The sequence below is a fragment of the Bufo gargarizans genome, chromosome 4, assembly GCF_014858855.1.
Source record: "Bufo gargarizans isolate SCDJY-AF-19 chromosome 4, ASM1485885v1, whole genome shotgun sequence".
Lineage (NCBI taxonomy): Eukaryota > Metazoa > Chordata > Amphibia > Anura > Bufonidae > Bufo > Bufo gargarizans.
This window is the reverse complement of record NC_058083.1, coordinates 365,392,524-365,657,024: the sequence shown is the minus strand read 5'-3', so window position 1 is coordinate 365,657,024 and position 264,501 is coordinate 365,392,524. Positions and strand designations below refer to the sequence as shown.

At 45.1% G+C, this 264,501-nt stretch overlaps 1 protein-coding gene across 3 annotated transcripts; it reads left to right on the top strand.

Annotated features, from left to right (window-relative positions):
• Positions 1-27,909: 27,909 nt before the first annotated feature.
• TMEM181 (transmembrane protein 181) lies at positions 27,910-197,631 on the top strand. 3 transcript variants are annotated; one of them, XM_044289655.1, is made up of 17 exons: positions 27,910-28,199; positions 160,487-160,590; positions 166,453-166,508; positions 168,887-168,977; positions 170,454-170,575; positions 175,548-175,667; positions 176,226-176,306; positions 182,277-182,376; positions 185,050-185,180; positions 185,482-185,573; positions 185,828-185,885; positions 186,264-186,366; positions 189,284-189,335; positions 193,068-193,150; positions 193,794-193,883; positions 194,523-194,589; positions 195,278-197,631. In XM_044289655.1, exons 1-17 carry the CDS (start codon positions 28,069-28,071, stop codon positions 195,360-195,362), a joined length of 1,566 nt encoding a protein of 521 aa, XP_044145590.1. In that variant the 5' UTR covers positions 27,910-28,068; the 3' UTR covers positions 195,363-197,631. The 3 variants fall into 3 exon arrangements, with proteins under 3 accessions (XP_044145590.1, XP_044145591.1, XP_044145592.1); XM_044289656.1 differs by lacking the exon at positions 27,910-28,199 and adding an exon at positions 109,263-109,381; XM_044289657.1 differs by lacking the exons at positions 27,910-28,199; positions 160,487-160,590 and adding an exon at positions 162,324-162,425.
• Positions 197,632-264,501: the final 66,870 nt, after the last annotated feature.

The following is a 264,501-nucleotide window of genomic DNA, read 5'->3' as shown; positions in this document are numbered from 1 at the left end:
CAACACCACGCCTCCAGCCAAACGCACGTTAAGTTCACTTGGCTGTGCCCATTAAAGGGTTTTTTACCGGACATGCTGCCTCCATTGCTTTTTTTCGGATTCATCATGAGGGAGCCCTGAAGAATCTTGGACTCCAGGTGGGCTGTTGCATTCCGGTTGACCGCAAGATCTGGTGAGTGCGATTCCAATACTTTATTTTTTACTACTATCTGGATTCGTGGAGTCAGCACCGGGGTTTGATCCTCCAACATGGAAGGCACCCCAGGATCTACCAAGGTCAGTGATACCGCCAATGTGAACTCGTGCTTATACACAGAGGAACAGATCCAGAGACTCATACATGGAGATAGCGGGGATGTGGCTTTTTTAAGCACCCCCTCTACGGATCTGCTCAAACGTAAATATGAGCAAGAGTCTAAAAGATTAGTCACATTGGACTTACACTTGAATACGCTGAGAGAATATTACCGCACACAGCGGATACCTCGGGGGTTGAGATCCCATCTCAGACCGACCCTACTCCCTAATAATGAGGAATTCTGCAAAAAATTTGAATTAATTAACAACAAACAGGCGTTTGAACTGATGCTGCTTAATATTGATTTTTTGGGCCAAGAAATCGAGGGGGTGAAAGTGTCCATGACAGCCTTGGAGTCACAGATTCACCACCTACTGACTAGTGACGAGGCCACTACGTTCTTTGATAAAATCAAGAACTACACACTTCGACATAAAATGGAAGTAGAGAAAATTAAAAGAGACAAGTGGTACCGGGATCTGGATGACTACCAGACGGGCCAGGTCTACAATTGGCAACAACAGACGCAGAATAAACCTCGCAGAAAGAAGGGGAGAAAGTTTGAGCAGAGTCGATTTGGCTTCACTACGGGCGAATCTGACTCCTCAGACGATATAGGCAAAGCCTCTTTTTTAGGCCCCCCGCCACACGGCCAAGACGCAGGTGCCGTAGGGGGGGAAGAAAATACCATAGACCCCAGAAAAACCTTACCGCCACCGTTCCAAAAACAAAAGAACACACGGGGACGGGCGACGAGACGCAACCAGATCTGACCCTGAACCTGGTTGTCAACATCTCTACTAGACAGCTTTCCACTGAACAACAACGTGTCCTGGGACGTGGATTATCTTTCTGTCCAGGTCATGATATGGACTGGTTCGATTTGGAACTTGACCTCCAGCGTTTTTACCGCACAATCAGATTGAAGGCCTTCTTCCTTGACAAGGAGGAAAGGACGACGGTGCCAGCATCGGATGGAGCGGCGAATGCTGACTTTGTCTTAAAGGCACTAGATTTGAGGAACAAAAGTGATTTTGCTCCACCACGTAGTAATCACGTTGTGGAAACATATATTGCCATTGTTTCTAAACAGATTGAGACCTTGAGGGAGCTGAAGGAGGGGAGGACTGCATCGAACCTGACAAGGGGGGAAAAAGAGGCACTTAAACAACTGACTGAGGATAAATCTTTAACGATTAAATCTGCTGATAAGGGAGGGGCGGTGGTGGTGATGGACACACCTAGCTATGAACGGGAAGTACATAGACAGCTGGGTGACCGGGAGGTATATGTTGAACTTCAGAATGATCCCAAGTGGGACATCAAACGTATTTTGGAAACAATTATCGGTGAAGCCCTGGTTGGGGGTATCATCGATATGGATGTTAGGGAGTTCCTTCTGATTAAACACCCGGTCACTCCCCTGTTCTATGTACTTCCCAAAATACATAAAAGCTTGGTTGACCCCCCAGGCCGGCCTATTGTGTCGGGCAGGGATTCAATCTTCAGCAACATAGCGATATTTCTCGATAGGGTATTGCGGGTTCATGCCACCAGCGCCCCTTCATACATCAGAGATACCAGCCATTTTTTGTTGAAGCTCAGAGAACTGAGCCTACCTATTGACCCCATCCTTGTCAGTTTCGATGTAGTCTCTCTTTACACCTCCATAGAACACACCTATGGATTGAATGTCGTCGATGTGGCCCTGGCCCGCACCGGGCTCTCCCTGGGCGGCCGTGGGTTTGTCCTCCATCTCTTGGAGGTGGTCCTGAGGCGAAACTATTTTCGCTTTGGGAACACCTATTATCAACAACTGCGTGGAGTGGCCATGGGTTCGAACGTGGCGCCCACGTATGCCAACATGTTCATGGCAGAGGTGGAGGACAGACTCATTTACCAGGCTGACTTGTTTAGGAGAGCCCGGTGCTGGTGGCGCTACATCGACGACATTTTCGTGGTGTGGGGGGGCTCCCAAGACGAATTACAACTGTTTTGTGAGTTTCTCAACAATATGGTGCCCGGGTTGGGGTTCACCATGACAATGTCGACAGTTTCCCTGCAATTCCTAGACGTGATGGTACACATTAAGGAGGGAGGTATCGAAACAGATATTTTCCATAAACCAACGGACAGGAACAATCTGTTAGACTTCAGGAGTAACCACCCCTGACGGATGGTAGAGTCGTTACCCTGGAGTCAGATGTTGAGGGTGAGACGGGTGGTATCTGGGGAGGAGCGTTTTGGGAGGAGGGTGGAGGAGATGGGGAAGAAATTCCTGGATAGGGGATACCCACGACGACTAGTGGATAAGATCTCACTGAAAGTGGGGGAGGTTGACCGAGAGTCCACGCTCCAAGGGAAGGTGAAGGAGAGGGATGCCAAACGGATCCCGTTTGTCTCCACATACGGATCTAAGAGTGGTGATATAGCGCGGATTATCCGTAAAGAGTGGCACATCCTGCAAAAAGGATTACCCAGGGTGGAGGAGTTTGTGGATTTCCCCATGATGGCATACAAGAGGGGGACCAACCTGCGTGACAAATTGGTGAGGACGGAAGTGAGTGAGCCACGTGGGGATGGGCAGAGGTATCTGGCACCAAGGAAGTTGGGGTGTTTTCCCTGCCTTGGGTGTTGCAATTGTGGTAACATGCTCAAGGGAGATACCTTTGCCCATCCCTACAGTGGCAAGCCGTACAAGATAAAAAACTTCTATACATGCAGGTCACGGGACGTGATTTATATGATCACGTGCCCGTGTGGCCTTATTTACATAGCGGAAACCACAATGGAAGCTAGGGAGCGCATCAACTCACATAAGAGCAATATCCGCAGGGCCCTGATAGATAAGCCGGTGGCAAAACACTTCGTGGAGCGTGGACACTCGGTCAACCAACTACGCTTCAGAATTATCGATTCTGTCGGCCCTCTGAGACGAGGGGGTGACAAGGATCGCATTTTGCGCAAGAAGGAACTTAAGTGGATCTTTGAAATGAAAGCCCTGCAACCGTTCGGAATGAACATAGAATTCTCAGTTACAAATGTGTAAAGTGACCATGGCAACTTGTTCTCTGTGTAGTGTCTATTTAATTGTATTCTGTATTATACACACATGTTTTCACTTATTCCCTGGTCCGCACGGAGCAGAGCACGGTATGATATGAGGGATCTATTCTTCATCCCTGACGTGCAGGCGGTCGTCCCGCGCCGCGCGTCACAGCAAGGGGCGGGTTCAGACCTCAGTTGTGTCTCTGACAGACCTGGGGGGGACGGGCATGGGGAGGGTGGAGCGACGTCACCAAGGCCGGGCGTTTGGCTGGAGGCGTGGTGTTGCCACCGGCCCATGTGCGGATGTCCCCCTTCGTGTGAGAGGGCGCAAGAGTTAGGGGAGTCACCTGATTTGCGCCACCTGTTCTGGGGTTTGGCTGCTGGTGCTGTGGACGTGATGCGGTGGAGCGATCGCTTGCAAGCGACGGGGAGGAGGTGACTCCTAGGCGTCCCTGGCAACGGCGCACATGCCGGGAGACTGGTGATGACGTGCGACGAAGGGGCGGAGCTTCCTGCGGTCAGCTGACTCGGAGTAAAGCGGCCAGTGACGTTGCTCCCTCTCTCCCGACATGCGCGCCAGAGGCCTGGGTACGCCGTGATACACGTGCGATGTGAAGGTATGTGGGATAGGGGACCTAACATATATGAATGAGACACTTTGTAGAAGCACCTGTGGGCGCACTTTGTATGACATCAGTATCTCTTGTCTCTGTCATTGGCCACCCCATTGATAGTGGGTGTGTTTTAGTATATTTAAGCAGGTACTTTTAAATTGCACAGTGTGTTTGATAAAGGCTGTGAAGCGGCCGAAACGTCACAACTTTTTTGCACGTTAAGTTCACTTGGCTGTGCCCATTAAAGGGTTTTTTACCGGACATGCTGCCTCCATTGCTTTTTTTCGGATTGATCATAGGTAGGGTAGTGGCATCTGCAGTTGTCCCTCATACCCCTTATATGTATTTTTGAAGAGACCCTGAGGCTCATGCAACAGGTAGCAACGAAAGAGGATGAATGAGAAACCGCTAATTAATCTTGCTGACCGCGCTGTAGCTGTTGGGGACCCACAATGAGAAACTCCCATTGGGGAAAACAAGGTGCTTGAGAAGGAGAAAGAGGAGTTGATGTGTGGACAGCACAAAAGACTTTGTAAACAAGGGGGCATACCCTATGAAAGATAGAAAATAGTGCAGAATATCAACAAAGACTATGGGCGTATTTCAGGCACAGATTGCGGTGCAACAGCTAGTTGCGTAGCAATCTGCGACATCTAATGCCTCATATGCAATAGAGCAAGACCGCAGTACAGTGCAGCTGATGCAGTGTGTCAGGATATATATATATATATATATTTGAGTTGTTCGTGACGCCAATTACAGCTTGCGCAGGTACTGTTGCAGGGCTCTTTAAGATGTTATAACTCACGTACCAGGGGAGGAATGCCAGAGGGGGATAATGTCTCTGTAGTGTCAACGGTGTCTCCTACCTTGGTACGGCTGGACTCCTGGCTCACTTGCAATAAAATGAGTGTTGTTAATAGGAGTAACTGAGGAACTTTGGTAGCAGTAAACGAGATCCAGACTGGAGATATAATCCAACTTGTCTTTACTGAATAGCAGCAGTAATCCATACAAGTTACATCAATAGTCTTAGGTCCCAGCATGTATGGGCAATGTATGGCAGGGATCAATATCTCTTCTGCAGCTATACTATGTGCCTGGAGAATCTGGCAGGTATCTATCTTCTGCTCTGTCTGTCTTCTGCTTGTAATGGGCCTGACTAGCTAAGGAGGTATTTGGCTTCTCCTGGACTCTGGATATGTGCTCACAGCTTGGCTCACAGGGAATGCTTCTTCCTGGAGGCTGGAGGTGCTGCTTGCTTGTCCACAGTCGAGGCTGAAGGTCTCAGACTGGGAAGGGTGATCTTTGGCATCAGCCGAGGCTTGATCCTGTCTTGGGATCCCTGTTTCTGGGAGCTCCTACTAACACAGCCTACCCCCAAGCGGGGGTAGCTGGTACACTAACTAGAACTTCCTTCTCCTCCCCATGAGACAGGACATGGGACCAGCCCACTTCTGCTCACAGAGGAGGGGGGCTAAAACTGGAATTAACTATTCCAGTCTAGCAATACTAAACTGACTATGGTCCTGCTGAACACATTGCTGCCACCTGCTGGTGCACATGGAAATTACAGTATAATATAAAACAGGCCTGGAAACACATAAAATGACAGTAATGACAAGATAATTACACAAGAAGACAATTTACATACACCTAACATGTTGTAGCGGGGATAAAGAGTTTGGTAACATACTTCGGGATGTTATACATGCTAGGTCTACAAAAGTGGGTGCGGCCTAGGCGTGGACAGACTAGTAGGCCTGTCTCATTTACCATTTTCTACACCTGTTTTAGGCATAGAAAAAGGTCTCAATGTAAGGCTACTTTCACACTAGCGTTTTTACTGCATCCTGCAGGGTTCAGCAAAAATGCTTCTGTTAGGCTACTTTCACACTTGCGGCAGAGTGATCCGGCAAGCAGTGCAGGATCCGGCATTTATTTTTTTCGGTCTGCGCATGCGCAGGCCAGAAGGACGGAACCGGAATTCCGGTAATTTGAACGTCGGATCTGGCACTAATACATTCCTATGGAAAAAAAATGCTGGATCCGGCATTCAGGCAAGTCTTAATTTTTTTTTGCCGGAGATAAAACCGTAGCATGCTGCTGTTTTCTCTTTTGCCTGATCAGTCAAAATGACTTAACTGAAGACATCCTTATGCATCCTGAACGGATTACTCCTTATTCAGAATGCATGGGGATATGCCTGATCAGTTGTTTTCCGGCATTGAGCCCTTTTGATGGAACTCAGTGCCGGAAAAGAAAAACGCTAGTGTGAAAGTACCCTTACTGATACTACAACCTTCTGCATCCGTTTTGAACGGATCCGGTTTTATTATCTTTAACATAGCCAAGACAGATCCATCATGAACTCCAGTGAAAGTCAATGGGGGACGGATCAGTTTTCTACTGTGGCACATCGCGTCAGAGAAAACGGATCCGTCCCCATTGACTTGCGTTGGGGGTCATGCCGGATCTGTCTTGCTCTGCATCCCAGGACAGAAAGCAAACCGTTGCATGCTCTCCGGTAAGAGAACGGAACGGAATGCAGTTTGGAACATTCCGTTCTGTTCAGTTACGTTTTGTCCCCATTGACATGAATGGGGACAAAACAAAAGCATTATTTTTTTTCCAGTATTGAGACCCTATGACGGATCTCAATACCGGAAATTATTAACACTAGTGTGAAAGTAGCCTAAGACAGCTAGGAAGGTGTCTTACATTTAGAACTGGAGCTGGATCCACCGCATCATGTCACAAAGGAATGGAAGAAAAATTACTTTTGCATCACTTGTGACCTTATATACCACCAGACCATATAACAGGCCTTTATCAGAGATTAGTTATATATTCACTGTATTACAAGAAATATTTACTTACAGTCACTGAGGGACATTTATCAAAACTGGCATACCCATACCACACATGCCTCTTGATAAATAAGGCGTATCTCTGCCCTGCTGTATGCCAGATAATGTAGTCTACGTTAGCTACAGGCTGACACCACTTTCTGGTAAAAGTTATAGTAAATCCGGTGGGTGGTGCAAAGCCCTGCTCCCCTTTCTTGGCACTTCGGAAAAGTGCAGACAACTTTAAAAAGTCACAAATTATGGTGCACATATGGTTTGCATCTTATTTTACATCACAATAGTTGCATAATGCCCTTAGTAAATGTCACTCATTGACTTTCTACTAAGATATAAAGTAATTATGTTTGATAACTTTTTTTTTGCTTGCAAATATAAGAATGCCCTATGAGATCTTGCTTCTCCCCCTCCTTACAAAGCTGGTGGGAGGAAAAGCATTGGTATGATCATTGCAGTCTGTATTCTAGGGCAATGTGCCTCCAGCTGTTGCAAAACTACAACTCCCAGCATGCCCGGACAGTCTTTGGTTGTGCGGGCACGCTGGGAGTTGTAGTTTTGAAACAGCTAGAGGCACACTGGTTGGGAAACACTGTTCTAGGGTACGGAAGCTATATTGATGATATGGGGAATGTCACCTGCCTGCTGTCGTCTGGTATATGAACTGCAATGACGATAACCTCAGAGTTACATTTTACAGTCATAACACCATTAATTATTTGTATATACAATAGGAAACCATAGAAATAGGTAGTGCCATCAACACTAATCTGTATGGAAAGCCATGCTACTTGACATGTCATTAAGAACGTTCCGGTAGGTGAATTTATCAGAGCACGGAGGTGGCTGTACTGTAGTGACCAGGAAACATATGTTCTGAAAATAAAAACAGAAGTGAAAAACATTTAATCAAAGTTAGGCTACTTCCACAATAGTGTTTTTTTGCGGATCCGTCATGGATCTGCAAAAACTCTTCCGTTACAATAATACAACCGCATGCATTCGTCATGAACGGATTTGGTTGCATTATGTCTTCTATAGCCATGACGGATCCATCTTGAACACCATTGAAAGTCAATGGGGGACGGATCAGTTTTCTATTGTGTCAGAGAAAACTGATCCGTCCTCATTGACTTACATGGTGTGCCAGGATGGATCCATCTTGCTCCGCATCACATCGCAAACAGAAAAATGCTGCAAGCAGCATTTTGGTGTCCGCCTCCACAGCAAAATGGTGACTGAACGGAGGCAACTGATGCACTCTGAGTGGATCCTTTTCCATTTAGAGTGCATTAGGACAAAAGTGATCAGTTTTGGACCGCTTGTGAGAGTCCTGAACGGATCTCACAAACTGAAAGCCAGAACAATATGAGAAAGTAGCCTAGTCAAAAAGCCATAATAAAAGGAGCAGAAGCATATCTAATTCCAATAATGAGACCTACAAGTAAACAAATTTCTGATTTTACTTTTGCACAAGTGGCGTTTCTCCACTGCCCATGCCACAAAGGGGGTGTGACATGGTGGTGAGGCCAGTGGCCCGGACATGTGCAGCTTCTTTTTCGCCATTTCTCTGGCATAAAAGAAGATAGTTTAGGTGCACGGACTGCCTGAGCTGCGCCTGGGGATATCATAGACCGGCGTAAAACTCTAATATTTGATTAAGGGACATTGACAGGCCCAATAAGCATATTTAGGTATATATATGACAGTACAGGTCTTCTAACGTGTATTAAAATCATCTAAGTATCCCCCTGTCCACCTTATAAATACAGTAAACTGAAGTTTTATAACCTGCTTGACTCATCTTCAATCTGCCCAAGGGGCGGCGTTTCATCTCCAATTACGGCCAGCCAGCCGCCCCCAACTGCCGTTTTGAAGCGCCGCCCAGCTCATCAATATTCACTTCGCTGGGCGGCTACTACTCTCCCCGACGCAAGATCCGGTGCATGCCCAATACGATCCTATGGGCATCGTCCTCCGTCTAATCTTCAGCGCATGCGCACCCTCACTAGCCGGGATCACATCGCGCCTGCGTACAGACAGTCTGCGTCTTAGACTTGGAGGTGATATAAAACGGCTAGGGCAGCGCTAAAGCCCACCCATGTACGAGTCCATGTTTGTTCTATGCATATACACATTTCTGTGCAGTGGCGTAGCTAAAACTGACTGGGCCCCACACCCAATGTAGACCTCACACACACAAAATACTCACCTCTCCTCCTCCTACGGAGGCTTCTGCTATTCGTGCAGCACTGCATCAAGGCACGCACTACACTGTGACCCGACATCGCACAGCATCAAGTCATAGTGTGCTCCTACACACACATCCCGTCCTGAAGCTGTGTGCTGCCAGGACTTAGTGCAGCGCAGGCGCCCAGAGAAGACGAAAAGGGAGCGGTGAGTAATACCATTGCTGGGACTTGGAGCATAATACTCACCAGCCCTGAAAATAAATCCTCGTGTCCTCCTTCTCACAGCAGGGCGGTAGCTACCATGGAAGCAGGAGATGGTTTGGGTGTATTTTTGTTGTCATTATAGGGTTCTATGAGATGAGCTTTGATTTGCTTGAACTACACAATCTGCGCCTCTATTATGGCAGTCAGAGCACAGTTTAACCCCTTAGCTACCAGCGCCGTATATGTACAGCACTGGAGCGTAGTGCAAACATGGCACCCGCTTGCACGTGCAGCAGAGACCCGCGGCTAATGACTGAGACCGTCAATAATGCCAATTGTGGGCATTTAAAGCTTGTGCTGCTGGGCTGCATACAGGCATCCTCTGCGGCCAATGAGGATGCCGGTAATTGAATTCAATGCGCTGGGTCCAGCTGAAGAGACCCAGGGTATTGAAGTTGAAATTCTTATTGTGGCCAACAGGTGGCAGGCCAACATAAGAAATAAGCAGTTCTGTACAAATAATGGACCTAAAAGACCCATGGTTGTTCAGAATAAAAAATAAATAAATAAAAAATATATATATATAATAATAATAATAATAATAATAATATATATTCAAATGCGTGATTCAAAATAAAAAAAAATATAAAAACTTCTAAAAACAAATTTCTAAAAAAATTTTTTTAACCCCTTTGAGCCTTATTTCACCTTAAGGACCAGGCCATTTTTTGCAAATCTGACCAGTGTCACTTTAATTGGCGATAACTTTAAAACGCTTTGACTTATCCAGGCCAATATGAGATTGTTTTTTCTTCACATATTGTACTTCATGACACTGGTAAAATGAAGTTAAAAAAAAATAATCTCTTTATAAAAAAAAAATACCAAATTTAGCAAAAAGTTTCAATTTCTCTACTTCTATAATACATAGTGTAAGGGATCGTCTCTTTTCAGGGGGTCACACTCACAGATATCTCACCAGTAGAGTTGAGCGAACACCTGGATGTTCGGGTTCGAGAAGTTCGGCCGAACATCCCGGAAATGTTCGGGTTCGGGATCCGAACCCGATCCGAACTTCGTCCCGAACCCGAACCCCATTGAAGTCAATGGGGACCCGAACTTTTCGGCACTAAAACGGCTGTAAAACAGCCCAGGAAAGGGCTAGAGGGCTGCAAAAGGCAGCAACATGTAGGTAAATCCCCTGCAAACAAATGTGGATAGGGAAATTAATTAAAATAAAAATTAAATAAATAAAAATTAACCAAAATCAATTGGAGAGAGGTTCCATAGCAGAGAATCTGGCTTCCCGTCACCCACCACTGGAACAGTCCATTCTCAGATATTTAGGCCCCGGCACCCAGGCAGAGGAGAGAGGTCCCGTAACAGAGAATCTGTCTTCATGTCAGCAGAGAATTAGTCTGCATGTCATAGCAGAGAATGAGGCTTCACGTCAGCCACCACTGCAACAGTCCATTGGCATATATTTAGGCCTAGCACACAGGCAGAGCAGAGAGGTCCCGTAACAGACGATCTGGCTTCATGTCAGCAGAGAATCAGTCTGCATGTCATAGCAGAGAATCAGGCTTCACGTCAGCCACCACTGCAACAGTCCATTGTCATAAATTTAGGCCCAGCACCCAGGCAGAGGAGAGAGGTCCCGTAACAGACAATCTGGCTTCATGTCAGCAGAGAATTAGTCTGCATGTCATAGCAGAGAATCAGGCTTCATGTCAGCCACCACTGCAACAGTCCATTGGCATATATTTAGGCCTAGCACACAGGCAGAGGAGAGGTTCATTCAACTTTGGGTAGCATCGCAATATAATGGTAAAATGAAAATAAAAATAGGATTGAATGAGGAAGTGCCCTGGAGTCCAATAATATATGGTTATGGGGAGGTAGTTAATGTCTAATCTGGACAAGGGACGGACAGGTCCTGTGGGATCCATGCCTGGTTCATTTTTATGAACGTCAGCTTGTCCACATTGGCTGTAGACAGGCGGCTGCGTTTGTCTGTAATGACGCCCCCTGCCGTGCTGAATACACGTTCAGACAAAACGCTGGCTGCCGGGCAGGCCAGCACCTCCAAGGCATAAAAGGCTAGCTCTGGCCACGTGGACAATTTAGAGACCCAGAAGTTGAATGGGGCCGAACCATCAGTCAGTACGTGGAGGGGTGTGCACACGTACTGTTCCACCATGTTAGTGAAATGTTGCCTCCTGCTAACACGTTGCGTATCAGGTGGTGGTGCAGTTAGCTGTGGCGTGTTGACAAAAGTTTTCCACATCTCTGCCATGCTAACCCTGCCCTCAGAGGAGCTGGCCGTGACACAGCTGCCTTGGCGACCTCTTGCTCCTCCTCTGCCTTGGCCTTGGGCTTCCACTTGTTCCCCTGTGACATTTGGGAATGCTCTCAGTAGCGCGTCTACCAACGTGCGCTTGTACTCGCGCATCTTCCTATCACGCTCCAGTGCAGGAAGTAAGGTGGGCACATTGTCTTTGTAGCGTGGATCCAGCAGGGTGGCAACCCAGTAGTCCGCACAGGTTAAAATGTGGGCAACTCTGCTGTCGTTGCGCAGGCACTGCAGCATGTAGTCGCTCATGTGTGCCAGGCTGCCCAGGGGTAAGGACAAGCTGTCCTCTGTGGGAGGCGTATCGTCATCGTCCTGCCTTTCCCCCCAGCCACGCACCAGTGATGGACCCGAGCTGCGTTGGGTGCCACCCCGCTGTGACCATGCTTCATCCTCATCCTCCTCCACCTCCTCCTCATCCTCGTCCTCCTCGTCCTCCAGTAGTGGGCCCTGGCTGGCCACATTTGTACCTGGCCTCTGCTGTTGCAAAAAACCTCCCTCTGAGTCACTTCGAAGAGACTGGCCTGAAAGTGCTAAAAATGACCCCTCTTCCTCATCCTCCTCCTCCTCCTCCTGGGCCACCTCCTGTTCCATCATCGCCCTAAGTGTTTTCTCAAGGAGACATAGAAGTGGTATTGTAACGCTGATAACGGTGTCATCGCCACTGGCCATGTTGGTGGAGTACTCGAAACAGCGCAACAGGGCACACAGGTCTCGCATGGAGGCCCAGTCATTGGTGGTGAAGTGGTGCTGTTCTGTAGTGCGACTGACCCGTGCGTGCTGCAGCTGAAACTCCACTATGGCCTGCTGCTGCTCGCACAGTCTGTCCAGCATGTGCAAGGTGGAGTTCCACCTGGTGGGCACGTCGCATATGAGGCGGTGAGCGGGAAGGCCGAAGTTACGCTGTAGCGCAGACAGGCGAGCAGCGGCAGGATGTGAACGCCGGAAGCGCGAACAGACGGCCCGCACTTTATGCAGCAGCTCTGACATGTCGGGGTAGTTGTGAATGAACTTCTGCACCACCAAATTCAGCACATGCGCCAAGCAAGGGATGTGCGTCAAATTGGCTAGTCCCAGAGCTGCAACGAGATTTCGCCCATTATCACACACCACCAGGCCGGGCTTGAGGCTCACCGGCAGCAACCACTCGTCGGTCTGTTGTTCAATACCCCGCCACAACTCCTGTGCGGTGTGGGGCCTGTCCCCCAAACATATGAGTTTCAGAATGGCCTGCTGACGTTTACCCCGGGCTGTGCTGAAGTTGGTGGTGAAGGTGTGTGGCTGACTGGATGAGCAGGTGGAAGAAGAGGAGGAGGAAGCCGAGAAGGAGGAGGTGGCAACAGGAGGCAAAGAATGTTGCCCTGCGATCCTTGGCGGCGGCAGGACGTGCGCCAAACAGCTCTCCGCCTGGGGCCCAGCTGCCACTACATTTACCCAGTGTGCAGTTAGGGAGATATAGCGTCCCTGGCCGTGCTTACTGGTCCACGTATCTGTGGTTAGGTGGACCTTGCTACAGATGGCGTTGCGCAGTGCACACTTGATTTTATCGGATACTTGGTTGTGCAGGGAAGGCACGGCTCTCTTGGAGAAGTAGTGCCGGCTGGGAACAACATACTGTGGGACAGCAAGCGACATGAGCTGTTTGAAGCTGTCTGTGTCCACCAGCCTAAATGACAGCATTTCATAGGCCAGTAGTTTAGAAATGCTGGCATTCAGGGCCAGGGATCGAGGGTGGCTAGGTGGGAATTTACGCTTTCTATCAAATGTTTGTGAGATGGAGAGCTGAACGCTGGCGTGTGACATGGTTGAGACGCTTGGTGACGGAGGTGGTGGTGGTGGTGTTGGTGGTACATCCCCTGTTTGCTGGGCGGCAGGTGCCAACGTTCCTCCAGAGGCGGAGGAAGAGGCCGAGGCGGCAGCAGCAGAATAGGCCGAGGCGGCAGCAGCAGAAGAGGTAGCAGGGGGAGCCTGAGTGACTTCCTTGGTTTTAAGGTGTTTACTCCACTGCAGTTCATGCTTTGCATGCAGGTGCCTGGTCATGCAGGTTGTGCTCAGGTTCAGAACGTTAATGCCTCGCTTCAGGCTCTGATGGCACAGCGTGCAAACCACTCGGGTCTTGTCGTCAGCACATTGTTTGAAGAAGTGCCATGCCAGGGAACTCCTTGAAGCTGCCTTTGGGGTGCTCGGTCCCAGATGGCGGCGGTCAGTAGCAGGCGGAGTCTCTTGGCGGCGGGTGTTCTGCTTTTGCCCACTGCTCCCTCTTTTGCTACGCTGTTGGCTCGGTCTCACCACTGCCTCTTCCTCCGAACTGTGAAAGTCAGTGGCACGACCTTCATTCCATGTGGGGTCTAGGACCTCATCGTCCCCTGCATCGTCTTCCACCCAGTCTTGATCCCTGACCTCCTGTTCAGTCTGCACACTGCAGAAAGACGCAGCAGTTGGCACCTGTGTTTCGTCATCATCAGAGACATGCTGAGGTGGTATTCCCATGTCCTCATCATCAGGAAACATAAGTGGTTGTGCGTCAGTGCATTCTATGTCTTTCACCGCTGGGGAAGGGCTAGGTGGATGCCCTTGGGAAACCCTGCCAGCGGAGTCTTCAAACAGCATAAGAGACTGCTGCATAACTTGAGGCTGAGACAGTTTCCCTGGTATGCATGGGGGTGATGTGACAGACTGATGGGGTTGGTTTTCAGGCGCCATCTGTGCGCTTTCTGCAGAAGACTGGGTGGGAGATAATGTGAACGTGCTGGATCCACTGTCGGCCACCCAATTGACTAATGCCTGTACCTGCTCAGGCCTTACCATCCTTAGAACGGCATTGGGCCCCACCATATATCGCTGTAAATTCTGGCGGCTACTGGGACCTGAGGTAGTTGGTACACTAGGACGTGTGGATGTGGCAGAACGGCCACGTCCTCTCCCAGCACCAGAGGGTCCACTAACACCACCACGACCATGTCCACGTCCGCGTCCCTTACTAGATGTTTTTCTCATTGTTATGGTTCACCACAACAACAAATATATTATTTGGCCCAATGTATTGTATTCAAATTCAGCGGGATATAAATTTGAGGCCTAGTATTTAGGCGCTGGGTGACCGGTATGGATTTAGTGACAGAATTAGACTTGGAAATGCACAGAAGCGTGTGTGTGAAGTTATTCTGAATGACCCTATGTGCACCTTCAATATTATATACCCTTTTAGGGATAGATTTCAAATAGCTCTGATATAGCAGGAACCACTAAATTATGAAATTGCTAAATTGGGAATTGTACTTCAACCCAGAACAAAAAATGTGCTTTGACGGACACTAAATATCTTGCCCAGCAACAACAGTACAGTGGTGGGTAACGAGAGATTTAGAGGGATTTAAATTTGAGGCCTAGTATTTAGGCGCTGGGTCACCGGTATGGATTTAGTGACAGAATTAGACTTGGAAATGCACAGAAGCGTGTGTGTGAAGTTATTCTGAATGACCCTATGTGCACCTTCAATATTATATACCCTTTTAGGGATAGATTTCAAATAGCTCTGATATAGCAGAAACCACTAAATTATGAAATTGCTAAATTGGGAATTGTACTTCAACCCAGAACAAAAAATGTGCTTTGACGGACACTAAATATCTTGCCCAGCAACAACAGTACAGCGGTGGGTAACGAGAGATTTAGAGGGATTTAAATTTGAGGCCTAGTATTTAGGCGCTGGGTCACCGGTATGGATTTAGTGACAGAATTAGACTTGGAAATGCACAGAAGCGTGTGTGTGAAGTTATTCTGAATGACCCTATGTGCACCTTCAATATTATATACCCTTTTAGGGATAGATTTCAAATAGCTCTGATATAGCAGAAACCACTAAATTATGAAATTGCTAAATTGGGAATTGTACTTCAACCCAGAACAAAAAATGTGCTTTGACGGACACTAAATATCTTGCCCAGCAACAACAGTACAGCGGTGGGTAACGAGAGATTTAGAGGGATTTAAATTTGAGGCCTAGTATTTAGGCGCTGGGTCACCGGTATGGATTTAGTGACAGAATTAGACTTGGAAATGCACAGAAGCGTGTGTGTGAAGTTATTCTGAATGACCCTATGTGCACCTTCAATATTATATACCCTTTTAGGGATAGATTTCAAATAGCTCTGATATAGCAGAAACCACTAAATTATGAAATTGCTAAATTGGGAATTGTACTTCAACCCAGAACAAAAAATGTGCTTTGACGGACACTAAATATCTTGCCCAGCAACAACAGTACAGCGGTGGGTAACGAGAGATTTAGAGGGATTTAAATTTGAGGCCTAGTATTTAGGCGCTGGGTGACAGGTATGGGTTTAGTGACAGAATTAGACTTGGAAATACACAGTAGCGGGTGTGTGTGAAGTTATTCTGAATGACCCAATGTGCACCTTCAATATTATATACCCTTTTTGGGATAGATTTCAAATAGCTGTGATATAGCAGGAACCACTAAATTATGAAATTGCTAAATTGGGAATTGTACTTCAACCCAGAACAAAAAATGTGCTTTGACGGACACTAAATATCTTGCCCAGCAACAACAGTACAGCGGTGGGTAACGAGAGATTTAGAGGGATTTAAATTTGAGGCCTAGTATTTAGGCGCTGGGTCACCGGTATGGATTTAGTGACAGAATTAGACTTGGAAATGCACAGAAGCGTGTGTGTGAAGTTATTCTGAATGACCCTATGTGCACCTTCAATATTATATACCCTTTTAGGGATAGATTTCAAATAGCTCTGATATAGCAGAAACCACTAAATTATGAAATTGCTAAATTGGGAATTGTACTTCAACCCAGAACAAAAAATGTGCTTTGACGGACACTAAATATCTTGCCCAGCAACAACAGTACAGCGGTGGGTAACGAGAGATTTAGAGGGATTTAAATTTGAGGCCTAGTATTTAGGCGCTGGGTGACAGGTATGGGTTTAGTGACAGAATTAGACTTGGAAATACACAGTAGCGGGTGTGTGTGAAGTTATTCTGAATGACCCAATGTGCACCTTCAATATTATATACCCTTTTTGGGATAGATTTCAAATAGCTCTGATATAGCAGGAACCACTAAATTATGAAATTGCTAAATTGGGAATTGTATTTCAACCCAGAACAAGAAATGTGCTTGAACGGACACTAAATAACTCGCCCAGCTACAGCACTAGGGACAGATTTAGCTGGATATAAATTTGAGGCCTAGTATTTAGGCGCTGGGTGACCGGTATGGATTTAGTGACAGAATTAGACTGGGATATGGCCAAAAAATGAACAGACTATTGCTGGTTAAATGCACTTGGTGTGACAGCTTCACCCTGATGTAGGCTTTAGCCAAAAAACAACCACACCATTGAGGGTTAAATGCACTTGGTGACAGGCGCAGCTTGCCCCTGATTTTGTATATGGCCAAAAAATGAACAGACTATTGCTGGTTAAATGCACTTGGTGTGACAGCTTCACCCTGATGTAGGCTTTAGCCAAAAAACAACCACACCATTGAGGGTTAAATGCACTTGGTGACAGGCGCAGCTTGCCCCTGATTTTGTATATGGCCAAAAAATGAACAGACTATTGCTGGTTAAATGCACTTGGTGTGACAGCTTCACCCTGATGTAGGCTTTAGCCAAAAAACAACCACACCATTGAGGGTTAAATGCACTTGGTGACAGGCGCAGCTTGCCCCTGATTTTGTATATGGCCAAAAAATGAACAGACTATTGCTGGTTAAATGCACTTGGTGTGACAGCTTCACCCTGATGTAGGCTTTAGCCAAAAAACAACCACACCATTGAGGGTTAAATGCACTTGGTCGCAGCTTGTGCTGGCGCACCACAAGACACAAAATGGCCGCCGATCACCCCAGAAAAATGAGACTGACAAACGGTCTGTGCAGCCTAAAAACAGTGAGCAATTGAGGATCAGCAGCTCAATGATCCACAGCTGCAGATCGATCAGTTAATCAAGTCCTTTGGAGGAGTTAATCTGCCTAATCTCGCCCTACTGTCGCAGCCGCAACCTCTCCCTACGCTAATCAGAGCAGAGTGACGGGCGGCGCTATGTGACTCCAGCTTAAATAGAGGCTGGGTCACATGGTGCTCTGGCCAATCACAGCCATGCCAATAGTAGGCATGGCTGTGATGGCCTCTTGGGGCAAGTAGTATGACGCTTGTTGATTGGCTGCTTTGCAGCCTTTCAAAAAGCGCCAAGAAAGCGTCACAAAAGCGCGAAGAAAGCGACGAACACCGAACCCGAACCCGGACTTTTACGAAAATGTCCGGGTTCGGGTCCGTGTCACGGACACCCCAAAATTCGGTACGAACCCGAACTATACAGTTCGAGTTCGCTCATCCCTACTCACCAGACAACGGATTTTCATGTCCAAACTGTGCATTTATTTTGACAGTCTTCTTATAAAGGATAGTCCAGTTATACATCACTGGGTGGGGTGAGGTTCCCGCACTGCCAACACTTAAGACACAAATAAACTCCTGCCCATCTAGGCGCTACCTAAACAAAATACGTCCCTATCTCACTCACAGAACTCAGTTCACACATGGACAACATATGCGGCTTTCCTCAGCCATCATCAATACTACAGCCTCCAGGCTGTGGCAACTACAGTACCTTTTGGGGGAGTGTGGCCCAGTAGTCCTCCAGACACTGGGCGTGCAACCCTCATTCTCTAGGTCCTCCAAACCTCAGGCTATTCAAAGCCTTGTGGCCCCTCAGTCCTCCTGACTAAGACCACACACAGAGCCTCTGCTTCACAAAACTGACCTACTCTGAGGCGCTTTATGCAAGCCTGATTACAGAAGGCCTCACCTGCGATAACCTCAGGTAGAAAGGAAAACCCATACTGGAAGGGTGTGGACTGGGAACTCCCTTTACCAAGCCTAGCCACCAGTCCAAGTAAAATCCAGCCCAGAAAATGTATATAAAAATGTCTCAGCAAACTATGCTTTGCTGAGACTACTGCCACTCTCTGGATTTTATCTGTCTCACATATTTGAGATACCTGAAGTGGGACAACAAACCTTCCAGCACTGTTCACATTACCACAATAGTAATACCTCCAAAAATAGTTATTACTTTACATTCCCCATATGTCTACTTCATGTTTGGATCATTTTGGGAATGATATTTTATTTTTTGGGGATGTTACAATGCTTAGAAGTTTAGAAGCAAATCTTGAAATTTTTCAGAAATTTTCAAAAACCCAATTGTTAGGGACCAGTTCAGGTCTGAAGTCACTTTGCGAGGCTTACATAATAGAAACCACCTGAAAATGACCCCATTCTAGAAACTACACCCCTCGAGGTATTCAAAACTGATTTTACAAACTTTGTGAACTCTTTAGGTGTTGCACAAGAGTTATTGGCAAATGGGGAAGAAATTTGAGAATTTAATTTTTTTGCAAAATTTTCAATTTTAACTCATTTTTTCCACTAACAAAGCAAGGGTTAACAGCCAAACAAGACTGTATCTTTATTGCCCTGGCTCTGCCGTTTACAGAAACACCCCATATGTGGTCGTACACTACTGTACGGCCAGGGCCGTCTTTAATATTGATTGGACCCTGGGCAAAAATTTACTTGGGCCCCCTGGATCCCGCCTTCCCACACCTTAGCAGGCAATGACGGCCTCCACCACAACACACACACAAAAAATCCACACATCTGGTAGAGTACAGTGATATAAATACTTCCAGTTCTCAAGACTCCAGCGGCTCAGGATCAGTGCTCTGGGCAGCTGGGCTCAGGCTGGAAGTGGGCACCGCTCTGCAGGAAGGAGACCAGGGCTCGGCTCACCCTAGTGTTACAGTGCACCCCAGCACCCCACAGTATGCAGTACAGCACCCTATAGTATACAGCACCACACAGTATTCAGTATAGCACTCCACGCTATACAGTACCCCACAGTATATAGTAGAGCAGTATAGCAGCCTACAGTATACAGCACCCCACAGTATACAACACCTCACAGTATACAGTAGAGCAGTATAGCACCTCACCGTATACAGCACCCCAAACTATACACGATATAGCACCCCACACTATACAGTACAGCAGTATAGCACTCCACACTATACAGCACCCACAGTATACAGCCCCCCACACTATACAGTAGAGCAGTATAGCACTCCAGCCCCCCCCCCCCCACAGTATACAGCCCCCCCCCCCAGTATGCAGGCCCCCCACAGTATACGGGCCCCCCACAGTATACGGGCACCCACACAGTATACGGGCACCCACACAGTATACGGGCGCCCCCACAGTATACAGGCGCCCCCACAGTATACAGGCCCCCCCACAGTATACAGGCCCCCCCACAGTATACAGGCCCACACATTATACAGGACCCCACTATATAGTAGTTTACAGTATATTAGCATTAGCATAACAGCCCCTGTCACCTTTTCCTGATGTAATCTTCACAAAAAAAAAGCTCCACAGTTAAGGCAAACTTCTCCTGCAACACTCCTGGTAGGACCTATGATGACCTCATAGCCATGTGACCAGTAATATTGCTAGGTTACTGGTCACATGGTGATGATGTCATTAAGGTCCTAGATCACAGCTCTCACAGACACAGTAAGCTGGCTGGAGTGCCGGCAGGCATGGCAGCACACCCTGTGTAGCTGACAGCCTGACACCCGGGGCAGTGGCTAGCAGGGCTCAAGAGGCAGCTGCCTTGGGCCCCCCAGGAGCAACTGGGCCCGGGGCAGCTGCCCCTTTTGCCCCTTGGTAAAGACGGCCCTGTGTACGGACACACGGCGGGGCGTAGAGGGAAAGGAGCGCCGTGTGGTTTTTGGAGGGCTGATTTTTATGGACCAGTTTATTTACACCGTGTCCTGTTTCAACCCCCCTGGAGTAGAAACTCCCTAAAATTGACCCCATTTTGGAAACTAAGGGATAAGGTGGTGATTTTGCTGGGACTATTTTTAGGGTACATATGATTTTGGTTGCTCTATATTACATTTTTGTGAGGCAAGGTTACCAAAAATTGAAATTCTGAAATTTCATCTCCATTTCCCATTAACTGTTAAGGAACACCTAAAGGATTAATAAAGTTTCTAAAATCAGTTTTGAGTTTTTACTCTAGGGGGGCATCAGGGGGGCTTCAAAAGGGACATGGTGTCAATAAAAAAGGCCATCAAAATCGGCCTTCCAGAAACCATGTCGGTCCTTTTCTTTTGCGCCATGCCTTTTACTGATACAGCAGTTTACGACCACAAATGTGGCGTTTCTGTAAACTGCATTTTTTTGTTAACCCTTGCTTTGTTACCGGTTTGAAATGGAAAAGTGCCAAAAATAGCTATTTTGGCACGTTTAAATTTTTTTTTTCTTTACCGTGTTGGGGGGTTAGGTCATGGGGTATTTTTATAGAGGAGATTCTTACGGACGCGGCGATACCTATTAAGTCTACTTTTTTGGGGTATCTCTTTAACCGCCTCCGGACCGCCTAACGCAGATGTGCGGTCCAGAGGCGGCATCGCTGCGCAGACTGACGCATATACGCGTCATCTCGTGAGACGCGAGATGACTCGCTTTGCCGGCCCGTGCATGCGCAGTTCGGGCCGGCATTTAGTCGAGGAGTAATTCGTCATCAGCTTGCCAGCCAATGATCGCGGCTGGCAAGCTGATGATTTTAAAAAAATCCAATCAGAGTGTCAGATAGCAGATCATATTAGTAAATATGATCTGTTATATGGCTGCCTGCTCCTCTGCTGGTTCTTTTCGTCGGTTGGATCCAGCAGAGGAGCAGGCTACACAGTGAGTACACCAACACTACACACTTAGCCCCAGATCACCCCCCTGAACCCCAATTAACCCTTTGATCACCCCTTTGATCGCCCCTGTCAATCACTAGTGAAAGGAAAATAGTGATCAGTGCAAACTGTCACTTTTTTTTTTCACTGGTATTGACCGTTAGGTTTTAGGTATAGTTTAGGCCCCTTGGTTAGGTTTTAGGGATCAGTTAGCGCCCAGCCCACCGCACCGTAGTCCGTTATTCGCTGATTAGTGTATTGCTAATCAGCATTTGTACTTTTATAGTATCTGGAAGTGATCAAAACTGATCACGGTCAGATCTATAATTGTATTAGTGTCACTTTAGTTCTCCCTCCACCCAAAACGCAGTGTTTGCCCGATCAGGCCTGATCGGTCGCCCACACGTGCGTTCGCCCACACCCGCCCCACCGCAGTGACAAAAAAAATTATTTTTTTTGATCGCTGCACATTCACTTTACACGCACTGCGGCGATAAAAAAAATCAGTTTTGATATTTTTTATCAACCGCAACGGCCTCCGGTACTTCGCTAGCCTCCCCTTTGTAAGACAGGCTTGCTTTTTTTTCTTGGGTAGTCTCAGGGAATACCCCTAAATTTAGTTGCCCACATGTCAAACAGGGGGTATTCTTCTGAAGAGGCCTACAGGCTTCTGACCCAGTCGGATAAGGAATGGGAACCCTCATCTGATGAATCTAGCGGGTCAGAATACGAACCTGTAGAAAGCAGTGGCTCTCTGACCCAAAGTTCGGACGAGGAGGCTGAGGTCCCTGATAGCACCAGGCGTACCCGGCCACGTGTCGCTAGACCGCAGGTTGCGCAGAATCCGCTTCAAGAGCAGCAGAGTGGGGCTGGTGCTGTCGGATTACGTGGTGAGGCATACACCAGCAGCGCAGCCCTCCCTGGACCTAGTACCAGCACTGCCGTACAACCTGGTGAAGTGGCGAGCACCAGAAGGGCAGTTGAAGCTGGTACGGTGGCATGAGCAGTAGTGACCCCGTCGCAGCCACCGCAAAGACGTGCCCGTAGAGCCCCTAGAATCCCTGAGGTGCTGGCAAACCCTGATTGGCAGTCCCCAACTTCAGCCGCACCTGTAGTTTTCCCTTTCACTGCTCAGTCTGGAGTTCGGGTTGAGACAGCTCAGATCGGTTCGGTTCTGGGATTTTTTGAGCTGTTCTTGACTGCGGAGCTCTTAGACATAGTTGTGGCCGAAACAAACAGGTATGCCACACAATTTATAACCGCCAACCCGGGAAGCTATTATGCCCAGCCTTTCCGGTGGAAACCAGTCCAAGTTTCCGAAATTAAAACTTTTCTGGGCCTCCTCCTCAACATGGGTCTAACTAAAAAGCATGAATTGCGGTCATATTGGTCCACGAACCCAATTCATCACATGCCCATGTTCTCTGCTGCTATGTCCAGGGCACGTTTTGAGGCCATCCTGCGTTTCCTGCACTTTAGCGACAACACCGCCTCCCGTCCCAGAGGCCACCCTGCTTTTGACCGGCTCCACAAAATTCGGCCCCTCATAGACCATTTCAACCTGAAATTTGCAGATTTGTATACCCCAGAGCAAAACATCTGCGTAGACGAGTCCCTGATACATTTTACCGGGCGCCTTGGCTTCAAACAATACATCCCAAGCAAGCGCGCCCGGTATGGGGTCAAATTGTATAAGCTCTGTGAAAGGGCCACAGGCTATACCCACAAATTTCGGATCTATGAGGAAAAAGATCAGACCCTGGAGCCGGTCGGTTGCCCTGACTACCTGGGGAGCAGTGGGAAGACAGCTTGGGACTTGGAGTCACCCTTATTCGGCAAGGGGTACCATCTTTATGTGGACAATTTTTACACAAGTGTGGCCCTCTTTAGGCATTTGTTTCTAGAACGGATTGGCGCCTGTGGTACCGCGCGAACTAGTCGCTCGGGCTTCCCCCAACGGCTCGTTAGCACCCGTCTTGCAAGGGGGCAGAGGGCCGCACTGTGTAACGAAGAACTGCTCGCGGTGAAATGGAGAGACAAGCGTGACGTTTACATGCTCTCCTCCATTCACGCAGACACGACAATCCAAATTGAGCGAGCAACCCGTGTCATTGAAAAGCCCCTCTCAGTCCACGACTATAACCTTCACATGGGAGGGGTGGACTTCAATGACCAGATGTTGTCTCCGTATTTAGTTTCCCGCAGAACCAGACGCTGGTATAAGAAGGTGTCTGTGTATTTAATTCAATTGGCTCTGTATAATAGTTTTGTTCTCTACAGTAAGGCTGGGAGAACTGGATCCTTCCTCAAATTTCAGGAAGAGATCATCGAGAACCTCCTGTACCCAGGAGGTTCCGTGGCCCCATCCACCAGTGTAGTTAGCCGTCTACACGAGTGACATTTCCCCACTGTCGTTACTGGTACCTCAACCCAACCGTCACCCCGAAAAAGATGTTGTGTCTGTAGCAGGAGTGGAATAAGGTGTGACACCCGCTATATCTGTCCTGACCACCCTGCCCTATGCTTTGGAGAGTGTTTCCGGAAGTACCACTCACAGGTACACTATTAGCATAGGGATCATCTCACCAGGACAGGCACACAGGGCTATTAGGGCCCATTCACTCACACAGCTGCTGCAAACCTCTCCTTTCGCCTGGGACAAAGTGCATAACGCACTTCGCCACATCTTTGGGCGATTTGCGCTTTGCACATTGACCCATGGGGAAGGAGAGGTTTGTTCTATAAAGGTTAAAAAAAAAAAAAAGCACCAGTAAGCAAAAAGATTAATGTTCAGTTTAAAAAGTTAAAGTTTATATATTCTGTTCCAAAGTTAATAAAATTATTGCGTTGCGGCCTGTTTTTCTTTTTTTTTTTTACCTTCCAGGTGGACCAACCGATCGACTAGCTGCAGCACTGATGTGCATTCTGACAGAAACATTGCGCTGCTGTCAGATTACAAGTCGGTGTATGCGGCGCTGCAAGACGAGATTTCTCCTCTGCAGTAACAGATACGTTTGCCGAGGCATACAAGCTGAGGAGGAGGCGGCGTTCCTATGCTTTGGCAAACACTTTGTTTTTTTTTTACATACAATCCCGGCAATGATTTATTCATCCACATCGATTGATGTGAATGGAGAAATCTGGTTTGCCAGGGCATACGAGCTAAGTGGGTATGGATGTTGGGCGGAGCTCCTATGTCCTGGCAGACGCTTTTCTCCTCCTTTTTTTTTTTTTTTGGCAGAGATTTTTTCATCCACATTGATCGATGCGAATGAAGAAATCTGTGCCGTTCATTTTTGCCGTTCTGTGCCGTTCATCTGGTATCGCCGTACTCAGGAGAAGTTGGGGAATGTGTTTTGGGGTGTCATTTTACATATACCCATGCTGGGTGAGAGAAATATCTCGGTCAAATGCCAACTTTGTATAAAAAAATTGGAAAAGTTGTCTTTTGCCAAGATATTTCTCTCACCCAGCATGGGTATATGTAAAATGACACCCCAAAACACATTCCCCAACTTCTCCTGAGTACGGCGATACCAGATGTGTGACACTTTTTTGCAGCCTAGGTGGGCAAAGGGGCACACATTCCAAAGTGCACCTTTCGGATTTCACCGGTCATTTTTTACAGATTTTGATTGCAAACTACTTCTCACACATATGGGCCCCTAAATTGCCAGGGCAGTATAACTACGCCACAAGTGACCCCATTTTGGAAAGAAGACACCCCAAGGTATTCCGTGAAGGGCATGGCGAGTTCCTAGAATTTTGTATTTTTTGTCGCAAGTCAGTGGAATATGAGACTTTGTAAGGAAAAAAGAGAAAAAAAAAATCATCATTTTCCGCTAACTTGTTACAAAAAAATAAAAAATTCTAGGAACTCAGGCATTTCCAGATGGCCTCAAACTGGGGGTGTGTCATGGCCATACTGTAAAGTGGGGTCTGGTAGAGGTCACTGAAAAAAATGACTAAAAAAAGTCATATTCAGTGAAGCCCACTGTGGAAATCTGGATTCCTGGTTGGCCTACAAAATCAGGAATCACAGGCTAAAATCGCTCTGGGCTACACCAGACAAGAGTCCCCGAGCTGCTCGTACTAGGGTGGGCCACAGGGTCCCTAACATGGCGGTCCCCTTGCTCCGCCTGGCGGCGTCTCCGCCACCTTGGGGACTCATCATCATTGCTAGATGATGAGGAGGACACGGATGACAACAGGAAAGTGGGGTCATCCTTGCCCTCACTGGGACTCTCGGAGTCGGAGGCAAGCTGGGCATATGCCTCCTCCGCCGAGAACGTCTGTCAGGCGATAGGGGAGTGTGTGTCTGCGTGTATGTGTATGTGCGTGCGCGTAAATCTTTATTTGGTGTTCGTGTGTGTGGGGCACGGGTGTTCACGTACTCACCCTAAGCCTAACGGACAAAAAAAATAAAATGACTAACTAAAAAAAGGGAAAAAAAAGGGAAAAAAAAAAATCTAAACTGCTGATCAACCGCCCGAAGTTGATCAGCGGTGGGGTGTGCGCTAACAGTGGCCGGAGCTGTGCTGTGGACCCCAGACACCCTACTTAGGGTGATAGGGTGATGCAAGAAAACTTTTTTTTACCACTAATTTTCCCTGCCTAGCCCAACCATACCTGCTAATAAAGATGGGGGGTGCTGGGGCACAGATCGGGTCCTGGGGCAAGGATGGGTGCTGGGGCACAGATGGGCTGATGCTCCACATGTGCAGGCAGCGCTGCTCTCTCCTCAGGCTCCGGACACAAAAGGAGGAGGAGAGGAGTGCTGCTATCGTTTGAATCTCCAGCCGGCCCGCCCTCCTACCAACCGGAGGCGATCCTGAGAGGTGATGTCACCATCACCACTCAGGATCGCAAGATGGTGGGCTAAAATCACACCACCGATCACTATCCTGTGTCTTCAGAGACCCGAATAACCTGGAAACGCAGAAAACCGTAGGTCTCAATTGACCTGCAGTTTTCTGCAATCGCCGATATGGCGCATCTAGCCAAGGTGCCTGCTCAATGATTTGAGCAGGCACTGGGTTCTGATCACCGCCTGCCGGTGGTGATCGGGACTATACATGACGTATCGGTACGTCATGTGTTCTTAAGTACCAGGACAACATGCCGTTCTAGTACTTCATGTGTCCTGAAGAGGTTAAATATAAAAGTTTAAATAACCCCCTTTTGGTAGAATAAAAAATAAATACACAAATAACAAAAAATATAAACCTCATGGGCATCTCTGATTCTGAAAATGCCTGTAGTAATAAAATAGAAATTTAAAATATTCCAATACGGCGAATGGCGTGATGGAAAAAAAGGGTCAAAATGGCCAATAAAAAAAAAGTTATGGCTCAAGGAAGATGGGGGAATAAAATAAAAACGAAAAAAACAAACTTCGTTATCCTAAAGCCTCATTCACACGTCAGTGTTTTGATCAGTGATTTCCATCAGTGATTGTGAGCCAAAACCAGTATTGGGGCCTCCACAGATATAAGGTATGACGCTGGGTTCATACCTGAGCATTCGCGATGGAGTGCTCTGTATGCGCTATTGTACCGGTGTTTAAAATCGCGCATACAGAGACAAGCGAACGCCCATTGTCGCGCGTTCCCGAAAGTCTATGTACGGGAACACGCGACAAGACGCCCCAAAGAAGCTCATGTACTTCTTGGGGCGTTTTACAGCGCGATCCTACGCGCTGTAAAACGCCTAGGTGAGAACCATGCCAATACGGAAGCATTGGTTTCCCCTTGTTGAGCGTTTAAGGCTAGGTCTACACGACGACATTTGTTGCGCGACATTTTGTTGCACTAATGTCGCGCGACAATTTTTATGGCAGTCTATGGTGTCGCACTGCAACATGCAACATGCTGCGACAGTCGCAGAAAATCCATTCGAGATGGATTTTTCTGCGACTGTCGCGTCAAAGTCGCATGTTGCAGTGCGACACCATAAACTGCCATTATAAAAATTGTTGCGCGACATTAGTACAACAAAATGTTGCGCGACTTTTTTTTGCGCAACAAATGTCATTGTGTAGACCTAGCCTTACAGGAACGCGCTGTAAAAAGCTCAGGTGTGAACCCAGCCTAAGGGATAGATCTGCACCTGTTCTGTGTTTAGAGATGCACCTGGTTTTGGCTCACAATCACTGATGTAAATCACTGACTGAACACTGACGTGTGAATGAGGCATAAGGGATAATGCTTCATCTTCATTGGTTTCTGTAAGCAAAAACATATTTCCTGCATACTGAATGTCATGGATATGGTTAAAATCCAGTAAACACCACATCCTCCCGCACAATCTACTGTAGATAAATAACATGTCCCAGTAATCATCAGAGCGAGGACCTGGTTTATATTATGGCATATAGCGCCGGTGGGTAAAGTACCAGCGATTACCGAAAGTCGGGTGCGCTGCTGCTAAATGCTGAGCGCGGTCCTCATGTATGTAATACCTATAGCTGGCACAAGGTGGCAGCACTGTCTCCGTGATAAAGCCTGTGGGTGGTCTCTGTGACATCCGCTCTACGGTCCCGGTGTACTCAGTTTAGAACGGGAGGCCGGGAATCACGGTCATGTAGGCAGGCTTTCGGAATAATACATATCATAGGCCGTGCCTGTCAGTTAGAAGCCCGAGCGGCGCTGCTTATCAGAGCCGCCCACTGCTGTGATAGATGGACAGCTGACAGCCGGGAGGATGGATCCAGACTATGCAGCATTTGAGAGCTCTCTGTACAGTGAATTCAAAGACTTCTACAAGAAAATCAGAGACGCTTACAAGGAGCTAAAGGAGGATCTTACTCCATACAGAGATGACCGCTTCTACAGGTAAGGAACATGGCCACCAGCATGTTTACTGACTCCTCACTGATGGCAGGGTATATGGCGCTTACTGACTCCTCACTGATGGCAGGGTATATGGCGCTTACTGACTCCTCACTGATGGCAGGGTATATGGCGCTTACTGACTCCTCACTGCTGGCAGGGTATATGGCGCTTACTGACTCCTCACTGATGGCAGGGTATATGGCGCTTACTGACTTCTCACTGATGGCAGGGTATATGGCCCTCCTGACTCCTCACTGATGGCAGGGTATATGGCGCTTACTGACTCCTCACTGATGGCAGGGTATATGGCCCTCCTGACTCCTCACTGATGGCAGGGTATATGGCGCTTACTGACTCCTCACTGATGGCAGGGTATATGGCGCTTACTGACTCCTCACTGCTGGCAGGGTATATGGCGCTTACTGACTCCTCACTGATGGCAGGGTATATGGCGCTTACTGACTTCTCACTGCTGGCAGGGTATATGGCGCTTACTGACTCCTCACTGATGGCAGGGTATATGGAGCTTACTGACTCCTCACTGATGGCAGGGTATATGGCGCTTACTGACTCCTCACTGCTGGCAGGGTATATGGCGCTTACTGACTCCTCACTGATGGCAGGGTATATGGCGCTTACTGACTCCTCACTGCTGGCAGGGTATATGGCGCTTACTGACTCCTCACTGATGGCAGGGTATATGGCGCTTACTGACTTCTCACTGATGGCAGGGTATATGGCCCTCCTGACTCCTCACTGATGGCAGGGTATATGGCGCTTACTGACTCCTCACTGATGGCAGGGTATATGGCCCTCCTGACTCCTCACTGATGGCAGGGTATATGGCGCTTACTGACTCCTCACTGATGGCAGGGTATATGGCGCTTACTGACTCCTCACTGCTGGCAGGGTATATGGCGCTTACTGACTCCTCACTGATGGCAGGGTATATGGCGCTTACTGACTTCTCACTGCTGGCAGGGTATATGGCGCTTACTGACTCCTCACTGATGGCAGGGTATATGGAGCTTACTGACTCCTCACTGATGGCAGGGTATATGGCGCTTACTGACTCCTCACTGCTGGCAGGGTATATGGCGCTTACTGACTCCTCACTGCTGGCAGGGTATATGGCGCTTACTGACTCCTCACTGATGGCAGGGTATATGGCGCTTACTGACTCCTCACTGCTGGCAGGGTATATGGCGCTTACTGACTCCTCACTGATGGCAGGGTATATGGCGCTTACTGACTCCTCACTGCTGGCAGGGTATATGGCGCTTACTGACTCTCACTAATGTCAGGGTATATGGCGCTTACTGACTCTCACTAATGGCAGGGTATATGGCGCTTACTGACTCCTCACTGATGTCAGGGTATATGGCACTTACTGACTCCTCACTGATGGCAGGGTATATGGCGCTTACTGACTCCTCACTGATGGCAGGGTATATGGCGCTTACTGACTCCTCACTGATGGCAGGGTTATATGGCGCTTACTGACTCCTCACTGATGGCAGGGTATATGGCGCTTACTGACTCCTCACTGATGGCAGGGTTATATGGCGCTTACTGACTCCTCACTGATGGCAGGGTATATGGCGCTTACTGACTCCTCACTGATGGCAGGGTTATATGGCGCTTACTGACTCCTCACTGATGGCAGGGTATATGGTGCTTACTAACTCCTCACTAATGCAGCACTGATGGCAGGGTACATGGCGCTTACTGACTCCTCACTGATGGCAGGATATATGTGCTTACTGACTCCTCACTGATGTCAGGGTATATGGCGCTTACTGACTCCTCACTGATGGCAGGGTATATGGCGCTTACTGACTTCTCACTGATGGCAGGGTATATGGCCCTCCTGACTCCTCACTGATGGCAGGGTATATGGCGCTTACTGACTCCTCACTGATGGCAGGGTATATGGCGCTTACTGACTCCTCACTGCTGGCAGGGTATATGGCGCTTACTGACTCCTCACTGATGGCAGGGTATATGGCGCTTACTGACTCCTCACTGCTGGCAGGGTATATGGCGCTTACTGACTCCTCACTGCTGGCAGGGTATATGGCGCTTACTGACTCTCACTAATGTCAGGGTATATGGCGCTTACTGACTCTCACTAATGTCAGGGTATATGGCGCTTACTGACTCTCACTAATGTCAGGGTATATGGCGCTTACTGACTCTCACTAATGTCAGGGTATATGGCGCTTACTGACTCCTCACTGATGTCAGGGTATATGGCGCTTACTGACTCCTCACTGATGTCAGGGTATATGGCGCTTACTGACTCCTCACTGATGGCAGGGTATATGGCGCTTACTGACTCCTCACTGATGGCAAGGTATATGGTGCTTACTAACGCCTCACTAATGCAGCACTGATGGCAGGGTACATGGCGCTTACTGACTCCTCACTGATGGCAGGGTATATGTGCTTACTGACTCCTCACTGATGGCAGGGTATATGGCGCTTACAGACTCCTCACTGATGGCAGGGTATATGGCGCTTACTGACTTCTCACTGATGGCAGGGTATATGGCCCTCCTGACTCCTCACTGATGGCAGGGTATATGGCGCTTACTGACTCCTCACTGATGGCAGGGTATATGGCGCTTACTGACTCCTCACTGCTGGCAGGGTATATGGCGCTTACTGACTCCTCACTGATGGCAGGGTATATGGCGCTTACTGACTCCTCACTGCTGGCAGGGTATATGGCGCTTACTGACTCCTCACTGCTGGCAGGGTATATGGCGCTTACTGACTCTCACTAATGTCAGGGTATATGGCGCTTACTGACTCTCACTAATGTCAGGGTATATGGCGCTTACTGACTCTCACTAATGTCAGGGTATATGGCGCTTACTGACTCTCACTAATGTCAGGGTATATGGCGCTTACTGACTCTCACTAATGTCAGGGTATATGGCGCTTACTGACTCCTCACTGATGTCAGGGTATATGGCGCTTACTGACTCCTCACTGATGTCAGGGTATATGGCGCTTACTGACTCCTCACTGATGTCAGGGTATATGGCGCTTACTGACTCCTCACTGATGGCAGGATATATGTGCTTACTGACTCCTCACTGATGTCAGGGTATATGGCGCTTACTGACTCCTCACTGATGGCAGGGTATATGGCGCTTACTGACTTCTCACTGATGGCAGGGTATATGGCCCTCCTGACTCCTCACTGATGGCAGGGTATATGGCGCTTACTGACTCCTCACTGATGGCAGGGTATATGGCGCTTACTGACTCCTCACTGCTGGCAGGGTATATGGCGCTTACTGACTCCTCACTGATGGCAGGGTATATGGCGCTTACTGACTCCTCACTGCTGGCAGGGTATATGGCGCTTACTGACTCCTCACTGCTGGCAGGGTATATGGCGCTTACTGACTCTCACTAATGTCAGGGTATATGGCGCTTACTGACTCTCACTAATGTCAGGGTATATGGCGCTTACTGACTCTCACTAATGTCAGGGTATATGGCGCTTACTGACTCTCACTAATGTCAGGGTATATGGCGCTTACTGACTCCTCACTGATGTCAGGGTATATGGCGCTTACTGACTCCTCACTGATGTCAGGGTATATGGCGCTTACTGACTCCTCACTGATGGCAGGGTATATGGCGCTTACTGACTCCTCACTGATGGCAAGGTATATGGTGCTTACTAACGCCTCACTAATGCAGCACTGATGGCAGGGTACATGGCGCTTACTGACTCCTCACTGATGGCAGGGTATATGTGCTTACTGACTCCTCACTGATGGCAGGGTATATGGCGCTTACAGACTCCTCACTGATGGCAGGGTATATGGCGCTTACTGACTTCTCACTGATGGCAGGGTATATGGCCCTCCTGACTCCTCACTGATGGCAGGGTATATGGCGCTTACTGACTCCTCACTGATGGCAGGGTATATGGCGCTTACTGACTCCTCACTGCTGGCAGGGTATATGGCGCTTACTGACTCCTCACTGATGGCAGGGTATATGGCGCTTACTGACTCCTCACTGCTGGCAGGGTATATGGCGCTTACTGACTCCTCACTGCTGGCAGGGTATATGGCGCTTACTGACTCTCACTAATGTCAGGGTATATGGCGCTTACTGACTCTCACTAATGTCAGGGTATATGGCGCTTACTGACTCTCACTAATGTCAGGGTATATGGCGCTTACTGACTCCTCACTGATGTCAGGGTATATGGCGCTTACTGACTCCTCACTGATGTCAGGGTATATGGCGCTTACTGACTCCTCACTGATGTCAGGGTATATGGCGCTTACTGACTCCTCACTGATGTCAGGGTATATGGCGCTTACTGACTCCTCACTGATGTCAGGGTATATGGCGCTTACTGACTCCTCACTGATGGCAAGGTATATGGTGCTTACTAACGCCTCACTAATGCAGCACTGATGGCAGGGTACATGGCGCTTACTGACTCCTCACTGATGGCAGGGTATATGTGCTTACTGACTCCTCACTGATGGCAGGGTATATGGCGCTTACAGACTCCTCACTGATGGCAGGGTTATATGGTGCTTACTGACTCCTCACTGATGGCAGGGTATATGGTGCTTACTAACTACTCACTAATGCAGCACTGATGGCAGGGTACATAGCGCTTACTGACTCCTCACTGATGGCAGGGTATATGGCGCTTACTGACTCCTCACTGATGGCAGGGTATATGGCGCTTACTTACTCCTCACTGATGGCAGGGTATATGGCGCTTACTGACTCCTCACTGATGGCAGGGTATATGGCGCTTACTGACTCCTCACTGATGGCAGGGTATATGGCGCTTACTGACTCCTCACTGATGGCAGGGTATATGGCGCTTACTGACTCCTCACTGATGGCAGGGTATATGGCGCTTACTGACTCCTCACTGATGGCAGGGTATATGGCGCTTACTGACTCTCACTAATGGCAGGGTATATGGCGCTTACTGACTCCTCACTGATGGCAGGGTATATGGCGCTTACTGACTCCTCACTGATGGCAGGGTATATGGTGCTTACTGACTCCTCACTGATGGCAGGATATATGGCGCTTACTGACTCCTCACTGATGGCAGGGTATATGGCGCTTACTGACTCCTCACTGATGGCAGGGTATATGGCGCTTACTGACTCCTCACTGATGGCAGGGTAAATGGCGCTTACTGACTCCTCACTGATGGCAGGGTATATGGCGCTTACTGACTCCTCACTGATGGCAGGGTATATGGCGCTTACTGACTCCTCACTGATGGGCAGGGTATATGGCGCTTACTGACTCCTCACTGATGGGCAGGGTATATGGCGCTTACTGACTCCTCACTGATGGGCAGGGTATATGGCGCTTACTGACTCCTCACTGATGGGCAGGGTATATGGCGCTTACTGACTCCTCACTGATGGGCAGGGTATATGGCGCTTACTGACTCCTCACTGATGGGCAGGGTATATGGCGCTTACTGACTCCTCACTGATGGGCAGGGTATATGGCGCTTACTGACTCCTCACTGATGGGCAGGGTATATGGCGCTTACTGACTCCTCACAGATGCAGCACTGATGGCAAGGTATATGGTGGTGGTGGGTCATTTATTGAAACGCCTTAAAGGGAACCTGTCACCGGGATGCGCGAGCTAGCGCATGCGTAGTTCGTTCCCTGTGCTGATGCCGACACTGCGCATGCGCTTGCTTGAGCATCGCGAGATTTCGGCGCTTCAGCTCTGTGACGTCAGCCAGCAAGGAGGAGATTCGGAGGACGCGGGGCGGTGCTGGGCTCCTTTTCTGCTTGACTCATCTCCGGATACAGGACTCATATCAGGTTATTTGCATATGGATCAAAACAGTTTTTTAACACAATAAAAGCGCAGAGAGCTCTGGGGACTGGGTATTGCAGATGTGCTAGCGGCCATCTAGCAGCCCATGTCCCCAGCTCTATGCGCAAAATCCTGGTGACAGGTTCCCTTTAATAACCCCTATAGCTGGTGGTGGATCCACTGGAGAAATGTAGAAGTGCCCGCCTCTACATAACTTCGGCGGATCCACCGCCGCTTCTAAATGTGGGGACACCTTCCTTGCTGTCTTACTTTTAGACCATTTTCTGCACCAGAAGTATGCCTTTATATAGGCGTATTTCTGGTTAGTAAATGACCCCCGTGTTGCTTGCTGACCCCTCAAAGATGCAGCACTGTATGAATTGTGGAGGGGTTGGATGATGCACACATGAACTGATGCCTGATGAAATACTCTTTCTTGAGTGACATCAGCTTCTTCCTATGGGGGCGGGTGCGGAGTTCCGGTGGAGGTACGACGAGAGGCTGCCGGAATAAAAACTATGACATGTCAGACATTTATTCCGGCAGCCTCTCGCTGTGCGCTGCCATGCCTCCACCGGAACTCAGCCCCCGCCCCCATTATAGTCAATGGGGACGGAGCGGCAGTCCGGAGGCACGCGGTCACTAGCTGCAGGACGGATCCGGCAGGCTGTTCACCGGATGGAACAGCCTGCCCGAGGTCCGTGCCGCTAGTGTGAAAGTAGCTTTACAATCAGCCAGTTTTCAGCTTAACCACTTCAGCCCCGCTAGGTGAAACCCCCTTCATGACCAGAGCACTTTTTACACTTCGGCACTACACTCCTTTCACCGTTTATCGCTCGGTCATGCAACTTACCACCCAAATAAATTTTACCTCCTTTTCTTCTCACTAATTGAGCTTTAATTTGGTGGTATTTTATTGCTGCTGACATTTTTACTTTTTTTGTTATTAATCAAAATGTAACTATTTTTTTGCAAAAAAATGACATTTTTCACTTTCAGCTGTAAAATTTTGCAAAAAAAACGACATCCATATATACATTTTTCACCAAATTTATTGTTCTACATGTCTTTGATAAAAAAAAAATGTTTGGGCAAAAAAAAAATGGTTTGGGTAAAAGTTATAGCATTTACAAACTATGGTACAAAAATGTGAATTTCCGCTTTTTGAAACAGCTCTGACTTTCTGAGCACCTGTCATGTTTCCTGAGGTTCTACAATGCCCAGGCAGTAGAAAAACCCCACAAATGACCCCATTTCGGAAAGTAGACACCCTAAGGTATTCGCTGATGGGCATAGTGAGTTCATAGAACTTTTTATTTTTTGTCACAAGTTAGCGGAAAATGATGATGATTTTATTTTTTATTTTTTTTCTTACAAAGTCTCATATTCCACTAACTTGCGACAAAAAATACAAAATTCTAGGAACTCGCCATGCCCCTCACGGACTACCTTGGGGTGTCTTCTTTCCAAAATGGGGTCACTTGTGGGGTAGTTATACTGCCCTGGCAATTTAGGGGCCCAAATGTGTGAGAAGAACCTTGCAATCAAAATGTGTAAAAAATGACCGGTGAAATCCAAAAGGTGCACTTTGGAATATGTGCCCCTTTGCCCACCTTGGCAGCAAAAAAGTGTCACACATCTGGTATCGCCGTACTCAGGAGAAGTTGGGGAATGTGTTTTGGGGTGTCATTTTACATATACCCATGCTGGGTGAGAAAAATATCTTGGTCAAATGCCAACTTTGTATAAAAAAATGGGAAAAGTTGTCTTTTGCCAAGATATTTCTCTCATCCAGCATTGGTATATGTAAAATGACACCCCAAAACACATTCCCCAACTTCTCCTGAGTACGGCGATACCAGATGTGTCACACTTTTTTGCTGCCAAGGTGGGCAAAGGGGCACATATTCCAAAGTGCACCTTTCAGATTTTGCAGGCCATTTTTTACACATTTTGATTACAAGGTACTTCTCACACATTTGGGCCCCTAAATTGCCAGGGCAGTATAACTACGCCACAAGTGACCCCATTTTGGAAAGAAGACACCCCAAGGTATTCCGTGAGGGGCATGGCGAGTTCCTAGAATTTTTTATTTTTTGTCACAAGTTAGCGGAAAATTATGATTTTTCTTTTTTTCTCTTTTTTCTTTACAAAGTCTCATATTCCACTAACTTGCGACAAAAAATAAAAAATTCTAGGAACTCGCCATGCCCCTCACGGAATACCTTGGGGTGTCTTCTTTCCAAAATGGGGTCACTTGTGGCGTAGTTATACTGCCCTGGCAATTTAGGGGCCCAAATGTGTGAGAAGTACTTTGCAATCAAAATCTGTAAAAAATGACCGGTGAAATCCGAAAGGTGCACTTTGGAATATGTGCCCCTTTGCCCACCTTGGCATCAAAAAGTGTCACACATCTGGTATCGCCGTACTCAGGAGAAGTTGGGGAATGTGTTTTGGGGTGTCATTTTACATATACCCATGCTGGGTGAGAGAAATATCTTGGCAAAAGACAACTATTCCCATTTTTTTTATACAAAGTTGGCATTTGACCAAGATATTTTTCTCACCCAGCATGGGTATATGTAAAATGACACCCCAAAACACATTGCCCAACTTCTCCTGAGTACGGCGATACCAGATGTGTCACACTTTTTTTCTGCCAAGGTGGGCAAAGGGGCACATATTCCAAAGTGCACCTTTCGGATTTTGCAGGGCATTTTTTACACATTTTGATTGCAAAGTTCTTCTCACACATTTGGGCCCCTAAATTGCCAGGGCAGTATAACTACCCCACAAGTGACCCCATTTTGGAAAGAAGACACCCCAAGGTATTCCGTGAGGGGCATGGCGAGTTCCTAGAATTTTTTATTTTTTGTCGCAAGTTAGTGGAATATGAGACTTTGTAAGGAAAAAAGAAAAAAAAAGAAAAATCATCATTTTCCACTAACTTGTGACAAAAAATAAAAAATTCTAGGAACTCGCCGTGCCCCTCACGGAATACCTTGGGGTGTCTTCTTTCCAAAATGGGGTCACTTGTGGCGTAGTTATACTGCCCTGGCAATTTAGGGGCCCAAATGTGTAAGAAGTACCTTGCAATCAAAATGTGTAAAAAATGGCCTGCGAAATCCGAAAGGTGCCCCTTTGCCCACCTTGGCTGCAAAAAAGTGTCACACATCTGGTATCACCGTACTCAGGAGAAGTTGGGCAATGTGTTTTGGGGGGTCATTTTACATATACCCATGCTGGGTGAGAGAAATATCTTGGCAAAAGACAACTTTTCCCATTTTTTTATACAAAGTTGGCATTTGACCAAGATATTTTTCTCACCCAGCATGGGTATATGTAAAATGACACCCCAAAACACATTGCCCAACTTCTCCTGAGTACGGCGATACCACATGTGTGACACTTTTTTGCAGCCTAGATGCGCAAAGGTGCCCAAATTCCTTTTAGGAGGGCATTTTTAGACATTTGGATCCCAGACTTCTTCTCACACTTTCGGGCCCCTAAAAAGCCAGGGCAGCATAAATACCCCACATGTGACCCCACTTTGGAAAGAAGACACCCCAAGGTATTCAATGAGGGGCATGGCGAGTTCCTAGAATTTTTTTTTTTTTTTGCATAAGTTAGCGGATATTGATTTTTTTTTTTGATTTTTTCTCACAAAGTCTCACTTTCCGCTAACTTAGGACAAAAATTTCAATCTTTCATGGACTCAATATGCCCCTCACGGAATACCTTGGGGTGTCTTCTTTCCGAAATGGGGTCACATGTGGGGTATTTATACTGCCCTGGCTTTTTAGGGGCCCTAAAGCGTGAGAAGAAGTCTGGAATATAAATGTCTAAAAATGTTTACGCATTTGGATTCCGTGAGGGGTATGGTGCGTCCATGTGAGATTTTATTTTTTGACACAAGTTAGTAGAATATGAAACTTAGTAAGAAAAAACAAAAACAAACAAAAAAATTTCCGCTAACTTGTGCCAAAAAAAATGTCTAAATGGAGCCTTACCAGGGGGGGGGGTGATCAATGACAGGGGGGTGATCAATGACAGGGGGTGATCATGACGGGGGTGATCAATGACAGGGGGGTGATCACCCATATAGACTCCCTGATCACCCCCCTGTCATTGATCACCCCCCTGTAAGGCTCCATTCAGACATCCGCATGATTTTTTACGGATACATGGATCGGATCCACAGAACGCATGCGGACGTCTGAATGGAGCCTTACAGGGGGGTTATCAATGACAGGGGGTGATCAGGGTAATCAGGGTGATCACCCCCCTGTCACTGATCACCCCCCCTGTAAGGCTCCATTCAGACATCCGCATGATTTTTTACGGATCCATGGATACATGGATCGGATCCACAAAACGCATGCGGACGTCTGAATGGAGCCTTACAGGGGGGTTATCAATGACAGGGGGTGATCAGGGTGATCACCCCCCTGTCACTGATCACCCCCCCTGTAAGGCTCCATTCAGACATCCGCATGATTTTTTACGGATCCATGGATACATGGATCGGATCCACAGAACGCATGCGGACGTCTGAATGGAGCCTTACAGGGGGGTTATCAATGACAGGGGGTGATCAGGGTAATCAGGGTAATCACCCCTCTGTCACTGATCACCCCCCCTGTAAGGCTCCATTCAGACATCCGCATGATTTTTTACGGATCCATGGATACATGGATCGGATCCACAAAACGCATGCGGACGTCTGAATGGAGCCTTACAGGGGGGTTATCAATGACAGGGGGGTGATCAGGGAGTGTATATGGGTGATCACCCGCCTGTCATTGATCACCCCCTGTAAGGCTCCATTCAGACATCCGCATGTGTTTTGCGGATCCGATCCATGTATCCATGGATCCGTAAAAATCATGCGGACGTCTGAATGGAGCCTTACAGGGGAGTGATCAATGACAGGGGGTGATCAGGGAGTGTATATGGGTGATCACCCGCCTGTCATTGATCACCCCCCTGTAAGGCTCCATTCAGACGTCCGTATGCTTTTTGCGGATCCGATCCATGTATCCGTGGATCCGTAAAAATCATACGGACGTCTGAACGGAGCCTGACAGGGGGGTGATCAATGACAGGGCGGTGATCAATGACAGGGGGGTGATCAGGGAGTTTATATGGGGTGATCATGGGTGATCAGGGGTTTATAAGGGGTTAATAAGTGACGGGGGGGGGGGGTGTAGTGTAGTGTGGTGTTTGGTGCTACTTTACTTACCTACCTGAGTCCTCTGGTGGTCGATCCTAACAAAAGGGACCACCAGAGGACCAGGTAGGAGGTATATTAGACGCTGTTATGAAAACAGCGTCTAATATACCTGTTAGGGGTTAAAAAATTCGGATCTCCAGCCTGCCAGCGAGCGATCGCCGCTGGCATGCTGGAGATCCACTCGCTTACCTTCCGTTCCTGTGAAATCTCGGAGATCCACTCACAGGAAATCTCGGCTCTCGCGGGAGGACGCGTATATGCGTCCACCCAGAAGAGCAGGACCGCCGGCAGGACGCAATCCTGCGTACGGCGGTCCTGAGGAGGTTAAAGAGAATTTTTCACCAGAGACCTCCCTATCAAATTAAAACTTTTTCTTTTGTTGATCTAAGGCTCTGTTCCCAAATTATGATACTTTTTCTTAATATGCAAATTAGATATTTGGTGCAATGAGGGTGTGACCCTGTTGTTGGACCCAATCTCCACTCCATTTCTGTGGCTAGTCCCTTTCTGGCTGCTTTGATTGACAGGACCAGGTAGTGGTATAGCAGCACCCCAAAGGTGACAACATTTTTTAAACTAAATCCCTCAAGGAATTTGTTTGTGGGGTGTATTGAGTGCTTTGACCCAACAAGTGTTTCATACAATTTAGAGACACTTGTCTGTGAAAAGAAGAACATGTTATTTATTCCAGTAAAATGTTGTTTTAGTCCCAAATTTTTCATTTTTTACAAGGAATACCCCTAACAAGGCACCCCACAATTTGTTACCTATTTTCTCCTGAGTAAGGTAACACCCCATAAGTTGTCATAAACTGTTGTGTGGGCACACTGCAGTGTAGAGAAGAGAAAGAGCACCATGTGCATCTGAGGCCTAGTTTGGTAATTTATATAGCACTGGCTGACAACTGCAGAGGCTTGGATGTGAATTAAAAAAAGAAACTTGCTTGAAGTGACCCCATATTGGAAAACACACTCCTCGCCGAATTTACCAAGGGGTGTAGTAAAAATTGCAGTTTTTACACAGATTTTCTGTCTCAGAGGCAAATATATTGTGCCCAGCATTTGCCAGTGTGAAGAGTAAGCCCTCTTCTTGGCTTTGGAAATACCTGACACATGGCCCTAATCGTTTGCTTGAACGTATGAGTGGGCTTAGGACCATGCATGTGCATTTGAATGTGGTAATTTACACATCTTGTGTTAAGAACTGTAGAGGCTCTGGGGTGAAATAATAAATGGAACCCCGAACAAATGACCCCATAATGGAAACTTGACCTCTCATGGTAGTAAGGGGTGGAGTGAGCATTTTTCGAGCAATTAATGCGCAGTGGACCGTGCAAAATGAAATTGGCAGTTTATCCACAGATACAGCATTTCAGTGCCAATATGCTGTGCCCAGCTCATGCTGAGACGAACACAGCACTACATGAATTCATAGGTGGGTTCTGCTGGGTATATAAATGTCATAAATGTAAGCTGCTGTATTAGCACATAGTAGGACTCCAAAGGGAAGGAGCTCCATTTGGCTTTTGGAGTGTGGATTTTGCTGGAATGGTTTTCAGGTGCTACATAAGGCTACTTTCACACTGCCGTTTAAGGCTAGGTCTACACGATGACATTTGTCGCGCAACAAAAAGTTGCGCGACAGGGCGCAACAGTTGTCGCGCGACATTTTGTTGCACTAATGTCGCGCAACAATTTTTATAATGGCAGTCTATGGTGTCGCACTGCAACATGCGACATGTTGCGACTGCGACGCAACAGTCGCAGAAAAATCCATCTTGAATGGATTTTCTGCGACTGTTGCGTCGCAGTCGCAGCATGTCGCATGTTGCAGTGCGACACCATAGACTGCCATTATAAAAATTGTCGCGCGACATTGGTGCAACAAAATGTTGCGCGACAAATGTCGTCGTGTAGACCTAGCCTAGACCACCTGTGAGATCCATTTCAAGGCTCTCACAAGCAGCCCCAAACGGATCAGTTTAGCCCCAATGCATTCTGAATGGATAAGGATCCGTTCAGAATGCATCAGTTTGGCTCTGTTCCGCCTCCATTCCGCTCTGGAGGCGGACACCAAAATGCAGCTTGCAGCGTTTTGGTGTCCGCCTGGCGGTGTGGAGCCAAACGGATCCGTCCTGACTTACAATGTAAGTCAATGGGGACGGATCTGTTTACATTGACACAATATTGGTGCAATTGTAAACGGATCCGTCCCACATTGACTTTTAATGTAAAGTCAGGACGGATCCGTTTGACTTACACTTAGACTTTTTTTTGACTAAGGGCTGTTTCACACGAGCGGATGGCTGTCATTCACACAGCGGATGTCACGCACGGCATCCGCTCGTGTGAAACAGTCCTAAGTGTATGCAGACGGATCCGTACTGAACGGATACCATCATTTGCATTTATAGGTGCGGATCCGTCTGTGCAGATACCAGACGGATCTGCACCTAACGCAGGTGTGAAAGTAGCCTTACATTGACATAGCCTCTGAGGTACCAGTACAGTAGAAACCCCCTTTAAGTGACCTCTTTTTAGAAATAATGGGGATCATTTATTTATTTAAGAATATCGTTTTACACCGTTGCACTGCAATCTGCACCTGAAATCCGCCTAGTATAGGCGTATTTCAGGTTAATAAATGACCCCCTATGCCTCTCAAGTTATTTATGAAGGAGTGCAGTGATCATTTTGAAACCACAGAAGTTTTGCATAAAAAAATGAGCAGGGAACTTCGCGAAAATTGCAAGTGTTCCACAGATAAGACATTTCAGTGCCCATTAGGCTGTGCCCAGCTTGTGCCATCTGAGCGACATCATGCCATTAAAATTAGGTTAGGCAGGCTCTACTGGGTGTGGAAATGCCATAAATGTGGACTTAAGACTCATGCACACGACCATATGCATTTTGTGGTCTGCAAAAAATACGGATTACATTGTGTGCATTCTGTATTTTGCAGAAGGAAACAGCTGACCCCTAATAGAACATTCGTAATGCGGACAATAATAGGACATATTCTATTTTTTGGCGGAACGGAAATACAGAAACACAGGGCCAGTCCTAGGTGAAATGGGGCACTGGGGCGAAAAACAATAAGGGCCCCCCCATGACACTTGCGGACTTTAACGTCCTGTATTGACTCTGGAGATTTAATTTGTGGACGATCATACAGAAACTGTATATTGTGTGGCACAGTGCATGCTATATGTGTATAACAAACATATTTCACATGAAAACTTACAATTACTTGGCTCGGACACCACTTGAACACTTGGCTGGGGGGCTCGGTGGAGCTGATGTTGTATTTTATCCTAATGAGAAAGATTTCATAATAAGGATTTGGAGAAGGAGCAGAGGGATAGCAGAGCAGGGAGAGGCGGGTGCAGCTACTATGGGATCATACCATGGGGGAGTAATAAAGCCCACCATAATGCCCCCCCCAGTAGAAATAATTCTCCTTATATAAAATACCCCCTTGTAATGCCCACAGTTGAGCTAATGTTCCAAATAGTGCCCCATAATGTGGCAGTATAAAATACCCCTATATAGTGCCCCCAGTAAATGCCCCCATAGTTATCCTCTCCCCCTCCTTCCTAGTGCCCCCATAATGTACCAGTATAAAATGCCCCATATATAGTGCCCCAGTAGATGCCCTCAGTGTCCCCCATAATTTGTAAGTATAAAATACCCCTTCTTGGTGCCCCCGTAGATGACCCCATAGTACTCCTCTCCCCCCTTCCCCATAGTACCCACCATAATGTGTCCCAGTATAAAATGCCCCTATACAGAGCCCCCATATAAAATACCCGTTCTTTGTGGCCTCATTAGATGCCCCTATAGTGCCCACCAATAATGTGCCAGTAAGAAGTGCCCCCATAGTGCCACCCAATAATGTTCCAGTAATAAGTGCCCCATAGATGTTCCCCCAATAATGTGCCAGTAAAATGTGCCCCCATAGATGCCCCCCAATCATGTGCCAGTAATAAGAGACCCCCATATCATATGCCAGTATCCAGAGGCCCCCCATCATGTGCCAGTAGCCAGGGCCCCCCCATATCATGTGCAAGTAGCCAGAGCCCCATGTACCAGTAGCCAGAGGCCGCCCTATCATGTGCCAGTAGCCAGAGCCCCCCCATATCATGTGCCAGTAGCCAGAGCCCCCCCATATCATGTGCCAGTAGCCAGAGCCCCCCCATATCATGTGCCAGTAGCCAGAGCCCCCCCATATCATGTGCCAGTAGCCAGAGCCCCCCCATATCATGTGCCAGTAGCCAGAGCCCCCCCATATCATATGCCAGTATCCAGAGGCCCCCCCATCATGTGCCAGTATCCAGAGGCCCCCCCATCATGTGCCAGTATCCAGAGGCCCCCCCATCATGTGCCAGTATCCAGAGGCCCCCCCATCATGTGCCAGTATCCAGAGGCCCCCCCATCATGTGCCAGTATCCAGAGGCCCCCCATCATGTGCCAGTATCCAGAGGCCCCCCCATCATGTGCCAGTATCCAGAGGCCCCCCCATCATGTGCCAGTATCCAGAGGCCCCCCCATCATGTGCCAGTATCCAGAGGCCCCCCCATCATGTGCCAGTATCCAGAGGCCCCCCCATCATGTGCCAGTATCCAGAGGCCCCCCCATCATGTGCCAGTATCCAGAGGCCCCCCCCATCATGTGCCAGTATCCAGAGGCCCCCCCCATCATGTGCCAGTATCCAGAGGCCCCCCCCCATCATGTGCCAGTATCCAGAGGCCCCCCCCATCATGTGCCAGTATCCAGAGGCCCCCCCATCATGTGCCAGTATCCAGAGGCCCCCCCATCATGTGCCAGTATCCAGAGGCCCCCCCATCATGTGCCAGTATCCAGAGGCCCCCCCATCATGTGCCAGTATCCAGAGGCCCCCCCATCATGTGCCAGTAGCCAGAGGCCCCCATCATGTGCCAATAGCCAGAGGCCCCGTCATCATGTGCCAGTAGCCAGAGCCCCATGTGCCAGTAGCCAGAGGTACCCCCCATATCATGTGCCAGTAGCCAGAGTCCCCCCAGTAGATGCCCCTATAGTGCCCACCAATAATGTGCCAGTAAGAAGTGCCCCCATAGTGCCACCCAATAATGTTCCAGTAATAAGTGCCCCATAGATGTCCCCCAATAATGTGCCAGTAAAATGTGCCCCCATAGATGCCCCCCCAATCATGTGCCAGTAATAAGAGCCCCCCATATCATGTGCCAGTAGCCAGGGCCCCCCCATATCATGTGCCAGTAGCCAGAGCCCCATGTACCAGTAGCCAGAGGCCCCCTATCATTTGCCAGTAGCCAGAGCCCCCCCATATCATGTGCCAGTAGCCAGAGCCCCCCATATCATGTGCCAGTAGCCAGAGCCCCCCATATCATGTGCCAGTAGCCAGAGCCCCCCCATATCATGTGCCAGTAGCCAGAGCCCCCCCATATCATGTGCCAGTAGCCAGAGCCCCCCCATATCATGTGCCAGTAGCCAGAGCCCCCCCATATCATGTGCCAGTAGCCAGAGCCCCCCCATATCATGTGCCAGTAGCCAGAGCCCCCCCATATCATGTGCCAGTAGCCAGAGCCCCCCCATATCATGTGCCAGTAGCCAGAGGCCCCCCATCATGTGCCAGTAGCCAGAGCCCCCCATCATGTGCCAGTAGCCAGAGCCCCCCATCATGTGCCAGTAGCCAGAGCCCCCCATCATGTGCCAGTAGCCAGAGGCCCCCCATCATGTGCCAGTAGCCAGAGCCCCCCCCCATATCATGTGCCAGTAGCCAGAGGTACCCCCCATATCATGTGCCAGTAGCCAGAGCCCCCCATATCATGTGCCAGTAGCCAGAGACCCCCATATCATGTGCCAGTAGCCAGAGACCCCCCATATCATGTGCCAGTAGCCAGAGACCCCCCATATCATGTGCCAGTAGCCAGAGACCCCCCATATCATGTGCCAGTAGCCAGAGACCCCCCATATCATGTGCCAGTAGCCAGAGACCCCCCATATCATGTGCCAGTAGCCAGAGACCCCCCATATCATGTGCCAGTAGCCAGAGACCCCCCATATCATGTGCCAGTAGCCAGAGACCCCCCATATCATGTGCCAGTAGCCAGAGACCCCCCATATCATGTGCCAGTAGCCAGAGACCCCCCATATCATGTGCCAGTAGCCAGAGACCCCCCATATCATGTGCCAGTAGCCAGAGACCCCCCATATCATGTGCCAGTAGCCAGAACCCACCATATCATGTGCCAGTAGCCAGAGCCCCCCCCCCCATATCATGTACCAGTAGCCAGAGGCCACCACATCATGTGTTAGTAGCCAGATACCCCCTCATATCATGTGCCAGTAGCCAGGGCCCCATGTGCCAGTAGCCAGAGGCCCCCCCATCATGTGACAGTAGCCAGAGGCCCCCCATCATGTGACAGTAGCCAGAGGCCCCCCATCATGTGACAGTAGCCAGAGGCCCCCATCATGTGCCAATAGCCAGAGGCCCCGCCATCATGTGCCAGTAGCCAGAGCCCCATGTGCCAGTAGCCAGAGGTACCCCCCATATCATGTGCCAGTAGCCAGAGTCCCCCCAGTAGATGCCCCCATAGTGCCACCCAATAATGTTCCAGTAATAAGTGCCCCATAGATGTCCCCCAATAATGTGCCAGTAAAATGTGCCCCCATAGATGCCCCCCAATCATGTGCCAGTAATAAGAGCCCCCCATATCATGTGCCAGTAGCCAGAGTCCCCCCCCCCATCATGTGCCAGTAGCCAGGGCCCCCCCATATCATGTGCCAGTAGCCAGAGCCCCATGTACCAGTAGCCAGAGGCCCCCTATCATGTGCCAGTAGCCAGAGCCCCCCCATATCATGTGCCAGTAGCCAGAGCCCCCCATATCATGTGCCAGTAGCCAGAGCCCCCCCATATCATGTGCCAGTAGCCAGAGCCCCCCCATATCGTGCCAGTAGCCAGAGCCCCCCCATATCATGTGCCAGTAGCCAGAGCCCCACATATCATGTGCCAGTAGCCAGAGCCCCACATATCATGTGCCAGTAGCCAGAGCCCCCCATATCATGTGCCAGTAGCCAGAGGCCCCCCATCATGTGCCAGTAGCCAGAGGCCCCCCATCATGTGCCAGTAGCCAGAGGCCCCCATCATGTGCCAGTGGCCAGAGGCCCCCATCATGTGCCAGTGGCCAGAGGCCCCCCATATCATGTGCTAGTAGCCAGAGCCCCCCCCCCATATCATGTGCCAGTAGCCAGAGGTACCCCCCATATCATGTGCCAGTAGCCAGAGCCCCCCATATCATGTGCCAGTAGCCAGAGACCCCCCATATCATGTGCCAGTAGCCAGAGACCCCCCATATCATGTGCCAGTAGCCAGAGACCCCCCATATCATGTGCCAGTAGCCAGAGACCCCCCATATCATGTGCCAGTAGCCAGAACCCACCATATCATGTGCCAGTAGCCAGAGCCCCCCCCCCCCCATATCATGTACCAGTAGCCAGAGGCCACCACATCATGTGTTAGTAGCCAGATACCCCCTCATATCATGTGCCAGTAGCCAGGGCCCCATGTGCCAGTAGCCAGAGGCCCCCCATCATATGCCAGTAGCCAGAGCCCTTCCCCCCCATCATGTGCCAGTAGCCGCCAGTATTGTACACATATAAAAATTTTTATAATATTTATACTTACTTCCCTCACACAGCAATGCGATGCAGGCCTCTTCCGGCCTGTGTCCCGCGCTGTACGGCTCAGGCGGCGAAGGGACACACTTCTCCCTCCCCTGCCCCACAGCACAGCCATCTGTATTGCTGTCCTGAGGACGGCGATACAGATGACTATGGAGATGAGCGATTCCACAATGGAAGCGCTCATCTCCCTGTGTGACCGTCCTGCCGCCGCTGCCCCCACTTGCCGCCACGGGGCCCTCGAAAATATAGTTTGTTGTGGGCCGGTGGGGGCCCCTAAGGACTTGGGGGCCTGGGGGTAATTGCCCCCTTGCCTATATGGAAGCACCGGCCCTGCGGATACGGAATGCACATGGAGTAAATTCATATTTTTATTTTTTTTTGCAGCCCCATTGAAATGAATGGTTCCGTATACGGTCCGCAAAAAAAAACCTGGAATGGACACGGAAAGAAAATACGTTTGGGTGCATCAGCCCTGCATTACAGACAAGGATAGCACTATTAGGGGCCCGCTGTTCCGCTCCGCAAAATGCGGAATGCAAACGGCCGTCATCTGTATTTTTTGCAGACCGCAAAATACATATAGTCGTGTACATGAGGCCTTTAGACTGCTGTTTGGATATCGAGTATCACAAAAAAGTATTGCGATACTCGATACCACGCGGAAAAAAAAACGCAATTAGACTTACCGGTAATTCCGTTTCCTTGAATCCACCATGACGGCACACATTGAGATTGACCATTGACCTCTGTAGGGGCAGGAACACATAGAGAGTTTAAGAACCCCCCACCCCTCCACCTCCTCAGTGCTTTACAATTACCCGAAAAGGTGGAACACAAGTAAAAGGATATTAATTCATACCCTTAAACTCCTATTTATCCTAAAGTACGTATATATGAAAAATATATTTGTAAGTATATATCCCTTTTTTTTTATTTTTTTTATACATTTTTTTATTTTATTTTTTGGGAAGGGTAATAGTATGGGCCGTCATGGTGGATTCAAGGAAACGGAATTACCGGTAAGTCTAATTGCGGTTTTTCCATTTCATCCACCATGACGGCCCACATTGAGATATAACAGATAACTAAGAGGGTGGGGATAACGCCTGTAAAACCTTCCGGCCGAAAAGAGCTTCGTTCGAATCCGGATGATTAAGACGGTAATGTTTTACAAAGGTATTAGCGCTTGACCAGGTTGCAGCTTTGCAAATCTGGTCCAGCGAGACTCCTCCTTTCTCAGCCCAAGAGGAGGCAGTGGCCCTAGTAGAGTGGGCCTTAACATTATCAGGACTGGGTTTATTTTGGATCCTGTAACAACATTCAATGGTGGATCTGATCCATCACACCGCCAGCAGTGATCAGGAACCAACGGGAACATCTGGTGCAGAATAGTAGGGCAGTAGTACCACCTAGAGACAATTTTAAAATTCTTTTCTTTAATTTGAGATGCCATGGACATCCCATGGGAGAGTGTACAAATCTTTTCCACCTCAACCGCCGAAAAGGTGACTTGCAGGTCCCTTTCCCATTTCGCGAAGCAAGGAGCTCTGTCACCATTCTGGGAGTGTAACAGAACCTGATACATGGATGATATTGTACCGCGACCGTCAATAGAGGCCAAGTAGAGTTTGTCAAAGTCTGTCAACTGACCTACCACTCCACCAGGGAACGTCTGACCCATAAAAGACCTGACCTGAGCATACCCCAACCATGAAACTTGTGCAAAAGCCGCATTTTGTCTGAGGCTTTCAATGGAGGATAAGAGCCCCGAGGTGACTAAGTCCTTAACCCTCAAGATCCCATCCCCTACGGTTTTGATGAGAAAAGCAGATGGTCGAAGGCCCGGTAAAAATGCAGGATTGCCATGCAATGGGGTCATGGGGCCTGGTCTAGCCGACACCTGTGCCAAGGAGATCCACTTATCCCAAATTGATAAAGCATGTCTTACCAAGTATGGCCATTCTTCAGGAGCCGGCCGTTTCTCCAATTCAAGCCAAGGCAACGCTTGAAAAGGAAGGGGAGACAGAGACTGCTCCAATCCTATCCACAACTTCTGAGCATCCTTATGAAGCCAGTCCCTGACTCTGGTTAGCACAGAGGCGCTATGATAGATTAGCATGTCCGGGAGGCCAAACCCACCCAAGGATTTCTGTTTGGTCAGGACTTGCCTTCCTAACCTAGGCTTGCTAGCTTGCCATATGAATTTATTCAGGCCTTTCTGCAGCTCCTGGAAGTACGACCGTGGTACATGTATCGGAACGGTCTGAAAGAGGTAAAGAAACCTCGGTAGGATGTCCATCTTGAAGGCGGACATGCGACCGAACCAAGACAACTTTTTAAGGGAATATTTCTGCATGTCCTCCAGCGTTCTCCTCTGCAGTGGCAAGTAGTTGAGTGAAAAAAGCATATGTAGCTGCGTCGGGATCTGAACACCCAGATACACCAAACTCTGCTCTTTCCATTTAAAAGAAAAGTTAGCTCTAAGGGAGGTTACATCCGCGTCAGACAGAGAAATGTTGAGTAGCTCCGTCTTAGAGAGATTTACTTTAAAATTGCTCAAATGGCCAAATCTGTCAAACTCTCGGAGTAGAGATGGAATGGAGATATGTGGGGATGACACGTATAGGAGCAAATCGTCAGCGTACAACGCCAGTTTCTGCTGTCTATTCCTGACGGAAACACCCGGGATGTCGGGATTGAGGCGGATAGCCTGAGCAAGATGTTCCATTTGTAGTACATATAGGAGAGGGGACAGTGGGCAGCCCTGACGGGTTCCATTATGGATCTCAAAAGGTGGTGCTAGAATCCCATTCACCCTAACTCTAGCGGTAGGATTAGTATATAAGGCTGACACATATTCTATGAACCTGTGTCCCAATCCAAGATGTTGCAAGGAAGCCAACATAAATCGCCAGTCAGTGGACCCTGTCAAATGCCTTTTCGGCATCTACAGACATCAGGCCAACAGGGATCTGACTTTCCTGCACATGGTGAATCAATGTAATAGTGCGTATGGTATTGTCTCTGGCTTCTCTGCCAGGGACAAAACCAACTTGATCTAGGCTAATACATTGCGGTAGAATCAGTCGCAACCTATTTGCCAGGATCTTGGAATAGATCTTAATGTCACAATTTATTAAAGATATCGGCCTATAATTACCACAAACCGTGCTATCCTTATTGGGCTTGGGAATGACAACGACATGAGCCTCTAGGGCTTGTTTGGGGAAGGGACAAGCAGGAGAGACACAATTGAACGCTTTTGTCATTACAGGACTGAGGAGATCAAGGAATCTCTTGTAAAAAGCACCAGTAAATCCATCCGGCCCCGGACTCTTGTGGCCTTTAAGAGATTTAATCACCACTTTTACCTCAGTCTCAGAGAGGGGTAACTCTAGGTCAGCTCGTTGATCAGGCGTGATCGCAGGCAGGGCCGTCTCAGCTAGATAGGAAGATATACGACCATCCAGGTCAGAGGACCGCATGTCCGCGAACTGGCCTTTGATATTATACAAGGAGGCATAATACTCTCTGAAGGCTTCAGCAATGTGGAGAGGATGATGCAAAGTCTTACCTTGCGAATCTTTGATCTCAGGGATGTAGGATTGCAACGATTTAGGATGGAGCAATTTGGCAAGGGCCGATCCGCATTTATTGGCGTTCTCAAACAAAAAGCCCTGAAACCTTTCTCTAGCGTGTGCATGTCTCCTGCTGATCTCTTCCCTCAATTTATCTCTCACTGAGGACAATTCTGACAACAGATCTGGGGTACGAGATCCCTTGTGAAGGGATTCAAGGCGAAGTAACTCATCCGATAAGCTCCTAATGCGTGCCTCCCTTTCTTTCTTCAATCTCGAGCCGTGCTGAATAAAGACCCCCCTCAAAACACATTTCAGTGCTTCCCACTGCAGAGGAGGAGCTGTGGAGTCATTGGCGTGAGTGACCATGAAATCTGAGATGGATTTCTCTATGGCTTGTCTGCAGACCATGTCTTTCAATAAATGTGCATTAAGCCGCCACGTCCACTCCTTAGCAACTAACTCAGGTAGGGCCAGGGTAAGAAAAACTGGGGCATGATCGGACCACAATATCGATCCGACATCCACCTTAGGCTGGTAAGATAAAGCATGATGGGAGATAGCGAACAAGTCAATCCTACTGTAGGAGTCATGAGCTGGGGAGTAGTATGTGTAATCACGGCTCGTCGGGTTTAACACCCTCCAGACATCCACCAACCTATTGGATCGCAAAACAGAGCGGACCCTAGTAAGGGTCGAATGAGGGACTAGTGATCTACCAAGGGAGGTGTCCAGCGACGGGTCAAGCGGTAAGTTAAAGTCCCCACCTAGCAGTACAATACCATCCAAGAAAGATTCCATTTTTGACATAATAGCAGCAAATGCCTTACCTTGACCCGAGTTCGGGAGATATATATTACCTACTGTGTACACTCTCCCATGTATGGCCAGCTTGACAAAGACGTACCGCCCAGTACTGCAAGATCTAGAATCCAAAACAGAGCAAGGTAAATTTTTGTTCAAAGCTATCGAGACACCTCTCGCTTTAGCATCTGGATTAGTACTATGGAACCAAGTGGTGTACGTTCTGGATCTGAAATTTGGTACATGGTGCGTCCTAAAATGTGTTTCCTGGAGAAGTAGGATCTGAGCTTTTTCTTTTTGCAAACCAGCTAGGATCATCGCCCGTTTGTCCGGGATATTAAAGCCCCTGACATTAAGGGAGACCAATTTGATGTCAACCCTCTGGGTGGTCGGAGGCGCCATGACCAAATTACAGGGGAGCCCTAACAGGATAGGTGACAGGAACGGGGGAGGGAAAAACACACGACGGTAAAACACACAGCAGAGAAACACACAAGGACACGACGATTCACAAAATAATGGGAGAGGAAATGTGATCAGACAAGACAAGGCCACAAGAAGAAAAAGGGGAAAAGACGATAGACACAATCCCAGACAGGGGAGACACCCTAAGGTATAAAAAAAAAAAACCCTCGGAAGTGAGGTAAGTAACGAATGAACGCTAAACAGGGAACAGTCTTCCAACAGCAGGTGTAGAGTCCTGCCTGAGAGTATGTATGACCAGCTCTGTACTCCTGCACGCCTCAGATAAATGGCGGGTAGAGAAAGGGGGGAACCGCTCTGTAAAAATGCACCCACTCTCAACGAACAAACAGGAAACCCGGTAGCTATAGATCAAGCTGTGGGGAAGGGATGCCTAATGAGATGGGTGACTTCAACCCGGTAAAAGAGGACCCCGACCTTATGGCATATAGAAAAATCGGGCACTTGGGAGCTGGGCATAAACCATAAGAGGCCCCATGGTAAAGGGGCACATTCTATCCTTCAAAACATATCTAAGAGACACAATCAGAGAGGCTGTCTCCTGTCATCCATCCCTCTGTTCCGTCCTGGAGAGGCGGCCTTCCAAACCGAGAATCTCGACGGGATCGGGGGGGTAATGGACCAGTCAGGAAGATCAATATCAGGGAGACCCAGCGCTGCCAGGAAGTCAGCTGACTCAGACGGATCGCGCAGTTCATAGCGCTTGCCCCCTCTTCTGACCACCAGCTGGAACGGATAGCCCCACATATAGGGGATGTCTCTTTCACGGAGGCATTCCAGTAAGGGACGAAGTGCTCTCCTTTGTTGCAATGTGGAACGAGCCAAGTCCTGCAAAAGAGAGATATGAGCTCCCCTGAACTCGATCGTGGCGGTGTTGCGCGCCTTACGCATGATCTCTTCTTTGATGGAGTAATAATGTAGGCGACAAATCACATCTCTAGGTCTAGCAGGATCCGGGTTTGGGGGGCCGAGTGTCCTGTGCGCACTGTCAATTTCCAGGTCATCCGAAACTGGTCTGTTCAGGACCTTCTTGAATAATTATTGTACAGTGTGGATAAGATCAGCAGAAGGGATAGCTTCAGGGAGGCCCCGCAGCCTGATATTGTTGCGCCTGCTACTATTCTCCACATCCTCATGTAGGCGATAAAGCTGGCTGATATGTTGATCTCGCTGCACCCCTTTATCTTCCAGCACGTCTAGTCGGGATGAGATTTCAGCCTGATGGGAGGATATATCATCCACCCTCTCCTCCACCATTTGTATATTGGTGGACAGGGTATGAAGTTCCTGCTTATAGGAGGTTTCAAGGCGTGCAATAAACTGTTCCATCTCTTGCCTGGTCGGCAGTTGTCTGACATGGGCTCTCGAGTCCCAGGGTGGCTCCTCTGAGTCCACCGGAGGGGTAGCCTGGGACAAGGTCATTTTCTGTGGAGTCTGTGCTGCCTGAACCGGCGACTCGGAATCTCGTGGGGCCTGGCAAGATGGCGCCGACCCGCCGTCTCCACCAGACACAGCGCGGGCCGGAGGAGGCGAGTCCTTCTTCTGATGTACAGCGGGTGAGTGGGGCTGGTTCATGTCGTGGTGAGTTACCCCAGACTTTCCCGCTTGTCTCATAGCCTGTAGGGGCTTATATGGGGGTGCAGCGGCGTTCAATTCACTCGCCGTTTGCCGGAGATCCGAAGCGCCCAAGTCGCAGCCCGTTACCTTTTGGCCTTCAGGAGCGAAGAACTGCAGTATGTTCTTATGCCTCACGTCCGTGGGGGTATTAACGGAACCGACAGAGGATCCCCTTCTCGTCCGAACCATCGGAGCCTGAAATGGCAGGTGCTGGTGATCTAAAAATGCTTGCTAAGGCCCTCTCAGGACAGGAGCTCTCGGCAATGCGTGTTCACTCTGCCATAGTCAGGACACGCCCACCCAGGTGTCGCCCTTTTAAAAGACTCTCTCCCCTTAATAACGCCTCCAGGACCGCATACAGCTCTCTGTAGTTTGAGGATCTGACTCTTATCTCGGCTGGCCAGGAGCCTTGCAGAAGATGATCTCCTATCTTTGCACCCCAGCCTCCGAGGCTTGCGTCCATGATTACCTGAACGGCCGGATGGTTCTGCCACTGTAGGCCTCCAAGCAGTCTTCTTCTTTCCACCAATCTAGGTCTGTCTTTACGGCCTGCGGAATCCGGAAAGTCTTGTCCAGACTTACTTGCTTCCCGTCCCAGATACCTAGGATCCAACTCTGGATCACCCTTGTGTGGCTTTGGCACCAAGCAACCGAGGGAATGCAGGCAGTTAGGCTTCCCAGGAGACTCATGGCCTTCCGGATGGAGCAACTGCAAGTCCTCTGGAACGCTCGGATCTTTTCCGTCAGAGTAGTGGCCTTGTCCTGAGGGAGGAAAGTTCTCAACAGGGATGAGTCCAGTTCCACACCCAGGAACCTTATTCTCCTGGATGGGATTAGGGTGGATTTCTTTAGATTTATGATCCAACCGAGATTTTTTAAGAATTCCGAGAATCTTTGAGTTGCGTTTTTTGCGGTTTTCGGACTCTGTCTTGCCCAGAATCAGGAAGTCGTCGAGATATGGGATGATTGTAACTCCCTCTTGACGAAGATAGGCCACCATCTCTACTACGACCTTTGTGAAGACCCTGGGGGCCGAGGAGATACCGAAGGGAAGGGCCACGTATTGAAAGTGATGGATTGATCCGTCTGGACCCTTTAGAGCAAATCTTAAATACTTCTGAGAGAGATGATGAATGGGGACGTGGTAGTAGGCGTCCTTTAGATCGATTGATGACATGAACGTCCCCTTCTGGATCAGGGGAATTGTGGATTGGATGGTCTCCATCCTGAACCTCCTGTATAGAATGGACTTGTTTAGGGGTTTTAGGTTTATAATAGTGCGAAAGGATTGGTCTGGTTTTTTTTTACTAAAAAAAGGCTGGAATAAAACCCTCTCCTTTCCTCTGGGATAGGGACCTTCTGAATCACCCCTAGGTCCAAGAGGTCTTGGACGCCCTGCCAAATTTTCGGAAGTTCTGACCTGTGCTGGGGTGAGATGCAGAATCTTCTTGGGGGGACTGATGTGAATTCTATCTTGTAGCCCTGAGAGATTACATTTAGAACCCAGGGATTTGAGGTTACCTGTTTCCAGGAAGATAGAAAACCCATCAGTCGCCCCCCTACTCTGGCGTCACTGCTGTTTATTTTGTCTATTTTGGGGATTGAGGATGAAGCCTCTTCCTCTCCCTCCTTTGGGATAGCTCCATCGGCCGGTTTTCCCTTTCCCCCTGTAGGATCTCTGCTGAGGCTGGAATTGACGAAAGGGCTTCTTTTTAGAATCCTTCTCCTCTGGGAACCCCTTTTTATCCAGAGTGGGACCGAAGACAAATTCCCCCGAAAAGGGGATGGAGCAAAGTTTGGCCTTGGAAGCCTTGTCCCCGGACCAGGCCTTCATCCATAACGCCCGCCGGGCTGCATTAGAAAGAGCCGCATCCTTGGCTGAAAAACGGATCGACTCTGCAGAAGTATCAGCCAAAAATGCTGTGGCGGAGCGGAGAAGAGGGAGCGAATCTCTGATCTCTTCTCTTGGGGTTTTATTTTTCAGGTGTTCGTCCAACTCCCCTAGCCATATATACATTGCTCTGGCAACGGAGGTAGCAGCGATATTAGTTTTAATCCCAAACATGGCTTATTCCCAGCATCTCTTTAGGAGCCCATCCGCCTTTCTATCCATAGGATCGCTCAACTGTGAGGAGTCTTCAAAGGGTAGGGCGGTCTTCTTTACTACCTTGGCCACCTGTAGATCCACTTTAGGGGTCTGATTGTAAAGTTTGCATTCAGTTGGATCAAAGCAGAGCCTGTTTCTGAACTCTTTAGGAACGCCTAATCTTTTCTCCGGGTCTGACCATTCTTCCATTATCATCTCTTTTATATTTTCATTAATGGGAAAAACTAGGGTTCATTAACCTCCTCAGGACCGCCGTACGCAGGATTGCGTCCTGCCGGCGGTCCTGCTCTTCTGGGTGGACGCATATACGCGTCCTCCCGCGAGAGCCGAGATTTCCTGTGAACGCGCGCTCACAGGAACGGAAGGTAAGCGAGTGGATCTCCAGCATGCCAGCGGCGATCGCTCGCTGGCAGGCTGGAGATCCGAATTTTTTAACCCCTAACAGGTATATTAGACGCTGTTTTCATAACAGCGTCTAATATACCTCCTACCTGGTCCTCTGGTGGTCCCTTTTGTTAGGATCGACCACCAGAGGACTCAGGTAGGTAAGTACAGTAGCACCAAACACCACACTACACTACACCCCCCCCCCCGTCACTTATTAACCCCTTATAAACCCATGATCGCCCCATATAAACTCCCTGATCACCCCCCTGTCATTGATCACCGCCCTGTCATTGATCACCCCCCTGTCAGGCTCCGTTCAGACATCCGTATGATTTTTACGGATCCACGGATACATGGATCGGATCCGCAAAAAGCATACGGACGTCTGAATGGAGCCTTACAGGGGGGTGATCAATGACAGGCGGGTGATCACCCATATACACTCCCTGATCACCCCCTGTCATTGATCACTCCCCTGTAAGGCTCCATTCAGACGTCCGCATGATTTTTACGGATCCATGGATACATGGATCGGATCCGCAAAACACATGCGGACGTCTGAATGGAGCCTTACAGGGGGTGATCAATGACAGGCGGGTGATCACCCATATACACTCCCTGATCACCCCCCTGTCATTGATAACCCCCCTGTAAGGCTCCATTCAGACGTCCGCATGCGGTTTGTGGATCCGATCCATGTATCCATGGATCCGTAAAAAATCATGCGGATGTCTGAATGGAGCCTTACAGGGGGGGGTGATCAGTGACAGGGGGGTGATCACCCTGATTACCCTGATCACCCCCTGTCATTGATAACCCCCCTGTAAGGCTCCATTCAGACGTCCGCATGCGTTCTGTGGATCCTATCCATGGATCCGTAAAAAATCATGCGGATGTCTGAATGGAGCCTTACAGGGGGGGTGATCAGTGACAGGGGGGTGATCACCCTGATTACCCTGATCACCCCCTGTCATTGATAACCCCCCTGTAAGGCTCCATTCAGACGTCCGCATGCGTTCTGTGGATCCGATCCATGTATCCATGGATCCGTAAAAAATCATGCGGATGTCTGAATGGAGCCTTACAGGGGGGGTGATCAGTGACAGGGGGGTGATTACCCTGATTACCCTGATCACCCCCTGTCATTGATAACCCCCCTGTAAGGCTCCATTCAGACGTCCGCATGCGTTTTGTGGATCCGATCCATGGATCCATGGATCCGTAAAAAATCATGCGGATGTCTGAATGGAGCCTTACAGGGGGGGTGATAAGTGACAGGGGGGTGATCACCCTGATTACCCTGATCACCCCCTGTCATTGATAACCCCCCTGTAAGGCTCCATTCAGACGTCCGCATGCGTTCTGTGGATCCGATCCATGTATCCATGGATCCGTAAAAAATCATGCGGATGTCTGAATGGAGCCTTACAGGGGGGGTGATCAGTGACAGGGGGGTGATCACCCTGATTACCCTGATCACCCCCTGTCATTGATAACCCCCCTGTAAGGCTCCATTCAGACGTCCGCATGCGTTCTGTGGATCCGATCCATGTATCCATGGATCCGTAAAAAATCATGCGGATGTCTGAATGGAGCCTTACAGGGGGGGTGATCAATGACAGGGGGGTGATCAGGGAGTCTATATGGGTGATCATCCCCCTGTCATTGATCACCCCCCCCCCCCCCCCCTTGGTAAGGCTCCATTTAGACATTTTTTTGGGCACAAGTTAGCGGAAATTTTTTGTTTGTTTTTGTTTTTTCTTACTAAGTCTCATATTCTACTAAAAATAAAATCTCACATGGACGCACCATACCCCTCACGGAATCCAAATGCGTAAACATTTTTAGACATTTATATTCCAGACTTCTTCTCACGCTTTAGGGCCCCTAAAAAGCCAGGGCAGTATAAATACCCCACATGTGACCCCATTTCGGAAAGAAGACACCCCAAGGTATTCCGTGAGGGGCATATTGAGTCCATGAAAGATTGAAATTTTTGTCCTAAGTTAGCGGAAAGTGAGACTTTGTGAGAAAAAAAACAAAAAAAAAAATCAATATCCGCTAACTTATGCAAAAAAAAATTCTAGGAACTCGCCATGCCCCTCATTGAATACCTTGGGGTGTCTTCTTTCCAAAGTGGGGTCACATGTGGGGTATTTATACTGCCCTGGCTTTTTAGGGGCCCGAAAGTGTGAGAAGTCTGGGATCCAAATGTCTAAAAATGCCCTCCTAAAAGGAATTTGGGCCCCTTTGCGCATCTAGGCTGCAAAAAAGTGTCACACGTGGTATCGCCGTACTCAGGAGAAGTTGGGCAATGTGTTTTGGGGTGTCATTTTACATATACCCATGCTGGGTGAGAAAAATATCTTGGTCAAATGCCAACTTTGTATAAAAAAATGGGAAAAGTTGTCTTTTGCCAAGATATTTCTCTCACCCAGCATGGGTATATGTAAAATGACACCCCAAAACACATTCCCCAACTTCTCCCGAGTACGGCGATACCACATGTGTGACACTTTTTTGCAGCCAAGGTGGGCAAAGGGGCACCTTTCGGATTTCGCAGGCCATTTTTTTACACATTTTGATTGCAAGGTACTTCTTACACATTTGGGCCCCTAAATTGCCAGGGCAGTATAACTACGCCACAAGTGACCCCATTTTGGAAAGAAGACACCCCAAGGTATTCCGTGAGGGGCATGGCGAGTTCCTAGAATTTTTTATTTTTTGTCACAAGTTAGCGGAAAATGATGATTTTTCATTTTTTTTCTTTTTTCCTTACAAAGTCTCATATTCCACTAACTTGCGACAAAAAATAAAAAATTCTAGGAACTCGCCATGCCCCTCACGGAATACCTTGGGGTGTCTTCTTTCCAAAATGGGGTCACTTGTGGGGTAGTTATACTGCCCTGGCAATTTAGGGGCCCAAATGTGTGAGAAGAACTTTGCAATCAAAATGTGTAAAAAATGCCCTGCAAAATCCGAAAGGTGCACTTTGGAATATGTGCCCCTTTGCCCACCTTGGCAGCAAAAAAGTGTGACACATCTGGTATCGCCATACTCAGGAGAAGTTGGGCAATGTGTTTTGGGGTGTCATTTTACATATACCCATGCTGGGTGAGAAAAATATCTTGGTCAAATGCCAACTTTGTATAAAAAAATGGGAAAAGTTGTCTTTTGCCAAGATATTTCTCTCACCCAGCATGGGTATATGTAAAATGACACCCCAAAACACATTCCCCAACTTCTCCCGAGTACGGCGATACCAGATGTGTGACACTTTTTTGATGCCAAGGTGGGCAAAGGGGCACATATTCCAAAGTGCACCTTTCGGATTTCACCGGTCATTTTTTACAGATTTTGATTGCAAAGTACTTCTCACACATTTGGGCCCCTAAATTGCCAGGGCAGTATAACTACGCCACAAGTGACCCCATTTTGGAAAGAAGACACCCCAAGGTATTCCGTGAGGGGCATGGCGAGTTCCTAGAATTTTTTATTTTTTGTCGCAAGTTAGTGGAATATGAGACTTTGTAAGAAAAAAAATAAAAAATAAAATCATCATCATTTTCCGCTAACTTGTGACAAAAAATAAAAAGTTCTATGAACTCACCATGCCCCTCACGGAATACCTTGGGGTGTCTTCTTTCCAAAATGGGGTTACTTGTCACGTAGTTATACTGCCCTGGCAATTTAGGGGCCCAAATGTGTGAGAAGTACTTTGCAATCAAAATCTGTAAAAAATGACCGGTGAAATCCGAAAGGTGCACTTTGGAATATGTGCCCCTTTGCCCACCTTGGCAGCAAAAAAGTGTGACACATCTGGTATCGCCGTACTCAGGAGAAGTTGGGGAATGTGTTTTGGGGTGTCATTTTACATATACCCATGCTGGATGAGAGAAATATCTTGGCAAAAGACAACTTTTCCCATTTTTTTATACAAAGTTGGCATTTGACCAAGATATTTTTCTCACCCAGCATGGGTATATGTAAAATGACACCCCAAAACACATTCCCCAACTTCTCCTGAGTACGGCGATACCAGATGTGTGACACTTTTTTGCTGCCAAGGTGGGCAAAGGGGCACATATTCCAAAGTGCACCTTTTGGATTTCACCGGTCATTTTTTACACATTTTGATTGCAAAGTTCTTCTCACACATTTGGGCCCCTAAATTGCCAGGGCAGTATAACTACCCCACAAGTGACCCCATTTTGGAAAGAAGACACCCCAAGGTATTCCGTGAGGGGCATGGCGAGTTCCTAGAATTTTTTATTTTTTGTCGCAAGTTAGTGGAATATGAGACTTTGTAAGAAAAAAAATAAAAAATAAAATCATCATCATTTTCCGCTAACTTGTGACAAAAAATAAAAAGTTCTATGAACTCACTATGCCCATCAGCGAATAACTTAGGGTGTCTACTTTCCGAAATGGGGTCATTTGTGGGGGTTTTCTACTGTTTGGGCATTGTAGAACCTCAGGAATCATGACAGGTGCTCAGAAAGTCAGAGCTGTTTCAAAAAGCGGAAATTCACATTTTTGTACCATAGTTTGTAAATGCTATAACTTTTACCCAAACCATTTTTTTTTTTGCCCAAACATTTTTTTTTATCAAAGACATGTAGAACAATAAATTTGGCGTAAAATTTATATATGGATGTCGTTTTTTTTGCAAAATTTTACAGCTGAAAGTGAAAAATGTCATTTTTTGGCAAAAGAATCGTTACATTTTGATTAATAACAAAAAAAGTAAAAATGTCAGCAGCAATAAAATACCACCAAATGAAAGCTCCATTAGTGAGAAGAAAAGGAGGTAAAATTCATTTAGGTGGTAAGTTGCATGACCGAGCGATAAACGGTGAAAGGAGTGTAGTGCCGAAGTGTAAAAAGTGCTCTGGTCATGAAGGGGGTTTCACCTAGCGGGGCTGAAGTGGTTAATGGGGAAAAAAAAGGATTTGGATCTAAGACCCCCAAACATTTCGTCCTGTACCGTACGGGGTTTAGGGGTATCCTCGATACCCATTGTGGATCTGACTGCTCTCAGCAGCTCCTCCATTTCGTCAGCGGAGAAGAAATATTTTTTATCCTCGTCCGGAATTTCCCCGTCAGACAAGGGTTCCTCATTAGGAAATTGTCTGGATGAGGTGGAAGCCACTTCAACATCTTCACCCTCGGAAGAGGAGATAGCGGACAATTTGCGTTTCTTGGATGGGATGGGAGTACTAGCGGGGGCAGACAAGGTGGCTAAAGAGGACTTAATTTCGTCCGCAATAAAAGATTTCATCTCAGACAGTATATCTGGTTGTTCTTCCTTCCAAATTTCCGATGTGCAAGATTTGCACAACCTTTTTTTTGTAGTTCTCAGGGAGACGCTTAGAGCAAGCGCAGCATTTTAAGATTTTGGTTTTGACTCCTTGCTGCCCTGGAGTGAGGAAGCAACCAGATATGCCACAATTAGTATTTCAATGACAGGAGACTGAAATATATACTCCCCAGGAGGGGACTCACGGTACTGGCAGCAGTGGGATCAGGGCCTTCCTGTCAGGGAGCAGGTGTCTCAGACATCGTGGTGCAGCAGGCAAAGGCTGGAGGGAACCACGGTCTTCTTCCTTTTCAAATATCCCGGCGTCTGACGTCATCTAGCTGCGCCCCTAGTGACGGCAAGAGCCGGCGCCGCACGAGCCTATGAAAGGATACGTGCAACGTCTGGCCTGCCTCCTGAGCGCTCCATGCGCCGCACCTGCTCCCCCAGCCGGTCACAAGCGCACAGCATGCCCAGAGGAAGGAACGCCGCATACCGCGCGCCCGTGAAGCCGGCACCCCCGACTGCTTCCCTAAGGAGGGAAGGAAGTGCAAGAGGTATGGGGGAGGACCACAGGCCTCGGCATAGGCCAAGACGAGGGTCCTCGATGCTCCAAGCTGGCCAGCCTTAGCCCATGCCGCGGGAGGCCAGCTGGAGAACCTGCAAAGGAAATAACGATGCTATCCTCCTTGAAGAGGATCCTCTCCACGTGTTGGCCCCTGTAGGGGCAGGAAAGCACTGAGGAGGTGGAGGGGTGGGGGGTTCTTAAACTCTCTATGTGTTCCTGCCCCTACAGAGGTCAAGGGTCAATCTCAAATCAATGTGGGCCGTCATGGTGGATGAAATGGAAAAATAAAACACCAAAAAAAGCCGCGTGCATTTCACATTTTATGGAACGTTCAGCCCATAATAGAACAGTCCGATCCTATTTTTGGGGGGACAAGGCAAATTGCACAGTTTTTTTGTTTTGTTTTCTGTTATAGCGCTCACTGCATAGGACATTTAAAAAAATATTTTAATAGTTTGGACTTTTCAGACGTGACGATATGTAATATGTTTATTTATTGTTTATATATTTATATGTAAAATTGGCAAAGGGCGTGATTTATAGTTAATATTTTGATGTTGTTTTTTTACTTTTTTTAAAACTTTTTATTGAATAACTATTTCCCCCCTTAGGGGCCAGAACCTGGGATCTTTTGATTCCTTGTCCTATTAGGGTGAATAGGATCTTACACTCTCCCTGCTGCCCTGTGCATAGTACACACAGCAGCAGGGAGTTGACTATGTCAACCAGGGCTTCAACACCGTCCTGGCTGCCATGATAACCGATCGGAGCCCCAGGATTACACTGCTGGGGCTCCGATCGGAACTGCCACCAATGGGGGGGCGCACTGCACCACCAATAATTTTAATATTGGGGGGGGGGGGGGGGGTTGAGGGGAGAGGGTGCTTTGTGCCACCAATGATTTTAGTACTGGGGAGGAGGGGGGGAGGGTGCACTGCGCCACCAATGATAATATAATTAACATTTAATACAGAAGGCGGGTGCGGCACCTGAGGGGGTTAACTGCCGCTAATTGCAGCTCCCTGCCTCCAGAATTTGTATTAAAGAGAACCTTTCATCTGGCAAAAAATTCAGAACTAAGTATCATGATATGTACAGCGGCGCCGAGGGATCTCACTGCACTTACTATTATCCCTGGACGCCGCTCCATTCTCCCGCTATGTCCTCCGGTATCTTCGGGGGCTTGGTTATACTGGGCGGAGACTTCTGGGACTTGGTTATACTGGGCAGAGACTGCCCTTTTTCTTCTGGGCGTCTCCTTCTTCCAAGCTGTAGCGCTGGCCAATCGCAGCGCAGAGCTCACAGCCTGGGTGTTTTTTTTCTCCCAGGCTGTGAGCTCTGCACTGCGATTGGCAGCCTGGGAGAAGGAGACGCCCAGGAGAATAAGGGCAGTCTCCGCCCAGTATAACTAAGTCCCCGAAGATACCGGAGGACATAGCGGGAGAGCGGAGCGGCGCCCAGGGATAATAATAAGTGCAGTGAGATCCCTTGGCGCCGCTGTACATAACATGATACTTAGTTCAGAATTTTTTGCCAGATGAAAGGTCCTCTTTAAACATTTACATTCATTGGTGGCGCAGTGCGCCCGCCCCTCTTTCCTCATTGGTGGCAGCGGCACAGGGGGGAGGTAGAGACTGCTTCCTTCTCCCCTGTGCTGCTGAGGAGAACACGAAGCGCGCTGAGAGCAGCGCACTCAGTGTTCTCTGATAATAGACTGCACAATAGTGAAGCCTAGTATTGAAAAAAGGCAAATCCTGGTATCAAGGGCGATACCAGACAATAGTATTGATTGGAAAATTCGATACCCGAAACAACCCTAGAAGTGAAGAGAACTTTTTGGCTTTTGCAGCACAGATTTTGATTAGGTTATGGGCGCCATGTTGCTATTGAACAGCCTTTGAGGTACCAGTGCAGCCATTTTCTGACAACCATATGTTTTTAATATTTTTATGTGTTAGGCTTTAGGCTACTTTCACATCTGCGTTTTCCATTCTGGTTTTAAGATATGACAGAGGATCCCAAAACCGGAGGAAAACGCTTCAGTGTTGTCCCTATTCATTGTCAATGGGGACAAAACTGAAAAAAAAACGGAATGGAGTGCACCAGAATATGTTCTGTTCCAGTTTGTTGCGTTCCCATGCCTAACAAAATACCGCTGCAAGCAGCGTTTTTGTGCGCGGCATGGGGAACTGAACAGCACCAGAAACCATTGTGTTGAATCTGTTTATTTTTCCGGACACAGCATCTTCATTTTCTATATAATACCGTGTAAAGGGAGAATATTAATTGCCAATATTTATGCAAATATCAATAATTAATATTCATAAATAGGAGGAGCTGTCTACCGATGACTCCGCCTATTTATACCTTTATATTAATAACACTTTCACTTTGCCTTACGCTAATCACTAAACTAGCTGCAAGCGCCTAACTGAGCTAGCTACCGCAAATAACAACACGTTACACAGTAGGTATAATACAAATAATACAAGATATTTATTATCACCTACAGACAATACACACAATACAGCACCATAAATACAGCACTAAATACACTATTCAATCCCAAGTACATTCATTAGCAGTCCACCCAACCTGGCTCTAAGCTATCCCTATGAGAGGCAAAGGGTTAACACACACTCAGCTGCTGCTGGGGTAAGCAGGCAGCAGTGAAGGGGTAAAGGATTACAGGGCAGTTACAGGGGTAACTGGGGCTGCCTCAAGGGTACAGGGCTGAGGTTAATGCTGCAGGAGTTCAGCAGCCAGGGTTAGGGGATAGTTGGTGAGGCAATGGGATGTGTTGGTGGCAGGGAAGGGGTTACTATTGTTGGGGATATAGGGGGTATGTGAGGGGTCAGTAGGGGCTAGACAGGTAGATACTTAGCCCTTCCAGGGTTACTAAGCCTTATCCAGGTGCACATCATGGAGCTGCTCTCTCCCATGTGTCTCTGTTTGTAGTCCAGTTCCAAGAGACCCCTGTTCCTGGCTTGGGGCTCATATATCAGCCTCAGAAACAGCCCACCTCCCCCTCCTCAGGGATGTGACATCATAGTGTGACTGTGACGTATGCATGCACTCAGGACAGCCAATTGGCCCCCTGAGGCTAGCAGCACCAAACGCCCAGCCATGTCACAAACACAAGGTGGAGCAGAGCATAGTAACTAGGCTGATAAACTCAACAAAAGGCCTCAGATCTATTGATCCCTTAGCCTTTGAAGTCACCAGCCACCTGGAGACATATCCACCCACTGCAGGTGGGGTTTAGGAGGGGTTGGTTAGGAAACGCTGTCCCTATGGGGGGCATTTAAGTGTATATATATATATATATATATATATATATATATATAGAGAGAGAGAGATACTACTTGGGGCACAGCTATATACACATATATACTCATTATAAACCTGGGGCATACATGGGCAGTTATATACACATACACACACCTGGGGGAGAGCCATGGTATATGCATATATACAGATGTATGTACTGCATACACACATCCATATATATATACAGTGGAGGAAATAATTATTTGACCCCTCACTGATTTTGTAAGTTTGTCCAATGACAAAGAAATGAAAAGTCTCAGAACAGTATCATTTCAATGGTAGGTTTATTGTAACAGTGGCAGATAGCACATCAAAAGGAAAATCGAAAAAATAACTTTAAATAAAAGATAGCAACTGATTTGCATTTCATTGAGTGAAATAAGTATTTGAACCCTCTAACAAAAAAAGACTTAATACTTGGTGGAAAAACCCTTGTTTGCAAGCACAGAGGTCAAACGTTTCTTGTAATTGATGACCAAGTTTGCGCACATTTTAGGAGGAATGTTGGTCCACTCCTCTTTGCAGATCATCTCTAAATCCCTAAGGTTTCGAGGCTGTCTCTGTGCAACTCTGAGCTTGAGCTCCCTCCATAGGTTTTCGATTGGATTAAGGTCCAGAGACTGACTAGGCCACTCCATGACCTTAATGTGCTTCTTCTTGAGCCACTCCTTTGTTGCCTTTGCTGTATGTTTTGGGTCATTGTCGTGCTGGAACACCCATCCACGACCCATTTTCAGTTTCCTGGCAGAGGGAAGGAGGTTGTCGCTCAGGATTTCACGATACATGGCTCCGTCCATTTTCCCGTTTATGCGAATAAGTTGTCCTGTGCCCTTAGCAGAAAAACACCCCCAAAGCAAAATGTTTCCACCCCCATGCTTGACGGTGGGGACGGTGTTTTGGGGGTCATAGGCAGCATTTTTCTTCCTCCAAACACAGCGAGTTGAGATTGATTCTGTGGACAGGTGTCTTTTATACAGGTGACTAGTTAAGACAGGTGTCCTTAATGAGGGTGACTAATTGAGTAGAAGTGTCTAACCACTCTGTGGGAGCCAGAACTCTTAATGGTTGGTAGGGGTTCAAATACTTATTTCACTCAATGAAATGCAAATCAGTTGCTATCTTTTATTTAAAGTTATTTTTTCGATTTTCCTTTTGATGTGCTATCTGCCACTGTTACAATAAACCTACCATTGAAATGATACTGTTCTGAGACTTTTCATTTCTTTGTCATTGGACAAACTTACAAAATCAGTGAGGGGTCAAATAATTATTTCCTCCACTGTATATATATATATATATATATATATATTTATATATACAGGGCTCCAGATGGCGACCAAAACGGTCGCCAATGCGCCTTAAAATTTGCAGATGGCGACAAGACTTTTTAGTCTTGTCGCCATTTGCGACTGTACCGCCGCGATCCTGCGCAGCCCAAGTTCTCTTCACTAGCACAGTCAGTGGAGAAGGAAGGAGTCCCTCCCTCTCCACTGTGACGCGGCCGCCACTACCACCAATGGGGAGATAGCAGGGAGGAGGAGGGGAGGAGCTGTCACCACTGCGCCACCAATGAATGTAAAACATAAGTATAGGCAGCGGTATCACAGACCCGGCACCCGGCCTCAATAACAGGGCATGATGCGGCAATTAACCCCTCAGGTGCCACAGATCGCATGCCCTGTTATTGAGGCCGGGTGCCGGGTCTGTTATACCGCTGCAGACAGGAGTTAAAGAGGACCTTTCATGGGTACAAATATTAACTTATTAGTAGCAGGCTACATAGAGCGGCGCCCAGGCATCTAAGTGGAGTTGTTTTTTTCTCCCTCTCTCTGCGCTGTGATTGGTCAGCGCTGCTGTCAGGGGGAAGGACAGACACTGGCGTCTCCTCCTCCTTGCTCTGAATGTTGAAATTACCGGGGGCCACAGCGGGCGAACGGAGCGGCGCCCAGGACTAATAGTAAGTGCACTTAGATCCCTGGGCGCCGCTCTATGTAGCCTGCTACTAATAAGTTAATATTTTTTTTGGACCCATGAAAGGTCCTCTTTAATTACATTCATTGCTGATGCAGTGCGCCCTCCCAAAGCCTCCCCCCCCCCCATTATCACTGGCCACAAGTCCCCCCCCCATTATCCCTGGCCACAAGTCCCCTGCCATTGTTATATGGTGGCCACAGGGTCCCATCCCCTCCATTGGTGGCAGTGGCAGATTACACTGCTGGGGCTCAGATCGTTACCTTGGCAGCCAGGACGCTACTGGAGCCCTGGCTGCCATGTTCAGCTCCCTGTGTTGCTGTGTGCACAGAGCACAGGGCAGCAGGGAGATGTGTGAGATCCTATTCACCCTGATAGATCTCTATCAGGGTGAATAGCACAAGGGATGAAAAGATCCAGGTTCTAGTCCTAAGGGAAGAAATGGTTATTAAATAAAAAGTTAAACAAAAAAAACACCATAATACTAAAAGTTTAAATGGGCCCCCTTCCCAGTTTTACATATAAAATTTACAAACAATAAAGAATTAACATATTACATATCGCCACGTCCCAAAAAGTGTGAGCTATTAAAATATAAAAAAATATTTCCGCTCGGTGAAGGCCGTAACAGAAAAAAATAAAAATAAACCACGCAATTCGCCATTTTTAGTCACCTTATCCCCCAGAAGATGTCCCTGGATGTGAGAGCTATGTGGTTTCCTCCTATATGTAGTGCTGGCTCACTACTGTGACCTGCGTCTCATCTTCTCAAAGTCCTCTTTTTTTAAATTATATGCATTTTAAATTTGGCTCCTAAATTTTTTAGTTTAGGAGCCAATGGCTCCTGGTCTTTTTTTTTTTGTCTGGAGCACTGATATTTATATTTATATATATATATATATATATATATATATATATATATATATATATATATATATATATATACATATACACAGTACAGACCAAAAGTTTGGACACACCTTCTCATTCAAAGAGTTTTCTTTATTTTCATGACTATGAAAATTGTAGATTCACACTGAAGGCATCAAAACTATGAATTAAAGGGGTATTCCCACTTCATTAAATAGGGTTACATTAAATCATTGCCCCCCACTGAACATTTCGTATTATACATGTAATTTAAAAAAAAACATACCATTCTGCATAAAAATGCTCCTTTCACTCCCCTGTGTTTATGCTGGTATCCCATGGATACGGCCACATACTTGCGAGGCTTGTATCGGCCGCGCCTGCGCACAATGTCCTACCTTCTCCCCAGCCGGCCGCTCAAGAACGCGCACGCTGGCTGAGACAGCGCATGCCCAAAGAGATCCTGCAGATGCTCCCCTATTAGTCCCGGGCCGACTCCTTCTGGGCGCTGGAGCAGACGGCGTCCTCGGTGCTCCCTCCTGCCGCCGGAATACAGTGATACACTCTTATAGATCATAGCAGTGTATTGCTGTTTTCCGGCAGCAGGAGGGAGCGCATGGCGTCATAGCAACCGAGGACGCCGTGCGCTCCCTCCTGCCGCCGGAATACAGTGACACACCCTTATAGATCATAGCAGTGTATTGCTGTTTTCCGGCAGCAGGAGGGAGCGCACGGCGTCATAGCAACCGAGGACGCCGTGCTCTCTGGTGCCCAGAAGGAGTCCAGGCGGCAATCCACAGATGCTCCCCACCCCATAAGTGCCATCCACAGATGCCCCCCACCCCATAAGTGCCATCCACAGATGCCCCCCACCCCATAAGTGCCATCCACAGATGCCCCCCCATAAGAGCTATTCACAAATGCCCCCCCACCCCATAAGTGCCATCCACAGATGCCCCCCACCCCATAAGTGCCATCCACAGATGCCCCCCCACCCCATAAGTGCCATCCACAGATGCCCCCCCACCCCATAAGTGCCATCCACAGATGCCCCCCCACCCCATAAGTGCCATTCACAGATGCCCCCCGATAAGTGCCATCCACAGATGCTCCCCCCCATAAGAGCCATCCACAAATGGCCCCCCATAAGTGCCATCCACAGATGCTCCCCCCCATAAGAGCCATCCACAAATGGCCCCCCATAAGTGCCATCCACAGATGCCCCCCACCCCATAAGTGCCATCCACAGATGCCCCCCCACCCCATAAGTACCATTCACAGATGCCCCCTCCCCATAATAAGTCAGTGATAATATCGGACATCGGGAAAGCTGGGTAATAAGTAAGTGATAATATCAGACACTGGGAAAGCTGGGTAATAAGTCAGTGATAATATCGGACATCGGGAAAGCTGGGTAATAAGTAAGTGATAATATCAGACACTGGGAAAGCTGGGTAATAAGTCAGTGATAATATCGGACACCGGGAAAACTGGGTAATAAGTCTGTGATAATATCAGACACCGGGAAAACTGGGTAATAAGTCTGTGATTGTATTGGACATCGGGAAAGCTGGGTAATAAGTCTGTAATAATATCTGAGACCGGGAAAGCTGGGTAATAAGTCAGTGATAATATCTGATACTGGGAAAGCTGGGTAATAAGTCTGTGATAATATCAGACAGCGGGAAAGCTGGGTAATAAGTCTGTGATAATATCTGAGACCGGGAAAGCTGGGTAATAAGTCAGTGATAATATCTAATACTGGGAAAGCTGGGTAATAAGTCTGTGATAATATCAGACACCGGGAAAGCTGGGTAATAAGTCTGTGATTGTATCGGACATCGGGAAAGCTGGGTAATAAGTCTGTGATAATATCTGAGACCGGGAAAGCTGGGTAATAAGTTTGTGCTAATATCAGACACCGGGAAACCTGGGTAATAAGTCAGTGATAATATCAGACATCGGGAAAGCTGGGTAATAAGTCTGTGATAATATCTGATACCGGGAAAGCTGGGTAATTAGTCTGTGATAATATCTGATACCGGGAAAGCTGGGTAATTAGTCTGTGATAATATCTGAGACCAGGAAAGCTGGGTAATAAGTCAGTGATAATATCTGATACCGGGAAAGCTGGGTAATACGTCTGTGATAATATCAGACACCGGGAAAGCTGGGTAATAAGTCTCTGATTGTATCGGACATCGGGAAAGCTGGGTAATAAGTCAGTGATAATATCTGAGACCGGGAAAGCTGAGTAATAAGTCTGTAATAATATTGTACACCAGGAAAGCTGGGTAATAAGTCTGTGATTGTATTGGACATTGGGAAAGCTGGGTAATAAGTCGGTGAATATATCTATCTATATCTAGCACAGATCATATGGCTACTAGCTAACATGCATTTGGGCTGTAGTGAATTATTGTTTTTGCTGCACAGAATGGGTTTGTAACACAGGTTTTATGTGTAAAAGTGTATTAGAATGCAGGACAGCCACAAGTTACTACATTAGTTCACTAGCATTGGTCAGTGGTCACTGAGTGATTCAGCAGGGGGATGGGCTTTACATATTCTGCAGGCTGCCAGACTGATGACTCATCCACATGAACTAGCACGCAAGGACTGAGCTCTCAGGGTGAGTCATGAGGAGGTGTGGCCGGCCTTCACTTAACTGCCTCAGCCAAACCAGGACGTTAACAGGACATCTACTGCTGGTAAGATTGAAAAAGCAAGATGGGAATACCCCTTTATCACATGTGGAATTATATACATAAGAAAAAAGTGTGAAACAACTGAAAATATGTCATATTCTGGGTTCTTCAAAGTAGCCACCTTTTGCTTTGATTACTGCTTTGCACACTCTTAGCATTCTCTTGATGAGCTTCAACAAAGTAGTCACCTGAAATGGTCTTCCAACAGTCTTGAAAGAGTTCCCAGAGATGCTTAGCACTTGTTGGCCCTTTTGCCTTCACTCTGCGGTCCAGCTCACCCCAAACCATCTCGATTGGGTTCAGGTCCAGTGACTGTGGAGGCCAGGTCATCTGGCGCAGCACCCCATCACTCTCCTTCATGGTCAAATAGCCCTTACACAGCCTGGAGGTGTGTTTGGGGGTCATTGTCCTGTTGAAAAATAAATGATGGTCCAACTAAACGCAAAACGGATGGAATAGCATGCCGCTGCAAGATGCTGTGGTAGCGATGCTGGTTCAGTATGCCTTCAATTTTGAACAAATCCCCAACAGTGTCATCAGCAAAGCACCCCCACACCATCACACCTCCTCCTCCATGCTTCACGGTGGGAGCCAGGCATGTAGAGTCCATCCGTTCACCTTTTATGCGTTGCACAAAGACACGGTGGTTGGAACCAAAGATCTCAAATTTGGACTCATCAGACCAAAGCACAGATTTCCACTGGTCTAATATCCATTCCTTGTGTTCTTTAGCCCAAACAAGTCTCTTCTGCTTGTTGCCTGTCCTTAGCAGTGGTTTCCTAGCATATATTCTACCATGAAGGCCTGATTCACACAGTCTCCTCTTAACAGTTGTTCTAGAGATGTGTCTGCTGCTAGAACTCTGTGTGGCATTGACCTGGTCTCTAATCTGAGCTGCTGTTAACCTGCGATTTCTGAGGCTGGTGACTCGGATTAACTTATCCTCCGCAGCAGAGGTGACTCTTGGTCATCCTTTCCTGGGGCGGTCCGCATGTGAGCCAGTTTCTTTGTAGCGCTTGATGGTTTTTGTGACTGCACTTGGGGACACTTTCAAAATTTTCCCAATTTTTCGGACTGACTGACCTTCATTTCTTAAAGTAATGATGGCCACTCGTTTTTCTTTACTTTGCTGCTTTTTTCTTGCCATAATACAAATTCTATCAGTCTATTCAGTAGGACTATCAGCTGTGTATCCACCTGACTTCTCCACAATGCAACTGATGGTCCCAACCCCATTTATAAGGCAAGAAATCCCACTTATTAAACCTGACAGGGCACACCTGTGAAGTGAAAACCATTTCAGGTGACTACCTCTTGAAGCTCATCATGAGTATGCCAAGAGTGTGCAAAGCAGTAATCAAAGCAAAAGGTGGCTACTTTGAAGAACCTAGAATATGACATATTTTCAGTTGTTTCACACTTTTTTGTTATGTATATAATTCCACGTGTTAATTTATAGTTTTGATGCCTTCAGTGTGAATCTACAATTTTCATAGTCATGAAAATAAAGAAAACTCTTTGAATGAGGTGTGTCCAAACTCTTGGTCTGTACTGTGTGTATATATATATATATATATATATATATATCTATATGAGAGGGAATATATACACGGCCATACAGGAAATATATACTAATGAGTCCCTGTGGACCACGATGAGTCCCTGCTATTAAAGTATGCATATCTATTATACATGCATGTGTGTATATGTGTGTATATATATATATATATATATACACACATACATACATACATACATACATACATACATACATACATCTCAACCCTTCCTCAACAATCCCCCTGTTGTCGGAAATATGACAATATATCTTGGGGGAAAGGGTTGAGATATATTCCACCCCCCCCAACCCCATCCTTGATGATAGTTCAGGAAGAACTGTAGCATCCCTCCAGACCTACTTCCTCTGACCTGCCATTCACCGTAAACCTACTCCTCCATCCACCGTCTTCTTTAGAACTTTCTTGACATCTTTTGCTTTGATCGTTTTGGTATCAGCCCCTCCTACTGTCATTTTTCTTGACTTTCGGAGCGGCTTGACCCTCACAGTCTGTGACTGGCCTTCCTTACAGGTAACCGTCTTCCGGTGTTAGCCACCCCTGGTGTTGGGGTGATCACACCCTCACTATCTCTCGGTAATGCTGCCGATCTTCAGGTATGGCCCGCCCCCAAGGAATTTGGAGCGGGTTCACCCTCACAACCGCAGTCTCTTACTGCGTCAACTTTCTTCAAGCACGACTTTCGTCCAACATCTCTTGTTCCATCTTGATGGGTGCGGTTCTCCCATGGACAGATTAAGAGATCTTTACAAGGCAGGTCAGATTTTTAGCGAGGTGATGTCATGTTACCTAAATTCTACACATCCAGCCCTTCCCTTAAGAACTTCACCGTTCAAGGTGGCAAATGGCAAACAGAGGAGGCCTGTCCCTATCGTGTCCTAATCTTATCCCCATTCACACAAATACAGGTCACATCCCTCCCAACACCACCAAATTCCATTAAATGTGTGTACCCATAGAGACTCATGCAACCTGGCCTATCTCTCTACACCTCCAAAGACATAGGTAGGTCGTAGACCCACATGTCAATGGGAAACGACTATAGGATGCAAATGTGTACAGCCAAGTTATAACTCACCACAGTGTGTTGGGCAAGTTTCCCTGGGTATAGGCTGTCACACATTTGTACCTAGAGTGTCCATGGGTACACAATCAACAACAAACAAAATCAATATATGTACATAGTGCTATGGGGTTTCAGGATAGCACAAGTTATACGTCCTGAACCCTCATAGGAAACAAAGTGTGTCCATAAGATATTTGGCTACAGGACTATGTTGTAGTTATTTCCTGAGCCTCCTCCTCCGTTTAGTTCGGTAAAGTTCTGTCTGGTTCTGGTGTGTTTGGTCAATAAGTCCCTTGACCCTCCGAGATGATGATGCCCAGAACCAGAAGAAGTTTCACTGGGTGAAACAAGAGATCGCAGCTGTCTAAGCTCTTCCACCCGAACATCTCCAAGTCTTTCTCCAGAGCCTGTGATAATGCTCCTGCTGGATTGTGGCACAGTCCTCCATCTCTTGAAAACCTCTGAACAAAGGCCGCTTGATTGCCAAAATCCACTGGGATCCTCTGGAGCCTCACAAGAGTGTCAGGGGGGATAGCTAGTCTCTTCTGTGGAGAAGTCCATACTCACTTTTTGATGAGTGTCCATCTTCTCATTGGTGCCGTACCTCTTCGTCCTACGCAGCTGCTTGGAAGAAGTCCTTTTCCTCCCGGATCGCCTCTTCCCGACCAGCCGGACTTGTACGTAGCTCCAACGAAGATGGATGGAAGAGTCCAGTGACGTGTCCTCTTCTCCTTTGCAACACTCGAGCGATGCAGCGACCGTGTAAAGCAAACAGCAAAATATTAGTACACAGATAGATTATAGATTCTCTGCTAGAGATTTTGATCTGCGTTTGGTACTATAAGGAAGAGTTGCGTTACCTGTCCGAATTATCAGGTCCTAGACGCTCAGACCACTGACCGCGTCTCTCTTGCCTGACAATTCACAGTATAAGCAACCTCTAGCCTCAAAACCAAACACAGATTTCAAAATCTAAGCAGTGGGCCTGGCTCGCCAATGTAAAGGGAGAATATTAATTACCAATATTTATGCAAATATCAATAATTAATATTCATAAATAGGAGGAGCGGTCTACAGATGACTATTTATACCTTTCTATTAATAACACTTTCACTTTGCCTTACGCTAATCACTAAACTAGCTGCAAGCGACTGAAAAAACTAAGTTATAGCAATGGAGGGGGGGAAATAATGAGAGTGACAAGGGAGGGGGGAAATAATGAGAGTGACAAGGGAGGGGGGAAATAATGAGAGTGACAAGGGAGGGGGGAAATAATGAGAGTGACAAGGGAGGGGGGAAATAATGAGAGTGACAAGGGAGGGGGGAAATAATGAGAGTGACAAGGGAGGGGGGGAAATAATGAGAGTGACAAGGGAGGGGGGAAATAATGAGAGTGACAAGGGGGGGGGGGGAGAAGAGAGTGACAAGGGGGGGGGGGAGAACAGAGTGACAAGGGAGTCCCCAGAGCCAGAGACCAGATCATCTTATTGTCCTGGTGGTAAGTAGACAATGCAATATGTTTATTATGTAATTGTTTAGTTATTAATACTACATTGGAAACAAATTTTTAGGGTCCATTCACACATCCGTGTGTGTTTTGCGGATCCACAAAACACGGACAGCGGCAATGTGCGTTCCGCATTTTGCGGACCGCACATTTCCGGCACTAAGAATATGCCTATTCGTGTCCGCTATTGCAGACAAGATTAGGACATGTTCTATTTTTTTCAGGATCGGAATAGGGTTGGGCGATATACCGGTATCACGATATACCGCGGTATTAAAAAAACGGCGATATGGCGATATCGCCGTTTCCTAAATATCGCAGTATTTCGTGACGTCATAGAAGCGGTCATGTTCGCTGACCGCTTCTAAATCCGCGGCCGCCCGCCCCAGCGTGAAGTACCGTACGGCACATTGAGGCTACTTTCACACTTGCACTTGAGCGGATCCGTTCTGAACGGATCCGCTCATATTAATGCAGACGGTGGCTCCGTTCAGTACGGATCCGTCTGCATTAATAACTTAGAAAAATTTCTAAGTGTGAAAGCAGCCTGAGCGGATCCGTTCAGACTTTCAATGTAAAGTCAATGGGGGACGGATCCGCTTGAATATTGAGCCATATGGTGACCTCTTCAAGCGGATCCGTTCCCATTGACTTACATTGTAAGTCTGAACGGATCCGCACGCCTCCGCACGGCCAGGCAGACACCCGAACGCTGCAAGCAGCGTTCAGCTGTCCGCCTGGCCGTGCGGAGGCGAGTGGAGCGGAGGCTGAACGCCGCCAGACTGATGCAGTCTGAGCAGATCTGCTCCATTCAAACTGCATTAGGGCTGGACGGAGGCGTTCTGCTCCGCTCGTGAACTCCTTCAAACGGAGCTCATGAGCGGACAGCAGAACGCTAGTGTGAAAGTAGCCTGACAGAGTACTTGCGGCGCTCTTATCCATTCGGCCGGCGTGAGGGAGGGAAGGAATACTGTGACTCGCATTCCCGGCACCCGACCTCTGAGAGGACTCTGTGATCCGCGCAATTAATCCCAGCGCGGTGATCACAGTGTCCTCTCAGAGGTCGGGTGCCGGGAATGTTCTTAAGTCCCTGCATTGGTGGCAGCAGTGGGCAGTTCCGATCGGAGCCCCAGCAGTGTAATGCTGGGGCTCCGATCGGTTACCATGGCAGCCAGGAAGCTACTGAAGCCCTGGCTGCTATGGTATGTTAGTGAGCGGCATTATACTCACGTGCGCAGTGGCCGCCGGGCGCTCCTTTTTCTCATAGGTCTGTGCGGCGCATTGCTAATGCTATAAGCATTAGCAATGCGCCGCACAGACAGAAGAAGGAGCGCCCGGCGGCCATGGCGCACGTGAGTATAATGCTGCTTACTAACATACCATAGCAGCCAGGGCTTCAGTAGCTTCCTGGCTGCCATGGTAACCGATCGGAGCCCCAGCATTACACTGCTGGGACTCCGATCAGAACTACCCACTGCCACCAATGATGGGGGGACGACCCTGTGGCCTCCAAAGATTAATATTGGGGAGGGAGGAGGGGGGGCCCACTGCCACCAATGATGGGGGGACGACCCTGTGGCCTCCAATGATTAATACTGGGGAGGGAGGGGGGCCCACTGCCACCAATGATGGGAGGGGGACCCTGTGGCCACTGCCACCAATGATTAATACAATTAACGTCTCCTTGTGGCTGCCTGGCTGCCCCCATACAGTGTAACGTCTCCTTGTGGCTGCCCCCATACAGTGTAACGTCTCCTTGTGGCTGCCCCCATACAGTGTAACGTCTCCTTGTGGCTGCCCCCATACAGTGTAACGTCTCCTTGTGGCTGCCCCCATACAGTGTAACGTCTCCTTGTGGCTGCCCCCATACAGTGTAACGTCTCCTTGTGGCTGCCTGGCTGCCCCTATACAGTGTAACGTCTCCTTGTGGCTGCCCCCATACAGTGTAACGTCTCCTTGTGGCTGCCCCCATACAGTGTAACGTCTCCTTGTGGCTGCCCCCATACAGTGTATTATTTACAGAAGATCCACTGGACCCAGGAAATCAATATTTATTATCCAATGGTCAAAAAGACCAATAATACCTGTTTTAGGTCAAATTTTAAAATATAACTTTTATTATTATTTATTAGAATAATTTTCCCCACATATAATACAAAACAAAACAAGAAACAACTCTATTGAGAGTATTTTAAAAATATATATGTAAGGGATAGTATCCTTGGGGTGTTTGTGGTACTATATCAATACTTATTTCCGGATAATTATCCTTCCAGGAATGATAGTTATGTCAAGTAGGTGCACCTCAAAGGTTATCTTCACCCTTGATGGTGCCCTGGTGTTATATGCCACCAGGTTGCTCTATCATTCAGCGATGTAAGCGGTCTGCTGTTAGTAACATTCAGTATTTATTAAAGCCATGTGTCTGCTTGTTTCAGCTTGGTATCTATTTTCAAAGCGACTCGCTACATCTACACCCTCATGGTCATAATCCAGAGCGTACTGCGTCTGCAGCCCGCAGTGCTGTGAATATGCTTCCCTAACATATGTTTAAAAATTATTACGACAAAGCTCCCCCGACATGTTTCACCGCTCGCGCGGCTTCTTCAGGGGGATGGAGCTACATGCAACACGAGCGCTTGTGATGCATAATGTTTTATAGTCCCAAGGCGGGTCATCATGAAGGAGAGCCAATCACAGCCTTCCTGCTCGTGTTGTAGGCGTCTACGGGGGCCAATCAAATTGCCGTCAATTACTTATGACGTCATCTACTAGAGGTCAGGAAGTACGGGTTCATGCGCCTACGTCAAAACCCTCTCCCTCCTGCGCATGCTCCCGCACTTAGACGGCCAGGTCTGTTCAAAAAAATGTATACATTGGATCTTCATTGATTTGCATCAGAGTGCACTTATCAATACATAGAGAGGAGAGATATCCACTCGGAACTTATTAGGACCATGTGGGAACAATGGGCATTCGGAACTTACTATATCCACTTGAATATAGTAATACTATCTTCCGAGCTGTAATTCATAACAGATATTAGATATTCCAAGGAGGAGGAAGAAGCGATGTATTAACTATATTCCCAGTTTTCTCTCTTTCTTTCTTTTTTTCTCTTTTTTTCTTTTTTCTCCTTTTTTCTCTTTTTTCTCTTTTTTTTCCTTTCTCTTTTCCCTCCCCCCTCTCTTTCCTTCTTTTTTTCTTTTCTCTTTTTTTCTCTCTCTTTTTTCTTTTTTCTGTTATCTAATTTTTTTCCCTCTATTTTTCTCTCTATTTTCCTCTCTTCTCTTTATGATTTTATATCATCTCCATATATTGTAAAGCTCTCTATGATGGTTCTAATTTTCCTTATACCGTCGCTATATATATTTGGAACTCAATTGGATGACTTATATCCATTCATTGTGGATTATGGATGCCCCCATTATCTCAACTATTATTCCCAGTTTGATTCTTTGATATTATTCTTTTATCTTTTGTGGTTAATATTCTTGTTCATAACTGATATATTTATTATTCATAATTCTCAAGAGAATCAAATCAATACTCAATTTTTTATATATATATATATATATATATATATATATATATATATATATATGATATTACGTCTTCCAAACTGCTTCAAGCTATTATTCAGATTTCTCTTAATGCCATTAGTATTCTCTCTTTTTTTATATATATATTTTTATATATATATATATTCACTATTGGTGTTAATATAGTCCAAAAAAGGGGGGGAATCCATTATCTCGATGTCTATAGAAATGCTGTAAACGAGAAACCCTCATTGAGACCATTTGGGCTCATTGTATTTAATCGATCTATCCATCGTGCTTCACACTGCAGGAGTTTTCTATCCAAATTTCCGCCTCTAGGGCCCAAATTTAATTTTTCTATACCCCAAAACCGCAATACTGATATTTTGTTTTCATGTACATATTTGATATGTCTGGCAATTGGGGTATCTTTGCCTGTCTCAATGGAACTGAGGTGGCCAGATATACGACGTCTCAACTCCTGCGTGGTCTTGCCCACGTACAGCATGGGGCAGGGGCACGATGCTATATATACAACCCCCATGGTCTTACATGTAATTAATTCTCTAATAGTGTATTCTTTCCCATCTCCAGGATTAGGGAATTTTCTTATTCGGGGGATGTACTTACAGAAGGAGCAGTCTCCACAGGGGGTTGAGCCACTATATTTTACTCTTAATGATCTATTTCCCATTTATTTTTATTTTTCTTTTAGATGGCTATGGACCAATTGGTCCTTCAAATTTGGACCTCTTCTATAGGTGATGCTTGGATGTGGGGTAAGTACAGTCTTTAGATCTCTTTCTGTCTGAATAATATGCCAATATTTGTCCAGAATACTGCAGATCTCTTTATTATAGCCATCAAAGGTGCCAATGCACCTGATGACCTCATTCTTTTTTATGGAGGGTGACTTCAGGAGATCCCTTCTGTCCGTCGCTCTCGCCCTATTAAAGGCCTTTTTTAAGGGGGCCGTAGGGTATCCCCTCTTTTTGAACCTCTCCCACAGTTGCCCACTTTCTTTCATAAAGGAGGCCTCATCTGAGCAGTTGCGTCGAGCCCTCAGATACTGGCCAGTGGGTATTCCCCTTTTTAGGGGTGTTGGGTGCCAACTGGACCAGTGTAGATAGCGGTTAGTGGAGCGACGGACAGAAGGGATCTCCTGAAGTCACCCTCCATAAAAAAGAATGAGGTCATCAGGTGCATTGGCACCTTTGATGGCTATAATAAAGAGATCTGCAGTATTCTGGACAAATATTGGCATATTATTCAGACAGAAAGAGATCTAAAGACTGTACTTACCCCACATCCAAGCATCACCTATAGAAGAGGTCCAAATTTGAAGGACCAATTGGTCCATAGCCATCTAAAAGAAAAATAAAAATAAATGGGAAATAGATCATTAAGAGTAAAATATAGTGGCTCAACCCCCTGTGGAGACTGCTCCTTCTGTAAGTACATCCCCCGAATAAGAAAATTCACTAATCCTGTAGATGGGAAAGAATACACTATTAGAGAATTAATTACATGTAAGACCATGGGGGTTGTATATATAGCATCGTGCCCCTGCCCCATGCTGTACGTGGGCAAGACCACGCAGGAGTTGAGACGTCGTATATCTGGCCACCTCAGTTCCATTGAGACAGGCAAAGATACCCCAATTGCCAGACATATCAAATATGTACATGAAAACAAAATATCAGTATTGCGGTTTTGGGGTATAGAAAAATTAAATTTGGGCCCTAGAGGCGGAAATTTGGATAGAAAACTCCTGCAGTGTGAAGCACGATGGATAGATCGATTAAATACAATGAGCCCAAATGGTCTCAATGAGGGTTTCTCGTTTACAGCATTTCTATAGACATCGAGATAATGGATTCCCCTTTTTTGGACTATATTAACACCAATAGTGAATATATATATAAAAATATATATATAAAAAAAGAGAGAATACTAATGGCATTAAGAGAAATCTGAATAATAGCTTGAAGCAGTTTGGAAGACGTAATATCATATATATATATAAAAAATTGAGTATTGATTTGATTCTCTTGAGAATTATGAATAATAAATATATCAGTTATGAACAAGAATATTAACCACAAAAGATAAAAGAATAATATCAAAGAATCAAACTGGGAATAATAGTTGAGATAATGGGGGCATCCATAATCCACAATGAATGGATATAAGTCATCCAATTGAGTTCCAAATATATATAGCGACGGTATAAGGAAAATTAGAACCATCATAGAGAGCTTTACAATATATGGAGATGATATAAAATCATAAAGAGAAGAGAGGAAAATAGAGAGAAAAATAGAGGGAAAAAAATTAGATAACAGAAAAAAGAAAAAAGAGAGAGAAAAAAAGAAGGAAAGAGAGGGGGGAGGGAAAAGAGAAAGGAAAAAAAAGAGAAAAAAGAGAAAAAAGGAGAAAAGAGAAAAAAAGAGAAAAAAAGAAAGAAAGAGAGAAAACTGGGAATATAGTTAATACATCGCTTCTTCCTCCTCCTTGGAATATCTAATATCTGTTATGAATTACAGCTCGGAAGATAGTATTACTATATTCAAGTGGATATAGTAAGTTCCGAATGCCCATTGTTCCCACATGGTCCTAATAAGTTCCGAGTGGATATCTCTCCTCTCTATGTATTGATAAGTGCACTCTGATGCAAATCAATGAAGATCCAATGTATACATTTTTTTGAACAGACCTGGCCGTCTAAGTGCGGGAGCATGCGCAGTAGGAAGAGGGTTTTGACGTAGGCGCATGAACCCGTACTTCCTGACCTCTAGTGGATGACGTCATAAGTAATTGACGGCAATTTGATTGGCCCCCGTAGACGCCTACAACACGAGCAGGAAGGCTGTGATTGGCTCTCCTTCATGATGACCCGCCTTGGGACTATAAAACATTATGCATCACAAGCGCTCGTGTTGCATGTAGCTCCATCCCCCTGAAGAAGCCGCGCGACCGGTGAAACATGTCGGGGGAGCTTCGTCGTAATAATTTTTAAACATATGTTAGGGAAGCATATTCACAGCACTGCGGGCTGCAGACGCAGTACGCTCTGGATTATGACCATGAGGGTGTAGATGTAGCGAGTCGCTTTGAAAATAGATACCAAGCTGAAACAAGCAGACACATGGCTTTAATAAATACTGAATGTTACTAACAGCAGACCGCTTACATCGCTGAATGATAGAGCAACCTGGTGGCATATAACACCAGGGCACCATCAAGGGTGAAGATAACCTTTGAGGTGCACCTACTTGACATAACTATCATTCCTGGAAGGATAATTATCCGGAAATAGGTATTGATATAGTACCACAAACACCCCAAGGATACTACCCCATACAGTGTAACGCCTCCTTGTGGCTGCCCCCATACAGTGTAACGCCTCCTTGTGGCTGCCCCCATACAGTATAACGTCTCCTTGTGGCTGCCCCCATACAGTGTAACGTCTCCTTGTGGCTGCCTGGCTGCCCCCATACAGTGTAACGTCTCCTTGTGGCTGCCTGGCTGCCCCCATACAGTGTAACGTCTCCTTGTGGCTGCCCCCATACAGTGTAACGTCTCCTTGTGGCTGACCCCATACAGTATAACGTCTCCTTGTGTTTTTTTCTTCTAAATGGGCATTTATTGCGATATATATCGTTATCGCGATAAATTTCTTAATATCGTTATCGTGGGTATATTTTTGATATCGTCCAACCCTAGATCGGAATTGCGGATCCGGGTCTGCAATTCTGTTTTATTTTTTTTTTAACAGGACAACGCTACAGTACACAATGCCCACAGGACAAGGGACTTCTTCCAGGAGAATAACATCACTCTTTTGGCCCATCCTGCGTGTTCCCCTGATCTAAATCCAACTGAGAACCTTTGGGGATGGATGGCAAGGGAAGTTTACAAAAATGGACAACAGTTCCAGACAGTAGATGGCCTTCGTGCGGCCGTCTTCACCACTTGGAGAAATGTTCCCACTCACCTCATGGAAACGCTTGCATCAAGCATGCTGAAACGAATTTTTGAAGTGATCAACAATAACGGCGGAGCTACTCATTACTGAGTTCATGTTTGGAAGTTGGATTTCTGTTTTGGGGGGGTTTAGTATTTTTTTGGAAGTGTGGTACTAAACTTTTGATCAGCTGAAAAACAGCCTGTTTCAGTTTATTCGTTGTTTTCATTAAATTAAATGCTCAAAAAACGTTTTGTCTCATTCCCATTTCTTCTTATTGCATGTTGAAGCTCTACTTGGAACCTTGTTAAGATCCAGCCATGATTTTTTGCAATTTTTAAAGTGGTCTTAAACTTTTGATCAGGACTGTACCACCAGATTCGTTCTGAATGGATGTAGCTGGTTGTATTAATCAAACGGATACGTTTTGCTGTGTTTATTTTTTCCTTTCACATAGGTTTTTGAGGGCTTGTTTTTGCAGGACAAGTTGTACTCTGTAATGACACCATTTCATATTGCATAGGATGTAGTGGATGCCTGGAAAAACATTTCAAATGTAGTGGAATTAGTTTTTGGGTTTTGTTTTTTCCGTTGTGTCCTATGCAGTAAAAGTGACATGTTACCTCTACTCAGTGGGATAGTACAATTCCAATACCACATTTATATAGTTTTTGTTGTGTTTTTATATTTTATTCTTTACCTCACCATTTTCTGACCCCCACAACTTTTTATATTACGGTATATTATATAACTTTTTATATTATATTAATAGTTCGAGCTCCCTCCATCTTAGGTTACTTTCACACATGCGTTAGGTGCGGATCCGTCTGGTATCTGCATAGACGGATACGCACCTATAATGCAAACGCTTGTATCCGTTCAGAACGGATCCGTTAGCATTATTCTTTTTTTTTTAAAAGTCTAAGTCAAAACAGATCCATCCTGAATTACATTGAAAGTCAATGGTGGACTGATTCGTTTTCAACTGCACCATATTGTGTCAGTGAAAACGGATCCGTCCCCGTTGACTTACATTGTAAGTCAGGACGGATCCATTTGGCTCCGCATCACCAGACGGTCACCAAAACAATGCAAGCAGCGTTTTGGTGTCCGCATCCAGAGCGGAATGGAGGCGGAACGGAGCCAAACTGATGCATTCTGAGCGGATCCTTATTCATTCAGAATGCATTGGGGCAAAACTGATCCCTTTTGAACCGTTTGTGGGATCCCTGAAACGGATCTCACAAAAGGAATTTAAAACACCAGTGTGAAAGTAGCCTTAGCGTGGGGGAGCTGTTTGGGCCCTGGGAGCGCAGTGCTCATGGGGTTTCACAGCTCATATGCCATGGTCACAACTGACCATGGTGTAAAACAGAAGGCACCTGTAGGCTACAGCGCCCGCTCAGCTTCTGTGCAAGTGCTATATTATACCTCTTCCAAACTGCTGGTGTACATGTACAGTAGAAGTCCAGTATTTAAACATGGAACCCACTCAGAAGCTGAGCAGGCAACATAGCCAGCGGACACCCAGAGCTAATGTCTGTGTTCTGTCATCATCAATAATGCAGATCACAGAATTTAACCCCTCAGATGCCATAGTCAATTGAGCAGCTTTTCCCAGGGAGCGCTGTGCTCCCAGGCCCTGAGTGGCTCCCCTGTGCAGTGAACGAGTCATTTGTTTGTTTGTTTTTATTAATATAATCTTTATTAGATTTTAATAATTTTCTTCCCCGTAACAATAATAACATGTCACAATATCATGGCAAATTGACAGGTGTCAATACATGCGGTACATTACAGCTGAGATCAGATAGATATAAGTATAAATGTGCATGTAATTACAAAGCAATAGTAACAATTGTATACCAATAAGATGCTCAGTGCATTTGAATTGTGACGTTCAAGACCCTGAGATAAAACAAACTCCATGCCCCCCCCCCCCCCCCCTCCCTTCCCTTCCCACCCACCTAGGATGATTCCCTGCAGTATACCGGATTACATTAAGCTTTTTTTTTTTTTTTTTCTCCTTTTTAATCAGCTAGCAACCTCCCCAGGGTTCCCGCTACCTTACGTTTCAGGTACCATTCAGAGGACACATAATGTGACATTAGTTTCTTCAGCTCTAAATTGGCATAGACAACCAGCATGAAACTTTCCCATCTTCTGAAAAAAACCTCAATACTTTTCCCTCTGAGGGAGTTCGCCTCTAATTGCTCCATATCAAAACATTTTTTGACATGCTGTAGCACTTCATTCATTGTAGGCATTTGTGGCCGAAGCCAGTTGTTTAATATACATCTCTTGGCTGCTAGAACAATGACGTGTATAATTGGCTGTACGTGTCTGTGTTCTGGGAGAGCATGAAACAGAACAAACTCAGGAGTAATAGGAATATTTACTTGCAAGTAATTTTTAATTTGCTGTTTCACAGACTTCCAGAATCCCACTGTCTGGGGGCATGACCAGATCCCATGTACCATATCTGACCCCTCTAAGTGACATTTTGGGCAGCATGTCAACCTGTCCTGCTTTTGAGACTGAGCGGAAAAGCGAAAACCGTATATTGCTCTGTGAATTAATCGGAACTGTGTTTCCCTCCACCCTTCGTTAAAGACTACTTTTCTAATTTTTTCCCACCCCTGTAGTATTTTTTTCTGTGCCCCTATATCAGGGAAAACTTTATTCCAAGATGAGAAGAGCGTCTCTTCAATAGGTTTTTGCTTGGTTTCGCTGATCCCCTGATACAGCTCAGATAACGATTTCTTTGTTGTTCCCCGCCCAATAACACGATCAAAATCGCTTATAGCGAACAGCGCCCTGGGGTCTTGTATTCTAGTATATAGAAAGCTCTTTACTTTGAGAAAGGCAAAAGTATGCTGAGGGCCTCTCAAGGGGAGCTTCTCACATAGCTCACCAAATGTATAAAAACGCTGATTTCCTGTATGCCACAAATCCGAAGCCTTCATGACGCCCGCATCCCTCCAGGCCTTAAAGTGCTTAAGTTGGGAGCCCCCTGGGAATTCCGGATGACCCCATAGCGGCATATATTTGGAAAGAGAAAAGGGCAATTTAAAATTTTTACGAATCTCCTTCCAAGTGGCAATAGTATCCCTTATTAGTAGACTTGATCTTATTAGAGTGGGTTGATCCGAATATTTGGTATGTAACAGGGCTCCCAGGCTCCAAGGATGTACAAGCTGCGCCTCCAGCGACCTATTAGTATAAAAGTTGGTATTAAAGACCCAATCAATACAGTGTCTCATGAGACTTGCCAGATTGTATAGTCTTAGACTAGGGAACGCCATACCTCCCTTAATTTTAGGCAGCTGTAACTTTGACATCGCCACCCTAGCCCTTTTCCCTGCCCAAATGAATGCGCTGAAAGCTCTTTCTAATATCCTAATGTCAGAATGCTTGAGGAGAAGTGGTATTGTCTGCATAGGGTAGAGGAGTTTTGGGATGGCTATCATTTTCAGAAGTTGACACCTGCCTCCTAGGGAAAGAGGGAGGTTCGTCCATCTCTCAATATCCGAAAGTATTTTTTTTAAAAGTGGTGGATAGTTCAAGTAATAGAGTGATCCTGGCTGTTTGCCTACATGTATTCCTAAGTACTTGATGGATACTGGGGCTATCTGAACAGGGACACTAAGATCATGGAGATTTTTTCTGCAAGGGTTGTTTCTCAAGAAGAGGATTTCAGATTTAGTGACGTTGACTTTGTATCCGGATACTGTCCCAAAATCTTCCAATAGGGTAAATACTTTAGTTAGATCTCTCTTGGGATTTTCTAGAAAGATTAATAAATCGTCAGCGAAAAGCGCATGTTTAATGGAGGTTTTGCCTATTTTAATGCCCTCTATGTTTTGACTAGCAGTGAGCTTCCGCGACAGTGGTTCAATTGCAAGATTGAACAGCAGGGGAGAAAGCGGACAGCCCTGCCTAGTTCCTTTAAATAACCTAAAAGAGGGTGAAAGAAAACCTGGAGTGAATACCCTGGCTTGTGGGTCAGTGTATAAAGCTGTGATATACCTACGAAAAGATCCATTGAAACCCATACGGTCTAGTACAGCCTCAAGCCACCCCCAGTTCACATTGTCAAATGCTTTTTCCGCATCTATTGACATTATGGCCGCAGAAGGGTGCACTAGGGGGTGCATTTTCACTTCATCTAAAACTGTCAGAACCTTTCGTAGGTTAGTTACTGCCGCTCTCCCTTTTACAAAACCCACTTGGGATGGTGAGATCAAAGAAGGCAATATACGTGCTAGTCTGTCAGCTAAAATCTTTGAGATTATTTTTAAGTCCACATTAATTAACGATATTGGCCGGTATGAAGTCGCCAACAGGGGGTCCTTTCCTGGTTTCGGGAGAACCTTTATGTGGGCGGTATTGGTCTGTGGAGGGATTTCCGACCCTTGCATATACCCCGTGTAAACCAGTGACAAAGTTGGTGCAATATCTTGTACTAGAGTACGGAAGAACTCCCCCGTATACCCATCAGGGCCCGGGGCTTTTCCTAATGCTAGGTTGTTAATAGTATATGTGACTTCCTCCACTGATACTGGCGCATTAAGTGCTTCTCTATCTGAATCTGAAAGCTTGGGGAGTTGGGTCCCTTCTAACCAGTCACCTATCTTACAGTTTTGCTGCTCTGGACATTTATATAATGTGGCATAAAAGTCCTTTAATATGTTGTTTATTCCTTTGGGATTGGAGCAAAGGGCTCCCGAACTGTCTTTAAGGGTGGAGATATTAGACACTAATCTATGACCCTTCGCCAAAGCCGCTAACAGCTTGCCAGCCTTATTGCCATGTCTAAAGAGATGTGCCTCCCATTTGGACTGAGCCATGTGTTCCCAACCTCTAAGAGCGCTTTCATATTCTCGTTTGGCTGTTTGCCATTTATGCAATAGAGACTGTGAGGGAGTATTCTTAAAAAGTGTATACATGGCACCAAGGTTGTCACTTAGTTGACTAATCTGTTTTTTTAGTGCAGCTTTCTTACTGAATACATAAGCCATGATACGACCCCTGACAACTGCTTTTCCCGCGTCCCATAATAACTGATGACTAGTGGAGGCCTCATTATCAGACTTATATTCAAGCCACCAACCCCTGAGTAAGTCCCTAAAATTCTCATCCTTGATTAAGGCAGAGGGGAATCTCCACAGAAAATCGGAACCCTTCGGAGATTTCCGGTGTAATAAAAGTGAGACTGGTGCATGGTCGGAGATTACCATCTCCTCTATGGTGGGTTATGAGCAAAGGCTAATGTTGTCCCTATTGGTTAAAATATAATCGATGCGCGACCAAGACCCATGCGCATGGGAATAGTGGGTATATTCCCTACCTTCAGGATTAAAAGACCTCCACAAGTCCTTCAACCCAGCATCCCTTAATAAGGCATTCAATCTGTCATCCCCTTGAGGCGATCCACCTCGAGTCGCGGTTCCACGCTGTCTATCTTCCAGATTATTGAGGACCGTATTCATATCGCCACCAATGACCTTAACACTAACCGGATCTTGCAAAATTTGGTGTGTTAGAGACTTAAAGAAGGTAGCATCAGTGGTATTAGGACCATACAGGTCCTTCTAAAAAAATTAGCATATTGTGATAAAGTTCATTATTTTCTGTAATGTACTGATAAACATTAGACTTTCATATATTTTAGATTCATTACACACCAACTGAAGTAGTTCAAGCCTTTTATTGTTTTAATATTGATGATTTTGGCATACAGCTCATGAAAACACAAATTTCCTATCTCAAAAAATTAGCATATTTTATCCGACCAATAAAAGAAAAGTGTTTTTAATACAAAAAAAGTCAACCTTCAAATAATTATGTTCAGTTATGCACTCAATACTTGGTCGGGAATCCTTTTGCAGAAATGACTGCTTCAATGCAGCGTGGCATGGAGGCAATCAGCCTGTGGCACTGCTGAGGTGTTATGGAGGCCCAGGATGCTTCGATAGCGGCCTTAAGCTCATCCAGAGTGTTGGGTCTTGCTTCTCTCAACTTTCTCTTCCCAATATCCCACAGATTCTCTATGGGGTTCAGGTCAGGAGAGTTGGCAGGCCAATTGAGCACAGTAATACCATGGTCAGTAAACCATTTACCAGTGGTCTTGGCACTGTGAGCAGGTGCCAGGTCGTGCTGAAAAATGACATCTTCATCTCCATAAAGCTTTTCAGCAGATGGAAGCATGAAGTGCTCCAAAATCTCCTGATAGCTAGCTGCATTGACCCTGCCCTTGATAAAACACAGTGGACCAACACCAGCAGCTGACATGGCACCCCAGACCATCACTGACAGTGGGTACTTGACACTGGACTTCAGGCATTTTGGCATTTCCCTCTCCCCAGTCTTCCTCCAGACTCTGGCACCTTGATTTCCGAATGACATGCAACAGTCCAGTGCTGCTTCTCTGTAGCCCAGGTCAGACGCTTCTGCCGCTGTTTCTGGTTCAAAAGTGGCTTGACCTGGGGAATGCGGCACCTGTAGCCCATTTCCTGCACACGCCTGTACACGGTGGCTCTGGATGTTTCTACTCCAGACTCAGTCCACTGCTTCCGCAGGTCCCCCAAGGTCTGGAATCGGTCCTTCTCCACAATCTTCCTCAGGGTCCGGTCACCTCTTCTCTCGTTGTGCACACTTTTTCCTTCCCACAGACTTCCCACTGAGGTGCCTTGATACAGCACTCTGGGAACAGCCTATTCGGTCAGACATTTCTTTCTGTGTCTTACCCTCTTGCTTGAGGGTGTCAATGATGGCCTTCTGGACAGCAGTCAGGTCGGCAGTCTTACCCATGATTGCGGTTTTGAGTAATGAACCAGGCTGGGAGTTTTTAAAAGCCTCAGGAATCTTTTGCAGGTGTTTAGAGTTAATTAGTTGATTCAGATGATTAGGTTAATAGCTCGTTTAGAGAACCTTTTCATGATATGCTAATTTTTTTAGATAGGAATTTGGGGTTTTCATGAGCTGTATGCCAAAATCATCAATATTAAAACAATAAAAGGCTTGAACTACTTCAGTTGGTGTGTAATGAATCTAAAACAGGGGTGCACAACCTTTTCTGGTTGGGGGCCACATTGTCAACCTGAAACAATTCCAAGGGCTGAAAATAATCTTTAAAGGGGTATTACCAAGTGAAATACTATATTTATGGCATATTGAACATACAGTATATATTCTAAATGTCTAGTTACACTTCTAGTACTCCCATCTAATGGGACAATACATGAAAGATTCATGTGAGCAGCCACAAGATATAGACATACATGTCTGCTACCAGATGGCTGGGGGCCGCATAGAATGGTATTGAGGGCCACATGTGGCCCCCGGGCCGCAGGTTGTGCACCCCTGATCTAAAATATATGAAAGTCTAATGTTTATCAGTACATTACAGAAAATAATGAACTTTATCACAATATGCTAATTTTTTGAGAAGGACCTGTATATATTGTATAGGCTCAAATCGCCCGCCGGAGACGACAGATGAACATGCAATACTCTACCCTTCTCATCATTATCATGACTCACCACTTTGTAAGGGAGACCTTTTTTCAGTAAAACAAGTACCCCTGCTTTCTTACCCTCTGCAGGGGAACCTAGCACCTCTCCTACCCACAAGCGCTTCATACGAGGAAAGTCATCAAAAGTCAGATGCGTCTCCTGCAGTAAGGCTATATCCGTATGAAGGCGTTTCAGATGCTTCAGAATCATCATTCTTTTGCATGGAGATCTAAGGCCCTTAACGTTCCACGAAACAACTTTGATATGATCAGCCATTTGTATTACACAAGCTTAAGTAATATAACCATCCGGTATACTGAAGGGAATTCCACCCCCCCCCCCCTTCCCCTGAACATAAACCCCTGAACATAAATCTCTGAAAACAACTGTGCGAAGGTAAAGGATATCAGTTCCCCTGCCTTCGTATACAAGAACACAGAAAACATACCATGAATTCGCGCTTCACTTTTTTCCATCGTTGAGCACATAAGTTATTCAAAAGTATGGATTCCCCAATGGGCATCGGACATCAATTTTCATGTCATAACGCCAGATGAGGGAGTCCCCCCTTTTTTTTTTTTTTTATCCCCTCTCCCCTTCACGCTTAACTTCTTCTGGGGGATCCGGGACACGCATATCTCACCCGTTTTAAAGTAAAAGGAGTGCAGACTAGGCGTGACCGCATGTCTCAGAACCCCCGCAACAATCAGCAATTGGCAAAGCAAGTGATCAATGCAAATCCTTAAACCCGCTCAGTCGCCACATATCAGTGTCAAATCAGCAGACCCTGTACATAATATCAGCATAAGATATGAAGTTTGACCCTGAAAGCGCGGGATTTTTAGTAAGAGGGTGAGGCGAGAAGCATGAGAGCGATCTGAAATTCCCGCCGGCGCCAAATTGCCCCCCCTTTTCCCCCTCATCACCTACATGTGACTAAACATTGCGAGTCTTTAAATTCACAGTAAGACGTCTAGCCGTACTGAACTAAACATGGAGAGAAAAAGTAAAATAACAGAACATAAAACAATAATCCCCCATGGCAGTTAACTTTGTAAAACTATAAGGGAGACGCCGCGAGCAAAGGGGATCACCCTCCACACCTCCCAAATGGCAGCCTAAATAGCTGAGAACTTATCTGACACAGCGGTGTCATTCCGCGAGTATCTCATCCCACTTCAAGGTCCAGAGTAGTCGCGTTGGATTTGTCCGCAGAGCGAGGTGACCTAGGTGGGCGCGGGCGTAGATCTGGACCTCTCCGCTGTGGTAGGGCTTCTCTCGACGCTTCCGGAACGTCCATGAAGGTGATCGCCGGTAGACTCGGTACTGGTTGATAGAAGATCTTTAACTCTTTAGATGCTGAATCTGGATCCAGGTAAGTAGCGGTGGACCCGTCGTGGTTAAAAATCTTCAAAATAGCTGGGAACAGGAGAGCAAAACGAGTCCCCTGCTTGATCAGGGCTGAACAGATAGGCACAAAAGCTCTCCTGCGACGAGCAACTTCTGCAGAGTAGTCCCCAAAAATTAAGATGCGTTGATTTCTTACAGTTGCCTGGCCGCCATTTTGTTTGTAGGCTCTCAGTATGGCCGCCTTGTCTGTATAGTCCAAAAAGTTGACGATGACCTGTCTCGGTCTGCTTTTTTTGGATGCTTGTAATACGGCACTGTATGATCTTTTAGACTCCGGCTTAAGGGACGAGTTCGGCAGTCTTACCCATGATTGCGGTTTTGAGTAATGAACCAGGCTGGGAGTTTTTAAAAGCCTCAGGAATCTTTTGCAGGTGTTTAGAGTTAATTAGTTGATTCAGATGATTAGGTTAATAGCTCGTTTAGAGAACCTTTTCATGATATGCTAATTTTTTTAGATAGGAATTTTGGGTTTTCATGAGCTGTATGCCAAAATCATCAATATTAAAACAATAAAAGGCTTGAACTACTTCAGTTGTGTGTAATGAATCTAAAATATATGAAAGTCTAATGATTATCAGTACATTACAGAAAATAATGAACTTTATCACAATATGCTAATTTTTTTAGAAGGACCTGTATATACACTCACCCAAAGAATTATTAGGAACACCTGTTCTATTTCTCATTAATGCCATAATCTAGTCAACCAATCACATGACAGTTGCTTCAATGCATTTAGGGTTAGGGTTGTGGTCCTGGTCAAGACAATCTCCTGAACTCCAAACTGAATGTCAGAATGGGAAAGAAAGGTTATTTAAGCAAATTGTTGTTGGTGCCAGACGGCCGGTCTGAGTATTTCACAATCTGCTCAGTTACTGGGATTTTCACGCACAACCATTTCTAGGGTTTACAAACAATGGTGTGAAAAGGGAAAAACATCCAGTATGCGGCAGTCCTGTAGGCGAAAATGCCTTGTTGATGCTAGAGGTCAGAGGAGAATGGGCGGACTGATTCAAGCTGATAGAAGAGCAAAGTTGACTGAAATAACTACTCGTTACAACCGAGGTATGCAGCAAAGCATTTGTGAAGCCACAACACGCACAACCTTGAGGCGATGGGCTACAACAGCAGAAGACCCCACCAGGTACCACTCATCTCCACTACAAATAAGAAAAAGAGGCTAGAATTTGCACGAGCTAACCAAAAATGGACTGTTGAAGACTGGAAAAATGTTGCCTGGTCTGATGAGTCTCGATTTCTGTTGAGACATTCAAATGGTAGAGTCCGAATTTGGCGTAAACAGAATGGGAACATGTATCCATTAGAGCTGCACGATAAATCGAAAAAATAATCGAATCGCGATAATCGCCAAATGCGATATGGCGATTTGGCCGACCCAAAAATGCAGCGGTTATATATAAAGGGGCCCCGTGCACATAACTGCCTTTTGCATGTAAAGTGTTTTATTAGTGTGTGTGGGTGAAACAATCTCTCTCCTAAGAGGTCCGACCTCTGTACTCACTATGAATGCAATGCTCTGCAGCGAGCGGCAGCGAGGTGGCCGGCCGGCGCGTGACTGACGTCACTTAGTAACGCTCCTCCCACTTCAGGAAGCAGGAGCGTTACTAAGTGACGTAAGTCACGCGCCGGCCGGCCACCTCGCTACCGCTCGCTGCAGAGCATTGCATTCATAGTGAGTACAGAGGCCGGACCTCTTAGGAGAGAGATTATTTCACCCACACACACACTAGTAAAAACACTTTACATGCAAAAGGCAGTTATGTGCCCAGTTTAGGACACATGAGGAGGACCAGCATAAGATGCTATATGTCTTAAGCTGGCCCCCTCATGGCCCTATGTGTCCTCCACTCATCCCCTATAACAGCGCCCTCCACAGATCCCCCATATAACAGCGCCCTCCACAGATCCCCCATATAACAGCACCCTCCACAGATCCCCCATATAACAGCGTCCTCCACAGATCCCCTATAACAGTGCCATCCACAGGTCCCCCATAAGTGTCCTCCACAGGTCCCCCATAAGTGTCCTCCACAGGTCCCCCATAACAGCGTCCTCCACAGATCCCCCATAAGTGTCCTCCACAGGTCCCCCATATAACAGCGTCCTCCACAGATCCCACAAATAACAGCGTCCTCCACAGATCCCCCATATAACAGCGTCCTCCACAGATCTCCCATATAACAGCGCCCTCCACAGATCCCCCATATAACAGCGCCCTCCACAGATCCCACATATAACAGCTTCCTCCACAGATCCCCCATATAACAGCGTCCTCCACAGATCCCCTATAACAGTGCCATCCACAGGTCCCCCATAAGTGTCCTCCACAGGTCCCCCATAAGTGTCCTCCACAGGTCCCCCATAACAGCGTCCTCCACAGATCCCCCATAAGTGTCCTCCACAGGTCCCCCATATAACAGCGTCCTCCACAGATCCCACAAATAACAGCGTCCTCCACAGATCCCCCATATAACAGAGTCCTCCACAGATCCCCCATATAACAGCGTCCTCCACAGATCTCCCATATAACAGCGTCCTCCACAGATCCCCCATATAACAGCGTCCTCCACAGATCCCCCATATAACAGCGTCCTCCACACATCCCCCATATAACAGCACCCTCCACAGATCCCCCACAACACAGCGTCCTCCACAGATCACCCATATAACAGCACCCTCCACAGATCCCCCATATAACAGCACCCTCCACAGATCCCCCAAAACACAGCGTCATCCACAGATCCCCCACAACTCAGCATAACTACGTCATACCCAGCCGCGTCAGCGGCTCATATGGGAAAATCCAAGCAAATAGACCTCTAGCACAATTTCTTTAAAATATCGCATCGCATATCGTTATTGCAATTTTTAGGGCCCTAATCGCAATCGCACAAAATTACCATATCGTGCAGCCCTAGTATACATCATGCCTTGTTACCACTGTGCAGGTTGGTGGTGGTGGTGTAATGGTGTGGGGGATGTTTTCTGGGCACACTTTAGGCCCCTTAGTGTCAATTGGCCATTGTTTAAATGCCACCTGAGCATTGTTTCTGACCATGTCCATCCCTTCATGACCACCATGTACCCATCCTCTGATGGCTACTTCCAGCAGGATAATGCACCATGTCACAAAGCTAAAATCATTTCAAATTGGTTTCTTGAACATGACAATGAGTTCACTGTACTAAAATACCCCCCACAGTCACCAGATCTCAATATATATATATATATATATATATATATATATATATATATACACACACATATACAGTACAGACCAAAAGTTTGGACACACCTTCTCATTCAAAAAGTTTTCTTTATTTTCATGACTATGAAAAATGTAGATTCACACTGAAGGCCTCAAAACTATGAATTAACACATGTGGAATTATATAGATAAAAAAGTGTGAAACAACTGAAAATATGTCATATTCTAGGTTCTTCAAAGTAGCCACCTTTTGCTTTGATTACTGCTTTGCACACTCTTGGCATTCTCTTGATGAGCTTCAAGAGGTAGTCACCTGAAATGGTTTTCACTTCACAGGTGTGCCCTGTCAGGTTTAATAAGTGGGATTTCTTGCCTTATAAATGGGGTTAGGACCATCAGTTGCTTTCTGGAGAAGTCAGGTGGATACACAGCTGATAGTCCTACTGAATAGACTTTGTATTATGGCAAGAAAAAAAACACATTTTTTTAATGTATATAATTCCACATGTGTTAATTCATAATTTTGATGCCTTCAGTGTGAATCTACAATTTTCATAGTCATGAAAATAAAGAAAACTCTTTGAATGAGAAGGTGTGTCCAAACTTTTGGTCTGTACTGTATGTATGTATGTATGTATGTGTATATATATATATATATATATATATATATATATATATATATATATATATATATACACATTTTTTATTTTTATTTTCAAATCACCCCTCCTTTCCCCATATTGAAGAAAAAAAAAAAAAAAAAAAAATGTAAACATCGTGGGTAAAGATGAGCGAATCGAAGTTGACGAAGTGGAATTTGTTCAGAATTTCAGGAAAAATTTGATTCGCACCAAATCCGAATTTCCTAACGCTTCGTAGTAACAAATCAAATTTTTTCCTAAAATGGCTGCTGCACGTGTTAGGACATAGAGCAAAGAACTCTGGAAATGAGGGATCACCCACAATGCCGTGCATGCAGCCATCCAGCAGTCAGCCAGCCCCTGTGATGTTGCAGCCCTATAAATAGCCTCAGCCATCTTGGATTCAGCCATTTTCCAGTGTACTTAGTGCAGGGAGAGAAGTTAGCCGGCGTGGTAGAAAAGACTTTCAGACTTTTTTTTGGCTGAATAGAAGTTCAGGGAAAGATCATTAGAAGTGTAGAGAAAGGATAGGGAGGAATTATTCCACATTATAAAAGGAGAACAGGGTCCAATAGGGGAGTGTACAGCCTGGGTAATAGGAGCGATTCTATTACACCTTGCTGCACTGACTTGGGATCCAAATTGCCATTATACTGCTGCTTTCAGGTTTGCAAAAGATGATACCTCCGTAATTCCAACAAACCGTTCTTGTTATTGGGGTGCAAGTGCTGTGTGATACAGCCATTAACAGAGTTTATTACTAGGAAAGATTTCCAAATCTTATTAGCTGTTGTGCGGTGCAGTCATATGTTCTAAAGAATTTTTGGGGTGTATTAGTGGGAAAAAAAGTATTATTAGCCATTCACCATTATATTTTTTGAAGCCTTTTTTTGGGGAAAAAGTTTGATAGCCGTTGTGCGGTGAAGTGACAAAATTACAGCCTTTTTGGGGTGTATTAGTGGGGGGAAAAAAAGTCTTATTAGCCGTTCAGCAGTGCAGTTATATGTTCTAAAGTTTTGTTTTGTGGCGTATTAGTGGAAAAAAAGGGCTTATTTGCCGTTGTGCAGTAAAGTGACAACATTTCTGCCTTTGGGGTCTATTAGTGGGGAAAAAAAGGCTTATTAGCTTTTGTGCGGTGAAGTGACAAAATTACAGTCTATTTTGGGTTGTATTAGTGGGGAAAAAAAACCTTATTAGCTGTTCAGTGGTGCAGTTATATGTTCTAAAGCCTTTTTTGGGGTGTATTAGTAGAAAAAATTGGCTTTTTTGCCGTACAACGGTGCATTTATATGTTATAAAGCCTTTTTTGGGGTGTATTAATGGTAAAAAAAAAAGTCTTATTTGCCGTTCAGCGTTGCAGTTATATGTTCTGAATAGGGCTGCGACAATTAATTGAAGTTAACGATAATATTCGATAATAGGATTCGTTGTTGACGAATCCAGTTATCGACTAATTGGCCGATTCGTTGCTATGCAGGGCGGGAGCGGGCGGTCAGGCGCTATGTCTGCAGGTCCTTTAACTAACTTTAAATCAGCTCATATTTATTACCTTACAATGAAGCTCTGGTAACAGGCTGAGCGGGTGGCGTCGTAACGTCACTTACTCATGTGACGCGCCTGCACCGCCTGCTTCATTCATAAAGTTGGCGGAACAGGCGCGTCACGTGAGTGAGTGATGTTACGCCGCCGCCCGCTCTGCCTGTTACCGGAGCTTCATTGTAAGGTAATAAAGATGCGCTGATTTAAAGTTCAAGTAAAAGTTACTGCCAGAATAGTCTATTGCTGTGAGTGGCGGGGCCGGGGCTGTTATGGGAGGGGGATCTGTGCACTGCTATGTGGAGGGGAAGCTGTGGATGGCACTGTTATGGGAGGGGGATCTGTGCACTGTTATGGGGAGGGGGATCTGTGCACTGTTATGGGGAGGGAGATATGCACACTGTTATGGTGAGGGATATCTGTGGATGGCACTGTTATGGGGGAGATCTGTGGATGACACATATAGCATAAGATGCCATATAGTGTCATCCATAGATCCCCCCCCATATCAGTGTCATCCACAGATCCCCCTCCCCATAACAGTGCCATCCACAGATCCCCCTCCCCATAGCAGTGCACAGATCCCCCTCCCATAACAGTGCCATCCACAGATCCCCTCCATAACAGTGCCACCCACAGATCCTCTCCATAACAGTGCCATCCACAGATCCTCTCCATAACAGCGCCATCCACAGATCCCCCCATAACAGCGCCATCCACAGATCCCCCCATAACAGCGCCATCCACAGATCCCCCCATAACCGCGCCATCCACAGATCCCCCCATAACAGCGCCATCCACAGATTTCCCCATAACAGCGCCATCCACAGATTTCCCCATAACAGCGCCATCCACAGATCCCCCCCATAACAGCGCCATCCACAGATCCCCCATAATAGTGTCATCCACAGATCCCCCCCTAAATAGCGCCATCAACATTTTTTGTTTTAATATGGCCTTTGAGGATAATTTTTCAAGTAAAATCATATAAACCCATTTTTTTTTGTCATTTTGGTGTTTTTTCTCGATTAATCGATGAAATTATCAACAACTAATCGATTATTCAAATAATCGTTAGCTGCAGCCCTAGTTCTGAAGCTTTTTTTGGGTTTATTAGTAGAAAAAAATGGGCTTATTTGCCGTTGTGCGGTGAAGTGACAAAATTATAGCCTTTTTCAGGGTGTATTAATAAAAATTTTATTTATTTGATCTAACAGTATGTCAGACAGACGTGACAGGCCCTGCACAGGGGAGCGGCATAGTGGCAGAAGGGGTCACTTCGAGAGGCCTGAGCTCCCGGTGTCATCTAGCGTTCGTGTCTTGACCAGCAACCCAGCGGTGCTTGAATGGTTGACTCGGTCTTCGAGTTTGTCGCAAGTGACATCAGACACCTCCAGCCAAGAGTTGGTGGGTTCCTCTGACATGACGCTTAGTTGGTATGGCCCGTGAGCAGGCCCAGTGCCCCCAACTGTCCTGAACCTTCTTTTGTCATTTTCATTTCCCTCAGTGCGAGACGTATAATATGCCGTAGGCTCGGCTCCACTTTTCAGCGAGGATGAGTTACTAGAGGACAGTGAGCAGCTACTGCCCATTCAAGATCTGTAGGAGACAACCGCCACTTCCTCTGGTCGGCTTGCAAGTAGTGATGAGGAGAGTGGCGTGGGAGCTGGTGTTTTGAGCGCCCAGGCTCCTGGCTCAGAGACCGTTGAGGAAGACATCAATGACGCACAGACAGTATTCGATGATGATGTAGCCAATCAAAATTGGGAGCCTGGTGATGAAGGGGCTTTATCATCATTGGGAGAAGAGGGTGGCAGCTTGCGAGTGAGGCAGTGGTGGAGCTAGCAAGTCGGTGGCGTGGCCAGGAGTCAGCAGGGTGGCAGTAGTGGGAGGTCGGTACCCAAACGTGCCTGGGGTAGACCACCCGCTTCGAAGGAGCCTACCTGCCTGGAAAGTTGCGGTGCAGGGGTCCATGGAGGAAGTGGCCATAGCAGTCAGTCAGTGCGGAGTATTGGGGGTGAACATGGCCATTTGTCGAATCTGTGAGCAGAAGGTGAACCATAAAGTGGCCTAGTAGGACCGTGGCTCTGATGTGGTGGTCCAACCTGCCGCAGCAAACACTGCATCACCCAGTGGCACACATCCGATTTCAGGCAGTCAAGGCTCCACCACCTCAGCCGAAGGGAGCTGTCTATCCTTCACATCATCTGCTGCTTCTGCTCCTCCTAAGTCATTTCTTCAGCAATCCATCACTGAAGCGATTCCCAAGAGACAACAGTATGCGTGCACTTATCCAACGGCGCAGAAGCTGAACGTGCTGCTGGCCAAGTTGCTGGTGCTGCAGTCCCTCCCTTTCCAAGTGGTGGTGTCACGGTAGGTGAGGGAAGGAAAGCAAACCAAATACAGCAAAAAGCAACAAAACACCAGGCTAGGCCCCAAAGCTAGGGAACAGGGAAAGGTCACCACCTGACGATCCCTGAGTCTTTTCCTGACTGCTGATAACATGAGCAAATCCTAAAGGTGGAAGTGCTCATGCGCTCGAACCTAAGCCTAGCTGAAACAAAAAACAAACCCTCAGCTAGGGAGCTGTAGGTAAGACAACCAGTTCCTAGCGCTTGCTGCAAGAACCAGCATCTTCCTGAGGCCTAGCGAAAACACACACCGCCATTGACTTCAATAGGCAGGCGAATTTTAAAACCCACAGGGACTCTTTCTAGCCACAGTAGTGATGGAAAAGTTGTTTCCAGGGGACTAACACCTGGACTGTGGCATGCCGGATCCATGGCAAAACTCCCATGGAAAATTACATAGTTGATGCAGAGTTGGATTTTAATCCATGAAGAACATAAATCACATAACAATCCTAAATTTTTTTGAACATGGTTTAAAACATCCAGTGTGTGTACACGATCAGGTATGATGTTGTATCGATTAGGTAGTGTAAGGGTTACGCCCGCTTCACAGACATTGACAGACCAAACTCCCCTTTTAATGCACCGCAAACAGTCCATTTGCCCAACCGCAAACTTCCCATTTGCACAAGGTTGGATACCTAGCCATGTCCCGTTGATGTCATTGAAGGTTTCTTCCTCCACCTAGCCACGTACAACACCAAGGGTCCCCGAAAGGTGAATTGAATAGATTTTTCGAACGGGGAGATGGTTAAAAAAAACGCAGGCTCCCTCCCCTTTGTTTGAATCCACTCCATGGTCACTGCGTCTGCACCGTGCAATTTACTGTCACACCCGATATGAGTGGTATTTTCTGTAGTACTATTCTCATCAGTTTAATCCCTGTTACCTCCCATATCAGGGATTGCCTTTTGTGAAAAAAAATTTAGGCCGGGTACCTTCGACTGCCTTCACAGTGACAGACCAAACTCTGATACACCAAACTGAATTGATTTTAGGAACTGGGAGATGGAAAAAGCAGCTTGGTCGGTACTCTTACTCCCAAGTTGGGGCACTGCGTGTACACGGAGCAATGTGCTGTGACACCCTATATGAGGACGTGTGTCGAATTGATTAATCATTGTCGAATTAATGACATCCTGAAATAATTTTGTTCTGAGGGATTTTTTAAATTGTATGCATTATTTCTAATAAACTATTAAGAGACTTTATTATGATTTTTTTTATTTTATGTATTAAAAACCCATACAACTTAAAAAAAAAGAAAAATAATGTTTCTTCTATGAAGAATTATCCAGCCGATCGCTTTAGTCTGATCATAATGAAGCAACGGCCTTATCTGGGGTGTGGCAACATTGCCAACACACTCATAGAGGTGATGATCGCTTCATTGTGATACGCAAGCCCCTTCACCACAACAAGGTACCGATCACGAAGGGGAATTGACACATGTATGTGCCTTTTTTTTTTTGCAGCCACAGTGCAGCACTAGAGGCCAGAAAAATTAGGCATGTACACATGCCTGAAAAATTTGGTATTGTTGCAGCCGCTGCTACAGAAAAATTTATGTTTTCCAGGCAGAAAGGTGACTAAAACATTGTGGCTTGAACCCTAGTTGGTGGCGGAGAATTCACGAAAGTCATCTGGTATGCAGACATTAAATACAGCAGCGTGGGGACCATTTTGAGGCCAAGGCATGTCATCAGGCCTTTTGTTAGTCAAACGTATCCCCCACTGTCAGTCCCTTCGGGATCCATGCCTCATTCATCTTAATGCCTCCTGCTGCACTGAAGGTCCTTTCTGACAGGACACTTGAAGCGGGGCAGGCCAGAAGTTCTATCGCAAACTGGGATAGTTCAGGCCACAGATCAAGCCTGCACAGTAGTCAAGGGGTTCATTGCTCCTCAGAGTGTCGATATCTGCAGTTAAGGCGAGGTAGTCTGCTACATGTCGGTCGAGTCGTTCTCTAAGGCTGGATCCCGAAGGACTGTGGCGATGTGTAGGACTGAAAAAGCTCTGCATGTCCTCCATCAACAACACATCTTAAAGCATCCTGTCCTTGCCGCCATGGTCGTGGTAGGAGGAGGATTACTTTCACCTCTTCCCCAGTTTCTGCTTATACCGGGGGTCTAGTAGCGTGGCCACCCAGTACAGGTCGTTCTCCTTGATCTTTTTTATATGAGGGTCCCTCAACAGACATGACAGCATGAAAGACCCCATTTGCACAAGGTTGGATGCCGAGCTACTCATTTCCCGTTCCTCGTCCTCACTGATGTCATTGACGGTCTGTTCTTCCCCCCAGCCATGTACAACACTACGGGTCCCAGATAGGTGACAACAACAAGCACCCTGGGATGCCTGCTGTGGTTGGTCTTCCTCCTCCTCAAAGCCACATTCCTCCTCTGACTCCTCTTCCTCATACTCCTCTTCCAGAGTTGCCGCAGGTCCGGCAATCGATGATGACAAGGCTGTTTCTGGTGGTGATGGTGACCACAACTCTTCCTCTTCACGCTCATCTACAGCCTGATCCAGCACTCTTCGCAGGGCACACTCCAGGAAGAAAACAAATGGGATGAGGTCGCTGATGGTACCTTCGGTGCGACTGACTAGGTTTGTCACCTCCTCCAAAGGACGCATGAGCCTACAGGCATTGCGCATGAGCGTTATCACGATTGGTGTAACTGTCACATACGTGACATGGAGGGAGGAACAGAGGGAGGCCCTGCCCTAGTGAGAGGGAAGGTGGTGACCCCTGACTCACCTTGCGGCTGGCGCCTGGCTGCCCTGTCGTCCCTAGACGGGTTCCTCACCCGTACGCCGATCACGTGCCTAAAACCCTGGCTTTCCCTAGGATGAGCCCTAGATAGTGAACAGGGCGGTGGGAACACTAGTCCGCACCACTAGCTCTAAAGGAAAACACCAAGGGGAGGACAGACAATACAAACTAAACATATAATCCCAGGTGGGCAACAACAGGAGACAACAAAAGCCCAACAGGGATCCGGAGGGTAGCACTCTGGAACAACAACCAGATTCTCAGCTCCAGTGGGTCAGCATAGATGTCCAGGCAGGAAGCTCTATAACTGGCAACAAGAGAAGTGTGAGAGGAGAATATAAGGAGTTTGGGAGTGGCAGACAAGAAACAGCTGAGGAGGAGAAGCTACGGATCCCTGAGTGAGACAAAAAGGATAGCAAGGCAAACACAGAAAACAAACACTAAGAAACACCGTGATCTTTAGACATAGAGCGCGCAACCACCCGCTGCGACTTCCTGACACCGGGTATAACGGAGTCAGACGTGGCTCTTGACACCCTCGTGACAAGCATCCAGTAACATGGCAAAAAAATTCCCAGCTCCACAGAGGCTGTCCTAGCACCCCGGGCATACAAATACTCGTTGACGGCTTTTTCTTGTTGGAGCAGGCGGTCAAACATTAGGAGTGTTGAACTCCAACGTGTCGGGCTGTCGCAAATTAAGCGCCTCACTGGCATGTTTCGGCGCTGAATGTCTGAAAAGTGCACCATGGTCGTGTAGGAACGCCTGAAATGGCCACACACCTTCCTGGCCTGCTTGAGGACATCCTGTAAACCTGGGTAATTAGACACAAAGCATTGTACGATGAGATTGAACACATGTGCCATGCACGGCACATGTGACAACTTGCCCAAATTCAATGCCGCCAACAAATTGCTTCCATTGTCACACACCACTTTGCCGATCTCCAGTTGGTGCGGGGTCAGCCACTGATCCACCTGTGCGTTCAGGGCGGACAGGAGTGCTGGTCCGGTGTGGCTCTCTGCTTTCAGGCAAGTCAACCCCAAGACAGTGTGACACTGTTGTATCCGGGATGTGGAATAGCCCCCGAAGAGCTGGGGGGATTCAGTTGATGTGCAGCCAGACGCCGCAGCAGAAGAGGACTCAGCCGAGGAGGTTATGGAAGAGGATGGAGTAGGAGGAGTAGAGGAGGTGGCAGTAGGCCTGCCTGCAAGTCGTGGCGGTGTCACCAACTCCGCTGCAGAGCCACGCATTCCATGCTTGGCAGCCGTCAGCAGGTTGACCCAATGCGCAGTGTAGGTGATATACCTGCCCTGACCGTGCTTTGCAGACCAGGTATCAGTGGTCAGATGGACCCTTGCCCCAACACTGTATGGCAGAGATGTCATGACTTCCTTTTCAATCACTGAGTAGAGGTTTGGGATTGCCTTTTTTGAAAACCAAATTCGTCCGGGTACCTTCCACTGTGGTGTCCCGATAGCAACAATTTTTTTTTGAAGGCCTCAGACTCCACCAGCTAGTATGGTAAAAGCTGGCGGGCTAAGAGTTCCGTCAAGCCAGCTGTCAGACGCCGGGCAAGGGGGTGACTCTGTGACATTGGCTTCTTACGCTCAAACATTTCCTTTACAGACACCTGACTGTGGGCAGATGAAATGGAACTGCTGAAGGTGAGAGGCGGAGTGGCGGGTGGTTGAGAGGGGGCAAGGAGGACAGCAGTGGTTGACGTGGCTGAGGATGCTGGACCAGGAGGAGGATGGTGGCTTTGAGCTTGTGTGCTGCTTCTACTCGTCATCATGTGTTGATTCCATAGGCGTTTGTGATGTGCAATCATGTGCCTTCGCAAAGCAGTTGTACCTAGGTGGGTGTTGGATTTCCCACGACTCAGTTTCTTTTGGCACAGGTTTCAAATGGCATCGCTGTTGTCAGAGGCAGATACACAAAAAAAATGCCACACGGCTGAGCTTTGCAATGACGCCATTCTGGTGGTGGCAACAGCATGCGTTGATTGGAATGCTGTCTGGCTGACCCCGGGTACCGATACATCCTGTCTGACTGTGCCACTAGCTCCTTGCGACGACCTCCCCCTGCTTCCAACTCGTCTCCTCCTTCTCTCTGTCTCCCCTTCTGAACCTTCCCCCTCTTCTTTTTCTCTTTGAGCAGGCACCCACGTGGCATCCATGGACACATCGTCATCATCAACCACTTCACCATCTGTGGTTGTAGTGGTGGTTGTGGCGGCGGGCGGGAGAGTGGTAACTTGAGAGCAGGTGACCAAAGCTGAGCTGGAGGAGGATGGTGCGTCGAGGTTCTTAGCGGAAGCTAAGTTCAACTCACGCATTGCACCCGCGCGAAAAACTCGCCTGAGTGAAAGGGTAGGCCCTCATTGAGCAGCATGCTCCTCATTGCCCTCATTGAGCAGCATGCTCCTTTCAAAATTGTCAATCATCCTCAGTGTTGCCTTTTGCTCTTGCAGATCTCGAACATGAGCTTCCAGATGAGCAATATGCTCACATCTTTCACAGCGGTATTCATTCTGGAACACCTGGTCCAGTTGTGCATAAATATAGCAGACTGTATCCTGAAGGAAACATTCAATGTTGATAGCCATTATCCCAGTTGCAGAAAGAATAAATTAAGATGAAAACTGTAGATTACTTACAGGCTCTTTGTGCCTTGTCTTTAACTACACTTATTCACAAGCCACTTAGTGCAGCAAAGCCAGCAATGGTATGTGGGACCCACACCTATCAGGCATTCAATGTATAAGATGGGCATATCCCTTTAAGTGTGCCATGCATCAACCCACAGAGTGTGAAAGAGTCAATACTCATTGTTAAACCATCTGATAGTAAAAAAAACAAGAGAGAGAAAGCTGGGAAAGCATACCTAGTGCATAGTGTGGTGTGGATCAGGCCGGCACAGCCTTAGATCTCTGCTACATGTGCGTGCCTGTGGACAGGGCCTGCCCCAGGTTCATGTGGGCCCTTGGGTGATAAAGTCTCAGTGGGCCCCCTTACACAGTGATTACTCTCTGAGTACAGATAATATTGTAGATATCACCTACAGTCCTATGTGAGAGCACAGATAACACAGTCATGGCTATCTGAGTACAGAAAATGTAGTAGTATTACCTGCTAATAATGTGTTAGTGTTACCTGCAGACCTATGTAAAACCACAATGACACTAGTGCTAATAATGTGTTAGCGTTACCTGCAGTCCTATGTAAAACCAGATAACACTAGTGTAGATCATGTGGTAGTGCTACCTATATCCCTATTATGCCTCCCTGTGTCTCTCCCACGGACTCCATGCTAAAGGCGCTGACTCCTCTTCCATCTTCTTCTTGCCCCGCACAGAACGTCCTGATGCAGCTGCGTCAAGGCATAGGAACACTGTGGGCATGGTGATGGTGACACACAGGGAGAGACACACACACACACATTGACAGACATATACACACAAGGACACACACTAGGACGCTCAAATACACACAGGGACAGATACACACACTTGGGCTGTCAAATACACAGAGGGACAGACACACAGAAACGGACACGCACACACAAGGACAGACGCACAGACACAGGGACCGACACACAGAGACACATACACACAGGGACGGACAGACGCACACTCGCAGGGACAGACAGACGCACACTCGCAGGGACAGACAGACGCACACTCGCAGGGACAGACAGACGCACACTCGCAGGGACAGACAGACGCACACTCGCAGGGACAGACAGACGCACACTCGCAGGGACAGACAGACGCACACTCGCAGGGACAGACAGACGCACACTCGCAGGGACAGACAGACGCACACTCGCAGGGACAGACAGACGCACACTCGCAGGGACAGACAGACGCACACTCGCAGGGACAGACAGACGCACACTCGCAGGGACAGACAGACAGACACACACTCGCAGGGACACACACACACAGGGACACACACATGAAGGGACAGACGCACACACACACGGGGACAGACAGACACACACACACACACAGGGACAGACAGACACACACACACAGGGACAGACAGACACAAACACAGGGACAGACAGACACACAAACACAGGGACAGACAGACACACGGACAGACGGACACAAACACAGGGACGGATACAAACACAGGGACAGACACACACAGGGACAGACACACACAGGGACACACTGACACAGACGGACACACACAGGGACAGACACACACACAGGGACAGAAACACAGACACATATACACACAGGGACGCACATGGACAGTCAGACACACACACACATGGACAGACACACACACAGGGACAGACACACACACAGGGACAGACACCTGAGCGATGATGAGATCGTCAACCAACTTCTATCTAATGTGTGGCCACCTTTAGGGGACATTAATAGGGAATTCCACCTTTAGTTATGCTCCAACCTTTTGTTACCTTCTAATATGACTCCCACTGATTCCCAGTACTGAGGGGATATGGACTGGGGTTTAAAAGGGAATAATCAACATGTACCAGAAGGTGGTCTAAAACCCATTAGACACTGGCTAGACTGTGGTATGGAGTTTAAGCAATGCCTTAGACAAACACGCACACAGACAGACAAGGACAGAGACACACAGCTAGGCCTCACCACACTCCAGCCAGGCTCCTGTCTGTACACAGGAACACAGCTCTCTGCTCCTCTGGCTCCTCCCCCACTTGTCACATGGGCGGATAACATCAGGGAGGTCCTTTAGCCCAGTAGGAAATGCCATAAGTAAATAAAATAGTCCCTAGTACAGTGATGGCGAACCTATGGCACGGGTGCCAGAGGCGGCACTCAGAGCCCTCTCTGTGGGCACCCACACCCTGGAAAAAGTCTATGGTGTACCAATATGCCTTAGAGTTTTCCTGCCATTCAGCAGCACAGGGCGCACTATGAACAGCACAGGCAGCGCACTGAATGTAGGCAGGATATTGTAAATAAGTGATAAAGTACATGGAAGATATTCTATATTGGACTGTGGTATTCAAGGTAAATTGCTGTGTTGGCACTTTGCGATAAATAAGTGGGTTTATGTTGCAGTTTTGGCACTCGGTCTGTAAAAGGTTCGCCATCACTGCCCTAGTATGTTGCCTTTTTCCGTATCGTAGGTCCCAATCGTGAAGTGGGTACAATTCACATAAATCTCAATGCTTTTATTCCCTGTACTTTGGTCCTGACAGAGGCGAATGAGTGGAGGCGTTGCTGCTTTCTGTGGCCTTATTACTTCCCTATATCCACAGATTATTGGAAGGAGTCTAAAATGGTGATTTTCCTGCCTTCTGGATCAGTGCGGTCCAACCTGAAAAGCGGTAGGAAACTCCATCTACCCTGTTCTGAGATCTGGAGTCGCCCACGCCAGCAGTGCACATAGAGAAAATTGTCTGCATTGCTGGGGTAAGCTGCCCTAGAATTCAGAACAGGAAGTTTAATGAATACCAGGACACAGCTGCAGGAGTGAGCGGGCACAGTGGGCCCCGACATTTGACCAGGTGTGTCGGGTGCTGACGCTGGCCCTGCCTGTGGGAGAGTAGTAATGTCACTGTTGTCCCAGCCACTACCCGATGAGTTGCAACGCACTGCAAGTGGCTTTCTTGTGTTCTCCGTAATATTTTAATTGCAGTCATTAAACATATTTTATAATGAGCAATAAAAAAAAATTATCTTGTGTTTTAAAAAGTGTATACACTAAAGCCATTTTACAATTTTAGAAATAGGAAGCAGTTCTGGTGTTGTGTATAAGCAGAAACTAGCAATAAAGTTGTTTGAAAAAATATATCAGGCTCTAGAAAATTCTGCCCCTTAATATTCCATCACTGTCCCATACTTCCTAAGTTTCCCAGATCCAGCGGGACACTCCTGGATTTCGGTGGCTGTCCCACAGTCCCGGGACGGCTGAGGTACCGTATGTCCGGTCTCTACTGTCTCTGTGTCTTTAGAACACAGAGGCAGTTAATTGCAATGGTGAAGCAGAGCTCAATTGGTGGTGCTTTCCAGCAGGCACAATGCGGTCACACATTGTGCTTGCTGGGCTGTGTAGGAGGTGCATACAGGCCTGGTAATCGGCCTGTGTGCTCTTCCTTTACAGCCCAGCAAGTGCAATGTGTGTGTGACTGCATTGTGCCTGCTGGGGAGAGCAGGATGTTCTCAGATCATTGGGGGGAACAGGACGAAAGTGGGGGCACTACTGAAAGGAAGGCATAACTATTGTGAAAGGACACTACTGAAAGGGGGGCATAACTACTGTGAAAGAGCAACTACAGAAAGGGGGGGAAAGCTACTGTGAAAGAGCAACTACAGAAAGGGGGGCATAGCTACTGTGAAGGGGGCACAATGTAGGCCTAAATACTATGTGGGGGCACCATGTGAGAATAACTACTGTGAAGGGGGCACAATGTGAGCATAACTACTGTAATGGGGGCACAATGTGGGCATAACTACTGTGAAAGGGGCACAATGTGGGAATTACTACTGTAGTTATGCTCACATTGTGTCCTCTCACAGTAGTTATGACCACATGCCCACATTATGCTCCTTTCACAGTAGTTATGCCCACATTGTGTCTCTTGGATTGAGAATTTGGCCTGTGTTGCTGTCCTGCATCCTGTGTCTCCCTAAGGATGCGCCTCTGCAGTTTTACACAAGCTTTTACCCCTCCCCCAGCTATGATGAACCCCTGGCTACCCCTCTGCTCCAATTGCAGATTGCACTGCATTGAGGCAAGGGCTACACATTTGTCACACTTTTTTTAATAATAGCCACTAGTTGGCAAAGTTGGATTTTTATTGAACGGTGCGACACCATTGACTATCATTACAAAAAATGTCTCATGTCGCAGTGTAGTTGTAAGTTTTTTGTCGCACCGCTTATTGTCGTCCTGTAGCAGTCGCAGTTTATAGCCGATTGGTGGTATCCAGACCCACACTCGCAGTTTATAGCCGATTGGTGGTATCCAGACCCGCACTCGCAGTTTATAGCCGATTGGTGGTATCCAGACCCACACTCGCAGTTTATAGCCGATTGGTGGTATCCAGACCTACACTCGTAGTTTAGCACTATTCAGTGGGGGTAAACCACAAGCGGGTGCGCAACATTCATATTGAAAAAAATATATATAAAACAATAACACTTTTTATTTTCTTGCGGATTATTATGTGATATTATTAGGTAATATTTAACTTTACAAATCCTCGTCTCCTGGCTGTGAGTGGTGGCGCTGTGGATCACCTCACCAGTGAGACTGGACCCAGGACTCTGGACCCGTAGTGAATACACAGCACGCTTAGACACTAGTACATGCCTGAAAACCGGCCGTGGTGCCAGAAGAGCGGGCATTGCTCCGGAGCCTGCGCAGTCCTCCATTCTCAGGGGGTCCGGGGCGGGTGACGTACCCGGAACAGGGCGTTCCCTAAACAATCGTGGCTGAGGCTGTGCTGAGCAGTGAGTTGGCAGCGGCTTGGAGCAGGACGTTGTGGGGGCGTCATGGAGCCGTGAGTACAGGAGAGAATGGGGAAGCCCCGGGTTTGAGGAATGATTACAGGGTTAACGCTTTCCGCGCTGGGTACTGGCATACTGCTGAGCCGGGAGTGCTGTCTGCCTGGCACCCTGCTGTATATCAGAGGACAGTGCCCTGCAGGGCTCTTTGTCTACCTGTCCTTTAATGAGCCCTCATACTGCCAGCCTCCGCTTCTGTGGGGGATTGAATTAGGAAAAATGTGTTTTATAATTGTGAGACCCCACTGTAGTAGCGTGTGGTGGGTTAGGCGTGTAAGGCTTGTGAGACACATGCTGGGAACGGGGGGCAAAATATCAAAAAGGGCAAAATATCAAAAAGAAAAGCAAAGTGTGAAAACAGTGTGCAGAAGTAATGAGATTTGGCCTCTGCCTCTTATTCCAACCTAGCATGGGTTTCAGCTACCCAGGCCATAGCCTGGTGTATTGTGGCATCAGTTACTTCAGGGGTCATCCCCCAATTAGGGAATGTAGATGGTGCAGAGGGGTGACCCTTTGTGTCTCATTCTCTGTAGGGCTATGCTGCAATTTTTTGTAGAGTGGCTGATTTGAACTATTGACCTACAGTTTCAGTTCAAATGAATGCAATGATGTGGACTGCAGCCGTCATTCAGTAGGTAAAGTCCATCAGAAAGTGTCAGTGTAGCCTAAGAGTAAATAAAGTACATGGCAGTGATGGTTACATGGTTTTCCAATCTATGGCAAACAGGGAAATAGAGCTGTTTATTTCAGCCAATAGCTGCACTTTCTGTGAGGGTCTTATACCCCATTGCGGCTGTTTGAATGGCAGTGCAGATTCCTAGAGTAACAGTTGGACATAGATGTGGATTTCTGTGCCCTAAAATGCAGCATGTGGACATAACAACCCTAACAAACCTTAGGGATTCCAGGCTCTATCAACAAAAACGCAGGGCCTGGGCTAGGAGAATGGAGCATAGGTGCACCAGTGACCGCCTCTCCATTCATTTCTCTAGGACTGCCAAGTACAGGGCTTAGTGCCATCTCAGTCCTATAGAAGTGAATGGACAGGTGTCACACATGCGTTCCTCTGCTCAATTCTCAATAGGCAATCCAGGCCCTCTGTTTTTGTGACCCACTGATCATAGACTGAACCCCTATCCTGTGATGGAAAAACCCTTTTAAGATGACGGCTGATTTTACCAAGTCCTCTTCTGGTTACTCTAGTTTCTCTCTATGGCAGGGGACGCTGTCAGCTGATTAGGTGACGCTGTAAACACTTCCTATCTTCATGAGAAAGGAGAATGAAAGTTGATTGTGCTGGGGTCACAACAGCTCTCTATCTAGAGTCTTCAGTGGTTTTTCAGGGCTTCAAGTATCAGTGAGAAAAATTCTGCCGTCGTCTTCTACAACGTTGAGGAACCATGAGCTTAGAGACCTTCTTAATGCTATGAATGAAGGGTCATGGCATTTTGAGTTTGTATGTTCTACCCAGGTTTGCGTGGGTTTCCTCTAGGTTCTTCAATTTCCTTCCACACTCCAAAGACATACTGATATGTGACTTTGAGTCCCACTAGGGACAGCAAACAATGATGTCTGCACATTACTGCGGAATATGTCAGCGCTATATACGTGAGTAAAATAAATAAATTGACCCCCCACCTTTGCATAGAAAGTAGTTCCTAAGCCCCAGTGACATCACTATGCTATGTAATGCTCCCCTACCACCCACCCCAATTTTCTTCTCCACTGTCTAGAAAGAGATTTAACTTTGGTGATCACATGGATCATAATTTGCTGTAGACCTCTGTGTGGATTTTACCTTTTGCGTTTCGGTGGCTGACACCTACAACAGGTCATACTGTAGGTATGAATCTGGAGAATTTCCTCAATCTAAGCCCCATTTCCACAACGTATGAATTAACTTTTGGGAAACTCCATTCACATGTATTGTACGTGTGGAAGTTAGGTAGTGCCCCCCACCGTACACTTTTTTATTTTTTTGTCTCAATCTATGAAACGTTGAAGATGAAATGATCTCCAAGAGGCATAAAGATATTGATGACACATTCTCTTTGTATTTTAAAGAGGACCTTTCATGGATTTGTAGTAAGTGAGATGTGCTGCCACTCTGCCAGTTTTTTTTAAAATAGCGCTCCTGCGCCCTGTTATGCCCCCCCCCCCCGTAAATTTTGCGCTCAGTATGCTAATACTGAGCATCGGAGCAATGGTGAGGAGATGCAGTCTTTCTCTGTGGGCGTCTACTTCTACCTGGCTGTAGCGCTGTCCAATCGCAGCGCAGAGCTAGCTCTCATTTACAGATCGTGGGTGGGGTGGGGGGGTAGACGCCTACAGAGAGAGACTGCGTCTCCTCCCCATTGCTCCGATGTGCACAAAGAGCTTCAATTTTTTTCATTTATAGTAGGTATAATACCAGTTAAATTTTGTATAATCCCTATTTCCCAGTTTTATTGTTTGTATGTGAGATGTTGTGCTGCCATACCTTTTTTTTTGTTTGCTTTCTGCTTGCTAGCTTTATGGATGTGCACCTGCGACTATGAACGTACATGTATACATTTTCTCATAGTATATATTGAGGGTAGCTGCCTCTTTTAGATTGAGCACTCCCCGCCCATCTGCCTGGAGCTTCTGAGCAGAGTATTAGGCTAGGTCTACACTACGACATTTGTCGCGCAACAATTTTTATAATGGTAGTCTATGGTGTCGCACTGCGACATGCTGTGACTGCGATGCGACAGTCGTAAAAAAATCCATTCGGACCATAACGCAATTCTATGACGGAATGTAAAATGGAATGCCTTTAGAGGCATTCTGTTATTTATTCCATCATAATAGAAGTTTATGGCCTGCATAACGGATCTGTCCCTTTCCGTTATGCAGGAGAGGACTCCCCTGCACAACGGAAACAGGACTGATCTGTTTTGCAGCCCATAGACTTCTATTATGATGGAATGCCTCTAAAGGCATTCCGTTATGCATTCCGTCATAGAATTGCAGTATGGTTTGTGGTAACGGAATCCATAATGTAATTCTGCTTTTACTGCCAAACGAAGCGTGAATGAATTTCAAAATATGAAATCCGCTCATCTCGTTGTAGGCAGTCAAGCCCAGGAGAGGCAGTGATACAAGTTGTGACGTCACTGGCTCCTGGAGCGCCGCTGCCTTCTCAAACAGCTGATCGGCAGGGGTCCCGGGTGTCAGCCCCCCGCCGATCAGATGTTGATGATCTATCCAGAGGATAGATCATCAGTTTAAAAAAACTGCAGAACCCCTTTAACTTGCAGAACTGTTCACAGTAAGGCCTCATGCACAGGGCCGTTGTCCGGCCATGCTTGTGGCCCGCACACAGCAGGTCCGCAATATACGGACCCATTTGTGCTCCATATTACAAAAGCGGAACGGAGGCACAGAAGCACTACGGAGTTCTTCTGTGGGGTTTCTCTCTGTTCTTCCGCACAGCAAAAAACATGTTCTATTTTTTTGCTGCTTAGGTGGATCACTGACCCATCTGGATTCGTCTGCTGCAGCCTCGTGGATGGTGCCCGTGACCTCAAATTGCGGACCGAAATGCACAGAATAGCCAGGCAACGGCCGTGTGCATTAAGCCGAATAGTAATTTTGACCAGGGGGATAACAAACGTTTGCATGCTACTGTAAATGTGGTAATTTGCAGTGCTTTGTGATGAAGGGGAATTAATTCTGGAAGAATTGTTGGTGGATGGGTTCTTATTCCACACTGCCGAGCTCTACTATTTATGTGGTACATTCAATAAAGGCCCCATGCACACGGCAGTGTTTCACAGCCGTGTGCGGGCCGTGGAACCGCGGCCTGGATCCCTCCTGAGAGCAGGAGCGCACGGCGTCACTGGTTGCTATGACGCCGTGCGCTCCCTGCTGCCGCTGCAATACAGTAATACACTGGTATGATCTATACCAGTGTATTACTGTACTGTGCCGGCAGCAGGGAGCGCACGGCGTCATAGCAACCAGTGACGCCGTGCGCTCCTGCTCTCAGGAGGGATCCAGGCCGCGGTTCCACGGCCCGCACACGGCTGTGAACAACGGCCGTGTGCATGGGGCCTTAGTCTGTCAATGATTGTCAATAGATCTGTAATTGCCTTACAATGACAGCTTTCATTAACCACTTCAACCCCGTTAGCTAAAACCCCCTTCATGACCAGGCCACTTTTTACACTTCTGCACTACTTTCACCGTTTATCGCTCGGTCATGCAACTTACCACCCAAATGAATTTTACCTCCTTTTCTTCTCACTAATGGAGCTTTCATTTGGTGGTATTTTATTGCTGCTGACATTTTTACTTTTTTTGTTATTAATCGAAATGTAACGATTTTTTTGCAAAAAAATGTCATTTTTCACTTTCAGCTGTAAAATTTTGCAAAAAAAACGACATCCATATATAAATTTTTCGCTAAATTTATTGTTCTACATGTCTTTGATAAAAAAAAAATGTTTAGGCAAAAAAAAAAAATGGTTTGGGTAAAAGTTATAGCGTTTACAAACTATGGTACAAAAATGTGAATTTCCGCTTTTTGAAGCAGCTCTGACTTTCTGAACACCTGTCATGTTTCCTGAGGTTCTACAATGCCCAGACAGTAGAAAAACCCCACAAATGGGTGAGAGAAATATCTTGGCAAAAGATAACTTTTCCCATTTTTTTATACAAAGTTGGCATTTGACCAAGATATTTTTCTCACCCAGCATGGGTATATGTAAAATGACACCCCAAAACACATTGCCCAACTTCTCCTGAGTACGGCGATACCAGATGTGTGACACTTTTTTGCAGCCTAGATGCGCAAAGGTGCCCAAATTCCTTTTAGGAGGGCATTTTTAGACATTTGGATCCCAGACTTACACTTTCGGGCCCCTAAAAAGCCAGGGCAGTATAAATACCCCACATGTGACCCCACTTTGGAAAGAAGACACCCCAAGGTATTCAATGAGGGGCATGGCGAGTTCATAGAAATATTTTTTTTTTTGCATAAGTTAGCGGAAATTGATTTTTTTTTTTGTTTTTTTTCTCTCGCAAAGTCTCACTTTCCGCTAACTTAGGACAAAAATTTCAATCTTTCATGGACTCAATATGCCCCTCACGGAATACCTTGGGGTGTCTTCTTTCCGAAATGGGGTCACATGTGGGGTATTTATACTGCCCTGGCTTTTTAGGGGCCCTAAAGCGTGAGAAGAAGTCTGGAATATAAATGTCTAAAAATGTTTACGCATTTGGATTCCGTGAGGGGTATGGTGAGTTCATGTGAGATTTTATTTTTTGACACAAGTTAGTGGAATATGAGACTTTGTAAGAAAAAAAATATATATATTTCCGCTAACTTGGGCCAAAAAAATGTCTGAATGGAGCCTTACAGGGGGGTGATCAATGACAGGGGGTGATCACCCATATAGACTCCCTGATCACCCCCCTGTCATTGATCACCCCCCCCTGGTAAGGCTCCATTCAGACGTCCGTATGATTTTTACGGATCCATGGATACATGGATCGGATCCGCAAAACACATGCAGACGTCTGAATGGAGCCTTACAGGGGGGGTGATCAATGACAAGGGGTGATCAGGGAGTGTATATGGGTGATTACCCCCCTGCAAGGCTCCATTCTGACGTCCGTATGATTTTTACGGATCCATGGATACATGGATCGGATCCGCAAAACACATGCGGACATCTGAATGGAGCCTTACAGGGGGGTGATCAATGACAGGGGGTGATCAGGGAGTGTATATGGGTGATCACCCCCCTGTAAGGCTCCATTCAGACGTTCGTATGATTTTTACGGATCCATGGATACATGGATCGGATCCGCAAAACACATGCAAACATCTGAATGGAGCCTTACAGGGGGGTGATCAATGACAGGGGGTGATCAGGGAGTGTATATGGGTGATCACCCGCCTGTCATTGATCACCCCCCTGTAAGGCTCCATTCAGACGTCCGTATGTGTTTTGCGGATCCGATCCATGTATCCGTGGATCCGTAAAAATCATACGGACGTCTGAACGGAGCCTGACGGGGGGGTGATCAATGACAGGGGGGTGATCAGGGAGTTTATATGGGGTGATCAGGGGTTCATAAGGGGTTAATAAGTGACGGGGGGGGTGTAGTGTAGTGTGGTGTTTGGTGCGACTTTACTGACCTACCTGTGTTCTCTGGTGGTCGATCCTAACAAAAGGGACCACCAGAGGACCAGGTGTTATCAAAACAGGAAATCTCGGCCCTCGCGAGATGACGCGTATATGCGTCACTCTGCACAGGGCTGCCGCCTCCGGACCGCACATCTGCGTTAGGCGGTCCGAAGGCGGTTAATGTCCTCTGTCCCTTTCCACTACTCCTTTTAAAAGACAGTTGCTAGGGCTTGTCTGTCTTCAATTTAGGGTACTTTCACACTAGCGTTTTTCTTTTCCGGCATAGAGTTCCGTCACAGGGGCTCTATACCGGAAAAGAACTGATCAGTTTTATCCCCATGCATTCTGAATGGAGAGTAATCCGTTCAGTTTGCATCAGGATGTTTTGACTGATCAGGCAAAAGAGAAAACCGTAGCATGGTACGGTTTTCTCTCCGGCGAAAAAAAACTGAAGACATGCCTGAACGCCGGATCCGGCATTTTTTCCCATAGGAATGTATTAGCGCCGGATCCGGCATTCAGAATACCGGAATGCCGGATCCGTCGTTCCGGCATGCGCAGATCGGTAAAAATGAGAAAAATTTACAAGACGGATCCGTCGGTCCGCATGACAAGCGGAGAGACGGATCCGTCCTTGCAATGCATTTGTGAGACGGAACTGCCCGCCGGATCACACTGCCGCAAGTGTGAAAGTAGCCTTAGCGTAAACAGAAGATAGAGGGGCGGTCCTTCACACTGCATGCCTGCATTAGGCTTCAGAGTGAGGAGGCGTGTCTCTCAGTAATCCAATCTGATTGGCTGGCAGGGAGCTGCTGGCTACAGCAAGTTTGTATGGGAAGTGAGGGAAAGCAGTGTTGGCCTTAGAGAACTGGCAGAGGAGCCATCTAGAGAAGGTCCTTATATTGTAAATGTTTGGAAAAACTCAAGGTATGTGAAGAAACTAAAGATTGCTTTATGCATAATGCTGCTGCAGCATTAACATATGCTAAAAGGGTACTTTCACACTAGCGTTAATAGAATTTCCTGCCGGATCCGGCAAGCCATATACAAACTGATAACCTCATCCGGTATCATTCACATTTGCATTTTTTCAAAGATAAAAAGAGAAAGTAGCTCCTCCTATATCCCGGCGCATGCGCAGACCGGAAAACCGGATGCAGCAATTTCCGGAACACTTGATACCGGATCCGACATTAATATATATCTATGGAAATTAATGCCGGATCCGGCAAGTCTGGTATTGTTCCGGGGTTTTGTCCGGAAAAAATACCTTTACAAGGAACGGAAGACATACATGCATACTGAACGGATTGCTTTCCATTCAGATTGCATTAGGACGAAACTGATGCATTTTTTTTCCCAGTATTGAGACCCTTTACCGTATTTCAATACCGGAAAAGAATAACGCTAGTGTGAAAGTACCCTAAAAGAATCCATATGTGTCTATGTGCTGTGATTAAATGTACACTACCCACTTTTATATAGGAAGGTGTTAATGTTCTGCGTCATGATATTGAGAAAATGAGAACCCGCACTGCGGAGGTGGAGCGTAGGGTGGGAGGGGTGTAAGACATAGCAACATGGCACCTCTCTGAGCTTGCAAATTCGCTTCTTCAGCAAGTGAAGACTCTTCAATCTTGAGCAGAGGATGCCGAAAACCACAACAGGCAAAATAATATCCCCATCCTTGGCCTCCCGGAAAGGGCGGAGGGCACAGAGCTTTTTGCTGAGAACTTGATAGAACTTGATAAAATCGGTGCTCTCCCCGTTACACCTCTCTTAATGCTTCATAATTGAAAGGGCACACAGAATCCCGACTAGGCCTCTGTCTCTGGGCTCCTCGCCGAGACCATTTATAATGAGGATCTTGAACTACAAGGATTGTGACATCATCCTGGTGACGGCCAGAAAGAAAGGAACTATTTCCTATGAGAACACTAAGATATCCTTCTACCCTAACTTCACTACTGAGGTGCAGAAGAGTAGGAGACAATTTACACAAGTCTAGGCCAAATTGAGGGAGCTAGGAATACAGTATGCGGTTTTCTACTTGACAAGGCTTTGAGTCTAGGTGGATGGCAACACTCGATATTTCAAACCCCGGAGAAAGCTTCTGAATGGTTGGATAATCGGTGTCCCCAAGGAAGGAGGCAGTGAACCAAATGCTCTGTCTGTATGATTTCATTTCATGCCTAGTGTTTTTCTCCCTTTCTTCCTCTGCAAAGTGAATGCAAGATACATGCTATCTGGTGGTCCAGTGGGGGAAGATGAAGGATTGAGATGGAGGTACAAGCATAGTTTCAAGGAGACTTTTTTTCTTGGTTTAAGGGAGGTGGGGATAGATTACAAGTGAGGGGGTTCTATCCTAGTCTACTTTCACACTTGCGTTTTGGCTTTCCGTTTGTAAGATCTGTTCAGGGCTCTCACAAGCGGTCCACAACGGATCAGTTTTGACGTAATGCATTCTGAACGGAAAAGGATCCTCTCAGAATGCATCAGTTTGCCTCCGTTCCGTCTCCGTTGCTCTTTAGAGGTGGACACCAAAACGCTGCTTGCAGCGTTTTGGTGTCCGTCTGACAAAACTGAGCCAAACTGATCCGATTTGACACACGGTGTAAGTCAATGGGGATGGATCCATTTTCTATGAGACAATCTGGCAAAATACAAAATGGATCCGTCCTCCATTGATTTTCAATCGTGTTCAAGACGGATCCGTCTTGGCTATGTTAAAGATGATACAAATACAAGTGTGAAAGTAGCCCTCCTCTCAGCTTCTTTAGTAGGGTCCGTTTCCCAGTGTGGGTAGCGGGTGGAGGGAAGGGAATACCCCTTAAGTCAACGGCTATTATATGCTGACAATCTTATTCTAGATTAAGTCACAGGTGTGCGTTCTATATTTTACTTTTCGGTTTGGGATCTGAGGCTCAGCCAAGTTGGGGATGTGTGGGCAGGGAGGGGGTTGGGGTTAGAGGATAAGTTTTGGATGGTGTGAATGGGGGTATGATTGGCACCACAGGCTTCTATATTAAAAGATACATGTTTTTGTCCTTATTATGGCGATGCTTAAAAGGAACCTGTCATCAACTTTATGCTGACATCACTGAGGGCAGCATAAAGTAGTAACAGAAATGCTGACTTCAGCAGTGTGTCACTCATGAGCTAAAAGTAAGTGGTTGCTGAGAACCAGCATCATAATCATTGCTGCCCAGGCCTTGCAAAGAGTAAAATCTACTTGAGAAGAGTCATGGTTATTCATGAATTCGTGCTCTTCCCGCATGGTTATGGGGATCTGTGGATGGCACTGTAATGCAGGGGGAAGGCGTCTGTGGATGGCACGGCAATGGGGGGGCGTCTGTGGATGGCACGGCAATGGGTTGGGCGTCTGTGGATGGCACGGCAATGGGTTGGGCGTCTGTGGATGGCACGGCAATGGGTTGGGCGTCTGTGGATGGCACGGCAATGGGTTGGGCGTCTGTGGATGGCACGGCAATGGGTTGGGCGTCTGTGGATGGCACGGCAATGGGAGGGGCGTCTATGGATGGCACATAAATAACACCCACAGATTCCCCCCCCCCCCCCATAAGTGTACCTGTGTAGTGTGAATGACCCCCAATACAGGCGGTGGGGGCCGGCATCTAGTTTTATAATGGTAGCGGGGCCCGGTGCAGTCACTGTATTCTATTGCACTGGGCCCCGCTCACTGTAGTAATCTTATCGAAGTGTAGGCATTGTTTAACAATAGACTTAATCTTAATTTCAGCAGCCTGTACTACTGTACTTACTAACTTCCGTAGCCGGCGTGTGGCGGCTGTGGCGTAACTCACTACGTCACGTGCCCGCGCTGGCCGCTTCATTCATAAAGTGAGAGGAGCAGGCGCATGACATAGTGAGTTACACTACAGCCGCCCGGCCTCCTGCCTGCTACGGAAGTTAGTAAGTACGGTAGTACAGGAATGAAGATTAACTCTATTGTTAAACAATTCCTATACTTCGATAAGATTACTACAGTGAGCGGGGCCCGGTGCAATAGAATAGAGTGACTGCATCGGGACCCGCTGCCATTCCTAAACCAGATGCCGCCACCCAGCCCCTCCTCCTTCCCCGCTGATACAACCCTCCGGCCGCACTGCTGTGCAGCATGCGGTCGGCAGTGTTTCAGTGTAAACTGCAGCATTCACCCCATAAGGCACACTGCCATTCCCCCCCCCCCCGCACACTTTTGGGGGGGGGGGGGGGGGAGTGTGTCTTATAGGGCGAAAAATACGGTAAATGGATTTTTTTAGAACCTTCCTGAATTTAAAGGATTAGTCTTTTTAGATATTTTCAATTAAGACACGCATTCGCAGAACAATTTAGAAGAGGTAAGATCAGGATAGAGCATGGAGAGATTGGAGAAAAAAAAATGCTAGGCAACCAGTCATGTACAAACCAATTCCTTTTATTTAGCTCTTTTGTCTCAACTAGCCTCCCCGCTGTCCAATGCCCTGGCAAGATGGAAGTCTGATATTCCGCGGGGATAGACATGAGGAGGAGTTAATGTATAACTGGTGGAACACAGTCATATGTGCTAGGGATCAGTTGATACAGGTCAAATGGCTACACAGTGTTTACCTGACCCTGGTCAGATTAGAACGAATGCGCAGACTTGACAGCTCTTTCTGCACTAGGTGTGATGGAGAGGGGTACCTTGATTGCCCGGTTATTGTGGCGTATTGGTTAGCGGTCCATGAGTTCTTAAATCTGAAGTTAGGATTACCGTCAGTATGCTCCCCAGAAAATAGCTTGCTAGGACTGGCTAATGATCTGCTGCAAACCAAATAATCTAGGACAGTGATGCTTAAAGGGGTTGTCCAAGTTATATTTATTGATGACCTATCCTCCGGATAGGTCATCAATATCAGATCGGAGGGGGTCCGACACCCGGCACCCCCTCCGATCAGCTCTTTGAATAGAAGGCGTGCGCGGTGTCAGCGCTGCCTCCTCTTCACTGTTTACCTTCTAGCCGTTGCATCTGCAGTGGTGAGCAGGTGTAATTACACCCAAGCTGTCCCATTCATTTCAATAGGAAGGCTTGGGTGTAATTACACCTGCTCACCACTGCAGATGCAACGGCTAGAAGGTAAACAGTGAAGAGGAGGCAGCGCTGACACTAAACACGCCTTCTCTTCAAACAGCTGATCGGAGGGGGTGCCGGGTGTCGGACCCTCTCCAATCTAAAATTGATGACCTATCCTGAGGATAGGTCATCAATAAATATAACTTGGACAACCCCTTTAACCTGCGGCCCTCCAGCTGTTGTAAAACTACAACTTCCATCCTGCCCTGCTGTAGGCTGATAGCTGTTGGCTGTTAGTTTTTCAACAGCTGGAGGGCCGCAAGTTGGGCATCTCTGTTATTGTATCGACTTGTAAGGTTCTTTGCTAGGAAGTCTATTCTGCTGAACTGGAAGCCCCCTGAAGTCCCCTCGGTCCAACATTGGATGCAACTTATCGAAGCGGCCTTGCCAATGTACAAACTGACTTTCCTTGCAAGAGGAAGTCCAGAGAGATTTGAAATAAATATGGGGTCCTGGTTAGCTGCTAGGACATCAGTGGCTTAGATGGAGATGGGAGACCTGCGGTGGGTGTGTATGAGTGAGTGCATGATATTTCAGTTTATGATGATACTATGGCTAAGCAACGACTATCATACAGGCTCTAAAGAATACTACTGATAGACTTTTGTGGAGCTTTTTCTTGTACCAAGCTGCTGTTGCAATATCTCATCAGTATGAGTACCTGTGTGAAGTTGGCACCCCATGTTCTTAAATTTCAAAAAGAAATACACCATTCGTTTTGTGCTGCGTTTGTGGCGCAAAAATGAACGTTTGTGCCGGTTCGGTTCCTGAGATATTGTGCGTTACATTTTTATTAAGCGCCGCCCATTTTCCACCCCATGTGATTAAATTTAAAAAGGAAATACACCATTCATTTGTGCTGCGTTTGTGCTGCAAAAATGAACGTTTGCGCCGCTTTAGTTTCCGAGATATTGCGCGCTTGATTTGCTGAAACCCCGCCCATTTTCCACCCCATGTTCTTAAATTTCAAAAAGAAATAACCATTCGTTTGTGCTGCAAAAATGAACGTTTGCGCCGCTTTGGTTTCCGAGATATTGCGCGTTAGGTTTTTATGAAGCCCCGCCCATTTTCCACCCCAAGTTCTTAAATTTCAAAAAGAAATGCACCATTCGATTGAGCAAGGGGACCGCCATGCTAGGGACCCTGTGGCCCACACTAGTATGAGAAGCTCTGGGGCTCGTACTAGTTTTCCAGCCCACCAGTTAAGTCCACCGGAGCCCCCTACTGGTGAACTTGTCTGGTGTACCCCAGAGCGTTTTGAGCCTGTGATTCCTGATTTTATAGGCCAACCAGGAATCCAGATTTCCACAGTGGGCTTCACGGAATATGACTACTTTAGTCTTTTTTTCAGTGACCACTTTGTGAATCTGATGTTGGAGCAGACGAACCTGTACGCCCCACAGTTCATGGCTCCTTTTTGGCTAGGCCCGGTGGCATTACTGGAGTGGGGACGTCCTCTACCAGACCCCACTTTACAGTACGGCCATGACACGTCCCCGGTTTGAGGCCATCCGGAAATGCCTGCATTATGTAGATAATGCAGCATGTCCCCCCCCCCCCCCCCCCCCCAAGGTGATCCTGCCTATGACCGCCTGTACAAAATCAGGCCGGTCATCGATCACTTTCGGGCCAAATTTGGGCAGGCCTATGTACCTGGAAGAGAGGTTGCAGTTGATGAGTCTCTCATTTCTTTCAAGGGGAGACTCATTTTCCGCCAGTATGTTCCCTCTAAGCGGGGAAGGTATGGCGTAAAGCTGTACAAACTTTGTGAGAGTACCTCAGGGTACACTTACAGTACAAGTTTCGTGTGTACGAGATTCCCGTATTCAACCCCCAGAATGTCCCCCCACTCTGGGTGTTAGCGGGAAACTTGTGTGGGACCTTATGTACCCACTGCTAGATAAGGGTTACAACCTGTACGTGGATAACTTTTATGCTACAGGGTGGGCCATTTATATGGATACACCTTAATAAAATTGGAATGGTTGGTGATATTAACTTCCTGTTTGTGGCACATTAGTATATGTGAGGGGGGAACTTTTCAAGATGGGAGGTGACCATGGTGGCCATTTTGAAGTCGGCCATTTTGAATCCAACTTTTGTTTTTTCAATAAGAAGAGGATCATGTGACACATCAAACTTATTGGGAATTTCACAAGAAAAACAATGGTGTGCTTGGGTTTTAACGTAACTTTATTCTCTCAGGAGTTATTTACAAGTTTCTGACCACCTATAAAATGTGCTGCCCATTGTGTTGGATTGTCAATGCAACCCTCTTCTCCCACTCTTCACACACTGATAGCAACACTGCTAGCCCAGGCTTCCAGTATCCGTAGTTTCAGGTGCTGCACATCTCGTATCTTCACAGCACCACCCATCTTGAAAAGCTTCCTTCCCCCCTCACATATACTAATGTGCCACAAACAGGAAGTTAATATCACCAACCATTCCCATTTTATTAAGGTGTATATAAATGGCCCACCCTGTAGTATCCCCTTGTTCCAGTCCCTCGCCACCAGATCCACGTCCGCTTGTGGGACCGTGCGGAAAAATCAACGGAGCCTCCCTACCCACCCCCTCCAGGTACCTATCCCCAGGGATGAGACCCGTGCCCTTACCAGTGGAAACCTGTTGCTGGTCAGATATAAGGACAAGAGGGATGTCCTTGTACTGTCCACAATTCACGGTAACAGCATCACCCCTGTCCCTGTGAGAGGTACCGCGGCAACGGTCCTCAAGCCCGATTGCATCGTCGACTGCATTTTGTATATTGGAGGAGTTCATCTATCTGATCAAGTCCTCAAGCCATATAACGCCATGCGCAAAACCCGGGCATTGTACAAGAAAATTGCGGTCTACTTGGTACAGGTTGCCTTGTACAACTCTTTTGTGCTGTCCCAGAGTGCTGTCAACACAGGGACATTACTTTAGTTCTATGAGGCAGTCCTCAAGGCCCTGATCTTTTCTGACCGGGACCTGACTTCTTCCTGTCCCTGTGTTGCCAGCGCTCGGGGACAGCACAAAAGAGTTGTACAAGGCAACCTGCACCAAGCAGACCGCAAATTTTTTGTACCATGCCCGGGTTTTGCACATGGCATTATATGGCTTGAGGACTTGATCAGGGAGATCAACTCCGCCCATATACTGATTGTAGTCGACGATGCAATCGGGCCTGAGGACCATTGCCGCGGTACTTCTCACAGGGACAGGGGTGATGCCGTTACCGTGAATTGTGGACAGCATAAGGACATCCCTCTTGTCCTTATATCTGACCAGCAACAGGTTTCCACTGGTAAGTGCACGAGTCGCACCCCTAGGGATAGGTACCTGGAAGGGGTGGGTAGGGAGGCTGCATCGATTTTTTCCGCATGGTCCCACAAGCGGACGTGGATCTGGCGACGAGAGACTGGAACAAGGGCATACTGGTATAAAAGTTATCCACGTAAAGGTGGTAACCCTTATCTAGCAGTGGGGGGACATTCTGGGGGTTGAATATGGGAATTTTGCCCCTCGTACACACGAAACTTGTAAGTGCACCCTGAGGTAATCTCCCAAAGTTTGTACAGCTTCACGCCATACCTTCCCCACTTAGAGGGAACATACTGGCGGATAATGAGTCTCCCCTTGAAAGCAATGAGAGACTCATCTACCGCGACTTCCCTAGCCAAGAAGGAGCCCGGATGTTGAGCAATGAACTGTAGGGCGTACAGGTTCGTCTGCTCCAACATCAGATTTACAAAGGGGTCACTGAAAAAAAGACTAAAGTAGTCCACTGGAAATATGGATTCCTGCAAAATCAGGAATCGCGGGCTCAAAACGTTCTTGGGTATACCAGATAAGTTCACCGGTAGGGGGCTCCGGTGGACTTAACTGGTGGGCCGGAAAACTAGTATGAGCCCCAGAGCTGCTCGTACTAGTGTGGGCCACAGGGTCCCTAGCATGGTGGTCCCCTTGTGTCTCCGCCGCCTTGGGGTCTCATCATCATTGCTAGATGATGAGGAGGATGCGAATGACAAAAGGAAAGTGGGGTCATCCTCGTCCTCACTGGGGCTCTCGGACTCGGAGGCAAGCTGGGCGTATGCCTCCTCGGCCGAGAACATCCGGCGGGCCATAGGGGAGTGTATGTGTGCGTGATAAACTTTATTTGGTGTGTGTGGGGGGACGGGTGTTCGCGAACTTACCCTAAACCTAACAGACAAAAAAAAAAGCCCCCAAATTTTTATTTTTTTTATTAAAACTCGCTGATCAACCGTCCAAAGTTGATCAGAGGTGGGGTGTGCGATGCGCTAACAGTGGCCGGACACTAAGAGTCCCGGCCACAGTCAGCGTACGCAGAAAAAAAAAATATTATATGCTTGTGCCCCCAAAAAAGTTGTGGGAGGAGGGCAAGCTGCAGCACACCTGGGGGGTCTAGAGTCAGGGTTAAAAACATGGGGTGGAAAGTGGGAGGGGTTTCATCTAATCTAACGTGCAATATCTCTGAAACCAAAGCGGCGCAAACGTTCATTTAGGTGGCACAAATGCAGCACAAATGAATGTATTTCTTTTTGAAATGTAAGAACATGGGGTGCCAACTTCACACAGGTAGTATGAGTGATTCTAGTTCTGTGAACGGTTTTAAATGTTTATTTTTCAAAATGATCAATAAAGACAAAAATAATAATAATAATATTGTCACTGACAGAACTGTTAGCGTGCGCTTCTCATCGGATCTGCTCTCTGTAGGATATAACATAAAGTTAGTCATGTAAAGTAATAACTTAGAAAAAATTCTAAGTGTGAAAGTAGCCTGAGCGGATCCGTTCAGACTTTCAATGTAAAGTCAATGGGGGACGGATCCGCTTGAAGATTGAGCCATATGGTGACATCTTCAAGCGGATCCGCTCCCATTGACTTACATTGTAAGTCTAAACGGATCCGCTCGCCTCCGCACGGCCAGGCGGACAGCTGAACGTTGCAAGCAGCGTTCAGCTGTCCGCCTGTCCGTGCGGAGGCGAGCGGAGCGGAGGCTGAACGCCGCCAGACTGATGCAGTCTGAGCGGATCCGCTCCATTCAGACTGCATCAGGGCTGGACGGAGGCGTTCGGGTCCGCTCGTGAGCTCCTTCAAACGGAGCTCACGAACGGACCTATGAACGCTAGTGTGAAAGTTGCCTTAGGCTACTTTCACATTAGTGTTTTCAATTCCGCTATTGAGAACCTTTCCCGTCTCTTAACCTCTTAAGGACACATGACGTACCGGTACGTCATGATGTCCTGGTACTTAAGGACACATGACGTACCGGTACGTCATGAATGGTTCCGATCACCGCCGCTTGGCGGGCGTTGATCGGAACCCGGTGCCTGCTCAAATCATTGAGCAGGCACCTGGGGCAAATGCGCCGGGGGGTCCTGTGACCCCCCCCATGTCGGCGATCGCAGAAAACCGCAGGTCAATTCAGACCTGCGGTTTTCTGCGTTTCCGGGTTATTCGGGTCTCTGAAGACCCAATAACCCGGAACAGGATGGTGATGGTGGTGTGATTTCACTCCACCAATCACCATCCAGCGATCCTGAGTGGTGATGGTGATCACTTTCTGATTGGTCAGTGGGCGGTCCGGCGGCAGATTCAAAAGAGGCAGGCGCTCCTCTCCTCCTCCTTTTGTGTTCCGGAGCCGGAGGAGAGAGGAGCTGCCTGCACGTGTCTGCTGCCGCTGCCTGCACCCGATCTGTGCCCCCAGGACCCGATCTCTGCCACCAGCACCCCCCATCAGGTACATAGGGACAGCTAGGGAAAGTTTGGGTTAGGCAGGGAAAAAAAGGGAAAGTTAGTTTTTTTACTTTTCATTGCATCACCCTAGTTAGGGTGTCTGGGGTCCACAGCACAGCTGTGTGACCCTAGACCCCCCAGGGGTGCTGCCACTTGCCCTGCCCCCCCTCCCCTCTTCCCCCACTTTTTTGGGGTGCAGGATTTTTTTAATTTTTTTTGTGTACGCTGACTGTGGCCGGCACTCTTAGTGTCCGGCCACTGTTAGCGCATCGCACACCCCACCGCTGATCAACTTCGGACGGTTGATCAGCGGTTTTGAAAATTTTTTTCCACATTTTTTGGCCTTTTTTTTAGTCTTTTTTTTTTTTTTTTTTAGTTTTAGGGTGAGTTCGTGAACACCCGTGCCCCCACACACGCACACAAAATAAAGAGTTACACACACGCACATATACACGCAGACACACACTCCCCTATGGCCCCGCCGGACGTTCTCGGCCGAGGAGGCATACGCCCAGCTTGCCTCCGAATCCGAGAGTCCCAGTGAGGATGAGGATGACCCCACATTCCTGTTGTCATCCGCATCCTCCTCATCATCTAGGGATGATGATGAGCCCCCAAGGCGGCGGAGACGCCGCCAGGCGGAGCAAGGGGACCGCCATGTTAGGGACCCTATGGCCCAGCCTAGTACGAGCAGCTCTGGGGCTCGTACTGGTTTCCCGGCCCACCAGTTAAATCCACCGGAGCACCCTGCCGGTGAATTTGTCTGGTGTAGCCCAGAGCGATACGAGCCCGTGATTCCTGATTTTGTAGGCCAATCAGGAATCCAGATTTCCACAGTGGGCTACACTGAATATGACTTTTTTCGTCATTTTTTCAGTGACCCACTGGTAAATCTGATGGTGGAGCAGACGAATCTGTACGCCCAACAGTTCGTCGCTCAACACCCGGGCTCCTTTTTGGCCAGGCCCGGTGGCTGGACGCCGGTCAGTGCAGCCGAAATGAGGACATTTTGGGGCCTCGTGCTGCATATGGGCCTGGTCAAGAAACCCAGTGTCAGGCTGTACTGGAGTGGGGACGTCCTATACCAGACCCCACTTTACAGTACGGCCATGACACGCTCCCGGTTTGAGGCCATCCGGAAATGTCTGCATTATTCCGATAATGCAGCATGTCCCCCCCCCCGAGGTGATCCTGCCCATGACCGTCTGTACAAGATGCGGCCGGTCATCGATCACTTTGGGGCCAAAGTCATGGAGGCCTATGTACCTGGAAGAGAGGTCGCGGTTGATGAGTCTCTCATTGCGTTCAAGGGGAGACTCATTTTCCGCCAGTATGTGCCCACCAAGCGAGCGAGGTATGGCGTGAAGCTATACAAAATTTGTGAGAGTACCTCAGGGTACACTTATAAATTTCGTATATACGAGGGGCGAGATTCCCGGATTCAACCCCCAGAATGTCCCCCCACTCTGGGTGTTACCGGGAAACTTGTGTGGGACCTTATGTTCCCACTGCTGGATAAGGGTTACCACCTTTACGTGGATAACTTTTATACCAGTATACCCTTGTTCCAGTCCCTTGCCGCCAGATCCACGTTCGCTTGTGGGACCGTGCGGAAAAATCAACGCGGCCTCCCTGCCCTCCCCCTCCAGGTACCTATCCCCAGGGGTGAGACCCGTGCCCTTACCACTGGAAACCTGTTGCTGGTCAGGTATAAGGACAAGAGGGATGTCCTTATGCTGTCCACAATTCATGGTAACGGCATCACCCCTGTCCCTGTGCGAGGTACCGCGGCAACGGTCCTCAAGCCTGATTGTATCGTCGCCTACAATCGGTATATGGGAGGAGTTGATCTCTCTGATCAAGTCCTCAAGCCATATAACGCCATGCGCAAAACCCGGGCATGGTACAAAAAAGTTGCGGTCTACTTGGTGCAGGTTGCCATGTACAACTCTTTTGTACTATCCCGAAGCGCTGGCAGCACAGGGACATTCCTCCAGTTCTATGAGGCAGTCCTCAAGGCCCTGATCTTTTCGGACCGGGAAAGAGCAGGCCGGAGTACCTCGGGAACTGTAGGCGCCCGGATCGTCCCTGGCCAACACTTTCCAGGTGTGGTCCCCCATACTGGAAAGAAGGGACGAACCCAAAAAAGGTGCAGAGTGTGTCACAGGAGGGGGATACGGAAGGACACCACAACTCAATGTGACACGTGCCCCGATCATCCGGGCCTCTGCATTATTGGTTGCTTCAGGGAGTATCACACTTCCATGGAGTACTAAATTTATATCCCAATTTACGACTGACATGGGATAAAAAAAAAATGGTTCTCAGACTTTAGACACCCAAAAAAACTATAATTTATTAAAAGTAGACATGTTAGGTATCGCCGCGTCGGTAATAATTTCCTCTATAAAAATACCCCATGATCCAACCCCCCCCCAGATTAACACGGTCCCAAAAAAAAAATAAAAGTGCAAGAAAAGATTTTTTTTTGTCACCAAACATAACAAAAAATTTAATAGCAAGCGATCAAAAAGTCATATAGCCCCCAGAATAGTGCCAGAAAAACCGTCCGCTCGTCCCGCAAAAAATGAGCCCCCACATAAGATAATCAGATAAAAAATAAATAAAAAAATGACACCTAGACTTTAGAGATACCAAAAAAATGTTTGGGTATCAAAAAGGATAATATAGTCAAAAACCTAAATAATTATAAAAAAAAGTAGACTTATTAGGTATCGCCGCGTCCGTAAGAATCTCCTCTATAAAAATATCCCATGACCCAACCCCCCAGATTAACACGGTTAAAAAAAAAAAATGAAAACTGTGCCAAAAACTCAATTCTGGGCACTTTTTCATTTCAATCCGTTTTTTTCGGTAACAAAACAAGGGTTAACAACCAAACAAAAGTTAATATTTATTACCCTGATACTGCAGTTTACAGAAATGCCATATTTGTGGTCGTAAACTGCTGTATCAGTAAAAGGGAGGCCGCAAAAGGAAAGGACCGACATGGTTTCTGGAAGACCGATTTTGATGGCCTTTTTTATTGACACCATGTCCCTTTTGAAGCCCCCCTGATGCCCCCCCAGTAGTTTACGGCCACATATTGGGTGTTTCTGTAAACGGCAGAGTCAGGGCAATAAAGATACTGTCTTGTTTGGCTGTTAACCCTTGCTTTGTTAGTGGAAAAAATAGGTTAAAATGGAAAATTAGACAAAAAAATGAAATTCTCAAATTTCTTCCCCATTTGCCAATAACTCTTGTGCAACACCTAAAGGGTTAACGACGTATGTAAAATCAGTTTTGAATACCTTGAGGGGTGTAGTTTCTTAGATGGGGTCATTTTTGGGAGGTTTCTATTATCTAAGGCTCACAATATGACTTCAAACCTGAACTGGTCCATAAAAAGTGGGATTTTGAAGATTTCTGAAAAATTTCAAAATTTGCTTCTAAACTTCTAAGCCTTGTAACATCCCCAAAAAATAAAATATCATTCCCAAAATGCTACAAACATGAAGTAGACATATGGGGAATGTAAAGTCATCACAATTTTTGGGGGTATTACTATGTATTACAGAAGTAGAGAAACTGAAACTTTGAAATTTGCTAATTTTTGCAATTTTGGGGTAAATTAGGTATTATTTTGTGCAAAAAAAATAATTTTTTTGACTTCATTTTACCACTGTCATGAAGTACAATATGTGACGAAAAAACAATCTCAGAACGGCCTGGATAAGTCAAAGCGTTTTAAACTTATGTGCACTTAAAGTGACAGTGGTCAGATTTGCAAAAAATGGCCTGGTCCTTAAGGTGAAATAAGGCTGTGTCCCTATGGGGTTAAGCAAGTCTGGCTGGCAGGCATCCTTGGGCTCCACAAATCCCATGCGCATGTAAAATCGCGCGGGATTTCACATCACCAGGCGAGATTCTCCTTGGGCAAGAGAATCTCGCGAGGTTTCAGGTGGCACTTCCGGGTTAAAGGTGAGGAGCTGAGATGCTGCCGTTTGTGACTGCAGCTGGCCATCCAGCTCTCACTCACCTAGCGATTCAGCAATGCCTGCCTCTGGAAATGATACCGCCAGGAAGCCTGGTAATTCTGCCTCTGCCCATAGCCTGGTAAGCCTCTAAGGAAGAAGAAAACTTTTTTTATTTGTGCACAGATGGTTTAGAACTCTCACCTTCATATGGGTACTTATGTTCGCATCTGGTGAGGTGGTGGCCCTGGTTACATTATGGTGTCTCATGGTCTTATTACCCCTATGTCTCCCTTTAGGGCACTGAGACTATGATTCACAAGCCAGACAGCGAAGCGTTTAGCAGAAAATGTGCCATTTGTAAAAAGTCCTTCGCTTCAAAGAGCAAGAAAGCTTTATGTCATAAATGCACAGAAAAGATAGTGTCTGAGGAATCACCATCTCTCCTGGAGTCTATGAGAGCAATTATAAAGGAGGAAGTAAATTCCGCTGTCGGTTTAAAAATGGCTTTTCAGTCATCACGACCATCTACCTCACAGAGAGCTCCCACACCTCTGACGTTCCCCTTGATATTGATGAGGGAGAGCTAGCTTCTGATTCTGAATCCGCCGCTTCGGATGACGGCTCTGGCAGACCCCTATTCCTTCCAGAAGAGACGGATGGTCTATTAAAGGGACACTGACAGGCCTTCTGAGGATAATTAGCTCTTTATATGCCCCCCTAGGTCTTATAATAAGTTCCCAATTCATATAAGTATTATCCCTGTGCGCATTGTTAAACGTGAAAAATCATCTTTATAATCACCTCTCCTTTCTGCCCAAGCGGCGTTCTTTGTGCCGCATTTGTGCCCAGCCGCGTCCCAACTGCCGGATCCTTAGACATGCCCATCTCATTAGTATTCACTTGGCGCAATGTGATCCCGGCAAGCGAGGGTGCCGGGCGCATGCGCAGGATCTCTGAATGTCAGGGACGTGTCTAAGGATCTGGCAGTTGGGGCGCGGGCTGGGCACAAATGCGGCACAAAGAACTCCCCTTGGGCAAAAAGGAGAGGTGATTATAAAGATGATTTTTCACATTTAACAATGCGCACAGGGATAATACTTATATGAATTGGGAACTTATTATAAGACCTAGGGGGGCATATAAATGGCTAATTATCCTCAGAAGGCCTGTCAGTGTCCCTTTAAAATCTATCCGTGCGACCATGCATTGAGGATGTGAAGGAGGTCCACTCCATACAGGATCACATGTTTCAAGGGCTAGGAGAAAAACTTAGAAGGGTTTTTCCGATCCATAATAATAATAAGGCTCAAATATCGAGAGAGTGGAAGGACCCTGAAAAAAGAACCACGGTCCCCAATTCCTTCAAAAGGAAATATCCCTTTGAAGAAATAGAAACAAATTTATGGGACAAGACATCTAAGGCTACTTTCACACTAGCGTTCGGGGCTCCGCTTGTGAGTTCCGTTCAAAGGCTCTCACAAGCGGCCCCGAACGCTTCCCTCCAGCCCTAATGCATTCTGAGTGGATGCGGATCCGCTCAGAATGCACCAGTCTGGCAGCGTTTGGCCTCCGCTCAGCAGGCGGACACCTGAACGCTGCTTGCAGCGTTCGGGTGTCCGCCTGGCCGTGCGGAGGCAAACGGATCCGTCCAGACTTACAATGTAAGTCAATGGGGACGGATCCGTTTGAATATGACACACTATGGCTCAATTTTCAAACGGATCCGTCCCCCATTGACTTTCAATGTAAAGTCTGGACGGATCCGTCTGAGGCTACTTTGACACTTAGAATTGTTTTTACAATATAATGCAGACGGAACCGTTCTGAACGGATCCACCGTCTGCATTATATGAGCGTATCCGTCTTAGACGGATCCGCTCTGAACGCAAGTGTGAAAGTAGCCTTAGGTGGACAAAATACGGACGTTGCCTGTATTTTGAAAAAATCTTCCCTCCCGTTTGAGGACATGGGGCTTTTGAGGGATCCTATGGATAAGAAATCAGAGAGCATGTTAAAAAAATCCTGGGAAACAAATACGGCAATGTTGAGCCCTAGCATTACCTCTACCTGTACAGCCAGAACCCTTTCGGTCTGGCTAGATCAGTTAGAGGAACACATTGCAGCGGGTACCCCTAGAAAAGAAATTCTGGCGTCCCTTCCCATGCTTAAGAAAGCATCAAACTTTTTAGCGGATGCCTCGGCGCACCTTGTCAGACTCTCGGCCAGGTCTGCCGCGCTCTGCAATGCGGCTGGGAGGATAGTCTAGCTTCGCTCATGGTCGGGGGACGCAGGCTCTAAGAGTCGACTGTGTTCCATCCCCTGTGAGGGAGACAGACTGTTCGGGTCAGGGTTAGTTGACATCCTTGAGAAGGCATCCGATAAAAAGAAAGGGTTCCCTCTAGATAATAAATACTACCATCAGAGGCGGTCCTTTCAGAGTCAAACAAAGACCAGATCGGACCCTAAGAAGAAACAAGGGTCCAGGAAATGGCAACCTTCCAAAGGTAGGGGTAGAGGTTTCCTGCTTAATCCCGAGAGTACTTCTCGCTCCTTCCAATGACGCCAGATACCCGGTTGGGGGCAGATTAAGGGCCTTTTTCCCAGTTTGGGAAAACATCTATACCTCCCTGTGGGTTTGAAATACTCTAAAAGACAGTCTAAAACTCGAATTTACCTCCCTTCCCCCAGACCGATTTGCAATAAACAAGAGATTATCCCCAGAGGGATAACAACTTTGCCTAGAATCAGAGGTATCCTCCCTGATAGAAAAGGAAGTACTCCTTCCTGTTCCGGAGGATCAATACGGAAAGGGGTTTTATTCTCCGGTCTTCCTAGTGCTGAAGCCAAATGGGTCCTTCCAACTGATAATAAACCTAAAATCCCTAAACAGATCAATCGTTTACAAAAGATTTTAAAATGGAAACCATAAAATCAACAATAAATCTCCTTCCTCAAGACTTTCTGATGACCACATTAGATTTACAAGATGCTTACTATCATGTCCCAATATATCTACCCCATCAAAAATATCTAAGAATCGCAGTCTTTATGGGAGACGAATTGCGCCATTTCCAATTCAGGGCGCTACCGTTCAGGCTTGCCTCAGCTCCAAGAGTGTTTTCCAAAGTCATGTCAGTCCTAAAAATACCTACATCTCCAAAAGATATTAATAATACCTTATCTGGACCATTTTTTGGTAGCAGCAAGCTCCAAAGAGATGCTCGAACGCTCTCCCGGGTCCAAGACTGTCTCACCACGCTAGGGTGGCTAATAAACTTCAAGAAGTCGTATCTGTCCCCAGAAAGAAGGAAAATCTTTCTCGGAGTTCTTCTAGACTCTCATCTTCTGATGTCTTTTTTACCGGCAGACAAGAAGGAGAAAATAATGCTGGAAGTTTCCAGATTCTATTCCCAGAGGACGGCCACCCTCAGGAACATAATGATGATCCTGGGCCTTCTCACCTCCATGATCCTATCAGTCAGATGGGCTCAGAGCCATTCTCGGGTAATCCAGTCCGTTCTCCTTTCCTCATGGAACGGTACAATCTCTGCCCTGTAGAAGAAGGTTTACATCCTGAGGGCGGTAAAAACATCTCTAAGGTGGTGGCATGTACAGAAACACCTAGACACAGGGGTCTATTGGAGACAGAAGGACGTGATGCTGATTACCACAGGTGCCAGTGGTTCAGGTTGGGGAGGCCATGCGAACAGAAGGTACATACTGGACGAATAGGGCCCAGATATGAAAGATGCCTCATCAAATGTGAAAGAGTTCATGGCCATCTTCAAGTTCGTTACATCTTTTCACATGCCCTCTTGCTCAAAGCACGTAAAAGTATTGTCCGATAATACTACAGCGGTCGCCGACCTCAAGAGGCAAGGGGGGACAAAAAGTCAATCTTTAGCAGCAGTAGCTCGTGACATTTTTTTCTGGGCCGAAAGAAACCTATCGTCCCTTCCGACGGTTCATGTAAAAGGAGATCAAAATCCCGTGGCCGATATTTAAAAAAAAAATTTGAGCCGGACATCAGTCAAAGAAGGAGAACGGTCCTTAGATCCCCAAGTATTCAAAAAGATCGAAAAATGGGGCTGCCTGGAAATAGACTTATTTGCCACAAGGGAAAACAGACAAACCAAAATGTTCTGCTCCCTCTCCGGGCAGGGCCATCTGCTTTGCTTAGATTCCCTAGCCCAACTTTGGCCGAGCACTCTGTCTGCCCCCCCCCCCCCCCCCCCCCTCTCAGCCTAATACCAAGGACACTGATGAAGATAGAGGAAGAACGAGCTTGTGTGATCCTCATCGCACCTTACAGGCAAAGGAGAGCTTGGTTTCCTCTACTGCTGAAACTGTCCGAGGAGGTTTACTGGACATTGCCACAAAACACGGACCTTCTTCATCAGGGTCCCATGTGGCATCCAAACTTAAAACAACTGAACCCGATGGCCTGGAAATTGAACGGTCAGCACTAAAAAACAATGGTCTGTCAGATGACGTGATTACTACTCTCATGCTGAACTGCAAACCAATCACCTCAAAAATATACGTAAGGACCTGGAAAGCCTTCCAGATCTTTTAAAAAAATTCTGTTCATTCCATGGTTCCACCTTGGGATCGGAGTATGGTCCTCTAGATTTTTAATGGAGCCTCCATTTGAACCGGTGGATGAAATCTCTCTAAAACTATTAACTTACAAGACAGTATTCTTAGTGGCAATAATCACTGCCAGAAGAGTTGGGGAGATACAGGCCTTCTCATGTAAGATGCCCTATTTGTCTATTCTAGACGATCGTATAATTCTAAGGCACTGTCCCTCATTTCTTCCTAAAGTAATCTCCTCCTTCCATTGTGGTCAAGAAATCTCGCTGCTATCCTTTTGCCCACATCCTTTCAGACATTTCAGAACCTGGACGTAAGAAGATCTGTGTTCGCCTATCTAAAAGCCACAGAGACGTTTATACGATGGGACCAACTTTTCCTTCAACACCAGGGGATCAATAAAGGAAGAGCCGCCAGCAAGTCCACCATAGCCAGGTGGATTTGGGGTGTCATTTCCACTTCTTACATCAAGAAAGACCTGTTACCTCCTGTAGGAATAAAATCCTGCTCCACTAGGGCAGTTTCATCTAGGGCTGAAACTATTACTCGATTAAATCGAGTAATCCGACACAAAAATCCTTGATGCAAATTTTTTGCATCTAAGATTCGTTTGTGTCATGTGACCACGGAGCGGGAGTGAAGCGCTTGCTATTACTCCCGCTCCGTGGTCTCCCGCTGGCCTGCAATACTCACCTTTCCAGCAGGCGGCCTCCGGACACTCCACAGTACGTCCACGGTCCTGCGCTGCTCTGACCTCCTGACGTACCCACGCCGTGACCTGACGCACTGTGTGACGTCAGGAGCAGAGCAGCGCAGAACGATGGAGTGTCGGCAGCACCCCTGCTGGAAAGGTAAGTTGGTGAAACCGAGGGGGTGGGGCGCAACTAAGGCCAGGCGCCTGGAGTGCACAGCGTCATAGAAACCAGTGACGCTGTGCAATCCGGGTGTCAGGAGGAGCGTGGGGGCGGAGCTGATGGCACTGTGTGGGGGCGGAGCTGATGGCACTGTGTGGGGGCGGAGCTGATGGCACTGTGTGGGGGCGGAGCTGATGGCACTGTGTGGGGGCGGAGCTGATGGCACTGTGTGGGGGCGGAGCTGATGGCACTGTGTGGGGGCGGAGCTGATGGCACTGTGTGGGGGCGGAGCTGATGGCACTGTGTGGGGGCGGAGCTGATGGCACTGTGTGGGGGCGGAGCTGATGGCACTGTGTGGGGGCGGAGCTGATGGCACTGTGTGGGGGCGGAGCTGATGGCACTGTGTGGGGGCGGAGCTGATGGCACTGTGTGGGGGCGGAGCTGATGGCACTGTGTGGGGGCGGAGCTGATGGCACTGTGTGGGGGCGGAGCTGATGGCACTTGGGCTGATCGCACAGTGGGGAACAAAGGGTGTTGGGGACTGATGGCAGGGGGTCTGATGAGTTTTTATAAAGGAAAACAGTCTATTATTTTTTTCTTATTAGATTACTCGATTAATCGTAAAAAATAATTGATAGAATACTCGATTACTAAAATAATCGTTTACTGCAGCTCTAGTTTCATCCTCCTGGGCAGAATCGGCCTCGGTCTCTTTAGACTGGATTTGTAAAGTGGCCACCTGGGCGAGCCCCATGACTTTCTACAACCACTATAAACTAATGTCCAAAAGAATATTGACTTATCCTTTGAGCGTAGAGTTCTTGCTGCTGTTTTCCGTCCCTAGTAGGTTACTCTGCTAATCCTCCTGTCAGTGGCGTTGTGGAGGTGCCGGGCAAAAGTATAAATTGCTCTTACCGGTAGTTGGTAATTATGATGTCAAATGATGTAATATTATTATTATTTTTTGACGGTCTCTATGTTTATTACAATGAGTAAAGCCGTTTTTACATCTTCATGAGGGGGGCGTCCCCCCCTGAGACTCATGCCATTATTTAATTGGCTTAGGCCGAATGCACACGGCCGTGCTCCGCGGCCGAGAGCGGTCCGCGACACGCCGGGCCGGACCCCCGCCCAGAGCAGGAATGCACAGCGCCACCGGCCGCCACGACACCGTGCGCCCCACGCCGCCGCCGCTGCACAGCAACACACCCGCATAGATCATACGAGTGCACCACTGAATATATATACGAGAATCATCTAGCTAAGTAATTTGCTCAAGCATTCTTCTACAGTCTATACAGCCTTCTCCTCAGATCTGTGGGAGAAGTCAGGATGAGCTCAGCACACAGCTGCGTGCCTTCCCCCTTCTCCTCACTGCTGAGATACAGGCAGTTCAGAGCAAAGGGGGGGGGGGCACTGCTTAGATTAGGAAGCAGCAGCTTAAAGTAACTACATAAGAAAATCAATCTAGTTACATAAGAAAAATGAAAGAAAGATATTCACAAATCTCTATCAGTCCCCCTTGAATCTCATTATTTCCCTAAACATCTGTCCCAATGCTCCGACATCCTCTTCGCCAGCTTCCATGACAAGCTTATTCCTAATGTTTGAAATCTCTTTTTATTGTTATATGAGCAATACAAGGCTCAACAAAAAGCTTGTGTCGCAGCACAGCGTTTATCACATCTTATTACAGAATATGGTGTGTCCACCACTCGTCAAGGATCCAGAGATCCAACCAGTGATAGATTCTAACAATACTATTGTAAGAAACCCTAGACATCCATCAACAATGTGGGAAAGAGGTGAGGGGGGGGGGGGAGTGAAGAGAAAAAAGGGGAGGGAAAAAACAGCCCCAACAGCATGTTGGTCTATGGTATAGTTATCGGTCTTCACAGTAAGCAGTGATATAAGTAACACTTCAGGTAGTAATTAAGGCATGGAATGAGCAAATCTTAATACGTGACATTAGTAAGAGCATATAATACAGAGTGACTGAAAAGTATGACAAACATTTCCTTACTCCTCAATCCACTGCTGGGAGTCTAAGAGGCCTGCCCTGTATGTCAGCCATGGTTGCCAGATCTGTAGGAATCTATCTCTGCAATTGTGTGTCCAGCCCACTAACTCCTCCATCTGGCACATCTGGTGCACTCTAACACGCCACATCTTAATTGTTGGAGGGTCAACTGATCTCCACTTAACTGGAATCAAAAGTTTTGCGGCCATAAGCATATTTGTGGCCAGGTCATTTTTTCTAGGGCGAAAGTCAGATGTAGGCAACCAGAGTAGCACCAGCTGGGCCGTGAGTTTCAAAGCTGTTCCACAAATTTTATTGTTAGTACCCTCTATTTCTGCCCAGAAGGGCCTGACAATTGGACAGAACCACCAGATGTGGGATAGGGAACCAGTAGCCTCAGCACACCTCCAGCAAAGGTCATTAGGAAGAAGATTGATCCTGTAGAGATATTCAGGCATTCTGTACCAGCGTAAAGCAATCTTAACCGAGATCTCCTGTATTTTTATACACTTGGAGAAGCCGTGTGAAGACTTCTGGATCCATTTACTGTCATTTTCTTTGAGATCTAGGTGCAATTCCTTCCCCCACTCAACTACCCAGGGCGGAGCGGCAGAGTCCCTAGCACTCAGAATCTGATTGTAAATGAGTGCGGTGGACTTTTGGGGTAGGCGTGGTAATAGAACATAATTCTCTAGCCATGTCGGGTCAGGTAAAGGGAGGAAGCTGGACAACAAAAATTTTCTACATGTGTTTTCGAAATCAATCTTTTGAATGAAGTCCCTATCAGTGTTCGGGTCCTCGGAGAGAGCAGCAAAGAAGTCGGAGGAGATCCCTAATCTTTTAATGTCTCCTAGTCTGTGATGCGACAAGGATAACCAGATGCCAGACGGCCTATTAATGCGGGGGAACATTAGTGAAGGAATGACAGAAATAGGAGCAAGGGGAGAGGCCTTGCCTTGAGCAGATGACAGTGCCACAGACTTTTGGCAAGCTTGTAGCACTCCCCTAGTAAGCTCGCTGTCAATTCTAGTCCCTTCTCCTGCTCTCCCCGGTGACCACAATCTGTGAAATAGTTCCCTGCCCAATAAAGCCATCAAATAATGTAATTTGAAATTTAATACAATTTTATTTTTGCATCTTCTCCAAGTACTCTCTTTACTGACTGGTGAGGTAAGGGGGAGGAGGCCTTTTGAATTGTTGCTCCTACGTTGTTTCCTGTCCTGAGGGCAGGGACACCCTCCTGTCAGTGCCGTGAAAATCCAATTACCGGTAAGAGTATTTTATACTTTTGTCCCGATTCATTGTCAATGGGGACAAAACTGAACGAAACGGAATGCACCAAAAATGCATTCCGTTCCGTTGCTCAAGCAGCATTTTTCTGTACACAATGTGGTGCAGAGCAAAATGGATCCGCCCTGACACACAACGTAAGTCAATGGGGACAGATCCGTTTTCTGTGACACAATAGAAAACTGATCCGTCCCCCATTGACTTTCAGTGGTGTTCATGACGGATCCGTCATGGCTATATCCGTTCATGACGGATGCATGCGGTTGCATTATGGTAACTGAAGCATTTTTGCAGATCCGTGTGAAAGTAGCCCTATATGTGCACTTATTTTCTTCTGTGCTTGGCATTGCTGGCATGTGTGCAAGCTACTATTGTATGACCGGTGAAAGTGCACGGATGGGTTTCTCTGAGATTAGTGAACTTTGTGATTTGGTCTTTATCTGTTTCTCTTCCACATGCTTCACCGCTGAGCAGTATCCACTAACCGTATTCACCAAGAGCCTTTCTTATTACCTCATAAGAAGAAAGAAAGACACAGTTATCCATATTTGCAGATTGTTCCCGTACTAGCCGTCATATTTTGTAATATTTTATATTCTTTTGTCTTTGAAAGTAAGATTCATTGTTACAAATTGTAGGTTTGACTGGATATGAATCGCTGCCGAATGAAGTTTTTAGTAGACGTTTTTGTGTTGTATTGGCTCTGATTGATTTATAAATGGAGCATTTAGCTTCGGCATTTTAGGAGATTTTGCTTCAGCTGTGACTACTAATGCTACCATGCCCCTATGCAGTGATGAACCGCTGGTCAGTGGTAGTCAGAGGGACAAAGATAATTAAGGGGTTTCTGAGATTTAAAAAAAAAAAACTGTCAAAGAGGAATCTGTATAATAAAAAAATAATTGTGTCAGAAGATGGAATTTTTGAAAAACGGGTTGATGAGATGTGTAGGAAGTTTACAAACAGGGTATATCCCAAGAGATTGATTGGACGTACTAAAAAGAGAATCTCAGACATGGATCGTAAGGACACTTTAAATGTGAGTCCACATAATAGAATAGAGACGAGAATCCCTTTTGTGTCCGTCTATGGAGAGGATAGTGGTAAAATAGCCACAATCCCTAAAAAAGAATGGCAGCTCTTACATCGAGGTGTGCCAAATATCAAGGAATTTGAATTACCTCCCATGATGGCATACAAAAGGGGCCCGAATATTCGTGACAGAGTTGTGAAGGCAGACATTGGAGGGAAAAGGTCTAGATAGACAACTACTCTTGGCCCCAAAAAAATATGGAAATTTTCCTCGTCTCTCATGTTGCAACTGTAGTGGCATCATGAGAGGTGACAGCTTCCCACATCCATACAGTGGTAAAATATATAAATTGAAAGGATATTACACGTGTAGATCTAGAGATGTCATTTATATGATACAGTGCCCATGCAGTTTTATTTATGTTGGTGAGACGACGATTGAATTGAGAGCGGAATTATAAACATAAGAGTACAATAAGGAAAGGGATGATTGATAAACCTGTTGCAAAGCACTTTGAGTGTGGACACTCTATAAATCAATTACATTTTCTGGCAATAGATAGTGTAGGATATCTTAATAGGGGGGGAGGGGTGACAAAAATAAGATTCTGAGGAAATAAGAACTCAAATGGATACATACTTTGAAGTCACTTCAACCCTATGGATTAAACGAGATGTTGTTGTGTAATGTCTTTGTGGGGGTACAATTTTGTATATTGTTTTTACATACAGTAGCCTTTTTTTCCCTATCCATGATTATCTGAGGGGGTGGGGTGTATGGTAATTCTGTCTTGCTGGGGCGGTGGAGCAGATGATTATGCTCGCACATACTTTTGGCGGAACAGAATTAAGGCATTAGCTAGGTTATATATAAATGAATATATATAGTGCCTCTTGATATTGGAACATAAGTAGCGTGCTCTGATCGCACTCAAAGGTCTGACATTGCTGGATTATGTGGAATAATTATTTGGGTAGTTTGGAGTTTATGTCCCTCAATCTATATTATATAGTGTGGATCGCTACAACTTTGGGGTATATATACATAGGTGGCTGATTTGAGTTTATGTCTATGGGGCATTTGTAGACACCTTGATGCCTCTGATGGCATTGTGGGTTGCCATGGTAACCTCGGGCGCCCTCTGTGAGGTCAGATGGTTGCGCGTCGGCGCTGTGATGTTGTAGCTGGGTGCGCCTGTTGCGGCCCGATGATGTCGACAGCAGAGGACGGAGCGATATGATGCTGAGAGGCGGACCCACGAACGCATCGTAAGTAACATAGAGTATGACGTAGTTGATTGGACAGCTGTGTGTACATGCGTAAACAGTAGTGAGGGACGCCGAACGGTTTAATTGTTGTTATGATCTACACACATTGTTCAGCGATGTCGGACGCCATGTGATGATCGGTTTAGCTTGTAGTGTGATTGGCGGGCATTCAGGACATGGATGCATATTAGGCTAAAGAGGGGCTGGTAAAAAGGTGTATATTAATTGGTCGGATTATGCCAGTACTTGTAATTGGATAATCTGTATGAGGGTGGTGCACTTGTTTTTACCATAAATATGTGGATGTAATACAATGTGAACAGGCTTGACAAAGGCTGTTTATCAGCCGAAACGTTGCTGCTATGCGTATTGTTGCTTTGAAGTCCTAATAAAAGTCGATGATGTGAGATGGTGCTGATACCGTTTGCATTCATCTATATGTTCTGGCTGTTGGATCCAGGGCCATTGGTGAGGCTGTTGCATCTATAAGAAAACATCAAGAAAGACCGTGTGGTGCTGCTTCTACATTTGTTTATTGCTATTTCGATCCTCAGGATAGGTCATAAATATCATATCGATGGGGTTCTTACACCCTCCGCTGATCAGCTGTATGAAGGAACAGCGTGCGCATGTGCCGTCTTCCTGTCTCTCTCCCTACTCGCTGGCTCATCATTCAGCTGATCGGGTAGAGGATAGGTCATCAATATAGAAGAGCCTAGAGAACCCCTTTAAGTCTGTCTTAGCTTTGTAAGGTTGCGCCAAATTTATGAAATGGTGCATAGTAATAATATATTTGGCACAAGTGCAATGTGATGTACGCCTACGTCTGTAAAAGTACACCAGAGGTGTGCCTGGTGTGGAGATGTGACTTCTTAACCACCTCCCGACCGCTGTACGCAGATATGCGTCCGGGAGGTGGTTGCTTTACTCCTCCTGGACGCATATACGCGTCATCTCGCGAGACGCGAGATTTCCTGTGAACGCGCGCACACACAGGAACGGAAGGTAAGCGAGTGGATCTCCAGCCTGCCAGCGGCGATTGCTCGCTGGCAGGCTGGAGATCCGAATTTTTTAACCCCTAACAGGTATATTAGACGCTGTTTTCATAACAGCGTCTAATATACCTCCTACCTGGTCCTCTGGTGGTCCCTTTTGTTAGGATTGACCACCAGAGGACACAGGTAGGTCAGTAAAGTCGCACCAAACACTACACTACACTACACCCCCCTCCCCCCGTCACTTATTAACCCTTTACGAACCCCTGATCACCCATAATCACCCCATATAAACTCCCTGATCACCCCCTGTCATTGATCACCCCCCTGTAAGGCTCCATTCAGACGTCCGCATGATTTTTACGGATCCATGGATACATGGATCGGATCCACAAAACACATGCGGACGTCTGAATGGAGCCTTACAGGGGGGTGATCAATGACAGGCGGGTGATCACCCATATACACTCCCTGATCACCCCCCTGTCATTGATCACCCCCTGTCATTGATCACCCCCCTGTAAGGCTCCATTCAGACGTCCGCATGTGTTTTGTGGATCCGATCCATGTATCCATGGATCCGTAAAAATCATGCGGACATCTGAATGGACCCTTACAGGGGGGGTGATCAGTGACAGGGGGGTGATCACCCTGATCACCCCCTGTCATTGATAACCCCCCTGTAAGGCTCCATTCAGACACCCGCATGTGTCTTGTGGATCCGATCCATGTATCCATGGATCCGTAAAAAATCATGCGGATGTCTGAATGGAGCCTTACAGGGGGGGTGATCAGTGACGGGGGGTGATCACCCTGATCACCCCCTGTCATTGATAACCTCCCTGTAAGGCTCCATTCAGACGTCCGCATGTGTTTTGTGGATCCGATCCATGGATCCGTAAAAAATCATGCGGATGTCTGAATGGAGCCTTACAGGGGGGGGGGATCAGTGACGGGGGGGGGGGTGATCACCCTGATCACCCCCTGTCATTGATAACCCCCCTGTAAGGCTCCATTCAGACGTCCGCATGTGTTTTGTGGATCCGATCCATGTATCCATGGATCCGTAAAAAATCATGCGGATGTCTGAATGGAGCCTTACAGGGGGGGTGATCAGTGACGGGGGGTGATCACCCTGATCACCCCCTGTCATTGATAACCCCCCTGTCATTGATCACCCACCTGTAAGGCTCCATTCAGACGTCCGCATGTGTTTTGCGGATCCGATCCATGGATCCGTAAAAATTATACGGACGTCTGAATGGAGCCTTACCAGGGGGGTGATCAATGACAGGGGGGTGATCAGGGAGTCTATATGGGTGATCACCCCCCTGTCATTGATCACCCCCCTGTCATTGATCACCCCCCTGTCATTGATCACCCCTTGTAAGGCTCCATTCAGACATTTTTTTGGCCCAAGTTAGCGGAAATTTTTTGTTTGTTTTTGTTTTTTCTTACTAAGTCTCATATTCCATTAACTTGTGTCAAAAAATAAAATCTCACATGGACGGAATCCAAATGCGTAAACATTTTTAGACATTTATATTCCAGACTTCTTCTCACGCTTTAGGGCCCCTAAAAAGCCAGGGCAGTATAAATACCTCACATGTGACCCCATTTCGGAAAGAAGACACCCCAAGGTATTCCGTGAGGGGCATATTGAGTCCATGAAAGATTGAAATTTTTGTCCTAAGTTAGCGGAAAGTGAGACTTTGTGAGAAAAAAACTAAAAAAACAATATCCGCTAACTTATGCAAAAAAAAAAAAATTCTAGGAACTCGCCAGGCCCCTCATTGAATACCTTGGGGTGTCTTCTTTCCAAAGTGGGGTCACATGTGGGGTATTTATACTGCCCTGGCTTTTTAGGGGCCCGAAAGTGTGAGAAGAAGTCTGGGATCCAAATGTCTAAAAATGCCCTCCTAAAAGGAATTTGGGCCCCTTTGCGCATCTAGGCTGCAAAAAAGTGTCACACATGTGGTATCGCCGTACTCAGGAGAAGTTGGGGAATGTGTTTTGGGGTGTCATTTTACATATACCCATGCTGGGTGAGAAAAATATCTTGGTCAAATGCCAACTTTGTATAAAAAAATTGGAAAAGTTGTCTTTTGCCAAGATATTTCTCTCACCCAGCATGGGTATATGTAAAATGACACCCCAAAACACATTCCCCAACTTCTCCTGAGTACGGCGATACCAGATGTGTGACACTTTTTTGCAGCCAAGGTGGGCAAAGGGGCACATATTCCAAAGTGCACCTTTCGGATTTCACAGGCCATTTTTTACAGATTTTGATTGCAAGGTACTTCTTACACATTTGGGCCCCTAAATTGCCAGGGCAGTATAACTACGCCACAAGTGACCCCATTTTGGAAAGAAGACACCCCAAGGTATTCCGTGAGGGGCACGGCGAGTTCCTAGAATTTTTTATTTTTTGTCACAAGTTAGCGGAAAATGATGATTTTTTCTTTTTTTTTCTTTTTTCCTTACAAAGTCTCATATTCCACTAACTTGCGACAAAAAATAAGAAATTCTAGGAACTCGCCGTGCCCCTCACGGAATACCTTGGGGTGTCTACTTTCCAAAATGGGGTCACTTGTGGGGTAGTTATACTGCCCTGGCAATTTAGGGGCCCAAATGTGTGAGAAGAACTGTGCAATTGAAATGTGTAAAAAATGACCGGTGAAATCCGAAAGGTGCACTTTGGAATATGTGCCCCTTTGCCCACCTTGGCTGCAAAAAAGTGTCACACATCTGGTATCGCCGTACTCAGGAGAAGTTGGGGAATGTGTTTTGGGGTGTCATTTTACATATACCCATGCTGGGTGAGAGAAATATCTTGGCAAAAGACAACTTTTCCAATTTTTTTATACAAAGTTGGCATTTGACCAAGATATTTTTCTCACCCAGCATGGGTATATGTAAAATGACACCCCAAAACACATTGCCCAACTTCTCCTGAGTACGGCGATACCAGATGTGTCACACTTTTTTGCTGCCAAGGTGGGCAAAGGGGCACATATTCCAAAGTGCACCTTTCGGATTTCACCGGTCATTTTTTACACATTTCGATTGCAAAGTTCTTCTCACACATTTGGGCCCCTAAATTGCCAGGGCAGTATAACTACCCCACAAGTGACCCCATTTTGGAAAGAAGACACCCCAAGGTATTCCGTGAGGGGCATGGAGAGTTCCTAGAATTTTTTTATTTTTTGTCGCAAGTTAGTGGAATATGAGACTTTGTAAGAAAAAAATAAAAATAAAAAATCATCATCATTTTCCGCTAACTTGTGACAAAAAATAAAAAGTTCTATGAACTCACTATGCCCATCAGCGAATACCTTAGGGTGTCTACTTTCCGAAATGGGGTCATTTGTGGGGGTTTTCTACTTTCTGGGCATTGTAGAACCTCAGGAATCATGACAGGTGCTCAGAAAGTCAGAGCTGCTTCAAAAAGCGGAAATTCACATTTTTGTACCATAGTTTGTAAACGCTATAACTTTTACCCAAACCATTTTTTTTTTTTTTTTGCCCAAACATTTTTTTTTTTATCAAAGACATGTAGAACTATAAAGTTAGCGAAAAATTTATATATGGATGTCGTTTTTTTTTGCAAAATTTTACAGCTGAAAGTGAAAAATGTCATTTTTTGGCAAAAAAATCGTTACATTTCGATTAATAACAAAAAAAGTAAAAATGTCAGCAGCAATAAAATACCACCCAATGAAAGCTCCATTAGTGAGAAGAAAAGGAGGTAAAATTCATTTGGGTGGTAAGTTGCATGACCGAGCGATAAACGGTGAAAGTAGTGTAGTGCCGAAGTGTAAAAAGTGCTCTGGTCATGAAGGGGCTAGCGGGGCTGAAGTGGTTAAAAAGTTGCACGTCATAAATGAGACATATGTCAAATGAAAGAAATGTAAGGCTACTTTCACACTGGCATTTTGGTTTCCGTTTGTAAGGTCAGTTTCAAGGCTCTCACAAGCAGTCCAAAACGGATCAGTTTTGTCCTAATCCATTCTGAATGGATAAGGATCTGTTCAGAATGCATCAGTTTGCCTCTGTTCAGCCTCCATTCCGCTCTGGAGGCGGACACCAAAACGCTGCTTGCAGCATTTTGGTGTCCGCCTGACGATGCGGAGGCAAACAGATCCGTCATGACCCACAATGCAAGTCAATGGGGACACAATATGGCACAATAGAAAACTGATCTGTCCCCCATTGAGTTTCAATGGTGTTCTAGACGGATCCGTTTTGGCTATGTTAAAGATAATACAAACGGATCCTTTCTGAACAGATGCATGCGGTTGAATTATTTGAACGGATCCGTCTGTGCAGATCCACGACGGATCCACACCAAACGCGAGTGTGAAAGTAGCCTTTCTCCGCTCACCTGTCTTGTGCCCAAGCAAAGCATCTCCTTTGATAATCCACAAGTAGAAATTTCAGCATCCTTCACTTTATTGAATATTCCTGTATAAAAACAATTCAGTCTATTAAGAGGTATATTAGCAGATTAGCATGATGGTGCAGTTGTACTTATAACCTGACTGTGTGAATGGAGGAGAGGGTATAAATATCCACCTCACATCCAAACATCCACAAGAAACTCCGTACACTCCAAAAAAATATATAAAATCACAATCTATATACTAGTGCATGACTAGAAAACTTCAATAATATAACCTCCTTGCTGAAGGACCCAGCTTCGCATGGGTATATTTCATCTATTTAAATTAATTTAATGTTTGTATGTGTCATTAAAAGATAGACAGTATCCACTATAACAGTGACCTCCACAGCCCCCCACCCCTTAACACAGACTCCCCCCCCCCCCCCCACACACACACAGTGCCGCGTCTCCTTAAAATAGGACGTCCACAGCAGCTCACCCCCTTAACTTTGACCTTCACAGCAGCCTGCCCCTTTAACAGTGAGTTTCACAGAACACAACCCCCTTGACAGTGACACCCCCCCCCCCCCCCCACAGGGGCCCGCCCCCTTAAAGGGGTTGTCCGGGTTCAGAGCTGAATTTCACCCAGACAGCCCCCCTGATGTTGGCATCAGAGAATCTCATGCTCCGATGTGCTCCCTTGCCCTGCGCTAGATTGCACAGGGCAAGGGCTCTTGTTCACAATAACACATTGCCCGCGGAAGCTAGGCAGGCTAGGACAGCGCTAAAGCCCGTCCATCCGTGCCGGTTACGCTACTGGGCTTCCTGGCAGCCCCATGGAGAGCCCGGTATTTCACCGGAACAACGAAAAATGCCTTTGCCCTGCGCAATTTAGTGCAGGGCAAAGGAGAGCATCGAAGCATGAACTGCTCCGATGCTCAAGTCAGGGGGGCTGACTGGGTGAAAATGCAGGTATGTCGGAGCTAAACCCGGACAACCCCTTTAACAGTGGCCTTTTTGCAGAACTCTGCCTCTTAACACTGACCTCCATAGTGGACCATCCCCTTAACTGTGACCTCCACAGCAGCCTGCCCCTAAGGTGGCCAGAGGTCCAGTTTTAGGCCAGACAGTCCGGCTTTCAGACTCCCAGTCCTCCTCCGGGCACAGGGCCTGGACGGACAGACGGATGTCTGTTTGAACAACTCACTCTCAGACGGCAGCACTGTGCTGTCTGAGTGTGAGCTGCAGGAAGAAAGTCACCATCCCTCCCACCCCTGCAGCTGACAGAAGTTGATTTTTAACTTCATTTTTTCTATCCCTGTCGGCTGAGGAGTGGGCGTGGCCTAACCGGACACATTGTGGCAGTTGGCATGTCTGGGCTCCTGCCTGCAAGAGTGACACCCCTCTGGGCACCTTACTGGCTCATTTGCATACCAAATAAACTGGATCTTCAGAGGATAAAAACCTCTATTGCTGGAACAAAGGCACATCTTGAAATAAGGTACTAAGTGCTATTAGACCATGACCAGGGTGGATAAAAATCAATGATTTTTTGAAAAAAAAAAATCAGATTTAAGATATAAAATAAGAATCAATAAAAAAAATCTGTTTTTTTATTTATTTTTTGTATAATTGTCTTTTTATTGAGAAAAAGATGAAATAATAAAAGTATACAATTACAGTTGGTTTTTGTAATTCTTTGACAATTCAACCAAGTAGGTGGGAAAGATAGCATGAATAACAGTGCTATTAAAATGTTAGATTGTGAAATATATGAGTTCCAAACAAATGACAGCATATCATAGTAAATCCCGGTGATCGGGAAAAGGAATCTCACACTCTATTGCAATATTTTATACTAGAAGAGAACAAATAAGAGACAAGACTAGACACAAGAGGACAGACATACGAAAGGAATCATTCGCTCCTATCAAAGAAAGTGTCCCAGGGCTGCCAAACCTGGTTAAATATATCCACCATGATATTAATAACTGCCGTTAGGTACTACATTCGTCTGATTTCCGTTATACTAGTGAACAGGTCTAGTTTAGTAAGTATGTCCTGTCTTTTCCAAAACTGAGCAATAAGGGGTTTCGTCGCCGACTTACATGTAGTGTCAAACAAAGCACTGGTTTCTTTAGCACTGTTGGAGGCATGCTCAGTAGGAACATATAGGGATCCAAGGGGAATGTAATATTAAAAAGTTGCAGTAAAGGGTGCTGGAACTCTTTCCATAAAGGAACAATAACTGGACAATCCCAGAAAATGTGAAATAGAGACCCTCGACCCACATCACACCTCCAACAAGTGCCAGAAACCACAGGGTTCAAATGTCTGAGCATCTGGGGGGTATGATACCAAAACATTAATATTTTATATGAATTCTCTCTAAAGGTCACACATGTGGATGACATTGCAGCTCTTTTCCATATAATCTGCCATTCAGTTGGAGAGACGGCACGCCCTAAATATCCTTCCCATTTAGCCATGTATGCATGACGTAGGACCTGAGGCGCCTCTGGTGTGGAAAGTAGAATATAAATATCCGAAATAAGACCTTTAGTAGAGGTCGAGAGTTTGCATAATCTTTCAAACTGTGTCGGAGTAGACACCTTCGTACTTTTGAACATGGAACTGAGGAGATGTTTTATTTGTAAGTGCTGCCATCTCGATGACTCAGGAAGATTATATTTCTCTCTAAGCTGGTCAAATGACATAATTTCCAAAGTTCTATAATCTATTATATCTGCAAATCTAAATAGCTTGTTAGAGAACCATGGCTTGTAAAGCGTACCCTGCATTGCCACCTCAAACACAGGATTGAATAGAAAAGAGGTTAAAGAGGGTCTGTCGAAACCAGTGGGAATTTTCTCTTACAACATCTCCAAATATCGTACGTATGTGACATAGGGCCTAATAATTGGATAGAGCAATCATTTGGTAGAGGAGACCACAGGAGAGCATTGGGATGAATGGGGGCTAACCAGAGCTTTTCAATCTCCATCCATCTGGAGAATGCCTGGAGAGACGACCATGACCACCCTGCGTTTTGAGCGCCGTTAGGGTACTGCATGGAATTCTATGTCTCTTACCATTCCAAACAAACCGCAGGATAGAGGATTGTAATGCTCTTAAGTCCTTATTGGGTATCTGGACCGGAATAGTCTCCATCACGTATAGTAACTTGGGCAATATGGTCATTTTAACCGCTGCAATGCGTCCTAACAAGGAGATAGCTAGGGGCATCCATTTAGCCATAAGTGCAGCAAGTTCTTGAAAGAGTGGAACAAAATTGTGAGTATATAGGGTACCATATGTTTTTGTCAGGTTCACTCCTAAATATTTAATAGTAGTGTCATTCCACTTGAAATGGTAATTGCTTTGTAATCTATTTAAGGTTTACGGTTGGAGATTAATAGGTAATGCCTCTGTTTTTGACCTATTTATCTTGTACCCAGATAGTTTCCCAAACTCCCCTATGACCTGGAACAAGTTTGGCAGTGAGATATGTAAATCAGTAAGTGTTAGTAAAATATCATCTGCGAAGAGTGATAGTTTAAAGGCTACCCTATTTACCTCTATCCCATGAATGTCAGGGTGGGCCCGTATTAGAGCCGCCAGCGGTTCTATGCATAATATGAAGAGCAACGGGGATAACGGGCACCCCTGCCTCGTGCCATGGTGGATGGGAATCATCTTTGACTGAGCAGGAGTCATTTTGACAAAGGCCGTGGGATGGGTGTAAAGGGCTCTTATAGCATTCAGAAAGGATCCCCCCATACCAAAACTCCGCAGCGTCGAGAACATAAACGGCCAACTCAGGCGTTCAAACGCCTTTTCTGCGTCTAGGCCCAATACTAATGCTTGCTGCTTTTTCTTATTCAGAACATCTATTAGATCTATAGTCCTCCTTGTGTTGTCCCCTCCCTGGCGATGCGGAACAAAGCCCACCTGATCCTTGTGTATTAGACTCGGAAGCAGACTAACAAGTCTATTCGCTAATAGCTTTGTAAATATCTTCAGGTCCGAGTTAAGGAGGGCTATAGGGCGGTAATTCGCATATTCCATGTGATCTTTGTCTGGTTTAGGTATAAGTGTAATAAAAGATTGCAGCATCGTGTCAGGTATAGGGGAGCCCTCTAGAAAGGAACCAAAGACCCTAGTCATATGCGGGAGTAGAATATCGACATACATTTTATAATAAAGATAAGTCAGACCGTCCGGTCCCGGGGATTTACGATTAGGCATACTCTTAATCACTTCAGCTATTTCTTCCCCTGTAATTTGTGTGTTAAGGGTAGCCGCTAGGTCATTAGATAATTTAGGTAGCTTACACTTCTTTAGAAAAGCAGAGAAGTGATCGCGTTGCTGTGTACGATCATCCGCTACCTGCTGAGGGAGAGAGTATAAATTCTCATAGTATTTCTGGAAAAGGGACATAATCTTATTAGGGTCATAAGTAACAAAGCCGTCAGCCTGTCTCCTAGCAGTTGGGGTGTTTACAAAATTAGAATCCCGTAATTGTTTCGCCAAGAGTGTATGCGACTTATTCCCCCAGGCATAATACCGTTGTCTGGAGTATAAGAGCAACTTATCAGTCTTAACTAATGCCAGATCTCTTAACTTAGCTCTCAAGAGAACTATGCGTCTTAAGAGATGACGAGAACTACGGGATCCCAATTGACTCTCTGGGCTTTCCAAGGCTTTTTTAACTGAGGTATATTGCATATTCCTATCCCTTTTCAGTTTGGAGCAATAGCTATACAGTTACCCCTGAATACAGCCTTGTGTGCCTCCCATAGAGTAGATACACTGGAGACCGATTGTTGGTTAAGACTAAAGTATTTGGACAGACCCTCTCCCAGCTCCTGTTTGGATATCGGGTTAGAAAGTAGACTTTCATTTAAACGCCAGTGACAAATCTTAGTGACCGGATACTTAGTACTCAATTTAAAAAAAAATAGGTGCATGGTCCGACCAGGAGATAGAACCTATATCCGCATCTACCATTAAACGTAGTGTGAGAACATTACCTAAGAAATAATCAATGCGAGAGTGTATACTGTGGGCATGGGAGTAAAACGTATATGTTTTAGATGTGGGGTAATTCACTCTCCACAAATCAAATAACCCAAATCGCCTCACCTGACGTCTAAAAAGGCGTGACAGTCTGGCCTGCTCTCTGGAAGGGGGCTTCCCTGACATTGCCTGTCTGTCCAACATTTCAGAGAAGGAGACGTTAAAATCACGTTAATCGCGGTAATAACCGCGATAGTTTAGTGAACACTTTGGAGATAAACGGAATCTGCTTGGTATTTGGGGCGTAAAGATTGCATAATACTATAGGAGTTCCATATAGGGTGGCCTGTAAAATCACAAAACGACCTTGTGGATCAGAGATCTGGTTGGTCACTTGAAGCGGGCAGTTAGCAGACAAAAGGATCGCTACCCCCGCTTTTTTCTGTCCACTCGAGGCTGAATAAGCCCTTGGGAACATTCCTAAAGCCAATTTAAATGTTCCAGTGTTATCAAAGTGTGTCTCCTGTATGAAGACTACATCCGCTCTTTGGGCACGAAATTCCTTCAAAGCCAGTCTCCGTTTTACATTGGAGTTCAGGCCTTTAACGTTTAAGGACATACACTTGAACATAGTGGAGAAACTGGCTGCGCCATATACTTGCTATTGGAGCTGCAGTTGTCATAACCCCAGAGGAGCCCATCCCAATGCTTCTTACAGAGAGTCTGAAAAAGAGCACCATTAATATTGTTAGACACAGTCAGCACATAAAAAAACATACAATACAAAAGGGAATGAGGGAACACACCAGACAAGGACAAACAAGGTATACATACAGGAGATATCCGAACATTGGACTTTGACGTCCAGATGGGGGCAGTCAAAGAAGGCAAAAGACATATAGTACAGTCCATTCTCTTCTCTCCTACTCTATAGAGAGCTGAGAAAAGGAAGAGGACCAGTAATATCAACTCCCCCTGTGGTAACGTGGTTGGTCTAACCAGACAATGATAGTCAAACATTAAATTAACAATATGCTGAAACAACAGGGCTCCCTAAAAGCCCGACAATATAGTATTCTTGAACAATTAGGTATTAGAAACAAATGAGGAGCATCAAGCGCCCATTAAGGAAACATTAACTGCTGGAGGTGAGCATCAATAGGTGATTCATGCTACCGCAAGTCAGGTCAGTTCACTTCTCATAGTAAGTCCCCTGGAATCCTCTCTTGGAGGGGACCTGCGGTTCTTATTCTGTACTTGACTCCAAATCGGAGGGGGTGCAGGTCGCGGATCTGGGACTTCCCAGTCGTCAATGGGAGGTTCTGCCACCCCCAAAGTAGCACAAAAAAAGGACAAATCTGCCTGAGCCCGCATTGATATGGCTCTCGCATTTTTGTTGGCAATCAGTGCAAACGGGTATCGCCAGCGGTAGGGAATTTTCTTTTGCCTCATGGATAGGCCCCATGCACACGGGCGTGTTTAACAGCCGTGTGCGGGCCGTGGAACCGCGGCCTGGATCCCTCCTGAGAGCAGGAGCGCACGGCGTCACTGGTTGCTATGACGCCGTGCGCTCCCTGCTGCCGCCGCAATACACTGGAGTGTATTACTGTATTGCGGCGGCAGCAGGGAGCGCACGGCGTCATAGCAACCAGTGACGCCGTGCGCTCCTGCTCTCAGGAGGGATCCAGGCCGCGGTTCCACGGCCCGCACACGGCTGTGAAACACGGCCGTGTGCATGGGGCCATAGCAGGAGAGGCTGCAATTGGCGCCTTTTTTGCAGGGTGAGCCATGATAGGTCTTGGTACAATTGCACAGGTGTCCCCTGGAAATCTATGGCCCGTAGCGCATGAGCTTTAGTCATTATGGCTTCTTTCATCTGATAGTCCGTAACACGGCAAACAACATCCCGCGGCAGACAAATTTTTAGGTCGCAAAGCTCTGTGAGCACGGTCCATTTTGACAATATGGGTCTCCAGAGCTTCTAAAATGGAATTGAATAGTCCATTCAGGATCTCATGCAGGTTCTCGTCTGTGTCTGACTCCGGCAGGCCTCTCACCCTAATGTTATGTCTGCGGCCCCTGTTATCCAGATCTTCCAAATGCCTCATATTGTCACGGACCACTTGGGTACACTTTTCTACAGTAGATTGGAGGTGAGCAATATATTTGCGCGTGGTGTCATGTTCAACTTCAAGGGAGTCCACCCGGGCAGTAACGAAATTTCAGCCTTAAATGTGTCCCTTACTTCCACTATCAGATTTTTAAAATCCTACTTAGTAGGGAGATGCTGTAGTGACTGCCTTAGGGAGGCTGAGGCTTGCGACAGGTGTGGGACATCATCTTCAGTGTCCTCATTCATATCTGGCTGTGTACCCCATGTAATATCCTCCTCCATATTTTTCTCAGTAGCTTGGGTTTGATCAAGGATTTCAGAGGCCTCTGCCCAGTCCCTCCTGCGCTGTGTAGGTGTCGCCGGGGGATTATTGCGCTTCGGCGCCATTTTAGGCGGCATGTCTGCACTATGCTTCACTCCCGGCTGCTTTTCCCCTGTGTTCTCTGCTTCCCTCTGCTCTCTCGGCCTGTACCTGAATTCCTCTGTGAGCGGGGATAGGGGGGAGCCACTTACTGTCAGGGAGCTGCTGCGGACCGGACGCTGCGCCAGGGGAGCTTCTCTCCCTTCACCTCCAGCAGTGGATCCCGCCGCCGATTCGCGCCTTAAGTTTCCTGTAGCAGACGGGTTGGTGTTGCGGCGATCTAGGAAGACCGCGATGTCTTGGCTCCTCAAGAGGGGGTGCCGGGTTACCTCTCACTCTTCTGGAGGATAAGGATTTCCCCATGGAACCCGGGCACGGTGCTTTAGTAGCTCCTATTTGTTAGCTGGGCAGTGGAGCTCCTCTTTCACGCAGCCATCTTGCCGGACGGCCAAGCCACGCCCATATTTTATTTATTTTTATTTTATATCTTAAATCGTGTTTTTTTTTTTTTTTTTTTATATATAAGATGCTTTTTGAGGAAAAACCATCCAAAGGTTATTCCATCATGAAATAAAGATTCGTTTTTTTAATTATGTAGAATAAGGCTGTACGTGGACTGCCATATTGTTGAATGGATTAGGCAGTGGCTGAGAGACAGAGGGTTGTAGTCAATGGAGTATATTCAGACCATGGTCTTGTTACCAGTGGGGTACCTCAGGGATCTGTTGTGGGACCCATATTGTTTAATATTTTTATCTGCAAAAATTGAAGAAGGCCTCGATGGTAAGGTATGTCTTTTTGCTGATGACACAAAGATTTGTAACGGGGTTGATGTTCCTGGAGGGATACACCAAATGGAAAAAGATTTAGGAAAACTAGAAGAATGGTCAAAAATCTGGCAACTAAAACTTAATGTTGATAAGTGCAAGATAATGCACCTGGGGCATAAAAACCCAAGAGCAGAGCAGAATATAAAATCTGTGATACAGTCCTTACCTCAGTATCTGAGGAAAGGGATTTAGGGGTCATTATTTCAGAAGACTTAAAGGTAGGCAGACAATGTCATAGAGCAGCAGGAAATGCTAGCAGAATGCTTGGCTGTATAGGGAGTGGCATTACCAGTAGAAAGAGGGAGGTGCTCATGCCGCTCTACAGAGCACTAGTGAGACCTCATTTGGAGTATTGTGCTCAGTACTGGAGACCATATTTCCAGAAGGATATTGATACTTTGGAGAGAGTTCAGAAAAGAGCTACTAAACTGGTACATGGATTGCAGGATAAAACTTACCATGAAAGATTAAAGGACCTTAACATGTACAGCTTGGAAGAAAGACGAGACAGAGGGGATAGGATAGAAACTTTTAAATACATAAAGGGAATCAACAAGGTAAAAGAGGAGAGAATATTTAAAAGAAGGAAAAACTGCTACAAGAGGACATAGTTTTAAATTAAAGGGGCAATGGTTTAAAAGTTATATTAGGAAGTATTACTTTACTGAGAGAGTAGTGGATGCATGGAATAGCCTTCCTGCAGAAGTGGTACAAATACAATGAAGGAGTTTAAGCATGCATGGGATAGGCATAAGGCCATCCTCCATATAAGATAGGGCCAGGGGCTATTCATAGTATTCAGTATACTTATTGGGCAGACTAGATGGGCCAAATGGTTCTTATCTGCCGACACATTCTATGTTTCTATATGTGTAATTGTTTTGGTAAATAAATTCCATTAATCCATTCACAATGTCATGCTCTTCCAGAGGTTTTTGTAAGATTATTGGGCAGTTTCTCTGCCTACAAGATATCACAGATGCTTGGTTTACTTTTGCAGTTCTCAAAACTGAATTTGGCTCAGCAGAGATCACATGCCTCTTCTTCACAGCAAAAATGTTATAACATGAACAGAGTTGAGAAAAATACCTTAGTCATACTAATATGAAAAGTTATTTTAAAAATCTTCATTTACTTGCATACTATGTTATACCAGCAAGAATTAGTCTTTATGTAGAAAATTATGATTTAAATCAAGCCTTACTGACTTGTGATTTAAATTGTGATTTAAATAATTTTGATTTAAATCAAATCCACCCTGGCCATGACTTTACTTCAATAGCGATTATCCTGGTGAGAGATTTCATTTAAAGTTCTCCTACAGCAGTGAAGAAAAATGGCTGGGTTGTTATGGAAACCTGGTGTAAAACTGTGTATGTGGAGACTGGAGGACCTGCTAGCTTCTATTGTCTGATAGGGGTCATGTGACCAAGCTTCTATTAGATAATGCATTTTTTGGGAATATCTCAGGAACGGTACGTCCTGGAGAGCTGAGACCTGGTCTAAAACCTTCCTGGACCCCTCATGTACCTGTGTGCCAAATTTTGTGATTGTAATGCGACGGTGCGGATTCCTTTAGCGGGGACACACACACACATATATACACTCAGCTTTATATATTGCTCTTGTGAAGAGCAATTATATTTCAAAATAGTTTGCCTGTTGTGTATAATATGTCATTATCTCCTACCAATAACAAGCCTAGTCAGGGGATAAAATGTCGTTGGAAAAATGATACTTAGGTTACATGCAAAAACCATATATGTTTTGGGGTCCAGAAAACATGAATGCCGGCCATGTGCGTTCCGCACTTTCCCATCCTGCGCTATTGTAAAAATGTCTTACACACGGGCGAGATTTCCGCACGGGTGGAATGTGTGAGGTGAATGCATTGCACCCGCACTAAATCCGGACACATTCATTTCTATGGGGCTGTGCACATGAGCGGTAATTTTCACACATTTTGTGCGTTGCGTGAAAATCGCAGCATGCATAAAAAACGCACAATATAGAGCAACGCAGGCCCCATAGAAGTAAATGGGACTGCGTGAAAATCGCAGCATGCTCTATTTTGTGCGTTTTTCACGCAACGCAGGTCCCCTTAGAAGTGAATAGGGCTGCGTGAAAATCGCAAGCAAGTGCTGATGCGGTGCAATGGTTGCTAGGTGACCCTCGAGATGGGGACCCGATCTTTATTATTTTCCCTCATAACATTGTTATAAGGGAAAATAATAGCATTCTCAATACAGAATGCTTTGTAAAATGTGGATTGAGGGATTAAAAATAAAAATTCACTCACCTCCTCTTGATCGCATAGTTGCCGATCTCTTCTTACTTTTTTAATCATGAGCTGCCGGCTAAGGCCTCTTTCACACTTGCGTTGTCCGGATCCGGCGTGTACTCCACTTGCCGAAATTACACGCCGGATCTGGAAAAACGCCAGTGTACTGAAAGCATTTGAAGACTGATCAGTCTTCAAAATGCTTTCAGTGTTACTATGGCAGCCAGGACGCTATTAAAGTCCTGGTTGCCATAGTAGGAGCGGGGGAGCGGCATACTTACAGTCCGTGCGGCTCCCGGGGCGCTCCAGAATGACGTCAGAGCGCCCCATGCGCATGGATGACGTGCCATGTGATCACGTCATCCATACGCCTGGGGCGCCCTGACGTCACTCTGGAGCGCCCCGGGAGCCGCATGGACGGTAAGTATGCTGCTCCCCATTACACTTTACCATGGCTGCCAGGACTTTAGCGTCCCGGCAGCCATGGTAACAATTCAGAAAAAGCTAAACGTCGGATCCGGCAATGCGCTGAGACGACGTTTAGCTTAAGGCCGGATCCGGATCCGGATCAATGTCTTTCAATGGGCATTAATTCCGGATCCGGCCTTGCGGCAAGTCTTCAGGATTTTTGTCCGGAGCATGCTGCGGTATTTTCTCCGGCCAAAAAACGTTCCGGTCCGGAACTGAAGACATCCTGATGCATCCTGAACGGATTTCACTCCATTCAGAATGCATTAGGATAAAACTGATCAGGATTTTTCCGGCATAGAGCCCTGACGATGGAACTCTATGGCGGAAGAAAAGAACGCAGGTGTGAAAGAGCCCTAAAGGACCTGTGGTGATGTCACATCACATTGTCCATCACTGTGGTGATAACCATGTGATGAGCAGTGATGAGCGAACTTCTGTTTTAAGTTCGGCGTCTAAAGTTCGGCTTCCGGTTAGCGGAGAATCCCGATATGGTTCCCGATATGGATTCCGACTTCCGTTGTGGTCCGTGGTAGCGGAATCAATAATCGGCCATTATTGATTCCGCTACCACGGACCACAACGGTATTCGGAATCCATATCGGGATTCTCCGCTAACCGGAAGCCGAACTTTAGACGCCGAACTTAAAACAGAAGTTCGCTCATCACTAGTGATGAGCTCAGTGACGTCACCACAGGTCCTGAAGAAAGAGCAGAGACCGACAGCAATGGAGGAGGTGAGTTAATAAAATTATTTTTATTTTTTATTTTTTTTAACCCTCAATTGACCTACTAAGCATTCTGTATCAAAGAATTCTATTATTTTCCCTTATAACCATGTTATAAGGGAAAATAAAATCTACACTACAACTAACCCAAACGCGAACTTAATTGAAGAAGTTCAGGTCTGGGTACCACATTCATTTTTTCTTCTCGCGCGCGTGCAAAACGCATTGCACTCACGCGGAAAAAACTGAACCACGAATTGCAATCGCAGTCAAAACTGACTGAAATTGTGTGCTCACTCGCACGATTTCCCCACCACGCACCCGCATCCTATCCGGCCCCAATCCGTAACACCCGTGTGAAAGAGGCCTACGAAGCGTTTTTCCCTCCAAAAGTAATGGGAAAGTATTGCGTCTTATAGTCCGAATGCTAATGACTGCTTCCATTATGGAAGTAGTCATTAGCATGCAGGAGGCACAGGGAGTGGTGAGGGAAGCACTGCTCAGCTCAGACTCCCATCAGACCTCCATCAGACCTCAACTCAGACATTTAAAAAAATAAGCTTACCTGATCTGGACAGCACTGCCACTCTGCAGATCCACTCACCCTCGTCTTCTTCTGGACCCCGCTCTGCACCCTGTCCTGACAGTGTACAACGTCAAGATGTAGTGTAGTACATAGACGCGCACTATGACCTGAGGCGGTGTGACATCAGGGGCCAGAAGAAGACCAGGGAGGGTGACTGGATCTGCAGAGTGGCAGTTTTAATTTCTGAGCTGAGGTCTGATTTGGGTGTTTGATCTGAGTTCTGATGAAGAATGGTGGTCTGATTTTGGGGGGTGATTTTTTTTTTTTTTTTTTTTTTTTTTTTTTTTTTTTACCTCCTCTTAATCCTAGGTGTGTTTCTTAGTCTGAAAAATAGTGTACATAGATCTATCTATATACAGTACAGACCAAAAGTTTGGACACACCTTCTCATTCAAAGAGTTTTCTTTATTTTCATGACTATGAAAATTGTAGATTCACACTGAAGGCACCAAAACTATGAATTAACACATGTGGAATTATACATAACAAAAAAGTGTGAAACAACTGAAAATATGTCATATTCTAGGTTCTTCAAAGTAGCCACCTTTTGCTTTGATTACTGCTTTGCACACTCTTGGCATTCTCTTGATGAGCTTCAAGAGGTAGTCACCTGAAATGGTTTTCACTTCACAGGTGTGCCCTGTCAGGTTTAATAAGTGGGATTTCTTGCCTTATAAATGGGGTTGGGACCATCGGTTGCGTTGTGGAGAAGTTAGGTGGATACACAGCTGATAGTCCTACTGAATAGACTGTTAGCTGCTTTTTTCTTGCCATAATACAAATTCTACAGTCTATACAGTAGGACTATCAGCTGTGTATCCACCTTCAGTGTGAATCTACAATTTTCATAGTCATGAAAATATATATATACACACACATTCTTAAACTACGCATTATTATTTCTATACACAGTGTTAAAGTTCTGTTGTTTTCTTGAGTTAAATCAACTTCTATAAACAGAGTCCAACTAAATATTTTCTGATTTGTCTACTGCTATTGATGACCATTTATGAAGGGTCTAGTTTCAAGCCTTATTGTTTATTTAGGCCTGTAGACTATCAAATAGAATTTAAGATTTTTGACCTGTTGCCATAGGTGTGCCTTCTTTTTTGTTATACCCTGATCAAAATATTTTTTTCTGTCCACACACGCATGCAGTTTTATAGTCCCTTTACCCCTAAATATAAAATTATATATAATGTATAAGTCTGCAAAGTTTTTAAAAATCACGTTTTGGAGAAATCTAGCTGTTAATGTTCTTTATTTATTGCAGGCTGGCTCCCATGCGCTTATACACGCTCTCAAAGCGTTATTTTGTACTGGTCTTTGTTGTATTTTTCCTGTGCTTTGGATTAACCCTTTTCATTGGAATAGCAGGTGAGTTTTTCTCCTCTTTCTCACTATACACACTCACTCACTACTGGGCAAATATTTTAGACAAATTGGAAGTACTGCAAAATAAGGGTTTGAAGAAATCCAGCTCCACTTTAATAAAGTAATATAAATTTATTTTGCTTGCAGTAAAATCTCATCCATCAGTTACAAAAATAGCAGTCTTATCTACGCGTTTTGGGCTAGCAAAGACAAATTTCAGCCCTTCCTCATGACACAGTAAGACATTAAAAATTAGACCTTTTTAAAGGGGAGGGTGCACCTTTTTTCACTAATTGTTTTCGCAGGCTTGCAACCGCCCTCAGAAAAAGGTGCCACACCTTCAAATAGCTCTTCTCATGAAAAAGAAAAGAAAAACACAAAAAAGACATTAAACCATACATATACATAGTGGGAAATAACTATGCAAAAAGAGAAAGAAATGAGGGGATACGCATAATATATATGCTGAATATATATGCTGAATATAACAAATTATTTTGCTGAAAAGTAGTGGAGTATAATAAATGTCATATTACAAACAAGGAGAGAAAAAGGATCTCCTAGGAGTGTTCTAAAAAAAGAAGGAAAAAACAAAAGATTTTTATTTTTATTGCACTTGAACTATAGTATGTGAATTATTTCTGCAGAATAAGATCTAGATGTTTATTAAGGCCGTCTGGTTGGCGTGTATTCAAAGCAAAAATCCAGAAAGACTCTTTCTTTAGTTTTCTTCTGTGGTCTCCTCCTGAAGGCAAAAGGGGGCCCAACACCGTATTAGTATGGTGTTCCTAATAATTCTTAAGGTGAGTGTATATTATGCGTATCCCCCCCCCCCCCCCCATTTCTTTCTCTTTTTGCATAGTTATTTCCCACTATGTATATGTATGGTTTAATGTCTTTTTTGTGTTTTTTCTTTTCTTTTTCATAAGAAGAGCTATTTGAAGGTGTGGCACCTTTTTCTGGGGGCGGTTGCAAGCCTGCAAAAACAATTAGTAAAGACAGGTGCACCCTCCCCTTTAAAAGGTCTCATTTTTTATGTCTCACTGTGTCATGAGGAAGGGCTGAAATATGTCTTTGGTAGCCCGAAACGCGTAGACAATTTTTGTAACTGATGGATGAGATTTTACCGCAAGCAAAATAAATTTACATTCCTTTATTAAAGTGGAGCTGGATTTCTTCAAACCCTTTTTGCATACCATTACCCGTTGCCTGACTCGCGTTATCCATGCTCACAGCTGAAGGAGGGGCAGGTGAGAGCTGCTGAACTTTCTTTTTCTTCATGTACTGCAAAATAAGAACACTTTCAAAAGTAGAAGTGTTAATATTTTATTGTTATCTTTTAATAAAATGCAAAGTGAATGAACAAAAATGAAATATAATCAATACAGATTTAGCCACCGTTATTTTGACTGGTTTAATGGGAATGTGTCATCAGAAAATGACCTATTGTTCTTAATGACATTGGGTATATTTTTAGGGTTGTTTGGCTTTAGAGTACATTTGGGGCCAAACAGATGCTTTCCTGGTGGTATTACATGATGGATAAATATCTGCCTGTATTTCTCACCATTGAGAAAACCATTAATCCTGACCAAATCCCCAACTACACTTACCGCTGTACCACTCTCCAGGTATTCAACTAACAAATTGACTTCTGTTAAAGACAAATATTTGGACTCATCAGCCCAGAGCATCTGTTGCCATTTTTCTGCTCCCCAGGTCCTATGTCTTGTGCATAGTTGAGTCGCTTGGCCTTGTTTCTACACCAAAGGTATGGCTTTTTGACTGCAGTTCTTTGATGAAGACCACTTTTGGCCAGACCTCCCTGAACAGTAAATGTAAGTGTACCTGGGTCCCACTGGTTTCTGCCAGTTCTCAGCTGATTGCACTGCTGGACATTTTTCAGTTTTGAAGGCAAATAAGCATTATGTGTTTTTCATCTGTTGCACAATGTTTCTTTGGCAATTTACAGCATCTATGGTGCTCAATCTTGCCCGTTTGTTTGTGCTTCTTAAAAGAACATCTTGAAACGCCAGTCTACTTTAAAATCTTTTCCTGGATAAGACCTTGTTGATGCAATCTAACTACATTTAGTCTTGTTTCTGTGCTCAGTCTTCCCTGTGACATGAAACTGTCTTCCACAACCTCACCAAGTTTTAAGCCTTCTACACAGCTGTTTCTGTTAATTTCTGTGTTTAAACCTTGCATGTGTAAATTAAGATAAATATCACCTGTTTAGTATAATTAGTTAATCATACACCTGACCATAATCCTACCAAATCACTGCCTTTGTGCAAGTCTACCTAGAAGAATTGATGTTTTGAAGGCATACTGTGGTCAGACCAAAAATTGATTTGATCATCTTTCATTTACTTTGCATTTTGTTAATTGATAAAAATAAAGCTAGGCATTGCCTTCAATATCCTGCTAAAATGGTTAATACTGATTAGTTTATCATGCATACAAATCGCAGTCATAATTGCTGATTTGCTGAGTATAGTATCACCTCTGATGAAGCTATATACTGTATATTAGTTGCATACATTTTATTTGTTGAATTCATGCTTGTAGCATCTAGGGTTGTTACGATACCAAAATTTTGATTCGGTTTCGATACCATAAAAAAGTATTGCGAAAGAAATAAAATACCAAAAAAGTCACGTGCATTCCACATTTTATGGCCCATAATCGAACAGTCCTATCCTGTTTTTGGGGGGGACAAGGTGACTAAACAAAAATGCGAATCATGCAGTTTTTTTTTTTTTCTGTTACGGCATTTACCGCATAGGAGATTTTTTTTATATTTAATAGTTTGGACTTTTCGGACATGGCAATATGTGATATGTTTATTTATTGTTTATATATTTTATATGTAAAATTGGGAAAAGGGGGTGATTTATACTTATTATAATTTTTTTATTTTTACGTTTTTATTTAATAACTATTAGCCCCCTTAGTGGCTAGAACCTGGGATCTTTTCATCCTTTGTCCTATTCACCCTAATAGAGCTCTATTAGGGTGAATAGGATTTCACACTCTCCCTGCTGCCCTGTGCATAGTATCGATAAAAGGCAAATTCTGGTACCAATCCAATACTGGGACAAAAGTATCGATTTGGGTATCAATATTTCGATACCCGCAACAACCCTAGTAGCATCCATAGAAGACCACTAGTCAGTACTTGCTCTGAGTTTCACTGAACGATTATGCACTGAATTAATGAAGAAGTTGCATTGAAGGTACAGAGATGTCACTGGTGTCACATGCAGGCTGTGTCTCCTGAACCATACAAAATTTGAAAACCGAGTAGTAAGCTGCTTCAAGATTGTTGTCTGCTTAGTTTAAGCATTTACATTTTTAATAATGTATTTTTGTTAAAAATATTACAAGAAAGCCTGTAAGTAAAATGTCATATTTAGAGTATGCACAGTTTATATAATATGATCCAATAGCAAACCTGAGCAAAGTAACATATGCCAAAACAGACAATGGCACATGTAACACCTAAGAATGCACAACACTTTTAACCCGTTCGCTACCAGCGCCGTACATGTACAGTGCTGGATGCTCTGGCTTAAATCTTAAATAGCAACGCTGTAGTGCAGGAGCCGATGCTGGCGCATTAAACTTAGACGTGCCGTAGTCAGCGCTGACCATTGCACGTGCGATGTGTGGAGAGGGAGGGAGCACCCTCCGCCTGCTGTGATGGGGACCCTATGGCAGGGAAGGCAGCCTGATGCCTTTCTTAGGCATTTTGGCTGCCTTCTGTGTGAGCCTGTGAGATCCAGTCCCCTGGATCTCACAGGCAGGAAGCCATAAGTGTATTACAGTAGGTAATACACTTACAGCCAATGCATTACAATATAGAAGCATTGTAATGCATTGTACAGGGAATCAGACCCCCAAAAGTCCCAGAGTGGGACAAAAAATAAAGGGGAAAAAAATAGTTTTACAAAGAAATTAAGTTTCAAGTAAAAAATAAATAAATAAATATATATGTGTGTGTATATATATATATATATATATCAGAAAAATAGGGGGGGGGGGAAAGAAAAGTAGGCATATTAGGTATTGCTGCGTCCGTTTTGACCAGCTCTATAAAAATATTGCATGATCCACCCCGTCAGGTAAATGCCGTAAAAACAAAAAACGCCCAAAACTGCCATTTTTTTGTCACACAAAAGGTGTATTACCAAGTGATCAAAAAGTCTTATGTACCCCAAAATGGTACCAATCAAAAAGTAATTTCATCCCGCAAAAAAAAAAAAAACCCCTACCCAAGACAGTCGCCCAAAAAATATAAAAAAAAATATTGCTCTCAGAAAATGGCAACACAAAAACAAGATTTTATTCTATTCAAAAAGGCACATCATGTATCGCTGCATCCTTAACACATTGAGTATCGCTCCTCTATAAAAATCACATGAGATGGCCCCTCAGGTGAATGCTGAAAAAATAAAAATAAACTGCCATTTTTTTTGGTCACCTTGCCTCGCAAAAATTGTAATACTAAGCGATCAGAAAGTCTCATGTACCCCAAAATGGTACCAATGAAAAAGTCACCTCATCCCGCAGAAAAAGAGCCCCCACATCAGACAATCACTCAAAAAATGAAAACCAATGACGCCCATAAACCGATCCATCAAAATCTGTGCTGCAAAAGCCATATGGCGCTCCTTCTATTCTGAATCCTGCCATGAGCCACCACAGCAGTTTACCACCACATATGGGGTGTTGACGTATTTAGGAGAAAATGGGTAACAAATTATGGGGTGCTGTTTCTCCTGTTACCCTTGTGAAAATGAAAAATTTGGGGCTAAAGCAACATTTTATTGGAAGAAACGAAATCTTTCATTTTCACAGTCAATTGTTTCCAAATTCCGTAAAACGCTTAGAGGGTCAAAGTGCTCAGTACCCCCTAATATATTCTTTAAGGGGTGTTGTTTTCAAAATGGGGGCACTTTTTCAGGGTTTCCACTGTAGGGGTACATCAGGGTTTCTTCAAATACAAAAATGTGCCTAAAAACCATTCTAGCAAAATCTACCTCCAAAATCCATATGTCGCTCCTTTCCTTCTTACCACTGGCACATGCCTATAGAGCAGTTTACCGCCACATATGTGGTATTTCTGTAAACTGCAGAATCAGATAATGTATATTGAGGTTTATTTTGCTGTTAACCCTTGCTGTATTGCAAGAAAAATTTGATTAACTTAAAAAAATCTAACAAAGTGAAATTTTGAAATGTCGCCTCTATTTTCCTTTAATTCCTGTGGAATACCTCATGGGTTAACAAAGTTTTTAACATCAGTTTTGAATAATTTGAGGGGTGAAGTTTGTAAAATGAGGTAATTTATGGGTAGTTTACATTACGTAAGCCCCTCAAAATCACTTTATAACTGAATTTGTACTTAAATAAATTGTTTTGGAAATTTTGGTGAAAATTTGAAAAATTGCTTCTGAAATTTTAAGCCTTCTAACATCCTAAAAAAATTAAATGACATTTACAAAATGATGCCAACATAAAGCAGACATATGGGGAATGTTGATTGATAACTATTTTAGGAGGTATTACTATCTGTCTTAAAAGTTATTATTTATAAATTATAATTTTATAAATAAAGGTTAAATTTTTCAGCTCAAATTTACCGCTATCAAGAAGTACAATGTGTCACGAAAAAACTATCTCAGAATAGCCTGCATAAGTAAAAGCGTTCCAAAGCTATTACCACAAAGTGACGCATATCAGATTTGCAAAAAATCAGCCTGGGATTTAAGATGAAAAGTAGCTCGGTAGTGAAAAGGGTTAAATGATTTTATATTTTTGTTTTGTAAACTCTGCATTATATTTTGCTCTTTGTTTCAGGACCAAATGTTATAGAAGCCAAACAATATCGATCTGAAGCATCAAATTCATCTAAGGTACACAGAGAGGCTCCTTTGCCTGCATTCAGCATTGTATGTTGCACACATTTTACAAGCCCTTTCTACCAAAAATGCAAACAATGAGTGCTGTCTTGCATTGCACACATTATTCATGTTGTCTCTTTCTTGGTTCTCTACATGCCTTGATATTATTGTTCAGCTTATTGCAGACCCTAAATTGCATATATACAATGTTTTATAGAGTTAAAGCGTATCTAACCTTTCAACAAACTTTGCATTAATCTATAGTACAGTGTGTTTACATGAGGAGTAACACTATTTCTGGCCACTGTATGGCTTGTAGCTGTCATTTTTAGCAGTTTTCTTCTCTGTATGCTAGATATTTAGTTTGCAGTTCTTCCAGAACTGGTGAGGGGAGCTAACTCCCATCTATTGCATCCAGAAAGTAGAGGAGAATCTGCTCACTCATGGAGGGCATCATACAGAAGTAATGACCAGGAAGAATGTATTTATTTATTTTATGCACTTGTATAGCGCTACTATATTCTGCAGCGCTTTAAAGACATTAGCAGCCAACTGTCCCCAATGGGGCTCACAAGCTAAAGTCCCTATAAGTATGTCTTTGGAGTGTGGGAGGAAACCGGAGTGCCCGGAGGAAACCCACTCAAACACGGAGAAAACATTTAAAACATATTTCAAAATGAAAAGCATTTAGCAAGGAGGGGGAGGTAAACAACTGAACTAGACATTTCTCTCTAATAAGGCATATTACAAAGTTTCTTATGGTTGTTCTACTGTTGATTTATGCAAAGCTGTGTGAGAAGTGTGGCCTGGCTTCCTCCCTCCTGCTCCTTTTATGGACGTGATCTACCCTGACTTTCTGTGAAGGAACTCTGTAGTGTTCAGTACTCTTGTGTTAAAATGGACCAAAGTATTATAGCATTGATACTTTTATTGGCTAACCAGAACAATTATAATTGCAAGCTTTCAGAGCACTCCTTCATCAGGAAAGATTACAAATGAATGACAGAAAAGCACAACAGTTAAAAGATTTTGCACAAAGACATTCATGTGACATATCATTAGGGGTCTTACATCATTAAGATAAGCCAAAGCAGTAAAACTGAGTTTTTTGTGGTACAGATACTTTTTGTTACAGATTAGAGATTAAAGGGGTTTAATGTTGATGACCTATCCTGAAGATAGGTTATCAATATCTGATGGATGGGGGTCTGACTGACGGCACCCAGCTGTTTTAACAGGCTGCCGTGCAGCTGCTTCTTTTTAGCTTACCAAGCACAGCACCATCCATTGCATAGTGGCCGTGCTTTGTATTGCCGTACAGGCCCATTTATTTGAATGGAACTAAGCAGCGGCAAGGTTAGGATTCACCGACCTCCATTCTCATGATCTGTGGGGGTCACATTGATCAGCCCCACACCATTCAACCTCTTTAGGGGAGATTTTAGGGACTTTAAACATTGATGGCCTTAGGGTAAGCTGTCAATATCTGAACAGTGAAGATGTAAAAGGGGCTGCAGTGCATTTATGAAACCCATCTCCTTAACATTGGGTACACTCAGGGTCAAACCCTCCTCCCAGGATTAGGCCATCATCCATGTCCAAAGGAATTGTCCAAGGTTTTAAAAAAAAAAATGTCTGAGGTTTGTATCTGGCCTGTGTCTAGCATTGCAATGTATCGCCATGAGTAAATGAGGCAGAACTGCAAAACCACATGCAGCCCATGGACAGATGTGATACTGTTATTTTGAAAAGGATTAAAAACTGTCCCTCTTTCTTAATGTTGATCTACCCCTTTAAGGGTACTTTCACACTTGCGTTGTTGGATTCCGGCAGGCAGTTCCGTCGCCGGAACTGCCTGCCGGATCCGGAAATCTGTATGTAAACGGATACCATTTGTTGACGGATCCGTCTCTCAAATGCATTGCAATACCGGATCCGTCTCTCTGGTTGTCATCCGGAAAAGCGGATCCGGTATTTATCTTTTTCACATTTTTAAAGGTCTGTGCATGCGTCGACCGCAAAACCGAGTCCGTTTTTACTGAAACACTTGGGGCCGGATCCGGCATTAATGCATTTCAATGGAAAGTAATGCCGGATCCGGCAAGTATTCCGGAATTTTGGATGGAGAAAATACCACAGCATGCTGCTGTATTTTCTCCATCCAAAAACCGTACAGTGACTGAACTGAAGACATCCTGATGCATACTGAACGGATTGGTCTCCATTCAGTATGCATTAGGACAAAACTGATCTTTTTTTTCTGGTATTGAGCCCCTAGGACGGAACTCAATACCGGAAAAGAAAAGCGCTAATGTGAAAGTGCCCTAAGGTGTAAAGTGCAGTGTGCTTACTTGAAAGCTCAATTTTAATTATCCCTTTTACTTTTGCAGGTGGGCCAGTACACCTTACAATCTCCAGTCATGTCAACTTACAACCAGCAGCTATGGCTAATGTGTAGGATTGAATTTAGCAAAACAGATGGTAAGCCAAGCCCTGACTGTCACTCATATTACATTATTAAATGGAAAATGCACCATGCATTGAGTTAGTCACACTGTCACCTCACTTTAAAGGGGTTATCCATAGTATTGTTGAAAATTAGACATCATATAGTACATAACCATCTCTAACAAAGGTAGAACCAGCCCTGTACCTCACATGTACATCTCCCTGGTCTTTGCTTCAGTTGCTCGGCTATATTCTCTTTAGCCTGGCAGCTCAAAGAGACGTATCCTTTCTGCTGCACCTCTCTCCCTGTAATTGTCACATTTTCTAAGAGAAGATCTGGCTGGTGGCATTTGAAGGATAGAATTGAGCATGTGTGACCACCTCAGTGGTGTTACTGAGGTGGACAGTGAAATACGAAAAAGAACAAAGGGCATGTGACACTGATAGATTTTAATAAATAACTCAGTGGCTATACTAAATTTTTAATTACATGCAATTATAGAAGTATTCACATCCAGGTGGTGGTTTGAATGTAGAATATTTTTTGTGGGACAACCCTTTGAAAAGTAGAGTACATACAGCACTCTGTAGCTGTATGTTCCTTTACGCTATATTGACAGGAAAGGAAAGTTCACCAGCATCAGAAGTGATAATGGGATCTCTGTTACCTGACCTGTCATTGTAGCCCATATGCAAAAGCTAGGGCAGCATTATAATACAAGTTATGTTGTTGGGTAGGGGGCCTCATTATACACAAGGTAATAGGGCTGATAAAGTAACCACCTAGTGCTATGTCTATGCCACACAAATGTGTATTATGTGACCTGTTAGAAAGGTACATGAATGTCCTTTACCGGATGCTTGAAAAGAGAAATCAGCAGAGGTCTTTTTGACGCTTTTCTGTTCTCTATTTAAAACAAGAATGTGAACATTTGGTATCATTATACCGATTTACCTATGTTAGAGAATCCATAAAATAAATGATCTGTTTCTTTCATCATCCATTGAATTTATGCGATTTACAGGGGTCATTTAAATCCAGATTCTCACTAGTGCTTCAATATCAATTATCCTGCTCCACCATGGAGCAGAACAACGAAAATAATGGAAAAGTTGGAGTCGTCAAATGGCTATAAGGAGTGGTGCCCGACGGCCCCCATTGACTATAATTGGATATGTCGGGTTTCCAGTAGAAAACCCGTCATTTTACCCAACAACATGTTTTGTCCTGTGTTTTTAACAGAATCTGCAACAGAATCTGCAACCTCTTATGGAGCCTTCAACACCGACGTGAACATAGCCTTCCAACAGTCCAAAACTCTGCCAAAGTGTAATTAAAGAAAGAGTGTACAGATAGTCTTACTTTATTGGGTGATAAAAGTGTGCCTAATGTTTCGTGCATAGCTCACAGTACTTTTACAAAAAACTTTTTTTTTCTTCTAATTATTGTTGTTGTTATTAATAATACAATTGTTTTCCCACCTGATTGTTTATTCATCCTGTATATAGACTCCAGCTTCCAGAACAATTTTACAATATCTGTGAAAATACATGGTGTGTCTTCTGATGCAACAGTATCCTATGTAGATAACAAGGAGCACTCCCGGCCAAGGACACTTAGTTGTGCACAGGTATGTAGCATAAGGTGCTGTCTATTTTCAAAGTAAAGTTTGTTAGTTTCAGCATTATGTAGAAAATGAACTTACATTATAGTGTGTTCTGTATGCTATTTGGGGATATGGGATAATAGTCATGGGGGCGGAGCCCCTAACCTCAATGCAGGTCAGGCAGGAGAAGGAATGTAATGTCAAGCCGGAAGAGATGTAAGATTTCCCATTGTGACTATTCAGGTTAGCAGTGCCGCTCCGATGACTAGGGGCATATACATACAGCTATTCCAGGTGGTATATAATGGAACTCTCCAAAAAATTTCCAATGCACTATTAAAGCAATGATTCATATTAAAGGAGTTTTTAAGGAGGTAACCCTTTAAGAACTGTGAAAATTTTAGGTCTTTTTCCCTTTTTTACTCCCTGCCTTTCCATTCACATAGCCATATGAGGACTTGTTTACTGCATTGTATTTTCTAATGGCACCTTCTTATATTGCATGATGTAATGGAACGCTGGAAGTAAATTCCAAATGGGGTGAAATTGGGTAAAAAGTTTTATGGGTTTAGTTTTTTTGGGGAGTTTCCTATTGCAGTAAAATTGATAAGTTTCCTTCATTCTCCGTGTCAGTGTGATTACAGTGATACCAATTTATATAATTTTTCTTGTGTTTTAATATTTAAAAAAAAATAGAAACTTTGGAATCAATTCTTTCTTTACTTTTTATAGCTAGGTCTATGGAGCTGTGTAAGGATTTATTTTCTGCGTAGTGATCTGTAGTTTTTATTGTTACTATTTTGAGGTGTGTTTTGACTTTTTAGTCACTTTTAATTCACTTTTTTGGGAGGTGAAGCGATGAAAAAGAGGCTATTCAGTGTACAGGATTAATACATTTTATATTTTAGTAGTTTAGGCATTTTTTTTATGGTTTATTTTTAATATGGAACAGGGGGTGATTGACATTTGATATATTTTTTTTAAAACCTTTATTTAAATTTATTATCATTTTTTTTTTTATCTTCCCTAGGAGATTTTTCCACTTGACCATGGATTTATAAATGACCATGGCATCTGAGGGGTTAAAAGTCTTTGATAGACGTTATCTCTAATCATGAACAATGCCTTTGGGTTTCTGTTGTGTAAAACAGCAGAAACCCAATGGCATCTTTAAACCTTGGTTTGCTGCTATACATGTACGACCATGGTGCTCTCATGAGCAATCTGGCTTCCCCACAGCTTACCAAGCACAGTGCTGTACATTGTATAGCAAGTGTGCTTGGTATTGCAGCCCAGGTTCATTGAATGGGACTGAGCTGCACTTAGGCCATGTGACGCGTGATGAGCGTGATGTTACTGGCTAGGAAGAGGCAGCAGCACTTACCAGAGCTCAAAATTATTTTTGTTATATTGAAGTATTCACCCCCCCCCCCCTTGACTTTTTTCGTATTTTTTGGTGCCTCACAACCTGGAATTAACATGAATTGTTTGAGGATTTGCATCATTTATTAATTTACAGAACATGCCCACAACTTTGAAGATGTTTTTTCAATACTTTGTAGAGCCACCTTTTGCGGCAATCACAGCTCCAAGTCGCTTTGGATAAGTCTCTATGAGCTTGCCGCATCTTACCACTGGGATTTTTGCCTATTCCTCCTTGCATAACTGCCCCAGCTCCTTCAAGTTGGATGGTTTGCGATTGTGAACAGCAATCTTTAAAGGGAACCTGTCACCTCTACTATGCTACCCTCACTGAGCGTTTCTAAATGTTCATTGTGTTACCCTAAATATATAAATTGCACTTTTAATTTCATTTGCAGACTAATTCAATAAGTATTATGCATTTCTGTACTTCCTGCCTTTTATGCAAATTAACATATAAGAGTCATATCTTACTTTGTGTGACCAGAGAAGTCATATTTTCAAGCTCTGACTCATCTCAGTTTAATTTGCATATGTATCAAATCAGGTTTTTTACCACAATAAAAGCACAGAGAGCTATAGGGACTTGGTATTGCGGATGTGCTAGCGGCCATCTAGCAACCCATGTCCTCAGCTCTATACCCAAAATCCCGGTGACTGGTTCCCTTTAAGTCTGACCACAGATTTTCTATTCGATTGAGATCTGGACTTTGACTAGGCCATTCCACATTTACATGTTTCCCCTTAAACCAGTCACGTGTTGCTTTAGCATTGTGTTTGGGATCATTGTCCTGCCGGAAGGTGAACCTCCGTCCTAGCCTCAAATCACGCACAGAGTGGTACAGGTTTTGCTCAAGAATATCCCTGTACTTAGCACCATCCATCTTTGCCTCATCTCTGACTAGTTCCCCAGCCCCGGCTGCTGAAAAACATCCCCACAGCATGATGTTGCCACCACCATGTTTTACTGTGGGGAGGGTGTTCTTTGGGTGATGTGATGTGTTGGGTTTGCGCCAGACAGCGGGTTTTTTTGATGGCCAATTTTAGTTTCATCAGACCAGAGTAGGGTTGTTGCGATACCAAAATTTTGATTCAATTTCGATACCATAAAAAAAGTATTGCGATACTCGATGCCATTCGATACCACGTGAAAAATAAAAATGACAAAAAAGCAGCATGCATTCTGCATTTTATGGAACGTCCAGCCCATAATCAAACAGTCCGATCCTATTTTTTGGGGGGAACAAGGTGACTAAAAAATGCCGAATTGCGCGTTTTTTATTTTTTTATTTATTTATTTTCTGTCACAGCGTTCACCGCATAGGAGATTTTAAAAAAATATATATTTTACTGGTTCACACTTTTTGGGTGGTGGATGTTTATTTATCGTTTATATATTTTATATGTAAAATTGGGAAAGGGGGTGATTTATACTTATATTGTTTTTTTTTATTTTTTTTAGGCTTTAGGGACTAGAACCTGGGATCTTTTCATCCCTTGTCCTATTTGCCCTAATAGAGCTCTATTAGGGTGAATAGGACTTCACACTCCCTGCTGCCCTGTGGATAGTACACACAGCTGCAGGGAGATTACCATGGCAGCCAGGGCTTCAGTAGTGTCCTGGCTGCCATGGTAACTGATCGGAGCCCCAGGATTACACTGCTGGGGCTCCGATCAGAAGCTGACACTGCCACCAATAAAGAGGATTGGAGAGGACCCTGTGGCCACTGCCACCAATGAGAAGGAGGGGAGGGGACCCTGTGGCCACTGCAGCCAATGTTTATAATGCTGGGGGGGCACCTTTTAATACAAATACAGGAGGCGGGTGCCGTAGGCAGAATCACATAGCTGGTACTGACCTCTATGACTGGGCGCTGCGATCTGCAGCAGTTAACCCCTCAGGTGTGGCACCTGAGGGGTTAACTGCCACGGATCACAGCACTCTGTCATAGAGGTCGGGTGCCGGCTATGTGTTTCTGTAGCCGGCACCTGCCTCATGTATTTTTATGAATGAGTTGCTTATCTTCATTGGCGGCGCAGTGGCCACAGCCCCCCTCCCCTCCTCCGCCCTTCTCTTTTCTCATTGGTGGCAGTGGCACAGGGGGAGGGAGAGAGTGACTCCTTCTCCCCTGTGCTGCTAAGGAGAACATGGAGCGCACTTAGAGCAACGCTCGCCATGTTCTCTGATACTAGGCTGCACAGTAGATCAACCTAGTATCGATAAATGTCAAATCCTCGTATCGAATCGATACCAGTGCAAAAGTATTGATTTGGTATCGATACCCGCTACAACCCTAGACCAGAGCACCTTCCTCCATACATTTTGGGAGTCTCCTACGTGCCTTTTCGCAAACTCTCACAACGTGCCTTTTTTGTTTTTTGCTGAAAGTAATGGCTTTCTTCTGGCCACTCTGCCATAAAGCCCAACTCTATATGGAGCGTACGGCTTATTGTCGTCCTATGTACAGATACTCCAGTCTGTGCTTTGGAACTCTGCAGCTCCACCAGGGTTACCTTAGGTCTCTGTGCTGCCTCTGTTACTAATTCCCTCCTTGCCCAGTGCGTGAGTTTTGGTGGGTGGCTGTCTTTTGGCAGGTTTGCTGTTGTGCCATGTTCTTTCCATTTGGGTGTGATAGATTTGATGGTGCTTCTGGGGATCATCAAAGATTTGGATATTTTTCTATAACCTAACCCTGACTTGTACTTCTCAACAACATTGTCCATTACTTGTTTAGAGAGTTCTTTGGTCTTCATGGCAGTGTTTGGTTAGTGACGCTCTTGCTTAGGTGTTGCAGCCTTTGGGGCCTTTCAGAAAAGGTGTGTATATGTAATGACAGATCATGTGACACTTAGATTGCACACAGGTGAACATCATTTCACTAATTATGTGACTTCTGAAGGTAATTGGTTGCACCAGAGCTTTTTATGGGCTTCCTAACAAAGGGTTTTCTCTTTTCACTTCACCAACTTAGACTATTGTGTTCTGAGCCATCACATAAAATTCAGATTAACAAAACATTGAACTTAAGGCTGTAATATAACAAAATACGAAAAAAGTCAAGGTGGTTGAATACTTTTGCAAGGCACTGTAAAAGGCCACTAAAAGTATATTTAAAGGGAACCTGTTACATTGAACATGATGTCTGAGCCGAAGGCAGCATGTTATAGAGCAAGAGGAGCTGAGCAGATTGATATATAGTTTTATGGGAAAAGATTCAGTAAAACTTGTATTTTATCCATTTATGCCAAGCTCATTCTGAACTTTGAAGTCAAGGAGGTGGTCCTATCAGTGATTGACATCCTTCCCTCTATGACTGTGTATACAAAGATAGCTGTCAATCACTGATAGGACCGCCCCTTGACTTCAAAGTTCAGAATGAGCTTGGTGTAAATGGATAAAAGACAAGTTAATGTTTTTAAGTGACAAGATTCCATATATAAATCTGTTCAGCTCCTCTTGCTCTAGAATATGCTTCCTGCAGATAATTTTGCATTTCCCTTTAACAGTTATATAAAAATATATTAAATATTTTTACACTGTACATACTCATGCTTTCAGTCTTTTTGGTTTCAGAAATGTGACGAAATTATAATAGTCCATCTTGGATATTTGAACTATACCCAGTATAATCTTGATGTCCGCTTTGATGATCTTAACAAGCTTAGATACACCATTACATCTGTCACATTTACAGTAAGTACAATTGATTAAACCCATTCTGAGCATATTAAACATATTTATGGCAATTTTTTGCTGCTTAACTTTTGTCTCTCAAACTTGGCATAGGATGGATATAAAGCAGTGTTTATCACATGAGCAACATATTACAATAAAACCCATACATGCTTGGAGGTAGAGGCACTGTGATCGGCTGTATATTTTAAAGCGGTTTATGACTTATCCTTAGGATAGGCCATCAATATCACATTCCCTTCATTGTTTACCACACTTTATCTGTACTTTTAGTAGTGTCTGATTTATAGTTCACTACAGTTTCATATCATTCAAGTGAATGGGACTGAGCTGAAATCCCAGGCACAGACGCTAATTAAACTATGACAATGAAAAGGAGCAACTGATGCCCCAGGGTGCAAAGAGTGAGACCCCACTGATCTAATATTGATGGCCTATCCTTATTATCTTTCTCTATACATTTAACAACAAAAAAAATTAATTAATGTCATGTTATCTGATCAAACAGTGGTTTACTATTGACATGTAGGTTAGAAAGTGTTTTACTTTTTCTTTTAGTGGAAGACCTACAACCCAACATTTTCTCAAGTTGAAATCTGGTTCCGTTTTGTGTTTGTTGTGCTCACTTTCATGGTGACTGTAAGTACATATGGCAGTGTCACAGCTGCCAACCACTGTGGACGACTTAGGATACTTCCACACTAGCGTTTTCAATTCTGCTATTGAGACCCGTCATAGGATCTCAGTAGCGGAAGAAAAAGCTTCAGCACTCAAATGCATCCCATTTTGTTTGGTTGCGCTCCCATCGTGGACAGAGTAAGGCTGCAAGCAGCGTTTTTCTGTCCGCAATGTGGTGCAGAGCAAGACAATTGAAAACGGATTGACTTTCAGTGGTGGTCATGACAAATTCATCATGGCTATATAAGGCATAATACAACCGGATCCGTTTATGATGGATGCAGGCGGTTGTATTATTCTAACAGAAGAGTTTTTGCAGATCCATGACGGATCCGCACAAAATGCTAGTGTGAAGGTAGCCTGATCTAAAATAAAAATAAAAAATTGCTGACAAATTTCAAAATAAGACATGAATCCTGAAAATAATAGTAATAAAAAGTAATATTTATGTCTGAGCTGTCCACAGTTTAAAATACAAAAACATGTCAAATGAGAAGAACTCATTTAATTTAAGCCTTGAAAATCCTCAGGATAGGTCATCAGTATCTGTAGGAGTCTAGCCTCAGGCACCACCACTAATAAGCCATTGGAAGTGACCATGGCACTTGGGCGAGTGCTAGGGCCTCTTCCTCTGCCTATGACATCGCATCCATCGACCTTTGTGCAGCTTAGTGCTGTTCAAGGGATTGGAATTGTCAGGCAACAATGATCACATATTCGTGGTTTGTTCTGAGCATAGGTCATCAATATTTCAGTCCTCTAAAACAACTTTAATGGGAACCTGTCACTGGGATTTTGTGTATAGAGCTGAGGAAATGGGTTGCTAGCTGGCCGCTAGCACATCCCCAATATCCAGTCCCCATAGCTCTGTGTGCTTTTATTGTGTTAAAAAAAAGATTTGATTCATATGCAAATTAACCTGAGATGGACTCATCTCTGGTTAATTTGCATATGTATAAAATCGTTTTTTTACACAATAAAAGCACACAGAGCTATGGGGACTGGGTATTGCGGATGTGCTAGCGGCTATCTAACAACCTATGTCCCCAGCTTTATACACAAAATCGCGGTGACAGGTTCCCTTTAAGCACTGACAAAATCACATAACACGTTTTTGGCTCTAACACCTTTCCTCGTGCAATGGATGTACATGAACCAGCTCAGGATATGAATGAGTTTGCAATATTCAATATGAACACAGCAGCATTTATAGTGAATTATAGAATAGTAATAACGATGCAAGCCTCCAAACTTCAGTATTAAAACTCCTAGTTCACTTAAATTTCCTTTTACAGACACTAGCCAGAAGTCCTATATTTTTATGGACTGTTCTTGAATTAATGGGGAGTTTCCAACTCTGAGCACGTTTCATATCTATAATCAGTCAAGTGATGCACAAGTGGTAGGGCAAGTAAAGAATTGAAATAATTCAAATGTCAGGGCCTTTTATAAAAGGTGTTGGAGACAGGAAGCCATATTAATCCCAAGACATTAAAGGTCTTACAAATATTAAAGAGGTAGAAACAATGTATAAGACTGGCACTCAATTTATGTGGGTCATATGCAAAAAATCACAATTTATTAATGTATAATTCTAAAAATAGATGATGAAGATATAATAAAACTGAGTTATTAAAAACTAACAATAAAAATACAAATACAAATAAAAATGACACTGCGTGATTCCACTTGGATCACCTCTAAAAACTTCACAATTCATGATGGTGATACATATCTATTGCTAAATGAAGTGGAAACAGAGCGCCTACACAGGGACGGAGAAGAGAGAAAGGATGAATCACAATAAACTCTCAAAAATTAAGGGACTCTATATACAGAGTCCCTTAATTAGCTGTGCAGGAAGGTGAATCCAACAGTAGTAGTAAAAAGTCCTCCTCTGAGATCTGAGGATAACTAATTGTAGATAGCAATATGTTCCTACACAAATCTCTGAATATATTTACCTGAGGGAGGTGATCGGGCCACAGAAAGCGCACAGTGAGCCTATGATCGTCCAAACATGCAACAGTTCAGTCCATCAGGCGCAATACAGATTCTGTCATCAGAGCTGCTTTGAGCCAAGTCTGTGACTGGCAATTAGGTAAGGGCGGTAGGTAAAGTGGTACTATATGTCTTACCGGTAAAGTGTCAAAGCCGGTGACTGTTGGTTCCCTACCGCAAACTCCTACTCACCACACCATGCGTCTGTATGTCTTCCCGTCGACGTCCTCGCTCACGTTTCTGTCAAAGATCGCGAGACCGGCCTTTCAATTAACGTATTCTAGTTGTAGGTAGGACAATCCTAGAGATGTAGGACTTTGGAGTGCTCCAATTATTGTTTAATCTGTCCATCCAAGAATATTGATCAATATTTCCGGTTAGAGCAGGACTGGAGCAAAAGTTGATCCTTGCGGTTTAGTTGCGTTTTCTATGCGATTTTTATAATCTTCATGTGCGTTTTATGTATATTATCTCCACACTACTGTAATTAAGCTATGTGATGAAGGAAAAAGATCTGCAACATTGCTATCTTTGAAAAAAGGTGAAAAAAGTGATAAACATGGACAGATAGTGAAAGGGGATACACCCCCATATTAAATAGCAAAACCCATACACATTTATGCAAGGACATAATCCTATACGGTATGTGTCTATTGAAAGGATACTCCTCAAAATCAATTGTGATATATAGCATAAATATATAGCATTGAAATAATTGACACAATCGTACATAATATAGTCAATATCTCATCTTTATCCCATAGTTTCTATCCTAGAGTAGCTTGGGGTTTATACTATATATCACAATTGATTTTGAAGAGTATCCTTTCAATAGACACATACCGTATTGGATTATGTCCTTGCAAAATGTGTATGGGTTTTGCTATTTAATATGGGGGTGTATCCCCTTTCACTATCTGTCCATGTTTATCACTTTTTTCACCTTTTTTTAAAGATAGCAATGTTGCAGATCTTTTTCCTTCATCACATAGCTTAATTACAGTAGTGTGGAGATAATATACATAAAACGCACATGAAGATTATAAAATCGCATAGAAAACGCAACTAAACCGCAAGGATCAACTTTTGCTCCAGTCCTGCTCTAACCGGAAATATTGATCAATATTCTTGGATGGACTGATTAAACAAAGTCCTACATCTCTAGGATTGTCCTACCTACAACTGGAATACGTTAATTGAAAGGCCGGTCTCGCGATCTTTGACAGAAACCACGTGACAGCCAGTGGTGAGCGAGGACGCATACGGGGAGACATACAGACGCATGGTGTGGTGAGTAGGAGTTTGCGGTACGGAGCAACAGTCACCAGCTTTGACACTTTACCGGTAAGACATATAGTACCACTTTACCTACCGCCCTTACCTAATTGCCAGTCACAGACTTGGCTCAAAGCAGCTCTGATGACAGAATCTGTATTGCACCTGATGGACTGAACTGTTGCACGTTTGGACGATCATAGGCTCACTGTGCGCTGTCTGTGGCCCGATCACCTCCCTCAGGTGAATATTCAGAGATTTGTGTAGGAACATATTGTTATCTACAATTAGTTATCCTCAGATCTTAGAGGAGGACTTTTTACTACTACTGTTGGATTCACCTTCCTGCACAGCTAATTACGGGACTCTGTATACACGTTTTGAGAGTTTATTGTGATTCATCCTTTCTCTCTTCTCCGTCCCTGTGTAGGCGCTCTGTTTCCACTTCATTTAGTAATGGATATGTGTCACCATCATGAATTGTGAAGTTTAGAGGTGATCCGAGTGGAATCACGCAGTGTCATTTTTTTTTTTGTATTTTGTTATTGTTATTTTTTAATAACTCAGAGTTTTATTATATCTTTGTCTATTTTTAGAATTATACATTAATAAATTGTGATTTTTTGCATATGACCCACATAAATTGAGTGCCAGTCTTATACATTGTTTCTACTTCTGTTAATTATCTTCTGATTGGGTGATCAGTGAAGACTAGAGCACCTATTCCATGCTGAGAAGGTGTTGAGCTACCCACGCAAATTATATTCACTCAAATATTAAAGAGGTTCTTTGCCTTCTTACTGATGATCTCTCCTTTGGATAGGTCATCAGCATCTGATTGGCCCCTCGACGATCAGCTGTTTGGGAAGGCAGCGGCACTAGCAGTAGCTCCATTGACTTCAATGAGGCTAGGCTGTGCCCAGGCCACGTATCCTAGTCGTGCCGCCACTGACCAGCGGGAAGCTGCAAGAAGGCCGCAACACTACTACCAGTGTTTCTGCCTTCTCAAATATCTGATCAGTGGGGGTCCCGAGTGTCTGGCACCCGCCGATCAGATGCTGTAAGAAAAAGGTAAAGAACCCCTTTAATATTTTTAATGTCTTGGGATTAAAGCGCCCCAGTAGAAGACAGGATAAGTGGCAGGTGAGTTGAGCTCAAGAATGAAGTTGTACTTTATTCCTACAGAAGATCAGAGTTCACTATTCCAGCTCTACCCACTAATATGGTCTCTTAACCCCAGATATAGACCTGTGTAATTATGAGTTTATCATGCATTAGAGCAGACTTATCAAGGTGGATGAGTGCCAGGATCACATTACTGCAGGCCCGAATCATAGCAAATAGTTTTCCATCTTGTTGAAGGAGAGAAGGAAATACAATTGGCATAGTGGAATAACTTTGACCTCAAGCATTGTCCAAAGCAGGTGGTTGTACTGGTTGCACAGATGTCAGGTTTCCTGCGCATGCAAACTGATTTATAGATTGCTCCCTTAAAATTTACTTCATGGCACAATGGGACCTGGAAGCAGTGTTGGACCTGGAAAACATGATAGGAATGTCCAGATACTTGTATTAGTGTGCTTCACAAACTGTGATAAAAACCAAACCAGATTTTGAGAAAACTAGTTGCAGTTTGATTCACTAGCCACACATAGCACAACATATAGATGTGCCTTAATAAGCATTAATGTGGCTTGTCCATTTTTGATAAGTTTGTAAACTTTTTAGAAGTATGGCTTTGTAGTATGTAGCACATGTGTGCAGCCAATCCATTCAATTCCATGGGAGTTCCTGAGATAGCCAGTACAGCATTTGAAAAAAGAAGCAGCACACAAACTTGTATGGGTGTGCAAAAAATCCTCCTGGGGGACCGGAGACCAAGGTCCCAAATGTAGACAAAAAAAGAGAAGGCAGCACTCCAAATTGTGAAGAAAAGAGGACGATTTATTCACCCAACCAGCAGCAACGTTTCAGCTCTCACAATGGAGCCTTTATCCAGCTGAGTAACATGTGCAAAATAGCATACATAAATAGTGGTAGTGATTAACACACCAATACATTAATTAATAATACAATAAAGTGCAAGTGCTTAAAAATACAGTCACAATGATATTATAATCCATCCATAATCATAGTATAAGTCTGTTAATTCATGAATATCGTCATACAAAATCCATGATCAATTCAAAAAGTGTAAAAAAAAATCAAAAAAGATCAAAAACGACGGCACATGCACCGCTGGATCAATCATCGCGAGATTCACATGACTTCTGAGTATCCAAAAAACCACACCATAGATGGCCGTCGTTATTGATTTTTTTACACTTTTTGAATTGATCATGGATTTTGTATGACGATATTCATGAATTAACAGACTTATACTATGATTATGGATGCATTATAATATCCATCCATTGTGAGAGCTGAAACGTTGCTGCTGGTTGGGTGAACCAGCATTTGGCTATCTCCGAAACTCCCATGGAAATGAATGGAGTGGCCATGCACATGTGTGTCAGGCCCCTGTTCTCGTGATCGGTGGGGGTTCCAGCGGTAGGACCCCCACTGATCTGATGGCTACCCCCTAATCTGTGGATAGAGTATAACTTGTACCTACCATAATACCTCTTTAATAATGTTATTATTTTTCTTTTGCAGTGTTTATTTACACATTCACTTCGTAAATTTTCCATGAGAGACTGGGGTATAGAACAAAAATGGATGTCGATCCTCTTACCTCTGCTTCTCCTCTATAATGGTAAAAGGATTTATGTTCTTTCAAGGCCGCCTAAGATTTATCTGACAGTAGAGAAAGAATTCACATAGCACCCATATGCATATTTCTTGGCAGTAGAGAAGTGTGCTCCATTTTCTATTGAGCTAGTGCTAGGTTATATTCAGTAGCTCGCAGACAGACATATTTTACTTATTAATGTGGCTATATGAATATTTCATTGTGGTGTTCTTATTGTACAGTCTGTTTACTACCCACTGGGATAAAGTGGCCACCAGATGAAATCATGCCTTCACTTATCTAAATGGCATTAATACATAGGGCGCATTGAATAGTCACAGACAGTTATTTGGATAACACTTGAGTGCCTTATTTACTTACAGCATATATTACCTAACCTCTTCTCACCCAGTGCCATCATAGTATGATGATGCAAGCAGGATGTTAATGCTCAGTGACTGCCCTGGGATGGCGCAGGCTCATGATCTGTACCCATGACATCACTTATAGGCGTCAGCTGTATTAAACAGTTGACACACTGATCGGACTGCCTGGTCAATGCTGAAAGCAGCATCTAAATGGGTAGAGAGAGATAGAGGGCTCCCTCTTTCACACTATCTTGCCCCCCTCCAGTATACAATTGCAGGGTACCGAGAGGACTCCTCAGCCGTATGGCTATTTTGCCAGCTTTTACAGTAGCTGAAATAATACACTGTATATGACCGATCAGAGAATCACATTGTCCCCCTACTGAGACATAGAAAAAGAGTAAAACAAATTTAAAAAAATAACAAAATTGCCTCTCTTGTTTATAATCTCCTTTATGTATGTAAAAACAAACATTCAAAATATGTGTACTTGTATTGCTGTGTCTTGCATATCACATACAATAAGATCACTTATCCCATATAGTGAACGTCATAAAAAAAAAATTGATGCAAAAATTGCATTTTTTTCATTAATGTTCATTCAACCTCACAAAGATCCGCAAGAAAAAGTGATCAAAATGCCATATGAACCCCAAAATGGTACCTTTGACTTGCCCTGCAAGAAAACAAGCGCTCATACAGCTCTGTCCACGAAAAACTAAAAATGTTTGGGTCATTGAATTTGGTAACTTTTCATATTGGATAAATCTTACTGACATGCACAATAAAGTTACCATATCGCTTACAACACACGGTGAATGCCATAAAAAAAAGCCCTAAAAACAACTGTGTAATTGATGTCTGTTCACACGGTCAACCCAAATTTCTTTCAAAAAAGTTATACATAAAATGTATACCAAAATGATACTGTTAAAAAGTGCAACTTGTCCTGCAATAAAACAACCTCTCATACAGCTTTGTCAACAGAAAAATAAAATTATAACTTTTGAAATGTGGAGATGGAAAGTCTGAAATAGGTGGTGTCTTTAAAGAGGACCTGCCATCACAAAATGCATTGTAATCTGACAGCACCATGTTATAGAGCAGGAGGAGCTGAGCAGATTGATATGTACTTTGTGGGCAAAGATTCAGTAAAACTTGTAATTTATCCATTTTAAGCCTCTTCTCTTTCTGCCTTCAGTTGTACACGGGGAGGTGTTATCAGTGATTAATAGCACTCCCTGTGAAAGTGAATATACAAAGATAGCTGCTATGTAGCTGTACACCAGGGACGTCTTAAGTTCAGAAAGAGCAGAGGTTTAAACGGGTTTTCCCACTTCAGCAAATGGCATTCATTGTGTAGAAAAACAAGGCACTTACTAATGTATTATTATCCACATTGCTTCCCTTGCTGGCTAGATTCATTTTTCCATCACATTATACACTGTTCGTTTCCATGGTTACGACCACCCTGCAATCCATCAGTGGTGGCCGTGCTTGCACACTATAGGAGAAAGCTCTAGCCTATGTGCGCTCCCACGGCCCTGGCCACCAGAGAGACTGGAGCTTTTTCCTATAGATGCAAGCACGACCACCGCTGTTGGATTGCAGGGTCGTCATCACCATAGAAACAAGCAGTGTATCGTGATGAAAAAATGAATCAATCCAGCAAAGGAAACAATATGGATAATAACAATACATTAGTAACTGCCTTGTGTTAACGTTCTCTACATGATAAATGCCATTTGCTAAAGTGAAACAAAAGGTTTGCTAAATCTTTTCCCACAACACTATATATAAATCTCTGCTCCGCTACTCTTGAGGTCTCTACTAGGATGAAAACAAGTCTACTGCACATGTACCAGTATATAATCACGCAGCGTTTGCACAAGAAGATGCTGCCAGGCATGATGACAGCTGATTGCTGACCCTGTCAATCAAACTTCAGAGGAAGTGGCTGCGGGTCTGAAGAAGGGGTTCTTTTGTGCACCGTGGCAGCGGGAATGCCCTCGGTGCAGGGAAAAGCTCATTTGCAATCCGTATAAATGAGGCATGGAATTTGAAGGGATTAAACAAAACTCTATGCACCATTAGAGATTATGATACATATCTGATAACATTTGAAACCAAATGTTAAGTTTGTCCTATTTCCCCCTGTCCCCATTGTTCCTTTTGTGGGAGAAATCTGAAAACGTACAGGCTCAGGTCATTAATTTGTACTCCTATAAACCCTTTTAGCTGTTATTGTGGTTTTGCATTTGATCAAGGAGGTTTGAGCTGGTGTTGCAGGTAGATTGAAGGAGACAATATTTCTCTTGTTTCCTTCCAGATCCATTCTTCCCTCTCACATTCCTGGTTAATAGCTGGTTCCCTGGTATGCTGGATGACCTCTTTCAATCACTCTTTCTTTGTGCTTTGTTGCTCTTTTGGCTTTGTGTCTACCATGGCATTCGGGTGCAGGTACGTTATGGAATTAAGTATCTGACAACATGACATTAAGCAAACTATATTGTACATGTATGTAATTTAATATTCATACAATATGCATTTTATTTTTATATTCTTTTGATCCATGAAAAGAATAAAAAAATAAATGGATCCTGAGCATCAGTTATGCATATTTGAGCCATTTCCACCGGCGATCCGTTATTTTAGACGGGTACAAAAAAAGTCCTGTACAAGAAGTATATCCTTTAAAACCAGTAAACTAGTATACATTTGTAGCTTAATTGTATAGAACTGGTTTTCTCTTTATATTTAGGGTGAGAGGAAGTGCACAACATTTTATTTGCCCAAATTCCTTATAGTTGGACTGCTTTGGCTTGCCTCTGTGACACTAGGAATATGGCAGACGTAAGTATTGACACTGTTGTCTGTTGCGTGTTACTAATCGCATGCCACCTACATTTTCACTTTCCTATTAAGTAGGAGTTGCTTTGAGCTTGAAGGCGGATCCATATTTATTACTACTGTCCAGTCTACATAGTATGTGTTAAATGTAAAGTTCTTGAATTTAATATGGGTCCTATTTGCATGTATTATGGATGTTAATATGTGTTGTGTCTTATTTATCATGACTTCTTTCCTTGTTTGCTTCTTTTAAACAGTGTTAATGAGTTACATGACCCAACTTACCAATACAGAGTAGATACTGGCAATTTCCAGGTGAGTCACTAACTAAATATCTAATGAGATAAATGGAATCTGTCACCAGCGACCTCCCTCTCCAACTGCTTGCATAGACACATAGCTGTGTCTATGCAAGGAAGGCGTCACCATTGCTCTTGTTGCATACAAGCTCCGCTCTGTGCCCCCACCCCCCCTCTCACTAGCTACAGTTTTTGTCTATGTAAACAGTGCAGATGAAAGCCTTTCTTTAAGGTTCTTCCTCTTATGCCTGGAAGAAAAAAGGAATGTGTGAATGGTGCACAGACATCCCACGGACTTTGTGTTAACATATATTGGTAGTGGCTAGCAAGTAGTTCTTTGTAGAAGGTAAATATGATGTTACTTAATAATGTGCTGTTCATCTGTTGTTTTTAGGGCATGAAATTTTTTTTTCTAATAGTGGCGACTTTGTACATCCTGTATCTCTTGTTTCTGGTTATACGAGCATGCACTGAATTGCGAAACATGCCATATGTTGGTAAGTATTTCTATAAGAAATAGAGCACACAATGTGGATAATATATATGGTTTGGTGAAATCTAGGAATCTTTCATTAAAGTTGTTACATATATCTTGCTGAAAGATAAATCATTCCAGAGGGTAAGCTAGTGCACCCCATGATGCTTTATCTCAGCCATGAAGTTGGCAGCACTAATGTGCCGTCATGGCTACTAGTGGCTGCTTTGTTTCAGCACCATTGATTATCAGTAAGGCTTATTTTATACCATATTTGAGGGCTTGTCCCACGTGTAAATGTTAATTTATTCTGTTAGATTGTGTACCACATATCAGAATTTTCAAAAAAAACGTTCCTGTGTATAGATACTGCTGTTACCTACCTGTTATGGCGTCCATTGGTGTTATTTTAATTTGTTCTCTGAGCATTCACCTAATGTGTCCAGTGCTCATGAGAAGAACCCACTCCTAGTTCCCTGATTGCTATTGACTGGGCTCCTCAATATGGAGAATCACTCTGCCTCCAGCACCCAGGTGGTAGGACTAAGCTACAGAGAATGTGTGACCTGCAGCACTGGACACTTTAGGCTGATGGAGGGCATAAGAGGAGCAGCAGAAGGCACCAAAACAAGTATGTAACATTATCATCTAGAGTTCTAGACAGTCTTTCGAACAGAAAGCTTATGTTTTGTATGGTCTAACAAAGCAATTTATTTATTAGCAGGGCAACACCTTTAAAGTGATTGTGCAATGTCAGGATATTGATCACCTATCAATAGCACCCCCACCGACCAGCTGGTTGAAGAGGCAGCGGCGCTTATGCGAGTGCTGCATCCTCTTCATAGGTAACCTGCACACCGTCTCCCTTGTAACGGCGATGCAGTATAATTACACCTTCCTTTCCATTCACTTGCAATTGACAGGAAGGTGTAATTGCACTGCCGCTACAAGGGAGATGGCATACAACTTTAAAGAGGACGCAGCGTTCACAGCTGATTGTCAGAGTGCCAGGAGTCGGACCCCCAACAAACTGATAGTGGTGACCTATTCTGAGGATAGCTCAATATCCTGATACATTGGGAATTAATCTTTATGTAAATGTGCCTATCTTTGTTAAATACATTATTTTGCATATCTTGTAATGGCCCTGGGCAACAGAGTCTAATATAGTTCCAATCTGGCTGAAATCTCTTTAGTCTGATTAGTCAGTGTTTTGCATAATATCAAGCATCCACTATACTGTATGGGCTTGGTCAGGGAAGTGTGTGATGGCAAACTTGTCAACTTGTGTAGGTAGCAGGCAGCTCAACTGTGAATACAGATAAGGCCATATTTACTCATAGATTTTCACTGCACATTCTGTTTTACACACTTACTATATATGTACGGTATAGAACCCCACTCACATGATGCAGAAAAATATGCTTATTCAAGGGCATCCTGCAGACTTTTTAATGCTCTTTTATGTTGTATATTGCTAAGGAAATATCTGAAATCTATCAACATTGTCATGTTTATCGTGCAGAGAGAGATTTTTTTCCTTTGGAAATCTGCCATGTGGGCAAGTTGAATGATTGTATGGTTAATTGAATGGTATCGTGGTATTGTGTGGTATACTGAATGGTTGTAACTCAGAAACTATGCAAAAAGTCTGACGCAATGTATGCTCAACTTTACTTAGCCTTTTCTGTAGATTTTATATATATATTAATGAAAAACTGGTTCACAGAAGTTGATAAAGATGATGAACTTTGGCTGCGTTTTTTACTTTTAAGTTCATTTTGTGGACATATGAGGCCAAGTGCGCACAGTGTGTAGGAGCCAGGGCTATGGCATAGAAGTCGCAGATGAGCTGGTTTTGGGTGGAGTTAATAAAAATATACAACTCCGGCTCCAAAATAAAAATATGAAATATTATATAAAAGAAATATTGTATAATTTATTAATTAAATGTGTTTGTTGCAGATTTATTTTCAGAGGAATGTAGTAAAGTTTATAAATTTTAGGCTGCATGCACACAATCATGTGTAGGCTGGGAAATATGGCCCGACAGGTGGCGGCTTATCGTACCCAAACTTACTGCATCGTAGTGATTTATGAAGCAGTGAATTCTGATCTGACTGTAGGTCTATTGTACTGTACTCACATGAAATCACTGTGATACAGTAAGTTTGGGTCAGATGAGCCGCCGTTGGTCTGGGAGATGTGACACAAACCATGTCTCCCGAACTGCACACGATCTTGTGCATGCAACATTAATCATATAAATGTATGCCCCACATGTTCTATAAATTTAAGGCCCCTACTTTAATAATAAAAATAAAAAAAACTGAGATTACTAGGATGCACTAGTGCAGGGATGGCCAACCTGAGGCTCTTCAGATGTGGCAAAACTACAACTCCCAGCATGCCCAGACTGCCAACAGCTATCGGCCTACAGCAGGGCATGGTGGGAATTGTAGTTTTACAACAGCTGGAGAGCCTCAGGTTGGCCATGCCTGCACTAGTGGGAAGATGGTTATGTAAATCCAATGAATTTATTACTAATTATTATACATGAAGTATTAAGGATTTGGAGCCGTAGTTAATGTGTTAAAAAAAAAAAAAAAAGTTGGAATATTGGCACAGACTTGGTGTGAACATTACATTCAACTTGTAAACTTGTAAGGACCACCAGCAAAAAATAAAATAAAAAATTGCCTTTTTATTTTTTTTACATGGCGTCTGTATGTAACAGATGCCACTGTATAGCATTTGTCACAGACGTCCATCAGAGGTGTTCCTTAGGAACGTATACTTCAGAGAGATCTATCTAAGAAGCATCCATAGAAGTTGGCATTGTTCATGATTACAAGACAACTATCTATGAATTACAGTTGTGTGGTTTTAGTAGTCTGTTATTGTCTTTTACAGACGGCATATGTTTTGTTCTGTTTCAGATCTGCGGTTAAAGTTTCTTACAGCATTGACTTTTCTAGTGCTTGTTATCAGGTATGTTGGTGATGAATGTGGCATGGAAGTAGCGTAGCTTTTTTTAATGATGGAGTAACATCTAGGGCTGCAGTAAACGAATATTTTTGTAATCGAGTATTCTATTGATTATATTTCTCGATTCATCGAGTAATCTAATAAGAAAAAGCTACTTAAAATAACGTACGTAATTAGGTATGTATAAAGTTATTGGTTTGAAGGGGTTAATAACTTTATACATGCCTAATGCCAAGGTGCTTCCATTAACCCCTCCAAACCAATAACTTTATACATGCCCATTGGGTTTGGAGGGGTTAATGGAAGCACCTTGGCATTAGGCATGTATAAAGTTATTGGTTAGAAGAGGTTAATGAAAGCACCTTGGATGTGCCTTCATTAACCCCTCTCTAAACCAATAACTTTATACATGCCAAGGTGGTGCTTGCAGCCTCCATTAACCACTCTCTCTCCATCTGCCTCCCCCCCGCCTCTGATCTGCCTCCCCCCCAGCCTCTGATCTGCGCCTCCCCCCCAGCCTCTGATCTGCGCCTCCCCCCCGCCTCTGATCTGCCTCCCCCCCAGCCTCTGATCTGCGCCTCCCCCCCAGCCTCTGATCTGCGCCTCCCCCCCAGCCTCTGATCTGCGCCCCCCCCCCAGCCTCTGATCTGTGCCTCCCCCCCCAGCCTCTGATCTGTGCCTCCCCCCCCAGCCTCTGATCTGCGCCTCCCCCCCAGCCTCTGATCTGCGCCTCCCCCCCAGCCTCTGATCTGCGCCTCCCCCCCAGCCTCTGATCTGCGCCTCCCCCCCCAGCCTCTGATCTGCGCCTCCCCCCCCAGCCTCTGATCTGCGCCTCCCCCCCCAGCCTCTGATCTGCGCCTCCCCCCCCAGCCTCTGATCTGCGCCTCCCCCCCAGCCTCTGATCTGCGCCTCCCCCCCAGCCTCTGATCTGCGCCTCCCCCCCAGCCTCTGATCTGCGCCTCCCCCCCAGCCTCTGATCTGCGCCTCCCCCCCAGCCTCTGATCTGCGCCTCCCCCCCAGCCTCTGATCTGCGCCTCCCCCCCAGCCTCTGATCTGCGCCTCCCCCCCAGCCTCTGATCTGCGCCTCCCCCCCAGCCTCTGATCTGCGCCTCCCCCCCAGCCTCTGATCTGCGCCTCCCCCCCAGCCTCTGATCTGCGCCTCCCCCCCAGCCTCTGATCTGCGCCTCCCCCCCAGCCTCTGATCTGCGCCTCCCCCCCAGCCTCTGATCTGCGCCTCCCCCCCAGCCTCTGATCTGCGCCTCCCCCCCAGCCTCTGATCTGCGCCTCCCCCCCAGCCTCTGATCTGCGCCTCCCCCCCAGCCTCTGATCTGCGCCTCCCCCCCAGCCTCTGATCTGCGCCTCCCCCCCAGCCTCTGATCTGCGCCTCCCCCCCAGCCTCTGATCTGCGCCTCCCCCCCAGCCTCTGATCTGCGCCTCCCCCCCAGCCTCTGATCTGCGCCTCCCCCCCAGCCTCTGATCTGCGCCTCCCCCCCAGCCTCTGATCTGCGCCTCCCCCCCAGCCTCTGATCTGCGCCTCCCCCCCAGCCTCTGATCTGCGCCTCCCCCCCAGCCTCTGATCTGCGCCTCCCCCCAGCCTCTGATCTGCGCCTCCCCCCAGCCTCTGATCTGCGCCTCCCCCCAGCCTCTGATCTGCGCCTCCCCCCCAGCCTCTGATCTGCGCCTCCCCCCCAGCCTCTGATCTGCGCCTCCCCCCCAGCCTCTGATCTGCCTCCCCCCAGCCTCTGATCTGCCCCCCCCTCCCCCAGCCTCTGATCTGCCTGCCCCCAGCCTCTGATCTGCCTGCCCCCAGCCTCTGATCTGCCTGCCCCCAGCCTCTGATCTGCCTCTTCCCAGCCTCTGATCTGCCTCCCCCCAGCCTCTGATCTGCGCCTCCCCCCCAGCCTCTGATCTGCGCCTCCCCCCCAGCCTCTGATCTGCCTCCCCCCAGCCTCTGATCTGCCCCCCCCCCTCCCCCCAGCCTCTGATCTGCCCCCCCCTCCCCCCAGCCTCTGATCTGCCTCCCCCCAGCCTCTGATCTGCCTCCCCCCAGCCTCTGATCTGCCTCCCCCCAGCCTCTGATCTGCCTCCCCCCAGCCTCTGATCTGCGCCTCCCCCCCAGCCTCTGATCTGCCCCCCCCCCTCCCCCCAGCCTCTGATCTGCCTGCCCCCAGCCTCTGATCTGCCTGCCCCCAGCCTCTGATCTGCCTGCCCCCAGCCTCTGATCTGCCTCTCCCCAGCCTCTGATCTGCCTCTCCCCAGCCTCTGATCTGCCTCCCCCCAGCCTCTGATCTGCCTCCCCCCTCCCCCCAGCCTCTGATCTGCCTGCCCCCTCTGGTAACGCAACCCCCCCCCCCCCCCTTCCTAGTATTAATCATTGGTGGCAGTGGCCACAGGGTCCCCCCCCCCCCATCATTGGTGGCAGTGTCAGTTCCGATCGGAGCCCCAGCAGTGTAATGCTGGGGCTCCAATCGGTTACCATGGCAGCCAGGAGTCACGCTACTGAAGTCCTGGCTGCCATGGTATGTTAGTGAGCAGAGAGCAGCGCATTATACTCACGTGCGCTGTGGCCGCCGGTCGCTCCTTCTTCTGTCTGTGCGGTGGATTGCTAATGCTTACAGCATTAGCAATGCGCCGCACAGACCTATGAGAAGGAGCGACCGCCGGCCACAGCGCATGTGAGTATAATGCGCTGCTCTCTGCTCACTAACATACCATGGCAGCCAGGACTTCAGTAGCGTCCTGGCTGCCATGGTAACCGATCGGAGCCCCAGCATTACACTGCTGGGGCTCCGATCGGAACTGACACTGCCACCAATGATGGGGGGGAGGAGGGGGACCCTGTGGGATATGGCCGGCACATTCATTGGTGGCGCAGTGGCCACAGTCCCTCCCCTCCTCCTCCTACTCTGTCCTCATTGGTCTTCAGCGGCAGCCGCGCACAGTGGGGAGGGAGAGACTCCCTCCTCCTCCCTCCGCTGTGCCGGCCGGCTCAGTCCTGCCTCTCTGGCCTCCGGAGGACACGGAAGCGGTGAGTGAGACGCTTAATTTCACTCCCGCTCCATGATCACGTGATGTAAACGATTCCTCGATGCAGGGAAACTGCATCGATTAATTTTTTGACTCGATTTAATCAAGTTATTCGAATAATCGTTTCAGCCCTAGTAACATCCAACTTTTGCTAGAAGTGAAGGCCACCAATGAACCCCGAATGTTATATTTATTGGTCCCTACCAATCTATAGATCTATTTGGATTTTTGGGAGACTTTTTATTACAACCTGCTGATGCATTCGGGTCCAAGCAGCAGTTGCCGTAACCTACCTGGGAATCTGCACAGAAAATCCTGCAGAGTTGTTTCTTGTACAGGTTCCCATTGGGTCATGAAAATCAGATGCTCGCTATAATTACTATTTCTTTTACAAGGATAAGGGTATTGAAAATTTTCAAGTACATATCTTTCTATTTCTCTGACTTGAAATCCATATGAATGATCAGCTATATTGAAAGGAAGAAAGCTGCAGTATTTCACTTTCTTTTTTTAGTCCCATGTGATCTGTTTGGGGGTTGATCCCTCCCATCTTTACACAGGCCAATGCTTATGAACACTATCGTCCCATATAATGGGCCTTTAGAGAGACTGTAGCAAATTGTGTCCTGCTTTGGATAGGATTGAGCTGAAGAATATAACTGCATTATGAGCGTGTAGGTTGTAACTAATTACTTGTCTGTCTTTCAGCATTGTTATCCTGTATTTAAGATTCGGCTCAAAAGTATTACAAGATAATTTTGTCGCTGAGCTGTCTACACATTATCAAAATTATATCCTTTGACATCTGAATAAAGCAACTTTTCTGCATTTCACAAATGTGGAACTCTCCATGCTGTACCCAGATTTGCAATGGTATTAATACATGTGATGTATTCAGGTGGTGCAGTGGTGGTTCAGCTGCATTGTGTGAATGGGATCTGGCTGCATGTTCAGTCAACAATACAGTAATGTGTATGGGGGTCTTTAAATGGGTGGTTTCATCAGAGACAATGGGACCATACTGCCGGCACCTGCACCTGTCTCCTAAACAGAGCCCTGGAAGTGGTGGGGGGCGCATGCGCCCTCCATTCATTTCTAAGGGGCCACCTATTTTTATCGGGCCCATAGAAGTGAATAGGAGCAGTTGCAGGTCATGTGGGGGGCACTTCCATTCACTTCTATGGGGAGAGAGCTTAGTGGTGACCGGACTAGGGTCCTCCATCCACCACTTTTCCTGCTCTCTTCTCGATATAGATGTGGGTCCCAGCAGTGAGACCCACACCTATCAGACAATGGGGCATATCTTATTGATTTTCCCCCATTGTCTCAGATGAGACGACCCCTTTAAAGCAGTTTTTGAGACCCCAAAGAGCCAATAAAACTGCTTATGTGAACTTCCCCTAATAGTAATGTTTTTTCCTTAATCTGTAACACCAGCTGAGTTTTTATCATTTTATGGCCTATTGAACTTCTATCTTTACACTTTAGCCTTTGTATACTCTCCATCAAAAAATGCTCTTTATGGTAAGTGATTGCTGAAAATAGACTAATAAACACTGCTGTAAGTATTGTTCTTGACTGTTAATATAAATGTATGCTTAAAGTCAGCATATGCAAATGGGAGGCTTACGTTTGGTCCTTTACAGTATATGAATGTCATATTGGATAAGTCTCCCATTTGAGAACCCCTCTGAGTCAGAGCCAAGAGCTGCACAAAATAGAAGTCTGGCTCTCACTTTCTTGTGCCCGGTCTATCAATGTATTACGTGGGCAACAATTCACTTGTGGGTCAATGGTACATCTCTAGGCAGCTGGCATTGGGAAGTGTATGTAGCTTGTGGTCCCTGGGCCTACTGTAATCAGCTGGTCGCTGGGTTGGACTCAGTCTGAAAGGGGGTGAACTTAAAACGACCTGCTCCAAAGTGCAGCATTCAGATGTATTGGAGCAGGACATACATAAGAAGTTAGTAATTTTCATATAATGTATTATAAGGCCTGGTGTTATGGTCTCTTAAGACCTTGTGCTCCCATCAGATGATAAGACATGCTTCTATAAGACAAAAAAAAGTGTTATTGACAGATTTTATGTGGCCAAGAACAGTACTGTTAGTAATGTGGAAACCTACAGTTACATCAGTTTTTTTATGTCTTTACCTTTTGCAGAGTCTCAGTTGAAGGATAACCCTGCCTTCTCAATGCTTAATGATTCTGATGATGACGTCATATATGGGTAAGTTCAGATCCTAATAATCCTGCTACCTCTTTATCTTATGTAGTGCTTAATGTTCTATTATGTTGTCATTTGTTCAATGTTCTTTTTTTAATGCACCGAAGTTTCTGACTAATGATCAGGAAAAATGTCACGTTTTCATATGCGGTATATTATGACAATGCACATCTGGATAGAAGAGCATGATCTGCTGCCCAGAAATAATTTGTCGGTATAAACGATTTAATCTGATTAATTAGCGTTTGCTCATTTGTCTGGTGGACGCTGGCACCTTTACACATGCCAATGACTGCCCAGTGTTAAGGGACGATAACGGAGGGGCAGGATATTTGACTGTCATGTGGAGGGGCATCAGACTGTTATATTGTTATGGTGGCATCTGTGGCTGACAACAGTACCATTTACCTATGCATTCTTGAAGCCAAAAGCAGGAAGTTTTGTTAAAAAATTGAAATGGAAAATGTACCGGTATTTGTCGAGGTAAAATTTATCAGCCTTGAAGCAGAAGTAATATTTAAAACTTTTTGAAACTTTAGAAATATTTTGACATGCTTCAAAAAATAAAATAAAATCGTTTGTACTGTATATATCTTCCATCTATCTTATCATATAGTCTTACTGCAGCTGAAGTCTGTCTTCAGCATAGGGATTGTGAACCTTGTTCTCACATGTCCATTATTGCTCACAGGAGTGACTATGAAGAGATGCCCCTTCAAAATGGACAAGCCATCAGAGCCAAATATAAAGATAAAGAGGAGTCTGACAGTGACTGAGATAACTCCATTGGGATGGGTGCCTTGAAGAACAGGGGGACTATTCTGCTTTCACTACACCTCTGTTACCTTGGAATGCTGCTCTTTCCACAGTTGATTTTTATTTTTTGTTATTTCTTTAATTGTGCAAAAATTAAACTTTGCAAGACAGGGATACAGGGAATATTGGAAATGGCCAGCTCTCGGTCCTTTACCTGAAGCCACAAAGTTGCATCTAACACTCCTTGTTAAGAAGTGCACCACTGGCCTTGATTTTTATTATTATTTTTTTTGCTCCTCAGCTTTCCCATTCCTGAAGTTTCAGAATTCTTGTCATTAATTGCTACTTAGAAAACGTGAATATGTGGTTGGTATTCTTTATCACTCACATTATTTTCTGAATGGTGGTTGCCTATGTTGGTTTGAAGCTTATCTGTATCTTATTTGTTTTGTTAAAGGAATTGTCAAGAATTAGAAGAACATGGCTGCTTTCTTCCAAAAATAGCACCACACATGTCCATGGGTTGTGTGTGATAACATGGCTCGGCCCTGTTTATTTCAATGGAACTTAGATGCAATACTGGATTCAACCCATGGACATGTGTGGTTCTATGTCTTGAAGAAATAAACCATGTTTTTTTTTAAACCTGCACAACCCCTTTAAGGATTTATGAAGGAAAGACATCCTTTAGACATTTAAATGTAGCACACTATTTTAAAAGAGAAGCTTACTGATGTCGCACCTTACAGACAGTCGGAGTGAACAGGATCCAGAATATAGACTGTCATAAAATGACCTATGGTCTGTAAGATAACTGAACTTCCACCATAATGCAATTTATTTTAATGATAAAATAGTTAAGAATTTTAAAGAGCATCTGTCTGCAGGATCAACCTGATTATACCAGGCATACTGCCTCATTTGAGACCGTTGACAGTTTCTCTTTAATGTGGTTTTCCAGCATAGAAAAATTATGTTCTAAAAACTGAGGGGTTATGAAAAAAAAGTGACACATTTCACATACTCCCGGCCTCGCCCTTCTTGCTTATGCCCAGTCCCACCCACAACACTCTCTGCTTCTTAGGTCAATGATGACAATTCCAACTCTGGCAAGAGTGCAAGGCAGCCAATCACCTGCTGCAGTGGTCACATCGTTCTGTGTCGGAATGTCATCACTGGACCAGGAAGCAGTGAACATTGAGGGATAACGGAGTGACTGGGAGTATGTGAAATATGTTGAGAGTTGTCTCTTCTCCCTGCTGAAAACTTCCTAAATAGAAAGTCTATGACACCGTCTTTAGTCAAGTCTTTAGCAGCGAGGAGAGACAGCTTTTGTCTGATTGCTTTTCACTCCTCAATATAGAGATCAGCATGGATCTCGGCACTCGGACCCCCCTGTCAAAACCTTTGATATGGCACTATGACATATAAAAACTTTTTATAAAGTGCAGTGACTTTAGGCAGAGCGCTAATGTTTTCTAAGCTGATGCTTCTGCGGTGGAGCAGCAGTAAATCGATTTGCAGTAACTACTATAATAATAAAATATCAGGCATTTTCCAGCCTGGCATCTATGTGTTCATTTTCCCGATATAATGGTTTTATCATCAGTCTGCAAGAAATCTCTTATTCTAAGTTTACATGTTTGTTGAGGATGGTTCTTTTTTTTTTTAAACTCGTTTTATTGAAGTTTAACAAGAAAGGCATGTTACATCAAAATGAATGAATGAGGGGTAAATCCCACGCAGGGGATACAACACTAGCACAATACTATGTGATAGTCTTGCAATAGGTCCGGCAGAAAGAGAAAGGACTTCCATCTTAGACAGCGTCAGGAAGCAACATGAGTGATGAAACATTAGCTCAGGGCTCACGATCCACATAATATCATACATCAGCCACCGAGTACATGCATGCATTATGCAAAGGATGCACACCATTCGCCCCACACCTTGTCAAACTTTTGTGGGCACTTCCTATGAATAAAGACAACCTTTTCCATGCTAAAGATGGTTCTTTTTAATTGTAAATACAGTGTCACTACATATCATTCTATATGTCATATAGGGTTAATGACAAAGCATTGTCACTAGATGATTACATAAATGGTTCCCTGTACATACACTGCTTTAGAATGTTATTTTGGGAATACTGTATGTAGATTGCCAGGGCAACCTGCAACCAATCTTCTGATCTGTATGATATACATTAGTAACAATTACTTTTTGTAATTATATAAAGGTGTTTATGTTCTTTTTAACGGTTATTAAAATTGATGATTCTTAACACTATTATTGCATAACTGTGCATAGTGGGGTTTTCTGTGGTTATTCTTAGAATTTTCTATTTGCAAATGAAAACTCACCAGGAAGATGCGTCTGGGACATCTGTCAGCAGATTTGTACCTATGAAACTGGCTGGCCTGTGGCATGTGTGCTTGGCAGCTGAAGGCACCTGTGTTCATATGTGCCAGCATTGCTGAAAAAATTGTGTTATAATATATTCAAATGATCCTCTAGGAGCAATAGGGGTGTTGCTGTTACACCTAGAAGCTCAGCTCTCTCAAACTGCCGGCCCTCTCCACTTTGATCTACAGGGCCAGGCAGTGAAAACGTCATCACACCTGGCCCTGTCAAAGTGCATAGAGCTTCGCAGTTGCAGAGAGGATTAAGGGGAGGCCACTGCACCACCAATGCATATAATTAACCCCTTAATGCAAATGTACGATCCCGCGAACCCTGTCACTTGAACCCCACCCCAGTATTATATTCATTGGTGGCGCAGTGCCCCCCCCAAGCATTTTCATTGGTGGCAGTGGCAGCTTCCGATCAGTGCCCCACCAGTGAAATCGCAGGGCTCTAACAGGTTACCATGGCAGCCTGGACTGTTGTCATGGTTAGCTCCCTGCTGCTGTGTGCTTAAAGCACAGGGCAACAGGGACAGTGTAAATCCTTTTCACCCTAAAAGAGCTCTATTAGGGTGAATAGGACCAGGGATCAAAAGATCCTAGGTTCTAGCCCCCCTAAGGGGGCTAATCATTATTAAATAAAAAGTTAAAAAAAAGTGATAAAAACCGCCACCAATATTAAAAGTTTAAATCACTCCCTTTCCCAATTTTACATAGAAAATATAGAAACAATAAAAAAAATACTCAATTTGCCATTTTTTTGTCACCTTGACCCCTCAAAAAATAGGATAGGACTGTTCTATTATGGGCCAGACGTTCCATAAAATGTGGAATGCACACAGCTTCTTTGTTGGCATGCTGGGAGTTGTAGTTTTGCAACAGCTGGAGAGCCTCAGTTTGCCTATCACTGATCTAGCAGATGGAGTTTGTAATTCTTCCACCCTGTACCAGTTCTATTAGTTTTAGCAGAACAATGGGAGAGAAGTGGCAGGAAAATTAAGTACCGTATTTTTCACTTTATAAGACGCACCCGATGACAAGATGCACCTAGGTTTTTGAGGAGGAAAATAAGAAAGAAAAAAAAAATTTGAACCAAAAGGTGTGCTTTTAGTGGGTTTTGATCTAATGGTGGTCTGTGGATGACACACTGTTATGGGGGATCTGTGGATTACACACTGTTATGGGGGATTATCTGTGGATGACACTTATGTGATTATAACCCTCATCATCCTAAAGAATACACTGATGTACTGTAGGTACTATATATTGGTGTATTCTTAAGGATGAGGGGCGTTAGTCACATTAAATATGAACACTGTCCAGGGACTGTACCAATATTAGCTTACGGTAACTGATATGACTACCGTATAACCCCCATCATCCATCAGAATCCACCCATATACTGCAGTAGGGGGGTTATAGTCCTATTTAAAATAAACACTGTCTAGTGACTGTTCTGTAATTGGCATATGTCTATATCAGGGGTAGGCAACCTCCGGCACTCCAGCTGTTGTGAAACTACAACTCCCAGCATCCATATTTCCTCTGCTCTTCTCAGAACTCTCAAATAAATGAATGGAGCATGCTGGGAATTGTAGTTTCACAACAGCTGGAGTGCCGGAGGTTGCTGATCCATGGTCTATATTATATAGGAGTATAATCCTCTCATCCATAGGAATCCACCCATATACTGCAGTACATGAGTGCATTCCTATGGATGAGGGGGGTTATAGTCATATTTAACCACCTCCCGACCGCCTAACGCGCCGATGCGTCCGGGAGGTGGTTGATTTGTTCCTCCTGGACGGATCGGCGCATCGCGGGCCGGCATTTCGCAGCAGAATATTTCGTCAGCAACCTGCCGGCCACGATCATTGGCTGGCAGGTTGCTGATTTTTATAAAAACCAATCAGCAGCCATTTAACCCAACCCATCATATTAGTAAATATGATGGGGTTATATGGCTGCTGTGCTCCTTCTTTTGGTCGGTTGGTTCCAGCAGAGGAGCACACATCACTGTGAGTACCCACTACACCACACTTAGCCCCCAGATCACCCCTATTAACCCTTTGATCACCCCCTTCTTGCCCCTGTCAATCACTAGTGAAAGGAAAAAAGTGATCAGTGCAAACTGTCACTTTTTTTTTTCACTGGTATTGACCGTTAGGTTTCAGTATAGTTTAGGCCCCTTGGTTAGGTAGTTTAGGGATCGGTTAGCGCCCAGCCCACCGCACCGCAGTCCGTTATTCGCTGATTAGCGTATCGCTAATCAGCATTTGTACTTTTATAGTATCTGAAAGTGATCAATACTGATCACGGTCAGATCTATAATTGTATTACTGTCACTTTAGTTCTCCCTCCACCCAAAACGCAGTGTTTGCCCGATCAGGCCTGATCGGTCGGCCACGCCCGCCCCACCGCAGTGACAAAAAATTTTTTTTTTTTTATATCGCTGCACATTCACTTTACAAGCACTGCGGCGATAAAAAAATCAGTTTTGATATTTTTTATCAACCGCAGCGGCCTCCGGTACTTCGCTAGCCTCCCCTTTGTAAGACAGGCTTGCTTTTTTTTTCTTGAGTAGTTGCCCACATGTCAAACAGGGGGTATTCCTCTGAAGAGGCCTACAGGCTTCTGACCCAGTCGGATGAGGAGTGGGAACCCTCATCTGATTAATCCAGCGGGTCAGAATACGAACCTGTAGAAAGCAGTGGCTCTCTGACCCAAAGTTCGGACGAGGAGGTTGAGGTCCCTGATAGCAGCAGGCGTACCCGGCCCCGTGTCGCTAGACCGCAGGTTGCGCAGGATCCGCTTCAAGAGCAGCAGAGTGGGGCTGGTGCTGTTGGATTACGTGGTGAGGCATACACCAGCAGCCCAGCCCTTCCTGGACCTAGTACCAGCACTGCCCTAGAACATGGTGAAGTAGCGAGCACCAGAAGGGCAGTTGAAGCTGGTACGGTGGCACGTGCAGTAGTGACCCCGTCGCAGCCACCGCAAAGACGTGCCCGTAGAGCCCCTAGAATCCCAGAGGTGCTGGCAAACCCCGATTGGCAGTCCCCAACTTCAGCCGCACCTGTAGTTCCCCCTTTCACCGCCCAGTCTGGAGTTCGGGTTGAGACAGCTCAGATCGGTTCGGCCCTGGGATTTTTTGAGCTGTTCTTGACTGCGGAGCTCTTAGAAGTTGTGGCAGAGACAAACAGTTATGCCACACAATTTATCACCGCTAACCCGGGAAGCTTTTATGCCCAGCCTTTCCGATGGAAACCAGTCCAAGTTTCCAAAATTAAAACTTTTTTGGGCCTCCTCCTCAACATGGGTCTAACTAAAAAGCATGAATTGCGGTCATATTGGTCCACGAACCCAATTCATCACATGCCCATGTTCTCTGCTGCTATGTCCAGGACACGATTTGAGACCATCCTGCGTTTCCTGCACTTTAGTGATAACAGCACCTCCCGTCCCAGAGGCCACCCTGCTTTTGACCGGCTCCACAAAATTCGGCCCCTCATAGACCATTTCAACCTGAAATTTGCAGATATGTATACCCCAGAGCAAAACATCTGCGTAGACGAGTCCCTTATACATTTTACCGGGCGCCTTGGCTTCAAACAATACATCCCAAGCAAGCGCGCCCGGTATGGGGTCAAATTGTATAAGCTCTGTGAAAGGGCCACAGGCTATACACACAAATTTCGTGTCTATGAGGGAAAAGATCAGACCCTGGAGCCGGTCGGTTGCCCTGACTACCTGGGGAGCAGTGGGAAGATAGTCTGGGACTTGGTGTCACGCTTATTCGGCAAGGGGTACCATCTTTATGTGGACAATTTTTACACAAGTGTGGCCCTCTTTAGGCATTTGTTTCTAGAACGGATTGGCGGCTGTGGTACCGCGCGAACTAGTCGCGCGGGCTTCCCCCAACGGCTCGTTAGCACCCGTCTTGCAAGGGGGTAGAGGGCCGCACGAAGAACTGCTCGCGGTGAAATGGAGAGACAAGCGTGACGTTTACATGCTCTCCTCCATTCACGCAGACACGACAATACAAATCGAGCGAGCAACCCGTGTCATTGAAAAGCCCCTCTCAGTCCACGACTATAATTTGCTCATGGGAGGGGTGGACTTCAATGACCAGATGTTGTCTCCGTATTTAGTTTCCCGCAGAACCAGACGCTGGTATAAGAAGGTGTCTGTATATTTAATTCAATTGGCTCTGTACAATAGTTTTGTTCTCTACAGTAAGGCTGGGAGAACTGGATCCTTCCTCAAATTTCAGGAAGAGATCATCGAGAACCTCCTGTATCCAGGAGGTTCCGTGGCCCCATCCACCAGTGTAGTTAGCCGTCTACACGAGCGACATTTCCCCAATGTCGTTGCTGGTACCTCAACCCACCTGTCAACCCGAAAAAGATGTTGTCTGTAGCAGGAGTGGAATAAGGCGTGACACCCGCTATTTCTGTCCTGACTGTCCTGACCACCCTGCCCTATGCTTAGGGGAGTGTTTCCGGAAGTACCACACACAGGTACACCTAGCATAGGGATCATCTCACCAGGACAGGCACACAGGGCTATTGGGGCCCATTCACTCACAGCTGCTGCAAACGTCTCCTTTCACATGGGACAAAGTGCATAACGCACTTCGCCACATCTTTGGGCGATTTGCGCTTTGCACATTGACCCATGGGGAAGGAGAGGTTTGTTCTATAAAGGTAAAAAAAAAAAAAAAAACACCAGTAAGCAAACACGTTAATGTTTAGTTCAAAAAGTTTAAGTTTACATGTTCTGTTCCAAAGTTAATAAAATTATTGCGTTGTGGCCTGGTTTTTTTCTTTTTTTTTTTTTTCTTTTTTTACCTTCCAGGTGGACCAACCGATCTACTAGCTGCAGCACCGATGTGCATTCTGACAGAAGCATTGCGCTGCTGTCAGATTACACGCAAGTCGGTGTATGCGGCGCTGCAAGACGGGATTTTCTCCTCTGCAGTGACAGATACATTTGCCAAGGCATAACGAGCTGAGGAGGAGGCAGCGTTCCAAAGCTTTGGCAAACACTTTGTGTGTGTGTATATGTATATATATATATATATATATATGTATATATATATATAATAAAAAAATCCCGGCAATGATTTATTCATCCACATCGATTGATGCGAATGGAGAAATCTGGTTTGCCAGGGCATACGAGCTAAGTGGGTATGGATGTAGGGCGGAGCTCCTATGTCCTGGCAGACGCCTTTCCCCTCCATTTTTTTTTTTGGGCAGAGATTTTTTCATCCACATTGATCGATGCGAATGAAGAAATCTGTGCCGTTTATTTTTTTCTTTCAGCCCAGAGGCTGAACGGAAAAAAAAATCTCATTACCTGTATGCTCAATATAAGGAGAATAGCAGAAACTCCTAATGCTGGCCATACATGTAATGATTGTGGAGACCCTCAAATGCCAGGGCAGTACAAACACCCCACAACTGACCCCATTTTGGAAAGAAGACACCCCAAGGTATTTGCTGAGGGGCATATTGAGTCCATGAAAGATTTTAATTTTTGTCCTAAGTTAGCGGAAAGTGAGACTTTGTGAGAAAAAAAAACAAAAAAAAAATCAATTTCCGCTAACTTATGCGAAAAAAAAAAAAATCTATGAACTTGCCAGGCCCCTCATTGGATACCTTGGAGTGTCTTCTTTCCAAAGTGGGGTCACATGTGGGGTATTTATACTGCCCTGGCTTTTTAGGGGCCCTAAAGCGTGAGAAGAAGTCTGGGATCCAAATGTCTAAAAATGCCCTCCTAAAAGGAATTTGGGCACCTTTGCGCATCTAGGCTGCAAAAAAGTGTGACACATCTGGTATCGCCGTACTCAGAAGAAGTTGGGGAATGTGTTTTGGGGTGTCATTTTACATATACCCATGCTGGGTGAGATAAATATCTTGGTCAAATGCCAACTTTGTATAAAAAATTGGGAAAAGTTGTCTTTTGCCAAGATATTTCTCTCACCCAGCATGGGTATATGTAAAATGACACCCCAAAACACATTCCCCAACTTCTCCTGAGTATGGCGATACCAGATGTGTGACACTTTTTTGATGCCAAGGTTGGCAAAGGGGCACATATTCCAAAGTGCACCTTTCGGATTTCGCAGGCCATTTTTTACACATTTTGATTGCAAAGTACTTCTCACACATATGGGCCCCTAAATTGCCAGGGCAGTATAACTACGCCACAAGTGACCCCATTTTGGAAAGAAGACACCCCAAGGTATTCCGTGAGGGGCATGGCGAGTTCCTAGAATGTTTTATTTTTTGTCGCAAGTTAGTGGAATATGAGACTTTGTAAGGAAAAAAAGAGAGAGAAAAAAAAATCATCATTTTCTGCTAACTTGTGACAAAAAAAAAAATAATCTAGGATCTTGCAGTGCCCCTCACGGAATACCTTGGGGTGTCTTCTTTCCAAAATGGGGTCACTTGTGCCGTAGTTAACCTGCCCTGGCAATTTAGGGGCCCAAATGTGTGAAAAGTACCTTGCAATCAAAATGTGTAAAAAATGACCGGCGAAACCCGAAAGGTGCACTTTGGAATATGTGCCCCTTTGCCCACCTTGGCAGCAAAAAAGTGTGACACATCTGGTATCGCCGTACTCAGGAGAAGTTGGGGAATGTGTTTTGGGGTGTCGTTTTACATATACCCATGCTGGGTGAGAAAAATATCTTGGTCAAATGCCAACTTTGTATAAAAAAATGGGAAAAGTTGTCTTTTGCCAAGATATTTCTCTCACCCAGCATGGGTATATGTAAAATGACACCCCAAAACACATTCCCCAACTTCTCCTGAGTACGGCGATACCAGATGTGTGACATTTTTTTGATGCCAAGGTGGGCAAAGGGGCACATATTCCAAAGTGCACCTTTCGGATTTCATCGGTCATTTTTTACAGATTTTGATTGCAAAGTACTTCTCACACATATGGGCCCCTAAATTGCCAGGGCAGTATAACTCCGCCACAAGTGACCCCATTTTGGAAAGAAGACATCCCAAGGTATTCTGTGAGGGGCATGATGAGTTCCTAGAATTTTTTATTTTTTGTCGCAAGTTAGTGGAATATGAGACTTTGTAATAAAAAAATAAAATAATCATCATTTTCCGCTAACTTGTGACAAAAAATAAAAAGTTCTATGAACTCACTATGCCCATCAGCGAATACCTTAGGGTGTCTACTTTCTGAAATGGGGTCATTTGTGGGGTTTTTCTACTGTTTGGGCATTGTAGAACCTCAGGAATCATGACAGGTGCTCAGAAAATCAGAGCTGTTTCAAAAAGCCTAAATTCACATTTTTGTACCATAGTTTGTAAACGCTATAACTTTTACCCAAACCATTTTTTTTTATTTTTTTTGCCCAAACTTTATATATGGATGTCGTTTTTTTTGCAAAATTTTACAGCTGAAAGTGAAAAATGTCATTTTTTTTCAAAAAAATCATTACATTTTGATTAATAACAAAAAAAGTAAAAATGTCAGCAGCAATAACATACCACCAAATGAAAGCTCCATTAGTGAGAAGAAAAGGAGGTAAAATTCATTTGGGTGGTAAGTGTCATGACCGAGTGATAAACGGTGAAAGGAGTGTAGTGCCGAAGTGTTAAAAGTGCTCTGGTCATGAAGGGGGTTTCAGCTAGCGGGGCTGAAGTGGTTAATATAGAGACATGTCAATTACAGAACAGTGTTTACTTTAAATATGACTATATCCCCCACATCCATAGGAATCCACCCATATACTGCAGTACATGGGTGGATTCCTATAACTGAGGGGGGGTTATAGTCATATTTAATATAGACATGTAGGGATCTCATTGGGGGGGGGCGGCGCAGGACACGCTCACCAGCTGGATGGCCAGGCAGCACAGAGGAGAAGGGGGATCCTCCTGCTGCGCTATGGTGAATGAAGGACGTGCAGGCTGGCAGCAGTACAGTGCATACAGAGAAGCCGCTAGCCTGCCCAACGATAGTGAGTGGCAGTGCGGGCTGCCGGCATAATTTAGCATTTAGTGAAGCCGCCCAAGGTGCTGCTTAGTGCCGCGATGTATGCGTGGAAATTAACTTCTGCTGCCAGCCCGTGCTAACTCCCGCCCGCCCACAGTTTCATGGCAGCTCAGGAGCTGTTAGTGAGAGCTCCTGAGCTACCGCAGCCTGCACATTTGGGGTCACCTTGCGTTTATGAGACGCACTGACTTTTTCCCTCGACTTTACTGACACTGTACTATATAAAAGGTTAGTATATAAAATGAGAATGCTCGGACTGGGAGAAAACGTCTGTAAGTGGGTAAGTAACTGGCTCAATGATAGAAAACAGAGGGTGGTTATTAACGGTTCATACACATATTGGGTCACTGTCACTAGTGGAGTACCTCAGTGGTCAGTAGTGGGCCCTATTCTCTTCAATATATTTATTCATGATCTTGTAGAAGGCTTGCATAGTAAAATATCAATTTTCGCAGATGACACTAAACTGTGTAAAGTAATTAACACTGAAGAGGACAGTATACTACTACAGAGCGATCTGGATAGATTGGAGGCTTGGGCACATAAGTGGCAGATGAGGTTTAACACTGACAAATGTAAAGTCATGCACATGGGAAGGAATAATGCAAGTCACCCATACTTATTAAATGGTAAAACACTCGGTAACACTGACATGGAAAAGGATCTAGGAATTTTAATAAACGGCAAACTAAGCTGCAAAAAAACTGTGTCAGGCAGCTGCTGCCAAGGCCAATAAGATAATGGGTTGCATCAAAAGGGGCATAGATGCCCGAGATGAGAACATAGTCCTATCCCTTTACAAATCATTAGTCAGACCACACATGGAGTACCTGTGTACAGTTCTGGGCTCCAGTGAACAAAGCAGACATAGCAGAGCTGGAGAGGGTCCAGAGTAGGGCAACTAAAGTAATAACTGGAATGGGGCAACTACAGTACCCTGAAAGATTATCAAAATTAGGGTTATTCACTTTAGAAAAAAGGCGACTGAGGGGAGATCTAATTAATATGTATAAATATATCAGGGGTCAGTACAGAGATCTATCCCATCTATTTATCCCCAGGACTATAACTGACGAGGGGACATCCTCTGCGTCAGGAGGAAAGAAGGTTTGTACACAAACATAGAAGAGGATTCTTTGCGGTAAGAGCAGTGAGACTATGGAATTCTCTGCCTGAGGAGGTGGTGATGGTGAGTACAATAAAGGAATTCAAGAGGGGCCTGGATGTATTTCTGAAGCGTAATAATATTACAGGCTATAGCTACTAGAGAGGGGTCGTTGATCCAGGGAGTTATTCTGATTGGAGTCGGGAAGGAATTTTTTATTCCCCTAAAGTGAGGAAAATTGGCTTCTACCTCACAGTTTGTTTTTTTTTGCCTTCCTTTGGATCAACTTGCAGGATGATAGGCCGAACTGGATGGACAAATGTCTTTTTTCGGCCTTATGTACTATGTTACTTTGGAGGGGGAAAAAGTGCATCTTGTAAAGCGAAAAATAAGGTAATTATTTTTCATTTAACAGTCATTAAAGGGATTCTAAAAATACAATTATGAGACGCACAGGAGTGGATGAATCCACAGAAGGAGGTGCTCACAGTAAAAAGGATTCGCCCCTCCTTTAAGAGAATTAACAGTGAAATGAAATATACTGGGCACTCACACTATAAGTAGAACCATGTGATTGAAGCGATGAGCCTAATCTTCAATTAATGAGTTTATTAACATAACCATAAGTTGACATGTATACGAATAAAAATATCCCCACAATTATTAATATGACGACCTAAAAGTTAATAGAAAAAATACCTAAAATGGTAGATTATTTAAACATCAGTGCGACCACAATATAACTTATCCTGCGGCTAAAACCCTTGATCACATTTGGTAATAGAATATAATGACATTAGAGCTATAAAATTGTTGCCAATATTAACTAGATAAAGGATTGGGATCCGCTGGTTGGGACAATGTTTCTGAGTCTCTGAAAGTCCACTTTACAATGAGTGTTTAAAGCGGCGTCCCGCTCTTACTCACTGTTCGGTGATTACTTTTGCAGTTTTCCACTGCTGAAGTTCCCGTTCACTGTGTCAGCGAAAAACTTGCTCCCAGGTTTGTCTGCCACTGGTCTGTATGGCTCTGGGCACCGCTCCGTACCGCTGAAGAGCCGGTGTCCTTCAAGCCTGTAGTTTCCTTGCTTCCACGCGGAATTGTCTCTGCAGTCACGATGCTTGATATTCTCGTGCTGCGATCTTAATTGATCGGCGTTCTTAGTGAGTCAGCGTGCCAGGGCCTCTACTTACAGGATATTCCGGTCTTTTGCAGCATCAGCCTGGGATGATTATGAAGTATATTCAACACATTAATGCCGGGTGGATTGAATGCAGAATTCTAATTGTTCGGGTTCCTGTAAACATGGTGGATGTCCCCCGCAGACGGCAAAACCCTTCCCAGTGTATTTATTCTGGGGGGGTTCGGCCCTTTGCGGGGCACTTCCACCTATACACCACATCTTCTGATCAGAAACAGTATTAGTCCCCCATCTTTATCGTTGGTGCGGAATTATATATAATAAATGGAATAAAAATTAATGATCAAAAACATTTTTGAACCAAAAACATTTTTTAACCAAATTGTTTAATGGAGTTTTGCTTATTTGTTGCGCTTTTTATATATAATGGAACACATCATTATCTTAGACAATAAGGACTTAAATAGGGAATTTCTGATAAAATAACTTTTTAAACACTTTTATGAAAAATAATTTATGGATTAATATTATGGTTCTTATAAAGATTAAGAAGTTTAGAGGAATAATTCCCATGATATTAGAAGTACTGGGCAAAATAGAGAAATATTAAAATCGCTTAGGCAACATAAGAATATGGGATGTGTTTTTCATGTATTTTTTATGTATTATCATTCTCTATGCTATATGAATGAGGCCATAATATGTTACATATATAGAGCCCGAATATATGAATTAAGAGATGTAGAGTATGCCGAGTATGACCAATCCAGAAAACAAAGTATAATATAGGAAAAAGGTATATTCTGATGGAATAACAAACCTTTTCAAATCCACAACTCATGATTAAAGTATTCGCACCACAATGTGAGAAATAGGAGGTGTAACATCTAATTGAATAATTGAAACCAGCATAGTATTTCGCATAAAAATAACTTTTCAAGGGGGATTGTTCACCACTGAGGAAGGGGCAACGTCAAGCCCCGAAACGCGTTTGGTCCAAGTTCCCCAGTCCACCCACATGAACTTGTGTTGAATATACTTCATAATCATCCCAGGCTGATGCTGCAAAAGACCGGAATATCCTTTAAGTAAAGAGGCCCTGGCATGCTGACTCACTAAGAACGCCGATCAATTAAGATTGCAGCACGAGAATATCAAGCATCGTGACTGCAGAGACAATTCAGCGTGGAAGCAGGGAAACTACAGGCTTGGAGGACATCGGCTCTTCAGCGGTACGGAGTGGTGCCCAGAGCCATACAGACCGGTGGCAGACAAACCTGGGAGCAAGTTTTTCGCTGACACAGTGAACGGGAACTTCAGCAGTGGAAAACTGCAAAATTAATCACCGAACAGTGAGTAAGAGCAGGACGCCGCTTTAAACACTCATTGTAAAGTGGACTTTCAGAGACTCAGAAACTTTGTCCCAACCAGTGGATCCCAATCCTTTATCTAGTTAATATTGGCAACAATTTTATAGCTCTAATGTCATTATATTCTATTACCAAATGTGATCAAGGGTTTTAGCCGCAGGATAAGTTATATTGTGGTCGCACTGATGTTTAAATAATCTACCATTTTAGGTATTTTTTCTATTAACTTTTAGGTCGTCATATTAATAATTGTGAGGATATTTTTATTCGTATATATGTCAACTTATGGTTATGTTAATAAACTCATTAATTGAAGATTAGGCTCATCGCGTCAATCACATGGTTCTACTTATAGTGTGAGTGCCCATTAAAGGTATTCTGTCACCAAGTTTTGGGCTATAGAGCTGCGGACATGCACGGCTAGATCGCTGCTCGCATGTCCACAATATATCTGTCCTATAGGGCTGTGTGCTTTTAATTTCTTTAAAAAAGGATTTTATAGATATGTAAATTAGTCTTGTATGTGTCCAAAGGGCTGTACTAACCTTCCTGGAGCCCAGCCACGCCCGCCTGTGAAGGAGCCCAGCACCGCCTATGTCCTCCGAATTTCCTCCTTTCATCAACTATAGATTGCCGTAATCTATAGTTGGTGTTTGTGTAATACTGTAAATTCCAGAGGAACATTACACATTTAGCACTTTCCTGAATTGCTAACATTAAATGCAATGCATCAGTGGACTTGTATCATATAAAAAAAAAATATATAGTTCTTGTTTCCTGACACTTACTTATTAGCTTTGTGGTATAGACTGCTGTTTAGAGGCAACTTTTGTGATACGGAGCAGGACACATCAGACAGAGCTATTCCCACTCAATCATATAGGAGGCAAGGTGTAGGTAGAGGTAGAGGTAGAGGCAGAGGCAGGGGACGCAATAAGGGTAGAGGTGGTAACTCTGATGGTAGGAGTGGTTTTTTAGACAACACTCCACCGGTGTCCAACTACCCTCTTCGGAACAAGATTTCTGTAAACAACAGACCCTAGCTTGGCCATATACCCCTCATTCTTGTAATTCGGAAGAATTACAGGTTATAAACCTTTCACCTCGTCCTCTTACCTCTGTAGAAATACAAGTCCTCCGTAAAGGGCTATCATTTGTGCCCATCCGCAGTTTTGATCTATTTGGCTGGGTAAAGGATCTGCACCTCTTTGCTCGGAAGTTGAAGTGGCGTAAATTCTTTGCCACTCATGACCGACGCAAATGTGAGGAATTAGGGATAGATCTGGCTGATCTCCCTGATGTACAAATTTTGTCAGACCTTTACTCCGAAGCCTTGCGGAACCCGGGTGAGTTGGAATGCAGTGCTGAAAATTTGAGTTGGTCTGAGAAGCAAGCTTTAAAACAATTGCAAGTGGACGCTGAATTGGTCATTAAACCATCGGATAAAGGTGGAAACATTGTAGTGATGGGACATGAGAAATATCAACAGATGTGTCTTGACATCCTTAGTGACCAGTCTACATACAGGAAGCTTCCTTCTGATCCCACTGGAGTGTTCAGACTTGAATTGCGTGATATTTTAATGAAGTCGCTGGCAAATAAATTGATTGACAAAACGGAATTTGCTTTCTTGCTTCCTGAATTTCCGGTGCTTGCGACTCTATACAGCCTGCCCAAAGTTCATAAAGGCCTGGATCCTTTAAAAGGCAGGCCCATTGTGTCTGGTACAGGCAGTCTCACTGCCAACATCAGCACTTACGTGGATACCATTTTGAGGCCTTTTGTCACCAGTCTGCCATCCCATGTTAGAGATACCATGGATGTGTTGGCAAGGCTCAATGGTATCCACGTTGATAAGGGCACTAAACTGGCCAGCTTAGATGTTGAGGCCCTCTACAGCTCTATTCCCCATCATTTAGGCTGTAGAGCGGTCCACTCATTTCTCCAACAGAGAGGGGAACATCTGATAGGTCATAATGCCTTTATTATGGAACTTCTTCAGTTCATATTGACGCATAATGTATTCTTGTTTGATGGTAAGATTTTCCACCAGCTCAGGGGAGTCGCAATGGGCAGCCCTTGTGCCCCAACTTTTGCGAATCTCTTCCTGGGCTGGTGGGAAAGAGAACAGTTTTTTTCTGACACCATGGAACAATTTGTTGGTGCTGTCCCCTTATGGGTCAGGTACATAGATGATGTGCTGATCCTATGGGGGGGCAGCACCACATTGTTCCATGAGTTTGTGGCGGCTTTAAACAACAATGAGCTGGGTTTGTTTTTCACTTCGGAAATAAATGAGCACCAGGTTTCCTTTCTGGATTTGACCATCAAGCTCAATACATCTGGTGATATCGTCACCAGTATGTATAGGAAATCCACGGCTACGAACAGCCTACTCAGGTGGGAGAGTGGACACCCTAAAGCTCTGAAACGAGGTATCCCCAAGGGGCAATATTTAAGGGCCCGTAGGAATTGTTCTCAGCTATCGGATTTTAGAAAAGCCGCCGCAGATCTTCAAGTGAGATTTTTGTCTCAAGGGTATCCATCCCAGTTACTTAGGGAAGCGTACCAGCATTCCTTAAGTCAAAACAGGGACTCGTTACTTTCTCCCAAACTAAACCAGCAAGGGATGGAAAGTATGAGAATTATTGGTACCTTCGACAATGCTCACAATCAAGTGCGTGATGTCTTATCAGAATACTGGGACATTTTGAGATCTGACTCGGACATTGGTCATCTCATCCCAGACAAACCAGCGATTACCTTCCGACGTAGCCAGAATTTGCGAGATATGTCGGTCCACAGTATGTACCAGAGTCCAAGACAACATACCTGGTTACATAATCCCGTTTCGGGAACTTTTCCGTGTGGATCCTGCAAATTCTGTTGCTATAGCAACAAGAATAAATCATTCTCTAGCTATTCATCTGACAGAACATTCGTTATTAGACCATTTGTCAACTGCAAAACTACTGGTGTGGTCTATTTAATGACATGTATATGCAACCTGAAATATGTCGGTAAAACGATACGTGAATTAAGATACACCTATCGCCCGCCATGTGGTTGAATGCCACCGGGGTAATGCATCTGTCATAAAATTTCAGGGCATTGACGTTGTGAAGAGGACACCACGTGGAGGTGATTTGGATCGCATCCTCCTACAGAAGGAGGCACGATGGATGTTTAGGTTAGGTACCATCAAACCTAACGGTCTTAACGATGCCATTTCCTATGTTCCATTCATTTAAAGGCATCATAGTACCACTTCTCTTCACTCTGTCTCTCACTTGTTTATATTTATATTTACATTCATACCCATATTAAGATCATGCATTTTTATATGCAAGTGTTTTGGGTGGTCAATAGAGTGTCTTTCTTCAGGGTTTTTCGATTCTTGTTTCTGTGATACTGTTACCTGTCATTTAATAAACCGCTGATATTTCCCTGATATTTTGTTACCATTTAGTGCTGTTACGCTAACCCCCTGAACACATCCATGTTCCTTACAGCCGTCCGTTGACCAGCCCAGTATGGTTGCATCATCTGGTGGATTGACGTCGGCTGGAGGCTGTTCCTTTGGGGGCGTGGTGTGTCTCTTTAACCACTTCAGCCCCGCTAGGTGAAACCCCCTTCATGACCAGGCCACTTTTTACACTTCGGCACTACACTCCTTTCACCGTTTATCGCTCGGTCATGCAACTTACCACCCAAATGAATTTTACCTCCTTTTCTTCTCACTAATAGAGCTTTCATTTGGTGGTATTTTATTGCTGCTGACATTTTTACTTTTTTTGTTATTAATCAAAATGTAACGATTTTTTTGCAAAAAAATGACATTTTTCACTTTCAGCTGTGAAATTTTGCAAAAAAAACGACATCCATATATAAATTTTTTGCTAAATTTATAGTTCTACATGTCTTTGATAAAAAAAAAATGTTTGGGCAAAAAAAAAATGGTTTGGGTAAAAGTTATAGCATTTACAAACTATGGTACAAAAATGTGAATTTCCGCTTTTTGAAACGGCTCTGATTTTCTGAGCACCATGTTTCCTGAGGTTCTACAATGCCCAGACAGTAGAAAACCCCCACAAATGACCCCATTTCAGAAAGTAGACACCCTAAGGTATTCGCTGATGGGCATAGTGAGTTCATAGAACTTTTTATTTTTTGTCACAAGTTAGCGGAAAATGATGATGATTTTTTTATTTTTATTTTTTTCTTACAAAGTCTCATATTCCACTAACTTGCGACAAAAAATAAAAAATTCTAGGAACTCACCATGCCCCTCACAGAATACCTTGGGGTGTCTTCTTTCCAAAATGGGGTCACTTGTGGCGTAGTTATACTGCCCTGGCAATTTAGGGGCCCAAATGTGTGAGAAGAACTTTGCAATCAAAATGTGTAAGAAATGACCGGTGAAATCCGAAAGGTGCACTTTGGAATATGTGCCCCTTTGCCCACCTTGGCAGCAAAAAAGTGTCACACATGTGGTATCGCCGTACTCAGGAGAAGTTGGGGAATGTGTTTTGGGGGGTCATTTTACATATACCCATGCTGGGTGAGAGAAATATCTTGGCAAAAGATAACTTTTCCCATTTTTTTTTATACAAAGTTGGCATTTGACCAAGATATTTTTCTCACCCAGCATGGGTATATGTAAAATGACACCCCAAAACACATTCCCCAACTTTTCCTGAGTACGGCGATACCAGATGTGTCACACTTTTTTGCTGCCAAGGTGGGCAAAGGGGCACATATTCCAAAGTGCACCTTTCGGATTTTGCAGGGCATTTTTTACACATTTTGATTGCAAAGTTCTTCTCACACATTTGGGCCCCTAAATTGCCAGGGCAGTATAACTACGCCACAAGTGACCCCATTTTGGAAAGAAGACACCCCAAGGTATTCCGTGGGGGGCACGGCGAGTTCCTAGAATTTTTTCTTTTTTGTCACAAGTTAGCGGAAAATGATGATTTTTTTTTTTTTTCTCTTTTTTCCTTACAAAGTCTCATATTCCACTAACTTGCGACAAAAAATAAAAAATTCTAGGAACTCGCCATGCCCCTCACGGAATACCTTGGGGTGTCTTCTTTCCAAAATGGGGTCACTTGTGGCGTAGTTATACTGCCCTGGCAATTTAGGGGCCCAAATGTGTGAGAAGAACTTTGCAATCAAAATCTGTAAAAAATGACCGGTGAAATCCGAAAGGTGCACTTTGGAATATGTGCCCCTTTGCCCACCTTGGCATCAAAAAAGCATCACACATCTGGTATCGCCGTACTCAGGAGAAGTTGGGGAATGTGTTCTGGGCTGTCATTTTACATATACCCATGCTGGGTGAGAGAAATATCTTGGCAAAAGACAACTTTTCCAATTTTTTTATACAAAGTTGGCATTTGACCAAGATATTTTTCTCACCCAGCATGGGTATATGTAAAATGACACCCCAAAACACATTGCCCAACTTCTCCTGAGTACGGCGATACCAGATGTGTCACACTTTTTTGCTGCCAAGGTGGGCAAAGGGGCACATATTCCAAAGTGCACCTTTCGGATTTTGCAGGGCATTTTTTACACATTTTGATTGCAAAGTTCTTCTCACACATTTGGGCCCCTAAATTGCCAGGGCAGTATAACTACCCCACAAGTGACCCCATTTTGGAAAGAAGACACCCCAAGGTATTCCGTGAGGGGCATGGCGAGTTCCTAGAATTTTTTATTTTTTGTCGCAAGTTAGTGGAATATGAGACTTTGTAAGGAAAAAAGAAAAAAAAAAGAAAAATCATCATTTTCCGCTAAATTGTGACAAAAAATAAAAAATTCTAGGAACTCGCCGTGCCCCCCACGGAATACCTTGGGGTGTCTTCTTTCCAAAATGGGGTCACTTGTGGCGTAGTTATACTGCCCTGGCAATTTAGGAGCCCAAATGTGTAAGAAGTACCTTGAAATCAAAATGTGTAAAAAATGGCCTGCGAAATCCGAAAGGTGCCCCTTTGCCCACCTTGGCTGCAAAAAAGTGTCACACATCTGGTATCGCCGTACTCAGGAGAAGTTGGGCAATGTGTTTTGGGGGGTCATTTTACATATACCCATGCTGGGTGAGAGAAATATCTTGGCAAAAGACAACTTTTCCCATTTTTTTATACAAAGTTGGCATTTGACCAAGATATTTCTCTCACCCAGCATGGGTATATGTAAAATGACCCCCCAAAACACATTCCCCAACTTCTCCTGAGTACAGCGATACCACATGTGTCACACTTTTTTGCAGCCTAGATGCGCAAAGGGGCCCAAATTCCTTTTAGGAGGGCATTTTTAGACATTTGGATCCCAGACTTCTTCTCACACTTTCGGGCCCCTAAAAAGCCAGGGCAGTATAAATACCCCACATGTGACCCCACTTTGGAAAGAAGACACCCCAAGGTATTCAATGAGGGGCATGGCGAGTTCCTAGAATTTTTATTTTTTTTGCATAAGTTAGCGGATATTGATTTTTTTTGTTTTTTTTCTCACAAAGTCTCACTTTCCGCTAACTTAGGACAAAAATTTCAATCTTTCATGGACTCAATATGCCCCTCACGGAATACCTTGGGGTGTCTTCTTTCCGAAATGGGGTCACATGTGGGGTATTTATACTGCCCTGGCTTTTTAGGGGCCCGAAAGCGTGAGAAGAAGTCTGGAATATAAATGTCTAAAAATGTTTACGCATTTGGATTCCGTGAGGGGTATGGCGAGTTCATGGGAGATTTTATTTTTTGACACAAGTTAGTGGAATATGAGACTTTGTAAGAAAAAACAAAAACAAAAACAAACAAAAAATGTCCGCTAACTTGTGCCAAAAAAAATGGCTGAATGGAGCCTTACCAGGGGGGGGGTGATCAATGACAGGGGGGTGATCAATGACAGGAGGGTGATCACCCATATAGACTCCCTGATCACCCCCCTGTCATTGATCACCCCCCCTGTAAGGCTTCATTCAGACGTCCGCATGATTTTTACGGATCCATGGATACATGGATCGGATCCACAGAACGCATGCGGACGTCTGAATGGAGCCTTACAGGGGGGTTATCAATGACAGGGGGTGATCAGGGTAATCAGGGTGATCACCCCCCTGTCACTGATCACCCCCCCTGTAAGGCTCCATTCAGACGTCCGCATGATTTTTACGGATCCATGGATACATGGATCGGATCCACAGAACGCATGCGGACGTCTGAATGGAGCCTTACAGGGGGGTTATCAATGACAGGGGGTGATCAGGGTGATCACCCCCCTGTCACTGATCACCCCCCCTGTAAGGCTCCATTCAGACGTCCGCATGATTTTTACGGATCCATGGATACATGGATCGGATCCACAGAACGCATGCGGACGTCTGAATGGAGCCTTACAGGGGGGTTATCAATGACAGGGGGTGATCAGGGTAATCAGGGTGATCACCCCCCTGTCACTGATCACCCCCCCTGTAAGGCTCCATTCAGACATCCGCATGATTTTTTATGGATCCATGGATACATGGATCGGATCCACAAAACGCATGCGGACGTCTGAATGGAGCCTTACAGGGGGGTTATCAATGACAGGGGGTGATCAGGGTAATCACCCCCCTGTCACTGATCACCCCCCCTGTAAGGCTCTATTCAGACATCCACATGATTTTTTACGGATCCATGGATACATGGATCGGATCCACAGAACGCATGCGGACGTCTGAATGGAGCCTTACAGGGGGGTTATCAATGACAGGGGGTGATCAGGGTAATCAGGGTGATCACCCCCCTGTCACTGATCTCCCCCCCTGTAAGGCTCCATTCAGACATCCGCATGATTTTTTACGGATACATGGATACATGGATCGGATCCACAGAACGCATGCGGACGTCTGAATGGAGCCTTACAGGGGGGTTATCAATGACAGGGGGTGATCAGGGTAATCAGGGTGATCACCCCCCTGTCACTGATCACCCCCCCTGTAAGGCTCCATTCAGACATCCGTATGATTTTTTACGGATCCATGGATACATGGATCGGATCCACAGAACACATGCGGACGTCTGAATGGAGCCTTACAGGGGGGTTATCAATGACAGGGGGTGATCAGGGTAATCAGGGTGATCACCCCCCTGTCACTGATCACCCCCCCTGTAAGGCTCCATTCAGACGTCCGCATGATTTTTACGGATCCATGGATACATGGATCGGATCCGTAAAAATCATGCGGACGTCTGAATGGAGCCTGACAGGGGGGTGATCAATGACAGGGGGGTGATCAATGACAGGGGGGTGATCAATGACAGGGGGTGATCAGGGAGTGTATATGGGTGATCACCCGCCTGTCATTGATCACCCCCCTGTAAGGCTCCATTCAGACGTCCGCATGATTTTTACGGATCCATGGATACATGGATCGGATCCGTAAAAATCATGCGGACGTCTGAATGAAGCCTTACAGGGGGGTGATTAATGACAGGGCGGTGATCAATGACAGGGGGTGATCAGGGAGTGTATATGGGTGATCACCCGCCTGTCATTGATCACCCCCCTGTAAGGCTCCATTCAGACGTCCGCATGATTTTTACGGATCCATGGATACATGGATCGGATCCGTAAAAATCATGCGGACGTCTGAATGGAGCCTGACAGGGCGGTGATCAATGACAGGGGGTGATCAGGGAGTGTATATGGGTGATCACCCGCCTGTCATTGATCACCCCCCTGTAAGGCTCCATTCAGACTTCCGCATGATTTTTACGGATCCATGGATACATGGATCGGATCCGTAAAAATCATGCGGACGTCTGAACGGAGCCTGACAGGGGGGTGATCAATGACAGGGCGGTGATCAATGACAGGGGGGTGATCAGGGAGTTTATATGGGGTGATCAGGGGTTTATAAGGGGTTAATAAGTGACGGGGGGTGTAGTGTAGTGTAGTGTAGTGTTTGGTGGGACTGTACTGACCTACCTGAGTCCTCTGGTGGTCGATCCTAACAAAAGGGACCACCAGAGGACCAGGTAGGAGGTATATTAGACGCTGTTATGAAAACAGCGTCTAATATACCTGTTAGGGGTTAAAAAATTCGGATCTCCAGCCTGCCAGCGAGCGATCGCCGCTGGCAGGCTGGAGATCCACTCGCTTACCTTCTGTTCCTGTGAGCGCGCACGCCTGTGCGCGCGCGTTCACAGGAAATCTCGCGTCTCGCGAGAGGACGCGTATATGCGTCCAGGAGGAGTAAAACAACCACCTCCCGGACGCATATACGCGTACGGCGGTCGGGAGGTGGTTAAATCACGGCGGCTCCCTGGCCGCTCGCGGCCATTACAGAGCCGAGACTATGTTGAAACTAACAGTATACCGTCTCCCACACTAGGTCTCGGTGCATCGTGTTGATTATACTGTGTAACCTGCCGATTTCAAACCTATGTGATCGGGGTTAGGTAGTTTAGGTGTAGGTGCTACTTGGCTCCTGATGACGTGCGGACATTAACTGCACAGAAAAGCCGTAGCTCAGTGTTTAGACCAGCTGGTTGCTGGAATGTACGCCAGCATCAGCAAGCGTCTATGTAGTTTACTCACCTACGGTGGTGAGAGTTTATGAGTCGGCATAGTGCACGGCCGCTCCTATTACTCACCGCTGCTGCTCAGTGACTTGTGGTTACTGGTCAGTTCAGTGTTTGTGTGATGTGTAGCTCCCTGTGACTTACTGTGATTCCTGTGTTGAATCAACATACACATTGGTAATCTTCACAGGGTTAGCGCATACCGCATCTATCTCCGCATGCACTTTAACATATCAGGCTACAATTGCCTACGGAGCACCTTATCCGTGTATTTAGTGCGGTGGATTTTAGATTATTAGTCTGTCTATCCCCCCTACAATATTGATAACAAGCTCCTCTAGTGGTTATTGATACCTTGCCTATACAAGGCTTGTTATACTGGGATAGATGGTTTTGGTCCGATTTGATTCATAAAGGTTTCACTCCTTCCCATTTGAGCACAATAAAATATTTGTTATTTTGCTCCCTTTTAAACGTCCCTTTCATTATATTTGCTAAAGCAACTTTTGTAGTGCTGGAGGTCTAGATAAGGTTGGGTAGCACCAATATGCAATACCCATAGGGCTCTTTAAGTGCCTCTTGTGTCACTCCCTGGTAATTGGATTGGGAGATGATTGTACCTCAGTCACTTTCTGTAGCATGACGCAGTGTATTGCTATTCATGTGACAATTGACTTCCATTAATTACAAGTTACAACTGCCAAAAAGCACATGCTTGCTGCACTGTCTATACCCTGGGTCAGCAACCAGTCACTCACCATAGGGTGCCAAGTACACTGGGCGTAATGACAACTGCCACTTTCCAAAACTGCGGTGGAGTTTAGAGCCATTTGCTCTATCTCTTGCTGTTTCCTGTCATAGACCACAATAAATATCATCCCCTGGTTTTTATCCTTTAACACCTACAGGAATTTGGTCTTCGCTGTATGAGAGCAACCACGCTGCTACCTATTGGAATAGTCCCGGCGTAGTTGGCAGCTAACCCATAGGGGTAAGAGATACCAGTGCAAAGCACCAATGGATCGGGCAATACACATAGTCAGAACCAATCTGAATTAAGGCAGAAGGGAGTAAATGCAAAATCCGTGAAACAGCCCAAAGATCAGAGGAGGGAGCACAGGAACAGTAATCGGGCAAAGGTCAGGAAACAGGCAGACAACCAGATTATAGCTCTTATAAAGGTTCTAGCAAGCAAGAAAGACCTGGCAGGATCTACAGAGATTAATTGATCAGGCCAAGTGAGGAAACCACAGAGCTTATATATCCCGGGCTAATGAGCAATTGGAAACAGCCTAGCAGCAGCTCCCAGAGCAAGAGAAGCTTAACCCCTACAGTACTGGAACTGAGAAGAGATACAGCAGCGCTGCTACTTCATGTACATGACAATGGCGGCCATGAACTGCCATTGTAACAGGCTTCATGTCACCCCAAATAGAGTTGCTGTTGAGATCAGGGCTATATGAGGGCAATGTCCTCACTTCCAGGACTTTTTTTTTTGTTTGCACTGACGATAGTTCTTAATGACATTGGCTGTATGTGTGAGGTCGTTATCCTGCTTCAGAACAAATTTGAAGCCAATCTGATGCCACTGTATGATGGATAATGATTTGCCTTTATCAAGCTGTTTTGAAGAAGCACAAAGAAATGGGCAATGTTGAGATCATATATGCAGTGATCAGCCAAAGACACATAATTACTTTGCAACATTCTTCTGCTCCTGTCTAAAACATTTGCCCAGTACTGTATAAGGCTACCCCTTACGCTATTTTCACACTAGCGTTTTTGCTGGATCCAGCAGGGTTCAGCAAAAACGCTTCTGTTATAAACGGATCCGGTTGTATTATCTTTAACATTGCCAAGACTGATCCGTCATTAACTTCATTGAAAGTCAATGGGGGACGGAGCCGTTTTCTATTGTGTCAGAGAAAACTGATCCGTCCCCGTTGACTTTCACTGGGGGTCATGACGGATCCGTCTTGCTCCGCATCCCAGCATGGAAAGCAAACCGCAGCATGTTGCTCTCCGGTCTGAGATTGCAACGGAATGGAATGCATTTTGGAGCATTCCGTTCAGTTCAGTTTTGTCCCCATTGACAATGAATGGGGACAAAAAGGAAGCTTTTTTTTTTCCAGTATTGAGCCCCTATGACGTACCGGAAAACGTAAACACTAGTGTGAAAGTAGCCTTAGTGGTCACCGGAGCCCTCTGCAAGGAAATCTCCTTAATCAAGCAGGTCAAGTAGTACAATGCAGAAATGAAGTAACAGGAGCTAGGACTTGCCTGAATCACACAGCAAATGCAAGTATTAAATCCCCACTGACACAGCATCCAGGCTCACTAATAGGTTGACCAGCCGGGGTTTGGCTGGTTGACATGCCAACTGTCCCAGATTGTGGCTGGAGAAATTCCTGACAGTATTTCCCCCTCCCCCAGCTATGAGAGGCCCCTGGACTCTTACATCTGGAACCAGGTTTATGTAGAAATTTCTATAACATTTTTTATGAAAAGAGCAAACCAACCAATCCACATGAACTGAATGAGACAGTACCCAAGAACATTCCTTCGGTCCATAACCTTTCCAATGTGCGGCACACTACTAGATGCAACGCTGACCATGGGATCCCTTTACGTTGGTTAAAAGTTTGTTGTGAAGCCAGTTGCATTTCAGCAACGAGGGACTAGCTCCCCCTATGTAGATGGTGATGGTGGAACCCAGTGTAGAAATGCCAGAGTGGTTTAAGCGTTGCCTATAGTGTCCCTTAGGTGTGGCTTTAGCACTTGTCACGGCGCTCTTACCTGAAGATCCTGGAACCCCAGGCGTTGTCATCTGCAGCGGTGCAACTAAAAGGGATACAGTAGGTGATGAGGGTGAAAGAACTTGAGTCCAAACTTTTATTAATGTTGAACACAGCTTTACTTGGCATAGACTTTCATCAGTAAATCTTCCAACTTTATCTTGGTCCTCAGCAGGTTTTGGCAGGCAAACACGTTCAGCGCTACTACATCTGTACTGTTAGCTGGATTAAATAGGAACTTTTCTTCTTCTGCTGCAACTGCAGCTTACCTTTCTGTGGTCTGACTCTATCTTTATCTTGCTCTGTATTTGTATCTTTATCCAGGGAATCTTTCCTCCTGGCTCTGAAGCTCTTTACTTCTCTTTCTTTGGGCCTAGCCTAGCAGAAATCACTCTGCTGGTGGGCACACAGCCTTCCCCTGGCAATGGCTGCTCTTCACCAACTCCTGCAGGCTGCTTCCCCAAGCAGGGGGTAAGCTAGACACAATCCCTCCCAAAGATGGGGTAAGTTAGACTGACTTCTGCAGGCTCGCCCAACAGGGACGATGGCCTGCTCCTTCCCTAAGGAGGGAATCGTCTAGACTGACTTTCACTAGCTAAACTCCTCCCTCTCTAGAGAGGGCTAGAATAGAATAGAAGGTTCCACTCCAGGGAAACTAACTCTTCCAAGATTGCCACCATCTGTTGGTAAACCAGGCACATTACACTTAAACAGTTATTTGTAAGGAAATTTGAATACACATTTTGCAGGATATGGAAATAAATATGCAAGATGATACATGATCAACTACAAGAGATGGTAGGAGCTACAAAAAGGTGGTAATGCCACTCTGGGGCGTTACAAATGCACCAGGTATTAAAGGGAAAGGGAACCTTTAACCCTAGAATAATCAACAATATGCTGCACTTCGTACTCTAGATCTCTTCCTTAGTCATAGGTGAAATGTACCTCTTGACAATGGATTTATCATAAATGAAGAGGGCAGAAGCAATCGGAAATGCAGGATTAATAATTTCCATGATCTTATAAGGACCAATTTATCTGGGACCCAACCATATCTTTTGCTCCACAGGAAACAGCCTCATAGAATGTCTCTTAGCTTCTTTTTTTTCTTTTTTATAAAATTTTTAAATAAATATCGGCCAAGTAAAGCCACACCCCAAATGGTATGTGCCCTCCAGTAACATTAATGCCTCCATTAGTGCCCCCCAGAATTGATAATGCCCCCAGTAATTGTAATACCTCCATTAGAGACCCCCATAATTAATAATGCCCCTTTTAGCGGCCCCAGTAATAATAATGCCTCCATTAGTGCCCCCCAGAATTAATAATGCCACCATTGGTGCCCCTCAGTACCCCCCAGAATCTTTAATACCCCTATTAGTGCCCCCCAGAATTACTAATGCTCCATTCTCTGCTTGTGCAAAAAAAAAACATATCCGTTTAATCAAAACTGTGGTGAACACTTGCTTCTCACTTGAAGCTCACGACAGGACCTGCACTCCAGAGTGATGATGTCTCACAGGTCCTGACCCCAGCGCCATCAAATGGATGAGGTGATTTTTATTTTTATTAGCACAAGTGGGGTAGGGGCGGGAGTTAAAGGCTGTACTCATGATAACTTCACAGTTGGAGCACTCATTAGTAACAGTCCACATAGTAATACTGGCATTTATTATTGCTGGTAGGAAAAAATTGCCGGGACCGGCAGGGGCACTAAATTACCGGCTTGGCCAGTGAGTTAAAGGCCAGGTGGCAACCCTAGATGCAAATGAGATCTTAACAAGCTCTGCCTCTAATGCCACCACATGTAAGGCTACTTTCACACTAGCATTTCTATTTTCCAGTATTGAGATCCGTCATAGGGTTTCAATACCAGAAAAAAATGCTTCCGTTTTGTCCCCATTAATTGTCCATGGGGACAAAACGTAACTGAACAGAACAGAATGCTTCAAAATGCATTCCGTTCCGTTCTCATACCAGAGCGCAAACCTCAGTCCTGAGGTGCGAAGAAAAACGGATCCGTCATGATCCACAATGCAAGTCAATAGGGACGCATCAGTTTTCTCTGACACAATCTGACACAATAGAAAACTGATCAGTCCCCCATTGACTTTCAATGGAATTCATGACGGATCCGTCTTGGGTATGTTACAGATAATACAACCGGATCCATTCATAATTCATAAGGGATGCAGATGATTGTATTATCAGTAATGGAAGCGTTTTTGTTGAACCCTGCCATCCAGCAAAAACGCTAGTGTGAAAGTAGCCTAAGGCAGCTATCCTATAAGTCAATGTTCGACCCTTTTAAATAGACCTTGAGACATGACTTCGATTAAATAAGCCAGCACCTCATCTGCTGACAGCTGTTTCGGGGTGGTTGCTCCTCATCAGTGCAGAACAGAGAATACTGGCTTAACTGGTTGAAAGGCCTAAGTCATTTCTCCTTGAGGAGAGAGTCTTAATTGGCGTGAGGAGACTTATAGGCCATACATGATCCTCTGGAATTTTAACTCATGGAAATATAGCATTCTGTTGCTTTGATAATTGATGAGAGAAGCGAGCTTTGGATGCTACAAAAAAATCCTTCTCCGTGCAGCAGACTTCTTTGAATAACTTTGGTAATTGATTATTACAGTGAAAAACCTCTTCAAAACTTGGACTGAAACTTGGGTTCCAAGTGGTACCTTGGAACCAAACCCGAGTTCGGTTACAAGGTTTTTAACTGTAATAATTAATTACCAAAGTTATTCTATGAAGTCTCGTGTGACTTCGCGAATAACGTACTTCGCCTCATCAGAGACAGTACATACTGCTGCTGTACGAGGAAGGATCTCCGCACAGCATTTTAACAAATTTTTTCGCGATTTTGCGAACCTAAATAGCATTTATCATGTAAAGAAAGATAAAGGGGTTCTCTGGGAATCAAGAAAATACTTAAATATTACTTCATTATAAATATATTCCCAAATACCTTTTATTCGTTAAAATGGCTCTTTTTTCAGGAAAGCAATCAGGTGAAACAAAATGGCCGCCATCCTATTAGTGCACACATAACCTATCCTAATCACACAGGAGGGCAAGTTACTTCACAACACTAAGATAAAGAGCTGCCTCATCTTCCTCTCTGATTGACAGGGATTATGATCCTGAATACAGATGATAAGATCTTTAGCTGAATCTCTGTTGAAATTGAGTTCATGAGCAGATGTGGCTAATAAGCAGCAGCACTTGTATGCAGTCTCCATTACCACAGTCTGTCCTGTTCGTCCTCTCTGTACTGCATGTCTCCTCATGAACTCCATTCCTACAGAGATCCAGCTAAATATCAAATTAATGAGAATATGTAGAATAGACTGCTCTACCGCTCAGGATAATGATCGAGGTGCAGAGCTGCTAAAACTGACTCACTCAGTCAGGAGTAAATAATATAAAAGAAAGAGAGTAAGCAGGCACACTCTGATTTGGGTCAATAGGTTAATTTATTTATATATAAAATGGCTGTAAGGTATATTAAAAATATTCAATAAAATATGGAGATGGTGGATTATCATTCAATGGTAGCCAGCTGGTAGGGAAGAAGGTATGGGAGTTTGTAGGTATGGATATGAAATATGCGCTATGAAGATGATGCGCTGGGAGATGTAATTATATGGATAAAATTATGTAAATAAAATTGTGTGCGCTAGAAAAAATGATGCGCTAGGAAAACGAAATAAAGATGGTAATAGCAATGTCCTTATGGGTAGATAAGACTATCCATAAAAAAATAAATAAAAAAATAGTCCGTAGTTTTGGAATAGTCTGTATTGCTCCTTGATCTAAGGTAGTCTTATTATTTTATAATATTATTCTCTAGATGAATAAAAGAATGGATAATACGCCTTAGGATCCGTGTTATTCCATAGAGGGTACGTAATGTGACTCAATTTTATAAGTCAATTGTGTTTCATACAGCCGCAGACATGTCCATATGTATATTGTATCCTAGGATGCTATAATAGTTATCATGCGGGTACTGTGGGATTAAGGGGTGCTCTGTGCCTGGGTGCGGCGTCCCGCACTTTCTCCGGCTGCAGAGGTCACTTACCCTTCAACCAGCGTAGTATTCGGTCCTCTAGCAGTGATTTGTTCTCCCTCGGCGGCTGTCCTGGATCGGCGGTGTAGCTCGCGTTGCTAGGGACGCCGGGAGGCGTGGTTCGCACGTCTGTGAAGTGACGTAGGTTGTCACGTGGTCGCGGCTTTGTGTTGAATGGTCCCGGCTTGTTCTGGGTAATCCTCTAGCTCCGTTACGAGTGATAGGTATTCCAACAATCCTCTGCTCCTTAAACGCGTTTTGGGAGACTCTCCCTTCATCAGTAAGTGGAGGATTGTGGTGAATGCTGAGGTATTTATAGGGTATAGATAATTGCCTCATTTATGAGCTGATTTTCCAATCATTGAATGTGTTTAGTTCTGATTGTCTTATTTGGGTCTATTGTTGTAGATTCCAGTTTGGCACATTTTGTTTATTACTCAGTTAGGGATATGAAGAGAAATAGATGGATACAGATATGAATAAACATATGGATCACAGTACAAGTAAAAATATATAAGTATTTTGAAGAATGAATGCACAAATAAAAATGGGAAAATATAAATAGAAAGTATAGGGAAATAAATAAGTGGAAAAAAGTGTCTAATTTGGACGTATTATTACTTTGGTGGGGGTGTCTTTTGGTGTGTGGTGATTTTTAGTGCTTCAGGACTTATTTAATTAGTGTATTTAGGTAGGTGTTGTGATTGTGTGCTTCAGGACTTACTTAATTAGTGTATTTAGGTAGGTATTGTGATTATGATTTTTTCGGGTCTACCTATAGATAGTGGATCGGATAGGGGTGGATTGCTCTGTGAGTGTGGGCTGTTATGGTGTGAATTATTCTGTGAGTGTGGGCTGTGGGCTATGGAGGATATTTTCTAAATCTTCACGGTTATTAATATAATAGGATATCATTTTGTTGTGATTCTAGGATAGATTCATTGAATTCTATGTTTAGTGAATGGATTTTAATGTTTTGTCTATAGGGTCCCAATGAGTGTCAGGGTTTATCGTCCCTATATTTTATAATGGGGAGGGAAAACACAATATTGGCCAAGGAATGATAGGTATAGTGTGGCAGGGGGGAGTGCTTATTGTGTAGAATCCAGTATGTGGAGTATAGAGGTGTTCTTGCTATATTGGTGTTGGTATTTGTTCTGTGTAGGTTTATTTGTATATTTAATGTCTATGTGGGTATATATGTATTGCTATTTTTGTTTATTATTAATTTTATTTTTGTTTATTATCTTAATTATTATTTTCTTGTTGTATTGTTGGTGGATTTTGGTGTTCCCTAATTGTGAGTGCATGGTCAAATGTACCTAATATGTTGCTGGTCCGTGGTATGAAGACCCAGCGACTATTTGGGTTTGTTATCTCTATGCTTCTCCTACAGGGTGAATTTATGTAATATTTATTATTATTTATTATTATTGTATTTTCTTGTGGTGGTAAATTTTTATGTTCCCTGGTTGTAAGTGCACAGTCCGATGTACCTAATATGTCGCTGGTCCGTAGTATAAAGACCCAGCGACTATTCGGATTTATCATCCCTGTGTATCTCCAAGAGGGTAGCGGAATGGTGAGAAGCGGCCGTCTGCTGGTGGATTTTGGTGTTCACTGGTTGTGAGTGCAAAGTCGGATCTACCTAATATGTCGCTGGTCCGTAGTTTAAAGACCCAGTGACTATTTCGGTTTGTCATCTCTGTGCTTCTATGTATTATTTATTTTATTTTTAGATTTTGATGTTCCCTGGTTGTGAGTGCACAGTCCGATGTACCTAATATGTCTCTGGTCCGTAGTATAAAGACCCAGCGACTATTTGGGTTTATCATCCCTGTGCATCTCCAAGAGGGTAGTGGAGTGGGGAGGGGCAGCCGTCTGCTAAGGGGCAACCGGAAGAAGTAGAAGGAGCCTCACGGGTACCCATCGGCAAGCGGCAACCCCCCATTAGAGGAAACCGAAAATTTCCATCTCTGCGTTCAATTCATTTGGAACCACAGAGTTGAATTCGAAAATCCTCCTGGATTCTATTCTTGACATTTTGTGTATGAAATTGCCTCCCCTCCAGTCTCTTTTTACCTTTTCTAGTGCCGTGTATTTTAGTCCACTAGGGTCCTTGTTATGGGTTGTATTGAAGTGATGTGATACTGTGTGTTTTTCGTACCCTCTTCTTATGTTTGCAATATGTTCAGAGATTCGTTTTTGGAGTGTTCTTTTGGTGCGGCCAATGTAAAGTTTTTGGCATGGGCATTCTAAAGCATAGATAACTTCTGTCGAGCTATATGTTAGAAATTCCTTAATTTCTTGTTTGTGGAGGTTTATTTTGATATAACACAAGTGTTTTTTTTGGGAAGGATGTGGTCCGACAGTTTTTACATTTTCCACATCTAAAGAAACCTGTGATGTCTGCCCATTCTTGAATTGTTGTGGATTGTTTTGTGGTTTGTTTAATGGTGGGGGCAATTTTTAGGCCTAAATTAGGGGCTTTGGTGAATGTGATTAGTGGAATATCTGAAATGGTGGATCCTATTATTTTATCTTGTTTTATGTGATACCAGTGGTTGTTTATGATCGTTTTGATTTTTTAGTGTTGTGGATTGTAGGGTAGTATGATCCTGGGTGATATACTTGACACATCACCCAGGATCATACTACCCTACAATCCACAACACCAAAAAAATAAAAAAGATCATAAACAACCACGTCACTTCACAGACGAGCGAACCACGCCTCCCGGCGTCCCTAGCAACGCGAGCTACACCGCCGACACCGCCGATCCAGGACAGCCGCCGAGGGAGAACAAATCACCGCTAGAGGACCGAATACTACTCTGGTTGAAGGGTAAGTGACCTCTGCAGCCGGAGAAAGGTGCGGGATGCTGCACCCAGGCACAGAGAACCCCTTAATCCCACAGTACCCGCATGATAACTATTATAGCATCCTAGGATACAATATACATATGGACATATTGAATAATGGATACTAAGCAGGTGGCTCACTCAGGTTTATCACGATCGGTGCACAGGTTCGAAGAAACACCCCTAGTTCTAATTGATATATGAATATGAAATAGAACCGGCACTCAGAACATTGGGAATTCACGTGGGACCGAGATGTATAGTTTAAGAATTTATTAAACAGTATACCCTGTGAACACTGGGTTAAAAATACTTATAAAATATGACAATAAAAACATCTATTTGAACACACTGCCCATATAATTCTCTATGCCAAGGAAAGCTGCATCCGTATCTTCCCCTGTGGGTCCGACTCGTTGGATCACAGCCGTCTGTGGCAAAGCGAATCAGGGCTAATTGTATTCCAATTGCGGTATACCAATTGCATATAATACGTGCATACAAATCAAATGTATAATATAAAATACACTGTATAAAAGATGTCACAATGCAAAACGCAAATAAATGCTAGCTCGTTCGGGTGTTGTTGTTTCCTATAGTATCGAGATTGTCCATCCGCTGTAATTGTCTCTAAATACCGAGTGTACTGGATATTATTTCAATTGTCCAGCAGGTCTGTGTTACACACTTATTTATGTCGTTTTTGTTGTTGAGCAATATGGTGCAACTCCACTTATCTTAGAATTGTTTGTACTCACTGGGGTCTCAATGTAGCCATTCCACGGGAGGGTTACTGCCGTGGCGTCCCACGCTTCAACCTTGCTCCGATGTAGCTGTGGTGTTTCCGGTTCTGTCCAAGTCTCGTCTCTAATCTCGTGACAGACCTATCTCAGCAGCTATACTTTCGTGAGTCCTACACCAATTCTTGCATCGTATGTGGCAAATCCACGTCTTTGTGATAGATGAATTTTTCGTCTTTCAGTACATGGCTATGCACCGCCCGGATGTTTATCTCACAGGTATTACGTTGTTTATCTCACAGGTATTATAAAATAATAAGACTACCTTAGATCAAGGAGCAATACAGACTATTTCAAAACTACGGACTATTTATTTTTATTTTTTATGGATAGTCTTATCTACCCATAAGGACATTGCTATTACCATCTTTATTTTCGTTTTCCTAGCTCATCATTTTTTCTAGCGCACACAATTGTATTTACATAATTTTATCCATATAATTACATCTCCCAGCGCATCATCTTCATAGCGCATATTTCATATCCATACCTACAAACTCCCATACCATTGAATGATAATCCACCCATCTCCATATTTTATTGAATATTTTTAATATACCTTACAGCCATTTTATATATACCAACATACAATACTGTCAACTAGCGCTACACCACATGGAGTTCGCAGCGGTGTATTGGCAGTCCCGTAACTTGCCAATAAAGTAATGTGCAGACCAGCTGTACAAAACGCAGATAAATACCTGTAAATAATAGTGCAACACCGCGCGCTATAGTGAAACTAATACCGAAGAAGTTACACAGACCACTCTCCTCTTTATCACATACTATGCAAACTGCTATAGACAATATATCTGAGTACAGGTCCTACCTTCACTCAGATGTATCTACCGCGTTGTAGTGTTCCGTGATGGTCCACGTGTCTGTTCTGTGTTTGATGCAGGGCAGGAGACTGGATCCACGTCTCCTGCCCTGCATCAAACACAGAACAGACACGTGGACCATCACGGAACACTACAACGCGGTAGATACATCTGAGTGAAGGTAGGACCTGTACTCAGATATATTGTCTATAGCAGTTTGCATAGTATGTGATAAAGAGGAGAGTGGTCCATTTTATATATATTTCACAATTTTTTTATTAGAAAATCATAGCATACATCATCTTCCACAATGTCAAATTACCGTACAGTACAGTATAATTTGCTCATCACATTACAAGTATGCAGGATACTGGATGTAAAGTTTTCATTTATATTAAAGAAAAAAAGAAAAAAAAACAAGGCCGTAAAAGAATGACCAACAAACAAACAATAATAAACACTGCGCCACATTTAAAATCAAGCAGTAAAATTGAGGTATGTATCTTCTACACTTGTAGATCTGGCAAAGATGGATAGTGTTTGGATATATAAGACACCCATTTTCGCCACCTGGCGCTGACACATGATAATCAGCAAAGCTGTTTTGCAATCGGTAGTTCCATGCCATAATTATAGTGGACTTTAGCAATGATTTCTGGTATGGTTGGGATGTCCCTACTCTTCCACCTTTTAGCTATTGCAACTCTCGTTGCTGTTAGTATATGAAAAGCAATAGTGAGGTCTGCTAAATCTAAACATTCCAGCTCAAAGGAGAGCAATGCTAGTTCCGGGGACATGGGGAGCGCCTTCCCTATTACAGCACCTATAAGTAACAATATTGTGGACCAGAAACGGTGGACAGCAGGGCAGGTCCACCAGATATGCATTAAGTTTCCAACTGCTGATAGGCATCGCCAGCAAACATTTGAGGTGGTTGGATATATAATGGATAGGCGATAAGGGGTATAATACCACCTATAAAGGAGTTTTCTTGAGGCCTCCAGGTGGTCGACACACTTTGAGGTTCTAGAGCTCAGGGAGAGAACAAAGGCCCAACGTGCTGGCACAAAAGATTTATTTAAATCTGTCTCCCATTTAGTCTGGAATGGGAATTTTGATATAGCAACTGAGAGCTGCAACCCCCTATAGGCCTCAGAAATACCTCCCTTCCGTATTTTGGGGTTCTGGAAATATGCAGCATACATAGAGGAGTGAGTAGAGTGTGTAATGTTCTTGGATGCTAGGAGGTGGCGTAATTGAAGGTACTTATAAAAATCTGACCACTGGACTTGATACCGCTCTCTTAAGTCAGTGAATGATATAAGGGCCTCATTGGTTAAAATTCGGGACACTGAAAGGATTCCTTTAGTTTCCCATTGTGAGAAATCAGTATCCGGCAAGCAGGCACTGAAAGCTGACAACGGAGCATCCAAAATCCTGAGTGGAAGGATTTTCGGGATAAGGGGACACTTGGTCCACAAGGACATTCCAGCTTGACTAGTGATAGATGGAGATCGAGGGGGCGTTTTGGAAAGTAATCCCTGCCAAAGTAAGTGCTGCAATGAGGGTGCACGAGTTAATCTAGTTTCCATTTGTACCCATTTCTTCGCTGTGTCATTAATCCACCAGCTTTTGAGTTGGTCGAGCACAGTAGCTTGGTAATAGGTAAGAAGGCATGGACATCCCAATCCCCCCAGTTTAACAGGCTTGTATAGGATATCAGCCGCTACTCTCGCCCTCTGTTTTTTCCATATAAATTGTGATATAAGGGCTTGGAGCGAAGCAATATTTCTGCGGGGCACAATGACAGGCAAGTTCCTAAATAAGTACAAAATCTTTGGCAAAAGAAACATTTTGGACGCAGCAATGCGGCCCAACCATGAGAGAGGGTATTGCGAATAGGTCACTATGTCATGTTTCATTTGTGCAATGATAGCGTTGTAGTTAACAGACTGGAGGTTACCTAGGGGGAATGTGAGGGATATACCTAAGTAAGGAATACTTCCTTCGGCCCATTTGAAGGGGAATTTGGCTGAGATGGCACTTTTGGTATCTAGCGAGAGCCACATTCCTAGTATAAGCGATTTATGAGAATTTATTTTATAGTAACTCACCCGACTAAACTGATCAATGATATATGAGACAGCTGTTAAGGAGGTTAAGGGGTCTCTAACTGAAATAATGACATCATCCGCGAAAAGGCCTATTTTGTGGTCTGTTTCACCAATAGTAATACCTTTAATGTTCGGGGACAACCTGATTTGGTGAGCTAGAGGTTCCATCATTAGTTCAAATAGGAGGGGAGAAAGGGGGCACCCCTGTCTTGTGCCATTAGTGATCCCAAAGGGCGAGGAGAGGGCTCCCGAGGAGTATACTCTGGCCGAGGGTTTGGAATATAACACTAAGAAGCCATTTTATATATAAATAAATTAATCTATTGACCCAAATCAGAGTGTGCCTGCTTACTCTCTTTCTTTTAAATATCAAATTAAACTGTATTCAGAATCATAATCCATGACAAGCAGAGCACAGAGGATGAAGCAGCTTAACTTTCTCTATATGATAAATGCCACTTGCTGAAGTGAGACAACCCCTTTAACCTCCTCAGGACCACCGCATACAGGGAAGCGTCTTTGCAGGCGGCCCGGTAATTCCTCCTGGACGCGTCGGCGCGTCATCTCGTGAGACGCGAGATTTCGGTCAGAGCCGGCCCGCACATGCGCATCGCGGGCCGGCAAAAGTTAGAGGACAATTTCGTCACAATGATCGTGGCTGGCAGGCTGATGATTTAAAAAAAATCGAATCAGAAGCCATATAACACCTTTTCGTCGGTTGGTGCCATCAGAGGAGCAGACATCACAGTGAGTACACACAAAACACTACACTTAGCCCCAGATCACCCCCCATCACCCCAATTAACCCCTTGATTACCCCTTGATCGCTGTCAATCACCTAGTAAAAGGGAAAAAAGTGATCAGTGTAAACTGTCACTTTTTTTTTCAATGGTATTGACTGTTAGGTTTTAGGATAGTTTAGGCCCCTTGGTTAGGTAGTTAGCGATCGTTTAGCGCCTAGCCCACCGCACCGCAGTCACTGATTCACTGATTTGCATATCGCTAATCAGCATTTGTACTGTTATAGTATCTGTAAGTGATCAGAACTGATCACAGTCAGATCTATAATAGTATGTGTCACCTTAGCTGGCCCTCCACCCAAAATGCAGTGTTTGCCCGATCAGGGCTGATCGGTCGCGCATACAGTACAGACCGAAAGTTTGGACACACCTTCTCATTCAAAGAGTTTACCCCTCACCCATGACGGCACCGCATGCGACCAGGGACCTCCCATCCGGGACAGGAAACCTGAGAAGATAAAAGGTTCACACCCCCACCAAGCACCAGTTCAGGTTTCCTGTCCTCCGGATAGGAAGTCCCTGGGAAGCTCCACGTTGGTTCTCACCTGCAGCCAGGGGGAGGCCCAGGTTCTTATCCGGTGGGTGGCCTCCCCAAGGTGGCGATATGCTCTCCGGGGCTGCTGCCTACAGTTTGGGCTTCTTCCCCCACATCCCGGCGCTGGCCCGAGGGAGCCGCTGTGGCCGTGTTCAGGCGGCTTCCCTCCTTGCTGCCGGGTTGCCCGTCTTCCTGTCGGCGTCGGAGGGGGCGTCTGCGCATGCGCACGCCCCGACACGGGGGGGCGAGGCTTGACCCAGAAGTTGGGGAAAGCGCCGGTGTGTGCCCTGGCGCGTCTTTTAAAATATAAATGGGGCAAGGGGGGGAACCCAGTCGGCTGATGTGGCACACAGTGTGGTGCTGAAGAGGCTCTTTGTTTCCGGCAAGATGTCAGAGCCTGTGGACGGACGCGCCGAACCCCTGGAACCCTCAAGGCCCGCTAGTCCGGTACCAGTCCTGAGGAGTGGGGGCTAAAAGATCATTGGTGTGTCGGGTATTTATCATATATAAAAATATGAAATCATAAAAATTATGACTTCATAATTTTTTTATGAAAAATAAAAAAAATAAAAATGGAAATTTAATTGGCGGACATATAAACGCCAGTTCTTTTATTGATGAGATCTAAAGTTAATTTGTGCAGCTAATGAAACAGGGTGCAATTAATTATACAAAATATAATTTATTATAAAAACAAGCAGTACAAATGGCATACAAATGAATACAAAGATATATCAAAATTGACCATAAGATGGTGCTCCACCGTTTACAGGCTGACTTAAGTACAATACAATACTACTTTTCCTTTTTATCAAATTATTACCGATTAATATACTGGTAATCAAAATATTATAATGTAACAACAACAACAAAAAAAACAATAGAAATGAATCTGTGGAAAATCCCTTATGCTCAATCAGAGAATATGGCAGTAAGAGACACCTTATAAATACGCCCGTTGACCTAACTACGGATAATAAAATCCGATCAGAGATTTCACTCTGATAGCAATATTACAGAAATTCTAATGATGTGCACGTTCATTAAAATTTCCCATAAAATTATTGTTTTAACACTATTGACCCACTAATAATGGGGTCTCAACTATATGCCAATTGGAGCGATTTATAATTACTGCAAATAAAATGGATTATACATTACCCCTTGCTTTGGGATAAAGAGCTTTTAGAAGGGACCCAGCTTTCCAAGATTCAGATCTATCCCGTCCTGTGGTATGTTCCTGGTGTGTGAAGTGATGCTGATGTATCAATTCCCAAGTGTTCTCCCTGAAGAAGTTCCAAGTGATGTTTGGCTCCAGTCCTCTTTGTCTCAGTGATCTTTTTAAGTGATCTTAGTTTCCCTTTTCCTCCAAAAACTGCCTTAGATATCCTCATCCTTATCTATGCCCATCCCCTCTTGGATTAGGGATTCCCAATTAGATAAGGTGGGTGTGACGTATGGTAATCATGGGTATGATGTCATTTTATTGGCATTTCTTCTGCCCATCTACCACTTGATGGCACTGTTGTATCATATAGCAATTTTTAGAATTAACATATATATCTGGCTTTAGTACACCTCTTAACCTTTGGTCTCTCCCAACTTAAATCAATTAGGAGGTATTCTTTCTGACACTTTAGGATCACTTTCCCAGACATCACGGATCCATTTTGACAGTCAACAGACCATCTTATTTATGGTCAGATAAGAGAACCATAAACTTCTAGCTTTTGCCCTGGTTTGTATACACCTAATTGTCACAGCTATTTGAATAATGATGTTTGAAATACCCTCAGCTCCTCTGAATAGACCCTTCTTAAGAGAAAAAAACAACAACTTGCTATATCCCCTCAATGAGATACAATACAAAAAGATACATTAATAATGTCTGGTTATAATACTTAAATATTGCATAGTATATATGAACCATTAATAAGTTCAAACGCCAAATAAATGCACACAGGAATATATATATATATATACGTGAAAAGATACCCATTTCACACCAGATGTGTTTTATGGATGTCTCTTATCAGATCTGGCTTAGCTATATAACACCCATTGTTCCTCAGACTGATATGTTTAGAGAAACCAGTGTTTTTAAGCAATAACCTCTCTTGACCCCGGTAGTTGAGACAGTTTATGTGAGACCCATTACATTCTCTTAAGATACCACATCTGTTGGCAATAACTTTTAAAACAATATACATTGTATGCCAGTGACCATCATGATCTTCTCTGGCTTATTCCAACAGAAAGTTTGGCCTCTTAAAGGGAATGTGAATCTCCATTTTGGTTCTAATATTGTCAGACCTTAATGTGCAGATATAAATATGCCCGACAGGTGAGATGTATCTTTTTCTTTATTAATGGGGTGTTATCTGCTTGATTTGTGTAGGTGGCAAAGACCCCCCAAAAAGCGGCCTCTAAAACGAAGCATAAGGAGTGTGCAGGATGTAAGGCCCCCCTAGCATCCTCCTATTCTAAGCCGTTATGCACCCCATGTATTGATAAGTTGGTGGCGGAGGAATCCCAGAGCCTTTCCAAAAATATAAGATCTGAGGTCAAAGCCTCCTTAAAATCTTTGAGTAAGATTCGCCTGCGGTCTCCGGAAAAATCTCCGGATATTAGGGATTCGGATATAGACCATTCTGACGGGGAGGAAAGAGAAGCAGGCCAGTTACTCTCTAATGACGCTACTTCGTCAGCAGAGGAAGAAACAGGGGTTCCTATTTCTCGCCTGAAGATACCCCAAACCTCCTTAAAGCGGTCAGAGCAACCATGCAACTAGAAGAGGTGAAACAGGCTAAGTCTACAGCAGATATTGCCTTTCAAGGGTAAGGTCCCAGGAAGCAGAGGGTTTTTACCATTCACGAGAATGTTCAGGCATTAATTAAAAAGGAATGGAAAAATCCTGATAGGAAGTTTTTTATTCCAAGCTCCGTTAAAAGAAAATATCCCTTTGATAAGAAAGTAGCAGCCTGTTGGGACAAGGCCCCTACAGTTGACGCTCCGGTGGCGAAGATCGCCAAGAAGTCTGCTCTACCATTTGATGACCTGGGTAGCCTGTCTGATCCTCTTGATAAAAAAGCGGATTTTTATTTAAAAAAGGCCTGGGAATCGTCCTCTACCTGCTTGAGACCGGCGGTTGCAGCATCATGTGTTTCTAGGTCACTGCATATCTGGCTGGAACAGTTAGAGCAGCATCTCAGTGAGAAGAAGCCAAGAGAAGAAGTTTTGGCCTCCCTTCCTACCTTTTTTAAGGCTGTCGATTTTTTAGCCGATGCCTCCACGGATATAGTTAGGTTCTCAGCCAGATCATCCGCCATGTCCAATGCGGCTAGAAGAGCTATTTGGCTGAAGTCCTGGAAAGCTGATCAGGGTTCAAAGGCTAGATTGTGCTCCATCCCCTGTGAGGGTGACAGGCTCTTTGGGTCTTCCCTTGTCGATATACTTGAAAAAGCCTCAGACAAGAAGAAGGGTTTTCCAGCTCCTCAACGCCCCCCTTTTTTTCGTAGGTACCAAAGTAAAAAGCAAAAGGGTAGGCAGTATGACAGAAGGGAAAAGGATAAATTTCCTAAGAAATCCGGAGGTTTCCTTTTTAAACCCCAAGACCAAAGACCCAAAGATAAGCAATGACGCCGAACCCCAGGTAGGGGGAAGATTATCTCTCTTTCTCCCAGCCTGGAAAACAATAACCAAGAACGGCTGGATCCTGGGAGGGATTGGAGAGGGGTGTCGGCTAGAGCTTCTGACCCGTCCCCAGGATTCGTTCATACTGACAGATTACCCCAAGGATCTAGTCAAGAGACAGGCCTTAGAGTCAGAGGTCTTGCTGCTTCTGCAAAAAGGGGTGATTGTCTCGGTTCCGCAGGCAGAGCGGGGCAGGGGTTTTTACTCATAGTAACATAGTAACATAGTACATAAGGCCGAAAAAAGACATTTGACCATCCAGTTCGGCCTGTCATCCTGCAAGTTGATCCAGAGGAAGGCAAAAAAAAAAAACTGTGAGGTAGAAGCCAATTTTCCTCACTTTAGGGGAATAAAAATTCCTTCCCGACTCCAATCAGGCAATCAGAATAAATCCCTGGATCAACGATATCTCTCTAGTAGCTATAGCCTGTAATATTATTACGCTCCAGAAATACATCCAGGCCCCTCTTGAATTCCTTTATTGTACTCACCATCACCACCTCCTCAGGCAGAGAGTTCCATAGTCTCCCCTCTTTTTTTAGTAAAAAAAAACCAATGGCTCCTTCCGGGTAATCCTGAACCTGAAGAAATTAAACAGATTCCTCAGCTACAAGAGATTTTGCATGGAGACAATAAGATCGGCCACAGATCTCCTATCAAAGAATTGCTGGATGGCGACTCTGGACTTAGAGGACGCGTACTACCACGTGCCAATTCATGTGTCCTCTCAAAAGTCTGGGTTCAGGGGGAATGTCTGCACCTGCAATACAGAGCCCTGCCTTTTGGGGTTTCACAAGCCCCCAGAATCTTCACCAAAGTGATTGCGGAAGTAGCCTCCTTCCTAAGGTTGTCAGGGGTTCCGTTGCTGCCATATTTAGACGACTTCCTGTTTATTTCCCAGACCAAGGAAGGCTTGATTCAGAACATCGGGGTTTCCTGCGCCCTGTTAAAGAGCCTGGGCTGGAAAATAAATTGGGAAAAGTCTTGCCTAACACCATCTCAGAATTGTGTATTTTTAGACATCCTTTTAGACTCCCGAGTAGAAAGGACCTTCCTCCCGTCCGCCAAGATATTCTCCATCAGGGAGCATGTTTGGGATCTTTTCAGATCCTACCTCTGCTCGTTCAGGAGGGCAATGGCAGTACTGGGCCACCTGACAGCAACTTTTCCAGCGGTCCTATATGCACAGGCTCACACAAGGAAGCTACAGTCATGCATCCTGCGCCAATGGGACGGCTGCAAGCAGTCGTTGGACAGGCTTTTCCACTTATCCGCAGAGGCAAGAGTGTCTCTTCTTTGGTGGACTGTGGCGGAGAATCTCTCAGCAGGAGTACCATGGTCCTTTCAGGATCCGATAGTAATAACGACGGATGCCAGCCTGTGGGGATGGGGGGCTCACTCGGAGAACAAATAGATATGCTCTCCTTTAAGATGTCCTTTTTACTGGCCATTACTTCAGCTAGGAGGATTTCAGAGATTCAAGCCTTCTCGGCTTTTCCTCCTTATACCCAGATCTTGGACGACAAAGTTATTATTAGGCCTCTCCCGTCCTTCCAGCCAAAGGTGGTTTCGGACTTCCATAGAAGTCAGAATGTTGTCCTTCCATCCTTTTGCCCAAATCCCTAATTTAGAAAGGGAGTATCATTGCCTGGACGTCAAAAGATGCTTGCTTGCTTATTTGGAGTCTACCTCGGCCTGGAGGTTGGAAGAAAACCTCCTTATTCAGTTTTGGGGTAGGAATAAGGGGCGGAAAGTGTCCACGGCAGTTATTGCTAGATGGGTTAAAAGGGCCATTTCCGAAGCCTATTTAGCGCAGGGTTTCTCGCCCCCTTCAGGGTTTGGAGCCCACTCCACCCGAGCGGTGGCTACGTCCAGGGCCGAGAAGGCGGATGCCTCTCTGGCTCAAATTTGTAGAGCAGCAACTTGGAGCTCTCAACATACCTTTTTAAAGCATTACAGGCTCCAACTTCACGCGGATTCCGCCTTTGGTAGGAAGGTGCTTCAGGCGGTTGTTCCCCCCTAGTTCCTCATTAATAGTCTATCTCGCATGGGGTGCCGTCATGGGTGAGGAGAAAACAACATTGCTTACCAGTAATTGTTTTTCTCGATACCCATGACGGCATCCCCAAAATTTTTCCCTTCCCCCAAAAAAACAACAAAAAAAAACTTGATAGGCTTTTTAGTTACCCTTTATTAGGTTATATGCGGAGTAGCCAGCTACTTCTTTATAGGTTTCTGAGAGTATCTCTCTTGAGTATTGAAGAGATATGATGTATCGTATTGGATCTCTCTCTCTCTCTCTTTTTCTTACGTGTATTCACCTCCGGAGTACTGTTTATTACTATCACTGGTGCTTGGTGGGGGTGTGATAGTATCTTCTCAGGTTTCCTGTCCCGAATGGGAGGTCCCTGGTCACATGGGGTGCCGTCATGGGTATCGAGAAAAACAATTACCGGTAAGCAATGTTGTTTTCTTTATTTTCATGACTATGAAAATTGTAGATTCACACTGAAGGCATCAGAACTATGAATTAACACATGTAGAATTATATACATAACAAAAAAGTGTCATATTCTAGGTTCTTCAAAGTAGCCACCTTTTGCTTTGATTACTGCTTTGCATTCTCTTGATGAGCTTCAAGAGGTAGTCACCTGAAATGGTCTTCCAACAGTCTTGAAGGAGTTCCCAGAGATGCTTAGCACTTGTTGGCCCTTTTGCCTTCACTCTGCGGTCCAGCTCACCCCAAACCATCTCGATTGGGTTCTGGTCCGGTGACTGTGGAGGCCAGGTCATCTGGCGCAGCACCCCATCACTCTCCTTCATGGTCAAATAGCCCTTACACAGCCTGGAGGTGTGTTTGGGGTCATTGTCCTGTTGAAAAATAAATGATGGTCCATCTAAACGCAAACCGGATGGAATAGCATGCCGCTGCAAAATGCTGTGGTAGCCATGCTGGTTCAGTATGCCTTCAATTTTGAATAAATCCCCAACAGTGTCACCAGCAAAGCACCATCACACCTCCTCCTCCATGCTTCACTGTGGGAACCAGGCATGTAGAGTCCATCCGCTCACCTTTTCTGCGTCGCACAAAGACACAGTGGTTGGAACCAAAGATCTCAAATTTGGACTCATCAGATCAAAGCACAGATTTCCACTGGTCTAATGTCCATTCCTTGTGTTCTTTAGCCCAAACAAGTCTCTTCTGCTTGTTACCTGTCCTTAGCAGTGGTTTCCTAGCAGATATTCTACCATGAAGGCCTGATTCACACAGTCTCCTCTTAACAGTTGTTCTAGAGATGTGTCTGCTGCTAGAACTCTGTGTGGCATTGACCTGGTCTCTAATCTGAGCTGCTGTTAACCTGCGATTTCTGAGGCTGGTGGACTCGGATGAACTTATCCTCCGCAGCAGAGGTGACTCTTGGTCTTCCTTTCCTGGGGCGGTCCGCATGTTAGCCAGTTTCTTTGTAGTGGTTGATGGTTTTTGTGACTGCACTTGGGGACACTTTCAAAGTTTTCCCAATTTTTTTGACTGACTGACCTTTATTTCTTAAAGTAATGATGGCCACTCGTTTTTCTTTACTTAGCTGCTGTTTTCTTGCCATAATACAAACTCTAACAGTCTATTCAGTAGGACTATGAGCTGTGTATCCACCTGACTTCTCCACAACGCAACTGATGGTCCCAACCCCATTTATAAGGCAAGAAATCCCACTTATTAAACCTGACAGGGCACACCTGTGAAATGAAAACCATTTCAGATGACTACCTCTTGAAGCTCATCAAGAGAATGCCAAGAATGTGCAAAGCAGTAATCAAAGCAAAAAGTGGCTACTTTGAAGAACCTAGAATATGACATATTTTCAGTTGTTTCACACTTTTTTGTTATGTATATAATTCTACATGTGTTAATTCATAATTTTGATGCCTTCAGTGCGAATCTACAATTTTCATAGTCATGAAAATAAAGAAAACTCTTTCAATGAAAAGGTGTGTCCAAACTTTTAGTCTGTACTGTACGTGCGTTCACCCACGCCCGCCCCGCCGCAGTGACAAAATTATTTCTTTTTTTTAATCACTGCACAATCACTTTACAAGCGCTGCGGCGTTAAAAAATAATCAGTTTTGATATTTTTATCAATCGCAGCGGCTTCCGGTACTTCGCTAGCCTCCCATTTGTAAGACATGGTTTGCTTATTTTCGTGGGTAGTCTCAGGGAATACCCCCTAAATTTAGTAGTCCAAATGGCAAATAAGGGGTATTCTTCTGAAGAGGCCTACGGGCTTCTGACCCAGTCGGATGAGGAATGGGAACCCTCATCTGACGAATCCAGCAGGTCAGAATATGAACCTGTAGAAAGCAGTGGCAGTCTGACCCAAAGTTCGGACGAGGAGGTTGAGGTCCCTGATACCACCAGGCGTTCCCGGCCCCGTGTTGCTAGACCACAGGTTGTGCAGGATCCGCTTCAAAGGGCAGCAGAGTGGGGCTGGCGCTGTCGGATTACATGGTGATGCATACACCAGCAGCGCAGCCCATCCTGGACCTAGTACCAGCACTGCTGTACAACATTGTGTAGTGGCGAGCACCAGAAGGGCAGTTGAAGCTGGTACGGTGGCACGTCCAGTAGTTCCCCCGTCGCAGCCACCGCACAGACAGGCCCGTAGAGTCCCTGAGGTGTTGGCAAACCCTGATTGGCAGCCCCCAACTTCAGCCGCACCAGTAGTTCCCCCTTTCACCGCCCAGTCTGGAGTTCAGGTTGAGACAGCTCAGATCGGTTCGGCACTGGGGTTTTTTGATCTGTTCTTGACTGCAGAGCTGTTGGACTTAGTTGTGGCAGAAACAAATCGATATGCCACTCAATTTATAGCCGCCAACCCGGGAAGCTTTTATGCCCAGTCTTTCCGGTGGAAACCCGTCCAAGTTTCCGAAATTAAAACTTTTCTGGGCCTTCTCCCCAACATGGGCCTAACAAAAAAGCATGAATTGCAGTCATATTGGTCCACGAACCCAATTCATCACATGCCCATGTTCTCTGCTGCCATGTCCAGGACACGATTTGAGACCATCCTGCATTTCCTGCACTTTAGCGACAACACCACCTCCCGTCCCAGAGGCCACCCAGCTTTTGACCGGCTCCACAAAATTCGGCCCCTCATAGACCACTTCAACAACAAATTTGCAGATTTGTATACCCCTGAGCAAAACATCTGCGTAGACGAGTCCCTTATACATTTTACTGGGCGTCCTTGGCTTCAAACAATACACCCCAAGCAAGCGCGCCCGGTATGGGGTCAAATTGTATAAGCCCTGAGTCGGTCGGTTGCCCTGACTACCTGGGGAGCAGTGGGAAGACAGTCTGGGACTTGGTGTCACCCTTATTTGGCAAGGGGTACCATCTTTATGTGGACAATTTCTACACAAGTGTGCCCCTCTTCAGGCATTTGTTCCTTGAACAGATTGGCTGCTGTGGTACCGCGCGACCTAGTCGCCGGGGCTTCCCCCAACGGCTCGTTACCACCCGTCTTGCAAGGGGGGAGAGGGCTGTCTTGTGTAACCAAGAACTGCTAGCGGTGAAATGGAGAGACAAGCATGACGTTTACATGCTCTCCTCCATTCACGCAGACACGACAATCCAAATTGAACGAGCAACTAGTGTCATTGAAAAGCCCCTCTGTGTCCATGACTATAATTCGCTTATGGGAGGGGTGGACTTCAATGACCAGATGTTGGCTCCCTTTTTACTTTCCCGCAGAACCAGACGCTGGTATAAGAAGGTGTCTGTATATTTGATTCAATTGGCTGTATATAATAGTTTTGTTCTCTACAGTAAGGCTGGGAGAACAAGATCCTTCCTCAAATTTCAGGAAGAGATCGAGAACCTCCTGGATCCAGGAGGTTCCGTTGCCCCAACCACCAGTGTAGTGAGCCGTCTACACGAGCGACATTTCCCCAATGTCGTTGCCGGTACCTCAAACCAACCGCCACCCCGAAAAAGATGTTGTGTCTGTAGCGGGAGTGGAATAAGGCGTGACACCCGCTATTTCTGTCCTGACTGCCCTGAACACCCTGCCCTATGCTTAGGGGAGTGTTTCTGGAAGTACCACACACAGGTACACTTAGCATAGGGATTGCATCTCACAGGACAGGCACACAGGGCTATTAGGGCCCATTGACACAGAGCTGCTGCAAACCTCTCCTTTCACCTGGGACAAAGTGCATAATGTACTTCGCCACATCTCTGGGGGATTTGCGCTTTGCACATTGTCCCATGGGGAAGGAGAGGTTTGTCCTATAAAGGTAAAAAAAAAAAAATCACCGGTAAGCAAAAAAGTTAACGATCTGTTCAAAAAGTTTAAGTTTATATGTTCCGTTCAAATGTTATTATAAAGTTAATAAATTTATTGCGTTGCGGCCTGGATTTTTATTTTATTTTTTTAACATCCAAGGTGGACCAACTGATCAACTAGCTGCAGCACTGATGTGCATTCTGACAGAAGCATTGCGCTGCTGTCAGATTGCACAAAAGTCGGTGTATGCAGCGCTGCAAGACGAGATTTCTCCTCTGCAGTAAAAGATATGTTTGCCAAGGCATATGAGCTGAGGGGGCGGCGGTGTTCATATGCTTTGGCAAACACTTTGTATATAAAAAAAATGAAAAATCCCGGCAATGATTTATTCATCCACATCGATTGATGTAAATAGAGAAATCGGGTTTGCCAGGGCATACGAGCTAAGTGGGTTTGGATGTTGGGCAGAGCTCCTATGTCCTGGCAGACGCCTTTCCCTTCCTTTTTTTTTTTGGGCAGAGATTTTTTTATCCACATTGATCGATGCGAATGGAATGAAGAAATCTGTGTCGTTCATTTTTTCTTTCAGCCCAGAGGCTGAACGGAAAAAAAAATATCTCATTACCCGTATGCTCAATATAAGGAGAATTGCAGAAACTCCTAATGCTGACCATACATGTAATGATTGCGGAGACCCTGAAATGCCAGAGCAGTACAAACACCCCACAAATGACCCCATTTTGGTAAGAAGACACCCCAAGGTAATCGCTGAGGGGCATATTGAGTCCATGAAAGATTGAAATTTTTGTGCCAAGTTAGCGGAAATAGTGAGAAAATAAAAAAAAACAATTTCCGCTAACGTGTGCCAAAAAAAAATAAAAAATTCGATGAACTCGCCATGCCCCTCATTGAATACCTTGGCGTGTCTTCTTTCCAAAATGGGGTCACGTGGGGTATTTATACTGCCCTGGCATTTTAGGGGCCCTAAAGTGTGAGAAGAAGTCTGGGATCCAAATGTCTAAAAATGCCCTCCTAAAAGGAATTTGGGCCCCTTTGCCCACCTAGGCTGCAAAAAAGTGTCACACATGTGGTATCGCCGTACTCAGGAGAAGTTGGGCAATGTGTTTTGGGGTGTCATTTTACATATACCCATGCTGGGTGAGATAAATATCTTGGTCAAATGCCAACTTTGTATAAAAAAAAATGGGAAAAGTTGTCTTTTGCCAAGATATTTCTCTCACCCAGCATGGGTATATGTAAAAAGACACCCCAAAACACATTCCTCTACTACTTCTGAGTAGTAGGGGAAAAGAGCACCTTTAGGATTTTGCAGGGCATTTCTTACACATTTTGATTTCAAACTACTTCTCACGCATTAGGGCCCCTAAAATGACAGGGAAGTATAACTACCCCACAAGTGACCCCATTTTAGAAAGAAGACACCCGAAGGTATACCGTGAGGGGCATGGCGAGTTCCTAGAATTTATTAATTTTTGTCACAAGTAAGCGCGAAATGTAGATTATTATATTTTTTTTTCTTACAAAGTCTCATATTCCACTAACTATACTGCCCTAGCATATTAGGGGCCCTAATGTGTGAGAAGTATTTTGAAATCAAAATGTGTAAAAAATGCCCTGTGAAATCCTAAAGGTGCTCTTTGGAATGTGCGTCCCTTTGCCCACCTAGGCTGCAAAAAGGTGTCACACATGTGGTATCACCGTGCTCAGAAGAAGTACGGCAATGTGTTTTGGGGTGTCATTTTAAATATACCCATGCTGGGTGAGAGAAATATCTCGGCAAAAGACAACTTTTCCCATTTTTTATACAAAGTTGGCATTTGTTGAGGGAAGTGTGGGATTTAAATATATATGTATATACTGTATGCCCTTACATATATGCATATATATTGGCCCTTTTGCATGGGCCAGTCCAGGTGGTAGGTGTATACATAGAGATGTATGTATGCCCCTTTGTCAGCATACATCTCTATGTATATAATATATGTATAGGTGGGCTTATTCCTGCCCATTCAGACCTCCTGTTTTATATATGTATATATATATATATATATATATATATATATACTTATGGATGTGCCCCAAGCATCTATAATGGTATACAGTTGCAAGAAAAAGTATGTGAACCCTTTGGAATGATATGGATTTCTGCACAAATTGGTTGTAAAATGTGATCTGATCTTCATCTAAGTCACAACAATAGACAATCACAGTCTACTTAAACTAGTAACACACAAAGAATTAAATGCTACCATGTTTTTATTGAGCACACCATGTAAACATTCCTAGTGCAAGTGGAAAAAGTATGTGAACCCTTGGATTTAATAACTGGTTGAACCTCCTTTGGCAGCAATAACTACAACCAAACGTTTCCTGTATTTGCAGATCAGACATGCACAACGGTCAGGAGTAATTCTTGACCATTCCTCTCTACAGAACTGTTTCAGTTCAGCAATATTCTTGGGATGTCTGGTGTGAATCACTTCCTTGAGGTCATGCCACAGCATCTAAATCGGGTTGAGGTCAGGACTCTGACTGGGCCACTCCAGAAGGCGTATTTTCTTCTGTTTAAGCCATTCTGTTGTTGATTTACTTCTATGCTTTGGGTCGTTGTCCTGTTGCAACACCCATCTTCTGTTGAGCTTCAGCTGGTGGACAGATGGCCTTAAGTTCTCCTGCAAAATGTCTTGATAAACTTGGGAATTCATGTTTCCTTCGATGATAGCAATCTGTCCAGGCCCTGACGCAGCAAAGCAGCCCCAAACCATGATGCCCCCACCACCATACTTCACAGTTGGATGAGGTTTTGATGTTGGTGTGCTGTTCTTCTTTCTCCACACATAGTGTTGTGTGTTTCTTTCAAACAACTCAACTTTGGTTTCATCTGTCCACAGAATATTTTGCCAGTACTGCTGTGGAACATCCAGGTGCTCTTGTGCACACTGTAAACGTGCAGCAATAATTTTTTTGGACAGCAGTCGCTTCCTCTGTGGTATCCTCCTATGAATTCCATTCTTGTTTAGTGTTTTACATATCGTAGATTCGCTAACAGGGATGTTAGCATATGCCAGAGACTTTTGTAAGTCTTTACCTGACACTCTAGGATTCTTCTTCACCTCATTGAGCAGTCTGTGCTGTGCTCTTGCAGCCATCTTTACAGGACGGCCACTCCTAGGGAGAGTAGCAGAAGTGCTGAACTTTCTCCATTTATAGACAATTTGTCTTACCGTGGACTGATGAACAGCAAGGCGTTTGGAGATACTTTTATAACCCTTTCCAGCTTTATGCAAGTCAACAGTTCTTAATCGTAGGTCTTCTGAGAGCTCTTTTGTGCAAGGCATCATTCACATCAGGCAATGCTTCTTGTGAAGAGCAAACCCAGAACTGGTGTGTGTTTTTTGTAGGGCAGGGCAGCTGTAACCAACACCTCCAATCGCATCTCATTGATTGGACTCCAGTTGGCTGACACCTCACTCCAACTAGCTCTTGTAGATGTCATTAGTCTAGGGGTTCACATACTTTTTCCACCTGCACTGTGAATGTTTACATGGTGTGTTCAATAAAAACATGATAACATTTAATTATTTGTTTGTTATTAGGTTAAGCAGACTTTGATTGTCTATTGTTGTGACTTAGATGAAGATCAGATCACCTTTTATGACCAATTTGTGCAGAAATCCATATAATTCCAAAGGGTTCACATACTTTTTCTTGCAACTGTATATACAGTTAAACTGTGCCCAGAAGCTCCCGGGGATCCCCCCCCCCCTCTGGAATGTGCCTGCTGGGTGGGGAGAGACTGACAACTGGACAATTATGTCTTGTTTCGGCCTCTTCAAAGGACAGATGATCAATAAAGATCCTCTGCCCTTTGTCACCATCTCCGGCAGCACTGGAGAGGGTGTGCCTAACAGGGACATGGGAACAGAGTTCCCATGCCCCTGTGTGCCACTCACCTCCGGCGCTGTAATTACAGCGCCAGAGATGTGCGATATCTCCACAGGCGGGAGGATCAAAGGATCCCCCTGCCTGGGAGTGTGGGCTGGTGCAGGGCAAGAAAACATTTTAAATACCCCAGCAGCACTGCGCTCGGGCAGATCGGGACCCCTCTTGAAGGAGAGCGCTCAGACGGAGAACCCCTGTCTGCCGCACAGCAGAGCGCTGTGCTCTGCGCTCAGGAGTCCTCCCCCTACATAGAAGAGAGTGCAGGCGGCCATTCGGACTGCGCTAGGCTAGGACACAGGACCCCCGACATTCCCCCTGAAGGAGAGAGCTGCCGGCATTGAAAGTACACAGAGAGGAATGCAGGCAGTACTCACTAGCTGCTCTGCATTAGTGCCACCAGACCAGAGGAGGGTAAGACCGAGCAGTCGATCTGCTCCAGTGAAGACAGGAAGGAGAGAGATTCGAGCAGTGTGCTGAGTCCTGTGGATGGCTAAGTAGCACTGCCCCATTAACCCCTTCAGTGCCCTGTTCCCCTGCCCTGCCCGAACACTCCTGTTGTCAAGTCCCTGCAGAGCATTAACTCCTTCCCTGATCCCCTGCTTTGCATCAACCCTGTCCTGTCCCTGCAGAGCATTAACCTCTGCATTGCCAGTCCATGTGTTAACCCCTTCACTGCCTGATCCCTGCTACTGCTGCCCTGTTAACCCCTACCATACCAGGTGTTAACCCTTTATTGGGTAACCCCTTGTCCGGCCTTTCCCAGAACCCTGTGTTCCTTGGCCTGCAGGTATTAACCCCCGCAGAGCCACAATTGTGTTTAACCCCGTGTACCCCGTAGGGACAGTGATTAGCCAGGTGGGTGGGTTACCGATATTTGTGAGTATGTAAATGTATTATTGTAATGTATAGATAGTGTGTGGGGTGGAATGGTAATTGTGTGTAGTGTAGTTAGGATTGTATTGTGTTTATTGTAGTACTGTTTCTATACTGCAGTGGGTACTTATATGTATATATATTTATATCAATTGATCTATAAATATATATAAATATAGCGTATTGTTAGACTTGTATAATTATATTGTGTAATAAATATTCCTTTTTGTTCATAATACAGTGTATGGTGTTTTTAGTAGTCGCCACCCTAGTATAGTGATAATAAGTTGCACGTAGTGTAGTTCAGTGTAGTGTATATGCAATCAGAGGTAGTTAGTTATCCTAGATAGGTATTTATTTATATATGATTTAGGCATAAATAGGTCATCACTAGACAATTCACGCCTATTTATGAATATTAATTATCGATATTTACATAAATATTGGTGATTAATACGGCAATACCACATGTTTGACACTTTTTTGCAGCCTAGGTGGGCAAAGGGGCCCACATTCCAAAGAGCACCTTTAGGATTTCACAGGGCATTTTTTACACATTTTGATTTCAAACTACTTCTCACACATTAGAGCCCCTAAAATGCCAGGGCACTATAACTACCCCACAAGTGACGCCATTTTGGAAAGAAGACACCCCAAGGTATTTCGTGATGGGCATAGTGAGTTCATGGAAGTTTTTTATTTCTGGTCACAAGTTAGTGGAATATGAGACTTTGTAAGGAAAAAATAAATAAAAATAATCATAATTTTCCGCTAACTTGTGACAAAAAATAAAAAGTTCTATGAACTCACTATGCCTATCAGCGAATTCCTTAGGGTGTCTTCTTTCCAAAATGGGGTTATTTGTGTTTTTTTTCTACTGTCTGGGCATTGTAGAACCTCAGGAAACATGACAGGTGCTCAGAAAGTCAGAGCTGCTTCAAAAAGCGGAAATTCACCATTTTGTACCACAGTTGGTAAACGCTATAACTTTTTTATCAAAGACATGTAGAATAATAAATTTAGAGAAAAATGTATATATATATATATATATATGTCGGGGTTTTTTTGGACAAATTTTACAACTGAAAGTGAAAAATGTCATTTTTTTGCAAAAATTTCGGTAAATTTCAATTAATAACAAAAAAAGTTAAAATGTCAGCAGCAATGAAATACCACCAAATGAAAGCTCTATTAGTGAGAAGAAAAGGAAGTAAAATTAATTTGGGTGGTAAGTTGCATGACCGAGCAATAAACGGTGAAAGTAGTGTAGTGCAGAATTGTAAAAAGTGGTCTGGTCATTCAGGGTGTTTAAGCTAGGGGAGCTGAGGTTGTTAAAGGAATTATCCGATCTTTTTTTCATGTTTCCCCCCCCCCCCCTTGATTAGAGTAACAACTTGTTCATTTGCACTTATTAAAAGTTCCTTACTAGGCCAGCGCCACGCTCATGGCCTAGTATACTGCGCCTAGCTGGCCTGTATACTGTGGGGGTCTGTATACTGTGGGTGTGGTATAGTGTGGAGTGCTATACTGCTGTACCGTATAGTGTGGGGGCTGTATCGTGTATTTTTTGTGGTGCTGTATACAGTGAGGTGTTGTATACTGTGAGGTGTTGTATACTGTGGGGTGCTGTATACTGTGGGCTGCTATACTGCTCTACTATATACTGTGGGGTACTGTATAGTGTGGGGTGCTATACTGCATACTGTGTGGTGCTGTATACTATAGGGTGCTATACTGCATACTGTGGGGTGCTGGGGTGCACTGTAACACTAGGGTGAGCCGAGCCCTGGTCTCCTTCCTGCAGAGCGGTGCCCACTTCCAGCCTGAGCCCAGCTGCCCAGAACACTAATCCTGAGCCGCTGGAGTCTTGAGAACTGGAAGTATTTATATCACTGTACTCTACCAGATGTGTGGATTTTTTGTGTGTGTGTGTTGTGGTGGAGGCCGTCATTGCCTGCTAAGGTGTGGGAAGGCGGGATCCAGGGGGCCCAAGTAAATTTTTGCCCAGGGTCCAATCAATATTAAATACGGCCCTGCTTTGGTGTCTGTCATATTGGTAGTCAGTCAGGATTTTGGTTAGGGATTTTCAATAGGAGGTGTCCATCTTCTTTCCCTAGTTCTCAGGCCTCCTTCCCTCCTATGCTCGGTGTGGTGTTTCCCTCCCACACCGAAGCGTGACATTATAAACCACCAAAACCGTAATTTTTTGTTTGTTTGTGTGCAGCCATGGATCCTATTGCTTCACTGGCAGGTCAGCTGCAAGGGCTGTCTTTGGAGGTAGCTGACCTCGGCACGATCGCAGATGCAGAGATCACAGGCTGCTTGTCCTGGTGGTGGTGGTGGTAGTTGCCAGGCCTGTCTTGAACCTAAAGTTGCCCTCCTAGACAGATTCCCTGGGGGACGTGATAATTTCATTTTGTTTAGGGAGGCGTGCAAACTGTATTTTAGGCTACGTCCACACTCATCTGGGGATGAGAAATAGCTCGTCTTGTGGTTGTTCCCTTGCTTAAGGGGATGCACATTCATGGGCTTTTTCTCTGCCGACCAGATCGCAGTCTCTCCGGTCAGTGGATGAATTTTTTGAAGCTTTGGGTCTTATCTATGATGATCCGGATCTGGCCTCTCTAGCCAAAACCAAGCTGTGCAGCCTTCCTCAGGGTGATTCTTCCACTGAGATTTATTGCTCTGAGTTTAGGAGGTGGGCTACGGATACGGAGTGGAACGATCCTGCCCTCCGTAGCCAGTTTTGTCAAGGTTTATCAGAGAGGCTGAAGGACGATTTGGCCATTCATGAAACCCCAATGTCTCTTGCTATATGCATGGATAGACGCCTGAGAGAGATCTAGGGGCCCCTACTCTCAGGACGTACTATCACATGATGTATCGTCCTCCTCTGATACTTTGGGTGAAGCTACTCCCGGGTTTATGTCTGGGAATAAACCCATGCAATTAGGGGGAGCTACTCCTGGATCTGCTTTTAAGCATACTGGTAATAGGTAGGGAGTGTGTTTTTTCTGTGGACAGAAGGGAGATTTTATTAGAGTATGTCCATGCATTCAACAGCAAAAAAATAAAAGAGGGACATTTAATTCCCATCTTACTCTTGGAGGGGTGAGTGGAGAGTCAGAAAATGTGCATTTGTCTTTTACTGGTAGTACCCAATTTCTCCTGACTGCTGAGGAGTAAAAAAACGGTGAGGATTGAGGTGTTTATCGAAATTGGGGCCGGGGTGAACCTGATTGATGCCCATTTTGTCTGCATGCACGGGTTGTCACCAAGAAAAAAACATTTCCATTTTTGCTATTGATTCTGCACCTCTAGCTCAGAAGTGTTTATCTCAAGTGGTGCATGATATCAGATTAAGAGTGGGTGACTTTTATCAAGAATTTATCTTGAGTTTTGAGTTGGAGGGTCTCCCTGCTCTGGTGGTTCTGGGTTTACCGTCCAAGTCTCCAGTGGTAGCAGGGTTCTTTTTTGTTAAAAAAAAAAAGAGGAAAGAAGTCTTCAGCCATGTCTGGATTTCCGTGAACTCAATCGGATTACTGTTTGTGATCCCTACCCTCTTACATCGATTCCCAATTTGTTCAACCTGATTGTTAGTGCCAAGGTGTTCTCCAAGTTCGACTTAAGGGGGTTATATAATCTGGTTAGGATCAAGTTGGGGATGAATGGAAGATGGCTTTTAATACTCCTGAGGCACACTTTGAGAACCTGGTCATGCCTTTCGGGTTGACAAATGTTCCTGCGTTTTTCCAGCATTTTGTGAATGACATTTTTCATCACCTTTTTTTTGGAGAGGTTTGTAGTTGTGTATTTGGATGACATTTTAATTTATTTTCCGAACGTGGAAATCAGGATCACGTTATACAGGTGATACAGATACTAAAGGACAATAAATTGTACTAGGGCTGAAACGATTACTCGATTGAATCAAGCAACTCGACACAAAAATATCCTCAATGCAAATTTTTTGCATCAAGGATTCGTTTGTGTTATGTGACCACGGAGTGGGAGTGAAGCGCTTTCTATTACTTACCGCTCTGTGGTCACCCGCTGGCCCGCACCGCGCTGCACTTTCTTCCTGACACATCGTTAGGTCATAGTGCACGTAAGCGCACACTATGACCCAACACTGTGTGACATCAGAACAGCAGAAGATGAAGGAGCTGTGGAGAGGCTCCCCTACAGGAAAGGTAAGTACTTTTGCTTGGAACATGGCTAGGAGGGGGAGATGGTGGCACTGAGGGGCAAGCTGGTGGCACTTAGGGCAGTTGGTGGCACTGGGGGGAAAGCTGGTGGCACTGGGGGCAGCTGGTGGCACTGGGGGGGCAAGCTAGTGGCACTAGGGGCAGCTGGTGGCACTGGGGGGCAGTTTGTGGCACTCAGGGGGGCAAGATGGTGGCACTGTAGGGCAGCTGGGGGCACTGGCAGCAATCTGGTAGCAATGGGGGGCAAGCTGGTGGCACTGGCGGGAGCCTGATGGAACTAGGGTGGAAGCTGGTGGCACTAGGGAGCAGCTGATGGCACTGAGGGGGAAGCTGATGGCACTGGGGGGGAATCGTTAAAAATAATCGATAGAATACTCGAATACTCTAAAATAATCGTTATCGTTTACTGCAGCCCTAAATTGTATGCAAGACGTGTGTTTAGAGAAGTGTGTTTTTGATGTACCCGAGGTGCTGTTTTTGGGCTACCTGCTGTCAGCTTCACGTTTTCGTTAAGGTTTTCACTAGGAGGTGTCCATCTTCCTTCCCTAGTTCTAAGGCCTGATTTCCTGTCCCCCCCTTCCCTCCTATGCTTGGTGTGGTGTTTCCCTCTCCTACCGAAGCATGACAAATATATACATAAGGGTGGGAATACCCAGTGCTGTTGTGGAGGTTAACGGGAAATCCAGTTAACGGTAAGAGTAATTTTCATCCATCCCTAAGATCCCACAACGGCACCACAAGAGGATTTGCAGAGAAACCTCATTATGGAGAAGGGGCCGCAGCAGAAAGGTCCTTCTGCCTAAATGCCAGTTGATAATGTTTAAGAAACTCTAATTTATATGGGGGAGTTTTATCAAAGTGGTGCAAAGTAGAACCTGCTTAGTTGCCCATAGAAACCAATCAGATTCCACCTTTCATTTTCAAAAGAAGCTGTGAAAAATAAAAGGTGGAATCTGATTGGTTGCTATGGGCAACTAAGCCAGTTCTACTTTATACCAGTTTGATAAATCTCCCCCATAGTGTTTAAAAAAGGTGGATGGCCTATCCTAAATTGCTGCCCTGCAGATCTGCTCTAAAGACGCAGAGGCCTCCTCAGCCCATGATGTAGATACTGCTTTAGTGGAATGGACTTTAACCCTTTCATGACCAAGGGTCATTAAAGCCCCAGTGTACAGGTCAAAATTTACAAATCTGACATGCGTCACTTTATGTGGTAATAGCTTTGGAACACTTTTACCTATCCAAGCCATTCTGAGATTGTTTTCTTGTGACACATTGTACTTCATGATAGTCATATATTTGAGTCAATATATTTCACCTTTATTTATGAAAAAATCCAAAATGTACCCAAAATTTTGAAAAATTCTATTTCTCTGCTTCTAAAACAGAAAGTGATACTTAAAAAAATATTTATTACTTAACATTCCCCATATGTATACTTTATGTTTGCATTATTTTGGAAATGTCATTTTATTTTTTTAGGACGTTAGAAGGCTTAGAAGTTTAGAAGCAATTCTTAAAATTTTTAAGAAAATTGCCAAAACCCACTTTTTTTTTTCAACTTTCAAGTTTTATTGATTTTTCAGCATAAGAAAATCAGACAGTAACTATGTCACTTGCATAGGCCAGAACAATGTTAAGATTTGCAAAGTACAACTTTGACATTCAAATTATGCTGTTACATAGTTAATCCAACAAAAGGATATCAGATAATAAATGTCACTTGTATAATCCAGCAATAATTAATGACATATACAACAGATTGTAATATAGTCAATCCAGGAACAAACTAATAGATTGAATCCAGAACTTGTGATCCTTTTCTAAGATATAATTTATGCTATACTTTAGCGTGCCACTATATAGTTATTTCCTACACAGTTATCTATCCACTGTTTTCTCCTGTTATGTCTACCACACTATCAGCCACTACAAAGCCAGAGAGTGAATCTTAGCTGCAAACGGGTGATAGTTCCACAATTCCCATCTTTTGTGAGCTTTTAAGCATCCAGTGTAAGAATCTGCATAAATATATTCATGTTGCATATACTGATTAACCAGTGCGATCACATCAGTCACCTGAGGCGTAATGGGCAACTTCCAGGAGGTCGCAATAAGCTTCCTTGCAGCCGAGAAAATGCCCATTATAACCGGTCTATGGGAATGAGGTAAATCCCCTATTCCAATGGATAGCACAGCTAATGGAGGGTCGAGGGGTATCCGTAAGCCCGCCACTGTCGAGATAAGGTAAAAAATCTTCCTCCAAAAAGGGAGAATAATAGGGCATGACCACCACATATGGGATAAGCTTCCCCTTTCCCCACAATTCCTCCAGCAGTTTGAGCTGTATTCAGGATCCATGTGAGCTATACGGGCTGGAGTCAAGTACCATCTAAGCTGTATTTTCCTATTTTGTTCAATGTGATTAATGCATTTGGCAGTAGCTATCGTCCAATGGAAAGCATCCCTCCACTCCCCGACCGTCCAAGAGCGCCCCAACTCTTCTTCCCACTTCACCATAAAGTTAAGCTTTGTTTCTAGAGTAGGGTCAAGTGCATGATATGCAGTCGCAAGGCCTTTCCCCTGACCTGTCTTATTAGTAAAATATTTACTAAAAGGGGTAGTTTTATTCAGTGAAACAATGGGAGGTTTCGTTCTGTGTAGCATATGCCTAACTTGAATGTATTGATAGAAACAAGTATTAGGTATACCATAGTTTTGATGCAAGGTCTCAAATGTTTTCATAGTATCACCTTCATACAGTTGAGCCAAACTTATAATACCTGCTTTCTCCCAGTTATCTAAGGAGAGATCGTGAATCCCATACGTAAGCGCAACCAGTGGGATCTCAGATCTCTCAGGAGAGAAAAGCTTCCATTTCTCTATATAATGGCACCAGGTCCAAACTGCAGCTTGCATAGTTAAGAGAGGGGGCGAAGATTTAGGCGCCTCTAGGGAATGGGAGGCCAGGAAGCCAGGGAGAGAACCCAGTTTTGTGTAGGTGGATTTTAATTCATGCCATCTCTGTGGCGAGAAAGGCGCCCACCACTCCTTAGTCTGCTCAATGAGGTTTGCTTTGTAATAACGAATGCGATCTGGGACCCCGAGACACCCCTCTCTCAGCTTTGGGTATAGGGCTCGTCGGTCCACTCTAGGTGTTTTGTTACCCCATATAAATCTTATAAGGTCTGACTGCAGCAATTTTAACGTTTTATGTGGAATGATAAGGGGAATACATCTAAGTTTATAGAGGATCTTAGGTAGAATCATCATTTTGACCGCATTAATTCTGGCCAGCCATGACATAAACAACTTAGAATACTCAGCATAATCTGTTAGTAATTCTTTTCTCAGGGAGTCGAAATTGCTCCTCACTAAATTCAGTATTCTAGGTGTTAGTAATATGCCCAGGTAAATTATGCCATCCTCTGCCCACTGAAATGGAGCTTTCGTTAGAAGCTCTCTTTTGAGAGGTTCTTGGATTGCAAATGGGAGAATATGCGATTTTGTGACGTTAAGTTTATAGAAGGAGGCTTGCGCATATTCTTTTAAGACTTCCATGACATTTGGGAGAGATATCACTGGATTTGTAAGTGATAACAGGACATCATCCGCGTACAGTCCTATTTTGTGTGATGCATTTCCCACATGTATACCCAAAATACCTGGATCGGAACGGATTCTTTCAGCCAGGGGTTCCATCACCAACGCAAAAACCAACGGTGACAAAGGGCAGCCTTGCCTGGTACCATTCGTTATATCAAAACTTTTGGAATAAAAGCCGGATGCCAATACTAGAGCTGATGGGAGGGAGTATAGATTTAAGATAGCCGATAGAATAGGTCCCCGGAACCCAAAAAGATTCAACACCTCCATCAGAAACCCCCAGTGCACCCTATCGAAAGCTTTCTCAGCATCAAGAGATACAAATATCGTGGGTGCACCGGAGGCATCCGCTAGTTGGAGCAGATCAATCACTCTACGGGTTCCATCTCTACATTGACGGCCAGGGATGAAACCAACCTGGTCAGTGGACACCAATTGAGGGAGGAGGGGCTGTATCCTCAGGGCCAGTAGCTTAGAGAATTACTTCAGGTCATTATTCAATAAAGAGATGGGGCGGAAATTTGCTGGGGTATCATGAGGTTTCCCTTGTTTGGGGATTGTAGTGATGATAGCGCATAACATTTCTTTGGGTATACTACCCGGGAGTAGAAATGCATTAAAGAGTCGCGTACGGTATGGCAGTAAGATTACTTTAAAAGACTTATAATAGTCCCCCGAGAAGCCACCTGGGCCTGGGGCTTTATGCAATTTCAATGATTTTATAGCAGTATCTACTTCCAATTCCGAGAAGGGGGCATTTAGTAATTCCAGATCTTGAGGGGCAATGCTTGGGAGAGACACTGATTTTAAAAAATTCAGTATGGTATGTGAGGTGGGTTGTGGGGTGCCACCGTCATTTTTCAAATTATAGAGGGAACTATAGTAATCTGCAAATGCATCCGCAATATCTATCGGGTGTGTGGTCATCTGTCCATTATTTTGCTTCATTGATACTATGCGGGAGGCTACCTCCCTTTTTTTCAATCTACGAGCTAGCATAGCCCCTGCCCTATCTCCTAAGTGATACCACTTTGCCTTTGAACGGGTATGGGCTTTTTCAAATTTGCAAAGCAGGAAAGAGTGCAGTTGAAAGCGCAATTCTGTGAGTTGTGCTGATAACGTATCTGTAGGGGCTGCCTTAAATCGCGCTTCTATCACTGCTATTTGATCTAATATTTCTTGCATTTTTTTATCCCTTTGTTTCTTAAGTTTAGACGCAGTCTGAATGAAAAGGCCTCTCATGAAGCTTTTATGGGCGCACCATAATGTGGAGATGTTTACATCCGAAGTGTCATTAAGGACAAAGTATTCGTCTAAAGCTTTAGAAAATAGTTGGTATCGATTTTCATCTCTCAGCAAAAATGAGTTAAGGCGCCAAAGTGGTGGATTAGGATTAGGATAGCTATCTGAAATGTGGAGGTAGGTTGGAGCGTGATCAGACCACGTAATATTGCCTATTGCCGTGTGAGTGGTTTTATGGAGGAGGTCTTTGGAAACAAGGAAGTAGTCAATTCTAGATTGGGAGATATGAACCTGGGACATGAAGGTATAATCCCTTTCTGTCGCATGCTGGTACCTCCATACATCATGTAAGGGGGTAGTCTTGAGAAGCTTACCCAACGCGGGACGATGACCCACCGTTTCCTTGGAACAGTCCAGAGAAGGGTCAATGGGCAAGTTAAAATCACCGCCTAGAATGATGGAACCCCTGGCAGAATTCAACAATTTCCTAAAGAACCTTGTGAGGAAAGAAATTTGGTGAGAGTTAGGCACATAAACATTAGCTATAGTGTATTCAGCATGATTTATGGAGCAAAGGAGAATAATATATCGTCCCGCTTGATCATCAATAGTTTGATGTGATTTAAATTGGACCGAGCGTCTAACCCCAATAAGGACTCCAGCTTTTTTAACTTCTGAAGATGCAAAATAAAGATGTGGGTAGTGTCTATTCAAAACCCACTTTTTAAGGACCAGTTCAGGTGTGCAGTCACTTTATATAGTGGATACCCCCATAAATGACCCCATTGTAGAAACGACACCCCTCAAGTTACTCAAAACTGATTTTACAAACTTTGTTAACCCATTAGGTGTTCCACAAGAATTAATGGAAAATAGAGATGACATTTCTAAATTTCACTTTTTTGGGCAGATTTTCCATTTTATTACATTTTTTTCTTTAACACATTGAGGGTTAACAGCCAAACAAAACTCAATATTTATTACCCTAATTCCGCGGTTTACAGAAACACCCCACATGTGGTCGTAAACTGCTGTACGGGCAAACGGCAGGGCGCAGAAGGAAAGGAATGCCATACGGTTTTTGGAAGGCAGATTTTAATGGATTGGTTTTCTGAACGCCATATGTTTTTTATTTTTCTGCCGATCGTCTTGTGCAGGGGCTCGTTTTTTGCAGAAAGTGTTGAGGTTTTTATTGGTACCATTTTTGGGTACATAGGTTTTTTGATCATTTATTATTATACTTTATGGGGCAAGGTGACCAAAAAATTGGAACAGTTTTCATTTATTTATTTTTACAGCGTTCATCTGAGGAGTTAGATCATGTGAGAGTTTTTATAGAGCAGATCGTTACGGACGTGGCAATACCTAATATGTATACTTTTTCTTATTTATGTAAGTTTTACACAATAATAGCATTTCTGAAACCAAAAAAATGATGTTTTAGTGTCTCCATAGTCTGAGATCCATAGCTTTTTTATTTTTTGGGCGATTTTTTAAATAGGGTATCATTTTTTGATGAGGTGACAGTTTGATTGGTACTATGTTGTGGGTCATAAGCCTTTTTGATCACTTGGTGTTTCACTTTTTGTGATGTAAGGTGACAAAAATAGCTTTTTGGAACAGTTTTTTTTAATGGTGTTTATCGGACGGGGTAGAGACGGTTGTTACGGGCGCGGTGATACCTAATATGTGTATTTTATTTTATTTTTTCATTTTTTTTTATAGGAAAAGGCAATTTCTTTTTTTAATTTCTATTTTTATTTATTTATTTTTCATTTTTCTTATTTTCACTTTCTTTTTTTATCAAGTCCCTCTTGGATCATGAAGATCCAGTGGGGCTGATGGCTGTACTATACTTTGCAATGCTCTTGCATTGCAAAGTATAATACTATTAGATGCCCTGTAGGTGGCAACAGCATCTGGTTGCCATGGCAACCATCGGGTGCTGCCATTGCATCGCAGCAGCCCCAATGGTTGAGAGAGGGTGCTCCCTCCCTCTATTAACCCCATGGATGCCGCAACGAGCTGACACTCTGCTGATGGCGGCTGCTCAGGAATGGAGCCACCGCCATCACACACAGCAGGGGGACTGCACGGCAAGGGGGACCGGGGGCAGCGCTGGAAAGAGGGGGTGGGGGGTATGGGCGCCAACATTGAGGGAGGCTGGAGAATGGAGGGGGTGGGCCGCATCAGGGGCAGCCCGGGCAGGCTACTTGAATATGGATGTGGCGGGGGAACTGCACTGCATCAGGGGCAGGTGCGGACAAGGGGGTGCTGGAGGCGCAAGATCGGGGGGGGGGGGGGCACAGAGACACTACCTGATTTCAGGCTCTGATCTGCAGAGCGCAGATGAGAGCCTGAAACCGGCATTTGTTTCACTGCCGCGATCCGATTGGTTAGTCTGCACAGACTAACCAATTGGATCGATTGCCGGCAAGGGGCCACTCTGATTGGTCCCTTGCCGGCATTACTGCACTGTATGCTGTCCGTGACAGCATACAGGGCAGGGGCAGAAGCTTTAATCCAAGCGATTTGCAGCGCCTGGATTAAAGAGCTGGTTTGACGTTTATAGACGTGATAGCTGCACAGGGGAATGTGCAGCTATCATGTATATAAACGGATTGCAGTCGGGAAGGGGTTAAGACCCACTGGGTCCGATAATCCTTTTTCTTGATAACAAAGGGTGATAGCTGACTTGATCCATCTCGTCAAGTCATTTTACTTGCAGCCTCCCTTTTGTTCAGTAATTTTTTGACTGGATAATAAGACAAGAGGCATTATTGTGGGAAAAAAAACATTTCTCAGCTTTTATTTACATTTGAGCAAAAAGTGTCCAGCCCAAAATTATTCATACCCTTCTCAATAATCAATAGAAAAGCCTTTATTGGCTATTACAGCAATCAAACGCTTCCTATAATTGCAGACCTGCATTTTGCATGTCTCCACAGGTATTTTTGCACATTCATCTTTAGCAATGAGCTCCAAATCTTTCAGGTTGGAGAGTCTTCTTGCCATCACCCTGATCTTTAGCTCCCTCCACAGATTCTCAATTGGATTCAAGTCTGGACTCTGGCTGGGCCACGCCAAAATGATAAAGTTGTTGTCTGCTAACCACTTTTGCTGTGTGTTTTGGGCAGAGTACGTTTGTAGATGGTTCCTACACTGCCCTGAATATTGTAGGCTTAAGTGAGTCCAAAGTGAGGCAGTATATTTAGTGTTAGGGACCCATCTGCGGAAGCCACCTTGACGCCTGGTAGATGGGCCCAACATGTATGTGCGCTAAGAGCTTTCATTACTCATTTATAGTCGGTATTGTACCACTTTTATCTAGAATGACCCCCATTTCTTAGCTCTATTGTTTGTATATATAACGGTTTGCAGCCATTTTGTTTTTTGTAATTATGTTTTGGGTCATTGTCATGCTGAAATGTCCACTGATGCCCAAGGCCTAGTTTCTCTGCAGACTGACTGATGTTGTCGTTGAGAATCCTCATGTATTGCTCTTTTTTCATGGTGCCGTTTACTGTGATTAGGTTCCCTGGTCCCTTGGCTGAAAAACAGCCCCAAAGCATTAGGTTCCCACCACCATGTTTGACAGTGGGGATGGTGTTCTTTGGGTTGAAGGCTTCTTTTTTACGTCAAATGAAGGAAACATCATTATGACCAAACAATTAAACTTTTGTTCTTATCTGACCATAACACAGAAGTCTTCTTCTTTGTCCAGATGAGCTTTTGCAAAGGCTAAGCAAGCTTTTCTGTGCCTTATCTGGAGAAGTGGCATCCTCTTTGGTCTGCATCCGTGGAACCCAGCAGTGTGCAGTGTCCGTTGGATTGTCTGTCTTGAGACATTGCCACCAGCAGAGCCCAGATTCACCAGGATGGCCTTGGTGGTGATCCTTAGATTATTTTTCACCTATCTTTCTGACCAGCACAGGTGTCATTTTTGGCTTCCGACCACATTCTCTGAGATTTTCCACAGTGCGGAACATGTTGTATTTGTTGCTCAAATGTAAATAAAAGCTGAGAAATGTTTTTTTTTTCCACAATAATGCCTCTTGTACATCGTCTTATTATCTTTTGGGAGACACCTATGTAATTTCCCATCAAAAAATTACTTGCTGGTTGAATAAAAGTGACTTCAAGTCAAAATTTGCCAGGGGTATGAATAATTATGGGCAGCACTGTAGGTTGTGGAACCTTCTCTCTTCTGATCTAGCCTGGATGCTAGGGTTGCCACCCGTCCGGCATTGACCCGGACAGTCCGGGTTTGTAATCCTGTGCCCGGGTACAAGCCTTTCTTAGACCCGGGCACAGGATTATTCATTCAAAATAAACTGCAGTGTGTGTGGACGGACGTTCGACGGAGAGTCAGACTCTGATGATCCGATTCCGATCGCATATTTAAGCTGTCAGCCTGTCACTCACTGCGGGGCCGGGTGATCAGCTGAGTGCAGCACTTCCTCCGCTCCCTCCTCTAGTCTACATTACAGTGATACCAGGCAGCGCAGCGGCTCGCTCACAGTTCTATCAGTCTCCGGTCTCCTCCTCGCTCCTCCCCTGCCTCCCAGTCCCTCCCTCCTTCTCTCTGATAAGGAAGTCAGGTCCACAGGAAGTGACATCAGAGAGAGAGGCAGGGAGGGAGAATTGAAATCATTCTTCTTCTCCAGACTCCAGTCCAGCTCCAGCAGCCTGCCCAAGTAGTGCCCACCCTGCAGAGTGATTTTTCAACCTGTGTGTGACCAAGAAGACAGTCCTGACACCTGTCCTAGATGGTCACTTCTAAAAAGGTACATAAAACATTTGAAGTGTGTACTTGCCCATTCTATATTGTGATGACAAGCTTCATTTAATTCTGGAGTCAGGCTGAAATTGTGCTGCAAGAAGGTGAGGAGTTTGGGCAACATGTTATCACTATGTATGTTGGCAATTAAAGGGGTTCTGCAGTTTTTTTAAACTGATGATCTATCCTCTAGATAGATCAACAGCATCTGATCGGCGGGGGTCGGACCCCCGGGACCCCCGCCGATCAGCTGTTTGAGAAGGCAGAGTCACTGGCAGTAGACAGTGACGCTTGACATATAGCAATTTGGAGTGTTCCCATCCAACTGGAGTGGGACACTACATTCCTCACTGCTTTAATGAAAGTCGACCTCGACTTTAGACTCGCTAGATGCTGTGGATCTCCATGCCGTCACCTGGAAAACACCAAAGACGTGCTTCACACCTATATACTGTGGGGGGTTAGCTCTTATCCGGGGGTCATTCACACAAATATCTTTGCCAGACACCAAGTATAAGGTCCAAACTTCACTTTTATTTGGCACCTCAGCAAAACAAACATAATACAAAACAAATACCTGCCCAGCTGGGCTCTAACTAAACATAGTGCAGAATCCCTGACTCACCTATAGAGTGCTGTTCAGACACGGTCCTAACATGCAGCTTTCTCAGCTAGCCCAGCAGCCTCCAGGCTGTAGCACCCGCAAGTCCCTCCCGACTCTGACCTTGTGGCCCTTGTACCGCAGGCGTCACTGAGTCCCCGAAATTCCAGGCTGTCACTTAGCCTCGTGGTCCCTCAGCCTAGCCCAGCTGAGGCCACACAGACAGAGCCTCCAGGCCTCTGTCTATAGGTAACACACTCCCGCCCTTCTGACACCCTGGGAGGTGCTTTATGCCAGGCTGATTACATCCAGCTTGTCTCACCTGTGGTGGAACAGGGGTGTGGACAGCACTATCCACCCCTTCCTTGCCTCCAACCTGCGTGATATCTGTCACTGTCTCACAATACATATATCGCTATTTCAACATTGCATAGTAATATTAAGGCACTGCAATAAAAGAGTTTGCATAAAAATACACATTATCAAAATATCACATATTAGTACTTTTCTTGGTTCTCTTGGCCAAGAAGGGAAAATGGGCGTTGTTCTCTTCTTTGCTTGACGGTGACAAAATGGGCGGTACTTCATAGTAAATATTATTTAAGTAAATAATACAGTCCATAGCAAAGTCCATTGGGGAAAAGTCCAACTCAATATTGAGGTATAAAACATTTGTAATCCAATAAAGTGCAAAAAGTTCTGGTATTGTAAACATGTGTATTGCATAAAACAGGCACAGAAAATGTCATTCTGGGTACATAGCTTGAACGTTACGTAACTTTTAAATTTGAAGGGGGGAGGGAAAAATGGTGCAACAAAAACAAAAATGCGCAACTTCGAATATTGCAGGTATACTGGAGTCCAGCAGAAAGTCCTGTTATTGTAGAGGAGTAGAGAGAGGACCCAATGGTAGCTTGGGGAACTGCCACTTTAACAGTCAATTACATTTGATTCCCTCTCACTCATTAGCAGTCCTGGCTCCATTAAGTAATTCCCTCACCTAGAGGTAAAATCAATTGGCCAACCGGCCTACTTACAAGTAGGTGTCCTCTTCTTCATCAAGTTCCACTGCAAGAGGCACCTTCCAGCACAGGAGATTTTCAAGTTGAGGGGCATTCCTGCAGGTTTGCAGGATTTCGGCAAGTTCCACTAAGGATGCGAGGGTCGCAGTACTCCGACTGTAAGTTCGCCTTTCTCTCTTCCAGCCACGCTGCGGATCCAGTACACTAGCAGCGGTGTGCTTTGGCTCTTCGACGGGAGTTCGTAGTGCAGGCTCTTGGGAGACGTGATCGTTTCCAGGGCTGCCACGCCCGACGCCCAGCTGATGCTGTACTGCTAGCTGGCGTTGACCTTCTTGATAGGCCTGAAATCTCTCCCGGGCCTCAGCGGTGGCGATGTATTTGGCCCTCCGGTGAAGATCAGGTGACCGGTAAAGCCTGGCTTTCACTTACACCATTATCGGCTACCAAAAGATGTTGGGTCCTACAAAG

Excerpts from the sequence above, each read along its gene's own strand:
- TMEM181 (XM_044289655.1), top strand. The coding sequence starts at position 28,069 with ATGGATCCAGACTATGCAGCATTTGAGAGCTCTCTGTACAGTGAATTC. Across the intron at positions 168,978-170,453 it reads TGAATTTAGCAAAACAGATG|ACTCCAGCTTCCAGAACAAT; the intron begins GTAAGCCAAGCC and ends TCCTGTATATAG. Across the intron at positions 185,886-186,263 it reads TAGATACTGGCAATTTCCAG|GGCATGAAATTTTTTTTTCT; the intron begins GTGAGTCACTAA and ends TGTTGTTTTTAG.